The sequence below is a fragment of the Balaenoptera acutorostrata genome, chromosome X, assembly GCF_949987535.1.
Source record: "Balaenoptera acutorostrata chromosome X, mBalAcu1.1, whole genome shotgun sequence".
Lineage (NCBI taxonomy): Eukaryota > Metazoa > Chordata > Mammalia > Artiodactyla > Balaenopteridae > Balaenoptera > Balaenoptera acutorostrata.
The window spans coordinates 41120657-41396846 of NC_080085.1; the positions used below are offsets into that span (position 1 = coordinate 41120657).

Below are 276190 nucleotides of genomic sequence, written 5' to 3' on the forward strand. Positions count from 1 at the left end.
TTCAGCTATTCAATGAATCTTGGTGGCCTTCACATTTAATCATTTTAATGGACATAGTAAAACTTCCTAAGTAAGAAGTACCAGATGTATTTTATGTAAAAAATAAAAAACCTAGGAGGTGACCCTACCATGAAGTCATACTTCGAATGAGTGATTTCAGTGACAAATTCCAAATCCATAGACTTAACACCCACACGACTGAAAATCATCCCACTGCTTCTCCAAAGCCCACAGCTGGAATAATCACAACTAAAGTCAACCCCCAAATGTCCATGCAGCTAGATACTCACCCAGTAACACTGGGATCTTAACTTTTTTGAAGTGCTTTAGACAGCAGATGTAGTTCTTCATGCTGTTTCCAAGTCCTTTTCCACCTGAGTTCCCCCAACACATACAGGCCCAGATAATTTTCCACCGGCCAAGAGTTGAGCTGACCATGACATGTGGCAGTTCTATGAACCCATTTGAAAAGGTGGCCATCAGGATGAGAAGGTAACCTCTCCCTCTCCCGAGCACTCTCATGTCTGCTACACACCTTTACAAAGGGCAGCAGAACACGCAGCCCTTCCTTCTCATCTTTTCCCAGGCTCATGTGGCAGAAAACTGGCTGCCTGGGTGCGCCATGTGGGCCATGGTTAGACTATACCCTGCTTACAAAAATAAAACTGACATCAAAAACTTTGGTTTTGCTCTTTACAATTTCTGCTAGCACTGGTTGACAAGATGGGTTTGTTAATTTATAGAAACTCTGCTTATGAAACTTGGAACTGGAAAAAAAATGGTTTCTTTCTAGGTCTCGTTTTGAAAGGATTGTCAAAGAGCCTACTTGCTTTTCCTCGTTAGACACTAGCATTGGTTTCCAGAATATTTCTCTGTAGATTGTTCTTATTAGGTTTTAGAAAGAGGGAAGGTCTTTTGAGGTATCCACATGGTGAAAGCAGCATTCAGGTGGGTCATTTCTAAACTCTAACTCTTGGCCACTAGATGCCCTCAATTTACTGTATCAGAACGCAGCAATTGACACTGGTGAGCCAGATTCTCACTTAAAAAAAAACAACAGAAGGGATCAGAATTCAATGATACCAGTCTACTGTATTTGACAGACTAGCTCCTACACTAATTCACCTACAGAAGCAACATCAAAAAGCAGGCACCAAACCTGTCAAGTGTCCCATTTCTGAAGTGGAATAAGGAGTCATATACTTACTGAATCAGAAAGCTGACTTTCCAGATGTTCTCAGTCCAGATTGCATTTTACAGCAGATGGGAAAATCAGCTTTCTGATCTACCTCTTAGAACTCGCAATGGGTACCAAGGTAGGTTTCCAAGCGGATGATTTTCCCCTTTGATGAGTTGCTTGTTTGCCCTGCCAGCAACCTCTCCTGAGCGCATCAGCGGTGTTTCTACATTTAGCAATCATTTTGTTCACATTAAATAGCTGACGTGATAACGTTAACTTCTACTCTGGACATAGAAAGGGAGAGCTATGATGGGGGGTGGGGGGGGGTGTGCGTGAAATGGTTTTGGAAAGAACCATTACTTCTTTGCCCGAGACTGAAATGTTCGCGGATAGCTGAGATAACATTTTTTCAGGTTTTCTAAAGAGATTTAGAACCATGAAGGACATTTTCAGGTCTAGAGAACACGGCCTAAAGAGCTCCTTGCTGTTTGCTTGATGAAACATTTGATGTCGCAGTGTGATTTTGGGCTGCAGGGCATCAATGCTTCATCTGGTCACTCTGACTCCTGATGGTCAGAGGCCAGTTAATCACATATGCCCTTCCTATACCTGTTTCCTAGGAAGAAATACAAAATTTCTTTAAATTCCAAATTTCCTTCTTTAGTTCAGTTCTCCTTGTAGTCCCCAAAAAGAGTATGAAAAGGAATTGCAGGCGCTTTTGTCTTTCCTGTGTCGGTGCTATACAAAAGTTTGCAACTCCTTAATTACCTGCTACCGACACCACCGCCACGTGACAGCAAAGTGATCACAACTTTCCACTTAATATGGGGCCTCTGCTCAGGCAATAAATGGGCCCATCCTTATCCTGAGGAGTCCAGCGTGGATGCAGGCATGGGGACAAGCAAAGTGTGAAGAGAAAGAAAGTTCACTTGACTGCAATGGGGACTATTAATATAATCTCAGGTTAAACTGCAAAGATACCATCTCAGAAAGCTTCACATTTGATTAGTCTGCAGCTCAGTTAAGACAAAACCCCTTTTTTCCCACAGATGGGGGCAAAGATGACAGGTTTTTAATCCCCCCCCCCCAGCCAAACATACACTCAAGTCGCCCATCTCTCCTTCTCACGCTCTAAGGTTTTCAAAAGTGACCTTTTAGGTTGTACTTTAAGAGGTACATTCTTGACTTCTGCAAAGGTTAGCATGAAACTCACAGCTGCCCGGTCTGATCAACTGATCAACAACTGTTTGTTCCACATGACTAACAACTAAAATAAAATGTTCTTTGCTAGGCCATTCTTTAAGGTTCCAAATAGGGTCCACTGCCAGTTCTAGACTAGAGGCTCTCAACCCTAGCTGTGCATTAGAATCCTTGAGGATCCAGAACAAAGCATGGCAGCCAGGGCCCACCCCAAACCTACTGTATCTGAATCTCTGAGGGTAGGGCCCTGGCATCAATATTTTTAAAAACTGGCCAGGTAATCCTAATGTGCAGCCAGGGTTGAGAACCTGTGCTCTAGAGCATTCGACTACTGAACTGTCATCCCCGCAACCCAGAACAAACATGTTTATAAGATGACTTGGGATTACTCTCTCAGGGGAACTTTCTTTAGCTGGATGCACCATTACTTAGCAGTTTCGATCTGATTTCTGCCAGACTGGCAACAGATACTCAGCCTTGAGTGAGGTGGTTTCAGGCCTTCGTGGCACCCTGCTTTTTTGCCACTCAGCACAGGCATGATGCTTCTGAGAGGTGGAAGCATGTTGATGAGCGGACTCACTTCCCATGACCCCTGGTAAGGTCAGGATTCATCTCCACATCTTGCAAACAAAAATTAGGACCACAGGTCAGTGACTTACTCTGATCCACTGAATAACAAATCCAACCACATAACTACAAACCTAGCTCACTTTTGGTCTTAGCAAATCTCCATTTACTTATACTTAAGTAGGTTAGAATAAAATGTTTGCAGTGAAGAGGACAAAGCCCACGGATGACCATAAAATCAAAATGGACTTTAGTGTAGATACGAAGGAAAGAGGGGAATAAAAATGATTCAATTATATTATATTGAACCATATGAAATTGCCATATCTATTTTGTTTTTAAATGGTTGAATGTCAGCAATTTCATATGGCTCAACCTAATAATAAAATTTTCCTGGTTTGCACAAATTATCAATTCAAAAACAAAGTATCAAGCAATGTCTTATTTAAAGATTAACCATTAAAAATGTGAGTCAAGAAGATTCAATGACTGACTTCATTATGGGTGTCCTAGACTGAACTGGGCCACTATTTTGTCTGCCATAATAAGAAAAATGGCCACATTTTATGAAAGCATTTTTTAGAAACTGGGTTTTCAAATATACTAGCACTGAAGCATAGAGACACGGGGAGAATCTCAAACTTGGTTTCCAAGAGTTCTCTCAGTATTTCACCTACTGCAGGTGCGGGCAGGTGGAGCGGCTCATCCACAAAGAAACCAAACTAAAAACCTAAATTTGAAACCACACTTACACATGAAGCTGGTGCAAGGCTCCCCAGACACCAAGAAAATGGCCCTTCTCTACATGGCATTCAATGTCAAGACATCTGGATTCCTAATCTGTCTATGGTAGACAAAACCTTCCATCAAGTTGAATAATGCTGAACTTTTCATTGACTTGCCTCTGATTCCCCATGTGGCCACTGAAATCTCAAGTATTTATTAGCTCAAAGTTTGGAATTCTACTCAGTCATTAGAATACTATCTTGTACTTTCTTTGCAGTTAGTTTTGTTTGCAGTGAGATTTCTTCCCTCTGAATACTAGCCTGTTCCCTCTTAGGCTTCTTACTGCCTTCTCTTCCCTAGACAAAACTGCATCCCACAAACTGTGGTGTCATTTCTAAACCCACAATAGAATCCAGTCTTATTAATCGTTTTCCAGGCAGTCAGCTCATATGGGAGCCTTCAAGAACTGACTGATTTTTGCAGTGATATCACCATCAGTTTCTAAACAGTTTCTCCTGTCCTCAGATTAATTAAAAACAACAGTATAACACTATTTTGCCTTTGGTTTCAAACATTTCAGTAACTTCTTCTTTATGGAGATTTCCAGAGAAGGAATTGGAATTCGTTCCCCCATGTTGAAATGTTCATGGACAGATTTTCCAATCTTCAGTCTAGAGGAAACACAGGTAGCCAAAAAGGGCAGGAATTCCTGATGGGAGGGTGCAGTCACGCAGCCTCGCTGCTGGAGCCTCCACTCAAATTGCTTTTTCATGTTTTCTGTCCCGTTTAACACCAGCCTCTCACAATCCTTGGAGGTCCAATCTCAATTGCCTTCCTTCACGGTCTTTTTCTAGCCTGTTCCCCCCTTGCTATTCCTACAACCAGCTAGACCTGCATCGCTGTGTCTGGATATGAAGCCTCTCCTGGGAAGAACCCCCAGGAGTTCGTCAACCTGCCACACCTTGTTCAGATCTGCAGGTGAATGAATGAAGAGAGCATTAAAGCATGCTATTAGTTTGTTTGTTTCTTTAACTCTGAACAGCGCACTACTATGTGAAAAAAGTGGGAATAGGTCTGCATCTGTCTTGATTTAGAGACACTTCAGCCCCACCAGCTGCGTCTTGGGTTAAAATTTAAATGTGAAGATATCTTCAGACCCCAATAAAATAGAAGTGTTAGTTCCATTCAGTCAAGGCCCCACCTCAAGCTCGCAGCCATCCTCACCCCGCCAGTGGGCCTACCCCGTCACTCAGGGCTCGGGGCGGGGAGTCACGCGTTATCCTCCAGGGGAAACACCAGGCGGGTGCCCCGGCTGGAAACCTTCTGGTCTCCCATTCCCAGGTCTCGTTCCAGCACCTCCTCGGAGCTGCCCTTCGTTCTCCGACTGACCTCGACGCTCGTGGGGGCCGTGTGGGAGCCTGAGGAGCCGTTCGCAGTCACTGTGCTGTCCCCGTAGGTCAAGGTGAGGTCGCCCTCGGTCAGGATGAAATCAGAGTCTTCCTCTCTCAGCGGCTCTTGGTTCTGAAAAGTGCAACAAACACCACGAACATCAACGACAAATGGAAGACCACTGTTTTCCCGGGCTGAAGCCCACCCCAACCTCAGCTCCTCATCTGAAAAGAGGGATCATAAAACTTGCCTGCCTTGAGCCTCTAGCATGATAACTGGATGTAAACTGTAGAGTGCTAGTCAATGTAAGGCTGGTGCTGAACCAGCACTTCAAACACCAGAAAGCAGTTCTGATTTTAAATGCCTGACAGCTTGGGGACAAAAAGTGACAAAAGGGAAGAAAGGGAGATCAGCTCCAATTTTCGGCTTCCCAACCCACAAAGGCAGGAAGGAGTAAGGTCCCTGGGCAAACCTACAAATAGGTTTCAGGTCCTCTCTTCTTTGGGAAGGTCTTCCGGGGGTGGAGGTGGCCTCCTGCTCTGTACAGACCACCCTAAACCCACCTGGTTTACAGCTGAACTACTCTTTGTCCTAGTCAGCAATTCAGGGAAGAGGATAAGCCATAATTAGGGTTTCCTTCCTGTCCCCACAGAAACACCCTGATGGGAAGGAAGCCCTCAGGTGGATGAAGCGACGGACAGAGAGGGAGGGGACGTTTTCTCGAGCATCTATTATACGCCTGCCAGGAACGTCACAGAAGCTCTCATTTGATCCTCACCCCTTCCCTAGGAAGGGCACAAACACTCAGGTCACAGAGAAGAAAACCTGAGAGAACCCATGGAATTTGCCCGTGGCTGTCCTGCTGCTTGGAAGCAGAGTTAGGATTTATGCTGTCCCTAGACTGGTTCTACCCACATAAAAGATGTGAAAAATCACCCCGTCGGGAAGAGGACTGGTGGGGCATCTCATGCTAGGCAGCGGTGGTAGCAGAACAGACAAGGCTGAGCAAAGCAGGCTACGTGGCAGCCACTTGAAACTACGAGACTATGGGGAGAGTGTCACGAAGCAGCGTGAGGTCAGGCACAACCTTTCACCCTCCGATGGTTTAACAAGCAAAGCAAGGGGCGGTACACTCCCCGCGCCCCCGCTGCACGGCCGTCAAACACGGGGAACTTCTTCCTTGAATGGCAAACATATGCTTCCAAGCCGCTCCGCGTAAACGGTTCTTTCTCTCCCATTTCCCATCTACCTTCAAAGTGCATTTGCGGTCCTTCGGCCTCTACACGACAGGGTCTCCTTGGTGTGCGATGCTGAGCCTGCCTCCCTGACAGCCACGTGGCCCCCACTCGGTCTCGCTGCCCGAGGCTGGGGTAGATTCTCCCGTGTCCGGGCCGGGGATCCCCCAGCTACGTGAGAAACCACCGAACAGCAGTGATCTCCTCCTCTTCCTGGCGCCCTTCCTTGCGCTGCTGACCTCATAGGAGGTGCTAGATGAACGCCTGTTAAATGCACCGACCCAGGGAGGACCCGTGGGTTCTGCCTACCTTGCCTCTCCTATCCTGGCCCATCTCTGGGCACGTAAGGGTGACAAGCACATGCTTGTTTTCTGCATTGTTTCTCAGTGACGTCGGCTTCTCCACTCTCCACAGTGTGACTCCACTTAACCAGGGCTCCGGCTTTTTTAACAGGCAAGCACGCAAGTCCTCTTGATTGCTGCCTCCAACCCTCACCGGAATGAGGCCGGGAGCAAATGTACAGTTCAGTAAACATCCTCGACTCGGGCAGAGCATAATTCTAAAGCTCACTCCAAACTCCCCAATTTCCTCCTCCCCATTAGTAGTTCTGAAAGTCCTGAAACTCCATCTGGTCCATGATGGTTTTCTTAACAACAGATGACATCATGTTCCCTGTTTTAGCACGTTCCATTTCTCCCATTCATACACGTGCTAAGTAATGTTTTTGTTCATCTCTGTCAAAATCTCTCTCCCAGGGCTCCTTAGCTCCCAGTGTTCAGGAGAAGACTCTCCTGGCACGTATTTTGCTGTTTCGAGGTTTGGAGCCACACGGGGACAGACAGGAATACAGAACAACTGCATGTGTGGGGAATTCTGCAAGTGGAGCCAAGCCCCTCCCTCCCCAGCAGCACAGAGGAACCCCCAGATGGAAGTTCCGGCGTGGCCCACTCTGACCCCTCGCAGTGGGAAGCAGGGCCAAAATTCACTGACAGGAGAAAACAAGACTGGATATTGTCCCATTCCATGATGAAACTCACAAGCCCAGACAAACAGTACCCCAGGAAAGGTCACTCAGAAACAAGGACGTAGTAAAACCCAGTGGAGAGGGATTTCCAGATGGAAGATTAAGGAATGTTCTATGCTGACAACAAAACTATCCCACACCCTCGAATTCCAGATGACAGGATTGACAAAAGTTTTGTTCAGCTGCAGGTCTGTGTAATTACATAACTAGCTGTCCAGTGAGGGCTGCTATGGAAATGGAGTGAAATAACCCTGCAAACACCTGCAAGCAAGACTGTCGTGGGAATGTGTGCATTTAAATATCCACAGATCATTTTCATTAAGTGGAAGAACACTGTTTTCTAGGCGGGTTTCAAACCTAAATTTTGTTTAGAGTTAGTGGAAATGACGAATAACGAACATTTTCCATATCTCCCAAAGAATCTTGGTGAAGTATAAAACGCCCTACAGGTGAGGAGGGGCACCCAAAAGTGTGTCAAACAGCCCAGAGAATGGCTCGTCTGATGCCCTCACGCGGCACTAGACTCCACATGGAGCTCCCTCCATTCTCTCACCTCTGGCTTCCTCAGTTAAACTTCCAAAGACTCTCTGCTCTCACTCTCTCAGCAGCAGACCTCTCTGTGTCTGGAGAAGGCTGGGACCCCAGTCAGGACCCCAGCCCAAGGCAGTAGCGGCAGAATGGAGGGTGGTTCTTGCCTGCAGCCCAAGTCACCGCATCTTGAGTTGGCTGTGGGGAGTCCACAGCCCAAACATTACCCCAGGAAGCAAACCTTGGGCAGGCTCTGGAAGTGGTGAGGGGAGCACTTTCAATTTAAGTCCCTGGAAGTATATTGAGTTTATGCTGAGTTCAAAGTAGGCCACATACCCCTAACTGATGTGTGAGGAATAGCTGGTAAGCTTCCGATTAGGTAAGGTTTTTATAAAGTTTTCATAGTGGGTTAGTTACTTTACTATTACAGAGACATGAAAAGTGACTCTTGTAAAACCTAAGTAAGAAGGAAGGCTTTAGAAATTGGTTAAAAGAGACTAGGGCTAGAAGGCAAAGAAACACATAAGCCCAGTGAAACAAACTCAAACAGTGTAATCAGTTGGAGCTTCTTTAGTGGGAGAAGTGAGGATGCCGAGTCACTACCCTTTGTTTCTGATGATAAAACACATCCAAATGGCCCACACTGTCACTTTACACAGAGGTCCAAACTGAGCAAACTATTCAGCATTCAAAAAAAGACAGATTTATTAAATAAAATGGGATGGGAAATTATAAAACTAACTTTTTAATCTATTGGTCTGTATCCTTCCAACATAAAAGAAAACGTAATTAGCATTATTACCTAGGCTCATATTCCACTAAAAACTCTCCATAAGCATTAAAAATCACTTTACAAAACCGGGAGCAGTTCTAAGGAAATGGTGTTCTTGGCATCTGACCCATTTTTTGTAATTTAAAAACAGTTTATCAGAGGTGGCACAGGAATTCCATTTGTACATGGGGAGGGGCTGGGGAGGCTGGAAGCCTCAACTGTCTTTAGGAGAAGGAGACATTGATGCTGTTCTCTGTCACGTTTGGTGGAATTCAAAGCAAAGGCCATAGCAGAACTGCAGTGTTACCATGGCAACCCGGCCATGCTGTACTTACGTCATACACCTGGGGACTGGTCAGACATCGAGCGAGCAAGCCACACCAGGCTGGGAGGGTGGTGGTTAATGGGGGGCCACTGTGTGTGAGGATGGGCTTCAAGTAACTTTAAAAAGAGAATTAAGGAAAAGTGCCTGCAAAGAAAACACACACCCAACAAAAAGTGTTTAGAAATCCCAGAGTAAATCATCTGGCATTCTACCCCCAAAAAGCCTCTTTTCCCCCATTTTACCAGTACAATACAGAAGTACCTGTAGTCTGCAACAGTCTGAATGCAAGATTAAACTATGCCCCATCAGCCTTAAATGTTAACTGTTAACTTTCAGGTTGGCGGTTCCTCATTTTCAGTTAGAAAGAATATCTGATTAATTAGAACACCCTTCTGCCTTCTTTGTTATGCTGAATGAGAATTTTGGTTTTGATCAGCCTTCCAGCTTTTGACACACAACCAGCTCATGTTTTGGAAACAGGAAATTGTGTAGCTGGAGTGGAGATGTTACAGCCCCTGGGTCCCCTCTCCCCAGAGGTCACATGGTGGAAATGTTCGAGGCGGACAGGACCTGAGAGGACTCGGCAAAAGGCAAAACGGTTTCACGAAGGTCACTCAGACCTCAACCTCCCACCTTCCCATACAGGACTATTCTTCCCTCTACCCGTTGCCTCTCTCCCAGACTCTCCAACACAGTTTCTCCACCTCGACACTAGTGGCATTGTGGGCCAGATCACCCTTTGTCGTAGGGGGCTGTCCTGCATTGTAGGATGTCTAGCAGCATCTCTGGCCTCTACCCACTAGAGCACCCCCAACCCTTCCCTCAGGTGTGACAACAAATATGTCTCCTGACATGGCCCAGTGTCCCCTGAGAAGCAAACTTGCCCTCAATTGAGCCCCCCGTTCTAACATGAAGGTCAACTGTTCTGTGGAGACCGGCTCAGGGTTTGCCAATCTATGGATATTTGTGCTGCCAAATGTGCAGCCCTGTGTCACATTACGATGGAGCTGGGACCGTTTCTGATACCCAGAGCCAAAGCAATGTGGAAAAGGTGGAGACCTACAGGGCCACCTCAAATGCAGGAATGGCCAAGAGACTTTAAAGGCAGGTGAGAAGGAGTCACGGCTGTCTGTACCCAAGCGGATGACTGCTCGGAGCACCATCACTTCCTGTCTTCATTCAGAGCAGCACTAGAGAGAAAAGGCTTCTCTACAGGAGGAGATGGAAGGGTGACGCCTGGGTAAAATTCTGACTGGGAATTACTCATCAAAGGAGGATGTGTGGGCTCTGCTGGGACTCTATAAGCAGAACAAGCCCCCTCTGACTGCTGTCCTCATTCCTAGAAACAGCCCCTACAGGCCTATCAGTTTTCTTGTGTCTTCAGCTCAGAAGCTGACAGCAGCTGCATTTGCAGAATGACTGATACAAAAGAGTTCCGGGGAACCCAGAGGCTACCTTTCAGTACCCTGTCTTGGCAGTTCAAAGACAAGCTCGCTCTTCCCAAATACAGAAGGCCCTCTAACAACTTCTTTAAAAGAGAAAAAAATATTTACAGATAGATTTTAAATTTTCAGATTGTTGGAAGGGCAAAAATGAAATATCAAGCCTCCCTCCCACCCAGTCTTTCTGGTAATTTACCATTACAACTTTATAGAATACAGTTTATTTCGCCTATTTCCTGATTTATAAACTGTAGGCAGCTTTTAGCTCCCTCTTATGAAGGATGGTAAATTTAATTCACTTACATTCCTGCCTCTTTTCAATTTTTTCCTTTCTAATTTTTATTTATAATTAATTTTATACTGTAGATATATAACATTTGCATTCTGTAACTAATAAGCAAATATCTGCTTTGTCTATGGATTGAGCCTAATGTTAAAGACCAATAAGCAGCACTTGTAATAATGTAATTTATGAATATTATTCACTGTAACCAAGCAGAGTGGTTGGAATACTATTAAAGGAAATGTAATACAATGTCATTTAAACTTTGTTAGAAGACAACATTTGAGTATCCTGCAAAAAAAAAAAGATCTTCTTTTAATTTCTTTTTGATCTTGTTCACTTCTTCTGGGTTATAACAAATCACTGTCCCCTTAGTTGGATTTTGTTTTGTTTAATCCTTATGTTATTTTCCCCCCTTCTTATAGTCTGCATGGTGCTAAACTTTCTGAATTCTTGCATGTCTGAAAGCCACCCTCCTTTTTTTTGCTCATTTTTGATTAACAGTTTGGGTATAGAATTCTAAGCTCAGAAAAAATTTTTTCATCCTAGGACCTTCATTTTGTTGATGGTTTCCTTTGCTTTGCAGAAATTTTTTAGTTTGATGTAAAAAATTTTACACGTGTTTATTTTTGCTCTTGTTGCCTGCGCTTTTGGTGTCAAACACAACAACAACAACAACAAATCAGTGCCAAGACCAATGTCAAGGAGCTTTTCCCCTTTGTTTTCATCTAGGAGTTTTATGGTTTCAGGTCTTACATTTAAGTTTTTAATCCATTTTGAGTTGATTTTTATGAGTGGTATAAGATGAGGTCCAGTTTCATTCTTTTGCATGTGGCTGTCCAGTTTTCCCAACACCATTTATTAAAGAGACTGCCCTTTCCCCATTGTGTTTCCTTGGCATGTTGGTCTTGACTCTATATGCAAGGGTTTATTTCTGGACTTCTTATTCTGTTCCTTTGATCTGTGTGTCTGTTTTTATGCCAATGCCATACTTTTTTGATTACTGTACCTTTGTAATATAATTTGAAATCAGGAAGTGTGATGCCTCCAGCTTTGTTCTTTTTCCTCAAGATGGCTTTAGCTATTTAGGTTCTTTCGTGGTTCCATACAAATTTTAGGATGGTTTTTCTTTTTCTGTGAAAAATACCATCAGAGTTTTGATAGAGATTGTACTGAACCTGTAGGTCACTTTGGGCAGTGTGGACCTTTTAACAATATTAATTCTTCCAATCCATGAACACAGGTATCTTTCCGTTTACTTGTGTCTTCTTCAATTTCTTTTGTCAATGTTCTTTAATTTTCAGCATATAGATCTTCACTCCTTGGTTAAATTTATTCCTAAGTATTTTATTGTTTTTGATGCTACTGTAATGGAATTGTTTTCTTAATTTCTTTTTTGGATAGTTCATTGTTAGTATATAGAAATGCAACTGATTTTTGTATGCTGATATTATCTCCTGTAACTTTAGTGATTTAGTTTAAAAGCTTCAAACAATTTCTTGGTAGAATCTTTAGGGTTTTCTATATGTGAGATCATGTCATCTGCAGAGACAATTTTACTTTTACCTTTCTAATTTGTATGCCTTTTATTTCTCTTTCTTGCCTAACTGCTCTGGTTGGGATTTCCAGTACTGTGTTGAATAGACGTGGCAAGAGTGCACACCCTTGCCTTGCTCCAGATCTGACAGGAAAAGCTTTCAGCTTTTCACCATTGAGTATCATGTTAGCTGTGGGTTTGTCGTATGTGGCCTTTATTATGTTGAGGTACATTCCATCTATACCTAATTTGTTGAGAGTTTTTATCATAAAAGAATGCTGGATTTTGTCAAATGCTTTTTTTTGCATCTATTGAGATGATCACATGATTTTTATTTTGTTAATGTGGTGTTCACATTGATTATGTGGCATCCCCCAGGGATAAATCCCACTTGATTATGACGTCTGATCCTTTTAATGTGCTATAGAATCCAGTTTTTTAGTATTTTGTTGCAGATTTTTACATCTATGTTCACCAGGGATACTGGCCTGTAATTTTCTTTTCTTGTAGTGTCCTTGGTGGGCTTTAACATCAGGGCCATGCTGGCCTCAAAAAATGAATTTGGGAGTATTCGCCCATCTTCAATTTTTTGGAAGAGTTTGAGAAGGGTTAATTCTTTTTTTCTTTTTTCTTTTTTTTGGCTGCACCGCACGGCTTGTGGGATCTTAGTTCCCCCACCAGGGATTGAACCTGGGCCCTCGGCAGTGAGAGCCCGGAGTCCTAACCACTGGACCTCCAGGGAATTCCCGGATTAATTCTTCTTTAAATGGTTGGTAGAATTCACCAGTGAAGCCATATAGTCCTGGGCTTTTCTTTGCTGTGAGGTTTTTAATTACTGATTCAATATCCTTACTTGTATTGGTCTGTTCAGATTTTCTATTTCTTCATGATCCAGTCTTGGTAAGTTGCATGTTTCTAGGAATTTATCCATTTCTTTTAGGTTATACGATTTTTGGTGAATAATTGTTCACAGTATTCACAGTATTCACAGTAGTCTCTTATGAGCCTATATAGTTCTGTGGTATTAGTTGTAATGTCTCCTCTTTCATTTCTGATGTTATTTATTTGAGTCTTCTCTTTTTCTTAGTCTAACTAAACGCTTATCAATTTTGTTCATCTTCTCAAAAAACCAACTCTTAGTTTCGTTGATCTTTTCTATTGTTTTCCGAGTCTCTATTTTATTTATTTCTGCTCTGGCCTTTGTTATTTCCTTCCTTCTACTAATTTTGGGCTTTGTTTGTTCTTCTTTTTCTAGTTCCTTGAGGAGTAAAGTTAGGTTGTTTGAGATTTTTCTTTTTTCTTAATGTATCACTTAATGTATCACTTATCACTATGAACTTCCCTCTCAAAACTGCTTTCGTTGCATCCCATAAGTTTTCGTGTGTTGTGTTTCCATTTTCATTAGTCTCAAGATAATTTTTAAATTTCTCTTCTGATTTCTCCATTGACCCACTGATTGTTTAGGAGTGTGTTGTTTAATGTCCACATATTTGTGAACTTTCCAGCTTTTCTCCTGTTACTGATTTCTAGTTTCATACTATTGTGGTTAGAAAAGATACTTGGTATGATTTCAATTTTCATAAATTTGCTAAGACTTGTTTTGTGACCCAACATATGATCTATCCTGGAGAATGTTCCATGTGCACTTGAGAAGAATGTATATTCTGTTGTTGGATGGAATGTTCTGTATATGCCTAAATGTCATTTAGTCTAAAATGTGGTTCAAGCCCAATGTTTCCTTATTCATTTACTGTCCAAATGATCTATCACTTTAGCATTCTGTCACTCTCCTGTGAACTCTCTCCAATTTTCTCTACATCCTTTCCAAGACCAGTGAGTAACATGCATTCTGAATTACAATGTAGACAAAGTTCATATGACTTAAAAAAAATCCCTGGGGGTTCTATTTTAGTTAATAGCAAACAAGGTAATTTGAACCATCTTTTCCACTGAGGCTAACTAGAAAAGCTGGGAAAATAAAACACAACAAAATTTTCTGCTTAATGGCATCAGAAAGCTACCATGGCAGTGAAGAGGGTCAGAGTCTGGAAAAGGAAATCCAAGAGGTGAGCCGTGTACACTGTGAGCCACGTTTTCCCTAAAAGCACCTGAGAAGCTAAGCAGAGCATCTGGCAGACTCACAAAAACAGAGTGAATCTGACAAAAACTGGAGTCCAGGGTCTTCTGAGGAAGTCTACATAAATACTCTAGGCTCTAGGTTGGAACCCTAGAAGAAAGGGCACACAGAAAACAGACTAACCCTCACAGGAAATGAAGCCCAGATTCATATCACCTTTATTCCCGATTGGATTAAAGTGATCTGGAATTGCTAATTCCCCTAACCTTGCCACTGACCAGATGTAAGGTAAATCATCTCTGAAAGATGAAAGATGATAACCTCATCTAGAGCATCTCAAATTATGTCTATACTTTTTCATTGCTCATGTCTGTCACTTATTTTAAAAAAAACAAACAAACACAGATGTACAGAAGGTAAACAAAAAAGCTCCTAGAAGATATCATAGGAAATTGGCTTTATGACTTTGGAGTAGACAAAGATTTCTAAAACAGAACACAAACAATAATAACCAGAACAGATAAGATCAAGAAATTGGATTGGACCTTTTGTTCATCAAAAGATTCTATCTAAAAGTGAAAAGGCAAGTCACAAGTAGATAAGATATTTTTTATCACATATAACTAGCAAAATATTCATATCTAGAATACATAGGAACTCTTAAAATCGGTAATAAAAAGGCCAATGACCCAAGAGAAAAATGGGCAAGAGACTTGAACAGGCACTTCACAAAGGAACATACCAAAGGGCCAGTAAATATATGGTAAGGTGCTCAACCTCATTAGTCACTAGGTAAATGCAAATTAAAACCACAAAGGAGTATAATCTATAAAAATATTGAATCACTGTGTTGTACACCTGAAACTAATATAATATGTAAATCAACTATACTTCCATTTTAAAAAACCACAATGAAATACCACTATAAATCCACTAGAAAGGCTAAAATTAACAAGACTGGCAATACCAACCGTCAGTGAGGATGTGGAGCAAATGGAACTCTCATACGCAGAGGTAAGTATGAAAAGTGGTACCACCATTTTATAAAACTGTTTGACACCATCTTCTAAAGTTGAACCGTTGCATGTCCTATGACTCAGCAATTTCACTCCTGGGTGTATTCCCAACAAAAATGTATGTAAACATGCAGCAAAAGACATGTATAAGACTGTTCATAGTGGTATTTTTCATCGTAGCTCCAAATTAGAAACAATCTACATGTTCATCAACAGGATGATAAATAAATTATGATATATTCATACAATGAAATACTATGCAGCAATGAAAATAGATGAACTAGAGCTACAACATGGATGAATCACACAAGTAATGTCAAGCCAAACAAACCAGATACTAAAATATATACACTCTATAATCACATTTATACAAAGTTCAGAAACAGGTAATATTATTAAGTGTTGCTAGAATTCAGGAGAGTGGTTATGTTTGGGGAGGAGAAAGGGGCAGTAATTGGGTTATGGTATGTGGGGAACTGGTAATTTTGTGTTTCGTGACCTGTTTGGTATTGAGCGTACTTATTTTGCAATAACTCGCTGAGCACTTATGATTTATGTACATTCCTATACGTATTCTTTACATCAATAAAAAAATTTTAAACACTTTCAAAGTCTCCAAAGACCATATATATAAGCTACCTACCCATTTGACCTCTATGTCAACTTAAGAAACCATGAAAGCGTTAACTTTTTGGTTTTCAATTTTTCACCTGGGGCCAAGTGAATCTACTAGAACAGAGTCTGCCTTGCATGTGGTCCAGTTAAGGCCAGGATCAGACTTGGCCAGACTCGGTTCAGCCAATAGGAATCATCCTCTCCACATGGATTAACTGGCCAACCTCCACTTCCCTTCCTGACCACAGCATGGTTCAAGTGGAATTTTAACTAATTCACCTACACAGGCATATTTCCCTTGGACACAAAGCTCTGAACAGCCACGTGAGTCTACCAGGCTGTGGACTGGCTACCCTAATGATGTGCAAACATTCCTCTTGGCCAGAGAGATGCTCATTATGACTGCCTGTGGTTGAAATGATCATTGCATGTGTCCCAAGAGAGGACTGACTACACCTGTAGCAGCAAGCACACATCTTTCCTTGCTCATCAGAAGTCATTCACTGACAACTCAACAAGAGGATTTCATCATTGATGTTTCACAAATACAGGGAATCCTCTTAAAAGGATACTTGTGGTCAAAGCTGTACCACAGCCTGAATAGCCATGCACTCTCCTGCTTTGTCCGGTTTCCTCTGGCAGAATCTGGACCATCCTAGGAACAAACAAGAAGAAAGATACTTAGTTGCAGAAAAGGGATTGAAATAGGGGGAAAAGCTTCCCTTTTAACCATAACCTTTAGAGATTTTGAGCTCAGAGTCAAACATCCTGTATCACCAAAATTTCAAAGATTTATTGGGAGGTAATATTTTAAAAGAAATCAAATAAATCCAAAAGGCAGACAAATCAATCCCCAAAGAAACAGGCTTGGTTATGTCTGAGGGTAGACCAACTCAATGTAGTACAAAATTTATTTTGGCACTTTTACTGTAATTTTCCTCAGAGTGCCTTTTAGCAGGTTAATTACCCTGAAGTAGTCTAGATCCTAACAGGCCAAAATTGATTTATAGAGAAGATTAAAGAAAGCGTCTGTAAAACCAACTTTCCAGGTCCCCCACAGCTGGCCTGGGGAAATCACGCTTGGTTGAGTTTCCTGACAAACCAGCCAAGGGCTCTTTGTGGTCCTTACCCAGGCACCTGCATTGTGTTCCAGGCAGTTAGGAACTTGCCCTCCCAGCTTTAGGAAGGCGGGGGCGGGGGGTGGTGGGCAGGGGAAAGGGAGCCAGAATCAGCATGTCTGTTATTTTCTCTGCCCTCAAGTAGTACGTTCCTTTACTACTCCTGTCATGCCTTTCCAACTCAAACATCCCCATCATTTCATTTTCAAAGTAACTGGCACAATCATTCATTTGTGGTTTAGGAAATCTGTTCTGTGCAAGTAGGATAAGCAGCACAATTAATATTAAAAAGTGGACTGATGGCAGCAGTCTGAGGGCCCTGCTGGGGTTCTACGTTGCTGGAGGACAAGCTCTGCAATTACAGGCTGCTTGTGAAGCGCAGCCATTTTTATCAGCCTCCTCTTGAATGTTCTAGGGAGAGGCAGCTCTACAAGTAAGGGGCAATCAAGAGGAACCAAATAGAAGTTGAGTCAACGATTACAAGTATGTAGTTCCAAATCTCAGTGGGTGTAAATTCTACCTGTAGTAGAGATGCCAAGAAGGAGTCAGAAGTCTCTGAGAAGGTAAGATACAGACAAGCATAGGGAGGGAAGTTAGCAAGCATTATTTAAATTCCTAATATTTCCAATGGCAAAGATGATTTTTAAAAACAGAGTCCCCCACGGTATTTGAGGAATGTTTAGTGACATATATGCAAATGGCTTAGTTAAATGGGCCCTTCTGTGGATGAGGAAATAAAAAGGAGAGACCCCAGAGACCAACTTTATTTCCCATTTTAATAAATCACGTAGGGAAAAGGGGGCACAGAAATGTCTCTATTTGCAGATAACAATCATTCCTTCGGGTAATTAATTGCCAGCCCAATGACAACTCTAGGGAGATTTCGAAATGCCACACGACTGAGTGGAGAAGTGGTAGATGACTTTTTTGAGAGATGACCGTTTCACGAAAAAGATTAGATGCTTCTTTATAAAGTGATAGGCTCTAAGCTCTTGGTTCTAAGTGTCTGTAGAATCTTACTAAAGAAAAAACTAGCAAGATGATAAACATCTTCTGGAAGGACGCTATAAACCATTGGGCATAAGACAAGTTCCCCAAAGTCACTTTTGTCTGCTCTTCCACTAAAATAACAATAAAAATGGCAAACCCCTATTCTGTCATCCTAACGTCTCCATTATCAAATCACAGTGCATTCTCATCACCTGCAACACTTAAGTTCTTGCCATCTCACCTTAAGGAAGCTACAGGAGACTGACCTATATAAGCCCCAAGAGGGACAATGAAAATGAGTAAAGCAAGGGAAAGGCTTTTTTTTGAAGGCAAATTAAGAAAAGGTCTTCTCAGGCTACAAAGAGATTATGCCTGCAGTCCACAAATAAGATAAAGCGACCTTGGAAATGTAAGATACTAAGAGCCAACCCTGAAAGGTTACAAATTCAGGGCAAATAAAAAGTGCAACTCTGTAACGGGGGTGTTAAATAACTTCTTATTCTAAGAGATGGGGCCAGAAGCATGATTATGTACAGGAAGAACTTGGATAAATCCACATATAGAGGCTTTGGGGAAATCGGGGAGGGTCTGTGGAACAGGACTGATTTTTTTAAGCTGACCCGGAAGACAACCAACAACTGCTTCCTAGCATGATTTGGGCGGCTACCATTCACAACCAGCCAGCCCTTCCTGCGGGCTCCAAGCAGGGGTCGGTGTGGGTGCAGGTGATCCTACGATAGGTGGACCGCCTGCCTGGGCTGCCCAGAGAAAAAGCGGGGACTTGGCTCTCCCACCACGTCCTCCTCAAAACCTCCATCCCCACCAGGACGGTTCACACCCCCATGTCTTTAGTTCAAGCTGCTTCTAGAATCCAGAACACCCTTGCATACTCTCACCTTCTCCCACCCACAACACCTACCTGGCCGATCCCTATTCATCTTTCAAGGCTGTACACAAGGTTGGCATCTCTGAGAAATGTTTCAAAGGCAATGGAGTGCTCCAAGAGGCGTAGGTGTAACCATCACAGGCTTTCTCAACAGACTACCTGGGTCCAAGTCCTAGCTCTACTCCTGACTGTGCCTTTGCCCTGCTGTGTGACTCTGGGCAAGTTTAAACTGAGACATAATTGACATATAACATTGCATATGTTTAAGGTGTACACCAGTGTTGGTTTGATATGTTTATATATTGCAGTTTCATTACCACCGTAGGTTAGCTAATGCCTCTATCCTGTCACATAATTACCATTTCTATTTTGTGGTGAGCACAATTAAGATCTAGTCTCTTAGCAACTTGATAGTTTATAATATAGTATTGTTGACTACATTCACTATGCTGTACATTAGCTCTCCAGAACTTGTTTATCTACTAGTTGCAAGTTTGTACCCTTAAACATCTCCCCAAATCTCCCCCTCCCCCATCCCCCAGCCCCTGGTAACCACCATTCTGCTCTCTGTCCTTATGAGTTACACAAGGGATTTTAAAACATTTTCCTGAAATTGTTAGTAGAGAAGCCCCTTCAGGAAAATAAATACCACTAGCTCTGCTTATCACCAATTTTTGAGCATCAAACAATGAATGGCTATTTCTCCTGCATTCATTAAGCACCTACTGTGTGCCAGGTACCATGCTGGGTGCTGGAAACACAAAGAGGAATGAGACCCAGCACCTGCCACTTGAGGAGCATATTTCCAGAGGGGGAGACAGACAGACAGATACATATGGGGTGAAGAAAAAGAAAGCAGATTAAAGACCTGGGGAGTGGCAAAAGGTCCTATTTTGAAATAATTTTTCTAGAACTAATGAATAATGATTTCTGGGTAGAGTTATATTTCATTCCATTCTTATTGTTAAGAGATGGATTTTTTATGTTAAGGTCATTACAATAATGAGAACAGCTTATTTTTTTTTCAGAGATAGAGCAGAATACTGCCCCTGCTCCCCAAAGATTTCTACATCCTAATCCCTGGAGCCTGAGGCTGTTAACGTTACATGGCAAAAGGGGCTTTGTGGGTGGACTTAAGGTTTTCCAGGTAGGCCCAGTATAATCACATGGGCCCCTGAGAAGTGGACAAGGGGGGCAAGAGAGTCAGAGAGATGCAGTGGGAGAAGAGGCAGGAGAGATTCCGAGCATGAAGTTTTCATAGTTGGAAGTGGAGGGGGCCAAGAGCCAGGAAACGCGGGTGCTTCTAGGACCTGAGCTTGACTCCCGGCCGATGGCCAGCAAGGAAACAGGACCTCAGTCCTACAAGCACATGGAAGGGAATTCTACCAACAACCTGAAGAAGCCTGGAAGTGGCTTCTCCCCCAGAGCCCAACCCCACTGACACCTTGATTTTGGCCTTAAGAGACCTAAAAGAGAGAAACCAATAGAGCCCACCAGACTTCTGACCTACAGAACTGTAAGACTGTGTTGTTTTAAGCCACTGAGTTTGTGGCAATTTGTTACAGCAACGATATGAAACTATGCAGAGCAAAAGAGTACATAATTGATGCAACCCGATTTGGGTCTTTCTCATGTCCCTGGGATGATGGGGCCAAGATTTCTCAGAAGGGGGTAACACAGGGTTTAAAAACAGGGAATTAAGAGCTCCACACTGCCTCCACCAGGGCTTCTCAAATTGTAAAGTGCACACAACCCTCCTGGGCACCCTGTTAAAGTGAACATTCTGATTCTGTGGGTTCAGGTGGGGCCTGAGAGTCTGCATTTCTAACGAGCTCTCTGGTGATGCCCAGGCTGCTGTCCATGGGGACACTTGGAACAGCAGGGGGAGGTTCACGGTCCCTCTTGGAGAAGCAGACAAGGCCCTCCACCGTCTCGCCTCTGCTACTCTCCACCCTTATCCTTCATCACATTGTCACCAAGCCCTTAAGGACAGAGATTCATCTGTTGTATTTGCAAATGTATTCCCAGAGCCTGCAAGAATGTCTGAAATATAACAGATGCTCCATAAATACTTGTCAAATGAATGAATAAATTAATGTTAATTTTGAACTTCTAAGACAAAAAAAAAAAAAAAACAGAATAGCAGAAAGGGAAATCAGGGGCCAAGGGAGGCAATCAGAAAAACAAAAAAGTGTGGTGGGGAAGGCAGTCAGAGAGTAGTAATCTGAGGAAAGGCACTTCAGCAACTGTTTGAAGTTAAAGATTTAAAGGACTGGATGTCAGATTTTAGCCTGCAAGGAAACTGGGGGAGGACCAAGGAACAAACAAATCCAACTTGCCCAGAAAGGTATATGTGAATGCAACTATAAACAGCTGAGTTTCTGCAGTTTTCAGGTACACACACACAGACACACACACACACACACACACACCACAAGCACAGTGGTTTCCCTTCCCCCACATTCCACTAATATCCTGCTTGTGACCTTGTCCTGCTGAGATGGCAGAGGCGGGATACATTCAGATTCGTGTTCCTAGCTACTCCAAAGCGGCCTCATCAATGAGCACGCTTCTGTAAACTTGGGGAAGGAAGTGAATGATGTGTCTGTGTGTCCGGCCAACATAAATCTCAGCTGCATCTGGCATGAAAAATCCCCCCTTGAATGGGTTGGGAGGCCACCCCCAGGCCCAGGCAGCTTGCCTCCAGCTGGGCTTGTTTTTGTTTTGGTTGCAAAGTCACCAAGACCTCCGCAGAAACAAAGCAGCTGAGTTTTTTGTTTTGTTGTGTTCTAATGAGTCAAACTTGCCAGGGACATGAAGCTGAAGTCTATCCACAATATTCTTATGCTTCCCTCACATAGAGCCAAAAGTTCTGGCCAACAGCTCCCTTCCTTCGCCCACATGAGCTAATATTCTGTGGCTCTGTAGCCATGACTCTGCTTATAACCTTGGGCTTCTAGGACTGGTGAGGAAAATCGTGCTCCTTATAAATTGTGCTTTCCCATCAAATATCACTTTGTTTGTTTTTAGCAAGATGGGGAACAAACATCTGGACTTCCCCCACCTCTGATTTCAGTTTCATGACAACATTGAGCATGTGACCTGGATCCATTTCAGGGGAAGCTGCAAGGAACCCAGGGTTTCACCCAAAACTGAGAAGCCCATTTAGTTCTCTGTTTTACTGGTTTCTCATGACCACTGAGTGCTCCCAGCCCTGTTGTTTAATGGCTTACTGGATCAAGAAGTCAGGCCAGGAGGACTTGGAGAAATGAGGCCCTTTCTGCATGAGGGTATGAGTCATTTTTCAGAAGGTGTCCTGAAGAACTGAACTTGAAGTTCGCCTTTTTTTTCTCCAGTCTGACAGCAATCTTGAAAGACTTTCAAAATGCCAACAGAACTGCCTTTGAGGGCCCTCTGCAAGACTGCGTATAAGGTTTGGAAGGAGGGAGGTTAAAGGGAAGGTGTGACACAGCTCCTGACCAGGGCCGGCCAAAGGGGCGCCACTGGGAGTGCAACGGAAGTGGCTGCCACCCGCCTGGTCAAAATTGGCCCAAAGGGCAGTTTCCAATGTTCACCCTGCCTGAGGCTGGGGGCGCTACCTTAGCTATCACAGCAAAATGGCCGGGGGGGGGCGGTGTTGAGCAACTTGGAACTGTCAAGATGAAATTGCCCCAAACCCTCGATATCCGCCTGGCAGTGATCTGTTTTTCTTACAAAATTAACTTGTCTAGCCACAGGTCTATGGAGGATGTGTATCCTACCAGAGCCATTATTTTCCCTTCGGTGAAATGAGGATGTCCATCATGAATTTCACCCAGCTTTCCTCAGATCCCAGTATGGGGGAACCCAAACTGTCAGACTCTAAATTGGCTGCCAGGTGCACAGTTCCTGAACCCCTGTTTTCTAAAGTCCTTAATCAAAGCTCGAGTCAAATAGCAACTTTTCAAAAAGAGCTTCTCATTGAAACCACATGTTCCCAACTGGCACAATGGCCAATTCTAATATAGTCGCAAAGGTCTTCTGGAGCACCATTAAAGTGGGCACCAAACCTCCAAGTGAAGCTCACTGAAAGCTCTTCCCAAAATGCCCAGAACTTTCAGAGGTCATGGCTTTGTGTCCCTTAAGGGGCATCAACCCAAGAATGGCTCATCAGGCTGTGACCACCCTCACAGAAAGCTGTGACAGCACCCCTGGGCCCCACACGGCACCACATTTTGCGAGATGTGTTCAATCTGATCTGGTAGCTGGAGTCATTTAGAAGATCCTAGGGGCAGAAGACGTAAATAGACATTTCTCCAAAGAAGATATACAGATTGCCAACAGACACATGAAAGAATGCTCAACATCATTAATCACTAGAGAAATGCAAATCAAAACTACAATGAGATATCATCTCACACCAGTCAGAATGGCCATCATCAAAAAATCTAGAAACAATAAATGCTGGAGAGGGTGTGGAGAAAAGGGAACCCTCTTGCACTGTTGGTGGGAATGTAAATTGATACAGCCACTATGGAGAACAGTATGGAGGTTCCTTAAAAAACTAAAAATAGAACTACCATACGACCCAGCAATCCCACTACTGGGCATATACCCTGAGAACACCATAATTCAAAAAGAGTCATGTACCAAAATGTTCATTGCAGCTCTATTTACAATAGCCAGGACATGGAAGCAACCTAAGTGTCCATCATCGGATGAATGGATAAAGAAGATGTGGCACATATATACAATGGAATATTACTCAGCCATAAAAAGAAACGAAATTGAGCTATTTGTAGTGAGGTGGATGGACCTAGAGTCTGTCATACAGAGTGAAGTAAGTCAGAAAGAGAAAAACAAATACTGTATGCTAACACATATATATGAAATCTAAAAAAAAAAAAAAAGAAAATGATCAGAAGAACCTAGGGGCAAGACGGGAATAAAGACACAGACCTACTAGAGAATGGACTTGAGGATATGGGGAGGGGGTAGGGTAAGATGTGACAAATTGAGAGAGTGGCATGGACATATATACACTACCAAACATAAAATAGATAGCTAGTGGGAAGCAGCTGCATAGCACAGGGAGATCAGCTCGGTGCTTTGTGACCACCTAGAGGGGTGGGATAGGGAGGGTGGGAGGGAGGGAGATGCAAGAGGGAAGAGACATGGGGACATATGTATATGTATAACTGATTCACTTTGTTATAAAGGAGAAACTGACACACCATTGTAAAGCAGTTATACTCCAATAAAGATGTTTTTTTTTTTTAAAAAAAAAAGAAGATCCTAGGGAATCTAAGACATGCAGACTGGATTTGGGATTAAGTGCAATGATGAGTGGGATGCAAAGCTGACTGAAAGAAAAAGAAACACTCGACATGGCTTTGCGGACAACACATGCACGTGGTGAGTGAAGCTTCCCATGCCCTGTGCTGCTCTCGCTGCCCCATCTTCCCATCAAATACCGATCAGGCCCCCCATGGACCAGGCACTGTGCTCAGCACTGGGTATTCTATGCTGAACAAAACAGTTCTTCACTCTCAAGGCCAAATAATAACATTTTGGAAACAAATCTCTGCTCCTATCGTGACTTTCCCTTCCCCCACCTTGCTGCCCAGGAAATGCTGGCCTGGGGAAGGAGCTAAACCTGGAGGCAGAATGAGCCCACCAGCCCCACAACAGGGCTGATACAGCAGCTTTAGAACATGGCTGCCACTTTGCTTATGCTCCTCCCATCCAGAGGTGATGGTCTCTATCTCCTCCCGCTGAATCTGGGCTGGCCCTAGCAACTTGTTGTAACCAAGAGAAAGTCACGGAAGTGATGCTGTGTGACTCCCAAGGTTAGGCCAGAAAGGGCCACATAGTCTCCACCCTGCTTGCTGGGACACGGGCTTTTGGAAGCCTGAACCATCACATAAGAAGTCCCATACCCTGAGGCCATGGAGAAGCCATCACAGGCATTCTAGTCGCCGGTCCTAGTCTGAGTCCTCCCAGCCCCGGCGCCAGACATATGAGCGAATGAGCCTTTGGATGATCCAGCTCCCAGCTGTTGAGTTACCCCCAGGTTTCTTCATGGAGCAAAGGCAAGCTGTCCCGACTATGCCCTTTCCAAACCTAGAGCATGCATGTGAATACGAAATTGTTGTTCACTTTCCTTCCTATGTTTGGGGCAGTGCATTATGCTGCAAGAGTGACCGGAGCGGATGGCAAAACCAAGGACCAGCACGTGCCTTTTCCCCACCACCCCCACCCCCGCCCCACCCCGGTCTCCATCAGGATTCTCTGTGGCAGCAGGAACTCTTCCCTGCTGTCACACGAGATGCGGCCATAGCGCTCTTGCCCTCACCTGCTTCTACAGCTTCCACTCCAGGCTGTCACTGCCACCACGATCCTGCCCAAACCTTAACCGTTAGCCTTGCTGTGACCTTCATCGCCTATGGGGCTGAGGGCTGCTGCTCTGCTACTGCCGCGCCGTCACCCGGCGTCCCTCCTCTCTTGCTCAGATTCCCTGGGCTGGAGAGTTGATCACATCCCTCTCCTTCCCAGAACCAGTTACCGTGAGCCAATCACCAATGTATCCATATATCCATTCTCGGAAGGTAGGGGGTCAGCTTAAACACACTTTTGGGCCCCTTAATATGTTGTTTAAGAACAGGGACTTTGGAGTCAAATCCTGCCTCCATCATTTTCTAATTCTCTGACCTTAGATGACTCACTTCAACTCTCAAACTTCAGCTTCTAATCTGTAAACTGGGGATAACAGTTCCTACTTCATAAGGTTGTTGTCAAGACCGCAATGAGGGAATCCACATAAACTGCTTGGCGTGTAGTAAATGTTCAATAAATTTTAGCTATTTTTAATAACACCTCCCTGGGAAGAAGCATCTCTTGTGACTTACCCCTTGTAAGACTTGGAAGCTGTCATTGCTGGGTGGTGGGTCTTGATCTGGATCAACACCAACTCTGTAAGTCATCAGAGAGAAAGACAAGGAGAAAAACAGAGATTATTAGCTTGGACCATAGCGGCCAGGCTGGCTGAAAGTAGCCAAGAGGCTGACCATCTTGCCGAGGTGGAAGGAGTGGTTAGCTAAAAGAAGGGGAAGGCTGTCATGCAAAAGTCGTGCGAAAGAGGTCATACACCACATCAGATCCCAGGGGTAGGCCGGGCAATCAACCTGTGTGCTGACACCTTAACCAAGACCTCTGGGGAATGGCAACAGCGGGCAAACTGTCCGCCTGCCTTCCTGCACCAGATGGTCCCAGGTAGCAAAAGGTGGGTCCTGCCGCCCCAGGCCTCTTCCTCTCTGCTGCTTCCTTACTCCCCTCTGACCTGCTTTTATTTCCTAACCTTTTGTTATGGAATTTTTCATATATCCAGGTAAGTTTTGAAAGAATTTATAGTGAACACCTGTATACCCCTCACCTAGATTCTACCATTAACATTTTGCTGTATTTCCTTTATTACATACCTAGCCCTCTCTCTATCATCCACCTTATTTTTTGGATGAATTCAAATAAAGTTGAAGACATCCGTACACTTCCCCTAAATATTTCAGCATGCATATCATTAACTTTCTATCCTGGTGGCCCCGCATCCTCCTGCAGCACAGATGACCTGAGAACTCACACGTTTGAGATCAGCAACTGAAGACACAAAGAAAAAGCAAGGTGGCACAATCCACTTATAACGAATTCCATGAAAGCACTAGGGTAAGCTGACTTGGCTTAGCAACATACCAACTGTTGCCCTATGTATCTGTTAATTCTTTATCCTTGAACCTTCCTCATTCTAAGGCAGAGAACTGTGGCACTGATGACATGGATAACATGGGGCAGTGGAGGAGGAGACAAAGATGCCAGGAAAATTCTCTACTTTCCTTGTTCCCTCCGATACTGCAAAGAGTGGCTGGTATCATAAAAGCCAAATAGAAAACACAGCTTTCAGCAGGTCTGATTTGAGCTTGAAGACAGGTGCTGAATGGCCTTGACCACGTGTGTTATCTGCTGTCTGGCACCAGGGCGCTGACTCCGATGAGCAGACAGTGGATGTGCAAAGCCCCACGTGTGCCTTATTTTTCCTCCTCTCCCTCCCGCTTCTCCACCTGTGATGCCCAGGATATATCCTGAGAAAAGAGACTAATGGAAAGGACGAATAGAAGACAACACAGACATACTGGCAGCCTCTACTCTGTTTTACTCCAGGCTTGCCGAGCACTAAGCCAAGGTGCGTGCCCCCTGGATGGGGGTGAGGAGATACAGAAGGAAAGGGAACAGTCACCCCATATTTTGCTGAAGGCAAAGTTTAAAAACCACAAGATGAATTCATGCATTCAGCAAATATTTACTGAATGCCTACCAAGCCAGGCCCTGTTCTGAGCACTTTGTTAAAACCTATAGTGTACCTGGCACCAGATTTCCTCCCCACAGGCCTGAGGTTTGATGGAATCTTTGTAGTGAATTAGATTGACTTTGCTGTGTCTAGAGGTCAATTTCTGGCAGGGGTTTCTGAGGCCTGGAGGCTTGACCTCACAGCTGGACATTATCCAGGGACTTCTGAGCAACAAACCTCACATAGATTTTTTTTGGAAATGAAATATTCTGGGGCCCCAGGACTACCCACAGAGGTCACACGAGAGCCTCAGTGCTCCCAAAGTGTCTAACGTACTGAAGTGGTAGAGGAGAGGTCACACTGAATTCCTAGCTGTTGATCTTTAACTCTCACCTGTTTTGAGAGTCTCTAATGTACGTTCCATAGAGAAATGTCCTCTATATGGTGTCAGATCTGTAAGACCAACAGCTAGGAATCCAACATTAGGTCTTGTTCTGTGGATTCTACAGCCGCAGGGAGCCACTTCGTGGCAGACTAATTTGCATAGATGAGCTCCCCAGTAAAGCCTCAGAGAGAGGGGCAGAGCACTGGTTACCAGTCTGTCTCCCAGACAGCCTACCAGAACGCCTGGTGACACGACAGCCTTCTGCCTAACCACAGAGAGGCTACTGTGGGGCAGAAGCAACGAGACGATGTGATCTGAAGGGCACGGCAGGCAGGATGGCGAAGAGCACAGCAGTTCACACCTGCCACGGGCAGTCTCTCCTTTCTCTACTGTGAATTTTGAAACAGGTGTATTGCCTTTGTAAGTGGCTTCCACGCAGTAAAGATAAAACAAATGGATTTTATCAGCCTAGGTGAAACAGGAACCCTATGGGTAAGAGAAAAGGCTTAAGTGTGCCTTGTCCTACAATGAAGAAAATAAAGCCAAACATAATAAAAGCTTCCAAATGAAGTCTAGCCCCCTCTATTCTTTCAACTAACCTCTGCTAGGAGAAAAAAAAATGTTTAACAAGAATTAAATTCTGTTTAACAAGCACTGCTTATAAAGACTAAGTTTTGACTATTTTCATTCAAGTCCTAGAAACATAAGAGGAATTCATCTATTATCCTGGGCCCACATGGCCAGGCCAGAATTCAAAACAACGGAGTATGAAACATTGGAACAACCTGATAAACTCACAAAATCAGGGCCACCCTAACCTCATCCCAAACTGGTTCGACATTTTGCTTGGGGGAACTTGAGAGTGATTCTAGATGCACATCATCCAACAGAACTTTCCGCGGTGATGGCAGTGTTCTAGACCTGCACTGTCCAATGTGGTAGCCACTTGAAATGTAGTTAAAATGACTGAGGAACTGCATTTTAAGTTTTATTTCATTTTAATTAATTTAAATTTAAACAGCCACATGTGCCTAGTGGCTACCAAATTGCACAGTGCAGATTCTAGAAAGTACTAATTCCAGCCATGTCTCTCTAGCATCACTTTTTTCTCTGCCAAAAATGACAACTATCTGCTTCCTTCTGCCTTCTCAGTGATAATACCCAAGATTCCTGCTGGGATCCTGCGGAGACGCAACTCTGTAGTCCCACAAATATTAAGTAAAAATTTGCTTGAACTGATTACTTAGACAATGGAGAGATTTCTCACTTCCTCGGTATAGAAAATAAGATTGAAAACCCGCTGAAAGCTCTTCTATACAGATAATTGTCATAAACATGAAAGGAATGACAGGATTAGAAAATCACCACTTGCCCCTCACAGTGTAATAATTGTTTTGAGAATTGTCATAAACATGAAAGGAATGACAGGATTAGAAAATCACCACTTGCCCCTCACAGTGTAATAATTGTTTTGAGACAATTTTACCAGTGGGTAAAAGATTGTTGGGAATCTGACTATTCATATGATGTTAAAGGATCACTCTATAGGTAACTTTTTAGTTACAAAGGGAAAACAGTGCTTTTATGGAGAGACCTGGCGTCTAAAGTGATCAAATTTAACATCACTAATAAAAGGAGAGCCTGACAACATGCACCACCTGATATGATGCAACAAGAAAGCATAACATCACTTTTACATTATTTTTGCCCCCCCCCAAAAATGATTATCTATCTCTACTCAAGAGGAAAACAAATTTAAAAAATCTACTTTGTAGGGCATTATGCAAGACAATTATCCTGAAAATCCTGACTCCCTAAAAAAAAAAAACCCTCAATGTCATAAGAGACAAAAAGGAGGAGGGGAGGATTGTTCTAGATTAAAAGAGACTAAAGAGGTGACAACCAGGTCAGTCAGAGCACACAGTGGCCACCACGGGCCTGAATTTAAAAAAAAAAAAAAAAAAAAAAGATGACAACCAAAGGAAACTTTGATTGGATCCTGGATCCTGTGTGTGTGTATAAAATTCATGTTACTTTCTCAGGTGTGATAAATATACTGTGATTATGTAGAAGACTAGATTCCTAGGGGATACATGCTGAAGTATTTAGGGGTAGAAGTCATGATATCTATAACGTACTCTGAGGTACTCAGAAATGGTTGAGAGAGAGAGAGAGAGAAAATGACCCAAAAATGTATGACAAAATGTTAACAATTGGCGCATCCAGGTTAGAACTTGGATATTCATTGCTCTATTCTTTCAGCTTTTTTTACAGATTTAAAATTTTTCACAACTTAAAAACAATATTTAATTATATCTTTAGTGAAAATGTTTCACAAATACGTGAGTACAATTTCCTGTCTCTATAATTTAATCTAATTTACTAATAATGATGATTCGGGATCCTCATATTACTCCAGGGTCTGAAAAATCACAAATTGTAAAGATTCATGGACATAGGGTGCTATAACAGGTAAATAGGTAGATACAGAGTCTAGTAATTACACGGGTTTTTTAATCCCAGATAAATCTTAGAATATTCTGTTGAGGTTTTCCTCCTAAAAGTGAAGGGCAAGGAGAAAAATGCTAGTTAACTGAAACATATGGTTAACTAAATTCCAACCAAGACAGCCATCCTCAGATCTGGTTGTGCACATCCCCTGGAAACCTGCAGTTCTGAGCACAGGCCTACCCAGAGCCCCCGTTCCTTGCTTTTCCCTCCCTCTGCCATGGCAGTTCTGATCCTTGCTGCAGCCACTTGCTACCAACCACCTGCCTGAGATGCAGCCCAACTCCTGGCCCACTCAGAGCCTCCAAAGACCTCTGGGGCCCTCCCACAGGTGGAGTAACTTGGGAGGGCCCCTTGGAGGGTCTCGGAGGTACCTGCTACTGACATAAGTGCTGAATAGGAGAAAGTAAACCTGCTTCCCAGCTTGCTACCGGGTTTTAAATGCCAAAAGAAAACAGACCAGGGGACTTGCAACACAGACCGTGTTCTGCGATTTCTTTCCCCATTCAAGGCTGTTTACTTCAGGACAATTGAATGATTACTTTTCTGGCAGGGTTGAGGGCCTCTTGGACCAATCCCCAAGGATGATAATGGACCCCTACAAAGGGCCTCACCCTTGGGGCAGGGCGTGTGGTGGTGTGCTGGGCAGCAAGAAAGACCAGGTACAGTATTTTAAGTACAGTGCTTCAGAAGACTTAGGGTTCGTTAACTTTCTGAAATTCCTGGTTTCAGGAAACTGTCCACAATATATATTTCCCTCCTGACCTGTTATAACGCTTTTGATCTAGGCCACTATATAAATCTAAAACTTCTGTGCTGTTTTATTACATCATATTTTAGCACTCCCCTGATACATCAGGGTTGAGCTCATCTAAGCACATACAACAGTCTTTTCTTCCAGAATGAATTGAATTATCCTTACTTTCATTAAGAATAAGACAAATGTGGTAATCCCATACCAAATGAGAAAACAGAGCTATCACACTGATGTGCTCATTCTGGAATGAATACAAAAAATGAATCATTTCCCTTTTGATATAGTATGTACATTCTGATCAACCACCATATAAAATGCCATGAAATCTCAGAAATTTTAGAAGCTAGATTTAATCAACAGGTTTTTATTTTTTAACTGGAATGGCTGAGGTCCTAAATAATTTGGGGAATATGAGACACACACGTTCATATAAAACCTTGAACAACAGTTCAGAATCTGAATTCTCTCATGTCCCAAGTGTAATAACTTGCACTTTGCCTGAGGGACCTTCCTTCTTGAAGGTTGGATATTTCAAAGGAAAGGATTTCCCCTGCTACTTAACTGGTAGTTACAGTCAGGTCTCTGAAAATGAATTTGTGTGTGTGTGTGTGTATTTTAAACAGTAGAAAAAAGTGTGAATCCAGGGAACTTAAATGCTTCAATTAATTGTATGCATGTCATTACAGTTTACATTGGGGCCTGGCAATAGCCCAAGATTCATGCCCCATTACAGGTACTGCTGCTTTTACCACTGTCCTCAGAGAGTAAAACACTTTCACAACGAGAAGAACAGAGTTCAAGCTTGTTTTGTGTTTGATTTATCTACCAGCACCCAGAATCAGATCAGGAAGAAAGCATGCCAGTTAAAGATACGGAAAGGAAAGAAGAAACACTAAAGTCTTTACTCTGATAGCCCAAAATCACCACCCTTAGGCATAATCAAATCATAAACTTGGATGGACACTGAGAAACACATTGCATTAGAAGAGTCTTTCATTATCTTCTGATTTAAAGAAAAATCTGCTTTTTGTATCTTCTGATTCACCACGATAAGGTACAAGTACACAAATTCATACTTAAAAAGTAAAACAGCACTGGTGCTTAATTAAAATGGTATAAACTATACCCCAGTCATGGCTGAAATACAAAATTCGAGTTCTCTTTATGAGTTAAAAGCCTTGTTTACTAGATCACAAGCAGAATTTGGTGGGGAAAGCGTCTGTGGCTCTGAAAATGGGCTGCTTTTAACACTGAGCTCAGCTGTGCACGGAGAGACTCGCCAACTCCAGCTTTGGTGCCACACACTGTCCAAAACGGGGCGAGGGGGGACAGACTCTCAGGAACACCAACACATCAATCAGCCCAGAGGAGGGTAGAATAATGATTAACCGGACCTCCTGCCCCTTTTCAAAAAGGGGCAGACGGTTGGCGCACACGGGGAAGGAAGAAAGAGACAAACAGCATAAAGAGAAACATCTCAGGTTAGAAAGAGGAGAAAAGCCAGGCCCAGTTAATTTGTTTCTGAGGATGCCCTGTGTCACCTGAAGTACTGCCAGCGGTGTTCGTTCTGGTCCTCTTCGGAGGGCTCCTCGACGCCAACTCTGGGCAGCAGAAGAAGGGAACATGAGTGTGACGGGGACAACAGGGGAACCAGGAGCTCTGGGCACATGACCTGGACCACGTCCATCAAGGAATAAAATCCGCACCCCCTCTTAAACTGTCCCCCTGTTCTCTAAAACCCAGAGAGGCTGCTAAATTTACATCAAAAGCAACAATGTTAGCAGCCAGGTCAAATGAGGATTGATTAGGAATGAAGACAAGCCTCTCAAAATATAACGTAATGAAATCAGAGTAATAAATGCAACTCATAGAAAATGACTTCATACGATGTTTCAGGAATTCATCTGTTCCATAAAGCAAGACACATCCATACAAAAACTAGAAAACCGAAAGTTGTTATTAAACATATATTTGAAGTGTTTACACGCAGTTTTACACATATTTGACAGAAAGAACACTGTATCACTGAAAACAGCAACAACAGAAGATAAAATGGCCTTTTTTTCTAGACAAGTAATCACACTGTCCATGGGTTGAACCCGAAGGTCAGGAACCCAACTTCTGCTATTCTCTTTACCTTATGGCTTCAAGAGTTGACACGGTCTATTTTCACCTCCCTTAATAATTGCTGGGTTATTCAGACTACATTTGAATTACACCATCATACTAAGAGCAGGGTTTCACAACCTCAGCACTACTGACTGACATTTTGGGCCCTGGCCTCTACCTGCAATATACCACCAGTAGCACCCCCCTCCGGCTGGAGCAACCAAAAATGTCTCCAGACATTGCCAAATGTCCTGAGAGGGCAAAACTGCCCATAGCTGAGAACCTCTACTCTAAGTCCTGCATTCTCAGTGGGGGGTGATATAGACCCCAGGGGCATGAAAATTGGTTCTTATGGGAGAAAAAATTTTTTTAGATATTACAGTGGTTTGTAGCCCTCTAAAGCACCATAGTACATAAACAGATATATAGATCTGTGGTATTAAAATTTCAGTGGAAGAGGTAGATAAAAAGAACATTTTTAAAGGCTCTTATTTAGAGGGGCAATGATGGAAAAAAAAGGTTGAGAAACACTGTGCTAGACAATGCCCAAATACTCATGCTACTAATATGCCCTGAAATAAGCAAGTGAGAACACGATGCTTCTTAAGGTGGTACTTTTAATTAGGTATATGTTCAGAATGTGACTTAAACCAGACTATAGTATTGAAAAATTATAACAAATTCCAGAAAAGCAAGCTGGATTCCATTAATGTAAGATTCACTAGTAATAATAATAGTAATAGCAGCAGTATTAAGGTTATGATTAGCAATGATAATGTTATAGCTAAAATACACTAAATGCTTTCCATGTGCCAGATGGTACATTTAATGGCAGAATTCTTTATCATGTTTATTTGGTATCACATTTTATCTTCACACTGTTGTCATCCCCATTTACCCAGACAGGAAACTGAGAGCAAGAGAGGTTAAATAAGTTGCCCAAGGTCACAAAGGTAGAAAATGATGGAACCAAGATTGCAACTGAAGCTGTTAGATCCCGGAGCCCTAGCTCTACACCTTACAGGATATTGCCTTTGACTACAAGGTGGCATCTTTAAATTCTTTTGAAATATCCAGTAACAAATGCTATTACATAAAGATCTCAGGGCTTCTCCCTGCCTTTATTCCTTAATTTATCTTATAAAGAGCTTTATCTTAAACTCTCAGTGTGACAGGATTATACCTAGCAGAGTGACCTTACTTGTCCTTGAGTGACTGTATTGCTGTACTCTGGGGTATGAAGGTTATCCTGTTCATTTGGCTGCCTGGGTGTATGCCATTAACCCCCCACAATCACCACCACTTCATTGGTGTGTCACTTGAAGCTGGGCCTCCCAAGAGGACAGCCACCATGCCACCAAAATGTGCTCAGGACATAGATGAGGCTCATCTGATGAATCTGCGCATCTGATGGTTTTTTCAAGTTGCCAAAATTACAACCTTTGTGAATAACAACAACATGCTCAAGAGACTAAGAAAAATAGTATGTAGTTTGTATATTACCAGAAAGCCATTTGAAGTTTGTATATTACCAGAAAGCAATTTAAGCATTTTGCCATTATGTTTTAAAATAGCAATCACATGCTCAACATCACTAATTATTAGAGAAATGCAAATCAAAACTACAATGAGGTATTACCTCACACCAGTCAGAATGGCCATCATTAAAAAGTCTACAAATAATAAATGCTGGAGAGGGTGTGGAGAAAAGGGAACCCTCCTCCACTGTTGGTGGGAGTGTAAATTGGTGCAGCCACTATGGAGAACAGTATGGAGGTTCCTTAAAAAACTAAAAATAGAATTACCATATGACCCAGCACTCCCACTACTGGGCATATACCCTGAGAAAACCATAATTCGAAAAGATACATGCGGGAGTTCCCTGGTGGCCCCCGTGGTTAGGATTCTGGGCTTTCACTGCTGTGACCCGGATTCAATCCCTGGTTGGGAAACTGAGATCCCACAAGCCGTGTGGTGTGGCCAAAAAACAAAACAAAAAAAGATACATGCACCCCAATGTTCATTGCAGCACTATTTACAATAGCCAAGACATGGAAGCAACCTAAATGTCCATCAACAGAGGAATGGATAAAGAAGATGTGATATACGTGTACACACACACACACACACACACACACACACACACACACACACACACGATGGAATATTATTCAGCCATGAAAAAGAATGAAATAATGCCATCTGCAGCAACATGGATGGTGAATCACTTTGTTGTACTCCTGAAACTAGCACAACATTGTAATAAATTAACTATATTTCAATTTTTTAAATGGTTAAAAAAAAATAAAAAAACAAAATAGCAATCACAAAATTCCAATTTAAAAAGTTAAGTTGGATTTCTGGAAAGCAGTGACCTGGCTTTGGATTTGTGGTTACATTCATTTTATATTATATACAGACTAGAAATTAGCCATGGTTAAAAGTCATAGCTAACTCCTAATTATTTATGGAGGAACTCCAAGTCCTACCCTGGGCTTCTGACTTCTGGGCAGCCACTTAGCAGCTGATCAGGACCTCTGTCAGCAACCTGGAGAAGTAAGAAACAACTAGGTACTGATCTTACTGAGGTCACCGGATGTCAAAACACCACACTGAACTTCAGGGGGTTTCCGAATCATTTTAGAATAAGAACCCGGTCCACATAAATGATTCGTGGCCATTAAGTAACACCACAAGCACAAGCCACAAAAACCAGTCTCATTACCTTATTTCTGAGGGAATTTCTTTTGATGTAATGTCCATAAATGTCAGTTTCTACCTCTAACATATCACTATTTATACACATCTGAATAAAACGCAATGAACTGACACCATATGTATTTTTCACCAATGGCACACTTTGCTTCATTACACTATCTGGGTAGAGTTGGACAGAAAGAAGGAACTATTAAAGATAGAAGCAGATTGAAATTGAAAACAGAGAAACAATACAGAAAATCAATGAAATAAAAAGCTAGTTCTTTGAAAAGATCATTAAAATTGACAAACCTGTAGCAAGACTGAAAGAAATAAAAAAAAGAGAGAAGATGCAAATTACCAATACTGTATCATGAATGAAACATGGGATATCACTACAGATCTCACAGACATAAAAACAATAATAAGGTTATGCTATGACCAACATAAACATGACAATTAGATGAAAATGACCAATTTCACAAACTGCCACAACTCACCAATATGAGATATAGCTGTTCAAGAAATTGGCTTCATAATTTATATAATAAAACTCCTGGAAAAGAAGACTCCAGGACCAGTCGGTTTCACTGGAGGATTCCATAAAACCTTCAGGAAGAACTAACACCAATTCTAAACAACCTCTTCCAGAAAACAGAAGAGTAGGAAACATGTCCCAACTCATTTTGAGAGGCCAGATTACCCTGATACCAAATCAAAGGCAGTATGAAAAAAGAACACTACAGACCAGTATCCCAAATCCTTAACAACATATTAGTTAACAGAATTCAGCAATATGTAAAACATTTATGTATACACCACAACCAAGTGGTGTTTAACAAGCAAGGGTGGTTCGATATTTGAAAATTACTCAATGTAACCTATCATATTAACAGGCTAAACAAGAAAAATCATATGATCATATCAATTGATACACAAAAGCATTTGATAAAATTCAACATCTGTTCATGATAAAACTCTCAGAAAACTAGCAATAGATGGGAACTTCCTCAACTTGATGATGAACATCTACAAAAACCCTACAGCTAACATCACAGTTACTGGCGAAAGACTGAATGCTTTCCCCTTAAGATCGGGAACAAAGCAAGGATGTCTGCTCACATCACTCTTATTTAACACAGTACTGATGGTCCTAGCCAGAGCAATAAGTTAAGAGAAGGAAATAGCACACTGGTTGGAAAGGAAAAAATGAAACTGTCTCTATTTGCAAATGATCTGATGGTCTACATAGAAAGTCCGAAAGAATTTATAAAAACAAACAAAAAAAACTCTCCTAGAACAAATAAGTGAAATTGGCAAGGTGTCAGGATACAAGGTCAACCTACAAAAACCAGCCGTATTTCTATATCCCGGCAATGAACACACAGAACCTGAAAATGAAGATAGAATAACATTTAAAATAGCTCAAAACGAAGAAGAAATACTCAAGACGTAACTCTAACACACACAGGCATTCTATGCTGAAAACTATAAAATACTGCTAAAAGAAATCAAAGAAGACGTAAATAAATGGAGAAACGTGCCGTGTTCATGGATTGGAAGACTGAATAAGGTAAAGATGTCGATTCTCCCCAAATTGATATACAGGTTTAACACAATTCCTATGAAAATCCCAGCACAAGTTTTTTTAAAAAATGTAGACAAGCTTATTCTAAAATGTATATAGAAAGGAATTAGAAGAGCTATGACAATTTTGAAAAAGAATAAAGTGGGAGGACCCACTCTGCCTGATGCTCAAGCTTATTATATAACCATAGTTATCAAAAGTGTGGTACTGGTGGAGGTACAGACACATAAATCAACACAGCAGAAGAGAAACAGACCCGAATGCTTATAGCCAACCGATTTCTGGCAAAGGAGAAAAAGTAATTCAATGGAGTAAGGACAGTCTCTCTTACAAATTGTGCTGGAACAACTGGATAGCCATAGTCAAATAAAATAAAATAAAACCTCAACCTAAACCTCATGTCTAATATAAAACTTAACTTAAGATGGATCACAGATTTAAATGTAAAGCATAAAACTAAAAAACTTTTAGAAGATAACATAGAAGAAAATCTTTGGGACCTAGGGCTTGATGAAGAGTCCTTAGACATAACACCAAAACCATGATGTTAAAAATAAATAAATAAATAAATAAGTTGCATTTCATTAAAATTAAAAGTTCTGCTCTATGACAGACTGTTAAAAGGATTAAAAGACAAGCTACACACTAGGAGAAAACATTTGCAAACCACATATCTGATAACAGACTAGTATCTAGAACAAATAAAGAATTGACAAAACTCAATTAAAAAAACAAATAATCCAATTAGAAAATGGACAAAAACCTTGAACAGATATTTCACCATTGCTTATTTGAATGGCAAATAAGCACATGAAGAGATATTCAACATCATCAGCCATGAGAAATGCAAATTAAGACAATGCGTTATCCCCACATGCCTATTAGAACAACTGAAATAAAAAAGTGTCAACACCAAATGCCGGCAAGGATATGGGAGAAACTGGATCCCTCATACACAGTCATTTCCTGACCTCTCACCATGTGCTAGCTGTTATGTTCTAAGTGCTATCTATATATCCCATTAATATTTTCACAACAATCCAATTATTATATGTGTACATATACAGCTTGCACGCATCAGGGAAAGTAGCCCACGCTTCCGGCTCTGGGTAGGACTACTTCAACGGCCCATTTTTTGAAAAGGGTTATGAGAAGTGCAAAATGTCACAAGTCAACTGTCTACTCTCAGTGGAAAGTTATTTGGTCCTGTATGTGTTGGAGGGGGGGCGGTCAGAAAAGAACTTATGAAACAGCCTGAAAAACAAACACGATTTAACCAGGCTCTGAGCATCCAGGGCACCTACTGGGTAACCAGATAAATAGGAGCAGGAAGTAATCTCAGAGAGGTCACCAAATGCAAAGATTCTCAACTCTGTGCAGGGTAAACCTCCTTTCTTGCTCTTATTCTGCTACACAGAACAAAGATGATACCATCTTGTCTCAAGTTTAAAGCCAAAACTCTGTACATTTTCTTCTTCAGATTTCTACTTCCAGAGATGAATTATTTTCCTTAATATGACTCTTGAGATTCACGCCAGAAAACTGAAATTTTAATCATCCTGAATTTTACAACATGAAAACGGTCCCTAACACAGCAAGCCTTTTGGGCAGTATAGCACAGTAGCTAAGAGTGTGCCTGGGTTCAAATCCCAGCTTGCCCACTTAAAGCTTTGTGACCTTGGGCAAGTTACTGCTCTATGCCTCAGTTTCCTCAGCTCTAAAATGAAAATAATAGTAGTAGCTCCCTTATAGGAATGCTATGAGGATTATCTTAATGTACATGTTGGCATCGCAACTGACACCTGCAGCACAAATGTTAGCTATTGTAAGACTCTTACTGATAAGCCCACCCAGGTTGTGCAGACCCACTCAGATCTGAGGCTGAGACCCACTAACCCAGAAATGGTGCAGCCGGCAGTGGCCACGCCCAGGAATCCCTGCCTCCCATCAATATAAAAGTTCCAGAAGAGGGAGACTATTCTCTCAAATCCCAGTTTCCTCCCTGACCCCAAGGATGACTGCAAGATCCTTGTCAGTTTCTCCCTCCTCCAAGCTAGGTGTACTCCGCAGTTGTCAGCCCTGAGCAAACTAACAGCCAGCAGAGAAAGGAAAAAAAACATTGCCATCTTGTGGCTTTTCAGAGAATTCTTCACACCTATGCACCACCCAAGTCTTCTCATTCCCAGCATGTTCACCCTTTGCAGATCTGAAACTGAGGCAAGTGGCAAGAGCACTTTCGATGACGCAGAGGGCACACTTAGAGCTGCAGGGACCTGGAGAAAAGGTGACAGCACGCTTTTATTTAACGTGAAGGACTACGGAGGCCAAAAGACATGAGGAGCTTGTCTTAAACCAGGGCCAGAGTTAGGCTGTGGGTCTCCTGACCCCTGTTCCAATGTCCTCTTTACTGTAAGTTGCTGGAGCTCACAAGCACAGTTTGCAACTCAAATGCTCTTAAAAAAAATCAAACTTGGGTCAATGACCCTCCATCCTGACACAGCTACAAAACCGGAGGCCGGGGATGTCCATGAGGCTGCAAGAAATGAGGGTTATGCAGGAAATGTCACCTCTTCTGTGCACTAAAGCAAGAAGAGACACAGCATACAGTTTCCTCCTAAAACAAAACTCTAATGGCCTCCCTTTATTTCCAGCTGATGAGCTTATTTTTCAAGGCCTTAGGTTTGATTTCAGAGGAATGTGAAATGCCAGACATTGCCAGCAGCTATGTCTATTCTCTCTCCTGCAGCTTTAAGACTTTTTGAATTCTTGCCCAAATGTCGCGGCACTAGCAAGGTCCAGGTGTTTCTAATTCCTTGTGTTTTTGTACCCAAAAACAGTTTAATGATTTTTTTTTTCTCGTGGAAAATTTAATACTCTGAATTTTTATTTATTGTTTTTTAATTTTTAATCCTTCCCCAAACAAAACAAGAAACTATAAAAGCCTTCCATGCACTAAGCTGTATGTAGCACACCCTGCATGGGAATAGTGACATAGTTAGACACAAAACTGGCCTTGGTTTCAAACCGACCTTATATTAAGCCATGACAACATGGGCGTCGTGCCTCCACCAATGATCCAGACGGTGAAGAAGACAATGAGGAGGGTGGTCGTGAACATCATCTGGCGAGCGTAGGATGCCGTGTCTCGGATGGCCAGTGCAAATGCCATCGCTCCCCTGAGGCCTGCAGGGACCAAAGAGGAAGCTCTCTTGTCATAAGGATAAATAACAGTGTGTCCCCAAATCCACTGCTGCCACTTGGGGCTAATAAATTGTATCTGCTTATGCTTCAGGAGTCGAGTTGTTTTATACAGAAAAGAACTTTAAAGGAATAGGATATCCTCCAATTTGAAGTTCTCTTTTGCAAAATGCCCAAATGCAATGAGAAAAACAATGTACCGCTTTGTATAGCACATTTTAGAATAATAACACTCTTTTATTACTGAAATAATTCTCCTGCTAATAACATGAACCAAAAAGAAATATAAATAAGAAATAATCATACAAGCTCTCTAAGTCTGTGAACCAAGCACTACCCAAGCACTATACAGTCATTATAAACTTAAGAAGCAGGCTAGGTATGAGTATGTGAAATGCACAAAACAGCTCGGCACTTCCTTAGCAAAGCCAGGCAGAGAAGTAACAGTATAACCTGATCTATATCAGGAGTTGGTGACGTTTTCTGTAAAGTGTCAGATACTATTTTAGGCTTTGTGGGCCAAGAGGAAAAACCAAGGATGTTATGCAGGTACTTACATAAAAGAGAGAAAAAAAATTTCCACAAAATTTTATTGACAAAAACCAATAGTATAACAAGTACTATAAGTATAATATATAAGTACCATGTTATAAAACTATAATAGTAAGTAATAATAATAATAATGAGTTCAATTTATTGTAATCCAGGTCTACTAGTGAAAAGAATGGAATTCTTCTAGGGGTGGGAGATTTCAGTTAATTGGGTTTCAAAGTTAGTGTCCCCTATCATCAAATAGGTTGCAAATATTCATCTGTAAAAGCCATTCTTAGCCCGTGGGGTAGATGAAAACAGGCAGCAACCAAATTTGCTGACTCCTGATCTATAGCCACATTTTTATGTTCTAGAGCTTCTCTTTCTAAGCTCTTTTGTTCCTTCCCCATACCATGCTCCTAATTTGTTCTACAGTAAAGACTTAATCCATGGTCTTTAATAGCTATCTAGTATAAATTCCTATTCACCATGGGTAAGACTGTGTGTATATTATGAGAATGAAAAATTAATAGTCAGTATATTTATTCACATATTTTCCCACCTTTTCCAATAATTTCACAATTTCATTAACCTGAGAACTTCACAATTCACTAAAGAAGAGTGATTCAGTAAAATGTACATTAAAAAATAGAGCAAAGTTGATGTTCTCTATTAATCTGTCCTAGTCAAATACTGACACACATCTAGACCACCCTACAGCCAGCTACGACACCACTTAATATTTAAACCTTTAAATGGATGTTGTCTCAAAGAAGAAAACTTGAGGGCCAGAGAGAGACAACGTGTGCTCCATTCTTCTTTATTAGGTAAACACTGCAAGCAATATGAAGGTGAAACCTCAGGTATTTCTTTCACAGCCTTGAAGAATGAGTTCCTTTTGAAAGCCAGATTTCTCCCAGCAGAAAATAATTTTGATAGGAGATATCTTTAAACAGCACTGTGTACTTCTCAGTCTTTTAGCACAGAAGATAATGAACACACTTAAAGGTTTATCTAGGTGACTGAGCTATCTCCAATTCATCTTTCTCTTTTCCACTGGCATTTTTCTAATATGTATGGACGATCTGGTCTGTCATTACCCTCCTCAGAAACCTCTAATGTTTCCCAGTTGCTCTTGGATAAAAGCCCATCTCTTTGGCATGGCATTGGAGCTTCTCCGTGGTCTAGACTCCAGCAATGATTCTCGAAGTGTGGTCCTCAAACCAGCTGCAGCAGCAGCAGCCGAGAAGATGTTAGAGATGCAAATTCTCGGGGCTCACCCCGTACCCTCAGAATCACACTCTGGTGGTGGGGCCCAGCAATCTGCTTTTAACCGGCCCAACAGGTGAGTCAGATGCAACCTGAAGGCTTGCGCCAGTTTACATGCAATTTCCCTTTCCAACCTCATCCTCGTTCTGCATTGTCCCATGTGTCTCACATTTAAACCAGACTGCTACCCTTCCCTGAAAAAGCCACACACAAGCAATGCTTTCCTGCCCTTCCAACCTGCCACCTCCTGAAATGCCACTGCATCCAAGCCCAGTTCGAAGGCTACCCCTTGGCGAAGATGGCCCTGGGCCCTGCTTTTCTTTTGTGCAACTCACCAGCCTCTCTTGGGAGAAACTTAGCTCTTTGTGGACTGTGAGCTCCTGGAAGGAGGTGGGTTTCTGTATCCTCCACAACCTTGAAGCGTGACTTATATAACGAGGATGCTCAACAAACGTGTGTCAGAGAGAAAGGAAATCATTAGGGCGGGCTGTGTACTGAAGTGCAGATGCAAGCAAGGACTAGACAAAGCAACTGCTTTGCTGAGCAGTGCCTGCTGGTGTGATTTCAGTATGACTCTCTGAGGCCTCCAAGAACTACTGCGTGGCAGTAAAGGGCTGCTACTCACTTTGCCTCTTGTACAGCCCCTCCCCCTTCCCAGACAGAGGCACCTTTAAGGGTCATGGTGGCCTTTTGCCTATCTCCTCCCTCTGCTCTACAGAGATGCTCTTACTTGGGTCTCGTCTATAAAGTAGGAGGCTTTCCACTCTCACTGCACCATCTACCTCATGCCAATTGCTCTCTCCTTTCTTTATCTCCACATATCTCTTTGTTGTCCTTTGTCCCCTACGTGGCTTCTCCACTCTTCTCAGCTTTATAGTGAAGAGGAAGCATTTGGGAGACGGTGTAAGTCAAGCAGAACTATCACAGCTGTTACCTTCCAGTTTGGGGTTCATCTTGCTAATGTGAGTATATTTTATTTCTTTTACTCCATAGAAAGTTAATAAAACTCATTTTATTTACATTTTTTTTTTACCTGAAAACATCATCATGTGTTGAAAATTCCAGCCAATCTTGTGCCTTCTGCCCAAGTTGAGGAAGAAGGAGAGCGGATAGATGTGTGCAGCTCTGCCCAGGAAGATGGCAACCTGGCCACCAGGTGGAGGTTAAGGGCCCAACAGGTTTCCAGGATGGCACTTTCACACAACCTGTGACTGAGCAGAGAATTTTGAGAATGCCATGACACCTTGCTGTGATCAGGAGAGTTGCACAGAGAAGGCAGGCTGTCTCATTTCCCGCCAAACAAGGCTCAGCAGCAAGTGGGATTCCACTGGCCAATTTTCCCAACCTCCTGGCTCACAGAGACAATTTTTGGCCTGTTAAACACACTGTTGTACTTCTTGATTTGATTAAACTGATATGGACCAAGTCTCCGACCTACCTAAAAATGAGTCCAGAAATAAGCTAAGGTGCCGTGGCTGGGGCAGGGAGTTAAGAGAAGCAAAGAGCGTGCTAGACTCTATTGGAAGAAAAAAAATCACAAGAAGAAAAAACTACTAACCCCTGAGTCAAACTATAAAGAGAAAGCTTGCTGGGTGAGCTCATAAGCTTTGGTTGGAAGTAAACATCAGGGGTTTGTATGACCAGGAAGATCCTACAAATAAGAGGTGGGGAAACTTACAGCATTCCTACCATGATGACATATTCATATTCCTCACAAGGATCAGCCTGGGGAGATTTCTCTGCCTAAGTGGCTAACATATCTTTGGGGAGGTAAGAGATGGAAAAGGAGGAGTGTGGAAGAGGAACTCTTACTGTGCAAACCAAAGAATTCAGGGAAACCGGTCATTCGTCACTTGCTGAGTTTAGAACAGAGCCCAGCAGAGAGATGCACACTGCCCTGGTCATAGGAGGAAACCACTGTGGGAGCCAGAGGAACAGGGAGCTTCCGTTTCAACCAGCTGCCGGAGCTGCAGCTGTTTCGGACAGAAGCGAGGGCGGGACTATCTTCTGCCTTCTCTAGGATAAAATACTAACTACTTTTCTTCTTTTATCGCTCTCTTTTTTTCCCCTTTTTGCTACTGTTTTGTCTTCTTTTTAACAGAAGGAAAGAGGTCGTGCTTATAACATTCTATCCCAGGAGCCACGCATAAGTCCGCAAGTGGAAGCGGCCTTCCGGATTCACAGAGGCCCCGGCTCCCCCTTGAACAAGGCCCCTGCGCTGTGAACAAGGCAGCACTATCACTATCTCTCACAGGATGCCGTGCTAAGAATACAAATCAAAATGACATGCCAGGTCTTTCTTAAGAATAAAAACACTGATCCGCTGGATCTTTAGCTCTTGGTCTGTTGAGTGTGTAAATCTAAGAAATGAGCCCCAGTTGAAGCAGATAATACTCTCACTGGCAGGATTCTGGCGTGGCATTAGGCCACTGCCGCTCTCTAGCTGCTTGGTGAGTAGCATTTATACCTGCACAATAAATGAGAAGCCCAGAAGAGAAAAATACTCCTTTTTGGGGGGCCAGCATCCCAAGATCTAAGGATACCCATGAGACCTCAGAAAAGGTAAAAGGGAATAACCAGCAATAGTGGACTCCTGCTCAGAATTTGGAACACCAGGCTGAGCTGAACTGCTATAGTTCCAAGGCCCAGAAGAGTTCACTTTAATGAAAACAATAGGATCTGAGGCCAACTGAGCAAAGCCCTCAGCTGTCCACGCACTGCTGGGCATTCGTATCTCTCCTCACTTGAGAGGAGCCAACCCCCAAAACTGTGTCTCTCTTCCAAAAACTGCTCTCATGATGGGACTAAATCAAAGAACCCAGTATTTCTCCATTTTATCTTCCCTTCCTCTCCATTTCTTTTTTTGGGGGGGGGTTAAAGAAAAGGGTCACCAAACGGAAGCTTGGGTGAAAGCGTGCACACTGCCTGCAGGCTGCCCTGGGCAGCGAGAGGAAGGGCTGCTTGCAACCACGTGCAGCTCAGAGCAAGAGACACAGAACCTTCAGGTCTTCCAAACGGGGAACCTCCTGGATTGGAATTCACGTGGCAATAAGAAAAAAACAATTTGGGGGACTGATACGGGTTGCCGATTGTTAGCTCTGCTAGGAAGGGCGCTTTAAAAAACAAACTACCACCTGCCAATCACCAGTGTAACAGAAAGGCCACCTTACACAGAAAATGCAGAAAGGGCAACCCTAGAATCAACACCGGTCCTTGAAATCAAATACACTTAGCTTCATATTTACCACTTAAGCCTTCTTTTTCTCATCATAAAAACACCATGAACCTGTGCTGGCTTCGTCACCTCCCTACCAAACCAGAAATTATTGTTGTTACAGCTTCCGCAGCAGTGGTCGTCTTTCCGTGTAGAAAATGGGGGAACCAAAAAAAGGATACAAAAGCTCCAATGATGAAAACGGGGCTGAAAACGTGCTTCTGGAAGGTAAACAGCGCCAGGCCCATGTAGGAGAAGATGAAGTTCTCTGCCAGGAAGTGTAACACCTCAAAGAGCTGCACGAAAAGGGAAAAGGAAGCCGTAAACCCTGTGGGTCCCCTCCCTTGTATTCGCAAGTCACTTGTGGGGACACAGGCCTGTCCCTCACCTGCTTCGTTCGACTTCTTGATTCCACCGACAGATTGTTGTAGGTGTAATGAGCTTGTGTGATTCCACAGAAAAGGACAGCTACAACGCCTGGCAAAAGAGTTAAAAAAAAAAAATCAATGGAGGGAAAAAAAGAAGCAGAAAAAAATCCTCCCTGAAACAAAAAGTTAAGGTAGGCAAGCCCAGCATATCCAACTTCCTGAAAGTTTTTGAAAATTTCCTATTATTGAAAGCTCCCTCTGCCCACACTTCTTATATCAACCTTTGCTTCTCCCAACCCTGCCCTCCTTCAAAGCCAAGGCCCCTGATTTCCCCCTTGTTCCAGTTTTAAGAGCATTCTCTCCCCTCTTCTAAACTACTGAATTGGCCATCTCTATGTGGCATTTAGCATTCATTCCCTCAAAGAGACTGTGAAGTGTGCGCCCATCACACACTTTTGTCATATTCCTCTCTGTTCACTGAATGAATGAATTTAATTTCAAACCAATGCTTTATATTTTTGCATGGTCCAAGGCTTCAGACAAAACGGATCCAGGGTACTAGTCCAATTATCCTGGCCCTGATAATCTAGATTTCTGGTTAACGGTGACTATTTTGTTGTGTAAGACAATTAACACACCTGGGACTTTGCCTATATATTTACAGATGATTGTCAAGTTTTAAAGGAAGTGAGGCATATAAAGATATGCTGCAATATTTTGAAAAGACGATAAAAAGGACTTTCGAAGTACCTGGATTATGTATAGTAACTGTACTTGAGTTTTCTAATAGAAAAATCCAATGATTTATTTTTTTTAATGAGGGAATGTGAGGAACTAAAACCACATGATCACTCACACTAATAATCTATGAAACGGGCACCATAAAAACATAGTATTGAAAAGCAATGATTAAACAGACCAGAAACAAAACAAGGAAAAATCGTGCTCACACTCATCTGAGTAGAAGCAAAATTACCTTTAAAAGGATCTATATTTTGCTTGTTATTGCTGATACGGGTTTGTAAAATAACGAAGTGATACTGTTTGTAAAATAACGAAGCAATCCAGGGGAGGATACAAAAAAGGTGTTAATATATTCAGTAACTTTTGCAGCTAAGTATCTACTTATAGTTAGAATGAGTACTCAAAGATGTAACTAAGTTTGAAACAATAAAGCTTATCCTTTAAAAAATATGTAGCTCTGGGAAACTAAATTATTCATAAGGCAGAACACCAGCCTTGCTCAGCAGTCCTCCATATGGACACTCCATGAGTGGTTTATCAACTCTGGGCAGCAGCTACTTAAGAATTCTTCGCTCCCCTCAAGCTCCCACAGACTCCGCCACAGTGAGGGGAAGGGTGGCCAAGGGCAGAGGAAACCCACCAGTAAACCCACAGGCTTCTGCCAAGAGGAAGGTGCTCCACGACATCAGGAAGAAGAGGGCCGTCTCCAGCAGGGGGAAGCAGTGCAGCTTGGTAAACTTGGTCACGTCAGCCCCTGTCAAGGAACTGTCTCCAGCAACAAGCATCAGGGTCACCGAGAACCACACTCTCTTAGCGCAGGACCCCTCCCTAAGGGCTACCCTTTCCCTTCAGCTCTTCCTTTGGGGCCCCAGAGCTGCTGCTTGGTTTTTAAAGTAAAGAAAATGAAGCTTCCCAGTAGAATAGAGGTTTCCAAGGGCTGGGAGAGGGCAGGATATAGGGATCATATTGTTTAACGGGCACACACTTTCTGTTGGGGATGACGAAGAAGGTTCGGGAAATAGCGGGGATGGTTACACAACATTGTGGATGCACCTAAGGCCGCTGAATTGTACACTTAAAATGGTTAAAATGGCAAATTTTATGTTTATGTATATTTTACCAAAATTTTAAAAAAATAATAATGTAACATAACAAAAACCAACGAATCGTACACTTCAAATGGGTGAATTGTATGGTATGTGAATTTCATCTCAATAAAGCTGTTTTTTAAAATTAAGCTTTCTACAGAAACTGGAAATGGGCTTTCTGTGCTCCTTGCAATGGCCACATTTCTGAGAGGCACAGTCAAGGCCTGAGGTGTGACTGGCAGGTTAGCTCTGGCAGTGCTGGGAGTGCCTCAGGCAGGCCTGGGAAGATGAGGTGCGGCGACTCTGACCTCTGTGGGCCACTGAGGCCTGAGTCCACAGCAGGTGCCTAATGCATGCATGAGGGAGCGAGGGAGGCATAATGCCAGGGGCAACTACAAAGTGCTGGTGTCACCTTCTGGGATCGGCAATTCCCCTCCTAACACTGCCATTCCATGGCGGGCCAGCTCAGAACCATCTCATGAGTGGTTTCAATGAGCAGTATAAATCCCCAGCACATCAAAGGGCCCTGATGAAGAAAGCAGTCTAAATCTGTACGGTCCAATACGGTAGCCGCTAGCCACATGTGGCTACTCGACACTTAAAATGTGGCTAGTCTGAATTAAGATGTGCTGTAAGAGCAAAATACACACCATATTTCCAAGATTTAGTACAAAAGTTGAATGAATAAAATCTCATTAATAATTTGTATAAGTTTTGTTAATAATTTGTGTATCAACTCCAGGCTGAAATGATGGGGCTCCCATTACAGCTGTATTGGACACTAGTGATCTAAATGCCATTGAAAGAAGATATGATGAAGGACTGAGCACACCTGTGGAAGGCTTGCCTGCTCATTCTGCACTTTGCTTTTATGTTGGTTGGTTGGTTGGTTGGTTTTTAAGTCAATATTGTGCAGTCCTTGGCTTAAGGAAGGCCACCTTGCTGTAATTCCCCCAGATAGTCCCTGGCTAGTTACGGCCACGTTAGCCCCATATGGCCTGGAACAGTGGACAACAGCAGTCAGGCTGGGGCTAAAGTACTTCACAGCCTGCTTCCTCCCAGCCTCCTGAGAGGTGGTCCCTGATTCCCGGCCTCCTCCTGGCTCTTCTACTCTTTCCGCCCCACCCCATCCCCCCAAAAAAACTGACGCTTCCCCCAAGCTCCTATCTCCAACAGGTTTATAGGAAGGACAGAAAACACAAAGGTGAGGACAGAGCTAAGCCAACAGCTACACTCTCACACATTTTCTCAAACTCTTAGCTAGGCCATCGACTGTCATGTTTCACCAAAGGGTGACATTTCAGGAGCCCCCAGCCCCCCGTGGAACAATTAATATAAGATTCATTTCTGAAAGGAAGAACTGAGAACTTTCTTTTCCCAAGTGCAATGCCACATAGTCATACTTAGGCAGGGGCAGAAACTACAAAAAGGATATTAGAGCAGTCACAACACCAGTCACAGCTCCCATGGTAAAAGAGCCACTAAATATACCTAGAAAAATGCCAACTGACTTAAAAAAGGCAGCAGCATCAAAGGCATGAGTGTTCAGCCCCGCTGGCTGGTAGGCAACAATAGACCTGGAGTTTAAAGAGAGAGTTAAAAAACACTAAGCTGGTTTTACACCATGGTACTTACAAATATCGACAAACATAGGTATCTACACTCTGCAGAGGACTCCCCATGGTGCATTCGTTTAATTTAATCTTCAGTCACCATGTTATGATGGTATCAGCATTCCAATCGCTGCCGACTGGACAAAGCAACATAACTTTATCAACCAAGTTGATAAACCTCATTTAGAAAAGCACCCAATTCAAAATTTAACACTTTTAAGATGGGCCTCTGATTTTAGCCCAGAGCATTCAGGAAGCCAGAGTCTCTCTTCCCAGGCAGAAATATTGTTACTTACGAGGACAGTACAATGGCAACAGCATCATTTAGGACACTTTCTCCAAACAGAAGTGCATAAAGGTCCACATCTGCATGCAATTCATTAAATATCGCCAGTACAGTCACTAAAACATGGGCCAAAAGCATACACATTAGTTGCAGTTTCTGACTTTAAGCCATTGATAACAAATTCATAGAAGCAATTCTTATCTTTGGTGGGACAGGGTGGTTTGGGAGACAGTAAGGGAGTCAAAGATGGGTCGTCTGTCTATGGCAGAAATGAAAATGGCAATCTTCCTAATCTTAATGATATGATGCTTGATTCTAATAACACTGTGCTCTCCACTGTAATCCCGTCACACTTTGAAAACACTTCTATTACAGAACTTAAAAAATAATCACGATTAATGTGACTTGGCTCTACTGGTGGGTTGAAATCTCTTTGAAGGCAGAAACCCTATTTTATTTTTTATTTTATTGAAGTATAGTTGATTTACAAAGTTGTGTTAGTTTCAGGTTACAGCAAAGTGATTCAGATATATATATATATATATATATATATCTGAATACACACACACACACATACACATTCTTTTTCGTATTCTTTTCCATTATGGTTTATCACAGGATATTGAATATAGTTCCCTGTGCTATACAGTAGGACCCTGTTGTTTATCCATTCTATTGATACATATAACAGTCTGCATCTGCTAATCCAAAACTCCCACTCCATCCCTCGCCCACCCTCCTCTCCTTTGGCAACCACAAGTCTGTTCTCTATGTCTGTGAGTCTCTTTCTGTTTCATAGACACGTTCGTTCGCGTCATATTTTAGATTCCACATATAAGTGATATCATATGGTATTTGTCTTTCTCTTTCTGACTTACTTCACTTAGTATGGTAGTCTCTAGGTCCATCCATGTTGCTGCAAAGAAATCCTATTTTATTGATCACTGTGCTCCAGCATAGGGTCGGGGCACAGTGAAGGTTTAATAAAGGATTATGAAATAATGGAAGTCTTCACTTATAACAGAGTATACATAATTACACTTCTCACAGTTTTCACATTTCATAAACATTTAAAAATCAGCTATTTTTGATTAGGAACCAAGATGGCGAAGTAGAAGGACGTGCTCTCACTCCCTCTTGCGAGAACACCGGAATCACAACTGGCTGCTGGACAATCATCCACAGAAAGACACTGGAACTCACCAAAAAAGATACCCCACATCCAAAGACAAAGGAGAAGCCACAATGAGATGGTAGGAGGGGTGCAATCACAATAAAATCAAATCCCATAACTGCTGGGTGGGTGACTCACAAACTGGAGAACACTTATACCACAGAAGTCCACCCACTAGAGTGAAGGTTCTAAGCCCCACGTCAGGCTTCCCAACCTGGGGGTCTGGCAACGGGAGAAGGAATTCATAGAGAATCAGACTTTGAATGCTAGTGGGATTTGATTGCAGGACTTTGACAGGACTGGGGGAAACAGAGACTGCACTCTTGGAGGGCACACACAAAGTAGTGTGTGCATCGGGACCCAGGGGAAGGAGCAGTGACCCCACGGGAGACTGAACCAGACCCACCTGCTAGTGTTGGAGGTCTCCTGCAGAGGCGGGGGGTGGCTGTGGCTCACTGTGAGGACAAGGACACTGGCAGCAGAAGTTTTGGGAAGTACTCCTTGGCGTGAGCCCTCCCAGAGTCTGCCATTAGCCCCACCAAAGAGCCCAGATAGGCTCCAGTGTTGGCTCGCCTCAGGCAAAACAACCAACAGGGAGGGAACCCAGCCCCACCCATCAGCAGACAAGTAGATTAAAGTTTTACTGAGCTCTGCGCACCAGAGCAACAGCCAGCTCTACCCACCACCAGTCCCTCCCATCAGGAAACTTGCACAAGCCTCTTAGATACCCTTATCCACCAGAGGGCAGACAGCAGAAGCAAGAAGAACTACAATCCTGCAGCCTGTGGAACAAAAACCACACTTACAGAAAGACAGACAAGATGAAAAGGCAGAGGGCTATGTACCAGATGAAGGAACAAGATAAAACCCCAGAAAAACAACTAAATGAAGTGGAGATAGGCAATCTTCCAGTAAAAGAATTCAGAATGATGATAGTGAAGATGATCCAGGGCCTCAGAAAAACAATGGAGGCAAAGATCGAGAACATGCAAGAAATGTTTAACAAAGACCTAGAAGAATTAAAGAACAAACAAACAGAGATGAACAATACAATAACTGAAATGAAAACTACACTAGAAGGAATCAATAGCACAATAACTGAGGCAGAAGAACGGATAAGTGACCTGGAAGACAGAATGGTGGAATTCACTGCTGTGGAACAGATTAAAGAAAAAAGAATGAAAAGAAATGAAGACAGCCTAAGAGACCTCTGGGACAACATTAAACACAACAACATTTGCATTATAGGGGTCCCAGAAGGAGAAGAGAGAGAGAAAGGACCCGAGAAAATCTTTGAAGAGATTATAGTCGAAAACTTCCCTAACATGGGAAAGGAAGTAGTCACCCAAGTCCAGGACGCACAGAGAGTCCAATACAGGATAAACCCAAGGAGAAACACACCGAGACACATAGTAATCAAATTGGCAAAAATTAAAGACAAAGAAAAACTACTGAAAGCAGCAAGGGAAAAACGACAAATAACATACAAGGGAACGCCCATAAGGTTAACAGCTGATTTCTCAGCAGAAACTCTACAAGCCAGAAGAGAGTGGCATGATATACTTAAAGTGATGAAAGGGAAGAACCTACAACCAAGATTACTCTACCCGGAAAGGACCTCATTCAGCTTCGATGGAGAAATCAAAAGCTTTACAGACAAGCAAAAGCTAAGAGAATTCAGCACAACCAAACCAGCTCTACAACAAATGCTAAAGGAACTTCTCTAAGTGGGAAACACAAGAGAAGAAAAGGACCTACAAAAACAAACCCAAAACAATTAAGAAAATGGTCATAGGAACATACATATCGATAATTACCTTAAACGTGAATGGATTAAATGCTCCAACCAAAAGACACAGGCTTGCTGAATGGATACAAAAATAAGACCCCTATACATGCTGTCTACAAGGGACCCACTTCAGACCTAGGGACACATACAGACTGAAAGTGAGGGGATGGACAAAGATATTCCATGCAAATGGAAATAAAAAGAAAGCTGGAGTAGCAATACTCATATCAGATAAAATAGACTTTAAAATAAAGAATGTTACAAGAGACAAGGAAGGACACTACATAATGATCAAAGGATCAATCCAAGAAGAAGATATACAATTATAAATATATATGCACCCAACATAGGAGCACCTCAATACATAAGGTAACTGCAGCTATAAAAGAGGAAATCGACAGTAACACAATAATAGTGGGGGACTTTAACACCTCACTTACACCAATGGACAGATCATCCAAAATGAAAATAAATAAGGAAACAGAAGCTTTAAATGACATAACAGACCAGATAGATTTAATTGATAAAAACGGCAGATTACACTTTCTTCTCAAGTGTGCACGGAACATTCTCCACGATAAATCACATCTTGGGTCACAAATCAAGCCACAGTAAATTTAAGAAAATTGAAATCATATCAAGCATCTTTTCTGACCACAACACTGAGATTAGAAATGAATAACAGGGAAAAAAACGTAAAAAACACAAACACATGGAGGCTAAACAATACGTTACTAAATAACCAAGAGATCACTGAAGAAATCAAAGAGCAAATCAAAAAATACCTGGAGACAAATGACAATGAAAACACGACAATCCAAAACCTATGGGATACAGCAAAAGCAGTTCTAAGAGGGAAGTTTATAGCTATACAAGCCTATCTCAAGAAACAAGAAAAATCTCAAATAAACAATCTAACCTTACACCTACAGGAACTAGAGAAAGAAGAACAAACAAAACCCAAAGTTAGCAGAAGGAAAGAAATCATAAAGATCAGAGCAGAAATAAATGAAATAGAAACAAAGATAACAATAGCAAAGATCAATAAAACTAAAAGCTGGTTCTTTGAGAAGATAAACAAAACTGATAAACCATTAGTCAGACTCATCAAGAAAAAGAGGGAGAGGACTCAAATCAATAAAATTAGAAATGAAAAAGGAGAAGTTACAACAGACACGGCAGAAATACAAAGCATCCTAAGAGACTACTACAAGCAACTCTATGCCAATAAAATGGACAACCTGGAAGAAATGGACAAATTCTTAGAAAGGTATAACCTTCCAAGACTGAACCAGGAAGAAATAGAAAATATGAAGAGACCAATCACAAGTAATGAAATTGAAACTGTGATTAAAAATGTTCCAAAAAACAAAAGTCCAGGACTGGATGGCTTCACAGGTGAATCCTGTCAAACATTTAGAGAAGAGCTAACACCCATCCTTCTCAAACTCTTCCAAAAAATTGCAGAGGAAGGAACACTCCCAAACTCATTCTATGAGGCCACCTTCACCCTGATACCAAAACCAGACAAAGATGTCACAAAGAAAGAAAACTACAGACCAATATCACTGATGAATATAGATGCAAAAAGCCTCAACAAAATACTAGCAAACAGAATCCAACAACACATTAAAACGATCATACACCATGATCAAGTGGGATTTATCCCAGGGATGCAAGGATTCTTCAATATATGCAAATCAATCAATGTGATATACCATATTAACAAATTGAAGAATAAAAACCATATGATCATCTCAATAGATGCAGAAAAAGCTTTTGACAAAATTCAACACCCATTTATGTATGATAAAAACTCTCCAGAAAGTGGGCATAGAGGGAACCTACCTCAACATAATAAAGGCCATATATGACAAACCCACAGCAAACATCATTATCAATGGTGAAAAACTGAAACATTTCCTCTAAGATCAGGAACAAGACAAGGATGTCCACTCTCGCCACTATTATTCAACATAGTTTTGGAAGTCCTAGCCACGGCAATCAGAGCAGAAAAAGAAATAAAAGGAATACAAATTGGAAAAGAAGAAGTAAAACCGTCACTGTTTGCAGATGACATGATACTGTACATAGAGAATCCTAAAGATGCCACCAGAAAACTACTAGAGCTAATCAATCAATTTGGTAAAGCTGCAGGATACAAAATTAATGCACAGAAATCTCTTGCATTCCCATACACTAATGATGAAAAATCTGAAAGAGAAATTAAAGAAACACTCCCCTCTACCACTGCAACAAAAAGAATAAAATACCTAGGAATAAACCTACCTAGGGAGACAAAAGACCTGTATGCAGAAAACTATAAGACACTGATGAAAGAAATTAAAGATGATACCAACAGATGGAGAGGTATACCATGTTCTTGGATTGGAAGAATCAATATTGTGAAAATGACTAAACTACCCAAAGCAATCTACAGATTCAATGCAATCCCTATCAAATTACCAATGGCATTTTTTTATGGAACTAGAACAAAAAAATCTTAAAATTTGTATGGAGACACAAAAGACCCCGAATAGCCAAAGCAGTCTTGAGGGAAAAAAAGGGAGCTGGAGGAATCAGACTCCCTGATTTCAGACTATACTACAAAGCTATAGTAATCAAGACACTATGGTACTGACAGAAAAACAGAAACATAGATCAATGGAACAAGATAGAAAGCCCAGAGATAAACCTACGCACCTATGGTCAACTAATCTATGACAAAGGAGGCAAGGATATACAATGGAGAAAAGACAGTCTCTTCAATAAGTGGTGCTTGGAAAACTGGACAGCTACATGTAAAAGAATGAAATCAGAACACTCCCTAACACCATACACAAAAATAAACTCAAAATGGATTAGAGACCTAAATGTAAGACCAGACACTATAAAACTCTTAGAGGAAAACATAGGAAGAACACTCTTTGACATAAATCACAGCAAGATCTTTTTTGACCCACCTCCTAGAGAAATGGAAATAAAAACAAAAGTAAACAAATGGGACCTAATGAATCTTAAAAGTTTTTGCACAGCAAAGGAAACCATAAACAAGACGAAAAGACAACCCTCAGAATGGGAGAAAATATTTGCAGATGAATCAACGGACAAAGGATTAATCTCCAAAATATATAAACAGCTCATGCAGCTCAATATGAAAACAACAAACAACCCAATTCAAAAATGGACAGAAGACCTAAATAGACATTTCTCCAAAGAAGACATACAGATGGTCAAGAAGTACATGAAAAGCTGCTCAACATCACTAATTATTAGAGAAATGCAAATCAAAACTACAATGAGGTATCACCTCACCCCAGTTAAAATGGGCATCATCAGAAAATCTACAAACAACAAATGCTGGAGAGAGTGTGGAGAAAAGGGAACCCTCTTGCACTGTTGGTGGGAATGTAAGTTGATACAGCCACTATGGAGAACAGTATGGAGGTTCCTTAAAAAACTAAAAATAGAATTACCATATGACCCAGCAATCCCACTACTGGGCATATACCCAGAGAAAACCATAATTCAAAAAGACACATGCACCCGAATGTTCATTGCAGCACTACTTACAATAGGCAGGTCATGGAAGCAACCTAAATGCCCATCGACAGACGAATGGATAAAGAAGATGTGGTATATATGTACAATGGAATATTACTCAGCCATAAAAAGGAACGAAATTGGGTCATTTGCAGAGACGTGGATGGATCTAGAGACTGTCATACAGAGTGAAGTAAGTCAGAAAGAGAAAAACAAATATCGTATATTAATGCATATATGTGGAACCTAGAAAATGGTACAGATGAACTGGTTTGCAGGACAGAAATTGAGACACAGATGTAGAGAACAAAGGTATGGACACAAAGGGGAGAAAGCAGCAGGGGGGTGGGGATGGTGGTGTGATGAATTGGGCAATTGGGATTGACATGTATACACTGATGTGTATAAAATTGATGAGTAATAAGGACCTGCTGTATAAAAAAAATTAAATTAAATTAAAAAATTTTTTTAAAAAATCAGCTATTTTCCAGACCAGCAGCTCTCATACTTTTGATCTCAGGACTCCTTTAAACCCTTAGAAAATTTTGAGGCTCCAAAGAGCTTTAGTTTTGTGGGCTATAGGTATCAATATTTACTGTATTGAATAAAACAAAAAATTCAATATTTATTCATTTAAATTACTAGTAAAACCATTATATCTTAACATATTTTTAATGAAAAATAATTATATTTTCCAAAAAAAAAATAGTGAGAAGAGAGCCACTGTTTTACATTTTCTCAGATCTCTTCAACATCTGAAGTAATGGAAGATAGATGGTTCTCATATCTGTTTCTGCATTCGATCAACAGAGAGTCAGTATCACACATCATACAGCCCCTGGAAAACTCCAGTCAATGGTACACTTGTGAAAGAACGTAAGTTAAAAAGACAAATGATGGGGCTTCCCTGGTGGCGCAGTGGTTGAGAGTCTGCCTGCCGATGCAGGGGACACGGGTTCGAGCCCTGGTCTGGGAGGATCCCACATGCCGCGGAGCAAATGGGCCTGTGAGCCACAATTGCTGAGCCTGCGGGTCTGGAGCCTGTGCTCCGCAACAAGAGAGGCCGCGATGGTGGGAGGCCCGCGCACCGCGATGGAGGGTGGCCCCCACTTGCCGCAACTGGAGGGGGCCCTCGCACAGAAACGAGGACCCAACACAGCCATAGATAAATAAATAAATAAATAAAAATTGTAAAAAAAAAAAAAAAAAAAAAGCAAGTTACTTCATTCTTTCTAATGGTTGCATAGTATTCTGCTGAATGAACAATACCATAATTTATAAAAAAAAAAAAAGACAAATGATGTACTACTATTATTATTAAATCAGTTTTGACTTTATGGACCCACCTGAAAGGGCTTTGGAGTTTCTCAACTTCAGTTCTACTGATATTCAGGGCCATATAACTCTGTCGTGGGGGCTGTCCTGTGCATTGTAAGACAGTTTAGCAGTATCCCTGACCTCTACCCACAAGATACCAGTAGCACTGCACATTCTCCCCTGCCAAGTTGTGACAACCAAAAATGTCTCCAGACATTGCCAAATGTCTGCTGGGCGGGGGGGGGGTGGGGGGAGGGGTGTGGCGCAGAATCACCCCCGGTTGAGAACCACTGCTCTAAATGTATACATGCAGGCGGGGTTCTCTTTCAACACTCACACCCAGCTACCTTCTGCTTTGTTAGTTTCTGCCATAAGGACCTGAAAAACTAAACTCACTTCTTCAGCTTCCCTTGTGGTGAGTGCCACTTTTGCTGCCTGGAGGAGGGTGGAGACTGGACGCAGTGCAGTCATCTTGCCTCCATGGGGCAACTAAGGTGTGTCTGAAACCCAAGGGTAATGCCCTAGAAAGACCGAGTGCCTGGATGCCTGATTCTAGTGGCAGCCGTGGCACCAGCTCGGAGCCGTTAGCCAAGATAAATAGCTCTCTGTTTAAGCTAGTATTAGCCAGATTTTTCCGTTATTTGCAGCCAAACGCATTACTAACTGATACTATTAGAAAACAAAACCAAACAAATATTTAGCACTATTATAAGCCAACCACTCTTGTAACCATCATCCAGTTCAAGAAATGGAACTTTGCCAGCCCCCACAGAAGCCCCCCACAATATGTACCATCCCAATCTCAAGCCCCTTCCTTCACTCAAAAGTAACCAGTAACCTGATTTATAGGAATCATTTCCTTGCATTTCCTTATAGTTTGACCACCAATGTATATTGCTTGACACTATCATTCGGGGTTTACCCATTTTCAAATTGATTGTTTTAATACTTTACATCTCTTTTTCTCCATGGGTTCCCCCTCCATTCCTTTCTGTCAGCTCTCTTTTCATAACGTCCTATTGTGTAGTCCTCTCATTTCTGAATTTTCCAATCCTGATGTATACAGTTCTTGTATAACTTCTATCATTTTCTTAACTTCCTTTAGCTTCTGTTGGAATGTTAATAAAGTTTCATCTGCTTTGGGACCCTCTTCTTCTGGTATGACTTCATTATCTGTAACTTTATTATTCATAGGGGTTATCCCCATTTTTTCTTATGTTTACATGAAGTTCAACCTCAATCCGTTTCTGCTGCCCATATTAAGTGAGGTGGGTAGAGGGTAGAAGGCCCAGAACAGCTTTTCCAGTTTCATGGCTCTAGGGCTCCCTCTTCTGGTTTTACATTGAAGTATTAAAAATACGGCCCAGAGGCGTAGCCACCCGGAGGTGTAGCCAATACTCAGATCTACTTCCTCTGGCCTTCTCCACCATTAGTATCTGAGCTTTCTCCTTTAATGCCCCATCAATCAAGGTCTGTGGTCCCAGCAGGTCATTTTTAGGGAGTGGTTCTGTCCTTGCAGAGCGATCTTCTACAAGGGATTTCCTGAGAGGTCTGAGGGCCCAGGTCACACCAGCAGCCTCACACCTCCTCCAGTCTCCTTGCCCTCACCCACAAATTAGAGCCTGAAAAGCCTCCTCCCAGTATTAACTGCTGTTATCCAATACGACCATAAAATTCTTTACTCCCAGTGGGGATCCCTCCTTTTGAGTGTGAATACTTGTGGGAAATTTCTAGGTTCCCTGACAATCAAAATGACCAGCAGCCCCCTCTTTCCTTTGCTTTCTCCAGCGCAGCTGCTGTTCTTATCCCTAAGTCTCTCTGCTACCCGTAGTTTGACCCCACCAGTTGATAACTGGGGATTCATGGAGATACTCTGTTGCTAGTTGAGTCTGTGTTTTCTTTTTTGCTGTCTTGCTTTCTCTATTTTTGTTAGGGATTAAGGGAGATTCTGAAACCACTTCCCATCACGCCTTTCTTTTCAAAAACTTTAACTCATTTATTGAGAGTAAACAAAAAATAATTTGGATTTGAAAAATGTCAACTATATCATGAGGCTGCTCCAGATAATCGTAAATCTAGGCAATAAAACCACTACTCTAAGCTCTCAGATGCTAACCAGACATCAACAGGGGGCATCACCAGCAGGCATACTTCCTAAAGGACAGACATGTCATCTGTATAAAACAAGACGCAAACAAGGTTAATCTCTTTCTTCCACACTTGAAAACAGTTTATCAAGTTACACAACAGGAAAAATCTTTAGGGATTAGGCCAAAAAAAGTTCCTGTTTTCTCCATTATTTATTACATGAACGATATGTGATGGTTAATTTTACTCGTCAACTTGACTGGACCATGGGGTGCCCAGATATTCGATTAAACATTATTCTGGATGTGTCTGTGAGGTTCTGGATGAGATTCACATTTGAATCAGTAGACTGAGTAAAGCAGATGGCCCCCCTCAATGAGGGTGGGACTCATGTGGTCTGGTGAAGGTTTCACTAGAACAAAAAGGCAGAGTAAGGGAGAATTCACTTTCTCTGCCTGTCTTTGGACCCAGACTGGAACTACAGCATTGGCTCTCCTGGTTCTCAAGCCTTTGCACGGCAGATCTTGAGACTTCTTAGCCTCCATAATCACATGAGCCAATTCCTTACAATCAAGCAGTCAATCAATCAATATGTCTCTTTCCCTCTCCCCCTCACACACACATATGTCTCCTATTTATTCTGTTTCTTTGAAGAAACCTGACTAATACAAAACCTCTACTCTTAGTTTATCATTATGTGACACAAGAATTGTCTTGTTTTGAACCCAATGCTGAAGAAAAATTAACAATGATAACAATAACAATTATTAAGGTCTTATCGGGAAGCAGGCACTATGCTAAACATTTTACAATCTCATTTAGTCCTCATAAAAACCCTAGGAAGGTAGTAGTATCATATCTCCCAATTTAGAGATGAGAAAACAGGCCGTGTGTGGTGGGTTGCTTTCTGCTGCGGTAACAAACTTCCCAAAATCTCAGTGGTCAAACGCGAGAGAAAATTTATCTATTACTCATACAGTACGTCCACTGGGGGTTGGCACCAGAGGCCTCTATTCACATCAGTCAGTCAGTCACTCAGGGACTCAGGACTGGTGGAGGCTAATCTCAACGAATAGAGCACGGGGTTGGCAGCCCAGGACACCTGGGTCCCAGGACTTCATCTGCGAGGGTTCTGGCAGGAAACAGATGAGTAATTTGAGGAGTGTTTATAAAGGCATTATTTATAGAAGTGTGTAGAGAGCACGGGAGAGGGGGAGGGCAGTACCTGTGGCTGAAAACAGGGAGCTTTTATACCATCCCTAGGCTCAAAGGGTCCAGGGAAGGAGTGGTTGCCAGAACCAGGAGCTGTGTGGAGAGGGTCACCCAACAGGAGCCGTGACCTTTGTTCAAGGGACACAGCCAGCCCACAGGGACCCTGCATGTCCAGCCTCCTCCCAGTCTCCCACTGGTGCTCCCCCCGTGGACAAATCCAATGGGAAAGTAGAAGGCAAAGGAACCTTTGCAATCTTCCATACCAGTCAGCCTCTCAGTGCCAAGAAGAGAGTGGGGAAGGGTAGTGTGGAAATGTGGAGGGGCAAACGGAAGCCATCCAATAGTGCACAGCAAAGTCCAAAGACAGAGTAAAGCCAAGCCTTGAGTACATGATTTTCAAAAGCCCCTTTGACTTTTAAACACTATTTTCCTAAAATACTACTGTACCAGTAGTAAAAAAAAAAAATAATGTGTAGTTAACTCGTTTATTTATGACAATAAACACTAGCTCTGCATAATTAATAATTAACACTTTGTACTGGTCTGAATGTGGCTGTTCTGAATTTCAATTTCTCATTCTCCCTGCCCATCACCTTAGAAAGCAAGGCAGGAAGGAAGTCAGCCATGTCCCTCCTGGGCAAGCCTGTGCCCAACCCAGATGAGGACTACGGGTGTGGACAACCAGAAGATGATGCGGGGGTGGGGGTAGGAAGGGGATGACAGACTGGGTGAGTGGCTGCCCCCCACAGCTGGACCCTTGCAATCGGAGAGAACAAGGTCACAACAGCTGTTTCCAACTGGACATGGACTGAGAAATTACAATTCGCTGACTGAAGACTGCTGGTACAGGTATCTAAAAAGCAGTGGGGAAAATGAAACAATAGTGGAAAGAGAAAGAAGGAAAAATCAAGAACCTGACTTTGTTCCTTCAACTAACGTTCCCTGAACACTCCACCTGTGTACTAAGGAGTACTTAGCACTTGCGAACGCTCAGCACAAAGCAGCAAGTAATGTTATGTAGAAAATAGACCTGACTCAGGAGCTGTGGGAGCTACTGACTGAAGCAGTAAAGGAAGAATAACCAGGCAGGTGGCAGATTTGACCTCAGTCTCGAAGACTAAGCAAAAGACTGACCAGCCTGGGCGGTGCAACTAGAGAATTACTCTCTGACAGCACAGATCGCAGCTTTTGAAACCTGTGAGTGGGTCTGATTGACTCGAGGGGTATAAAAGTGACAGGATTACAGTGAGAGGAATCACTGCATAATGGTTCACAGGAAGGCAGGGCGCTCATTTTCTCTGGTAGCTGCTTACGAATGTACCAATACTACAGGTTGGAAACTTATATTTTCTTTCCTGAGTTGTGGATCCATTTAAGTAACAGTCCACAAAGATGGCACGTGGCACCCATGACACACAACCACGGAACGGAGAGGGCTCCTGGTCACAGAGCAGCCTATATAGCACACCACGCACAGGCTGCCCCCATCAACGGGAAGACCAAACACAAGAGCCAAGTACAGTGAAATCAGGGACAAGGACTCTTACTCTTTCATCCCAATACCAGAATTTCTGTTTGATGCACCAGGCACAAGAAGTCAATTTGGTCTTATGGTTCCCCTCTAACTCTGCACTTAAAGTTTTTATTTCTTTTATGGCCCAAGTGTTCAAACAACAGATTTTTAGGAAGCTGGTAAAACACTTTTAATTTACAAAAACATTCTACATTTCAGAAAGACTTCCATTAAAAAGCAGTTAAAGTTAATGTCCTGATGTTTAATAAGTTTAAAGTTTCAATTTTCTAGAACTTTCATTTCTATAAAACCCTTACTGTGCCAATCTTCACAGGACAAATAAAAATGGTGTGTCATGGTAATGCCTTCCATTATCTCCTACCACAGCATGGACACATTAAAGTGAAGTAAACAATTACAAAGATAATCTGGAAAAATAAGCCTTTCTATCCAATTAAATGAAGCGACACTAATGGCTCAGAAAACAGTATCAGTAATCTTTATGTTACACTAACTTCCCTTTGCTTATTGGTGGTACTAGTTAGATGTTAGTAATAAAGTTATAGATGAGTATAGTTAGTAATATATTTTCAGAGACACTAAACACCTTTCTTAAACTTATATAGAATCATTTCTCAACAGACACACATTTGGAGATGTCACAGACATTGTAGTGTCAGAATAATAAAGCTACTTTTCACAGTGCTTAGGTTAAGTGGTAACCTGTTATTAAACACACACACACACACACACACACACACACACACACACACAGGTAAAACAGAGAAATCTCTGCCTGAGTCAGAAGATGTTGATAGAGACCAACATAATCAGCAGATGATATGCTCAACACTTTACATGCATTATCTCATTTAATCTTCACAATAGCCCTTCACAATAGGAAACAGGTACCATTATTCCTACTTCATAAATGAGGAAACTGATGCTCAGGAGATAAAGTGTGCCCAGGCCACCCGCTTAGTGACTGGCAGGGCTAGAAGTCAAACCACCACCTGCAACTCCACATCCCACATTCTTTTCACAAACAAGGGTGCTTCAACCAGCCAAGTCTTCAGTATCAATTTACTTAGAGTGTTTGTAAGAAAACAGGGGGGTGAGAGGGACTTCCCTGGTGGCCCAGTGGTTAGGACTTCACGCTTCCACTGCAGGGGGCATGGGTTCGATCCCTGGTCAGGGAACTAAGATCCCACATGCCTCGTGGTGTGGCCAAAAAAAAAAATTAAAAAAAAACATTTTAAAAAAAATAGGGGGGGGTGAGAGAAATCAATGGTTTTTGGATCATCAAGATTTTTCAGAGCCACACAACTGTCTAGAGCTGTGCTATCCAATGCGGTAGCCACTAGCCACATGTAGCCATTTAAACTTAAATTACTGAGCATAAAATTCAAAAATCAGTTCTTCGGTTGCACTATCCCACATTTCAAGTGCTCAAAAGCCACACGTAGCTACTGGCTACCATAAAGGATTGGGAAGACTATAGAACATTTCTATCACCACAGAAAGGTCTATTGGGTAGCGCTGATCTAGAGGACCCCCCAAGAGGCACGGTGAAGTGGAGGTGGGGCATGGTGGGAATCTGCATATCTTAGCGATCATCACTGCCCAGAATGTTAGAGGACATCATAGACAATGAAAAGACCTTTCCATCTGTACTGTAAGAACAAGATCAGCTCTTTCTCCATAAATTCTTTCCCTGCAATGGCACTCTCAGTAGTTAACACTAGAGGAAAGAATAGCTGTAACTACTTTATGTGAACCGATTCAATTATGGGTTCCAACTTGGAGAGGAGAGCCTGTTTGTTTGTTTTGAGCTGCAGGGGAGGAAGGGTATATAATAATTCCACTTTTAAGAACTGGTTCAACTAACACTTGAAAAATACAAGGTAAGAGATTTATGAATAGGAACCACATCACAGTGTGCAGGAACATTGCACAAAAGGACTTCACAAATTAAATTACATTCACTACAGGTACTGGTGTGCATTTCTACTAAGCAAAGGTATTATTTAAACCAAATGATAGGTTTCCTAAAAGAATGCAAAAGCACAACACTGAGAAAAAAGACAGTCTAAGTGTAAAAATTATGACTAAATTAGACATTCTAAAATCAAAGACAAAAAGAGAAATACAGGTGGAAGCAACCCAAGTGCTTGTTGGCAGATGGATGGATAAACAAGATGTGGTACATTCATACAATGGAATATTATTCAGGTTTAAAAGGAAGGAAATTCTGACACATGTTACAACATAGATGAATCTTGAGGACATTATGCTAATGAAATAAGCCAGACACAAAAAGACAACTTCTGATGATTCCACTTATATGAGGTATCTACAGTAGTCAAACTCATAGAGACAGAAAGTAGAATGGTGGCTGCCCAGGACTGGGGGGTGGGGTGGGGGGAGAGTGGGGAGATGTTGCTTAATGCGTATAGAGTTTCAGTTTTGCAAGATGAAAAAATTCTGGAGATTGGTTGCACAACAATGTGAATATACTCAACACTGCTGAACTATACACCTGAAGATGATTAAGATGGTAAATTTTATGTTGTTGGGTTTTTTTACAATAAGAAGAAGAAGAAGAAAAGGGAAATGCAGGCCCTTCTTAGAAAAGCCATCTAAGTCTGTTAGACCACTTACTGGTCTCTTCCTCCACTGTTCCATGTTAACACTACAGTCTCCTTACTGTAATGAAAGTTAATGATTGCTCTGAACTTTTTAAGATTTAAATAATAAAACATCATAATGGTAAGGCCAAATATGCAAATACCTGGGTCAGTAGCAGAGATAACTGCTCCAAAAAAGAGACAATCCGTGTAGTAAAATTTATCCGAGAGCTGCCCCACAATCTTCATGAGCTTCACCACACCATACATGAGATTTCTGTAAGAAGGGAAGGTAAACTATGTCAGAAGGAAAAAAAAAAAAGAAAAGAAAACCCACCTAATTGAGTAACCTGGCAAATGAGCAAGCAGAGGAGTACTAGAATACTGCACTTCCAGAGAGGTTTGTGAAAACGTCGGGCAGCTGCTGTGGTTGGACACTTACCAGGAACATGTGCAAATAAGACTTTGGCACCAAGTAATGGTCTGCAGTTAATGTCATCTTGCTGAAATATCTGAACACTCCATTTTAAAAAACTGTGCTTATTTACAACTATAAAGTATGATCCTCAATTAGCAACAGTTAGGGCATTTTAAGCAAATGGGTAGTAGGGAAGAAAGGAAGAGAAAGAACCCTGCAAAATGGGTAATGAATTGCTACAAAACTCCCAGGATTCTAAGACAATGCATTTAAAGTCATGTAAATGAGTAGACTGGATGAAGCTGGAGAGAAAAAAAATGGGTTGGCCACAAAGATCCAACTGGTCAACCTTCTCTGCCAATAATTATTTCAAAGAAGGGAAGAGAGGCAAAACTCTTTGAACATCCCATTAAAATATCAGCGTACCCATTGACATATCTGGCTTCTCACTCTTTGCATGGGTCAGGCAGGCCAGCAGCAGCCCTCCTTATACTGTGCAGAATGTGATATGGCCCAAGAAGGACCACCAAGTTAATATTTCAACTTGGCCAGAGCACATTTCCTACAGGACAGCTGACAAATTGGGAGGAGTGAAGAGTGTTAAAAGGCCTAGTACATGTTATTAAGGGTGTGTGTGTGTCTGTGTGTGTGTGTGTGTGTGTGTGTGTGTGTGTTGGTAGCAGCTGTAGGGATTAGGGGAATAAAAACAACCACAGAATAAAGAGAAATTAAGAAAATCCCATTTACAACGGCATCGAAAAGAATAAAATGCCAAAAATAAATAGCCACAGAATAGACTCATTGTACCCTACAGCCAACCCCCAATAATAAGATTCTTAAAGGTCAAGACCATATCATTGCTCATCTTTGTACCTTAGGTGTCTAGAACAGTAGATTGACCAAGCTAGAAATTCAAGAACTATTTGCAGAATTGAATCCTTTTGAGAATAAATAGCTATAACTTAGTGTTTGCCTACTGTGTGCCAGACATTGACACTGTTCCAGACACTTAAACAGCTATATTTCAATTCACAGGAATTCTATGATACAGAGTTGATTTGCTCTTTGTTGCTTATCAAAGGCTTCTTTCACCTACCTTTTAAATATTTCTTGAAACTAGACCTTCCTCTCCATTTCCTTCTATCATAAGCTTAGATCTGAGCAATAAGACTTCTCCGTGGTAGCGTTTTCCCTACAGTCACCAATACCAGTTATCTAACCTGTCACTCTTCAATGGCTTGTCTCTCTTAAAGGACAAAGTCCAAGCCCCTCCTGTTTTGGTGGCATAAAAGGCTCCTGCTTTTATCTCCAGCTTTCCAGCTAATTTTTTTAAATTAACTGAAGTTCACATTTCATTCAGATTTCCTTAGTTTTTACCTAATATCCCTTTTCTGTTCCAGGATTCCATCCAGGATACCACATTACATTTAGTCATCATATCTCTTTTGTCTCCTCTTGGCTGTGACAGTTTCTCAGACTTTGCTTGTTTTTGATGACCTTGGCAGTTGGGGAGGAGTACTGGTCAGGTATTTTGCAGAATGTGGGACTTGTCTGATTTTTTTTCTCATGATTAGACTGAGGTAATGCGATTTTGGGAGGAAGACACAGCGGTAAGTGCCATTCTCATCACAGATATCAAAGGTACAGCGTATCAACATGATTTACCAATTTTGGTGTTAATCTTGATCATCTGGCTGAGGTAGTGTTTGCCAGGTTTCTCCTCTGTAAAGCTACTCTTTCTTCTTCCTTTGCATGCTGTACTCTTTGGAAGGAAGTCACCATGCACAGCCCACAATCAAAGGGGGGAAGGCCCAAGCTTCATCTCCTTGAGGGGGGCTGTATCTGCATAAATTATTTGGAATTCTTCTGCACAGATTTGTCACTTCTCCCCCATTTACTTATTCATCCAATCATTTATTTATATCAGTATAGACTCAAATATATTTGTTTTATACTTTGGGTGATGATCCAAAACAATGTTATTTCTTATGTTGTTCTTTAGCCATTAGGGAGGGGGGGTTTTCAGGTTGGCTCTGTGTCCCTTTGACATGCTCCATATCCTTTTTGTTTGTTTTCTGAGCACTTCCTTACTCTCTGACACTATAAGATGCTCCATTGTCATTTTGCATATTTGCTGCCCCAGCCCTAGAATCAGCCATTTCTGCAAGGGGCCCTGGTTCTTTTCATTGAAGAATGCTATTAGAAACTAAGATCTGGGGACTAGGTTTTATTTTATTTCAATGTTAATGAATCTTAATTTCAATTTAAGTAGCCACACGTGGCTCACAGCTACCACACTGGACAATGTAACTCTAGATCTTAATTACAATCATCATAAACATCAAAATACTGGACTCTGGCCGTTGCCAGGGGCTGGGGGGCGGGGGAAATGGGGAGGTGCTGCTCAAAGGGTACAAACTTCCAGTAACAAGATTAATAAGTTTGGGGATCTAATGTACAACACAGTGATTATAGCTAATGATACTGTACCACATACTTGAATGTTGCTAACATGTTCTCACCACAAAAAAGAAATGGTAACCATGTGACCGGATGAAGGTGGTAGCTAATACTATGGTGGTAATCATTTTGCAATTTATAAATGTGTCAAATCAACACACTGTATACCCTACACTTACACAATGTTATGTGTCAATTATATCTCAATAAAGCTGGGGAAAATATTGGATTCTGTGGACCCATGTGGATCTCATCTCTTTGGAAGTGTGGTAATTTGGTTATATGACAAAGAGTCACTTACCCGATAATGAAGCAGGAAACGGCAGTCCCCAAGAAGGCATAGGCCAGAATAGACCCAAGGTTTCTGAAAAAGTGTCTCTGAATAAAACAAAAAAGCAGGAATCACATTGTGAATTTTGACAGTGAACATCAGAAACACTACAAGTCTCTAGAAAGTGAAACTTTACTTACTGCTTCCATTATGTTAATTAACAACTGAAGTTACTCCTGAATAATGCTATTTAGCCTTAGAAAATCATGGTTTTAAGATCTCCTTTGTCCTACCAATCAGTGAGCAAGCAAGCAAGGCCTTAGTAAATTTCAGAAAAAACTACTCTGGCTGATTACATTAAATTACATTTTGAGTGTGTGTGTGTGTGTGAGTATGTGTGTGTAAGTAGACCAATCATTTTCGCAGATTTAACCCAAACTATTTTACCCTAGTGATTCAACTAGTCACTTCCAGTTCTGGTGGTACCTTAGAAGAACACTGCAGATGTAAGTTTGAAACTAATAAGCTATGAAAGTGCTAAGGAGCTTTCTGGTTAACTCAGCATCAGAGGCGTCTTCTGATATTCATCTGAATTAATCTTTGGAGCCTGGGAAAGAGGGAAAATAGAGATAGGTGTGGAGAAACAAGAAACAGGTAGTTCATCTAAGATGGGCAAATTTATAAGTATGTACACACACACACACACACACACACACACACACACACACACACACATGAATTTACTTCTCATAAATCATTGGGCCTGTGGATATTCTGATGGGGAAAATCCCTGTTCGTGGGACCCTGAGACATGATCCTTACTTCTCAAGGCATAAAGCTGTTCACACTGGACAATCATAACTATTTAACAAAAACAGACAAACAAAATCCCCTAACCACCCTAATTAAACAGGAACCAGGAACACTTTATCTAGAAATTTTAAAAGGCAGGAGTGCCCCAGCATGTGAGCCAAGCACCATCAGGGAAAGAGAGGGCACAGAAGAAGCACTCAGCCTGGATCAAGCAGCCATCACGAAGTCTGATCAGACAAAGGGCTGCAGGCGACCACTGGCCTGCATTCCAGACAGAGGACCTAAGACCTTGCCTTCAGCCTTCCCCAATGCCTGCCCCTCTCTGAGGCTGTGAAGAAGGCATCAAAGAATCCCTAGTGCCCCTAAACCACCTGCTCAGAACAGAATCCTTCAAGGGCTTCCCACACTGACAGTCATCAAATGAAGGTACCGCCTGTACATATTATAGACACATTAGGTTTGCCTCCTAAATCAGTCATTGTCCTCAGTCTTTTTTTAATGCTAATGCATTTATATGCCACTGTTTTGAAAAAAAAATTAGACTTCAAAAAAAAAAACCAACAACTGTGACCTACTTGCCTTTAAAAGCTCCACCAACTGCTTAAACCAGGGAGGGAGTGCATCAAGGACAAGACATGAGACCAATGAAACCCATGCGAAGTATCCAGGAGCAAAATTTTAATCCTAGATGTGCTTTCTCTTGCCACTCGGCTTTCTTTTGGGTAATCATTCCTATGGTTGGTTTGAATATATTAAGTAAATTTGTATTTATGATATTAGCCAAAGCAGAAAATTAGAAATGTAAATCTACCACCAAAAATGCATTCATGATATATTCTAAAATCACACACACACACACACACACACACACACAAATTACCCATCCCATTCATATCTGTTGATATGAACTGGAATTTTATTGCACCTTGAAAAGGTATAACATGCTACTTATTTGTATATTATTACACCTAGTATTTCATCATATACTTCATAGTTTACAAAGTACTTTCACATATTAGCTCATCCAATTCTCACAACAACCTCATCGTGAAGGTGTTTTTTGGACCATTTTATATGAGAGACAACTAAGGCTCAAAAGTGTGATGTGAGCTGCCTGAAGTCACATGTCTACCAAACCGCAGCACCAGAACCGGAAAGCAGGTCTTCTGACCCCAAGGCATTGCACTCTCACCACACAATATGCCCTTCTTGATTCCCACCACATCCTTTTAGGGAAGAAGGACGGGAGGTGTCTAGTGGAATCCTGTATCTTTCATCATCTTCTTATTTGGCCTTAACAGTTCACAGGCACGTGTGGTTCACATGGCCATGACTGGTTCAGTCTCTCCCTTCTTTTCCCTTTCCATTATAGAATGGCAAAAAGAAACAAAAGGAGATGACATGCCCTGGTAAAGCCTTTGAGAATATAAACCTAAAACAGATCAGGATGAGAAGGTTTGCATTCAGTGAAAATCCACCTGGCATCCCAATTCCTAGTTGTACCATTCTAAGCCTTACATTCCTACTCCTTGGGAAACCTTATCATCGCCCATTCCCCTGACAAATTTGAACATGGTGTGTGTGTACTGGGGGAAATTCACAAAACATGAAAGCTTCTATAGGTGAATTCTTTCCCTGCCAATGCCCTCTAAGCAAACTGAGTGGTAGCACAAAATCAAAGCTAAGGCCATGGTACATTTTTCAAGTTAGAAAAATGAATGCCCATGTCTGAATGACAACTACATGTGCATAGGTCAAAGGGTATGAATCTGTTTACATACCAGAGGTTAAATGGTGAAACACTTATTACACATTTAATTGGGAACATTTAATCAGAGATGGCAACCACATAAGTACCAACTATTTAGGTGCCTGATTAAAAAGGAAAGAGACTAAACTAAGAGCTAATAATAACCTTTAAGACTAGCATTTCAAAAACAACTTAAATTGGTAACTGGCAAAGCCTGTTATTTGTTTTTCTTCTGAGAAAATGAAGCTGACAAAGGGAAGGCTCTGCAAACACTAAGGTTTTTTTTTAGCCATTAGAGTGGCTTTCACAACCAATGGTTTGGTTTCATTTTAAAGCAACTATGACCTTGATTATACATTAAGATTAGTTATTTAAAATACCAAATTATTCATCACCCATTTGATCTTAAGAGAAGCTCCCAAACTCTTTATTTAGATAAAGAATAACATTATTTATGCCTGTAAGATCATCTACCATTTGTTACATGTCAATAGCTGACATATAGATTCAGATTACTTTGGCAACCTCATAAATAAGTCAGAAAAAGCATACTTTTTTGGTACAGAAAACCTATATCTGGAAAGAATGTAACACAGAGGAACAACCCTAGGTCCTCCAGTCAGACAGACAGGCATAACCTTGACTCAGTCCTGCACCACCTACATAACCTCAAACGTCACTTAATCGTTCTCAATTTGGCTTCGCCATCAGTAAAATGCAGGACATTCTCTACATGTCTGTGAGTGTCCAGATGTGCGTTGGGCTGGTGTGCAGAAACACAGCCTCCTGCTCCTCAAGCATCCATTGTGGAGAGGGGACTTAAGTTCCATCCCTCCTCCCTTGAAGGTGATGCAGTAAGAAGGGGCCATGTGATCTCTGAAGGGGGAGATTGGCTTGACCCTGACTTGTAGCCTTGACTCTCTTACGAAAAGTGGGGGAGTGCTCTTGCTCCTGTGGCCTCCATGCTATGAGCAAAAGAGGCAGCCTTTGGCAGGCCCAGCAATTTCTAGGATCTCTCCATTTCAGCCTCCCTATCTGTGACTGTGACCGACTTGGTGGCTAAAGGGCATCTGTCTTCAATTCATGAGGTCGGCAGTAAGGAGTCCCATTACCAAGGGCTAAACTATATCATCCAAGATGCGTCACCAGGGACTTTGGGTCATAAATTGATAATTCAGTTGCCAGTTAGCTCCTTGTGTCTGTTTATAAATGAGTTGGAAACCTGGGGGAGAGGGGTGTGAGGTAATCTACCACCCTCACATTCTTAGAGTTTCTGTGATGATCAGAAATAATGTATATAAAAACCGAAATAAAGGATATATGCAAAGTTCTTTATATCATATGCTCCATAAATAACTATATTTGCGTGGGTTAGGAAGAGTTTAAAAACCTTCTGAAAACTGAAGAGTTGCTTTGACAGAAGAACCAGCCTGATGGGCAGGCACCCTCTCATAAAATGAGTTGGGACTGTTCCCACCTTTATGTTCTGAAAGATTTTGTGTAGGACTCATTATTTCTTCCTTAAATGCTAAATAGAATTCACCAGTGAAGCCATCTGGGCTTGTATAAAGGTTTTTAACTATGAACTCTGTTTATTTCATTAATATAGGGCTGTTCAAGTTTTCCATCTCTTCTTGGGTCAGTTTTGGTAATTTGTGCCTTTCGAGAAATTTGTCCATTTCACCTGGGTTGTCAAATTTATTGGTACAAAGTTGTTCATATTATTCTCTTATTGTCCTTTTAATGTATGAAGGGTCTATACTGATGTCCCCTCTCTCATTCCTGATATAGGTAATTTGTTTCTTTCCTCTTTTTTTCACCTTGACTGACCTATCTAGAGGTTTATCAACTTTGAAGGCATTCTCTACTTCCTAAGGATGTTACTGAGTTTTGTTGGCAGCCAAGATCTCTCTTCTCAAGGCTCACTGAAAAGGTTTCCTTTAGTCCCCTTTCAGAAAGACAGCTGAAACAAGGTCCTTGGCTGTTATCTGAAGTAGGCTTTTTTGGAGGCTAAATTTTCACAGAATAGTCCCACAGTGGGGAGGAAGGGAGCCACTCACAGTATTTATAAAGGTATTTGGTATTTTAAATACCTAGGGGCTTAGGCCCAACCTTGCTGCTGAACACAATGACCCTCCCTCAATAATGATAGATTTTTTTTTAACTTTTTACTTTGGAGTAATTATAGATTTACAGAAGCTGCAAAAATAGTGCAGAGAGGTCCCGTGGTACCTTCACACATTTTCCTCCACTGGTTATATCTCACATAATTGTAGTGCAATATCAAAACCAGGAAACTGACATTGGTACAATGTGTGTGCATAGTTCTATGTCATTTTATCACATGTGTAGATTCTTGTAACCACCACTGCAATCAAGATGCAGAACTGTTCCACTGCCATGAAGATTTCCCTCATGCTACCCACTTTATAGTCACAGCCACCCCCTCCCCTTCTCATCCCCACCATCCCTAACCCCTGGCAACCAATAATTTGTTCTCCATCCCTATAATTTTGTCATTTCTAGAATGCTATATAAATGAAACCATATAGTATGTGACCTTTTGAGACTGGATTTTTTTCACTCAGCATAATGCCTTTGAGATCCATCCAGGCTGTTTTGTGTATCAATAGTTTGTTCCATTTTATTGCTGAGTAGTATCCATGGTACGGATGCTTGTTTAACCATTCACCTATTGTAGGACATTTTGTTTGTTTCCAGTTTGGGGCTATTACAAATAAAGTTGTTATGAACAACCATGTACAGTTTTTTGTATAAACAGAAGTTTTCATTTCTCTGGGATAAATCCTCAGAAATAAAATCGCTGGGTCATATGGTAATTTCAACTTTAGTTTTATAAGAAACTGCAAACATGTTTTCCAGAGTGGCCATACCATTTTACATTCCCACCAGCAATGGATGAGAGTTCCAGACTTTAAAACAGAAATGAGTCACTGATGATGAGTCAACTGTAGTCTCTTGAGTGGGTACAGAACACAGTAATAAGCAATCTGAGAGAAGGAAAAAAACTAGAATATTGTGCAGGAAAATTAAAGCAGAGATTCCCATGCTTTAAGAAATACTGGCAAAAATTCCTTACCTTCTTTAAACTATATCCAGCATGGAAAATAATTGGAGGCAGCAGAATGTTGAAAAAGACCTCTGGATCAAATGTTACCTAAAAGTTTAAAAAGAAAAAAAGCCACTGACTAAAGTTTGAATATTTAAAACAAATGACATCAATGTGAAAAAATCACAGACTCAGCACAGTAGAGAAGCCACAGCTCCCATGAGCACTGGCCTGTTCTTCTCCACACGGCACTTCTGCTTTCTACTCTTGGTGTGTTGTTGAATATGTATTAAGACACAACAATTCTGTGCAATTTTGAGAACTCACAGAAAGCTTCTGGTCAATGTTCTTCAACAAAAAATGAAAACATCTTGATTTTTATCAAACCTTTATAAAGGTTCAACTACAATAAAAGATGCAGTCATGATTCTTTATTAATTTCCTGTATCCTACCACATAATGATTTATAGACATAATCTTACTGAATTTAAGTCTCTTTTGAGTGACCAGCCATTTGTGATACGTAATGTGGACTAGATCAAAGTCTCCAGTGGTGCTAGTGATTTCCTGAATATCAACATAAATTCATCAACTCTAAGGGGACTAAAACTACCTGTAGGCAATCAGGGAAATCACTCTGAAACTATCAGCAAAGCCCTATCACATCCAGAAAAGAATTAAACATTCTACAAAGCCTCCTAACCTTTTTAAAGAATTTGTTCACGTTGGTAGATTAACTGGCTCTTATTTCAATTAATTATTTTAAATCTCCATTCTAATTATTAAATGTAAACAGCCATTAGTGTGGTATTACACTGGATATCTTTCTCAGTTGCATTTAATTTCACAAATGTTTATGGAAATCCCATGCATTCTTATGAAGGGTTGAGAGCCAAGAGTTCACTAGGACCCGCCCTTAGGAACAGAGAGAAGATGGGCATGTTGAACGCTCCAGGTTGAGAATAATTTTCTTTAAGGATTATGGCAGATCCTGAGAACAATAATACTTTAATTTTTGGAGCACAGGCTACACTCTTTGACTGCAAGCTTTCACATATTAAAGGGGTCTCCCACAACTTGGATCCCCAGACTTCATACGGAAGCCCTCCTACTGATAAGCCCGGGTGTATAAGGTACTAGAATGTATGTGGATAAATACAGATCTTGTGCTTATCCTGGAAATCACCCAAGTGAAGTGAAGAGATATATAATCCCTTTTCCTGTGGAGTATTTTAGCTACCCCCAACATTAAATGAAAAACAACATGTGGACTCAAATTCTAAGACAACAAGACATTTTTCCTCTGAAGATTCATTAAGCCTTTGGCATCAATCACCAATGAGAGTGGGAAACTCAATAAATGTTTGTAGAATATGGTAAAATAACCACGAATAAGTAAGAATAACCCTTCTGAACACTGATTATTAACAAGCTAAAAGAAAAATAAGAAACCAATCTTAATTTAAGAAAGAAACAATCTCATCCCTAAACCATAACGAGAGTAAGAGACATAATCAAAAAGAGGTGGGAGTTGGAGAGAGGAGCTGAGTGGGATGTACGAACCCACTGCACCATTGGTGGCCCACATCAGTCTGACAAAGTTAAAAGGCCCAAGTTCAAATCTGGTTCCTTCTCCTCATCACAGTCCAAAAGCTTCCTAGCCAAACTGACAGCCAGGAATGTTACTGATGTTCCAGGAGTGTGAAAAGATTTCTGTTCACAAAGTTGAGACAGAATCGGAAAATCAAAAACCACGTCAGGACCAAAGTGGCTGAGTGGCCCGAGCTCACCTTCCTCAGCATGTCGTTCTGCTCTACACTGTTGACCTTGCCAGGGCTGATTTCTCCTTTCAGGGTGTATTCGAAGAACTTCCCACTGACATTCACTAATAAGGTGCTGAAGGCCCTGTCTTCCTGAGTGCAGCTGAGTGACTTGTCGTGACCACTGGTGGCAGTGGTGCCGTACCTCAGGATCACCCCGACGATGAGCCCTGAAACACAGTGGAAGAAAACATCAGGCCCGTGGAAGGACACAGAGGGCATGGGAATAATGGCAACGACTAAGAAACTCTGAAGTAATCTTAGAGACCAGGTAGATGATGTGTATTTTAGGGACAACTACACAGTCCTTCAAAAGGGTTAAGAATCCATCTATTCTGACTTGAGTCCCTCAGCCACCAAGAGGACAAGGTAGGACAGTACCTTTCGGGATTATGACAGTACTCTGAGTACTCTGAACCACTGAGCATGTCTCATTTCTCAGGTTTTTGCTGGAGGAAGATGGGGTGATAAGAGGCAAAGTTTTTTTCTGCCTAGCACAGCGCAAAGCAGAACCACTGAGCTCTTTGATTTGCACCAGCAGTATCCCTCAGGCCATCCGCCAGCAGCCAGCGAGGACAAGGCCTCAGGAATTTCTAGTTGTTACAAATGCAATTTGTTTTGCCACACACTAGAGGAAGGGAAAAAAAGAAAAGAAATGCTTTTGCTGAGGTCATTTCAAGTATTGGGTATCATGGAGAAAATAATTACAACCCTTAGGGAGCTAAACAGCACAGTGCCAATTTTCGCAGTCATGATTCAGGGACTGGAGAGCTGGCTTCTTGGGGCTATGCCATTGACACAGCTAGCATAATTAGCTGCAAGTCTTTCCGTCTCATTCTGTTCTTAGCAGGGTTTTCCCTTTAGGAGGAAAAAACCAGCAAAATTGGGTGTAAGCATTTAATTCCATGAGTTATGAAGAAATGTTGCTCCCCTGGTCCTGGACATGAGTCACATGCCCAAGTAAAAGTGAGTGAAATGTGGAAAAAAAAGAAAACATAAATAACCACCAGACACTTTCCACAATTCTCTCTTAGGTGGAAAACTTCAGACTTCTCTCTATATTCAGTTCTTTGCTAGCAATATTAAGAGAGAGAATGGTAAAATGCTCCCCTATCTCATTTTGCCATTAATGGAGAAAGTTATATGAGAAAAAGAAAGAAAATGTTTATTATATCCTATGTATAATGTTCTACAATGTCTCTTATTACCAAGACATATGAGAACTCACAAGACATTGTTGAAGAACAAAGAATATATAAAATCCAGAAAGATATAGTTTTTTAAGCCAAACTCTGTGCTCTGTGTCTGTATTGCTTTATTATCGTTGTTGTGATTGTTGTTGTTAAAGACCTGTACTAACATACTTGAACTTTGTTGACTTTTGTGAAAAAATAAAGTTGTAAAATTTTACTACAAATTAAAAATGAGGTTCTTGATAATCTCAATTTGAGAGCTTGGTCTCTGCCCTCTGGAAGGTACACACATGGTTTACATTTGGCAGCCAATCAAATAGACTGGGGTCCTGAGCAGTCTCTTTTTCTGGCTTGGCTGTGCCAACTCTCAGGGAAATTTGTCATGCGAGGTGCCCATAAGGGGCCTTTGTCATCCTCACCTTCGTTGTGTCAACCTGTACAGCGAAGGTCCTTTACTCTCTTAGACTATTTTGGGGAGTAAACTTTCTAGATCTTGTGAAGGCTGCATCCTTTGCACTCTCTTGTGGGGACGCCTCTAGTGTGTTATTGATTTGTGTCACTATTAACATATATCTCATCAAGGGCCAGACGATGGATCCTTTAAATTGGGGAAACGTCTAAATTGGTGAATTTTTAGAGTGCTCTCATAAACAGCCATTTTATTGGTACCTATGAAAAAACAAATTAGAAGGTGGTAAAAAAAAAATAGCTAACCTAAGAACTCCCTCAGTTTAAAACAAAACAAAACAAAACAAAAAAACCAGTTTGGGAAGCCTCATTTGTGGTCTCAACCTACCCTCAATGGGTCTTACAGATGCTAATGAACAGGAGATTAATTGTTAGTTAGGTTGATTAACAGGAAGATAAGAACCTGAGAGAAAGTCTATAGATTTCTTTCCAAAAAGGTGAAAATTTTAAAGGGACTTGTCCCAAAAGGATAAAAATCTTTAGATGGTTATTAAGAAATGGGATAAATAAAACAGATGTTAATGGGATTAAAACAAAAGGTTTTGATACAACACTACCTAAGGTTGGATGGGCCAAAGGGACCCCCTATGGTCCCCAACATTAAACGGCCCCAAACAAGTCCACTCCATTTACGCCAGTTAAATATATATATGCTTTTTACCCAATTGTAACCCAATTTTTACCCAATGTGTAACCAGGCCTCTTGACAAAATTAATGATGGCTAAACATCTTGAGATAGTAGGTCATACATTTAAGTCTATATAGAATTAACTGTAATAGTGCAACTCTAGATGTGGGAAGAGGCAACAAGGGAAAACATCCCCTGGATCATACCAGACGAGTAAAACAGAAGATCCAGAGAATTTTAGGTTATTAACAGGGCCTAATCCAAAATTTAGCACACTGAGTGGCCTATCAACACAATCCTCATCTGACCTAGGAAATGAGCCTTCTAAGCACCTTGGGACAAATTGGTCAAGAAATGCTTCCCAAACCTTGGTCTAATTTACGACCAAGAGGAGGCGCTGTGGAAAAAAAAATGTTGCCTGCCATTCCAGTAAACAAGGAATATTGCCGGCCATCAGCTGCCAATGTAACCACACCTCCCAACCCAAGGTGTGCCCTGGGGAGAATTCAGATGGAGAAAAACATGATATGCACATAGATAGTTAAAATGCATATCAAAGGAATAATTTCAATGAGCCAGACTCTTGCATCTTCGCAGACATAGAAAAGTGCTAAATTCATTAACTTGACAGGTCTGGTTTTTGTGATTAGCGGTAATCTTTTGATGTTCGACTACACATTTGGGGTTTTTTTCCTGCAAAAACTCCTATATATCCTGGCTCCTCCCTTACCTCTTTGGAACAGATCCTCCGAGCTATCTGAGAGGCTGTTTCCTGGGCTGTATAGTACTCAGTAAGGTCCCTGAATAAAACACGGTTTTCTTCAGTTAACAGTGTCTTCATCAGGAAACCAAAATAAGTCATTTACAAAAGGCTATCCTTTCTCCCAAATCAATAGCTGCTTTACATAATTCACTGTTTCTTTTCTGTACTAGCCTCATTATTTGCAGAGCTAACTAAAAAAATAAACCACAATAGCACAGGGTCTTCACAATGACAACTATTCTAACAATAGAGGAGTTGTGATACTGTGATTTATAATAAGAAATATATATTTGGTCTTTGTCCCAGTTTCCTGGTACAGAGCTCCTAAAACCCCTGGAATCTCTGAAGTGCTAAGTGTCTTTTTGTATGCTAATGAGATGACTGGTGGCTGGGGGTTCCCGGATTAGCCTCAGAATGAGGGCTGGTTGCCAGGCGAACCAACCAGGTGATTAGAGAGTTGGAACTTTTAAATTTATTTATTTATTTATTTAGGCTGCGCAGGGTCTTCATTGTGGCATGCGGGATCTTTTTAGTTGCGGCATGAGGACTTCCTAGTTGCGGCATGCAGACTCTTAGTTGTGGCATGCGAACTCTTAGTTGCAGCATGCATGCGGGATCTAGTTCCCCAACCAGGGATTGAACCTGAGCCCCCTGCACTGGGAGCACGGAGTCTTACCCACTGGATGACCAGGGAAGTCCCGAGAGTTGGAACTTTTAATTCCACCCCACCCCCTGACCTCCATGCAGGGAAGAGGAGCTAGAGGTTAAGTGGATCACTAATGGCCAATGATTTAATTAATCATACCTATGTAATGAAGCCTCAATAAAAATCCCCAAAGTACACAGGTTCAGAGAGGTTCTGGGTTGGTGCACACGTGGAGCACCAGAGAGGGTAGCTCACCTGAAGAGGGCATGGAAGCTCCATGTCCCTTTCCACATACCTTACCTTATACATCTCTTCCATCTGGCGGTTCCTGAGTTATGTCCTTTGATAATAAACCAGTAATATAGTAAGTAAATGGGCTTCCTGAGTTCTTTGAGCTATTTTAGCAAATGATCAATGCTAAGGAGGGGAACATGAGAACCTCTGATTTATAGCCAGTTGGTCAGAAGTTCAGGTGATAACCTGGACTTGTGACTAACCTCTGAAGTGAGAGGGGCAGGGGTCTTAATGAGGCCTGTGGGATCTGATGCTATTTCCAAGTAGATAGTGTCAGAGTTAAATTGTGGGATACTCAGTCGGTATCCACTAGAGAGTTGGAGAATTGCTTTGGTGTGAGAAAACTCCCACACATGTGGTCAAAGAAATGTCCAGTGAGAGTATTGAGAGCAGAAGGGAAACAGGAGATTTTTCCTTACAGGAGGCTTTTATTTGCAGACAAATTCCTCAACTACAGGAAATACCCTCGCAGTCTCTCTCCGTAATCATCACCATCATACCTAGAACCATTATTAGATGACGAACATTAAAAATAATAATACATACTTATAAAATCTTTCCCTCCCTACCCGGGTCCAATGTGCCCATGCTAAAGATGTGATGGAGACAGTGAAGGTGACGTTGCTGCCCCCTTGTGTTAAAATATGGCAACAAAGCCCCCTCACAGCAAAGATACAGGTTAAAACGTCCTGATTGATAGTTTTGACCAAAAATATACCAAGCAACAGGATTTGCTGCTAATTCAAGGTAGAGTTTGAGTAGCTCCTCAGACATTTAGGTTCATATTTATTACCACTGTAGCCCATGGCACAAAAGGACAGTCATTGCTATATTAAGTTCACGTGTGGCATCTTCCACTTCAAGAAAAAATAAGACATTAGGACTGCAGAGGGGTATTTTAGTGAGAATATAACAAAGACTTGGAAAAAACATGAATGGCACATTTTCATCTTCTAGATGTGGAAGACATCCTCTGACAGGGAACCATAAAGAGGTCATAACTACAAGGAATTAGAATTTGACATTAGGTATTTTTCAAAGCTCAGAAACTTCAGTATTCCCAAAAAAATGATGGAGAGCAATAGAGGCATTAAGGACTTACTGGATCAACATCATAGTGTTCCAGATTACAAAGAGCAATCATCTACTGTGTGTGGGCCAGAAAAATATCACATGTCAGCTGATGAAAAGAGACTCACTGATTTCACAGGTATATGACTAATGCTAGGAAAGAATTCAGGTTTGAACTTTTACAGAAAGCAAATATACATGAAATTCCTTTGACATCTGATGTGGCTTAAAGCAACACGGTGAACTCCAAAGGTGCAAAAATTCAAGACTTTTTCAGTAGAAAAAACTCAAGACTGTTTCAACTTTTGAGTATGAAAAACCTCCTGTATTTGCATATTGTGCTGATGGTATACAACTGCCAACTTTTCTAGTTTAAAAGAAACACATAGGGCTTCCCTGGTGGCGCAGTGGTTGAGAATCTGCCTGCCAATGCAGGGGACACGGGTTCGAGCCCTGGTCTGGGAGGATCCCACATGCCGCGGAGCAACTAGGCCCGTGAGCCACAACTACTGAGCCTGCGCGTCTGGAGCCTGTGCTCCGCAACAAGAGAGGCCGCGATAGTGAGAGGCCCGCGCACCGCGATGAAGAGTGGCCCCCCGCTTGCCGCAACTGGAGAAAGCCCTCGCACAGAAACGAAGACCCAACACAGCCATAAATTAATTAATTAATTAATTAAAAAAAAAAAGAAACACATAACCAAAAAAAGAACCCTATATGCAATTTATGCATGTGCCCATTGGTGGTATGAGGAAGGAACTTAATTATGGACAAAGCATGGTTCAAAAATGCTATGAGGCCATTAAAGGAACTAGCCCCCACTAGTCTGGTGCCAGTTTTTGTGACTCAGGTTGTTGGGAAGACAGCTGAACAAATCGACACTCAGCTGTAATTCTAGACAGCTATCCACCTGCTGCAATATTTAAATGTCTCTATTAATAAGCCTTTGTTAAGGAGCTGGGAACAGGTGCATGGATGTACTATTCTCTAATGAGACTCCACCTTCCCTTATATGAGCTACTGGGAGCAGATGATCATCAGTCCGGTTTGGCCACCACTATGGGGATTTTTACAGCACTGCGGGAGTTGTTCTGAGTTCTAAAGTTTCATCTGAAATTCGGAGAAAAGAAAGCGTCCCATTCCACATCCCATTACACAGTGTTTGAAGAGAGTGATAACTATTTCTAATTGAGCAAATAAAGAGGATGCAATGGATGCCAGCAGTGACAATGATTTTTCAGGTTTGGGGGTCATTTAAGCGACTCTGGTTTTAAGAATGTATGTTACAGCCTTTTCAATATCCTTTTCTACTTGTTCTATTACTTATTATGCAGCTGTGCTATTCATTGATATATTCGTTTCAAGGAGAATTCATTTAAAATATTTTTGTTACTTGTTTTGAATATGTAATGAAATACTTTTTAAAAACAATTTTATTGAGGTACAATTTACATACCATAAAATTCCCCGTTTTAAGTGTACAATTCAATGATTTTATTATATTCTCAGAGTTGTGCAATTATCACGATCTAATTTGGAACATTTCCTTTTGCAGTCACTCTCTGTTTCCCACTCCCAGCCCCAGGCAACTGATCTATTTTCTGTCTCTATAGACTTGCCTTTTCTGGACATTTCATATAAATGGAATCATACAATATGTACTCTTTTGTGTCTGGCTTCTTTGTCTTAGCATACTGTTTTCAAGGCTCACCCAGTGTGGAAGAAAGGTATTAGTACTTCATTACTTTTTATTGTTGAATAGTATTCCATTGTATGGATATACCATATTTTGTTTATCCATTCACCAGTTGATGAGCATTTGCGTTTGGTTCCACTATTCTGCTATTATGAATGAACATTTGCATACAAGTCTGTATGGACATATGTTTTCATTTCTCTAGAGTTGAAACCTAGGAGCAGAACTGCTGTGTCATATGGTAAATATATGTTTACTACTTTAAGAACTGTCCAACTGTTTTCCATTTGGGAAACTGTATACCATTTTATACAATTTATATCCCCACCAGAAAAGTATGAGAGTTACAGTTTGTTTACATGCTCTACAACACTTGTTATTGTCTTTTGATTGTATCTATTTTAGAGAGTGTTAAGTGATATCTCACTGTAGTTTTAATTTGCATTTCCCTAATGCCTAATGATGTCAAGCATACTTTTATGTGCTTATGAGTCACTTGTATATCTTCTTTGGTGAAATGTCCATTAATTCAAATCTTTTGCCATGTTTAAATTGGACTGTCTTATTGAATTGTAAGAGATCTTGATGTATTGCGATACAAGTTCCTTATTGAATATATGATTTGAAAATATTTTCTTCCAGTCTGTGGCTTGTTTTTTCTTTTCTTTCTTTCTTTAAACTTCCTTGATGCTGTCTTCTTAAATTTTTTCTTAATTTTTAAATTGTCTTAACAATAAAATGGACTTTTTCCTTTGGGAAAAAGTCTGAATTTTTAGATTTTATTTTTTATTGAGGTAACGTTAGTTAATAACATCATATAAAAGTTTCATGGGTACAACGTTATATTTCTACTTCTGTATACACTACGGCATAGATTCATTTAAGCACCACCATGATCAGGATACCAAACAGTTCTATCACTTCCAAGAAAACTCCCTTGTACTATATCCCTTGACAGTTACACCTTCACCCTATCTATAACGCCAGGAACCACTGATTTGTTTCCTATTACTAGAGTTTTGTCTTTTCAAGGTTAAAAAGAGTCATATAGTATGTGACCTTTTGAGATTGGCTTCCCTTGCTCAGCCAAACACCTTTGAGATTCACCCAAATATGAATTAACACTTCATTCCTTTTTACTGTTGAGTAGTATTCCATTGTGAAAATACACTACCATTTGTTTATCCACTCACCTGTTGAGGGACATCTGGTTTGTTTTCAGCTTTTGGCTATCACAAATAAGGCTGCTATGAACATCCATAAAACAGGGTTTTATATGAACATGTTTTCAATTCTCTAGGGCAAGTACCCAGAGTGGGACTGGTCAGTCATTGGGCAAGTGTATGTTTACATTTATAAGAATTGGTCAAATCATTTCCCAGAGTTACTATACCATTTTGCAACAATCTACCCACCACCAAGCAATGTATGAGAGTTCTAGTTGCTTCGAATCTGATAACTCCTGACAATACAACAGAAAATCTGTGAATCGCCAATCAGCCACCCAATGCTATTCTGATAAAGGTTGACTTTAAAGAAATAAACTGAGTCTGTAGCCCTTCAAGACAAATGTTCTGTCTTGCTTCCATCAGTATATGAGATACTAAAATAGTGAAAATCAGGCCCATCAGCCAAGAGTTCAACCTCCAATCCAATGTTCCTCTTCTTCAACAGCTAAAATTCCAAAGATTTAATTAAAACCAACATGGAACAAGTTTATGTGAGTCAAAAAACGCCATCATTTCTAAGTAGTTTCCCCAAATATGGAATGTCACAGTTAAGAATAAGAGGAAGAAAGTGACTTTAGGTCTTAGATATCTACTTGGGAAAACAAGATATGGAGAAATCATTATATTGTCCCATGAAGTTCTTGGGACACCAGGAACATCTTCTCATCATTGCTGTGCTGCACAGCATTTCCCTATGGGTGACCAGATACCACATACCTTCTGACAGTCTGTACAAAATGGAGATGCCCATTCTAGTATATAATGGAAGAGTGGGACAGTCTTTCATTGAAAACTAGGAACCAAGGAGGCAGACTTGGACTCGATGACTGAACTTTTTTTTAAATAGATCTTTATTGGATTATAATTGCTTCACAATACTGTCTTAGTTTCTGTTGTACAACAAAGTGAATCAGCCATATGCATATATATATCCCCACATCCTCTCCCTCTTGAGCCTCCCTCCCACCCTCCCTATCCCACCCCTCTAGGTCATCACAAAGCACCGAGTTGATCTCCCTGTGCTATGTGGCTGCTTCCCACTAGCTAACTATTTTACATTTGTTAGTGTATATATGTCGATGCTATTCTCACTTGGCCCAAGCTTCTCCCTCCCCGCCCCCATGTCCTCAAGTCCATTCTCTATGTCTACATCTTTATTCCTGCCCTGCAACTAGGTTCATCAGTACCATTTTTTTTTAGATTCCATATATATGCGTTAGCATACGGTATTTGTTTTTCTCTTTCTGATTTACTTCACTCTGTGGGACAGACTCTAGGTCCATCCACCTCACTACAAATAACTCAAGTTCGTTTCTTTTTATGGCTCAGTAATATTCCATTGTATATACGTGCCACATCTTCTTTATCCATTCATCTGGATGACTGAACTTTTAACTAGAGTCCAGTATGGTACCCAAGTATAAACTGATTACACTTGCCTCATTCTAGGAGGGGCCTCTGCTGGCTCAACACCTCCAGGGCCTGGAGAGATTATTTCTGTCTAATCCAGGGCTACAGTCTCAGGAAGCCATTGTTGCCACACACCCAAACCACACTCTCCAAGCTCTATCCACCTGGCTCCTTTATCTCCCAATTGGTTCCAAATTTTGGTAACAGAGAGAGTATCACTAATTTAACCCCTCAAATCCCAAGCAATATGGATGACCGCTCAAATTCTTAAACATATTTTCTTTAAAATGCTTTTAAAATAAAATTCACAGATTTTGAGACGATAATGGGAGGCTAGCAGATTCCTGGATAATGTCTAAGGACCTGAAGTCAGGTATTTGAATATTTGATTCTGCCTCATACTCTGATATTTCCCAAAATCAAGGACAGTGTACTTGTGGCTGAATCATCACTCAACACATTTTAATTGCTGTTTTGTGTATTCCCCCTTTAATTAAAACACACTAATCAAGTTCAAGTCAACTGCCAAAGGACTACAAATGTTACTACAGCAGATTATCACACATTTTCCTGACCCGTTTGCCACTCTTTAAAGGTCCAGGACAAGACTTTCAGCTAAACATCAGCTACCTTTTGAAATAAATTAATCAATCTTTCCTCTGAGCCTCTGCCTGGAACTCTCTTCCCACTCTCTGCTCCCTAACCATCTTCACTGGGTTAACTCCTACTCGTCCTTCAAGTCACAATGTAGATATCACTTCTTCCAGGCAGGGAAGCCCTTCCTGATACCTCAGGACTGGGTTGGATTCTCCACAATCAGGGCTGCCCTCACAGACTTCAACATGAAAGAGGCTCCCTGGAATTGTTCAGGGCACAATGTACACAACCATATGTGGCAACTCATCTCATCATGCATTTCCGGAACAGTCTCCGATAGTGACTATGTTATCAGAACAATGATTGCACTGCACTGTGACTGCCATTTAAGTGCCTGTCCCTCATCCCCAGGGCTAATTTTCCTGAAGGCAATGCTCAATGAGTACTCACCACCCATCCCTGCATCTGACTACCACAACCACTCAGTAAACGACAATAGACTACGGAGACATTAGCCAGTAGCCATGTGTTAACAAGGAATTACCCCATTTGAGTTATAAGAAAAGAGCCTTAGTTCTGACGCCTAAGGAAGCAACTACATATTTTCAGCCTCTTATCTGCCATTAAAATCAAGGATGCCCACCTTTATCAGCCTTTATAATTTGGCCCAAATTAATGAATAAAATTCAAGTACTCTCACAGGTTAAAGAACTTCCAATAATTTTGAGGCATATTACAGAATCTACTTCCTAGAAGCCCTGAATTTAAACAACACTGCAAATAAACAAATGCACTAATCACAGTTATCTTAGAGAGCCATGAAACTGGAACACACGATAGTAACTACATTTGCTGCTCTAGTTACTCCAATTACTAAGGGATGGTTGAGTCTTAAACTGAAATACATGCAAATATATAGATATACACAACTGAAAAGGGCGGGTTTGGAGAACACATGGTAAAATAAACAAACAAAACAGAGCTTGTGTGTACTTACCTCAATTTTTGATGGTATATTTAAAAAAAACTATTTAAGAATTCACCTGAATTCAAAGACTATCAATCAAAATAAACTATCTGCAATGGACTGACTGTGTCCTCTCAAACGCAAACTCAAACTCTCAAATATATGCTGAAGCCCTAACCCCCAAAGTGACTGTATTTGGAGATCAGGCTTTTAGGAGGTAATTAAGATTAGAGGAGGTCATATGGGCGGGGTCTTAATCCAATAGAATTAGTGGCCTTATAAGAAGAGGAAGAGAGATCTCTCTCTCTGTGCACATGCACAGAGGAAAGGCCAAGTGAGCACACAGTGAAAAGGTGGCTTATCCAACAAACCAGGAAGAAAGGCCTCACCAGAACCCAACCCTGGTGGCACCCAGATCTCAGACTTCCAGCCTGTGAGAAAATAGATTTCTACTGTTTAAGCCACATAGTCTGTGGTATTTTGTTATGGTAGCCCATACAGACTAGTATACTATCTTTTTGAGAAACTGTAGGTGGCTTCTCTGGACCATCAGCAATACCTCTACAGCTAACTCACATCCCACCTCCCAACCAGGAAACATTTCTTTTACAGATGAGAAGTTAAGCTCTCACTGTTGTAATACAAGGTCCCTAAACCCTACTCCAGAAATGTCTTTTGCTTATTTGTTTTGCTTTTCCCATACCACCATCATGAGTTTTCTTAATCTTCCAAAGGAGACTTACACCATGTTGACCTCCTGACATGAAGTCCCACTTTTGTAGAAAGTATTATCCTACGGCACTAACCAAGAAATTACCACACCTCTGTTCTCCCTGATCAAACCTGATAGGGCCAGACCCACGTTTAATTTTCATTAAGCTTTTAAAACATCACACACTTGGGAAGATCCTGAAAATGTTTAGAAATTTAGTCATAGTCACACAATACATAATTTTTTACTTAGGTGACCAATACAACAATTCAGAAAAGGGGGACGGGACTTCCCTGGTGGCGCAGTGGTTAAGAATCTGCCTGCCAACGCAGGGGACACGGGTTCGACCCCTGGTCCAGGAAGATCCCACATGCCGCGGAGCAACTAAGCCCGTGCGCCACAACTACTGAGCCTGCGCTCTAGAGCCCACGAGCCACAACTACTGAAGCCCGCATGCTCTAGGGCCCACGTGCCATAACTACTGAGCCCGTGAGCTGCAACTACTGAAGCCCGTGCACCTAGAGCCCATGTACCGCAACAAGAGAAGCCACCGCAATGAGAAGCCCGCGCACCGCACCGAAGAGTAGCCCCTGCTCGCCACAACTAGAGAAAGCCTGCACACAGCAACAAAGACCCAATGAAGCTAAAAATAAATAAAGAAAAGGGGGGGGGAATAAAGGTTTAAGTTCAAATTGATTAATTACAGATACTAGTGAGATAACTATAAGAAGACTATAGGGCATCCTTTAAAAATTTTTTATTATGAATTATATCAGATGCCTAAAAGTAGAGGTATAGTATATATAAGGGATAAAGAATAATATAATTGGGAAAGAATATACAAGGGGGTTCAAAGGTACAGGTAGTTTTCTGTTTCATAAGCTGGACCGTAAACACAGGTGTTTATTCCATTTTTTATCTGTACATAAGTTATATATAGTATTTCAAATATTTACTATATTTCACAAGAATTTATTAGGACAAGAATGGTCTGCGAGTCATCTACATGGCTTTCACTCAGCTTAATCAACAGTGCATTACCAAGACAGCTAAGAACCTTTCATACCCTTCCCAATCAATCCCCCCACTTCCTCCCACTCCACTGCCTGGAAACCACTAACCTCAATCTGGTGTTTATTATGCCCTTAGAGTTTAAATTACAGATATATATATTGTTTAATTTTGCATGTCTTTGAATTATGTATGGTACGAGTTATCCTGGAACTTGCTTTTTTTCACCCCTCAATATGCTTGTAAGCGTCATCCATATTGACATGTGGCTCTGGTTCATGTGGTCTCGCTGCTGTGTAGTATTTCAGCATATGGGTACATTTTCCTTCTGCCTCTCTGTGCCCCTTCCTGGATAATGCTTCAGATACACTGTCTGGTTCACCAATTCTCTCTTCAGTTCTTTACCCTCTCCATTGGGTTTGTAGCTTCAATGACGATTTTCAATTTCTTGAAATTCTATTTGGTTCTTTACCAAATACACCTGACCTTCTGTGTGTTAACAGAATCTGGACTAAGAGTTGAAAACAGTATCTACAATCCTCAGCTCTGCACCCTGCGGCTGCTGCTCACTTATTCCAAGCTACGCCATGGAATGGATAACAACACATTATTATAAAAGGCCTACATGTCTCCTCCGAAGGGTAATGGCTAGATAAAGTCTGACCCCCTCACAAAGTCGGGAACACGGTCATCATTCAATAAATGTTTGATGAAAGAATGAGATAATGGAAATCAAAAACTATAATTTGACTACAAATAATATTAACAGATTATACACATAGGGAAGCATCAGTTCCCTAAATTATGAAGATAATGCCTTTTTCCCCTTGCAATTTATGTCTGGGTTTTGGCAGGCAATGAAACAGTATCTGGAAAGATTAGATTTTTGTATTTTTGTTGCAATTTCTTGAGTCATGCAATTGGTGTCTGGGAAGTATCAAAGTCAACACTAATGACACAACAAGAAACACTTCACACCATATACCCAGCAAAATCCTTTATGTGTTTATGTGAGCAGAATAAAATGTAATTACTCACTGGGTTTAATTCAGTCCAGCTGAAAACTATACATTATTTAACAGCCTACTTGATAAAATTATTTTAAAACAAAACACAGAGTGGAGAAGAAAATCTGATTTTCTACCAGATTTTCTCTGATAGAAAATCTGTTGTTCATCCTTCTAAGAGTTGGTACCAAACAGATATACTCTGCATTCCAAGAGGGGAGGGCTCTGGGCTGGGTGCTGAGGAGACTTTGAGCTGGCTGGGACACAGCACCTCCCCCCCTCAGCCCCCCACCAGCACCCCCCCCCACACACACACACCAGCCCACCCTGGGGACCACATAATTAAAAATGAATTCAGAGGCATAAAAAGGCGGCACAGCGAGGAACAGAATGAATAATTCTTTCAGGTGAAAAAATAGTTCAGGAAAACTTCACAGAAAAGGTGACTTCTCAGTTGGGCCTTTCAAGATGAGTCAGACTTATTTTGATGAAAGAAGAGGGGGATGTGAACTATATTTCAGAGAAAGCCCTCAGCATGAGGTGGGAAAGTGAACACTGACTAGAGCAGCAAGGCTGGGGAGAAGGGGGAAGGTGGAGACTGAGCATCAAGGAGTGAGGAAGACGGTGAGCCATCTCCTTAAGCCAAGCTCACAAGACAAGACTTTAGCCCACAGGGCCACAGAGACTTCTGGGCGAAGAAGGGGCATGATCGGGCCTGACTTTTGGAAGATACCATAGTAGCAATACAGAGAATTAACTGCTGGAGAGAGAGGCTACAAGAACAAGAACTTCATCAGGCTTTCCTAAAAACATCTGCCTCTCAGGGGAAAAGGATCAAAATCATTCCTCCAATTAAGAAGATCCCTACATCATCCCATCGGCCTCCACCTCTTTCTTTTGTTCAAGTGCTGGTTATCATTCGGGTTCACACAAATAGGACCCAGAATGCTCTGAAAAGTTACCCACCCAAACCTACAGATTAAGACAGATTTAGGAGTTACAGAGACAAACCAACCAAATGTAGTTGTAGGGACCTTATTTGCATCTTAAATCAAACTGCAAAAAAAAAAAAGTCAATTGGGGAAATGTGAACTCACCAGATATTTGGCAAATATTATGAAATTACTGTTATTTTTGAAGGGTGATAATGTCTTGTGGCTATGTTTTTTAAAGATTCCCTATCTTTTGGAGATGAATGCAAAAATATTTACAAACAAAATTTGGAATTTTGTGTCAGTGACGTGGGGAGGGGTAGCCGTGGGGGATACAGATGAAATATGATTGACTATGAGCTGGTAATTAACAACGCTGGGTAATGGGGACATGGGGTTTGGTTTATTATACTTCTCTGTATGTGTGTGTTTTGCATACCACCAAGCAATTCTCCAATACCAGCTGGGTTTCCTATAATTCAACTCAATTCTGACACTATCTACCTAGAGATAGTATCAGATCCCACAGGTTAAGGGCTCAGTCCCACGATACTCCCCCAACCCCACTTCAGGTGCCAATCACAAGTCCAGGTTATTCACCTGTGCTTCTGACCAACTGGCTATAGATCAATGGCCTCCACAACACCCTCTCTGGGTTGGATTAATTTGCTAGAGAGACTCACAGAACTCAGAGGAACATTTTACTAAGTTACTGGCTTATCATAAAAGGATATAACTCAGAAATAGCCAGATGGAAGGGATGCTTAGGGCAAGGTATGTGGGAAGGGCTGCAGAGCTTCCATGCCCTCTCTGAGCACGACACCCTCCCAGCACCTCCACATGTTCACCAAACCAGAAACTCTACAACCTTGTCCTTTTGGGTTTTCAATGGAAGCTTCATTATATAGGCATGATTGACTAAATCATTGGCCATTGGTGACTGAACTCAATCTCCAGCCCCACTCCGCCTCCTCAGAAGTCAGGGGGGTGGTAATGAAAGTCCCACCCCTATAATCACTAGTTGGTTTCCTTGGCAACCAGCGCCCACCCTAAGGTGCTTTCCAAAAGTCACCCATTAACATAAACTGAGGTGTGGTTGAAAGGGGCTTGTTATGAATATCAAGATGCCATTCTAGCTCTTATTACTTAGGAAATTCCAAGGCTTTTAGGCTCGGTGCCAGAAACCAAATATATATTTCTTATTATAAATCACACTATCATAATTTTTTGTTATATTGTGGTTTACTGTCTTGACATTTAAGTGTTTGAAATTTTCCATAATAAAAACTGAAAAAAGTCATCCACCCAACTTGAAGCTTTAAAGCAATGACTCTAGCAACTATAGTTCTAAGACAGTCTTCTCCCCCATGCTCCAGAACCTTATCCAAATTTCTGCTCCACATCTCCCTAACACCTCTAACTCAATAGGTCTGAGAGGTAATTCTCACTCCTCCCTGTAAACATCGCTTCTCGCCCCCATTCCTTGCCCCTGTGAGACTAGATACCTTCAAGTCATCCTCACCTCATTCATTCACAAGGCAGTCATCTAGTTCTGCACAAGTAGCAACAATTCTTCTCACATAAACTTTTTTTTTGACAACCTCCTCGCCTCCCTGCACCCATCTCATGCTCCTCAGCAGTCCACCTCAAAACCACTGCAAGGGGCTTCCCTGGTGGCGCAGTGGCTGAGAATCTGCCTGCCAATGCAGGGGACACGGGTTCGAGCCCTGGTCTGGGAAGATCCCACATGCCACGGAGCAACTGGGCCCGTGAGCCACAACTACTGAGCCTGCGCGTCTGGAGCCTGTGCCCCGCAACGGGAGGGGCCGCGATAGTGAAAAGGCCCGCGCACCGCGATGAAGAGCGGCCCCCGCACCGCGATGAAGAGTGGCCCCCACTTGCCGCAACTAGAGAAAGCCCTCACACGAAAACTAAGAGACCCAACACAGTCATAAAAATAAATAAATAAATAAAATAAATAAAGTATTAAAAAAAAAAAAAAAAAAAAAAAACCACTGCAAGGATGGCAATTCTAAAATAAACATCTCTGCCAAGCTTTGAGCCTTCTGATGGCTCCTTGCCATCTATAGGACAAAAGTCTCCACTTCTGAGCGAAGCACACTCTGTTGATTTCTTTGTGTTTATCAGGTCCTGAGGTTTTCCTGATACCATCTTAGTGAATCCAGTTCTCACAAAGGACACGAAACCCATTTTAGAGCTCATTATCTGACTAGTGAGTGGCACAGCCAGTTCACCTCTGACAGCCACAGTCACAACGAGGGATCTCCTGAGGCGGGGTGGCCAGGCAGCCCTTACCAGAAAGCCAGTGTCACCATTCAGCCAGCAACCCCCCAGTTCTATATTCATGCCATGGCCCCCCCCGACTGCCCCCACGAGAGATGGGACCCAAGGCTCATATATTCACAGCCGCTGGCTGACTACATAGGCCAAATGTGGCCACAAAACAGAATTTTGCTCTGTGTGACTAAATGATCTATTTAAGGTGCAAACTCAAACCCAATCAACTGTCCTCCTCCTTAATATCAGAGTGACAGCTCCTAAGCAAAGGAATCCAGATATTAACCATAAAAGGAGGAGAAATTAAGCCACGAAAAAGGATATACTTTCTGGTAAGAATAACAAATAGATGTATGAATCACCTTTATAAAAAGCACTCAAAATAGGTTAGCAAAATTCAAGTGGAGAGTGTTTGGAGAATATGCCAGCCACTGGAGAGCAGAGCCCAAGATGTCTTTTTCCAATACCATCCACTATGTTGTCTATTTCTTCTTTCCATGTGCCTCTCAGTCACTCAGCCCCAAACTATAGCTTTTTTTTTTTGCAGAGAGATGAAAAATGTCTCCCTAGCCTCAAAGCATTGATACTAAGTAACACTGAACAGAATGAAGTGAAATCTACGATTGGTGACAATAATAAATTTAATGACAACACACACAATTGGTACCTCTCCGGATTATACATTCAACAAATATTCATTGAGTAGCTTACCACATGCCAGGCACTGGGAGTACAGCATTCAACAAGAGTGACAAAAATCCTGCCCTCGTAGGGCTTACAGTCTACTGGGGGAAAGAATGTTCTAAAAACAAGATAAATAAGTTAAATAGTACATTGTAAGTACTAGGGAGGAAATAAAGGAGGGAAGGAGCACAGGTGGTGTTGTGGGTGGTCCTGGGGTAAGACAGTGATGCAATATTACAGAGCAAAGAAGAGGTGATAAACCATCCTAAATACAGCAGGATATCTGCTCTTCTCCTTGCCATTATATTCTCCACCAGTTATGTTTGTCCATGTTTTTAAAAACAAAATGCCTGTATCTTAATTACTGAAACTAACAAAAAAAAAAACAGTGTTCATCTCATCATTTGACAAACACATATTGAGAACCCACTCTATGTATAAGACTGAAAAGCACTAAAGGGGACAGACCAGAAATAGTACACGATGACTCCTGCCCTCTGAGAGTCCATAATCCAATTGAAGGCAAATTGCAGAAAAGAAAAAAAGCACTGGAGAGAGAATGCATCTATCATCCTTCTAGTTATATTCCAGCAGTGGACGCTCATGGTTCTCAGAAAAATCATGAAGCAGTCAAATGCTGTGCGGGCAGGGAGGTCTCCTCACTGTCTATCAGGGTGTAGATGGCAGCCTAGTGTAACAGAAAGGAAAGGCCTGCTACAAAATACACCGTGAAGAATAAGTCAATGGAATATGATGATTAAGAAGATATGACTGAGGCAAAAGGACAAAAGAGAAATAAAAGAAAACACCAAGGCTTTGAGCTTAGGTGGCTGGTAAGATGTGGATACCATTTATAGAAATGAGAATGTTCAGTGGGAAAGCTGGTATTAAAAAATGAAAGGTGCCCATCCTTCTCAAACTCTTCCAAAAAATTGCAGAGGAAGGAACACTCCCAAACTCATTCTATGAGGCCACCATCACCCTGATACCAAAACCAGACAAAGATACTACAAAAAAAGAAAATTACAGACCAATATCACTGATGAATACAGATGCAAAAAGCCTCAACAAAATACTAGCAAACAGAATCCAACAACACATTAAAACGACCATACACCATGATCAAGTGGGATTTATCCCAGGGATGTAAGGATTTTTCAAAATATGCAAATCAATCAATTTGATACACCATATTAACAAACTGAAGGATAAAAACCATATGATCATCTCAATAGATGCAGAAAAAGCTTTTGACAAAATTCAACACCCATTTATGATAAAAACTCTCCAGAAAGTGGGCATAGAGGGAACCTACCTCAACATAATAAAGGCCATATATGACAAACCCACAGCAAACATCATTCTCAATGGTGAAAAACTGAAAACATTTCCTCTAAGATCAGGGACAAAACAAGGATGCCCACTCTCGCCACTATTATTCAACATAGTTTTGGAAGTCCTAGCCATGGCAATCAGAGAAGAAAAAGAAATAAAAGGAATACAAATTGGAAAAGAAAAAGTAAAACTGTCACTGTTTGCAGATGACATGATACTGTACATAGAGAATCCTAAAGATGCCACCAGAAAACTACTAGAGCTAATCAATGAATTTGGTAAAGTTGCAGGATACAAAATTAATGCACAGAAATCTCTTGCATTCCTATACACTAATGATGAAAAATCTGAAAGAGAAATTAAAGAAACACTCCCCTTTACCACTGCAACAATAAGAATAAAATACCTAGGAATAAACCTACCTAGGGAGACAAAAGACCTGTATGCAGAAAACTATAAGAAACTGATGAAAGAAATTAAAGATGATACCAACAGATGGAGAGGTATACCATGTTCTTGGATTGGAAGAATCAATATTGTGAAAATGACTATACTACCCAAAGCAATCTACAGATTCAAAGCAATCCCTATCAAATTACCAATGGCATTTTTTACTGAACTAGAACAAAAAATCTTAAAATTTGTATGGAGACACAAAAGACCCCGAATAGCCAAAGCAGTCTTGAGGGAAAAAAACAGAGCTGGAGGAATCAGACTCCCTGACTTCAGACTATACTACAAAGCTACAGTAATCAAGACAATATGGTACTGGCACAAAAACAGAAACATAGATCAATGGAACAAGATAGAAAGCCTAGAGATAAACCCATGCACCTGTGGTCAACTAATGTATGACAAAGGAGGCAAGGATATACAATGGAGAAAAGACAGTCTCTTCAATAAGTGGTGCTGGGAAAACTGGACAGCTACATGTAAAAGAATGAAATTAGAACACTCCCTAACACCATACACAAAAATAAACTCAAAATGGATTAAAGACCTAAATGTAAGGCCAGACACTATCAAACTCTTAGAGGAAAACATAGGCAGAACACTCTATGACACAAATCACAGCAAGATCCTTTTTGACCCAGCTCCTAGAGAAATGGAAATAAAAACAAAAATAAACAAATGGGACCTAATGAAACTTCAAAGCTTTTGCACAGCAAAGGAAACCATAAACAAGACGAAAAGACAACCCTCAGAATGGGAGAAAATATTTGCAAACAAATCAACAGACAAAGGATTAATCTCCAAAATATATAAACAGCTCATGCAGTTCAATATTAAAAAAACAAACAACCCAATCCAAAAATGGGCAGAAGACCTAAATAGACATTTCTCCAAAGAAGACAAACAGATGGTCAAGAAGCATATGAAAAGCTGCTCAACATCACTAATTATTAGAGAAATGCAACTCAAAACTACAGTGAGGTATCACCTTACACCAGGTAGAATGGGCATCATCAGAAAATCTACAAACAACAAATGCTGGAGAGGGTGTGGAGAAAAGGGAACCCTCTTGCACTGTTGATGGGAATGTAAATTGATACAGCCACTATGGAGAACAGTATGGAGTTTCCTTAAAAAACTAAAAATAGAATTACCGTATGATCCAACAATCCCACTACTGGGCATATACCCAGAGAAAACCATAATTCAAAAAGACACATGCACCCCAATGTTCATTGCAGCACTATTTACAATAGCCAGGTCATGGAAGCAACCTAAATGCCCATCGACAGACGAATGGATAAAGAAGAAGTGGTACATATATACAATGGAATATTACTCAGCCATAAAAAAGAACGAAATTGGGTCATTTGTTGAGACGTGGATGGACCTAGAGACTGTCATACAGAGTGAAGTAAGTCAGAAAGAGAAAAACAAATATCGTATATTAACGCATATATGTGGAGCCTAGAAAAATGGTACAGGTGAACCGGTTTGCAGGGCAGAAATTGAGACACCGATGTAGAGAACAAACGTATGGACACCAAGGGGGGAAAGCGAGGGCAGGGTGGTGGTGGTGGGATGAATTGGAAGATTGGGATCGACATGTATACACTGATGTGTATAAAATTGATGACTAATAAGGACCTGCTGTATAAAAATATAAATTAAATAAAATTCAAAAATTAAAAAAAAAATGGAAGGTGCCAACTCTGTCATCACACACACTGATTTCAGAGCATGGCACATTCAGGGGGTAATGGCCCAAATGAGGAGAGCATTTGCTTCCAAGGAAGAGAATGGGATACACTTCCGTCCAGCAACAAAGGGAGGCCTATTTTTCAGCTGTCTTCTCTTGGAACTTTTGAATTTTGTACTATGATATGTATTACCTTATGAAAAATTAATTTTAAAAAGTGGTGAGTGGGACTCCCCTGGTGGCACAGTGGTTAAGAACCCGCCTGCCAATGCAGGGGACATGGGTTCGAGTCCTGGTCCGGGAAGATCCCACATGCCACGGAGCAACTAAGCCCATGCGCCACAACTACTGAGCCTGCGCTCTAGAGTCCACGAGCCACAACTACTGAGCCCGTGTGCTGCAACTACTGAAGCCCGTGTGCCTAGAGCCCGTGCTCCGCAACAAGAGAAGCCACCGCAATGAGAAGCCCACGCACCGCAACGAAGAGTAGCCCCCGCTCACCACAACTAGAGAAAGCCTGCACACAGCAACGAAGACCCAATGTAGCCAAAAATAAAAATTTTTTTTTAAAAAGTGGTGAGTTTCAGGACTGTATTGTAGGAATTACATTTTTTCCTGATTTATTATTATTATATAAATCGGTTTTCCTATATGTATGTGTAAAGTAATACACATACATATACATACACACATTTTTAAAAGACAGCAATATAAAATCGTAAAAAACAGAAAGCAAAATCCTATGTACTCCACCTTCCAAAATAACCTCTGTTAACATGTGGACTGAATACAAAGACTTGTAAGGCAGATATGCAAAAATGACATCTGAAGCCACAGATCAGAGAATGAAAGAAAGTTATCAGAACAAGGACTGGCCCTTGGGCACCTCCACATTTAGGCAAACAGAGTGAAAGGAGGGACAACTGGGCAGACAGAAGATCCTCCTCTGTGACGGGAAGAACCTCATTCAAAAATACTACTGAAAGCATCATGAATGTACCTGGAATAGGGGAGCAGAAGTGAGGGCCCCCACAGATGTAAAGGTAAGAGAATGAAGGCTTTCCTGAGAGTTAACCCACAACTGCCATACATCGGATGTGACTAGCAAATTGTGGGAGTAAACCAGATTAGCTGTTCATGTGCCCTGAAGAGCCTGGGAATCCCCAAACCACAAGGTGACCTAATCTGAGATTCACTGAGGGAAATCCAGTCCATCATGTGGTATCTAGTATGGAAAAATAACATGGGAAAAAAAGAAGAAAAGCAAACCTCCAAAAGTCAGATGGTGAGACCATCCATGCAACCACTGGCTGATGGAAAGGATACAGTGCCTGCACTGGACTGGCAGTGGGGTCAGGGGGTAGGCGACAAGTCTATCCCTAGCAAGGAGATGGGTTCATTAGCCTTTTCTAGTCTGTATATAAACATAGCATAATGCCTCTGTTCTTATTCTGTCCTAAACAACCTTCTGACAACAACCGAGAGTCCCCTGCTGCTGGTCTACACAGAGAAAACGCTTCTCTCTGCCTGAATGTACATTCTGCTATGCTGGACAGTGAACTCCCTTACCATAAATTAATAAACTGGCACTCTGGTTTAGGTACAGGCTCTCTAAGCCTGACCAACATAAGCCTGGCCCTGAGAGACAGAGTCACTCAGGCTGCTGCTGATTGCAGCTTTTGAGCAGGCAACGTCCTTATCTAGAGTCTGCACCAAGGTACACGCTACCCGTGTGACTTCTTGCAGCCTGCCAGCCTTCTCCTAGCAACATCTGTGCCACAGGCCTTAACATCAAACTGCAAAAGCGTCTATTCTCCCAGTTCTATTTCGCAGCTCACTCCTCTCATGACAATGACAGCTGTGTTCTCCATGTTTGTTTTAAGGGTGATTAGATAACACCAATATTTTCTGCTAACCCTGTCACTTTATACAGGGGTAAAAGTCACTGTTAAAAGCCATCAGAAGACAGCTTGTCATAAAGCAATCGCAAAAATCTCAAATATACAGACTCTTCACCCTTCATTACTGAATTAACTGTCCTACTCAGACATGGCTGACTGAGCAGCACACACAGAAGAGAGAGAACCCCTTATGGCTTAGTGTACACAGAGCAAGCAGGCTGTATTCCCCGCCCAAGTCCCATTCTCTCCTTTCTGCCTCCAAGACAACCATCGCTCATGTTAGTTTATGTCCGGTCCAAGGTTTACTAAATATCCATAAATATCCATAAATACATAATATTCTTCTGCTTCTTTTAACTTATATAAATAGTATCATATAGAATTAGGAAACAGGTTCAGCTGCTGGAACAAAGACCCAAATAATAGTGGCTTAATTGAGACAAGAGTTTATTTTTCTCTCACATAAGAGTCAGAGTATAAATATTTCTGGGATAAAATAGTGGCTCCCCAGTCTTACTGCTCTACCATCCACAGGGTGTTGCCCTCACCATCAGGCCCACATTTCAGGGAGAGAGAACTGAGACCAGGACAAGGAAAGGCTCTCCCTTTCTCTTTATGGGGACAGCCTCTAAATTGCACACACTACTTCCACTCACACCCTCACACCCCGCTGGCCAGGACCTGGTCACATGGTCACATCTGGCTGTAAGAGAGGTAAGAAAAGAAAGTCTTCTTTCTGGGAAGCCATTTCTCCTTCTAAAATTCCATGTATATGGAAGAAATAGAAAGCAGATACTTGGGGACAAGTAGCATTCTCTACCATAGTTACTGGATGGATTCTGCTGCATCTCCCTTTTTTCGCTCAAATATGACGTTTCTTTGATGTTTTTGAGAGTTACCCATGTTCGAAACATATAAGTTCATGCACATTCACTGCTGTTCAGTTGTATGTCGTGCACCTTATAAGGGCTCATGTGACAGATCTGCTTTACAATTTAGAATCTATGAATCCTAAATTAGGATTTATGAATACACCACATTTATTAAACTTTTCCCCTATTGTTAAGCACCTGGGTCTTTTAAACACTTAAATTACAGTGTTTGGATCACATCAGGGGAAATGTTAAGTCAGTTAAATGCTAAACTATATGGAGTATAGTACTTGAGTATGTACTCAAGTACACTCTGATTGCTTCTAAAGCCTTTAAGGTACCCTACAGCAAGCCAATTAAAATAGAAACCGATAACATTAACTACACTGTACATAAGAGGAGGAATTAAACGTATGGTCTTCCTTGACTTTCTGTTGCTGTAGTCAAGCATTACATGGTTTCTGGGTTTCTTGACAACTGAAACAAAAAGGAAACTTGTGTTCTGTTTGATTCACATCATCTGATAAAAGGAAATAAACCAGTTAAGTAAAACAGATGTTTGTTTAATCCTAATTCTAAAACAAATCTGTCACAAGAGCCCTCATCCAAGGCTCAAATAGCATGAAAGGATAATGTCTTTCACAACCAGTTATACAAAAAAATGCACAAGGTTTCTCCAGGAGAATGTTTCCTTGGTTGACCCTTAACAGAAGACTTAACATTAAAATTTTTTCCGCAGAGGGTCAGGGTAGTGCCCCAGGTTCAACATGAGATTCCTGCCTGGAGGGGGACATCCATGAGGACCTGACCACTCAGGAAAGGCCAATTCTCCCCCAGAGCCTGGTGGCTTCCCTGTGGTTTGGTACTTTTGGAGATCATACTATTAGTGACGCTGGTATAATTTTTTAGGGGATTTTCTCTCTCCTGTAATTTACTCAAGGTTTCAAACCATTTTGGAGAAGTGAAAGGATACTGGTTATTTCTGTGTGTTTTTTTCATGACTGTAAAACACCCAAATATAGTATCTTCCTTTTCATTTTTACTCATATTAAGTAGTTACTTTTTCTAAACCAGTTACAATACACTACCCCAACGTTGTTTGCTTCTCCTTATTACTCTAATTTGCCCCAAACAGAAAAGGTACATTTTAGTATGTTAAAACAGTTTCAAATCAATTAGTGCAGGATAAGAAATACTTACTGAATACCCACTTTGTACTAAGGATTTTACTTAACAACATTCTCTCTTAATTTTCACCATAACTTTATGAAGTAGGGATCATTAACACTACTCTACAGTTAAGAAAACTAGATCTTCAAGAGTAAATAATTTGCCTAAGGTCACAAAGCTGGTCTGGTCACAAAAACTATAGAACTAGGATTTAAACTCATATACTTCAATTCCAAAGCCAGAATTCTTTCTGCTATTTCCTGATGCCTCCCAGATGACAAATGAATTGTAGGAAAAATTTTGCTCAACTTTATAAATAATATATTACCTATTTTATTGAACCCCTAAACCTCCCCTCAACACAGGCTACTCTCTATAATCTGGCCATAATGACTGGCCCCCCCCAATCTTATTTCCTACTATGCTCTACACGGATCTCTTCCCTCAATCTGACCTGACAGGTTTCATCATTGCCTCCGCATTTACAGACCACACATTCATTCAGCAAATATTTTTTGAGCTTCTACTATGTCCTATGCACTGTTCTAGTCTTTGGGGACACATATCAGTGAACAAAACAAAGAGAAAGTCCTGCTCTCATGGAACGTTACTTCTAGTAGAGGGAGAAACACAAGAAACAAACTTAGTAAATTACATAAGTAAAGAACATGGTAAGTGCTATAGCAAAAAATAAAGCAGAGAAAGGGTTAAAGAGAGTAGTGTGGGGTGGAAGATTGCAATTTTAGAAAGAACCAAGAGAAACTCCAGAAGAGAAAAACATCATCTTAGAATTTTTGTTTCATTTTCAAGTTCAACAGCAGACTAGACACAGTGGCAGAGAGAACTGGCAAACTGGAAGATAAATGTGTTGAAAGAGATTCATTCATCAAGCAAATTAATATTTTTTGAACATCTACCATATATCAGACATTGTGCTAGATGCAATTACTCCACCTTTATACCTTCACAAACTTTCTTTTCACCTGGATTACATTCCCAGGTTAAACCTCAACTTTCTAAAGTCTACTCAAGTTTCTTGTTCATGTTGATATTTTATTTCTCTAAACAATTACTCTACTTATCATTTTAAAATAATAAATATTTGGGAATTCCCTGGCGGTCCAGTGGGTAGGACTCCGTGCTTCCACTGCAGGGGGTGTGGGTTCGATCCCTGGTTGGGAAACTAATATCCCGCAAGCTGCACGACGCAGCCAAAACAAAAAAAATTTATTTGTATCACAGATCAGACCAGTTCTTAAATTATTCCATATCCCTAACTAGACTGTAAACTCCTTAAGGATTAGTTCTATAGATAAGATTTCTTTTACATCTCTCACATGGAACAGCACAGTACATACAGTAGGCATTCAATAAACACTTGACTGTCCAATCACTACTAATTAGCTAGTTAACCTTGGGCATATTGCTTGAACCCTCCTAGGCCTCAATTTTCCCTCCTGGCAGCCAAGGTTAAGTGAGCTCTATTTGCCAAGCCAGAACTGACAGGCAGCTCTGCTTAAGCAAGGTTAAGTAGGTGAATTTTGGCCTCAACCTGACTGAGTTCAAATCTCTGCTTCTCAATTACTTCTCAATTGATGGTTTTGGGTAAACTACTTATCATACCTTGGCTTCCTCATTTGTAAAGTAGATGTGTTAATAACAGTACCTGCCTCATAATGTTGAGGTAATATTTGTAACCAAGGACACTGTCTGTGACTGGAAAATGTAAGAATTGTGCTCAGAATACACTCATATCAAGGAAACAACACCAGAAGCTCTGAGATAAGTGTGGACAGTAAAGAACCAATGGGATCAAATGTCTAAAAGTATTGAGCGCCTGTAAACTGTCCTATCAGAATAGTTAACTATAAATGCCTCCTGCCATCTACTTTCTTCTCATCCTCTAATCAAATCTACTTGTCATCAAAAAGTCAATTAAGGGACTTCCCTGGTGGTCCAGTGGTAAAGAATCTGCCTTCCAATGCAGGGGGTGTGGGTTTGGCCTTGGTCAGGGAACTAAGACCCCACATGCCATGGGGCAACTAAGCCCGTGCACCACAACTACTGAGCTCACGCACCTCAAAGAGAGAGCCCGCGCGCCACAACTAGAGAGAAGCCTGCACGCCACAAGGAAGAGCCTGCGTGCCTCAACAACCTGACACAGCCAAAAAAAAAAAAAAGTCAATTAAGATAAAATTCCTTAATATTATCTTTAAATTACTGTCATTACAACTGTCTAATTTTCTAAAGTTTAATTGTATATTCTATCAGCTACATCGTGGACTAAATCTATTTGGAGGATGGCTGGGGATTAACCACAGTATATATTATTTCTAGGTTCTCATTTTTGTCAAAGTATGAACTTCAAAGAGTTAAAAACAAGGTTCTCATTAAAATGCATAGTGAACAAATGTCAAAAATATTTAACTGCTTAATTAGGGAACAGGCAGAATGGTAAAAAGCTGGTTTCAAGGAGGAAAGGAAAGATCAGTATATTCAGCCAATGGAAGAAAGAATGCAGAAAAAAAGATGGCTAAATTAGATTTTAAAATACTGATTTCTATGGTCTGAATGTGTGTGACCCTCTCCTTTGCTCCCACAATTCATATGCTGAAATCCTAACCCCCAAAGGTGATATAGTAGATGAGGGTTTTGGAAGGTGCTTAACTCATAAGGGTAGAACCCTCATGAATCAGATTAGTGTTTTCTAAAAGAGGTTCCAGAGAGATCCCTGCCACCGTGTGACTTGACTGAACAGCTTCTTCTCTACAATGGCTCAAGTGCAGTTAGCTCCTGGAAATGGCCACAGTATTGTTAATAACTATACTGTGGTTCATTGAGCCTAAAATTAAAATATGAGTCCATTAATATAAGTTGTGGATCTAATCAAATTTCTGTGAGGGTACCATCATCCCTGGTTCGTTAAGAATGACAAATGCCACATATGGTCTATTTTTCAGTCTTGAGAAGTCTTTACATATACATTACTTAATATTATTCCTGGAAAAAGCCCTCCAAGGTAGGCAGTGCACATATTAGCCTTATTTTGTAAATCAAGATGCTGGAATCTACAAATATTAAGTGGTCTGCTCAAGTACAGGTGGGTATTGAAGAGTGAAGCAATGACTCAGACCCAAGACTTCTGACTCCTAAGCCAGAGCTCATATGCATAGAACTGGATGCACGATACATCTCCAAGTGGCTAACTGGTTAAGTGAACATTTGCAGGGCCTTAAAGGGCTCTGCCTTCCAGTAACTTCTGGTAACATATGCTTATTTTTAGAGTACTTAAGCTCATAACAAATGGAAATCAGTCAAGAAAGGACTCCCTGTTGCCTGCATTACTCAGCCACTAGATGCTGAAAGCCCTGAGATGACTAAGGCAGGATCCTACTCAGTAAGACAAGAAGCCTAGCACAGAGCAGGAGCTCGGCAGTACAGGCAAGTGCTAAGGAAGCATAGAGGAGGGGAAGTAAATACCTTTCCCAAACCTGCTCTCAAACTCCCCACTGACTCACCCTGAAAAACACTTGAAATATTGAACTGTAAGAGATCTAAGCCTATTGTGAAGGCACTAATTCTTCTCATTCAAAATACTCAGCAGCAGGAAATTGGAGGTCTAACTGATTTACACCCAAACAGGAAGGGATGACTCTGATATCAACAGGCAAATAATTCCCAAATGATTTTCAAACCCTATTTGAAGCTGTTTTGATCATGCTTTAGTTTTTCTTAATTTTTTTCTTTTTTTCTTCTTTTCTTTTTTCTGTTTCTCATTCCAGTTCCTTGCTGTTTGGGAAAGGGGGGACCACCCCGTCCTGAAGTCAGTTGGCTTCCAGATAAAGCCAGAAGTCTGACCAAAAAGATATGGGCTGCCCAGGGCAAAAACAAAACAAGAACCCTAGGTCTGTATTCCCTACACTGTACATTTCATCCGTGTGGCTCATTTATTTTGCAACTGGAAATCTGTACCTCTTAATCTCCCTCACCTATTTCTCTTCTCCCCTCACCCTCACACATATACCACATCTTCTCTATCCATCTATAATTATACAATATCTCCATAGGGTGACAGATGGTAACTAGACTTAACCTGGTGATCATTTCAAAATGTACAAAAATATCAAATCACTATACTGTATAACAAGAACTAATATAGTCGTGTAGGTCAATTACACTTCAAAAACAAACTCATAGAGAAAGAGATCAGATTTGTGGTTACCAGAGGAGGGCGGGGTCAGGGGGAGGAGGAGGAACTGGATGAAAGTAGTCAAAAGGTACAAATTTCCAGGTATAAGATAAATAAGTACCAGGGATATAATGTACAACATGATAAATGTAATTAACACTGCTGTATGTTATATATGAACGTTATTAAGAGAGTAAATCCCAAGAGTTCTCATTACAAGGAAAAAAACGTTTTTCTATTTCTTCAATTTTGTATCTGTATGAGATGACAAATGTTCACTAATCATTTCATGATGTATATAAGTCAAATCATTATGCTGTACACCTTAAACTTATACAGCGTTGTGTATCAATTTTCTCTCAATAAAACTGGAAGAAAAAAAAGAGCTTAAAGCAACAAAAAAAGAGAATAAACTTTAAAGACACTTAATGTAGATGTAATATTTAACTCTTTATGTAATTATAAAATAAACAAATGATAACTTAAAAAAACCTAGTCCTGGTTCTCCATCCTGGACATTTGGTCACATGAGTTATGCCAAAGCAGTCACTAGAATAACCTAATTGCATTTTCCCCCCAAATAATGAAATAATTGGGAAGGGGGTGTCACATTCTTGAGCATTGCAGACAGGAGCTATGTCATAAAAAGCAAAGTTGCAGCTACAGTCTATATTCCTGGAAAATACTCCAAAGGTGCTCCAAGTAATATAAAATGGTCATATATAGTATAGACATTAATTATACAAAGGGTCAAGTGACTAGAAATCCCACTTAGTACCACAAAAATTGCCCTAATATTTCTCTTGTTAATTTATATTATGTTTGGGTAATAAAGTGTTAAAGTCACTGAGAAAAAAATACTGTTCAAGGAAGTCTAAGCAGTCCTCTTCTTAAATATCCTAATAAATACTGACGTAGGGTCATCCAAAATCTTCATTCTCCTTAGAAACATACTTTAATATATATCCAACTGATTAAAATGACTTAAAGTAAAAACACAAATCTAGCTAAAAGATTAATGAATACAGTAAGAAAAAGAACAGAAAAAAATCCATAATCGAAAAAAAGAAAAAAAGTTATCTGAGGAAAACCATAGAAAATAAGCTTAAAATTCTGTGCTTTTTGCTGACAAGAGCAAAGTGAAAACACAAGAATAAACATGAGTTTCGTTTTCTACCCTAAGGGTTAATAAATTTTTTTATTGTTGTTGTTATAGTTACTAACTTATTTTATTTTTTAGATTCCACATATAAGTGATATCATACAGTATTTGTCTTTCTGTGTCTGACTTATTTCACTAAGCATTATACACTCCAAGTCCACACATGTTGCTGCTAATGTCAGTGTTGATGGACACCTAGGTTGCTTCCATCTTGGCTACTGTAAATAATGCTGCCATGAACGCTGGGGTGCATGTATCTTTTTGAATTAGTGTTTTCGTTTTCTTCAGATATATACCCAGGAATGGAACTGCTGGATCATATGGTAGTTCTAGTTTTCGTTTCTTTTTTTTTAACTTTTTATTTTATATTGGAGTATAGCCGATTAACAATGTTGTGATAGTTTCAGGTGCACAGTAAAGCAACTCAGCCATAGATACTAAGGGTTGATTAAATTAAAAATACTATTTTGTTGGTCCTGTGCTCTAAGAAGAATCCGTCTCAGGGTCTTTGTGGAAATTGAGGGGAAGAGGACCACTAAGGTCAACAATAGCCTTAATAACATTTTTCTCCAAAACGCAAAGGTATTCCATATATAAGTAGCCCTCAGAGAAAACTAAAGACATGATGTCAGTTTGATTCTATAAGGACAGCTCTGGGGGTGGAACACTGGAGGGCAAAATACTATGGTCTAATCTTTCATTTCCTGGTGTTTTAGGATGAAATTATTTTTTAAACAATTAATAAGTAATATAATATATTCCTTAAGAACATTCTCAAATTCTAAAATTTTCAGCCAGGCTTCTGACACAAGCAGGATGAATGACCAACATGACTAAGATCATTACTGAGGACCTCAATAGCTGTTTATTTAAAAGCTCTATAAGCTACAGTTTCCAAGTGTATCTTCTTGCCTGCTAAAGAAAGCTTCTAAAATCACAAACAAGATTTCCTCAGAAAGCAACTCTGGTTCAAGCACTTGATTCAAGCACAAAAGCTTGGTACCACTGAGGGGCACCGCATCACCTCCACATCCTATCCTTTCCCAGTCCTGTCAACCCTGCTTCTTACGTACCCACTCTTCCTGCTCAATCATAGCGAGTTAGTAGTTCAACTTACTAACATTACTTTGGTTCAGTCTCCTGCCTGGACTTTCCACAATAATTTCTTAACTTTCCTCTCCGCTTCTAACCTGGTTCCCTAATCATCCATTCTCCAACCACCACCAGACTAACTTCTCTGAATCACAAATAAGGCTAGTCACGCCATAGCCCTGCTTAAAATTCTTCAGTGACTTCATTGCCCATGGAAAAGAAATCCAAGCTCCTTAACATGGCATTCAAGGCCCACAAAGACCTGGCATCTGCCACCTCTCCAGTTTCACTTTCTACCACCATCTGCCCCTCACACATAAACACTCGTCCTATTCAACACCTCAGAGACGGACTTCCCTGGCTGTCCAGTGGTTAAGACTCTGCACTTCCAATGCAGGGGACGCAGGTTTGATCCCTGGTTGGGGAACTAAGATCCCACATGCCACGCAGCGTGGCTAAAAAATAAAATAAAATAAAAATAAAAAACAAAAAAAACACCTCAGAGTGCCCCTCACTCACCTTGCTATCACCCTGGCAATGATGTCCTCCTAGACCTTCCTCACAGCATTGGCAGAGAGGAGAAAAGGAAAAAAAAAGAGAGAGAGAGAAAAAGGAAGACAAGAAAAATAGAGAAGAAGGGAATCTCAGCTAAGGGGGCCTCTCATCCAAATAAACCCTGGGGATCTCTGAGATGATGTATCAAAGCAAAACCATCTACACATACAGACTGCCAAGACTATATCCTGAATTCCCAGAGCAAAATCTCTCCAAAAAGTGATAAAGCATCATATGAGTGGATGTTAAAGATGAAGTCTCCTGATACACGAAAACCCAAACTTAGGAACAAACAGATTGAAGAAAGGACTTCAAATCGCATTCCCACAAGATGATTAGCTCTGGTCCAAATACATATGATGATATTAATAGTGCTTTTAAAATATATTTCCTGTGTTGATTATCTTACTGATCCTATTTGAAGATATAATTTGATTTAACTTTGAGTTGATCTTACAAAATTCTAGTAAATATTTTTATTCTTAAATGAGTTTAATATAACAGCCTGCTTAGGTTCAAGTGTTCCAACAGATAATGTTCTTTTCACTTCTAAAATTAATTTACTCAATGAGAACTGCCAGAAAGAGACTTTATTAATAATTCTCCAGAATGATAGAGAACACACAAGATACGTTTCCATTTTACCACTCTAATCAGCTAGCAGAAGAGTGGAATTTTCAAAGATGCAAATAGTTCACCTAGGTCATGTTACCCTGGATAGAAATCAGAGCTGCAAGAGAATAGGAGACTGAGGGAAAAGAGCACATCCCTTAGCCTCTGGTTTCTCTGGCTTACAAAGCTAGAGCAAATGGTCCTCTTTCTTTAAATTCATCCATTAAGCTTCCAAGAAATAAGTAAGTTAGTTTTTTTTTTTTTTTTTTTTAAAGTTTTACTTGATTTTATTTATTTATTTATTTATTTTTGGCTGTGTTGGGTCTTCGGTTCGTGCGAGGGCTTTCTCCAGTTGCGGCAAGCGGGGGCCACTCTTCATCGCGGTGCGGGGACCGCTCTTCATCGCGGTGCGCGGGCCTTTCTCTATCGCGGCCCCTCCCGTCGCGGGGCACAGGCTCCAGACGCGCAGGCTCAGCAATTGTGGCTCACGGGCCCAGCTGCTCCGTGGCATGTGGGATCTTCCCAGACCAGGGCTCAAACCCGTGTCCCCTGCATTAGCAGGCAGATTCTCAACCACTGCGCCACCAGGGAAGCCCAGTAAGTTAGTTTTGAAATTCAGTTTCCTGTGAAGTCATCTTCAGATGCTTCACAGTTTTAAATTATTATAAGTATCACAACACAGCTTGGATTCCAAAGTGAAGGGCCAGGATTGAGAAAAGACCCTCCCCTCCATGCATCACCATCCAACCCACTGCAGACTATGGAGACTCTCAGTCAGCCAGTATTGGAGCCATCACGAATAAGGCCATCATGGGCCTTGCCTTTATGGACCTTGTGGTCTAGTGCAGGTAGGGAGGAGTAGCCAATAAAAAAGTAAATCAAGAAAAGAGATGATTATGTATTGTGCTAAGTGCAGTCAGTGAAAGCAGTTGGTGACATGCACCAACAAGGGGCATTTTTTTTTCCATTTTGCTTCCTACATTCTCAATAAACATATTACTTCATGGTTTGGACTATTAATTGCACAAACACTAGAACAAACATGGATTTTCTATTCTAGTCTAAGGGTTGATAAACCAAAAATCTATTTTGATGATCCTGTGCTCTATGAAAGATTGCCTCTGGTTTTTTGTGGAGGGGTGGGTGAGTGGGTACCAGGATCAGCAACAGTCTTAGTGGTACTTTGCCACAAAATGCAAAGGTGTTCCACACATGAGTAGCCTATGAACACAGGTTTCAAAATAAGCATAAAGCCTTAACTTAGAGTTTAATTATACTTTAGAATCATCACTACCTTAATGTTTAAACATCTGTTTAAGTCCTCCTAATAAGGGAGAAATGCCTGTTTGTTTATGGCTTTTCTAAATATAAATGCAGTGATCTATGGCTTTAAAAAAACTTTGTTACAATGTTAGTTAATCTAGCTAATAAGAGTTATTTGCAGAAAATGGAACATAAGAGAGAGTAATAGAGGTTTTTCATGTACAAGTAGAAACTGTTTCCTCCCCAAATCTTAGTTACCTGAATTATTCTAAGATTATTTGTAAAAACTAAAGTTCAGTGAGGCAAGAAAAGAGTTTTATCAACCCCACTTATGACATTTAATTTAAGCATTTCACACTAAGAATTGGAGTATTAAAGAAAGTAACCAAAAAAGAGACAGATGCTGATCACAAAGTCTTTTCACAGGCACATATACCAATAAAACCATGAAAAATAGCATTAAATAAGTAATCTGAGCGCTCCAAAACTTTATATACAAAGTTATTCCTTTGTGTCTGCGGGTCATTGTAACAATGAGACTGCAATTTACTAGATGCCATTCACAAGTTCTGCTGTGGGCTCAAAGCAGAGGTATGGGGGGTACCTCCAGAAGATTCTTCCACAGTAAGCAGTAACCTTCTGTCATTTTAGGCCACCACACAGAAATAACTGTCACTCACAGCGTCAGTCACAGAGTGGGACGTATCATGCTTCATTCGGTACAAAATAGGACAATGAAAATACCAATAACTTGATCAATACTGTGGACAAAAAAATGTGGCCTGCCATTTCAGTAAACAAAGAATGTTGCCTGCCGTTCAGGTACCCAAATGTTGCCGGCCACCCTGAGGGGAATTCAGGATGGGGGAAAAACAGGATACTGGCCCTAAATAGTTAAGACACATATCAAAGGAATAATTTGATATTATCAATAAGCATAGACTCCGGCATCTTTCCACACATAGAAAAGCACACTAAAACCATTAACTTGAGATGTCTGCTTTTTGTGATCAGCAGTAATCTTTTGATGTTCGACTACATGGTTTTTTTGGTTGGTTTGTTTGGGCTTTTTTGGTTGGTTTGTTTGGGTTTTTTTGGTTTTTGTTTTTTTAGCAAAAACTCCTATATATATATATCTTGGCTCCTCCCTTACCTCTTTGGATCAGTTCTTCAGAGAGCCTGTGAGAGGCTGTCTCCCAGTAAGGTCTCGAAATAAAACATAACTCTCAACTCTTAGGTTCTGTGGGGTTTTTTTCAGTTGACAATATATTTCAGCAACCCCTGGTCAGCCAGCAGTGAGAGGAAGCTGAAGTGCTGTGATAAAACATCAGGCTGCTTGCAATGTCGACCTAGAAACCAAATCACTGCTTTGTAGCAAAGAATAAAAATCATGATACAAAAGCCACATTCAATCTACCCACCTAGCAAAAGAAAGATGAATAAAATACATAAATCACTACCACACGTAACTGGAGGACTTGATATGAGAAGTAATATATTACATTGGGTTAGCCAAAAAGTTCGTTCAGGTTTTTGGTAGTATCTTACAGAAAAACCCAAACAAACTTTTTGGCCAACCCAATAAAACAATATAATGTGGTTATTATAAGGCTCATCTTGGAAAAGGAACAATTTGCTTTCTTTGGTGTGACTAAAGGGCCTGGGTTGGGCAGTCCATGTATTAACAATGAGATTTCTCACAAGAAAAGGCAAAAAACCTCAACAGAGCAATGTCTGAAGCCCTGAGCCAGCCCCAAGTGCACACCCATTGCTCAGACCTTGCCTGGGTTTCCTCCCAAAGCAAACTCACTCACTCTCCTATGAAGAGGTGAAGCAGGAGACTGCAGAAGCATCACAGCCGTGAGCCCTGCAAAAGATGCCAAGAGGAACTTTGAGGAAAGGGCTGCCTCAATAGCAGAGGGCGTCAACAGATGTGAAGTGAGGCCCTACAACTGTAGCATAAGCCTTCCCTTGGCTTGTACAGGGGTACAAGCCAAGGGGTAGGTGCTCTCCTCACCCATGTAAGGAATCCGTGCTCCCCAGAAACTGCCCAATGACATAACTCTGTACAGCTGTAACCTGCATGAGCGTTCTGACTCAGTCATCAACGATGACCTTAAAAAAAACAACTACTAATTCCATTCTTTTGCTATGATGAAGAATGCAGAAGAGAAGCTAGAGGAATTGGAATGGTTCAAAGCAGGGATTCTGGAGTCAGACTGCCCGGGTTCAAATCTCAGCTTAAGGGACTTCCCTGGTGGTCCAGTGGTTAAGAATCTGCCTTCCAATGCAGGGGACGTGGGTTCAATCCCTGGTCAGGGAACTGGAATCCCACATGCCTTGGGGCAACTAAGCCTATGCGCTGTTAACTACTGAGCCCATGAGCCACAACTAGAGAGAGAAGCCCATGCACCACAACGAAAGATCCCGCATGCTGCAAAGAAGATCCTGTGTGCCGCAACTAAGATCCGATGCAGCCAAATAAATAAATAAATAAATATTAAAAAAAAATCTCAGCTTCACCGTTTACTAAGCTGGATGGCCTCAGCCAAGTTACTTTACTTCTTTTTGCCTCAATTTTCTCATCAGTAAATGGTAAATGGTATTGTGTTGTTATGAGGAATTGAGTTCATATTTATAAAGTGCCCGGAATCGTACTTGGCACATATCGAGAGCACTGTTTATTAAATTTTTAAAAAGTAAAATAAAATAAAATAATGAAATAAAAGATACATGTTTACACAGCTAGGAAGAACCCCTGACCCCATTCAGACCTCTCATCAGAGCTGTAGTTGGAGTTCTGTTCTCCCTTCTGCCCCAGACCACTTAACAGAACTGCTAACGGGAGTCTCAGTGCCCATGATGGGTACAGATATTCACTATTCTCATCTTCTCGTTGCTATAACCCTGATTCAGGTCCTCCTCATCCCCAACACAACCACTCTAAAGGCATCTCCCCAGCTCGTGTCACTAACCTCTCATTCCCAGGCAGCAGTGCAGTCGCAGTGATGGGGTTCAAGCTTGCAATCAGACTCCCAAGACCCAAACAGGTTTTCAGTTAATACAACATTTACTTCACTTTAGAGTAGTATACGGACAGGAAATACATCAGGGACAGCAGCTTCATCTCCATGGGAAGCCCAGAAGCCACCCCAGTACACAGTTCTTCTGTCCCCTCACCCACACCGGTGGTGAATGACTGCCACAGTGGGAGCCAAGACGTTTGGGGGTCTTGTTGAGACACCACAGCCCCTTTTCCCATCAGTCTTTTATACCATCCTCTGCAGGACAAAGGTCCACACTCCAGCTGACACCTCCCCAAGCCAGGTGCAGCTCCATACAACAACCGAGGCAGATACAATATCCCCCAATTATCTTAACTCGACTGTTTCCAAAGACACAGAGTAAGGGAGACCAAGATCATTCTTAAGGCAGGTCTAAATCAACCCAAACCTTTGCTTACAAATGCCAACCCATCTTTTAACAGAACAGAGCCTCAAAACTCCAAAAGGGCAAATGAGGTCCACAGTCTGTTCCCTGAATCCTATGTTTCCTGTGTTATGCCCTACAGTGATCCCCACATGCCCTAACCTCAGCCACACAGCCTGACCTGGCTTTCGGTGCACCACAGACAGTTGTGTTCCATTCAGTGTCAACTCCTTGGGTGCAGAACCTTTTCTTTATTTCCTCTTCCCACTACCTGGTACCGCAGCATAGTCTCTTAAACCTGAAAAACTCAGCAAAACATTATTAAGCAACTAATAAAGCTGGGTCATCCAAAGAAGACATACAGATGGCCAAGAGGCACATGAAAAGCTGCTCAACATCACTAATTATTAGAGAAATGCAAATCAAAACTACAATGAGGTATCACCTCATACCGGTTAGAATGGGCATCATCAAGAAACCTACAAGCAACAAATGCGGGAGAGGGTGTGGAGAAAAGGGAACCCTCTTGCACTGTTGGTGGGAATGTAAATTGATACAGCCACTATGGAGAGCAGTATGGAGGTTCCTTAAAAAACTAAACATAGAACTACCATACGACCCAGCAATCCCACTACTGGGCATATACCCTGAGAAAACCATAATTCAAAAGAGTCATGTACCACAATGTTCATTGCAGCTCTATTTACAATTGCCAGGACATGGAAGCAACCTAAGTGTCCATCAACAGAGGAATGGATAAAGAAGATGTGGCACATATATACAATGGAATATTACTCAGCCATAAAAAGAAACGAAATTGGGTCATTCGTAGAGACATGGATGGACCTAGAGACTGTCATACAGAGTGAAGTAAGTCAGAAAGAGAAAAACAAATATCGTATATTAACACATATTTGTGGAATCTAGAAAAGTGGACAGATGAACCAGTTTGCAAGGCAGAAATAGAGATACAGATGTAGAGAACAAACATATGGACACCAAGGGGGGAAAGCGAGGGCAGGGTGGTGGTGGTGGGATGAATTGGAAGACTGGGATTGACATTTATATACCAATATGTATAAAATAGATAACTAATAAAAACCTGCTGTATAAAATAAAACTCAAATAAATAAATAAATAAATAAAATAAAGCTGGGTCACAACTATTCTGCTACAGTGAAGGAATGCTACGTCATTTTAAAAGTCTCAGTGTCTGTATGACAGTGAGGACACACATGAAATGTTAAAGACCGAAAGCCTAATCCAAACCACTCTCTTGATTTTTGTGTTTCTCTTGCTGAAAGAAGCAGCTCCAGAGGGATCATAAAACTAATTTCTTAATAACCTCCTCCACATAGCACTCCCATAGCAGTCCTTGTGAGAAGGGTCTGTGTCCCTGTACAATAAATAGCCACAAATACTTGGGTAGTCAACATACGACTTAATTTTGTGAAAATCATGGTTGGGCTTACTTGGGTCTCTTTATGGAAAGACTGAAATCTGTAATTAATAAACACTACCAAAACAAACACGAAGAACTAATCAATATAAATGAGGGATGTCCCAAAGTTTGACTCAGGCAAAAATCAGCTTCAGTCTTCAGAAGTAACTGAACGTCTCCCTCAATGGCATTTTGGGTATTCCTTAACTGTTAGTGATCAACGACCATGCGATAGCAAGATATAGAATGTCATCACATGTGACCAGCATATCAACATGAGTAATATAAACAAGGCATGCCTTTTGTATTTATTATAAAGTCTATTTGTAATTTGGAGTACAGATTGCCTTATGTGTTTTACATGTAGAAATTCTACCAGTCTCTTGAGTGATATATTCATCTTTACTATTGTAAAAATAAATGTTGATAAATGACTAGGAGAGCTGTTGATTTTATATACAAAACATTTAACTTATTAATAATGCATTAAGATGGACACAAAGAGTACAAACCTTAAAGGGAAAAACTGACAAATTGGACTTTTTCAAAATCTAAAACTTCTACTCTTCAAAAGACACTGCTAAGGAAATGAAAAAACAAGCCACAGACAGGGAGAAAATACTGCAAACCCCTTATCTGATAAAGAATTTGTACTCAAAAAATATAAAAGCACAACTCAAGAAGACCAAAAGAAAAAAGAAGATTAAAAATGGGCCAAAAAATATGAACAGAGTACAACAAGGTATACAGATGGCAAATAAGCACAAGAAAAGAAGTTCCACATCATTGATCATTAGGGAGATGCAAATTAAAACAACAATAAGATACCACTTCACACTAGAATGGCTAAAATTAAAAATTCCTAAATAAGAAAAATTGGTAAGGCTGTGGAGCAATCTTCCACACTGCTGCTGGGAATGCAAAATGTTCAGTCCCTTTGAAAAAGGTTGCCAGGTTTTTCTAAAGTTAAACATACACTTACCATACAACCCAGAAATCTCACTCTTGGGTGTTTATCCAACAGAAAGGAAAACACATGCCCACACAAAGACGTGTAGGCAAATGTTCAGAGCAGCTTTATTTATAATACCCAGAACTGAAAACAACCCAAATGTTCAACGAATGGTAAATGTGCAAGTAAACCATGATGCATCCATGCAATGGAATACTGCTCAGTAATAACAAAGAAACAGACTACTGATACACACAACAACATGGATGAATTGCAGAAGTATTCTGCTAAGTAAAAGAAGCTAGACACAAAAGGGTACCTAATATATGACTTCATTCACTTGAAGTTTTAGAAAAGGCTAAACTATAGGGACAGAAAACAGACCAGTAGTTGCCGAGGGCTGGGGTAGGATGAGGGCATGCTCTGCAAAGATGCACAAGGACTTTCTGGGGGGACAGATGTTCTATATCTTGATTTTGGTGGTGGTCACACAAGTGTATGTGTATGAGAAGACTCACCAAACTGTATACATAAGAAGAATGAATCTTATTGTATGAAAGTATATCTCAATAAACCTGACTTTTTAAAAGGAATATATTAAGAAATAAACAGGTAAACAGTGAAGGTTGAATGAACAGTACAATCACTAATTAACTTAAGGAAAAACAATATATCTGGTTAAGTAAAAAAATATCTAAAAGTTTAAGTAACAACACAAGATACAATAATAGACGTTAGGTTATAATTCTAATCTTTGTAGAATTGTTTGGTACCATTAACATCACAAAACAAACTTCTAGAGTTGCATTTAATTTCTAGTTATCTCTTTGGTATCACACAAATACGACCTAATGAACTCCCCCATGCAATCTAGCAGCTGAGAGTGCTGAGAAATTACACTCTGTAATGTCAAACTTTGAAAACATGACAACTGACATTTTTAATAAAATTGCAATAATAATGCATCCCTGAATAAAATATAGATTCAGTAAACTCAGAGATTCATTCTAAGTTGGTGATACTTTGGTTTGGTCTTGGCCAAATACGAATTTTCAACACTTGCCATTCAACAATTAGCCAAAATACTTATTCAGTGCTATCTCTAATACAAGTGATCAATCTGTTAACTTTCAGGATGCCAAGTTTTTGGTTCATGACAAGCCAGCCTCCACCAAACCAATATCAAAATACACCCTGGGTTTTGCCTTCTCTGCCTTCAAGCACTTATGCTAACATCTACACTAGAAACCCTAAGCCATTTTCAGTACTTTGATTTTTTTACATTAATTTTCAAGATACTTCATTTCAAGGCAGAAAGATAGTAAAAAGCATTTGGCAATTTTCAGGAAATATCCTGGGCTGTGAAAATGAGAGTAAAGAAAATGAAAAATAATGTGGCTAAGCAAATTTAAACGAAAAATATTCCAGAACAACAATACAGTTTAAAGATATAATGGACAAGAAGACCTCATTTATAATATTAACAAAAATATAAAATATCTAGGTTTAAGGTTAACAAGAAAGGTGCAAAACTTAAGAGGAAAACTCAAAAATACTCCTGAAGAACACAAGAGTCTTGAAAAATAGAAAGGCATAGGAGGTCCTTGAATAGGAAGAATCAACACTGTAAAAATTATTCTTCCCACACTGATTCATAAATTCAATGCTATCCCAATAAAAATACCAATAGGCATTTGGGTAGGAACTAGAGAATTCTAGAGTCATATGCAAAACTAAACAGACAAGAACCAGGAAAACTCAAGGGGAAAAATGAGCAATGAGGGACATTAGCCCTAACAGATTTTAAAATATTCTAAGGGCCAAAACCATTGGAACTATTTAATACTGGTACAGTAATAATATTGCTGGCATTAATCCATGAATAGAATCATACCAATGGACCAGAAAAGAAATTTAGGATATGATAGAAAAGGCATCTCAAATCAGCAGGGTCGATATGAACTTTTCAGTAACTGGTGATGGGACAACTAAGTAGATATTTGGGGAGCATCTTTCTAATGATGAAGTCCAGACATCTTAAGAGTAAAAACTGAAAACTTTGACTACTTGATAGCAAAAACAAGAACCTTCTAAGAGGAGGAAAACACATAATCAAGGTTTAAAAAACAGATAAACTGAAAAAAATATTTGCAACCCATCACAGATAAAGGGGCTCATCTCCCTAATATATAAAAAGGTCCTACATGGAAGCAACCTAAGTGTCCATTGACAGATGAATGGATAAAGAAGATGTGGCACATATATACAATGGAATATTACTCAGTCATAAAAAGAAATGAAATTGAGTTATTTGTAGTGAGGTGGACGCACCTAGAGTCTGTCATACAGAGTGAAGTAAGTCAGAAAGAGAAAAACAAATACGGTATGCTAACACATATACATGGAATCTAAAAAAAAAAAGGTCTGAAGAACCTAGGGGCAGGACAGGAATAAAGACACAGACATAGAGAATGGACTTGAGGACATGGGGAGTCAGAAGGGTAAGCTGGGACGAAGTGAGAGAATGGCATGGACATATATACACTACCAAATGTAAAATAGATAGCTAGTGGGAAGCAGCCGCATAGCACAGGGAGATCAGCTTGGTGCTTTGTGACCACCTAGAGGGGCAGGATAGGGAGGGTGGGAGGGAGACGCGAGAGGGAGGAGATATGGGGTTATATGTATATGTATAGATGATTCAGTTTGTTATAAAGCAGAAACTAACACACCATTATAAAGCAATTATACTCCAATAAAGACGTGAAACAAAAAAGTCCTAGAATCAAGAAACAGGCAAGGGCTTCCCTGGTGGCGCAGTGGTTGAGAATCTGCCTGCCAATGCAGGGGACACAGGTTCGAGCCCTGGTCTGGGAAGATCCCACATGCCGCGGAGCGACTGGGCCCGTGAGCCACAGTTACTGAGCCTGCGCGTCTGGAGCCTGTGCTCCGCAACAAGAGAGGCCGCGATAGTGAGAGGCCTGCGCGCCGCGATGAAGAATGGCCCCCACTTGCCGCAACTGGAGAAAGCCCTCACACAGAAACGAAGACCCAACACAGCCATAAATAAATAAATAAATAAAATATTAAAAAAAAAAAAGAAACAGGCAAGTCCATAGGAAAAAATAGGTAAATAATATAAATAGGCAATTCACAAGAAAAAAATATAAATGGCTCTTAACCTTTTGAAAAGATACTCATCATTATTTATAAGAGAAATGCAAATTAAATGACACTGAGATACCATTCTTATCTCTCAAATTGACAAAAATCCAAAAGTTTGACAACACATTCTTTTGGCAAGACTGGGAAAATGGGCACTTTCATTGCTGGTAAGAGTGAAAAATAGTACAACTTCTAATGAAAAGAATCTGGCAATATCACCCAAAATTGAAAATGTTATTTACCTTTTGAGCCAGCAATCTTACTCCTAGGAATCTATCCCACAGATACAACCACACATGTACAAGATGTTCAAGGTTATCCAGTGCAGTATTGCTTGGTTACAGTAAGACTGGAAACGATCCTAGCGTCTACCACCAAAGGAATAAATTCTGGTACATCCACACGATAGAATACCTTGCAGCTATAAAAGAAAAGAATGGGGAAGACTTCTTTGTTCTAATATGGCAACATCTCTAGGATAATTTAAATGAAAAACACAAGATGCACTACAGGACACATGGTATATACTACCTTTTACAGAGGAAGGGTGGAAGTTAGAATATATATTTGTTATTTGCTTATATTTACGTGAAGAAATACAGGAAAGACAAAAGTGGTTACTACAATGTCAAGGAGAAATGAATACAGTGGGATGCGGCATACATTTTCTGTTTTTTTAACATCTTTATTGGAGCGTAACTGCTTTACAATGTTGTATTGGTTTTCTTTTGTTTATTTTTTTTTAACATTTATATTGGAATATAGTTGCTTTACAATTGTGTGTTGGTTTCTGCTGTATAACAAAGTGAATCAGCTATACATATACATATATCCCCATATCTCCTCCCTCTTGCATCTCCCTCCCAGCTTCCTTATCCCACCCCTCTAGGTGGTCACAAAGCACCAAGCTGATCTCCCTGTGCTATGCGGCTGCTTCCCACTAGCTATTTATTTTACATTTGGTAGTATATATAAGTCCATGCCACTCTCTCACTTCGTCCCAGTTTACCCTTCCCCCTCCCCGTGTCCTCAAGCCCATTCTCTAAGTCTGCGTCTTTATTCTTGTCCTGCCCCTAGGTTTATCAGAACCAACTTTTTTTTTTTTTTTTAGATTCCATATATACGTGCTAGCATATGGTATTTGTTTTTCTCTTTCTGACTTACTTCACTCTGTATGACAGACTCTAGGTCCATGCACCTCACTACAAATAACTCAGTTTCATTTCTTTTTATGGCTGAGTAATATTCCATTGTATATATGTGCCACATCTTCTTTATCCATTCATCTGTCAATGGACACTTAGGTTGCTTCCATGTCCTGGCTATTGTAAATAGTGCTGCAATGAACATTGTGGTACATGACTCTTTTTGAATTATGGTTTTCTCAGGGTATATGCCCAGTAGTGGGATTGCTGGGTCATATGGTAGTTCTATTTTTAGTTTTTTAAGGAACTTCCACACTGTTCTCCATAGCGGCTGTTATCAATTTACATTCCCACCAACAGTGCAAGAGGGTTCCCTTTTCTCCACACCCTCTCTAGCATTTATTGTTTGTAGATTTTTTGATGATGGCCATTCTGACCAGTGTGAGGTGATACCTCATTGTAGTTTTGATTTCATTTCTCTAATGATTAGTGATGTTCAGCATCCTTTTATGTGTTTGTTGGCAATCTGTATATCTTCCTTGCAGAAATGTCTATTTAGGTCTTCTGCCCATTTTTGGATTGGGTTGCTTGTTTTTTGCTATTGAGCTGCTTGTATATTTTGGAGATTAATCCTTTGTCAGTTGCTTCATTTGCAAATATCTTCTCCGATTCTGAGGGCTGTCTTTTCGTCTTGTTTATGGATTCCTTTGCTATGCAAAAGCTTTTAAGTTTCATTAGGTCCCATTTGTTTATTTTTGTTTTTATTTCCATTTCTCTAGGAGGTGGGTCAAAAAGGATCTTGCTGTGATTTACGTCATAGAGTGTTCTGTCTATGTTTTCCTCTAAGAGTTTTATAGTGTCTGCCCTTACATTTAGGCCTTAATCCATTTTGAGTTTATTTTTGTGTATGGCGTTAGGAAGTGTTCTAATTTCATTCTTTTACATGTAGCTGTCCAGTTCTCCCAGCACCACTTACTGAAGAGGCTGCCATTTCTCCCTTGTATATTCTTGCCTCCATTAGCAAAGATAAGGTGACCATATGTGCGTGGGTTTATCTCTGGGCACTCTATCCTGTTCTATTGATCTATATTTCTGTTTTGTCCCAGTACCATACTGTCTTGATTACTGCAGCTTTGTAGTATAGTCTGAAGTCAGGGAGCCTGATTCCTCCAGCTCCGTTTTTCTTTCTCAAGATTGCTTTGGCTATTTGGGGTCTTTTGTGTTTCCATACAAATTGTGAATTTTTTTGTTCTAGTTCTGTGAAAAATGCCACTGGATCTGTAGATAGCTTTGGGTAGTACAGTCATTTTCACAATGTTGATTCTTCCAATCCAAGAACACGGTATATCTCTCGATCTGTTTGTATCATCTTTCATTTCTTTCATCAGTGTCTTATAGTTTTCCACGTACAGGTCTTTTGTCTCCTTAGGTAGGTTTATTCCTAAGTATTTTATTCTTTTTGTTGCAGTGGTAAACGGGAGTGTTTCCTTAATTTCTCTTTCAGATTTTATATCATTAGTGTATAGAAATGCAAGAGATTTCTGTGCATTAATTTTGTATCCTGCTACTTTACCAAATTCATTGATTAGTTGTAATAGTTTTCTGGTAGCATCTTTAGGATTCTCTATGTATAGTATCATGTCATCTGCAAACAGTGACAGTTTTACTTCTTTTCCGATTTGGATTCCTTTTCTTTCTTTTCTTCTCTGATCGCTGTGGCTAAAACTTCCGAAAGTATGTTGAATAATAGCAGGGAAAGTGGGCAACCTTGTCTTGTTCCTGATCTTAGAGAAAATGGTTTCAGTTTTTCACCATTGAGAACGATGTTAGCTGTGGGTTTGTCATATATGGCCTTTATTATGTTGACGTAGGTTCCCTCTGTGCCTATTTTCTGGAGAGTTTTTATCATAAATGGGTGTTGAATTTTGTCAAAAGCTTTTTCTGCATCTACTGAGATTATCATATGGTTTTTATCCTTCAATTTGTTAATACGGTGTATCACATTGATTGATTTGCGTATATTGAAGAATCCTTGCATTCCTGGGATAAACCCCACTTGATCATGGTGTATGATCCTTTTAATGTGCTGTTGGATTCTGTTTGCTAGTATTTTGTTGAGGATTTTTGCATCTATGTTCATCAGTGATATTGGCCTGTAGTTTTCTTTCTTTGCGACATCTTTGTCTGGTTTTGGGATCAGGGTGATGGTGGCCTCGTAGAATGAGTTTGGGAGTGTTCCTCCCTCTGCTATATTTTGAAAGAGTTTGAGAAGGATAGGTGTTAGCTCTTCTCTAAATGTTTGATAGAATTTTCCCGAGAAGCCATCTGGTCCTGGGCTTTTGTTTGTTGGAAGATTTTTCATCACAGTCTCAATATCAGTGCTTGTGATTGGTCTGTTCATATTTTCTATTTCTTCCTAGTTCTGTCTCAGAAGGTTGTGCTTTTCTAAGAATTTGTCCATTTCTTCCAGGTTGTCCATTTTATTGGCATATAGTTGCTTGCAGTAATCTCTCATGATCGTTTGTATTTCTGCAGTGTCAGTGGTTACTTCTCCTTTTTCATTTCTAATTCTGTTGATTTGAGTCTTCTCCCTTTTTTTCTTGATTAGTCTGGCTAATGGTTTATCAATTTTGTTTATCTTTTCAAAGAACCAGCTTTTAGTTTTATTGATATTTGCTATTGTTTCCTTCATTTCTTTTTCATTTATTTCTGATCTGATCTTTAAGATTTCTTTCCTTCTCCTAACCTCGGGGTTATTTTTGTTCTTCTTTCTCTAATTGCTTTAGGTATAAGGTTAGGTATCTGTTCCCTGCCCAGACAGGAGGGGGTTAAAACAGTGGCTGATTAGGGGGCTCTTGCTCATTCAGGCCTGGGGGAGGGAGGGGTATTGTAGTCATAATTGGAATGCGGGGCGAGCCTGCAGTGGCAGAGACCAGCGTGACGTTGCAACAGCCTGAGGCGTGCCATGCATTCTCCCGGGGAAGTTGTCCCTGGATCACGGGACCCCGGCAGTGGCGGGCTGCACAGGCTCCCGGGAGGGGAGGTGTGGATAGTGACCTGTGCGTGCACACAGGCTTCTTGGTGGCTGCAGCAGCAGCCATAGCGTCTCATGCCCGTCTCTGGGGTCTGTGCTGATAGCCGCAGCTCACGCCCATCTCTGGAGCTCATTTAGGTGGTGCTCTGAATCCCCTCTCCTCATGCACCCTGAAACAATGGTCTCTTGCCTCTTAGAAAGGTCCAGACTTTTTCCCAGACTCCCTCCCGGCTAGCTGTGGCGCACTAGCCCCCTTCAGGCTGTGTTCACACAGCCAACCCCATTCCTCTCCCTGGGATCTGACCTCCAAAGCCCAAGCCTCAGCTCCCAGCCCCTACCCATCCTGGCGGGTGAGCAGACAAGCCTCTCAGGCTGGTGAGTGCTGGTCAGCACCAATCCTTTGTGCAGGAATGTTTCCGCTTTGCCCTCTGCACCCCTGTTGCTGCACTCTCCTTCTTGGCTCTGAAGCTTCCACCTGCCCATCCCCCATCTCCACCAGTGAAGGGGTTTCCTAGTCTGTGGAAACTTTTCCTCTTTCACAGCTCCCTCCCAGAGGTGCAGGTCCCATCCCTATTCTTTTGTCTCTGTTTTTCTTTTTTCTTTTGCCCTACCCAGGTACATGGGAATTTTCTTGCCTTTTGGGAAGTCTGTGGTCTTCTACCAGCATTCAGCAGCTGTTCTGTAGGAGTTGTTCCACATGTAGATTTATTTTTCATGTATTTGTGGGGAGGAAGGTGGTCTCCACGTCTTACTCCTCCGCCATCTTGAAGGTCCCACTGGGGCATACATTTTCAATGTGTCTCCTTTAAATTTCTTTTCTATTTGGACCATGTAAATGTATTACCTATTCCAAAAATTTTAAATATTTGCAAAAGAGACTCAAGAAGGGCAAAAAATAATAACAATAAAATTATTAAGAGCTACATACACTTGTTATAAACTATATAGACTATTTAAATTACTAAATTTCTTTTGTTGTTGTTGAGTCCAACTTCAATTACTTTTTGGTCAGAGAACATTCTTTATGATTTCAATCTTTTAAAATTTAATAAGACTTGTTTTATGGCCAAGCATATGATCTATTCTGTAGAACGTTCCATGTCTGCTTAAAAAGGATGTGTATTTTACTGTTGCTGGGTAGACTGTTCTATAAATGCCAGTTAGGTCAAGTAGGTTGATGGTGTTGTTTAAATCTTCTGTAACCTTGCTAACTTTTTATGCAGGTGCTCTTTCAATTATTGAGAGAAAGGTGTAGAAGTCCCTACTCATTATTGTTGAATTGCATCTCTCTTTTCAAGTCTGTCAATTTTTGCTTCATGTGTTTTGGAGCTGTTTTTAGGTGTGTACACATTCATAATTTTTATATCTTCCTGATGGCATTATGAAGTGTCCCTCTTTATCTACAATAATATTTCTTACCTTAAAGTCTATCTTGTCTGATAACATAGCTACTCCAGTGCTTTTATGATTAGCGTTAGCTGGCATGTATTTTTCCATCCTTTTACTTTCAACCTCTGTGTGCATGTGCGTGTGTGTGTGAATCTAAAGCATAGCTCTCAGCAGGGAGCAATTTTGTCCCCCAAGTGACATCTGGCAATAGCTGGAGAAATTTATGTTTATCACAACTGCATGGCTACTACTGACATGTAATGGATAAAGACCAGGGATGCTACTAAATACCCTACAATGCACAGGAGAGCCCCCATAACCAAGAATTATCCAGTCCAAAACTTCAGTGGTACAAGGCTGATAAACCTCATCTAAAGTATGTCTTTTAGACAGCATAGAGTTGAATCTCAGTTTTTTTTCCTAGTGTGACAATGTCTGCCTTTTGATTGCAGTGCTTAGTCTAGTCACATTTAATAGTTGGACTTATGACTGCCACATTTGCTATTTATTTTCTATGTTTCATGCCATTTTGGTTCTTTCTTACTTTCTCACTGCTTTCTTGTGTGCATGCGCATGCTTTCTCTGTCTGTCTCTCTCTCTATATATATATAATTTGTGCGTATGTGGAATTTCAATTCCTTTTTTTTACTATATTTTTGAATTATTTTTTATTTCCATAGTGGGTGTTCCAGGGATTACAATAGTCATCTTGATCGCAGTCTACTTCAGTGTGATGCTAATTTAATTCCAGTAAAATATTGAAACTTTGATTGTAGCTCCATTTCCATGTGATTCTCTATGGAAACGTAATGAAAACATTCCATTTTTAAAACAAATTGTGATGGGCAATGAAAAGTGGATACTGTACGATAATGTGGAACAGAAGAGATCATGTGGCAAACGAAATGAACCACCACCAACCACACCAAACGCCAGTCTTCATCCAAAGAAGGTAAGGTGTATATGGTGGGATTGGAAGGGAGTCCTCTATTATGAGTTCCTTCCGGAAAACCAGATGATTAATTCTACAAGTACTGCTCCCATTTAGACCAACTGAAAGCAGCACTCAACAAAAAGCATCCGGAATTAGTCAAAAGAAAACGTATAATCTTCCATCAGGATAACGCAAGACCGCATGTTTCTTTGATGACCAGGCAAAAACTGTTACAGCTTAGCTGGGAGGTCCTGATTCATCTGCCGTATTCACCAGACATTGTACCTTCAGATTTCCATTTATGTCAGTCTTTGCAAAATTCTCTTAATGGGAAAAATTTCATTTCCCTGGAAGACTGTAAAAGGCACCTGGAACAGTTCTTTGCTCAAAAAGATAAAAAGTTTTGGGAAGATGGAATTATGAAGTTGCCTGAAAAACGGCAGAAGGTAGTGGAACAAAATGGTGAATACATTGTTCAATAAAGTTCTTGGTGAACATGAAAAATGTCTTTTATTTTTACTTAAAAACCGAAGGAACTTTTTGGCCAGCCCAGTATTTTCTGTTTCTATACATTTGCCTTTTCTAAACATTTCATGTAAATGGAATCACACAGTAGGCAACCTTTGTGCATGACTTCTTCCATTTAGCATAATGTTGAGGTTCATTCATGTTTTAGCATGAATCACTACTTCATTCTTTTTAATCTCTAAATAGTATAAACAGTCCTGCATGGTAGTGGGAACTGCAAAAATGACTATGTAAGCTGAAAGCAAGAAAAGCAATCTTAGTAATCAATGGGGAAAATATAATTGTTCAATGATCTTTAAAAAATGTCATCAAAACATTAAAGACTCTTACTCTTGGCTATAAATGTAAAGAGAAATGAAAAGATAGTAAAACTTATATTTATTTAGTACCCTGTAATTTAAAACACCAAAAATATTAAGAATTAAAGGGTTTTTTCTTGGGACTTCCCTGGTGGTCCAGTGGGTAAGACTCCATGCTCCCAATGCAGGGGGCCCGGGTTCGATCCCTGGTCGGGAAACTAGATCCCACATGCATGTCGCAACTAAGAGTCCACATGCCGCAACTAAGGGTCCGCATGCCGCAACTTAAGGGTCCTCATGCCGCAACTAAGACCTGGTGTAGCCAAAATAAATAAATAAATATTTTTTAAAAGGGGTTATTTCTTTGTAGAAAACTTATCAAAAGTAGTTTCAACAGTGCTTGCTTTCTTTCTCTCACTGTATAACTTATTGTACAACACAGAGGGATACAGAGCAAGCGTCTTCTCTATGCCTTGGTGAACTGTCACACTCCTTTCTAGGTTAGGATCAGCTTTCACATTATAACCTTAGCACTCTCCATGTCTTGAAATCTCTCCAACAGCCCCTTCAATATGAAGTTTTTTTGCTGGCATCACTTCTTCTGGATCGTCATCCTTTTCATCACAACCACTTTGCTCATTTACATCAGTAAGTTCTTCACTAAGTTCATCTGGCTGTATATTTAGAGTTTCTCGAATGGTGGCAGTGTCGACATTTCTGCTATCAGCCTGTTCTTCTATTATTCCATTTATGTTTGATACAAATTTCTCTTCCAGTGTCGTCAATTTTCATTTCTCTGCTGCACTTTCATCTTTGTTGGCCAATTCCCTCCTTCAGCTACCCATTTTTGTAAAATGTCACATGGATTTATCACTGGGAGACAAAGAGGCAACCCAACTGCATGCTTTGCTGTCTGTGTGTGAAACTGAGTAACAGGTGGGCAGTGAGCATGGACAGACTTTGAAAGACTGGTCACTCATCTTGATGTCCATTTGTTATTTATGTAATACAAAGAGCTAGCAGGAAAGTCTGAACTTTGTGCAGTTACTCACAGTTAATATACCATGGTACCAGAAATTTGAACTGTGTTGTTAGGGGACTGATGTTATTTAACTAAACCATGGTAACTGAAATTCATACATATCAGACTGATGCAAAGTGAGGACTACCTATGTTTTGGGTAGGTAGGACTTCTACCTTGCTTCTAACCAAAAGAATATGGCAAAGGTGATGGGATATCATTCCTGCAATTACGTTACATTATATGAAAAAGGTGAAATGATTTTTCAGATAAAATTCAAGTCCTTAATCTTCCTTGTTACAAAGTCTACTTTATTTGAAATTAACATAGCTACTTCAGCTTTCTTTTGTTTAGCATTTGCATGGTGTATCTTTATCCTTCCTTTTACTTTGAATCTATGTCTTTATATTTAAAGTGGGTTTCAGGACTTCCCTAGTGGTCCAGTGGGTAAGACTCCAAGCTCCCAATGCAGGGGGAGCCTGGGTTTGATCCCTAGTCGGGGAACTAGATCCTGCATGCATGCAGCAACTAAGGAGTCCGCATGCTGCAACTAAAAAAAGATCCCGCATGCCACAACAAAGATCCTGAGTGCCGCAACTAAGACCCTGTGCAGCCAAAATTAATTAATTAATTAATTAAAGTGGGTTTCTTGTAACATGCATACATGTTATGTCTTTTTTTTTAAATCCAATCTGACAATCTCTTTTAGACCATTCACATTTTCACATTTAAAGTGATTACTGATATGGTGGGGTTAAAATCTATCTTGTTAGCTGTTTTTTATTTGTTCCATTTGTTCTTCATTTTTTTCCCCTGTCTTTCTGCTTTCTCTAGGTCTTATTTAGTATTTTTTATGATTCCATTTTATCAGTTCTATTGCTATGTTTACTTAATGCTTGTTAGCCTGGTAGTGGGGAGGTGGGAGATGGGGGCAGTCTCTTCTGTTCCGGTCAATCATCAATATTAGATAGGTACTGTGGCCCCGGGTCTTGGGGTTGTGGCCTCCATAAGCATGTGATCGTCTTCCAAGCAAAATTCTGTGCCCAGAGTTATGGTATTCCTTTCCTTCCCTAAGAGTAGAGCTTCTTTGTTTTTCCTGTTCTCCTTTCCCAGCTGCAGTGGGTTTCCACCAGTTTTTGTTCCCCTTCTTCCTGCAGATTAAGACTTTTGTTCCTTTGGGAGATGAGGAGACATGTCTGGGCAGATTTTGGCAGTGGCTGTTGTTCTGCTATCCTAGTCAGCACATGGGAGACACTTTCTCAGGAGTCTCCCTGATCTTCCCTGTGAGCACCTGGTGGGGATCCTGAAGGAAAAGTCTGCAAGACAGAACCTTCTATACCTATGGCCCCCAACCTTTAGTAATTCATTAACAATTTAATCTTATTGGCTTATATGACATTGGCAGTGTCTATCCCAGGTAAGCAAATGCTCATGTGCTATTTCTCCCTGCAGTGGCACCTGCATCTCTCCTGATTTGGGGTTAGGTGTAAGCCCGGAAACCTTAGTTTTCCACTGGGTTCAAGAAAAGTCATTAATTTGCAATTTGTCCCTCTTTTTTCTTGTTGTAAGGATGGGAACTCTACAGTCCACATCTCTGAGCTGAAACCAGAAGCCTGTTGATTAGTTTTTCAAGTGTAGTTATATCTTATATGCAGCCTTTTCCCACAAAGTCTAGATATTTAAAATATTAAAAGACTGTGTCAAGCAAAGTATAATGTACTAACAATTCGCTGAACATTTTGTTAATCCAGCAAACAGACTGGATATTCTTATAGTGTTAATATCTAATCAAGGATTCTGATCAGTTTGAAATAACTGATATTCTTGCCTGGGTTGCAATAATTTCCATTAAAAAAAGAACTTATTGGGAATTCCCTGGTAGTTCAGTGGTTAGGACTTGGCACTTTCACTGCCGTGGCGCAGGTTCAATCTCTGGTCAGGGAACTAAGATCCTGCAAGCCGGGGGCTTCCCTGGTGGCGCAGTGGTTGAGAATCTGCCTGCCAATGCAGGAGACACGGGTTCGTGCCCTGGTCTGGGAGGATCCCACATGCCGCGGAGCGGCTGGGCCCGTGAGCCGCAATTACTGAGCCTGCGCGTCTGGAGCCTGTGCTCCGCAACAAGAGAGGCCGCGATAGTGAGAGGCCCGCGCACCGCGATGAAGAGTGGCCCCCGCTTGCCACAACTAGAGAAAGCCCTTGCACAGAAACGAAGACCCAACACAGCCATAAATAAATAAAAATAAAAAAAATTATAAAAAAAAAGATCCTGCAAGCCGCATGGCACGGCCAAATAAAAAATAAAAATAAAATAAAAATAAAAAGGGTCCTCCCGTCTCTCCTCATATCTACCACCACTTCCTCTCCCTAAATAATATATAATAACTCAATCAAACAACATCAGTAGATAATCTTAAAAAATAGCTGATGTGGGGTTTGTTAATGCATAAACTTAACATTTCAAATGTGAACAACTGTTTATCATAATTACCTCATCTCATCCTTTAAGCAGATATTATCATAGCAAATGTAGCTTGTGCCTCAACACCTAGCTTCCTTTCCTCCAGACTGCTGATAGGAATACTGGCTCTTTTGACCCGGACCATGCAGCTTTCCTCCTCCCTTGTATATCCACTTTCTGCCCTTTGCTGCTCTGCTATGTGTTGCAGGGGACGGGAAAAGAGGGGGGACGCCTGTAAACTACTTTTCCAGGCCCCCTTGCAAGTGGCTTCCAGTTAAATTAATCCAATGGGTGGCACTGATAAGAGACTAGAGGGTGAGAGGAGAGAAGTCAGGGTATCTCAGGCGACCTCACTCCCGGGCTCTGGTAACACCACCTTCTCCCTATGCCCGCCCCAGGGGTGACAGTGGCTTCCTGCTGTTCCTTATCTCTAGGTCGCTTCAATGCACGCTGGTTGGCTTCTCAGCTCTTCCAATGCCTTGGTTCACAGTTGTCTCCTACTGCACTACTTGCCTCTTTTTTCCTGAGTGGACTGTGATTGGGACTTCATCTGCCACATCAGAGCTTCACTCTTTACCAGATTTCCCCACAATGAATAAAAATCACTACTGTAAAGAAAAAAAAAATGTTGCCTGCCATTCCAGTTCTGCAAGGGTCAAGCCATTAGCCACTGCAGTCGCCCACCAGTTCATACATATTCTAGCTCCTCCATTACCTCTTAGGAGCAGTTAGTTCCTCAGAGCTATCTGAGAGGCTGTCTCTCAGGCTAAGGTCCCCGAATAAAACTTAACTCACAACTTTCACGTCGTGCATTTTTCTTTCAGGCGACACTACGGTATCACCATCTTGTCTGTGTCTCTCTCCAGTGCCATCATAAACACTCTGCACAACACCGCCATTGAAAAGAGACAATTCTCTCATTCATGTCACTGAAGAGAATCACTCTGGCCCATTCATAGCCTACTCTGTTAATGAATGCAATTGTTTCCTTCCCCAGTTCTCTCAACAGCAAAAATGTACAGTAGCCAACAGATTCCTAGACTAGAATAAGACCATCCACGGTAGACTTGTTTTAAATGTGTGTCCATGTGTATATAAAAATGCATAACTGCATAAAAACACAGACACACACATGAAGTCCACAGTTCAAGAAAAATAAAAGAAAAAGAGTCTGTATGGGGGTCACAATGACAAAAAAAAAAAAAGACCAAAACTCCTTCATGGAATTAAGGCTTCCACTTCCAGACAAGAAAGAGAAAGAGGGACTGGAATTATCTTCATGCCTGAAACAAAAACAAACATAAATACATGAAATAATGGTTTTCAAGACACTGGACATGAGGCAATGAAGAAGAGTGAACCCTGAGAGATGGGGGGAAATGAGGTAAGCCCTTGATTGCTCCAGCTTACTGCCTTAAGAGCGTTTCCAAGCCACAAAATAGGGAGGGAAAACAGAGACAAAGTCTAGCCAACTCCTGAAACTGACAAAGCTGGGATTCTGGATACAAAAGCAGCTAAAGTTCCTAGGACTGAGCACCAGAAAGGAGACCTAAACAGAGAAAGAATCCTGGAGATCCACAAGGGGTCTCTACCTCAGGTATTCAGAAGAGATCAACATATGCATATGAGGAGAAAGAATAACCTGAAAGGATTATGGATACAGGGTTTCTTTGAGGGGGGAGTGATAAAAATGCCCTAAAATTGTGGTGAATAATTGATAGATCTACATAGGAAATCATTAAGAATATAGAAGATTTGAACTAAAACAATTTTGTAAAAGAATAAAATTGGAGGACTCACACTACCCAATTTTAAGATGCACTACAAAGCTGCAGCAAGCAAGACAGTATGGAAATGGCACAAAGCTAGACACAGATATCAGTGGAACACAGGAGAAAGTCCAGAAAAACATCCATACAGATATGGGCAATTGAGGGAATTCCCTGGCGGTCCAGTGGTTAGAACTCTGCACTTTCACTACCAAGGGCCCGGGTTCAATCCCTGGTCGGGGAACTAAGATCCTGCAAGCTGCGTGGTGTGGCCAAAAAAAATATATATATATATATGTGTGTGTGTGTGTGTGTGTGTGTGTATCTATATGTATTTCATATTACATATCCAACAAAAAACTTGATTCCAGAATATATAAAAAACTCTCAAAATTCAAAGAAAACAATACAATTAGAAAATGGGCAAAAGACTTGAACAGTCACTTGACCAAAAAGAATACGTGAATGGCAAATAAGCAGATGAAAAGATGTTCAGCATCAGGGAAATGCAAATTAAAACCACGATGAGATACTACTACACATTTATTAGAATGGCTATAATTAAAAATACTAACAATACTAAGTGCTGAAGAGAATGTGGAGCAACTGGAACGCTTACACATTGCTAGTTGGAATGTAAAGCTACTCTAGAAAACAGTTTGGCAGTTTCCTTATAAAGTTAAACATACGCTTACCCTATGACCCATCAATCCCACTCCTGGGTATTTACCATAGAAAAATGGAAACTTACATTCACACAAAAACCTGTATGCTAATATTTATAGTAGCTCTATTCATAATCACAAAAAAACTGGAAACAACCTAAATGTCCCTCAACTTGCAAACAAACTATGGTATATCCATAAAACGGAAGCAATAAAAATGAACTAATTATAGACACATGCAACAACATGGATAAATCTCAAAGGTCTTATGCTGAGTAAAAAAGCTAATCCCAAAAGGTTACATACTGAAAGATTCCATTTATGTTGACATTTGAAAAGACAAAACAACAGTGATGGAGAACAGATCAGTGGTTGTCAGAGTAGGGTGGTAACATGGGTTTTTTAGGGTGAAGGAACTAATATTCACCTCAATTGTGGTGATGGTTACACATATCTATATATATTGTAAAATTCATAAAACTGTATGCCAAAAGTCAATATTACTTATGATAATTTTTAAAATAAAATTAATAAATCTAAAAAAGTAATGATTTTAAAAATAAAAGTGGGACTTCCCTGGCGGTCCAGTGATTAAGACTCCGTGCTTCCAGTGCAGGGGGCACGGGTTTGATTCTTGTTCGGGAAACTAAGATCCTGCATGCCACGAGGCGCAGCCAAAAAAAAAAAAAAAGTGTCTTGAAACCAAAGAACCCTCAGGAACACAAAAAGCTAACAGTCAATTGATAACACAGGGAAAGGTTAACATAATAGGCCTGATGTTGCTATTTCTAGGAGGCCCTGCTTGTATGATTGATCCGTGCAATAGCTCCTGGGAACTTGGCCAGGATAAAATATCCCCTATGCTACTAATTGATAAGGTTGTTTTATGTGCCTGGAATGCTGAATATGGCCATACCGGTCTTGCTAGATAGTTTCTGCAAATGTAATTCATAGAGAACACCTGCTTTCTTCTGGGAATCAGAAATTTCAGTAACAGTACCTAATCAGTCCCCAATTAAAAGAAAAAAAACTCCGAGTCTTGAGCAAGCTTCCCTAGGCAGAAACACTGTGCAGGCACTGCTGTATTTAATTGCTGGAGGAAGCAGCTTGTTCTGTGAAACCCCACCCCTTTGGAAGCCCACATCTAGACTCTTCCAGACTCCACCCATTATGTCTTTTTCCTTTGCTGATCCTGCTGTGTATCCTTTCACTGTAACAAACCATAGCTGTGACTACAAATGTCTCTAAATCCCATGAGTCTTTCTAGCAAATCACCAAATGTGTGGGTGATCGTCAAATGCCCAAAACAGTTCCAAAATATAAGTGGTACTTTAAATCTTAACCCTTTCCTCAAACCCTTTTTTTGGATCTGTACTGCCTACTCTTTAGCCTCTCCTAGAATCCCAAGCAGTGCCATATCCATTGTAGTCTTGAACATCTGCATTAGGCCCTTGAAAGAGCCTCATATGTGACACCCGAGTTCCAAGTGGAACTCAGAGCCTGGTGTAAATGTTACAATTAGGTTCAGCAGCAAACAACAAAGACCCATTTCTCTCTCACTTACAAGGAGTCCAAAAGTATGTAGTCCAAGCCTGGCATGGCAGCTCTATGCTATCAGAGACCTCAGCTCCATCTAACTGTATTGCCAGAAATGCCTTCCATTCCCAAGGTTACCTCTTGATCCAACATGGCTGCTGGAGATCTAGCCATAACATCCACATTCAAGATGACAGAAGGCATGGCAGAAGAAGGGCATGCTCCCTTCCTTTTAAGGATACTTTGCACTAATTCCACACAACACTTCTTCTAGTCTTTAAGCCAGAACTTGGTCATATGACCATACCTAACTGCAAGAGAGGTAAGGAAATGCAGTGCTTTCATTGCACAGAAATATGCTGAGCTAAAAATCAGGGTTCCATTAGAAAGATGAAAGGGAGAATGGATATTGGGAGGTAACTGGAGTCTCTGCTACACCTAGTTAGTTCTATACTCAACACAAAGTAATCTGTGAATCAACTGTTTTAATACCCTAAGATAATTTGAGGTCAGTGTGTCTTTACCTAAAATGTGTTACAGAGGTAGATATGGAGAAGAGTGATAAGAAAAGATTTGTTGAGTATAAACCTAAACTGCTACTTCTTTCTTCTGCCTGCTCAAAATATACTGTTGAGCCCCTCAGGAGGAAATGAACACATTCCTAGAAAGACACAAACTATCAAAACTGACTCAAAAAGAAATAGAAAATCTGAATAGATCTATAACAAGGAGATTGAATCAATAATCAAAAACCTCCCAAATAAGAAAAGCTCAGAACCACATGGCTTCACTGTTGAATTCTACCAAACATTTAAAGAAAAACTAACACTAATCCTTCTCAAACTTCCCAGAAGTTGAAAAAGAGTGAACATTTCCTGACTCTAGGAGGCCAGCATTACCCTGATACCAAAGCCAGACAAACACATGACAAGAACAGAAAACTACAGACACAGATGCAAAAATCCTCAACAAAATACTAGCAAACAGAATTCAGCAGCATATTAAAAGAATTATACACCATGACCCAACGTAATTTATCCCAGGAATGCAAAGGTGGCTCAATATATGAAAGTCAATCAATGTAATATACCACATTAATAGAATGAAGGGAAAAACCCACATCATCACCTCAATTCATGCAGAAAAAGCATTTGACAAATCTAACACCTTTTCATTATAAAACACCCAATAATCTAGAAATAAAAAGGAATTTTCAATATGATAAAGGTCATATGTGAAAAACAACACATCTAACATCATACTCAATGATGAAAGACTGAAACCTTTTCCCCTAAAATCAAGAACAAGACAAAGATGCCTGCTTTCACCACTTCTATTCAACGTAGTACTGGATGTTCTGACCAGAGCAATTAGGGGAGAAAGGGAAATAAAAGGCATCCAAACCTGAAAGGAAGTAAAACTATCTCCACTGGCAGATGACATGATCTTACACACATAAAACCCTAAAGAATACACACACACACACACACACACACACACACATACACACACTGTTAGAGATAATAAACAAATTCAACAAAGCTGCAGGATATAAAATCAATACCAAAAACAAAAAATCAGTCATACTTCTATATATTAGTAATGAACAATCCAAAAAGGAAATTAAGAAAACAGCACCATATACAAAAATTAACTAAAAACAGATCAAAGATCTAAATTTAAAAGCTAAAACAGGGAATTCCCTGGCTGTCCAGTGGTTAGGGCTCGGCGCTTTCACTGCCAGGGCCGGGTTTGATCCCTGGTCGGTGAACTAAGATCTTGTAAGCCGCGTGGTGTGGCCAAATAAATAAATAAATAAATAAAAGCTATAACTATAAAACTCTTGGAAGAAAATATGAGGAAAGCTTCATGGCATTGGATTTTACAATGAATACGATACCAAAAGCACAAGGAACAAAAGAAAAAATAGATAAACTGAACTTCATCAAAATTAAAACTTTTGCACATCAAAGGACACTATCATAGAGTGAAAAGGCAACCCAATGGATAGGAGAAAATATTTGCAAATCATATATCTGATAAGAGAATAATATCCAGAATATGTAGAGAACTACAACTCAACAACAAAAAATAACCAAATTTTTAAAATAGACAGAGGCTTGAATGAACATTTCTCCAAAGAAGATATACAAATGGCCAACGAGCACATGAAAAGATGCTCAACATCATTAGTCCTTAGGGAAGCATCAATCAAACCCATAATAAACTACCACTTCACAACTACTAGGGTGACTATTAAAAAAAACAGAAAATAAGTAGGAAAGGATGTGGCAATATTGGAACCCTTGTGCGTTGTGGTGGGAATGTAAAATACTGCAGCCACTTTGGAAAACAGTTCAGTGGTTCCTCAAAAATTTAAACACAGACTTACCCTACAACCCAGGAATTCCACTTCTAGGTATATACTCAAAAGAATTGAAAATAGAAACTCAAACAGACACTTGTATGCAAATGTTCATAGCAGTATTATACCACCAATAGCCAAAAGGTGGAAACAACCCAAGTGTCCCTGAACTGATGGATGGATACACAAAATGTAGCATATATATACAATGGGATACTATTCAGCCACAGAAAGGAATGAAGTTCATGTACCTGCTACAACATGGATGAACCTTGAAAATATTATTTTAAGTGAAACAGATCAAATATTGTATGAATACACTTATATGAAATCTCTAGAACAGGCAAATTCATAGAGACAGAAAGTAGATTAAAGGTTATCAGGGGCTAGGGTGAGGGAGGAATGGGGCATTATTACTTAATGAGTACAAGGTTTCTATTTGTGGTGATGAAAAAATTTTGGAAATAGTGGTGATGGCCACACAATTTTATGAATGTTATTAATGCTAGTGAATTATACAGTTAAAATAACTTAAATGGCATTTTATGTTATATATATTTTACCACAATAAAAAAAGAAAGAAAAACCCACCATGTGGCTTATTAGCTAAATATACAATTTTCTGCAAACACATACTCACCTATCCCTTCATTCTCCTTTCTTAAACAGTTCGCTGTGATTCAAGCAGATGTTTTCACAAACAAAGGTTTCCTTCTCAGAAACTTCACTCTCAGTGTGAATCCGGGGCACAACAACTTGAAGGAAGGACCTTTAATGCTAAGTAGTATTACAGCATCTCATTTTTTGTTAGACAAAGTAGAATCCATTAAACAAATATTCCCATAGCACCTACTATGGGTTAGGCACTGTTCTAGGGGCAGAGACAGAGCAAACAAAAGAGACATTCCTGCCTGCACCAGGCTTCTTTCTCATGTATTGTGTTTTGGAAAATCTCTCCAGGAGACTATGATATGCCTGTGACAACTAGCACAGTAAGAGCAGAGAGACCCGAGCGCTTGACAGACCCAGTTCTACCCGCTTCCCCACCTCTGTGATAGCGATGTCTAGAGATGAGAAAACTTTTAAGCAACTGCTCCCACCTGAGAAGGGCTAGTGCAGCCACTCTGATCATCGCTTGACTACATTCCTCCATAACACTGGGAGCCTTCTGTCATACTGTCTTAGTTCGGGCTGCTATAACAAAGTACCATAGACTGTGCAGCCTATAAACCAGAGAAATTTATTTCTCCCAGTTCTGGAGGCTGAAGTCCAAGATCAGGGTACCAGTATGTTCGGGTTCTGGTGAGAGTCCTCTTCTGGGTTGTACACTGACGACTTCTTGTTGTATCCTCACATGGTGGAGAGTTCTCTGGGGCCTCTTTTTAAGGGCACTAATCCCATTCATGAGGGCTCCACCTTCATGATCTAATTATTTCCCAAAGGCCAAATGTCCCAATACCATCATCACCCTGGGAGTTAGGACTTCAACAGATGATTTTTGAGAGGCCACAAATGTTCAGTCCATAACACATATCAATGCAGTAACACCTGGAATGTGGCCTTTGGGGTACAAATGAGCAGGTATCTTGGCTTTACTTGGATTCAAGGGCCCCAGACAGATCTAGCATAGGAAAATTGATTCTTCCAAACTGGCCAGCCTCACCCCTTGCAGCTGTACACTGGAGTTTGGAGACAAAGCCCCAGCTAATAATAAATGGTCACTTTGCTTTGTTTTATACTCTGGGCATGGATTTCCCTCAAAGACCTCCTGGAACCAGGTAATCAGGGCACGATTCAGGTTCTGCTCTATCCTGGCTAAACACATCCTCAACCTATTGATCTCATCCTTTAATAGATCCCCATTTACCAATCTCAAACATGTGACTCTAAACAAATGAGGTACTAAGCCTAACTTTCAATTTCTTCATCTCGCAGAATGGGGCCAATAATACAGTCTTCATACATTTGATGTGAAGGTTAAATGGCTTAAAGTATGCAAAATACTTAATATGGTGCTTGACTATTATAGCAGGTGCTCAATAAACAGTTGCTATTTCTTTCCTGCATTTATTTAATTACAAGCAACATCGTGAATGTATTTAAAGGGTGAAAACTTAAATATTCTATAGCAGTGAGTTTCAAACTTCAGTATTTAAAAGAAAAAAACCTTGGTAGTGTATTGAATCACAGATTTCTGGGCCCCACTGAGACATTCTCAGTCAGTCTGGGGCCAGACATGCTATTTTTAACAAGCTCCCAGGTAATGCTGATAGGTCTATTGAAACAACTTCATAAACTCAAGATGAATGCCCTCTTCAAACTGGATCACTTAAAATACAAAATTTAGTTTATCAACAGCTGACAACAACAAGAAATATGCATGCAAATCCTACTACTTCTCTTTTCTGGATTATGTATTACAAAGTACTCATCAAATACTTCATCAGAGTTTGGCTAGCTGCTTTCCAAACCTGTTCCTCTTACTCCAACTAGACGATATTTCCCTGCCTCCCTTCCAGTTAGGTGTAGCCTCATGACCAAATTCTGTCCAACAGAAGCAGCAAAGCAATGTGCAACACTTCCAGGCTTAGTGTGTAAGGCTTCCCCATATGATCTTCTTTTTCTTGCCTCATTCGTTGGCTGGAGGGAGAGGATTCCAAAGCCCCAAGGGATGGGGAAGCCACAGATGGAAGACACCTGGTCCCTGAATCATCACATGGAGAGCCACCTGCCAGACCCTTGCACTGGCCCATTACATAGGTAAAAAATGAACTCTTCTCTGGTTAGGCCACAGAAATTTGGGGTTGGTCTATTATAACAGCTAGCATTACCCTAATACAAATATCCACAATGATTAAGAGAGGGAGCATGATTTAACCAAAAGAGAAAAGTCTCCTAACATATACTCTCTTCTAAGTGGAACAGAGGCAGTTTTTCAAAAGACAAGTGAACCTAAAAATCAAACCAAAAAACTGAAATGAAAAAGAAGTTACTGATTCTTAAGTCATGTAAGCCTAACATCATCTCATGCAACCTAAAGTCAGTGTTACACAATGCCAGAAAGAGTTTAATGAGAGTAACAGATGGGTTGTAGACAGCCTCACCTGTACAACATTTTAGACAGGACAGTTAACAAAGTTACCAGCTAAGAAGTTACAGGGAGGTTATTAACATCTCCCCCAATCTTCTATTTTAATGAAAATTTCAAAACATAAAAAAAGTTGAAAGAATATAAAGCACACCTTTTCATCCACCACCTAGATTTAACAATTGCTAGTATTTTGCCATATTTTTTCCTCTATGTATGTGGTGAATTTTTTTCGACTGAACTTTTTGAAAGTTGCATACATTAGGACTCATACACTTCACCCCTAAATACTTCAGCCTACATCTCCAAATAAGTACATTCTCCTATATAAATAACCTCAATTATCACACCTAAGAAAATAACAGTAATTTCCTAATATCATCTAATACCAAGTCCACATTCAAATATCCCCAACTGTCCCCAAAACATTTTTATAGCTCATTTTCATAAACCAGGAGCCAATCAACTGTCCTGTGCTACATTTGGTTATGTCTCTTTGGTCTCCATTAACTCAGAACACTGTCTTAGTCTGCTCAGGCTGCTAGAACAAAATACCATAGACTGGGTGGTTTAAACAGCATTTATTTCTCACAGTTCTGGAGGCTGGGAAGTCCAAGATCAAGGTGCTGGCAGATTCGGTGTCTGGTTAGGATGCTCTTCCTGGCTTGTGGGTTGCTGACTTCTTGCTGTATCCTCACATGGTAGAAGAGAGAGGGCACTGATCCCATCATGGAGACTCCACCCTCATGACCCCATCTAAACCTCATCTCCTCCCAAAGGCCCCACTTTCAAAGACCATCACGTTGGGGATTGGGACTTCAACATATGAATTTTGAGAGGACACAATTCAGTCACTTATCTTGCCGTTCTGTTTCCCTTGACATAGACTTTTTGAAGAAACCAAGACCAACTGTCTTGTAGACTGTCCCATATTTTGGATATGCCCGTTTTCACATGGTATTTTATAACTTATTTCTCTATCCCCTATATTTCCTATAAACTGGAATATGTGCCTAAACCTCGATTAGATTCAGATGAAACATTTTGAGGACGAATACTACATAGGTAAAGCTGTATGCTTCCTCTTGCAACACATCAGGAGGCACATAATACCAGATAGTTCCACAAGGACCAAGGATAAATTTGATGACTTGAGTATAAGATGGTGACTGCCAGACCTCTCCACTGTAAAGGTACCTTCTTTCCTTTGTGATAGGTAAGTAATCTGTGGGGTGATACTCAGCACCACGCAAGTACCATGTTCCCCCAACAACCCCTCACCTATGGCTCTGGAATTCACTGAAAATCCTTGTCTAAATCAACTGTCCTTGGGGGCTGTGAAATGGTGATTTCTAATTACATCATTCCAAAAAGGTTCTAAGAAATGCTTTCAGGAAATGTCATCTTTCTAATTTTAAGACACATTTTACTTCCATTTCTAACTTTTAAATAACTAATGTTACCCAACCACACAACTTATAATCTATTTCTAATGCATTTTTGCTACAAAAAAAGGTGTTTGCTTTATTTTTTTAATTTTTATTTTATATTGGAGTATAGTTGATTAACAATGTTGTGTTAGTTTCGGGTGTACAGCAAAGTGATTCAGTTATACATATACATGTATCTATTCTTTGTTTGCTTTATTTTTAAATGTTTCAATTGCAAAAGTAATGTGTCAGTGTTATAGAAATTTCAGGCCGTTCAGAAGAGTACAAAAGGAAAAGTAACATCTCCCCTTTCTCCCTCTCAACAACAGGCCCCACTGTCAAAGGATAACCACTGCTAAGTTTGTGCATCCTTCCCGAGCACACATATCATATATAAATGTATATGCATCATGTTTATGTATATACATCATATGACTTTCAAAAAAATAAATGAGATACTATACATACTGCTCTGTGCCTTGTTTTTTCCCACAACACTATGTGTGGGCAGCTGCCCTAAAAGGACATCTCAAAACACCTCTTTTTCCCAGCTGCATAGTATTCCTTAGTGGGAATGTGCTGTAGTTTAACCAGTTCCTTCTTAATGAGTATTGCAACTTGTTTCTGCTGCAACAAATATTGCCATCTATATAACGTAACATACTAGTGCATGTATTTCTGAAAAATAAAGTCCAAGAATGGAGACTGCTGGATAAAAGAGTAGAATAGCTACCCTGTAATTTTTTTTCTAAGTATTAACAAATAGCCCACCAAAAATTACGATTCTCATCACTCCCACTAACTGTATCCTAATGCATTTTAAAATTACAGCAGGTCTCTGCTCAAGTAGCAATGCTGGCCAAAGAATCACAAATCTAAATTGAAAATGAGAACTAATATTTACCAAGTAAGTACCAGACACTGCACTTGACCTTTACAATATCACAATAATACAAAAATTCTGTGAGGTGAGTGGCACTGTCTCCATTTTTGAAAAGAGGAATCTAAGGCTCAGAGAGCTTGCCCAATGTTACACAGCTTTATAAGTAACAGGGCCAACATTTGAACCCAGGGGATCTGGTACCAAACGGAGACTATACAGAGCTTCCCCAAACTAGGGCCAAAGTGAAGGGCTCTTAAAAATAAATAAATAAGTAAGGGCTCCGGATTAACCAGGAAGAGGGTGGTTCTGAAATGTTTGCTCACAGGCTCAAATGTTAATTTCATGCTACTGCAAAAAGCCATATTTCCTCTTTCAGATTTTGGCTTTGAACTCACCCTCAGCCTGTGCTTAGGAATCCAGCTTCAACAAGACAACAATGAGCCCACGGTCCACAGAACCTGGAGGGGCTGACCAACATGTACTTGGAAAGTTGGCGGGCGTGGAGGAGGGGGAAGCCAGAAGCAGGTGGTGGGCTAGCATGGCAAAGTTAGATATTCTGGCCCCTTTTATCAGTTGTCACAAAAACATTATGGGGGAAGTGGAACCACTGTACACACAAGAGAGAACCACAATTAACTGACACAGTCTGTTTATGACACCTTTCCCTGCCTCAAACACTCGCTGTTTCTGCTGCACAGACATGCGGGGCTCGGTAACTTCAGGATGGCACTTAATCACGTACCGAGCCAGGCAGCTGGGAGCTCCCTGCCCTGACAAAACAGGTTAGACTGGTGCCAGGCAAGCACCTTACCCACTGCCCTGCAGCTCCCATCGCAGGGTCTGGGGGGCTGCCTTCAACGTCCCTGGAGAGTCTAGTCTTTGGTCACCTTCCCTTGTAGCTGCCTGGACCAGTGGCCACGGAGGAGGAGTGCTTCTAACTGTCCCTTGGTGAGTAGGGGAATTCCTTTCAATTTAAATGCTAAGCATTCACAGCGTGTCTCTTATTGTCCTTAGGTCCTTTGGGATCTATCTGTACACACCGCTCCTAAAGTAACATCAACTCTTTTGGGGGGATAGTGGGATAAAAGGAGCGAGGAAGAGGAGGGAAAATCTCTTCCCCTTTCCCTGTTTTGTCTCCCTTCCAAACAGAGGGTTCCAAAAGTTTCATGGGTACAGTCAACAACTGAAAGATCACAGAAAATTGATAACAATGTGATTTGAATAGGGAGAAGCGGGCATCAAACTGGATGATTTGAGGAGCATCTTAAAATGCCACAACAATGCCACAGAATGGAGGCATGGACATGCTATTAGGTGATTCCACTTCCAAGGTTAAAAAGAAAGCACAAAAGGGTCTAAAGTGATGTCTCCCTCCCACCCCTACGTCCCACCCACCTAGTTCCTCCCCACCAAGGAAACCAATGGTACTAGTCTATTGCATGTCCTTCCAGAGATATTTTACAACTACACCAGCAAATACATATATTATCACATTTTAATATATTACTATATATTAATATATTGTGTCATATATATGTATATATCACAACTTATTTTAAATATTAAAGCCTTCCCTCTCAAAGTACCACTTAAATATTTTTAAAGTGGCAGGAATTCGATTTTTTTTAATTTCAAAGTAAAGAGTTGAAATTCGCAGCTGAACTCTTTTCACTCATGAAAACTTACCAACATTTAAAAGTTAAATTGGTTACCTCCATAAATTAAGTTGGGCACCCAGCACACAGCAGATACTTAACAAATGTTTCCTTAGATCTTTTTGTCCTTTATTACTCAGAGGCAACAGGACAGTTACTCATTTCCTCTATTGATATCGAGAAATGAAATCTGATTTCTTACTATTAAGAAAGAGAATTCCTGAAATCTGTACTGCATTCACGTAAGTATTCGAAGATTTTCATACCGAATTTTAATCAGATTCCCTATCCCAATAGTCTAAGTATATATTGGCTAGTTAGCTTATCAAATGACATTAGAATTCAGATTTGGGGGCGGGGGGCACTTGAAACAGAAGACTAAATATCCCTGAGAAAAAGAGAAATATTTTCTCTCAGTTATAGGCTACCCACATCAAAATATTAATATTTGGCAGAGCCTAGGACATCTCACTCTGACAAACAAATTTCTTAATGCATTTCAAAGTAAGATTAAAAAACCCAAAGACACAGAACAAAATTACAGAGAATGCTATGGGAGGATGTGGCGTTTTCTGAGCACCATCAATTAAACCAGATTTCCGCAAGACAAAATGAAACAGTACACTGGTAGCACAATCCCAATGACTAAAAGATTGAGATGAGTTTAAAAAGTACATATCCACAAAGGAAAATTCCACTGTTGTGTTGAAGCCTTAAGATAAAGGTGACTGAGCTGCTAAGAACATGGAGTACTCCTCAGAAAATCCATTTTTAAATCCCATTTCCATGCACTTGAGCATGTATTTATGAGCCTGTCAAATCTACCTTCTAAAAGTACTTCACACTGTACTTTAATGAATTGGATCTAAGGGCTATAAAATAAAAATATTTTCATGGCTATCTATATACATATAAAGGCAATGTTCATTTGCGCTATGGCAGAGTCAATCGCCTGAAATGACAACATGCTTCAACTCCCCACTCTGCTACCTGCTCAGGAAACCTTCGAGCTTACCTGCAGCCTGGGCATCAGTCGTCACCGACTGACACAAACCACAAAGCTAAAGAATGGCCAGATTTGTGTTCACACCTATAATTTGCAATAACCAAACTCAGTTTTAGATCTGGTCCTGTTTCAATTCAAGACCTGTTCAGGCCACTCCCTCTTTAGAACTAGAGGGCTCCCCGACAGCACTTCATACCCTTGGTGGCCATCAGCCTGGGCTGTCAACAATCAAGAACCATGAGAAGCAAGGCCCAGGGCCAAGGGTAATTGTCACATTAAAGATTAAGGTGTCTGCTTTCCATTCTCTATCAGGGAACCCTGAATGGAAATTGAGTGGAGAGATCCCTCCAGTATAAGTGATGAAGTCAAATGTTCCCTACTGGGAACAGTCGTGAAGTGGGCTCATCTATTTCACATGAGGATGCCAACGCGGGCCTTCGCTCCACTGAATTAAATTCAAAAAGAGAATACTTGGTTCCAGTTTGGAGTCATGTCATGGTGGGCGGGGGTGGGGGCGGAAGGGGGGGGGCATGGCGAGGGAAGAGGGATGATTCAGATTGTGGCTGACATCCATGTTGTAAGGTAAGATTTGTGCTGACCACTGTGCATGTAAAACACCGTGTGCCATTAAATCCAGAAAAGGATGGTGGCATTAGCCCACCTTTCACAACAAAAGAAGGCTGACTCCAGAATTAAAACCACTACTTTTCCTCTTCATACACCCTTAAATGTACCTTCGAAGTCGCGTCCTTCTTACAATCTGAGGAATAGGAAAGCTCCTCTTAGCTTAGAGAAGGCAAGTAACCGGGTGTAACTTCCCACCTGGACATAAGGGTGGGAGGCGTGCCCATCTCCCCGACTAGGCCCGCCATGGCGGTGCACCACTCTTAAGTCCTGGACCACGCTCACCTTTCACAGTGCTTCAAGCTTCGACTTTATTCACAAGAGATCCGGGAACACAGATGTCAGAAGTGGGCGCCCACCCAGGTTGACCATGGACGCGGCGGCATCCACCAAGCCCCATCAGCCGCTACCCAAGCCGAGGAACGCTCAGCCCTCGCCCCACCCTCACGGTGGCCTGCTTCCTGGGGCGGTGCGGTCCCTGGGAGGTCACCCACCTCCCGCCACCGCACACACCCTGTGGAGCTGAACTGGGGCGGGGGACGGGGGCGCGAGAGGGGGCGAAGCTGAGACAGAACCGACCGGACGGAACCAGGCCACCCCGGTGCCTTTCATTTTCCCGGTTCCCCTTGAAGAAACGTCGAAATGGGGTGGAATTCTTTTTCATGGTAATAGGGAGCCCGAAAATGCAGACAGTTGACCTTGGGAACCAAGACCGTCGCAGCGGGAAACGGAAAAGAAACGAAACACGTCGGCAAGTGAAGGGGGAGCACAAGGCGGCGAGGGGGGGCGGCGGGGAGCGCAGCAGCCCGGGCGGCCGAGGGGAGTCGGGGACGGTGGGCGCGGGTGCGGGGTGCTCACCGTAGATCATGGCCAGCCCGGTCTCGTGCAGGAAGCGCACCCGGCGGTGCTTGAAGAGCCAGATGGTGAGGATGGTGAGCGTGAGCAGCAGGATGAAGGTGAGCAGGCTCACGCTGTCCTGCCGGTGGCTCTCCTCCGCCTCCTTCTCCGTGGCGAGCTCCTCCATGGCGCTGCTGTCCTCGGCCGCCGCCCCAGAGGAGGAGGCCGAGGCCGCCGCGCGCAGCCCCCGACCCAGCAGCAGCGGGAGCAGCGGCAGCAGCAGCAGCCGCGGTGGCAGCGCCCGAACCACCCGCTCCGGGCCGAGGCGTGCCGCGTCAGCAGGCTCCATGGCCCCAGCGCCGCCCGCGCGCCTCCTGCGCGCTGGGACCGGCAGCCCGCGCCGTCGGCGGCTTCCCGTGGCGCCGCCGACCTGCCCGAGTGGCCGCTGCAGCCGCAGCTCCTCCTCCCGTTCGCGCCGGGGCCGGGGCCGCGCCGGGAGCCGCGCTGGGGGAGGGGCGCGCGCAGTGCGCAGGATCCCCAAGCACCGCCCCCCGCCCGCGCACCTGTCCGGCCCCCGGCCGTGCCGCGCGCCCGCCGCGCCGCCTCCCCAGCGGGGTCGCCTGTCGCCCTGCAGCCTGCGGGCGGGGCCGCTGGCCCCTTGCCTTCTGAGCTCCTCGCCCGGTCCCGGCGTACCTGGCCAGGCCGTCTGGGCTCGCGGGGCCACTTCCTGGGCACTCGCCGCCGCGCTTCGTAAACGGGACGCCAGAGGTCGCCCGTGCCTGGCAGGAGCATCCTCTTGGATGTGCGGTCTCGAGTCCTGTGTCTGGGACCACTCGAAGTATTTGATCTCCGGCCAGTGTGTAGCCGCCCTGGGCCCAGGAAAGTGGGGACTCTGGAGAAGCCGAGGAGCCTCGAAGCCACGTTACCCCCTACACCTCTCTTCCCACGTCTCTCAGAGTGCCTTCCAGCATTCCGGGCTTCCCAGAATCCGCCAGGCTTCATTCAAACCTCGGCTTTAGCCTGACCCAAAGTGAGGACCGATAAGGGGTTGAAATGAGGGAAGAGCGTTAAAATAGCACCTTTACCACTTGGCAAGTAGACTGACTTCTTATTCTGGACTGTGTAACTAACTCTCAGGGGGAAGCGGGTTGAACCAGAAGGAACTGGACACTTGCCATTCCAGGTAGATGAGCAGCAGGTGGTTGGGGAGGGGCAGTTACCCTAGTGGCCCTTTTATGTTGACCTGCTGGTAGCCCAGGGAGTTTTGGATGATTCTTAAGACCGGGCCCAGGTCTGGAAAAAAAATCGTAAAGTGGACTCTAAATGATAAAGCCTCTCGGAACAAATCCTCAGGAAGAAGAATTTTCAATCTACCTTGTTCCTCTGGTCAAGGAAGAAAAGAGAGATTGAGTTAATTAATCACTGAATTGCCAGCGCCTAGCACTGTGCTCATAAGCGTTTATTGAACCACTCTGAAGTCCGTACCAACTGTCCAAGTTTTGTCTCCCAGAGGAGTCTGCATTTTTAAGAGGATTCATTGAAGAGAGCAATGCTTAACTAAAAGGAGTAGTAATAGGGTAGAGATGGTATTAGGTAGGAAAGATATGTGGAGCACTGCAGACTTTCTGGTTCCCCTTTAGGTGAGCACGCTGCCAAGGCTGCCGAGTACCTTCTTTGCAGCAGGGGAATCTCTTCATCTAGATTTTAGCTAGCATCTCTCCCTGTTCCTCCAGACTGTCACACAGCCCCTACAAAATCCATATACCTTGAAGTTCCATGCAGGTTCCCAATAAAACTGCAAACACTAAAAATGTGGATAGTCACAGAGAAAGTTAACCAATGGGAAAACTTGATCTAAGTTCTGGAGACTCACTAAAAGCCATGTTTGCTGAAAATCTAATTTCTGGAGAGTCACTAAAAGCCATGTTCACTGAGCATAATATTTAATATCACAGCCTCTTGGATTCCCAAAAGTCAAGGGAAAAGCTTTTCTCTATAGGTAACACTGAGGACAACTCAGGAGCTACCTTAAAAGTACAGATTTCATAGTACTTATGGCAGATCGTGTTTTCCAAAAGCGCCAGAAACCGTGTTTCCAATCCCACATGTTCTTCCAGAACTTTGCCACTCCCGCATTAAGAGGTGGCATCTATGTTCACCCCCCCCCTTGAACCTCGGTAGACCCTTACGATTGCCTCAAAGAATAGAATGTGGTAACTTGTAAAGCTACGTCAGAAAAGGCAATCGGGTTCCTGCCTGGCTCACTCTTAACGCTCTTGCTCTCCACTCACTTTGGAGCCCTGAGCTTCCATGTAAGAAATCTAGACCATAATGAGATATCACCTCACACCTGTCAGAATGGCTATTATCAAAAAGACAAGAGATAATAAATGCTGGTGAGGATGTGGAGAAAAGGGAACCCTTGTGCACTGTTGGTGGGAATGTAAATTGGTGCTGCTACTATGAAAAACAGTACTGAGGGTCCTCAAAAAACTAAAAATAGGACTATCATATGATCCAGCAATCCCACTCCTGGGTATATATCCAAAGAAATTGAAATCAGGATCTCATCGAGATATCTGTGCTCCCATGTTCATTGCAGCATTACTCACAATAGCCAAGATATGGAAACAACTTAGGTGTCTGTCAACAGATGAATGGATAAAGAAGATGTGATATATGCATACACCATGGAATATTACTCAGCCATGAGAAAGAAGGAAATCCTGCCATTTGCAACAACATGGATGGACCTTGAGGGTGTTATGCTAACTGAAATAAGTCAGAGAAAAACAAATACTGTATGATCTTACTTATATGTAGAATCTAAAAAAACCAAATTGATAGAAACAGAGAGCAGAGTGGTGGTTACCAGGGTCTGGGGGGTGGAAGAGATGGAGAGATGTTGGTCAAAGAGTACATACTTCCAGTTATAAGATGAACAAGTTCTGGGAATCTAATGTACAGCATGGTGATTATAGATAATAATACTGTACTATATACTTGAAAGTTGCTAAAAGAGTAGAGCTTAAATGTTCTCACCACAAAAAAAGAAATGGTAATTATGTGACAGGATGGAGGCATTAGCTAATGCTATGGTGGTAATCATATTGCAATATATATGTGTATCAAATCAACATGTTGTATTCCTTAAACTTACACAGTGTTATATGTCAATCATACCTCAGTAAAGCTGGAAAAAAAAGAAATCTATCTATCTTGAAGGTTCCGTGCTGGAGAAACCATGGAGAGACCACATAGCAGTAGAGACAGACACCACAGAAGCCAAACTTTTTGAATGTTCCCAGACCAAATGCCACACACATGAATGAGTGAGCCTTCAGATATTTCATTCCCAGATACCATTTTACTGTAAACATATGAGAGACCGCCCCCCCCAAGGAAGAACCACCTAGCTGAGCCTAATCAATACCTGAATCTATGAGATAATAATAACATAATTTATGTTATTTTAAGCTACTAAGTTTGAGGGTGATTTCTCCCATAGCAATAGATAACCAGAAGAGTATTTATAGTATAAAGTGGTTGCCTCAGGTAGAGTATGAAAAGATTAGTCCCAGCTATTCACAAATATACACCAAAGAAAACACTCCATGATCTATATATATTTATATATGAAAACTAATGTATACGATACAAAGGTTCTGATTCCAATTAACACAGAATAATCACACTCAACCCATTCTCTCCCACTGAATGCAGCTATAAAACCTGAACAGAATGCATGGAGCAGCTATTTGAGGACTCTAAAAAATACATTGTACCAGGTGATTTGAGGAAAAACACCCAAATTTGAAGTAAAACAAATGGCAGCAAGTTTACAATTTTTTTTCCCTCCGGTAGCCACTGGACTGGACTCAAGGCAGCCCAAAACCCAGTAGGGGGCATTGACATGGACAGAAAGCATAACAGGACGAGCAAGAAATAGATCTCCTAATGTTCAGAGAAAATAGGGAAGTACCATTTTATCTTTTCTCCAATCTCTCACACCCTAGCCAATAGGCAACCCCCCTATGACCGCTGAGTCAACCATGACAATGGAGGGAGCAGTGCTCTCAAGTGCCTAAACTGACAAGGGAGGGGAGATCTTTCCTCTGATTGGAGTAGCTATGGTCCCAAGCCAGTGGGGCAACCCCCTATTTATATATATTTTTCTCTCTCTGCCCTCCTACTACTTGGCCCCAGACATGGGTGAAGTTGCAGGAAGTGCACGGCAGAGAGGAGTAAATAAAGACTCAGATTTCTTGCCAAAGAATTGAAAAGGGGAACTCCAAGGAGTAGCAAAGTAACAGGGAGATTATGCAGAGGGAGATGCTTGGGAAAACAACCCTATCACATGGTTTTATGAGCTCCTAGATTCACCCCAACCTGCATGTGGATCTGATCTTACATAGCATACCAAAGACTGTGGTAACTGAACTAAGAAACTGATCACCACCCAGATCCTAGACTAGCCACTGGTTAAAACACATGTGGGACAGATCTAAATAGCACTGTAAAGCTTTTGAAAACTGAATTGACTTTGGAGCCATGATCCACAAAAGGCAGGTCAGAACCTATGATCTGGACCCAACCAAGTTGACTACAAGCTAAAACAAAAATATGAATATTCCTCCATGGGATTAAAACAAGATATAAAGCCCCATAACATAATATTTAAAATGTCCAGACTACAGCCCCAAATTATTTAGCACATAAAGAACCGTAAGAATCTCAACTATTGATTGCCTATTGAAAAGGCAATCAATAGATACCAGTGCTGAGATGACACATGACATAGCTGTTGGAATTATCTAAAAAACACTTTAAAGCAGCTATTATAAAAATGCTCCAACAATCGCTTCTCCACTTTTTGGCTAAGATCAAGTGTAAAAATTCTCCAACAATTTAAAGCAAACAGTCTTGAAATGAATATAAAGACAGAAAGTCTCAGCAAAGGAGTAAACAATAAAGGAAGAACCAAACTGAAATGTTATAACTGAAAAATATAATAATTGAAATTTTAAAGGTGACTAAATGGGCTCAGTAGCAGAATGAAGATGAGTCAGTAAATTTGAAGACAGATCAATAGAAATTATCCAACTTGAACAACAGAGAGGAAAAATTGAGAAATAAATTAATATAGCCACAAAGACCTGTAGGATAATAACAAAAGGTCTAACATTCACGTGTTTGGAGTCCCAGGACAGGAGAAAGAGTGTGATACAGAAAAAAAAAAAATATGTGAGCATATAATACTAAAAACATTCCAAAGTTAGCAAAAGAAATAAACCTGCAGATTGAAGAACCCCAGCAAAGTCCAAACAGGGCAAACTCAAAAGAATCAATGTCCACATATATTATATTCAAACTGTTGAAAAGAAAGGCAAAGAAAATACATTGAAAGCAGAAAAATAACAAATTACATTTAGAATAATGACAATTCAAATGACTATGGATTTCTCATCAGAAACCAAGGTGGTCATAAGGAAGTGCACAACATTTTTAAAGTGCCGAAAGAACTGTCAACCCCAAATAATATATCCAGCAAAAATAGCTTTCAGGAATAACAGTGAAATAAAAACATTCTCCAAAGAAGGAAAACTGAGAAAATCCATTGACAGCAGACCTGCTATAAAAGGATGGCTAAGAGAAGTTCTTCTCTTTAAAATAGGCTTTTTGAAAACAAAAATTATAACATGATCTAATGGGATTTTCAATATATGTAGATGTAATACACAAACAACCATAACATAAAGGGGTAGGGGGATAAAGGGACCTATATGTTAGTATGGTTTCTATATTCCACTTGAATTGGTAAAATATTGATTCTAGGTAGATTGTAAAAACTTAAGTATGTATGTTGTATTCCCTAGAATATACAAAGAGATAAGAATTTTAATAACACAATATATGAATTAAATGGAATACTAAAACGTGTTCAAAGGAACCCAAAAATAGGCAGGAAAGGGGAAATGGAGGAACAAAAACCAGAGAGAACAAAAGAAAACAAATAATAAAATGGTAGACATAAATCCAAACATATCAATAACTACATTAAAGGTAAATGGTCTATACAAATCAATTAAGAGAGAATGTCATAATGGATAAAAACAATACCCCAAAATAAGTGCCTAGAAATTCACTTCAAGTGCAGAAGCCAGCGAAGAGCAAGACAGCGGCGGCCTTGGAGTGGAATCGGGCCCGAGGAAGGGCCATTGGTTTATCACACTCAAGAAGGCAAGCATGGTGCAGCAGCAAAAGCTTGAGAAAAACCTAGCAGTCAGGATCCGGAAGAACATCAAACAGGATGTGATGAAAGCCAGCACCGGGCTGCCCGAGAACCTGGCACTGTTGAAGACCCTCACCAAGAAGGAAGCAGCCTTCTCCTCCACCAAGACACCTTCCTAAGGATGCTGCCCCAGTAGAGGTCATCACCGCAGCCCCCTCCTCTGTGCTCGGACCTATGCAGGTAACTCCATACGGAGAAGGTGGCTTGCTCTGCAGAGCCTTGGGTTGCGCCTTGAACTTTAGTGGGGGCCTGGCCCATGAGCAAGTGATCAGCAGGTCCGAAGTACACTGGTTGGCTTCCCAGAGTGCTGAGGACACCACACAGGCCAAGGCCAGGAGGATGCCTTCAGCCACTTCCTGTGTCCACCCTCCCCCTCCCCACATCCTTTCTCCACTGGTTTAACCCAGGGCAATAAACCTGACTTTGTCATTCAAAAAAGAAAGGAAGAAGTTCACTTCAAATATCCTGACATAGGTAGGTTTAAAGTAAAAGGATGGAAACATATATACCATGTAAACATGAATAACAGAAAGCTGGAGTGACTTTATTAATATCAGACTTAGACTTCCCAGCAAAGAAAATTACTAGGAACGAAGAGGGACATTACATAACAATAACTGATCTATCCACCAAGAAGACATTACAATCTGCACTAGTTTTCTATTGCTGTGTAACAAATTACCCACAAACTGAGTGACTTAAAACAATGCACATCTGTTATCTGACAGTTTTTGTAGGTCAGAAATCAGGGCACAGCTTAACTAGGTTCTCTGCTTCAGGTGCCTGCAATCTAGGTATCAGCTAAGGATGCAGTCTCATCATAAGCTTGACTGGGGAAAAATCCCCTTCCAAACTCATCCAGGTTTGGGGCAGAATTCATTTCCTTGCAGCAGTATAAGTAACTAAGGGCCCTAGATTTTTCTTGGCTGTCCTTTGGAAGCCACCCTCAGATATGAGAGGCCACCTGCAGTTCCTAGAGGCTGACTGAAGCTCCTTGCCATGTGGGTTTCCTCAACATGGCTGCTTACTTCATCAATCCAACAAAGATAATCTCTCACTCCAGTTTGCTAAGATGGAGTCTTACATAATGTGAAATAATTATGGGAGCGACATTTCATCATCTTTGCCATATAACATGACAATCAAGAGGGTGACATCCCATAACCTTTGCCATATTCTACCCATTAGAAGCAAGTCCCTGGTCCTGCCCTTGCTCAATGGGAGGGTATTACAAAGGCATGAACATCAAGAGGTTAGTTCATTTGGACACACCTTCTTAGGGACTGCCTACCACACAGTTCTAGCTATGTGTGTGCATCAAATACCAGAGCTTTAAAACACATGAGGCAAAAGACGACAGAACTGAAAGGAGAAATAAACATGTCCACAATTAGAGTTGGAGATTTCAATACTCCTCTCTCTGTAATAGATAGAACTAATAGACAATCTGCAAGGATATAGAAGATCTGAACAACACAATCAACCAACTGGATGTAATTGACATTTACGGAACACTCCACCCAACAACAGCAGAATACACATTGTCTTTAAGTGCACATGGAACAAAAGTCTGCAATCAGTTTCACTGGGCTAAATTCACTGGGCTAAATTCAGCAAGGCTGGTTCCTTTTGGAGGCTCAAGGGGAAAATCCATTTCCTTGCCTCTTCCAGCTAATGGAGCTGCATTACCTGCCTCATGGTCCTTTCCTCCATCTTCAAAATCAGCAGTGTAGCGCCTTACTTCCATTGCCACATCTCCTACTTCCTCCTTTGACTTTCTTGCCTCCCTTTTTAAAGGACTCTTGTGAGTACATTTGGGGCCCATTCAGACAATCCAGGTAATCTCCCCATCTCTAGATCTTTAACTTGATCACGTTTACAGGGTCCCTTTTGCCAGTAGGGTAATATATCCACAGGTTCTGGAAATTAGGACATAGATATAGGAGGCCATAATTCAGCATACCACATACACTTGTTGAATAAATTGAACTCATAGTAAAAAACATTCCAAAGAAGAATTCTACAGGCCCAGGTGGTTTCACTGGTAAATTCCACTGAAAATTTTTAAGAAGAAATAACACCAATACTACACAATCCCTCAGAGAAAATATGAGAGGAATGAACACTTCTCATTTTATGAGGCCAACATTACCCTGATACCAAAACCGACAGACAGTTCAAGAAAAGAAAGCTGCAGAACACTATCTCTCATGAACTTAGACATAAAACTCCCCAACAAAGTATTAGCAAATTGAATCTAACAAAAAAAAGAAGTATACATCATAACCAAGTGGTGTTTTTCCTGGGATTGCAAGGCTGGTTTAACACGAGACAATTAATCAATGAAATCTACCACATTAACTATCTAAAGAAAAAACACATGATCATATTGGTGCAGAGAAAGTATTTGACAAAATTGTTGACTTGTCCATTCATGATAACAACTTTCAGCAAAACAGGAATAAAAGGGAACTTCCTCAACTTGATAAAGACCATGTATAAAAACAAAAACAAAAAACCACTACAGCTAATATCATTCTTAAGGTTAAAGACTGAATTATTTCCCCCTAAGATGAGGAAAGAGGCAGGAAGGTCCCCTATCACCACTCCTATTCAACAGTGGAGTGAAACTCTTAGTCAGTGCAATAAGGCAGAAAAAAATAACAAAAGGCATACAGATATTGCAAAAATCACAATATATAAATTTAAATCGAATACTGAGGAAACAGAGGAACAAAAAACCCAGAAGAAACAAAATGAAAAGGAAGGGGGATAAAAGGAGTTCTCAAAGGATATTAGAAAATTTCTCCTATTCACAGATGGACATCATTGTCTACTTAGAAGATCCCAAGGAATCCATAAAATCCTAGAACTATTGCTATGTACAGCCATGTGCAATTTAAGGTAACAATTTTTTAAATATATCATTCACAATAGTAGAAAATAAAAGAAAATACTTAGATATAAATTTAACAAAACATGTTCAGGATCTATATGCTGAAAACTACAAAACGCTGATGAAAGAAATGAAAGAAGGCCTCAATAAATGGAGAGACATACAATGTTTATTTATCAGAAACCTAGCAAAGATGTTAATTCCCTCCAAACTGATGTACAGATTTAATGCAATTCCAGCCAACGTCTCTGAAGAAATTTTTGTAAATATAGACAAGGAAAATCTAAAATTAATAGGAACATCAAAGTACCTAGAATAGCCAAAACAAATTTTTAAAAGAAGAATAAAACTGGAGACCCCATACTACCCAATTTAAGACTTATTATAAAGCTACTATATTAAGTAATAAGGTATAAAGCAATCAAGGCAAGGTATTTTTGGCGAAAGAATAGATATATAGATCAATGGAATAGAATAGAGTCCAGACGTAGGTCTACACACAAATATGGTGAATTGATTTTTGACAAAAGTACATAAGCAATTCAAGGGAGAAAGTACATTCTTTTCAACAAATGGGTTGAAATAATTGGATATTCATATGCCCAAAAAAATGAACTCAATTTAAAAATGGGCAAAAGACTTTGACACTTAACAAAAGAGGATATGTGGAGGACAAATAATGACATGAAAAGATGTTTAACATCTGTAGCCATTAGAGAAATGAAAATTAATGCCATGATTACTACCTATTAGAATGGCTTAAGTAAAAAATGCTGACAATACCAAATAAAGGTGAGAAAGCAAAGTACCTAGAACTCTTGTACACTGCAGGTGGAAAAGCAAACTGGTATAACCACTCTGGAAAATAGTTTGGCAGTTCCTTATAAAATTAATATATATTTACCCATAAAAGCAAGCAATCCCACTCCTAGGTATATACCCAAGAGGAATGAAACTTATGTTCATAAAAAAACCTATATATATATAGTTAATCACCACTTTATTTGTAATACCCCCCAAACTGGAAACAACCCATATGTCCTTCAATGCGTGAATAAACTCTAGTACATCACACAATGGAATACTACTCAACAATAAAAAGGACTAAACAATTGATATACCTAATAACTTGAATGAATCTCAGAGGCATTATGATGAGTGGCAGTCTCAAAGGTTGCATACTATATGAATCTCTTTTTATGACATTCTCTTTTTTTCCCAGCTTTATTGAGATATAATCAACACATAACATTGTAAGTTGAAGTGTACAATGTGTTGATTTGATACATTTATAAATTACAAAATGATTATCACCATAGTGTTAGCTACCACCTCCAACCCTTCACATAGTTTTTAGGACATTCTTGAAAAGACAAAACTATAGTTACGGAGAACAGATCAGTAGTTGCCAGGAGTTAGTAGGAGAGGAAGAGTGTAATTATAAACAGATAGCACAAGGGAGGTTTTTGGGGTGACAGAATTGCTCTGTATCCTGATTGTTGTAGTGGTTATATGAATCTGTACACATGTTAAATTCATACAAGTGTATATTAAAAAATACATTTTACTGTGTGTTGATCTAAATAATTCCTCCACATTATGTGTTAACAAACCCTTTTGTTACCCTTGGACATTCTCTAATTTTATATTGGTTTAAGGAGGTCGTTAAGGCTTCAAGAAGTCCCCTAAACATTTCATAATATAAGTCAAACCTTTATGCTGTACACTTGAAACTCAGTGATGTATGTCAATTAGATCTCAATGAAACTGGAAACAAATAAAAAGAAAAATAAAAACCATGATTTGGAAAAAAAAAAAGTCCCCTAGGGATATGTCCTAAGTTCAGTTACCCTGAAATATGGCAGGATGTGGCAGGATGTGGCAGGAAAGGAAAGCTGAACCCTTAAGTCCAGGCACATCCATAGGGTACTATGAAGTCTAAGGGTATAAATCTTAGCATCATGGTGAGGGACCTGTTTTCTAGAACTGGAAATCAAGTGTCCAAAATTAACTCTCTGATAGGTTTTCACAGATAAGCTGGAGAGTTACTAATTTACTGAGGCTTTAATTAAAAAGAAAAAACCACTTTGAATATTTTCAACTAAGGACCCCAATCTGGTAGAGGATGGTAACTTCAGGCTGAGCACGAGATTCCTGGAGCACCACCCTGTTTCCTCACCACCAACCAATCAGGAGAAAGTCACACACCCTGTAGCCCTCACCCCAAATTTTGCCTATAAAAACTTCTCCCTGAAAACCATCAGGGAGTTTGGGGGTTTTTGAGCATGAGTCACCCATTCTCCTTGCTTGGCCCTGCAATAAATCTTTCACTGCTCCAAACTCCGACCTTTTGGTTTGTTTGGCCTCGCTGTGCATCAGACACACAAACTTGCACTCAATAACATTACCACAGGGGACTTCCCTGGTGGTCCGGTGGTAAAGAATCTGCCTTACAATGCAGGGGATGTGGGTTTGATCCCTGATCAGGGAACTAAGATCCCACATGCCATGGGACAGCTAAGCCTGAGCCACAACTATTGAGCTCGCACACCTCAACTAGAGAGCCTACATGCTGCAAACTACAGAGCCCACACACTCTGGAACCCGCATGCCACAACTACAGAGCCCATGCACCCTGGAGCCTCCACACCACAACTAGAGAGAGAAAGCCCGCACTCCACAACTAGAGAGAAGCCCACGTGCCACAGTGAAGAGCCCGCGTGCCGCAATGAAAGATCCCGCGTGCCTCAAGGAAGATCCTGCATGCCGCAACTAAGTCCGACGCAGCCAAAAATAAATTAAAAAATAAATACTAAATTTTAAAAATAAAACAGAATAAAATAAAATAAATTACTACAGTAAAATCTAGCCTATACTAACTAATACATTTGTGATTTGTCCCCTGCCCACCTCTCTAGATTCATCTCTAGCTGTGGCCCCTACTCTCTCACTCTTCCCTAAGAGCATCAAGAAAGCTTAATGCCTCTGGGCTGCTGCATATGCTCCTCTGTCTGCCTTATAATCATTTTGACCTGACGCCTGCTGCCAGTAGTTGAAAGCCCAGTTCAGATGCTACCTATTCCAGGAAGCCTCCTTAATCTGGATTAGGTCTGTTTCCTATATTTTCCCCTAATACCTTGTGGTTAATTGTAATATGGCCCTTCCCATGTTGTATCACATTATCTAATTATCTGTTGATATCCCACTTTACATTAAGCTCTTTAGAGGCAGAAATTGAGTCTTTTTGTTGTTGTTGTTGTATTTTTTATTGTTGCTTTTTATATTTATCTCTAGCTAAATAATGCATTGAGCACAATGCCTGGTACATAGTAGATGTTCAAAAACATTTGCTGAATAAATGATTAAACATATATAAATAGAGCAGAGGATATTTTAAAAAAATGTTTAGCTATATACATATAATACAATTAAACTGGAAGTCATTTTGTGAGTTCTATATTTTTCCAAGGTACCTCATGTGGCTTTTTGATCATCTACTTTATTTAGAATTCATATCTTTTTAGTTATCACTTGCTTTTGTCTAATATATTTTCTGCCCCCTTCTTACTTTCATTGATCTATTTCTATGGAATCCACTTACTTGATCTGTGTCAGTAAATATGTATAGTTAAAATTCAGTGCAGTCTTGGAAAACTGAAAGGATTTAAATATATTTTATGTATTTAATGCTATAATACCCTTGTAACATATTCCAAATTAAAGTTACTTTTAAATATAAAAGAAAAGGTTTGGGTTTTTTTTTTTACTATTTTATCATCCCCAAATCACAGTGCTCCATTTTTTCTTCTATTTCCAAAGGCCAAAAATCCCTCTCAATTCAAATTCAGTCTCAGTTCAGATTCTCTTGAAAAAAGGCAAAGTCATTTCTAGACACTCATAGTTTTATGTTTCTTATTAAACACATTGAAATTCCTCTAAATGTGAATCATTTAAGCAAAGCCTTGGGAAACCTCCAGATTCCTTTTAATTATCTTAAAGTAATCTGAAGATAGTTAAGCAAATGCTGGAGAGAATGCCCTTATTATCAAGATGTTTTAAAATTTTTAAAAAGAGCCTATTATGAGCTAAAGATACTCCTCAAAGCTTTTATTAACAGTTCAAGTTTGTCCCTTCTATCTGCCTGCTCCTGTCTCACTACATTAAGCAAAATGTTGGTATTGCATTTTTTAAGCTCCTTTTAGCATCCTCCAAATTTGGGCTTCCACCCAGGGATGGCTGCAGTGCAACACTCTGTGAGTTGATGACAGCTAAGGTCGAATAGCCCCTGGGGAACTTCTGTGGATGTGTTGACTACCACAAGTATAAATAGATTATCCTTTTCATAATGCAAGATGGGCAAAAAGACACAGGGAAGACCCAGGTACCATTACCTGCATGCCTGCATGAAACCACACAGACTACATGTTTATGATTCGGTAGCCATATTAGAAAAGTGCTGCCTCAGACTCTAGTCAGAGGTTAGCCACAGTATACCTTAGGAGTCCCCTCCACAGACGTCATCCTTCTTCCCATGGTGGCTGTAAACTTTTGCCTCTGACATGTACAGGAAAACTCATCAGTTAAAAGGAACTCATCAGGTTTATTAGAAATACTTTTGCTATAAGTAGCAGAAAACCTGTCTCCCAATGGCTAAAGCAAATAGGAGTTTATCTTACTCATATAACAGGAATTCTCTCTGTAGGAAGCTGCTAGTACAGGTTCAGTGCCTCAAGGATATAAGGACCGCATCTTCACACAGCCCAGCCTTTATGATTGAGAGACAAATACTGCAGCTAAAACCGAGTCCCCCCTAAAACTGAGTTCCCCTGCCAATTTTATGATTAACTTCTCTATCTAAAACTTTATTCCCTTTCTTGTCCCGTCCCTGTTCCCCTTAGGATTGAGGAGGATCAAAGAAAAAGGGGGATTGAAACTGAGCAGGACCCTTCAGGGCCTTTCCGGGAACAAAAGCCCCTCTGTATCCCCTATTTCTTGTTTGTAGGAAAAAGGCTTTAGTCTCCTAGGTCTTCCCCAAGTTCCAAAGAGCAGACTTAAGCAGTTACTAATTAAGGAAATGAGGGAATGCAGAAACAAAGAAAAAGCAGTTTAAAAAGAAAAGTAATGATAATTTAAACAATAGTCAGCAATAAAACAAAGTCCTAGTTCCTCCTCAAGAAATATACATAACAATCTGACACACATCTTTGAGTTGCTCTGCAGGAACTAAGACCTCCTACCCAGGTGGAGGGTTATGACTACGTGCTGAACACAAGCACATAGACCCCAGACTGATTGGAACCAGAAGGTTGATAATTGACATTCCTCAAACATCACCCTGTTACCTCACCACCAACCAATCAGAAGAAAGTCCACAAGCTGCAACCCTCACCCCAAATGTTGCCTTTAAAACCCCTCCCCTGAAAGCCATCAGGGAGTTCAGGCCTTTTGAGCATGAGCTGCCTGTTCTCCTTGCTTGGTGCCCTGCAATAAATGCTTGTACTTTCCTTCACCTCAACCTGGTGTCAGTAAATTGGCTGTGCTGTACAGCAGGCAAGTGGACCCAAGTTCAGTTTGGTAAAACAGCTCCAACCATAGGGTCTAGGTTCAGAGCAGGAAGATGGGGGAAGGGCCCTGCAGCCTCTCCTTTTATCAAGAAGGCAAAAGATTTTCTAGACCTATCTCTCTGAGTCCCAGCATACTTCAGCTTGGGTCTCATCACCCGGAGCTTAAGTTACCACCTCTGGCTGCAAGAGAGGCTGACAAAACAAGGAGCGGGATTGTCACAATTGGCTTAGTGCAGTTGTGAGGCTGCTGCTTCATAGAAAATCGAGGATCCATTCATTAGCTACAAAGAGGATACTCACACCAAGGTCTCGGGACTTGTACCAATGTCTGCCTCAGCAAGACTGTTCAGGAATATTATACCCAATTAAAAGGCCTTTGTTTAGAATGTGGCATGGAGTGCGGCAGGTACCGTACCTGCTAAAAGGATGCTCCTTTTGTGTTCAGCTATGAGAAAGAAACAAAGTACTGACACATGCTACAAGATGCATGAACTTTGAAAACATGCTAAGTAAAGGAAGCCAAACACAAAAAGTCACATACTGTATGATTCCATTCATATGAAAAATCCAGAATAGGTAAATCCATAGAGACTGAATGCAGGTTGGTGGTTACCAGGGGTGGGGGAGAAGGGGGAATGACAGCAACTGCTTAATGGGTTCAGGTTCCACTGAGGTGATGAAAATGTTTTGGAACTAGAGAGATGATGTTTGCACAACACTGTGAATGCGCTAAATGCCACTGAATTGTTCACTTTAAATGGTTAATTTTATGTTTTGTGAATTTCACTCAATAAAAAAGGGGATTCTGTTGCCTTCTACTGAAAAAATGAAGACCAGCTTTATGCAAATAATCTTTGTATAACATTTATTCTTCAGCTCCTACAAACTCATTTTAGCAGTAGTAGTTTCAATAAGAGCCACTGATTTGCAACCGAGGCAGAGATAACTAGTCAGCCTCCAATATCCCCTTCTATCCTTTGCTCCTTAGTAACGGAAACCTAGTCAATGTGCCCAGCAAAAAAGCAAAAACAGAAAGCTATAATTTCCCAGCTTTCATTGCAGCAAGGTATGGCTATGGGACTAAGTTCTGTTCAGTGAAATGTGAATGGAAGCATTGGATGGGTCTCCCAGGTAGGATCCTTAACAGTGTATGACCATTTGTCCTACCTTTTATTTTTTCTGTCTTCCAGCCTGCAAAACAGACTTGATGGCTGAAGCATCACCTGCCAACTTGGACTGTGAAGTGACCTTGAAGATGGAAGCTGTGCTCTGAGTATGGTAGGGGAAAAAGAGAAGAGACTGAAGATACTATACCATTCGTGGACAGCCTACTTCCAGATTTCCTTAACCTGAGAGAAATGGGAGAGAAAGTTCTATCCTATTATTTGTTAGGGGGAGGGGGTTGTTGTTTACAAGCAAACTTAATTGTAAATGATACAGCAGCATAACCTCCTTCAGACAATCCTTCATTCTCTAATTCATTTAAGATCATACAGCCCAGGGCTTCCCTGGTGGCTCAGTGGTTAAGAATCTGCCTGCCAATGCAGGGGACATGGGTTCAAGCCCTGGTCCAGGAAGATCCCACATGCCGTGGAGCAACTAAGCCCGTGCACCACAACTACTGAGCCTGCGCTCTAGAGCCCACGAGCCACAACTACTGAGCCCACGTGCCACAACTACTGAAACCTGGGCGCATAGAGCCCATGCTCCACAAGAGAAGCCACCGCCATGAGAAGCCCACACACCGCAAAGAAGAGTAACCCAACTAGAGAAAGCCCATGCGCAGCAATGAAGACCCAATGCAGCCAAAAATTAAATAAATAAGTAAATAAATTTATTAAAGAAAAAATAAGATCATACAGCCCAGAGCATGAGTAACATACTCCACTCCAAGGTAAGAATGGACCTGCCTACAGGGCTATACCCTATTCCATAACAGGCGCTGCTGCCACTTACCTGGTCTGTCTGATAAGAACACTAAGTGTACATTTCTATCAATATACCTCAGAGGTCACAGGTTGGCCAAACCCATTCCGTAAGTACATTTTGTTTGGCCATCACATTTGTTTATTTTATTATTAATACTGTTATTATTTTTTTTTAATTTTTATGTATTATTTATTTATTTATTTATTTATTTATTTATGGCTGTGTTGGGTCTTCGTTTCTGTGCGAGGGCTTTCTCTAGTTGCGGCAAGCGGGGGTCACTCTTCATCGCGGTGCGTGGGCCTCTCACTATCGCGGCCTCTCTTGTTGCAGAGCACAGGCTCCAGACGCGCAGGCTCAGTAGTTGGGGCTCACGGGCCTAGTTGCTCCACGGCATGTGGGATCTTCCCAGACCAGGGCTCGAACCCGTGTCTCCTGCACTGGCAGGCAGATTCTCAACCACTGCGCCACCAGGGAAGCCCTATTTTTTTTATTATTTTTGAATTATATTTGAATATGGTAAGGGGGCATGTGCTCTCCAGTTTCCCATAATCCCCTCACTGTATTTTCTCAAGCTGAGTGCTTCACGTCTGTACAGAACCTACTGGGATCCTGAAGGCATTAATGAGAACTATCCCTGGAAATGATTCATTCAACTTGGTGCTTAAGAAATAAAGGAAGTGGTGAGAATTAGTCAAGAATGTCTCAGCTTGAAATGATTCACTAACAATGAACTGAAGTCTGAATGTATTGATAGCAGACAATACAAAATATACCCCATGGCTCCAATGTTAATTTCAAATTTCTCTCCATGAAGAGAAAGCCTTAGGATGTGATTAGGGGAGCATTTCTGTCTTAGTCCTGTTGAACTTCAATCCCACCAGTGTCAGAGATTGTTTTCTTGTATCTGGACTTCAAAGATTTTCAGTCTGTCTTTATCAACTGCAGGCAGTTCACATATCAACTACGTGTCCAGACTGCTAACTACTGCTGAATAGTTGCTGCTGAATAGATCGCTCAACTCTGGAATGTAAGTTGGTCCTACTTGAATGTAAGTTCTTTGAGGCCAGAAATCATGTCTGCTTTCCTCACTGCAGTCTCCCCAGCACCTAGCACACGGGGCATAGCAGTCACCTAGGGCTTCGTGTATGGCTTTGCAGGTTGTTTCCTAGAGTGTGTGCCAAGAGGATAGCACATTAGCCAGGACTAAAATCCAGCCCTCCCTGCTCACCAAACCTGCACCCTGGTGGGGGCTGCTTCCAATTGGGAAAATGAGGGTTTTCCTAACTTGCACAAAGGTCCTCTGGGCTCCCCAAGCTAAGTGAGAAGAGCTACACCTGCCCAGAAAGTGAGCATTTTTGTAATTCACACAGAGGTTTCTTGTGGAGTGGCAGCAGCTCTGGAGGCTCTCAAAAATAATTTTGATATGCTAAGGGAAATAAGTCAGAGAAAGACAAGTACTGTATGGTATCATTTATGTGTGGAATCTAAAAAATAAAGCAAACTAGTGAATATAACAGAAAAGAAGCAGACTCACAGACACAGAGAACAAACTAGTGGTTACCAGTGGGGGGGGCAATTTAAGGGTGGGGGAGTGGGAGGTACAAACTATTGGGTGTAAGATAGGCTCAAGGATGTATTGTATAACACGGGGAATATAGCCAATATTTTGTAATAACTGTAACTGGAACGTAACCTTTAAAATTGTATTAAAAACTTCTAAATTAAAAAAAAATAAAATAAAATACAAATAACTTTTAAATAAATAAATGCTCTCCTTCTATGAGCACTTTGTAATTCTGGCCACAGCCCCAGCTGGCCCCAGGAAGGGCAGCATGGGGCTTCCCATTGTTGTGTTTCTGCTCATTCCTATGTGTTTCACTTAGCGGTGGAACAATTTTTAGACTGCATTATGTGGATCTACCACTGATAAATTTGTGAGATGAAAAAGAAAACTACTGAAAAGCTATGTCCCAAGGGAACTTTCTGGGATGATAATAATATTCTATATCTTGAATGTAGTTTGGGTTACACAGGTGTATGCTTTTTTCAAAACTCATGAAATGGTCCACTTAAGATGCATGCATTTTAATGTATGTAATTGTTATCTCAAAGGAAAAAATTAACCATAAACAATATTAAACTCCAGTTAACTTTATGCATACTTAAGTACTTAAGAGGAGATGTGCTGATATATGCAATGCATCAAAAATAAGATTGATGGATGATGAAGAGATAGATAATGTGATAAATCAAATATAATGAAATATTAATTATAGAATCTAGATGGAGAGTATATAGGTGTTCACTGTAAAATTCTTTCAAATTTTCTGTGCTTGAAATTTTTCATAATAAAATATTGGGGAGAAAAAAGCTATGCCCCACAGTAGCAGATTGGATTATTGTACCCACTCTTTACTCTGTCCGCTTATTAACATTATATCACCACACCCTTTGCTATGTGACTTTGCAGGGACTCCCAGTAAAGTAGGTAGAGTAGATTTCCTTGCCCTATGGGCTTCATCCTTGGTCATGTGACTTGCTTTGGCCAATGAGACAATAGCAAACACAGCATGAGCAGAGGCTCTAAATGTGTTTACTTGGCTTAGCCTGGCATCTTGTGCCCCTACCATCACCATGAAAAGAACATGACCCATGTCGCTGCTGTTATCAGATCTGAACTTGACCTGCAGCCTGAGGCAGAACTGCCCAAACTAACCCTGAGGCCCATGAGTGAGAAATAAATGCTTGTGTAGGACACTGAACTTTAGGGTTGTTTGTTACACAGCATTATCACAGCAGAAACCTAATTACCCATTAGATCCATTCTGTCACAGAGGTTAAATGTTTCCATTGGAGAAATGGTTGTCCTTATCAAAATTCAGTGTCCTAATGTCTGTGTCTGTGAGACCTATGGCTATACTGTCCTGCTGAGAGGCTGTGGTGGGGGAGGATTAAGGCTGACTTTGAAGTGTTCTGACCAGGACTAAGACTAGGGCAGGTGCTTCTAACCAAGGCAAAGGACACACCTAGACCAAGAGGGTAAATCAGGCCATATTCCCTCAGAATATGCTATATTGTCTCTTTGGTTACATTTTTGAGACAAACTTACATTTTCAGTGAAACAAGTGTACAAGTGTAACCACTCTTTGAAACTGGGTTGTGGAGCTAGTTGGAGTCAGAAGAGACCTTAAGGAAGATCTGTATTTACCTAATTGTACAGATGAGAAAACTGAGGGATAAATGCAACTGACCTATGCCTGCATAGGTAATTGGTGGCAAAGCAAGAATTAGAACCCAGGTCTCACTGTGTGATCCAGGTCCCAGACTGGCCTGGAAAAGCATTCAGCTAAATGATAGCTTCTGCTTAAGAAAACCATAGGTTCTTGCTGAAAACTCAACTGCTGTTTCTTTGCTCACCACTTGAGCCTGATTTGATATTTTAATCCTTTCATTGAAAGGGGCAAGAGCTTCCTTCCTAACAACATTTATTACACACACACTCACCAAGGCAACAAGGATTGGATTCCGAGTGACTGTGCTTGGTGGGGGGCGATCAGAAAGACACAGCTGACCAGATTGAAGTTTGAATTTTCTTACACCCTTGCTACTCAAAGTGTGGTCCAAGGAACAGCAGCATTGGATCCCGCTATAGAATCTTGGGCTCTATCCCAGACCTGAATCAGAATGTGCATTTCAACAGGAATCCCAGAGGATTCAAATGCATATTAAAGTTTGAGAACCACTGCTCTGTAACCTTCTGTGGTGGTTTTAAAACATGGCCCCAAATTATTTGACTTTCCTCCCATTGAGAGTTGGGGGGGGTGCTATGGTCTGAATGTTTGTGTCCTCCCCCCAAAGCTCGTATGTTGAAATCCTAATGCCCCAAAATGATGCTATTAGGAGGTGGGGGCTTTGGGAGGTGCTTAAGTCATGAGGGTGGAGCCTTCGTGAATGGAATTAGTGCCTTACAGAAGAGACCCCAGAGAGCTCCCTCACCCCTTCCACCACAGGAGGATACTACAGAAAGTGCCAGCTATGAACCAGAAAGCTGGCCCTTACCAGAATGTGACTATGCTGGTGCCTTGATCTTGGACTTCGCAGTCTCCAGAACTGTGAGAAATAAAATTTTCTTTTGTTTATAAGAAAACCCAATCTGTGATATTTTGTTATGACAGCCTGAATGGACTAAGATAGGAGGGGTCTATGCCCCTCCCATTGATGCTGGGTGAGCCAGTGACGGCTTTAACCAATAGAGTATGGCACAAGTGACGCTGTGTGACTTCCGAGGCTAAGTCATGGTCTACCGTATTCACGGTAATATTCTCTCTTAGAGCCCTGAGCAGCCATGTAAGAAGTCCCGATCTTGAGGCCCCAGTGCTAGAGAGGCCACATGTAGATGCTCTAGTCAACAGTCCCAGCTGAGCCCAGCCTCTGAAGAACCATTTCTGTCAAGGTATCAGGCACATGAGTAGATCTATCTTAGACCCTCCAGCCCATCTGCTTGCTGCACATCATAGAATGATTGCTGTCAATACCACGTGGAAGAGAAGAATCACCACAATAAACCATAAGAAATGATTGTTGGGTTGTTTTTTTTTTTTGGCCGCACCATGTGGCATGCAGGATCTTAGTTCCCTGAACCTGTGTCCCCTGCAGTGGAAGTGCAGAGTCTTAACCACTGGACTGCCAGGGAAGTCCAAGAAATGATTGTTGTTTTAAGGCAGAAAGTCTTGGGGTACTTTATTATTCCACAACAGACAGCACAGTCCTCAAGCTTAGCTACACTCCGAACATCCCCTCCTTGAGAATGAATGAATTGGTCAGGGGTACAGCCTGGGCATTGGGATTTTTAAAACCTCCCCAGGTAATTCCATTCCTCAACCAAGCTTGAGAATCCCTACTCTTTAAGGTATTATTGTATTATCTTCGATCACTTAACCTTTCTGCACTTAGGTCTCTTGGATTTCATCAACTGAAAATGAGCATCACCACTTTTACACTGCATCACCTGGGTGATTCTAGCTGTCTGCCTGCCCCCTTGCCAGGCAGCTACCTAATCAGCTGTTTTTCTTTAAGCACATGTGTAGTTTCTCAGTAATCCATGAGGGCCTAATAAATTTTGGTGTTGAGACAGGCATTATAGATTGGCTGACTCAAACTCTTTTTTCTCCTTGCCTACCTCTGCTATCAAGGCTATAAAAACTAAGAACTCCATTTCCCAATCTCCATTACAGTTAAGCCCTGTGACAAGTACAGATGATTCCTCGTTTCTCTTCTTCCTCTTCCTCCTTTTTCCTGATGGAATACAGATATGATGGTTAGAGGTACAGCAGTCATTTGCAGCCACAAGTCAAGGGACATGAGGATGGAGGCCGGCATATTAAGGATACCAGGGCAGAAATCTGAGGATTGCATCTTGCTAATCCTACCAGATGGTTTTATCAGTCTGGGCTGGCTACTATTTATATGATGTTGTAGCCACATTTGACTGTTTACATTTTAATTAATTAAAAGTCAATAAAATTAAATGTTCAGTCCCTCAATCACACGACAAATTTCAAATCCTCAATAGCTACATGGAGCTAGTGGCTAATGTATTGAACAGCCAGAATTTTAGAACATTTTCATCATCAAGAAAGCTCTACTTGACAGTGCTGACCTAAAGCATCCCTAACGGATACAGTGTGTTTTGAAGGGAGCTCAGAAAAGGAAAGAGTGGTTTTAAAATCATCTTCCAAAGGCGAAATCATGTGCGCTTCCCTACAAAGGCTAGGTTTGTTTCTGACTAAAACTGAAGCTACAGGGTTTTATTTGGTCCCTCTTTTTGCCAAAAACAGTGAGAATAAAATCATGCTATCCTCCCAAACCAATCATGTTCCATGATCTCTCAAAGCCAGGAGGAAAAAAAAATGTTTCTGCAATGATTTGAAGCAATAGGCAGAAATGGAAACAGGGAAATGCTGAAGAGATGCAAGTAAAAAACAGAAAAGAATGAGCCAGAACAAAATAGAGATGATCTCTATTCTGTTTTCTAATAGCCATCCTTGAACGGCATATAATGGGCTTTCAGACCCACTGGATTTCAGGTGAAACCAGGTAATGGAAGAGGATTTTTATAGCCTAGCGGCCTCAGAGGGGTTTCTACATAATAGGCAGAGGCTGACACAATTAACTGCTGTAGCTTTGCATTGTTATGGGTGTCATCTAAAAGTTTTTTTCTTATTACAATATTGTAAAAATAAATAAATAAAGTCAAGAACAAAACAGAAAATCTCATATCCAAGTTATATTTGTTTGAATCTTTCCTTCTTTCAGTTTTGATTAAATTGACTGAGATAAACTACCTCTTCTACCATCTGTGCATTAAAATCAATGTCTATTCTCCAGGTGGGACAAAGCCATGTTTACAATCAAATGCAGGCACACAGGTTCACATTCATCATCACTTCTTCATGTGCAGCCTTCTACTTGCTTATGCATGGGTGTTTGTCCACCTCACCTGTTAGGATGGCTATTAACAATAATACAAAAAGATATACGTGAGCAAGCATGCGACTATGTCTTCTGCCCAGGTTTCCTCCTTCCCCATATTCAGCCATACAGATCATAGAACTGTTATTAAAGTACTTCTCTCAACCCTTCATTTCACCAAATAGTGAAATATCTGGGGTCAATCATATATAAGCACTATAATTTATAGCAGACATTATAGCTTAATGGAATCAACTTCAGGAATTAAAGTCTTTTCTCTAAATATGGAGTATGTTGAAGGTAAGTGTCCATATATCAAGGAAAAGTGACATTGATGAAAAATGCCAGAAGCTAACAACTGGAAAAGAAAGCTATAAACAATTGGTTTCCCTATATCTAATAATCACTAATTATTTTTTCATTGACTTAGGACATATTTAATGAATTCCTCCTGTGTACAAAGCTCTGCAATCAAGTTAGTGAATTCACCAAGTCAGAGCCCTGCCGTCAAAGACCTTATCATTCTTTTTTTTTTTTTTTCAGGGTGAGGCTTTTTTTTTTTAAACATCTTTATTGGAGTATAATTGCTTTACAATGGTGTGTTAGTTTCTGCTTTATAACAAAGTGAATCAGTTATACATATACATATGTTCCCATACCTCTTCCCTCTTGCATCTCCCTCCCTCCCACCCTCCCTATCCCACCCCTCTAGGTGGTCACAAAGCACCGAGCTGATCTCCCTGTGCTATGTGGCTGCTTCCCACTAGCTATCTATTTTATATTTGGTAGTGTATATATGTCCATGCCACTCCCTCACCTTGTCCCAGCTTACCCTTCCCCCTCCCCATATCCTCAAGTCCATTCTCTAGTAAGGAACTTATCATTCTTTACAAGTCAAGGCTCTTCTGCTACAGCCACAGATGTAGGCTTTTCATAGAGCTAATGGCAAGGCTGGAATATCACACTCAGAAAATGAGCAGAGACCAAGGTAAGCAAGGCAGCCAGAACAGACCAAACTGTGCCCCCAAACCATTCCAACAGAAGCACCCCTGATGCTTCCTGTGACTCCTGGAGGCTGGAATGTAGACTGTGACCCTGGGGTCCTGGCATCTCAGTGGCACACTGCCCTGGAGATTGGGCGTCGCTGTTGCCATTGCCACCACGACGGGACACATTCCTCACTGTTGCTAATTCTTCACCTCTCCCGCTTTCGATACAAAGTACCAGATGGATGTGTTTCATTGGCTCAGCCTAGATCATGTGCCAGCCCCCTAGCTGCAAGGAAGGCAGGTAAAGCAAGCACCAGCTTTTCGAGCTCTGGTCCGGGAAGATCCCACGTGCCACAGAGCAACTAAGCCCATGCGCCCCAACTACTGAGCCTGTGCTCTAGAGCCCGCGAGCCACAACTACTGAAGCCCTGCGCCTAGAACTACTGAGCCTGCACCTAGAGCCTGTGCTTCCCAACAAAGAGAAGCCACCGCCATGAGAAGCCCGCGCACCACAACGAAGAGTAGCCCCCGCTTGCTGTAACTAGAGAAAGCCTGTGCGAAGCAACGAAGACCCAACACAGCTAAAAATAAATAAATAAATTTATGAAAAAAAATTTATAGGATGAGCAGCAGAGGTAGGGGGTTCAGATATTAGGCAACATATCAATGAAAAATACGTTAAATGAGCTACATATAAAGTACAATGGGCTTTCAAATGAAAGATAAGATCACTTCCAGCTGGTGCAATCAGAGAAAAATTTCTCCAAAAGATGATTTTTAAGGTGAATTTTATAGGACAGTATGATTTGGACTTGGGAAGATGTGGAGAAGAGCATTACAAGTGAGGCGGCAGTGTGAGAAAATAAATACACAGAGTTGGGAAAATGTGGAGGCAGGAAATGACAGGATTTTATTCCAACAAGCATTTATTAAACATATGATGTGTGCCAGGCACTCTGTTTAGCACTGGAGACTAAGACGTGAAAGGCACACTCTTTGCCCTTAGGTGTTCACAGTCTAGTGGGCAGAGACCACATCAAACTAAAAGACTTCTGTACAGCAAAAGAAACCATCAACAAAGTGAAAAGGCAACTTATGGAGTGGGATAAAATATTTTCAAACTATCTACCTGATAAGGAGTTAATATCCAAAATGTATGAAGAACTCCAACTCAACAGCAAAATAACAAATAATCCAATTTTAAAATGGGCAAAGGACTTAAATAGACATTTCTCCGAAAAAAGACATACAAAATAGCCAACAGGTATATGAAAAGATGTTCAAAATCACTAATTATTGGGGAATTGCAAATCAAAATAATAATGAGATATCACTTTATACCCATTAGGATGGTTATTAACAACAGCAAAAGAAAGATAAGTATTGGCAAGGATGTGGAGAAACTGGAACATTTGTACCCTGTTGGTGCGAATGTAAAATGGTGCAGCCACTATGGAAAATGGTATGGAGGTTCCTCAAAAAATTAAAAATAGAACTACCATATGATCCAGCTATCCCACTTCTGGGTATTTATCGAGAAGAATTGAAATCAGGATCTCAGAGATATATCTGCATTCCCACATTCATTGCAGCATTAGCCAAGATGTGAAAACAACCTAAATGTCCATCAACAGATGAATGGATAAAGAGAATGTAATATAAACATACAATGTAATATTATTCAGCCTTAGAAAGGAATTAAAGCCTGCCATATGTGACAACATGGATGAACCTGAACATTATGCTAAGTGAAAAAAAGCCAATAACAGAAGGACGAATACTGCACGATACCACTTACATGCGGTATCTAAAATAGTCAAACATGTAGAAACAGAGAGTAGAATGGTGGTTGCCAGGGGCCGGGGGAAGGGAGAAATGGGGAGTTGCTGTTCAGTGGGTATAAAGTTTCAATCATGTAAGCTGATTAAGTTATAGAGATCTGTTTTACAACATAGTGCCTATGGTTAAAATTACTGTATCATAGACTTAAAATTGTGTTAAGAATGTAGATCTCGTGTTAAATGTTCTTACCACACGCAAAAAATTTTTAATACACCAGGATAAGTGCACTATACAGGGGAAGAATCACAGACCAGGGTCACTTAACCAGCCTCAAGGGAATTAGGGAAGGCTTCCCCAAGGTGGTGGGCTCGATGTGAAAGACAAGTCAGAATTAGCCAGGTGAAGAAGTAGCAGGTGTGGGTGTACTGAGGTTTGAAGGAATTCCTAGTAGAAGGAATAGCATTGTATTAGTTTGCTAGGGCTCCCATAATAGAATACCACAAACTGGATGGTTTAACAACAGACGTTTATTATCTCACAGTTCTGGAGGCTGGAAGTCCAAGATCAAGGTGTTGGCAGAGCTGGCTTCTCCTGAGGCCTCTCTCCTTTGCTCTCAGGTGGCTGCCTACGCACTGCATCCTCACATGGTCAACGCCCACTTATATGACCTCATTTTACATCAGTTGCCTCTTTAAAGGCTCTATCTCCAAATAAGTCACATTCTGAGGTCCTGAGGACTTTAACATATGAGTTTGGAGAGGGAACACAGTTTGCAGCCCATGACAGGTGTTCACAAAGTCATGGAGGTGAAAGGATGCATTGTATGCTTGGGCAATTGCAGGAAATTGGTATAGCCTGTGACTGAGTGGTGAATGATGAGGCACAACTGAGAAGTTTGGGTTTTACACGAAGGTGATGGGAAAATGTTGGGGAGCATCATGATTGGGTCGTGTTTTTGAAAGACCACTGGTTGTGGTGGGACCAAAACCAGAAGCCAGGAAATGAGTTGTATCAGTTAGCTTTTTAAATTTTTTTTATTTTTTGCTGTGGCAGGAACTTAAGCCCAAACTTAATAGCTTAAAAAAAACCCATATTTATTTATCTCACTATTTTGTGCTTAGGCAATTTGGGCTGGGCTCAGATGGGAAGTTCTGCTGATCTGGGCCAAGCTTGGCTGAACCTGGTTGGGCTCATGCATTTGCTGTGAGTGGCTGGGTCAACTGGGGGCTGGCTGGTCCAGGATAGCTGAGATGGGATGGCTCATCTCTGTTCCACATGGTCTCTCAGCCTCCAGCAGGCTATTCTGGGTTTGCCCACATGGCAGTAGTGGTAGGGGTTCCCAGAGCAAGAGTGGAAGCACACAAGGTTCCATTAGCCTCTCACTTGAAATTCACACAATATTGCTTCAACTGCAAAGCAAGTGTCAGGGCCAGCCCAGAGTCAAGGACTGGAGAAAGAGATTCCATCTCTTGATGGAAGGAGCTGCAATTATTTGTGGCCATTTCTGCAATCCACTACAACAGCTGGGAGGTAACTTTTTGTAATTCAGAAGGAAATAAATGATAAGAACCAAACCAAATTAATGACAGTGAGGATGGATGAGAGACTGACTTGGGAGAAGTGACCAGACTTGGTGATTGAATGGGTCCCCTGGCTCTGACTTGAGCAGTGAAGAGATTGGTGACATCATTTGGAAGACGAGTGCGAAGAGATGGGCTGATGGTCAATTTGCCCAGATCATATCATTAAATGCATTCAGATTAACCTCTGTTACAGTTCTCAACTCTTGCTCTTGCATGCACAGTCTTTCTAGTTTGCTCTAACCATGGAACAGTGTTACCTGCTCATGAATGAGATAAGAGTGTTAGTGGAAAGGATGGATACCTCTGGGTAGCAGTTTTCTGTTCCTCCAGCATGAGAGAACTTTTACTGTGTTAAGCTGTAGAGAAATACTAGAGGATATGTTTTCCCTGTTTCAGGGCTTGCATCTAGGACTTTGCACATGCTGTTTCCTTTCCTTGAAATGCCTTACCACTCATTTCTTTGCCTGTCCCTTGTGTCTGCTTTTTTCTCATCTACCAAGTTTCAGTTTACATGTCATCCTCACAAAGAGACCTTTTCTGACGACCCTATCTAAATGCACACTACTCTTGCCAGTTACTTTCTATTACAGTACCCTGTTTAATTCTCTCTCAGCAAATTTCACAGTCTATTGCCATCTTGGTTTGGCTTATTTATGCGTTTTGTGTCTCCCATTACTCTAAAATGCAAGATCTGAGATCAACAATATCATTTTATTCACCCCACACAGAGCCTGGCACATTCTAGGTGCTCAATACATACTTGTTGAATGAAAACAGACTATTATCTCTATGGCTGGAGTTCTTCTTTTTGAATTTGCTTTAATATGAGTTTAGAAACACACATTGAAAAGTAGAAGGAAGCTTTTGATATTGAAGATGTGATTAAACACTGGAGTGATTTACTGATATAGTATATATTGGGCTGGCCAAAAAGTTCGCTCGAGTTTTCCTGTAATCGTATGGAAAATCCCGAACGAACTTTTTGGCCAACCCAATATTTACTGAGTGTTTACTATGTCCTTTGTATGCATTAAGTCATTTAGTTTTCATTACAAGACTGAGATAGTGAGATAGGTGCTATCATTATGCCCACTTTACGAAAGTATTAAAATTCATGGTAGGGCCCACACTTAAAGCCAGGCCTGTGCTCTTAACCACTGCGCCATAGTTTCTTTAAAATAATTCTGCTAGTTCCTTTAAAAGGCCTGTTTTCTACCTGTCTAGTATAAGTCTGCTTAGAGACGGGCTAAATAAACATTCCATCAAGTTCCTTCCCAGGCCTATGAATCAGTAAATAAATGTACGGCCATCTGAAATGAATGTTAACATTAGTTCCTGTTTCTTTATATGGATAGCCTATTTGAGCCAAGCCGTGAAAATCAAAGCTCCAAGAATCTGACTACACTATCAAACAAAATGTTTGAATAAGTTAAAGCAGTGTTTTTGAAATATGCTATATCCGCTAAGACACCAAAAGCACAAGCAGCAAAAGCAAAAATAAATAAGTGGGATTACATCCAACTAAAAAGCTTCTGCACAGCAAAAGAAACAATCAACAAAGTGAAAAGGCAACTTAAGGAATAGAAGAAAATATTTACAAGTCATGTATCTGATAAGGGATGAATATCCAAATTATACAAAGAACTCATACAACTCAATAACAAAAGAAACAAACAATCCAATTAAAAGATAGGCAGAGGACCTAAATACACATTTTTCCAAAGAAGACATACAAATGGCCAACAGGTACATGAAGATGCTCAGCATCACAAATCATCAAGGAAATGCAAATCAAAACTACAGTGAGGGGCTTCCCTGGTGGTGCAGTGGTTAAGAATCCACCTGCCAATGCAGGGGACATGGGTTCAAGCCCTGGTCTGGGAAGATCCCACATGCTGCGGAGCAACTAAGCCCGTGCACCACAGCTACTGAGCCTGTGCTCTAGAGCCCACGAGCCACAACTACTGAGCCCACGTACCACAACAAATAAAGCCCATGTGCCTAGAGCCCATGCTCCACAACAAAAGAAGCCACCACAATGAGAAGCCCGTGCACCGCAATGAAGAGTAGTCCCCACTCGCCGCAACTAGAGAAAGCCCGTGCACAACAATGAAGACCCAAGGCCAGTGAGATATCACCTCACACCTGTTAGAATGGTTATTACCAAAAAAATAAGAGATAACAAGTGTTGGTGAGGATGCAGAGAAAAGGGAACTTTGTGCACTGTTGGTAGGAATGTAAATTGGTGCAGCCACAGTGGAAAACAGTATGGAGGTTCCTCAAAAAAATTAAAAATAGAACTACCATATGATCCAGCAATTCCACTTCTGTGTGTATATCCAAAGGAAATGAAATCAGGATCTTGTCGTGATATCTGCACTCCAGTGTTCAATGCAGCATTATTCACAATAGCCAAGGTATGGAAAAATCTGAGTGTCTGTCAATGGATAAATGGATAAAGAAGATGTTATCTATCTATCTATCTATCTATCTATCTATCTATCTACACAATGGAATATTATTCAGCCATGAAAAGGAAGGAAATCCTGCCATTTGCAACAATATGGATGGACCTTGAGGACATTATGCTATGCTAAACAAGTCAGATAGAGAAAGACAAATACTGTGTGATCTCACTTACATGTGGAATCTAAAAAAGCTGAACTCATAGAAACAGAGAGTAGAATGATGGTTACCAGGGGCTGTGGGTGGGGAAAATGAGGAGATATTGGTCAAAGAGTACAAACTTCCAGTTAGAAAATGAATAAGTTCTGAGATCTAATGTACAGCGTGGTGACTATAGTTAACAATACTATATATATGTGAATGTTGCTAAGAGAGTAGGAAAAAAAGGTAACTGTGAGATGATGGAGATGTTAACTAACCATATTGTGGTAACCAGTTCACCATATATGCATGTATCAAATCATCACGCTGTATCCCTTAAACTTACACAACATTAAATGTCAATTATATCTCAATAAAACTGAAAGAAAAAGATTCCTAATCAAGGTGCTATCATGCAATCCAATTATTAAAAAACGAATATGCTACAAACTATCAGCAGATAAGCTGATCTTCTTAGTTCTCCTATAGGTCCAACCCTTTAATGAAAAAAATTAAAATGCTTATTCCTTTTGAAAAACAAAACTTGTCAGATGATCCTGTATCCACTATCTATTGTGGTGTAACAAACCATCCCAAAACTTAGTGGCTTAAAATAATTATTTATTCAACATGGATAAACCTCGTGGATATTATGCTAAGTGAAATAAGCTAGTCACAAAAAGGCAAATACGGTATGATTCCACTCACCTGATGTATCTAAAGTAGTCAGATTCATAGAAACAAAAAACAGAATGGGGATTGACAGGGGCTGGGAGGAAGGAGGACAGGGGAGTTGTTCAATGGGTACAGAGTTTCAGTTTTCAAAATGAAAAAGTTCTGGAGGTTGGTTGCACAGCAATGTGAATACACTTAACACTACTGAACTGGACACTTTAAGATGGTAAATTACATGTTTGTGTTTATAACCACAATTAAAAATAAAAAGATAATTATTATAATTATTGCTTATTATCTCTCACAATTCTGTGGGATGGCTGGAATTCAGCTGGGTGGTTCTTTGGCTGGTCTTGGGATCTCTTATGCAGTTGTGTTCAGTTGGGATCTCTAAGGGTGGCTGGGGCTGGAACCCCTAAGATGACCTCTCAGGCTCCAGGACCTCTCCCCACATGGCCTCTAATCATTCAGCAATCTAGCCTGGACTACTTTATGGCATGGCAGCTGGACTCCAAGAGGAAGAAAGCAGAAGCTGTCATTCTCTCTTAAGACCTGGGCTCAGAAATCCCATAATAACACTTTCACCTTATTCCATTGGTCAAAGCAAGTCACAAGACCAGTCAAGATTCAAGGTGTGGGAAGACAGAGTCCAGCACTTGATGGGAGGAATGGCAAAAAATTTGTGGCCATCTTGAATATACCACAGGACCCAACCATCAGATTGTCTGGGTCCTGGTGTATTTTTTTAATTAATTTTTATTGGAGTATAGTTGATTTACAATGTTGTGTCGGTTTCTGCTGTACAACAAAGTGAATCAGTTATACATATACATATATCTATTCTTTTTCAGACTCTTTTCCCATACAGGCCATTACAGAGTATTGAGTAGAGTTCCCTGTGCTATACAGTAGGTTCCTATTAGTATATATATATAGTAGTGTGTGTATGTCAATCCCAATCTCCCAATTTATCCCTCCCCCCTCCCCCACTTGGTAACCATACGTTTGTTTTCTACATCTGTGACTCTATTTCTGTTTTGCAAATAAGTTCATTTGTACCGGTTTTTAGATTCCAAATATAAGCGATATCATATGGTATTTGTCTCTCTGTGTCTGACTTACTTCACTCAGTATGAGATTCTCTGGGTCCTTGAATGAGTGATTATTTCACTGTAGGAGAACATCCCTTATTTTTGTGGAGGACATAGCCTCCGTTCCAAATAATCAAGAATATAGACAGAGGGCTCCACTTCCAACATTCTGAAGCCAGGTGTGGGCATAGAAGCATAAGAGAAGGATGCATGGGGACCATTTAAGCAAGAGCAACATTATTAGTCCCTGAATCCTAATGCCAGGTCAAGCTTCAGTGCTGATGTCTGCTCAACATCTCAAACGGAGATACTTAAATCCAAGTGCTATTTGGGTCTGAGAAAATTGCCTCTATCACATCACAGTGGGGCTTTAACTATCAAAATCATCACTGCATTAATTTGAAGGCTTTTGGCTGCAAGTGGCAGAAAATTCAGCTCAAACTAGTTTAGCATCATCATAGTAATAACAGTAATGATAATGCTTACGTAACTGTGCTAGACACGGAGATGCACCCCCAGGTCTCCCTTAAGAGAGCTGTGATAGCCTCCAGTTGTCAGTTCCTTCCAGGGCTGCCTCAAGTGCAAAGGGCCACCTCCCTCAAGGTCACACCCTTCTGAGCCCATATCCAATGACAGAGCAAGGCAGAGGATCAAAAGCCCACCTTGAGACTTGAACTCTGACAGGAAATACTTGCTCCGGAGATCCCTGCTGTATTGGCTGAGGCTTTGTCAGACCTGCCTCACTGCTGCCCCATCCTGCTTCCTCCTCCTTTCACAGGTGTTGACCCCTTATAAACCTCTCGCTCCCCAAATTGCATCTCAGTGTCTGCTTTTGGAGACCCCGACCTGCAACAGTGGTCTGACCAGTGGTAAATTTGGCTTCAGGCATGGCCATGCACAGGAATGCAGAGGCTCAAAGATGTACTCAGGCCCTGTTTTCTATCTCTCAGTACAGCTCTGCTCATGTCCATACGTTAGCTCATTCAGAAAAGGCAGCCTCATGGCTGGAAGGTGGCAGCAAGGATCTTCTGGGGTAGCCTTCCAATTTCACAGCCAGCAAAAGGAAGCAGGCATCTTTATTTATCCCAGCATTCCCAGAAGTCCTGAAGTTCACTCTAACTAGGTCTAGCTGGGTCAAATGCCCCAAGTCTGAACCAATCACTATGGCTGGGAGAAGGCGATGCTGATTGGTTTAGGTCCAGGACACATGCTTCACACTGAGTCAGGGTGGGAGAGGAATAATTTGCCACATGGAAGCCATGGGAAGTGGGCAGAGATTGGGTAAAAGGATACTCACACATCCCCCACAATCACTCCTTGAGACACTCTTAATCTTATTCAGGTTAAAACTTGGTAAAAATCTAAACTTTGATCAAGATAAAGGATATCAGTAAAACGGAGTCTAGATTGAGACTGGGAATATCTCAATTGAATGTTATTCAGCAAAAGCATTTCTAGAGTGCCTATCACGTGTGGAGCATAATACAAGGTATTGTTAGAAGATAGTCCCTACCCTCAAGGTACTTAAAATTTAATCAAATATTTACTCAGTCAATGACAAGGGGTACTTGCAGGATGGTATCAACACCTTTAAGGGAAGAGTAGACTTTCTAGGAATCTCACACATGTGGAATGGAGCAGGAAAACCAAGAAATCTGCTGATTGGCTGGAGCAGCCATTTCAAAACCCACATATGTGACTATGGTGATGTGAAGTGCAGGCTTTCCCGAAGAGCCTATCCATTGATACTTTTGCCTACAGTTTTAATAGTCATGGTAAACTCCTTCTCCTGCTCAGTTTAGAAGTCACAGATTATGAAAGGGAGGAGGAGTGGGCAGTGTGATCCTAGAGACAGTAAGAAAGGATGACTAACAGGCTAAGAGAGAGAGGAGACAGAATGTGTGGCTGAACCACACTGACTCCATTTTGTCAGCTCCATCTTGGGCCTGCACTCCTACCCCCTCCCCTCTGCACATGACTGAGCTTTAGCTCAAGCCAGATAAGTTCCTTATCAGCTTTTACCCTTGCCTTCAGCTGATATAAAAACTGGAAGAGTGCCTTTTGCTGACGTGGATGCTTAATGGTCATGAGCACCCTCAGGCAGGAAAACCCCTCAGTTCCCATCAATGTAGGCGGTGCTTCTCACTTGGTAGTCAGATTTTATTTTTAGCTTTGGCCCCTTTAAATTCCCCTGTACCCCTTTCATCGGTGTGGAGTGTAGCTTCGAATGCCTCTGGATCGTAGTCGTCCCCCCAGTCCTGCCTGTATGTAAGTTACTCACAATAAACTTCATAATTGCACTTTATGGAGCAGCCTGCTTCGTTTTTTTTTTTTAATTTATTTATTTATGGCTGTGTTGGGTCTTCGTTTCTGTGTGAGGGCCTTCTCCAGTTGTGGCAAGCGGGGGCCACTCTTTATCGCGGTGCGCGGGCCTCTCACTATCGCGGCCTCTCTTGTTGCGGAGCACAGGCTCCAGACGCGCAGGCTCAGTAGTTGTGGCTCACGGGCCCAGTTGCTCTGTGGCATGTGGGATCTTCCCGGACCAGGGCTCGAACCCGTGTCCCCTGCATTGGCAGGCAGATTCTCAACCACCGCGCCACCAGGGAAGCCCGCCTGCTTCGCTTTTTAGTCTCGAAGTTCCTTCTCAGTTTGGACAATATTATTCAATATCTCTGCCTCCCAACACAGAACCATCTGTGGAAGCTGTAAGAAACTGCAACTAAGTAGAATAAATAAGCTATACATAGAAAAATGTCTCAAAGAAATATTTTAAAAAGAGACCAGAAGGAAATACATCTAAATGTTTCTAAGTCTAAATGAGTAATTTTCTTTCTACTTTTTTCTATTTTTGAAATTTTCTATAATAAAGATGTAATATTTTTATACCAAGGGAAAAGCAAATGTTATTTTAAAACCCCAGCTGGTAGAACTATAAAAGCACACTGAGGTGAGCCATCGGGCAAACAGTCCTACACATCTTGGTAGCCATGGCACCATGGGACACAAAGGAAAGATCAAATTATACGTAATATACACTTTGAAAGAAGGCAGATAATTCTACAATCTATTTTAAGAAGTGTTCCACTGGGAATTCCCTGGCAGTCCAGTGGTTAGGATTCCACACTTCCACTGCAAGGGGCACTGGTTCGATCCCTGGTCGGGGAACTAAGATTCCGCAAGTTGCGCGGCACAGCCAAAAAAAAAAGGGTTCTATTAAGACTGTTCAATTTTAGAGAAAAAAGTTTGGCACTAAAAGTGGTAAATTGAGTTATATGGAAATTTCCCTTATGCAGAACAACGCTTGCCCCAGAAAGCTCATTTACTTGAGTAAACAAGGCATCACTGGAGCACATGGGAGGACCATGGTGAAAACTCCACGCTCATTAGATATCTTCCACCTTGACCTTGAGAGTGGGCATCAGCATGGAGGTGGGGCTAAAGTATACAAAGGACTCCAGGAAGCACTGGAGCATCGTGGAGTTGTGCCAGGACAGGGTTGGAGATGCTTGCATGCAACGACTGCAGCCAAAGCCAAGTTAAGCAGACCTTCATTTCTGAGCTGTCACCCTCTACCCCCAACACATATACACTCTCACATTCTCTTTTTTAAAAAATATTTTATTTTTATTTATCTATTTGGCTGCACCAGGTCCCAGTTGCAGCACACGGGACCCTCTAGCTGCAGCATGCGGGATCCAGCTCCCAGTCCAGGGATCAAACCTGGACCCCACCCCCCACCCCGCACAGGAGCGTAGAGCCCCAGCCACAGGACCACCAGGGAAATCCCTCACTCTCACATTCTCAATCCTCATGATACCTCATGGTAGTTTTGACTTGCATTTCTCTAATAATTAGTGATGTTGAGCAGCTTTTCATGTGCTACTTGGCGATCTGTATGTCTTCTTTGGAGAAATGTCGATTTAGGTCTTCTGCCCATTTTTGGATTCGGTTGTCTGTTTCTTTATTATTGAACTGCATGAGCTGTTTATATATTTTGGAGATTAAGCCTTTCTCGGTTGATTCGTTTGCAAATATTTTCTCCATTCTGAGGGTTGTCTTTTCATCTTCTTTGTAGTTTCCTTTGCTTTGCAAAAGCTTTTGCGTTTCATTAGGTCCCATTTGTTTATTTTTGTTTTTATTTCCATTACTCTAGGATGTGGATCAAAAAAGATCTTGCTGTGATTTATGTCAAAGGGTGTTCTTCCTATGTTTTCCTCTAAGGGTTTTATAGTGTCCAATCTTACATTTAGGTCTCTAATCCATTTTGAGTTTATTTTTGTGTATGCTGTTAGGGAGTGTTCTAATTTCATACTTTTACATGTAGCTGTCCAGTTTTCCCAGCACCACTTATTGAAGAGACTGTCTTTTCTCCATTGTATATCCTTGCCTCCTTTGTCATAGATTAGTTGACCATAGGTGCGTGGGTTTATCTCTGGGCTTTCTATCCTGCTCCATTAAGCTATATTTCTGTTTTTGTGCCAGTACCATAGTGTCTTGATTACTGTAGCTTTGTAGTATAGTCTGAAGTCAGGGAGTCTGATTCCTCCAGCTCCGTTTTTTTCCCTCAAGACTGCTTTGGCTATTTGGGGTCTTTTGTGTCTCCATACAAATTTTAAGATTTTTTGTTCTAGCTCTGTAAAAAATGCCATTGGTAACTTGATAGGGGTTGCATTGAATCTGTTGATTGCTTTGAGTAGTATAGTCATTTTCATAATATTGATTATTCCAATCCAAGAACATGGTATACCTCTCCATCTGTTGGTATCATCTTTGATTTATTTCATCAGTTTCTTACAGTTTTCTGCATACAGGTCTTTTGTCTCCCTAGGTAGGTTTATTCCTAGGTATTTGATTCTTTTTGTTGCAATGGTAAATGGGAGTGTTTCCTTATTTTCTCTTTCAGATTTTTCATCATTAACATATAGGAATGCAAGAGATTTCTGTGCATTAATTTTGTATCCTGCAACTTTACCAAATTCATTGATTAGCTCTAGTGGTTTTCTGGTGGCATCTTTAGGATTCTCTATGTACAATATTATGTCATCTGCAAACAGTGACAGTTTTACTTCTTCTTTTCCAATTTGTATTCCTTTTATTTCTTTTTCTTCTCAGATCGCCATGGCTAGCACTTCCAAAACTATGTTGAATAATAGTGGCGAGAGTGGACATCCTTGTCTTGCTCCTGATCTTAGAGGAAATGCTTTCAGTTTTTCACCATTGACAATGATGTTTGCTGTGGGCTTGTCATATATGGCCTTATTATGTTGAGGTAGGTTCCCTCTATGCCCACTTCGGAGAGTTTTTATCATAAGTGCGTGTTGAATTTTGTCAAAAGCTTTTTCTGCATCTATTGAGATGATCATATGTTTTTTTTCTTCAATTTGTTAATATGGTGTATCACACTGATTTGCGTATATTGTAGAATCCTTGCATCCTTGGGATAAATCCCATTTGATCATGGTGTATGATCCTTTTAATGTGTTGTCGGATTCTGTTTGCTAGTATTTTCTTGAGGCTTTTTGCACCTATATTCATCAGTGATATTGGTCTGTAATTTTCTTTTGTTGTAGTATCTTTGTCTGGTTTTGGTATCAGGGTGATGGTGGCCTCGTAGAATGAGTTTGGGAGTGTTCCTTCCTCTGCAATTTTTTGGAAGATTTTGAGAAGGATGGGTGTTAGCTCTCTTCTAAATGTTTGATAGAATTCACCTGTGAAGTCATCTGGTCCTGGACTTTTGTTTGTTGGAAGATTTTTAATCCCAGTTTCCATTTCATTACTTGTGATTGGTCTGTTCATATTTTCTATTTCTTCCTGGTTCAGTCTTGGAAGGTTATACCTTTCTAAGAATTTGTCCACTTCTTCCAGGTTGTCCGTTTTATTGGCATAGAGTTGCTTGTGGTAGTCTCTTAGGATGCTTTGTATTTCTGCGGTGTCCGTTGTAACTCCTCCTTTTTCATTTCTAATTTTCTTGAATTGAGTCCTCTCCCTCTTTTCCTTGATGAGTCTGGCTAATGGTTTATCAATTTTGTTTATCTTCTCAAAGAACCAGCTTTTAGTTTTATTGATCTTAGCTATTATTTTCTTTGTTTCTATTTTATTTATTTCTGCTCTGATCTTTATGATATCTTTCCTTCTACTAACTTTGGGTTTTGTTTGTTCTTGTTTTTATAGTTACATTAGGTGTAAGGTTAGATTGTTTATTTGAGATTTTTCTTTTTTCTTGAGGTAGGCTTGTATTGCTATAAACTTCCCTCTTAGAACTGCTTTTGCTGCATCCCATAGGTTTTGGATCATCATGTTTTCGTTGTCATTTGTCTCTAGGTATTTTTTGATTTCCTCTTTGATTTCTTCAGTGATCTCTTGGTTATTTACTAACATATTGTTTAGTCTCCATATGTTTGTGTTTTTTACATTTTTTTCCCTGTAACTGCCATCTAGTCTCATAGCGTTGTGGTCAGAAAAATGTTTGAAATGATTTCACTTTTCTTAAATTTACTGAGGCTTGATTTGTGACCCAAGATGTGATCTATCCTGGAGAACGTTCCATGTGCACTTGAGAAGAAAGTGTAATCTGCTGTTTTTGGATGGAATGTCCTGTAAATATCAATTAAATCTATCTGGTCTATTGTGTCATTTAAAGCTTGTGTTTCCTTATTAATTTTCTGTTTGGATGATATGTCCATTGGTGTAAGTGAGAGGTTAAAATCCACCACTATTACTGTGTTACTGTCGATTTCCTCTTTTATAGCTGTTAGCATTTGCCTTATGTACTGAGGTGCTCCCATGTTGGGTGCATATATATTTATAATTGTTATATCTTCTTCTTGGATTGATCCCTTGATCATTATGTAGTGTCCTTCCTTGTCTCTTGTAACATTCTTTGTTTTAAAGTCTATTTTATCTGATATGAGTATTGCTACTCCAGCTTTCTTTAGATTTCCATTTGCATGGAATATCTTTGTCCATCCCCTCACTTTCAGTCTGTATGTGTCCCTAGGTCTGAAGTGGGTCCCTTGTAGACAGCATATATAGGGGTCTTGTTTTTGTATCCATTCAGCAAGCCTGTGTCTTTTGATTGGAGCATTTAATCCATTCACGTTTAAGGTAATTATCGATATGTATGTTCCTATGACCATTTTCTTAATTGTTATGGGTTTGTTTTTGCAGGTCCTTTTCTTCTCTTGTGTTTCCCACTTAGAGAAGTTCCTTTAGCATTTGTTGTAGAGCTGGTTTGGTGGTGCTGAATTCTCTTAGCTTTTGCTTGTCTGTAAAGCTTTTGATTTCTCCATCGAATCTGAATGAGATCCTTGCCGGGTAGAGTAATCTTGATTGTAGGTTCTTCCCTTTCATCACTTTAAATATATCATGCCACTCCCTTCTGGCTTGTAGAGTTTCTGCTGAGAAATCAGTTGTTAACCTTATGAGAGTTCCCTTGTATGTTATTTGTTGTTTTTCCCTTGTTGCTTTCAATAACTTTTCTTTGTCTTTAATTTTTGTCAGTTTGATTGCTATGTGTCTCGGTATGTTTCTTCTTGGATTTATCCTGCCTGGGACTCTCTGCGCTTCCTGGACTTGGGTGGCTATTTCCTTTCCCATGTTAGGGAAGTTTTCGACTATAATGTCTTCAAATATTTTCTCGGGTCCTTTCTCTCTCTCTTCTCCTTCTGGGACCCCTATCATGCAAATTTTGCTGCATTTAATGTTGTCCCAGAGGTCTCTTAGGCTGTCTTCATTTCTTTTCATTCTTTTTTCTTTATTCTGTTCTGCAGCAGTGAATTCCACCATTCTGTCTTCCAGGTCACTTATCCATTCTTCTGCCTCAGTTATTCTGCTATTGATTCCTTCTAGTGTATTTTTCATTTCAATTATTGTATTGTTCAACTCTGTTTGTTTGTTCTTTGATTCTTCTAAGTGTTTGTTCTTTAATTATTCTAGGTCTTTGTTAAACATTTCTTGCATCTTCTCGATCTTTGTCTCCATTCTTTTTCCAAGGTCCTGGATCATCTTCACTATCATTATTCTGAACTCTTTTTCTGGAAGGTTGCCTATCTCCACTTCATTTAGTTGTTTTTCTGGGGTTTTATCTTGTTCCTTCATCTGGTACATAACCTTCTGCATTTTCATCTTGTCTTTCTGTGAATGTGGTTTTTGTTCCACAGGCTGCAGGATTGTAGTTCTTCTTGCTTCTGCTGACTGCCCTCTGGTGGATGAGGCTATCTAGGACGCTTGGAATGAGTATTCTTATCAGTGATCTAAAAATAGTGGTTGAGCCAATGCTTGCTCAATAAGCTTGCTGATTACATTAAAATGTTTGCATTGTTAACACCTTAGGAGAAAAGAGGGGACTAGGAACACATCCAAAGGGAAGTGCATTTAAGGAAATACTTGATGTAGCACAATAAGGCCTTTGTGCCATAACAGAGTCCTATCTTCATAACAAGCAGAAATATATTGTTAACAGAAACAAGTGAAAAAGCCCACATCTGCTACATTTGGCTTTGGTCAGACCCTTTGATTTAAACGGTACTCAAATTCTTTTATTTGAGGGAGATGAATGTAAGTCATTTAACCATAACACATAGCATTGTTAGGCATTAATTATGTGCCAGACACTGTGCTTTACATGTATTCTCTCATTTTCAAATATGTTTTGGTGTGAAATACACAAAAAATATGTAAGTTATAGTCACATTTTACCAAATGGTTAAAAAGTAAACTGTGACCTATGAGGTGCTCTGTAATGACCTATATGGAAGTGGAGTCTAGAAGAGAGTGGATATATGTATATGTATGGCTGATTCACTTTGCTGTACAGCAGAAACTAACACACCATTGTAAAGCAATTATCCTCCAATAAAGATGCTAAAAAAATCACATAAATGAAACTTAAAATTGTGATGACTTCTTTCATCTACCCAAGTTAATTCTTTAATAACTGTTCTGACCCCTATATTTTGTTCAGAAAAAATTCAATCTAATTTAAATAAATAGAAGTACCTACAAAAAAAAGGTAATTAAAAAAATAAAAAGTAAAAAAAAAAGGTAAATTGTATCCACACAAAAACTTGCACACAGATGTTTTTAGAAGTTTCATGTATAATTGCTAAAACTTGGAAGCAACCAAGATGTCTTTCAGTAGGTGATGAGTGAATAAATGAACTGTGATACACCCAGACAATAGGATATTATTCAGTGATAAAAAGAAATGAGCTGTCAAGCCTGCATGGAGGAACCTTAAATGTCTATTGCTAATGGAAAGAATCCAGTCTGAAAATGCTGCATACGGTTTGATTTCAATTCAATGACATTCTGGAAAAGGCAAGACTGTGGAGACAGAAAAACATCAGTGGTTGCCAAGGATTACAGGGGAGGGAGGGAGGAATAGGTTGAGTACAGAGGATTTTTAGGGCAGCAAAACTATTTCGTATAATACTATGATAGTGGATGCATGTCATTATACATCTGTCTAAACCCATAGAATGTACAAGACCAAGAATGAACCCTAATATAATCTGCAGGCTTTGGGTGATTATGAAACATCAGTGTAGGTTCACTGACTGTAACAAATGTACAATCTAATGGGGGATGTTGATAGTGAAGGGGGCTGTGCATGTGTAGGATTAGGGGGTATACGGAAATGCTCTGCATTTCTGCTCAATTTTGCTGTGAATCTAAGACTGCTCTCATAATAAAGTCTATTAAAGTTTTTTAAAAAGTAAATGTCTGTATTTACTAAGCAGGTCAGGAAACAGAACATTACAGTCACCCTTTAAAAGCCACCCCTGCCATGGATCCCTACTTCCTCCCCTTCCATCCCCCACCAGAGGTAACCACTACCCTGACTTTTATGCTAATCATTTCTTTTTTTTTTTTTTTTGGCTGTACTGCGGCATGCAGAATCTTAGTTCCTCAACCAGGAATCGAACCCGTGCCCCCCTGCAGTGGAAATGCAGAGTCCTAACCACTGCACCTCCAGGGAATTCCCTATGTTAATCATTTCTTGCTTTTCTTCATGGTTTTACGACTTAAGAATACAACCCTAAAAATATAGTGTGCTTTTGTTTTTTAAATATATGTGTATAAATGAAGTCATATTGTATATAATATTCTGTGAATTGTTTTTTTAATGCTCAACAATATGTGAGATTCATCCATGTTGTTATGTATAGAAATAGTTTGTCCATTTTTTTAAATTAATTTATTTATTTTTGGCTGCATTGGGTCTTCATTGCTGCACGCGGGCTCTCTCTAGTTGCGGCAAGCTGGGGCTATTCTTTGTTGCAGTGTGTGGGCTTCTCATTGCGGTGGCTTCTCATTGCGGAGCACGGGCTCTAGGCACGCGGGCCTCAGCAGTTGTGGCTCATGGGCTCTAGAGAGCAGGCTCAGTAGTTGTGGCGCACGGGCTTAGTTGCTCCGTGGCATGTGGGAATCCTCCCGGACCAGGGATCGAACCTGTGTCCCATGCATTGGCAGGCAGATTCTCAACCACTGCGCCACCAGGGAAGCCCAGTTTGTCCATTTTTATTGCTGTATAGTATTCCATTTTATGACTGTGCCATAATTTTTACACATTTTACTGTTCATGAGCATTAGTGCTGCGATGAACATTTTTGTATATATAATTGTAGTACACATTCACATGCCTTTCTGTTGGAAGTATACCTAGGAGTAGAACTGCTATGTTAACATACCTGTGTTGCTTCAATATCATTAAATAATGCCAGGTTGCTGTTCTAGGTAAGATGCAATAAGCATACTCTGCCTGTCTCACCCACTGAATGCAGCTATAAAGCCTGGAGCAGTTACTTTCAGGACTCTGAAAAGAAAATGAGAGTAGGCACATTAGGGAAAAGACTAGAACTCAAAGTATCACTGAACTGATGGTGAGTTTACCTCTTTTTTACCTCCCTCTGGCATCCCCTGGCAGCCCAAACTCATGAGTGCTAACAGAGAGAGCCCCAAAAGAACTCCTCTAGTTCAGGCTTGAAGAATGGGAAAGGAGTCTTCTAAAACTCAAATAAAGTATGGAAATCCCCAGTTATGTTTTTCTTTTCTTTTCTTTTCTTTTTTTTTTGTTCTCCTAAACCAAGTCTGAAAGTAATCTTATGGTGGCAATAGTAATGTTTCTGCATTCCACTTAAAATATATTGATTCTAAGCAATGCAGGGGAGAGCGGGCATTCTTACCTTGTTCCCGATCTCAGGAAAAAGCATTAAGACTTTTACCATTAGGTGTGATGTGAGCTATAGGGTTTCGTGTGTGTGTGTGTGTGTGTGTGTGTGTGTGTGTGTGCATGCCCTTTATCAGATTATGGAAGGTTCTTATACTTCCAGTTTGCTGAGAGTTTGTTTGTTTGTATTTTTCATGAACATATGTTGAATTTTGTCAAATTCTTTTCTGCATAAATTGATGTGATCATATGATTTGTCTTCTTTTAATATGATGTAATTCATTGATCGATTTTGAATATTGACTCAGCCTTGCATTCCCAGGATAAATCTCATGTGGTTATGGCAAATTTTTCATCATGTTATGTACAAATAAGGATAGTACAGAAAATCCTAGTCAATGCAATAGGCAAGACAAATATAGAGAAAGATATGGATTGGAAAGAAGGAGAAAAAGATACTTCCTATTTATAGACAACATGATAGTTGTCTGTGTAGAAAATCCCAAAGAATCCACAAAATGACTTAAAACTAATAAGTGAATTTAGCAGGGTCACTGAATACAAGGCTGACACACAAAGATCAATTCTATTTTTTATACTAGTAATAGACAATTGCAGTAGAAGTTAAAAACAGTACCATTCATCATTCACCATAATTAAGTGGGATTTATCCCTGAGATGCAAGGATTATTCAACATACACAAATGAATAATATGACACTATATTAATAAAATGAAAGATAAAAATATATATGATCATCTCAATAGGTGCAGAAAAAGCACTTGACAAAGTGCAACATCCTCTCATGATTAAAAAAAAAATACTCAAGGAATTGCCTATAGATGGAACACACCTCATCACAATGAAGGCCACATATGACAAACCCACAGACAACATCATACTTAATGATGAAAGCTTGAAAGCTTTTCCTCTTAGATCAGGAATAAGACAAGGATGCCCACTCTCACCACTCCTATTCAGTATAACACTGGAAGTCCTAGTCAGAGCAATCAGGCAAGAAAAAGAAATAAAAGGCATACAAATTGGACAGGAAGAAGTAAAATTGTCTTTGTTTGCAGATGACATAATCTTTATATAGAAAATCCTAAAGACTTCACAAAAAAACCTGCTAGAACTAATCAACAAATTCAGTAAAATTGCAGGATACAAAATCAACATACAGAAAACAGTTGTGTTTCTTACACTAACAACAAAACATCTGAAAAGGAAAGAAAGAAAACTATCCTATTCACAGGAGCATCAAAAACACTAAAATACTTAGGAATAAATCTAACCAAGGAGGTAAAAGATACGTACATTAAAAACTACACGACTTTGATGAGAGAAATTGAAGAAGACATGAACAAATCCATGTTCATGGATCAGAAGAATTAATATTGTTAAAATGTCCATATTACCGAAAGTCACCTATAGAATCAATGCAACCCCTATCAAAATTCCAATGGCATTTTTCATAGAAATAGAAAAAAATCCTAAAATTTGTATGGAGACACATACACACAAACCAAATAGCCAAAGCAACACTGAGAAAGAAGAACAAAGCTGGAGGTATCACACATCTTGATTTCAAACTATACTACAAAGCTATAGTAAACAAAACATTATGGTTCTGGTATGAAAATAGACACATAGACAAATGGAACAGAATCAAGAGCCCAGCAATAAACCTACAAATATGTAGTCAACTAATATTTGACAAGAGAACCAAAAATACTCAATGAGGAAAGGATAGTCTCTTCAAGAAATGATACTGGGAAAACTGGATAACCACAGGCAGAAGAATGAAATTGGACCCCTATCTTATACCACTCACAAAAATTAACTCAAAATGGATTAAAGAATTAAATTTAAGACCTAAAACCATAAAACTCCTAGAGGAAAAAATAGGGGAAAATCTCCTCAGTATTGGTCTCAGCAGTGATTTCCTGGATATGACAGCAAAAGCTCAAGCAACAAAAGCAAAAATTAACAAATGGGACTACATCACACTAAACAGCTTCTGCACAGAAAAAGAAACTATCAAAAAACTGAAAAGGCAACTTATGAAATGGGACAGAATATTTGCAAATTATATATCTGATAAGGAGTTAATACCCAAAGTACATAAAGAACACATACAACTCAACAGCAAAAAAAAACCCCTAAAAACCCAATTAAAAAATGGACAGAGGAACTAAACAGACAGTTTTCCAAATAAAATATACAAATGGCCAACAGATACATGAAAAGATGCTTAACATCACTAATCACCAGGGAAATGCAAATCAAAACTACAATGAGATATCACCTCACACCAGTTAGAATGGCTATCATCAAAAAAGACAAGTGATACCAAGTTTTGGTGAGGGTGTGGAGAAAAGGGAATCCTAGTAAACTGTTGGTGGAAATGTAAATTGGTACAGTCACTATGGAAAACAGTATGGAGGTTCCTCAGAATTAAAAATAGAACTACCATATGATACAGCAATTCCATTCTGGCTATCTATCTAAAGAAAATGAAAACACTAATTTGAAAAGACATGTGCACACCTATGTTTATTTGCAGCATTATTCACAGTTGTCAAGATATGGAAACAACCTAAGTATCCATCAACAGATGAATGGATAAAGAAGATGTGGTATATATATATATATATATATATATATATATATATATATATATATACACACACACACAATGGAATACTATTCAGCCATAAGAAAGAAGGAAGTCCTGCCATTTGCAACAATACAGATGGACCTTCAGGACATTATGTTAAGTGAAATAAATCAGAGAAAGACAAATATTATCTGGAATCTAAAAATGTCAAACTCAGAGAAACAGAGAGTAGAATGGTTGTTACCAGGGGTGGGGGGTGAGGGAAATGGGGAGATATTGGTCAAAGGCTACAAACTTCCAGTTATAAGATGCACAAGTTCTGGAGCTCTAATGTACAGCATGGTGATCATAGCTAATAAAACTGTATCATATACTTGAAAGTTGCTAAGAGAGTAGATCTTAAATGTTCTCACCACAAAAAAGAAATGGTAATTATGTGACGGGATAGAGGTGGTAGCTAATGCTATGGTGGTAATCACTTTGCAATTTATAAACGTATCAAATCAACACATTGCACACCTTAAAATTACACGGTATTATGTGCCAATTGTATCTCAATAAAGCTGGGGGGAAAGTACTGTTCACAGTGTCTCCAAAAATGAAATACTTCAGTATAAATCTGACAAAACATGTACAGAGGGACTTCCCTGGTGGTGCACTGGTTAAGAATCTGCCTTCCAATGCAGGGGACACGAGCTCGAGCCCTGGTCCGGGAAGATCCCACATGCCGCAGAGCAACTAAGCCCGTGTGCCACAACTACTGAGCCTGCTCTCTAGAGCCCATGAGCCACAACTACTGAGCCCGCATGCCACAACTACTGAAGCCCGCACACCTAGAGCCCGTGCTCCACAAGAAGAGAAGCCACCGCAATGAGAAGCCCGCACACAGCAATAAAGAGTAGCCCTCGCTTGCGGCAACTAGAGAAAGCCCCCATGCAGCAACAAAGAACCAACGCAGCCAAAAATAAATAAATTTATTTAGAAAAAAACAAAACATGTACAGAATGTGCATGCTGGATGGCTCTATTGCAAAGCAGGAGAGGACAGTGATGGAGATGGAATGTGAGCAAAGGGCAGCCTCTGCCAAACCATCTGTTCCACCAGAGGGAAGCATTTCCCCTAGTATACCTCACGGATAGTACTCTGATGCTTATCCCTGCTTTTGCTTACCTAGTCTTCACTTCGGTACACTTCCTCAGAACATGTTCAGTCTTGACTGCTAAGGTATCTATTGGCACAACATTGCTGCATAACAAATTACCCCAAAACTCAGTGGCTTAAAAACAGTAAGCACGTACTTAGCTCAGAACTGTGGCTCAGCAAATGTAGACTGGACCCAGATTGTGTGTGGTGGGGGAGAGGGAGGGGGTCCTCTGTTTTTCGCTGGGATCACTCTACTCTCTGGGGATAGATTAGCTGCCAGCTTATCTCAGATAGCCTCGGCTGGTACTGGGGTGACTTGACTCTGCCTCATATGTATTTCATCCTCCAGCAGGCCAGCCTGGGCATGTTCTCAGAGGAGCAAGAGCAGAAGCAGATACATGCAAGTGCTTTTTAATGCCTCTGCATGCCTCACATCTGCTAACGTGCCATTGGCCAAAGCAAGTCACATAGCTAAACTTGGAATCAAGGGGTACAGAAATATACTCAGTCTCTGCAATGAGAGTAGCCTCAAAGGTACTTGTCAAAGGGTATGGATACTGGGAGGAGTTATTAATTGGGGCCATTAATGCAATTAATCTACTAAAACCATGGTGTCAGACTCTCATATTTGGTACCCACCCTGGTCTCAATCCATTTGTGACCTCTGTCATCATTCTTAGACATCGTTTTTACATTATCATTGCTCCTTCTAACAAATTCCTCCAGGATTAGCTCTAGAGCTGGTCTAAGACCCCCAGAGATGTCTGGGTCACTGACTTTCATTACATTCTCACAGCTCTGAGCTCTGAAAAGCAGTTGGCCCAGGCTGGGTTGGTCTAGCTGAGATGAGAGCAAGAAATAAAGGCTGTGTACATGTCTGAGTATTCTGATCTGAACTATATTCTGTCACCATATTGCTGAGCTTCCAGAAGCTTGGATGTGAGGTCACTTCTCTCAGACTTACTATGTACAGCTGTGTGTCCACCGGTAAGGTCCTTTTGGGGATCTGGAACTAAACACCTCCCTCTGTCATTGAAAATACTACTGATTTCTAGCTGTGTATCTGACTATGTTAACTTCTTTTTGTGTTCTTTAGTTCAGTCAGCAACTGCATGTTCTCTCTTTCCATCTGAACCAAATTGTTGACTTTCCTCAATGCTATGAATACATGATTCCTAAAGTGGTCTAAAACACTATGGTTGTCTTCTTCCCATGCCAATTGACCCTCAACTACTGACCCTGCCTTCAGTAAATACTTAATGTTGGTGAGCCCTGTGTTTCAAGCTGAGCACCCAAAGTATATACCAAAGAGCCACATTAGGAGTTGGATGGTGGGATGGGGCTCCAAGCTCAATCCATGAAGTGAAAGCTGAGTGGAGATTAAAGCTAGGTCAACCTTGGCTTAAAAGAGAGAGATACCATGACTAAGCAGGGAATGCATGAGATTCCCAGTTTGGGGTGGACAGAGTTGATAGGAGATAACATGGAGGTAAAGTTCAGGAGTGCAGATAATGTTGCATGTTGTGTTCTCTAAGAAGCAGACTCTGAGATAGAGTTGAGCATACAGAATATTTATTAAAGAGTGTCCTTGCAAATGTGAATGAAAAATGTTGCCTGCCATGTCAGTAAACAAAGGATGTTGCAGCCATCAAGCCACTACAGCTGCCCACCTCCATGGTGCGCCCTAAGGGAACTCAGGATGGAGACAAAAGGGTTGGCTTGTCCACTGCCAAGCTCTCAGCCACTACAGCCACCCCAGAGGGTGCACCCTAAGGGGACTCAGGATGGGAAAGCACAGGATACTGGCCCTGGATGGCTAGGGTGCATATCAAAGGAACGGTTTCAGTAAGCCCAGACTCTTGCATCTTCTCATACATAGAAAAGTGCCACATTCCTTAACCTGAGATGTCTGGTTTTCTTTAATCAACAGTAATCTTTTGAAGTTCTGACTACCTGGTCTTTGTTGCAGAAACTCCTATATGCCCTGGTTCCTCCCTTACCTCTTTGGGGCAGTTTCTCAGAGCTATCTGAGAGGCTGCGTCCCAGGCTATAGTCCTCAGTTTTGTCCGCCAAATAAAACATAGTTCTCAACTTTTAGGTTGTGAATTTTTTCAGTCGACACAAACAACACCTGGAACAAAAAGGGAAGGGAGAAGAACTGGGCAGAGAGACAAGTCAAGCTGCAAAATAGGCCCAAGAACCTCAACCAACCCTATGGACCATGATGGAGATAAAATGGTCCCTCAGAGCTGTCCTGGGCTGGGCCAAAATGGCCAGGCCATCTACTCCTGCATCCATCAGTCATTGGATGCGAGCACTGAGCAAAGCTGTCTACCCACAACACACTTAGCAACTGGGCCGACAAGCTCTTCCCTCTTCCTCCTTTTAGAGGTGTAAGTCACTGATCCTGGAAATTTGCCTAAGTCAATCTTAAACACAGGGCCCCTGAGCTCAGTATCTGAGCAATTCTACTGTGTTCTTTTCATTCATCTCTGAGGTTACAGTTCATTTTTTTCGTCATTTTTGTCCAGTCTAATGTATTGCTTAAAAATCATGATATAATCCTTCAGAGATAAATATATAAAGCTTAACACATTGTGGCAATTTAAAAACATGCTGTATTAGTCAGAGTTCTCTAGAGAAACAGAACCAATAGGATATATATGTTAGGGAACGTTGACCAAAACCACCCATCTTGGCTCGATGATAACCACTTGCATGAGTTGTCTCACAACAGGAGGTCCTGATGAGAAACATGGTGCTAACTGAAAACCAACCAGAGAATTTGGGAGGGGCCAAAAAGAGGGAGGAAATGCCAGCCCATAATATTGTCCTACCACCCTCCCAGAATCCTTCTTGCTGGAATCCATCTTGGCTGAGAGGTGCTCACACCACCAGGCAGGACCCTGAGTCAGACCAAATGTGGGCACGAGCAAGATGATTGGCCAGAGACAACCGGAAAGCTAACGTCATCACCATAAAACCTGAGACTGTGAGCCACGTGGCAGAGCAGTCCTCCTGGGTTCCCTTACCCTCCTGCTCTCTGCCCAGGCGCACCCTTGCAATAAAGTCTTTTGCTTTGTCAGCACGTGTGTCTCCTCAGACAATTCATTTCTGAGTGTGAGACAACAGCCCACTCTCAGGCCCTGGAAGGGCCTATGCGCTATGTGTGTGTGTGTGTGTGTGTGTGTGTGTGTGTGTGTGTGTATGAAGAGATTTATTATAAGGAATTGGCTCACACAATTCTGAAAGCTGAGAAGTCCCACGATCTACTCTCTGCAAGCTGGAGACCCAGGAAAGCTGGAGGTGTAATTCAGTCCAACTCCAAAAGCCTGAGAACCAGGAGCACCAACGGTGGAGAAGGTTAATACCCAGCTCAAACAGTCAGTCAGGAAGGACCGAATTCTTCCTTCCTCCATCCTTTCGTTCTATTCAGGCCCTCAACAGATTGGATGGTGCTCATCCACTGTGCGGAGGGCAAACCACTTTGCTGAGTTCACCAATTCAAATGCTAACTTCATATGGACGCATCCTCATAGACACACTCAGAAATAATGTTTAGGCAAATATCTGGGCACCCCATGATCCAGTCAAGTTGACACATAAAATTAACCATCACACATGTCCACAAATTCTTTGATTCTCCTTCCATCAAGACGTATGGCCTCTGTCTCCTTTCTTTGAACTGGGGTGGGCTTGTGATTGACTTGTAATCAATAGAATGAGACAAATGTGATGCTGTATGTTTGTGAAGCCAGGTCAGAAAAGGCAATGCAGCTTCTACCTTGTTCCCTGGGACACTAACCTTAAAGCCCTGACTCACCATGTAAAAGGTCCAACTACCCTGAGGCCACCATGCTGTGTGGCAGCCCAGCCCACATGGAAAGGACACAGGGTAGAGTTCTGTCAACATCTCCAGCCTAGGTCCCAGCCAACAGCCAGCATCAATAGGCAGACACGAGAATGGAGATGCCTTCCTATGACTCCAGCCCCCAGACTTTTTTTTTTTTTTTTTTAAATTATTTATTTATTTATTTATTTTAGTTGTGTTGGGTCTTCGTTTCTGTGCGAGGGCTTTCTCTAGTTGTGGCAAGCGGGGGCCACTCTTCATCGCTGTGCACGGGTCTCTCACCATCGCGGCCTCTCTTGTTGCGGAGCACAGGCTCCAGACGCGCAGGCTCAGCAGTTGTGGCTCACGGGCCCACCCGCTCCGCGTCATGTGGGATCTTCCCAGACCAGGGCTCGAGCCCACGTCCCCTGCATTGGCAGGCAGACTCTCAACCACTGCGCCACCAGGGAAGCCCCAGCCCCCAGACTTTGAGTTACCCCAGCCCAGTCTTCCCAGCTGAGGCCACAGACATGGTGGAGCAGAGACAAATGACTCCCACGGTGCTCCGTCAGAATTCCTGACCCACAAAATTAGTGGGCAGAATAAAATGATTATTGCAAGCCATTAAGTTTGGGGGTAATTTGTTATCGAGCAATTGGATACAACATGGGATACAAAGCTTCTTGTGATAAATTCTCGGGTCTGTCCCTGCACTCTTACAGAATAGGCTCTCATGCATCTTTTGGCTCTGCAGAGCCTGGAAATGACCTAGAGAAACTCTCCCTTTTGGAGAACTAGAAAGGAGAATTTCTGGATTAAAAGCATCATTTTTAGGAGTTCACTATGTGCTTTTTGCTTCAAGAGGCAAGTATATGACAACTGAATCCAGGTCATCCTAAAAAGTCCAAGAGTGAAGATGACTCAGAGAAGGGGGACATCAGTCTTCCACCACACAGGTTTAGTTCCTGATCCTAAATGAATGTTTTACAATTTAATCTGGTTGCCATTCGGCTCGTGTTTATTTTTACATCGACTAAACATAAAATACAGGTTGGTCCAGTTGTGTTAGTCATAAAATATATCAAGCAATCTTAGTTAAATAGTTTTAAAGCTAAGATTTTTCTCTCTGTATAAGATAATCTCTTTTAGTTAATGTTTCCAGACACCCTCAAATGAGCAGTGCATATCAGTGTCTGAAAAATCCAAATGAAAGAAGTTCTTTTATCTTCATAGCAGCTCGCATGATTTATCTTGCTAACAAGCAGAAGTGAGGAATTCCACTTGAGGTTTTAATTAGAATGTAAGGACTCATTGAATAGAAGGAATTGAAAACCGCCACCTCCAACGGGTCAGAATGCAGCCAATGTAACAAGCAAGGCCTCTTGAAATTTAAGAGCCAAGTTTTCCTGGTGTTCAATATGGTTGACAGTCTATGGGCTGGACGAATGAAAATATCTACCTCATTACCCAGAATGTCACCCCAACTACTGTAATCAGATACTTTAGGGAAATTGTTGAAATCATTTGCCAGAAACATCCCTCAAGTTTTTCAACTAATCTCTGAAAAGCTTTGTGGAACAGCCAATTTCACACTCAGGTCAACTGTATTCTTTTAAACCCTTGAAGTCATCAAGTTTTACTAAACATCAAACCTGTGTATTGCAAATAATTTCTTTTCCTGCTTGCTGACATTGGAAATATTCTCAAGAACGCTGTGGCAAGATGAGCTGAAGGAAGAAAAGCCTCGAAGAGGTATTCCCTCTCACTCAGTCAGTGGGCAGTATTTGCTCCTGAGGTCACAAGGCTGAAAAAAATGAAAAGAGAAAATATGCATGGAAGGCTTAGAGGTGGCAGGAACTGTTATTATCAGAGAGAAAACTAAAGCCAAGAGAGATAAGTAACCTGCCAGAGATCATGTAATCAGGAAGGGCCAGGGCCAAACTTTGAACACAAGCACCTTTAATTAAGAAGCAATACTGCTTCTTGGAGCAGAGCTTATGAACAAAAAAAAGGGGGGGGGGCAGAAAGAGTAGAAAACAGAAGCATGCAGAAGACTAGTGTGGATGAAAAAATGTCGCCTGCCATTATCAGGAATGATTTCAATGAGCCCAGACTCTTGCATCTTCCCATACGTAGAAAAGCGCTAAATTCCCTAACTTGAGACGTTTGTGTTTTCTTTAATTAACAGTAATCTTTTGATGTTCCGACTACCTGGCTTTTGTTGCAAAATCTCCTGGCTCCTCCATTACCTCTTTGGAGCGGCTCCTCAGAGTGACCTGAGAGCCTGTGTCCCAGGCTGAGGTCCTCTGTAAGTCCCCCGAATAACACATAACTCGCAACTTTTCGGTTGCGCATTGTTTTTCAGTCGACACCGGGGTTACCACCTATCACATCTGAGGAAAAACAGCAATCAAGTAGATCACGAGCTGGTTGCTTTGCCTCTTTCTCTTCCATTTCTTCCACCTGTTTCCATCCACCAATTCTAGCATTTGTCCTACGCCTCCTTGTTAAGCCATTCACTCCCTGCTTCTCTAGTTGTGTAGCCCAAGCACTTCCTTTGTTTTCTTTTAAGAAGATGATATTACTTTTTTTCTCTTTTTTTTGGCCATGCCACACGGCACGTGGGATCTTAGTTCTCCGGCCAGGGATCGAACCCGCGTCCCCTGCATCCCTGCATTAGAAGTGCGGAGTCAACCACTGGACCACCAGGGAAGTCCTGCCCACCCACTTACTTTTAACACAGAGACCCAACCCACACCATACTAGTTGTTAGGAAGACGTGACAAGGTAAGGGATTTCCATACTAGAACTGTGTAAATTGCAAAGTGCCATTTAAATGTGAGGTATTATTTTTTATACTAAATTGATGTCATATCCTGTCCTACCACCAAGCCTGGAATGGCCTATCACTCCTTAAGGGAGTTCCAGAAGAGATGGAACCTTATTTACCATCTTAATATTTTTAAGTGTACCGTTCAGTCGTGTTGTGCAACCAACCTCTAGGACTTTTTCATCTCACAAAACCAAAGTACTATACCCATTAAACAACACCTCCCCATTTCCTCTCCCCTCAGCCCCTGGTGGCCACCATTCTACCTTCTGTCTCTATGAATCTGATTCCTCTAGATACCTCAGATAAGTGAAATCATACAGTATTTGTCTTTTTGTGACTGACCTATCTCACTTAGCATAATGTCCTCAAGATTCATCTGCGTTATAACATGTATTGGAATTTCCTTTTTTGAAGGCTAAATAATACTCCACTGTCTGTATATAGTGGAGATGCATATATGCATCTGTATATATGCATTTTGTTTATCAGTTCATTTGTTGGTGGACATTTAGGTTGCTTCCACTTATTCTTACAGCTTTTAAAAATCAGTGCTTGTGCAAAAAGGAATAACCCCCACCCTTTCTGACCTGCTTCCTACTCTGCACTGTCATCTGTGTGTCAGAGGCTGACCCACTGCCTGCTCTTTCTCCTATGCCCTCCCTCCTGTGCCTCCCTTCCTTTCTTAGCCTTGCATACATACCTGCTCCCTATCAATCAACCAGGGTTCTGGGCCTTTCATTTGATTTATTTATTTAAAAATTTTTTATTGATATAATTGACATATAACATTGTGTAAATTTCAGGTGACACTGTGTTGATTTGATACATTTATATATTACAATATGATTACCACTGTAGCATTAGTGAACACCTCTATCATGTCACGTAATTATTTCTTTTTTGTGGTGGGAACAATTAAGATTTAGTCTCTTAAAAGGAAACTCTGGTATACTAGGAATGGTGGGAATGTAAATTGGTGCAGCCACTATAGAAAACAGTATGGAAGTTCCTTAAAAAACTAAAAATAGAACTACCATATGATCCAGTAATTCCACTCCTGGGTATATATCCAAAGAAAATGAAAACACTAATTCAAAAAGATACAATATGATCTAGCAGTTGCACTTCTGGGTATTTTTCCAAAGAAAACAAAAACACTAACTTAAAAAGATACATGTATAAAATAGATAAAAAACAATGTCCTACAGTATAGCACAGGGAACTATACTCAATATCCTGTGATAAACCATAATGGAAAAGAATATGAAAAAGAATATATATATACATATATATACAACTGAATCACTTTGCTGTACACCAGAAACTAACACAACATTGTAAATCAGCTATACTTCAATAAAAATTAAGATACATGCACCCCTAAAAAAAAGATGCATGCACCCCAATGTTCATAGCAACACTATTTGCAATAGCCAAGATATGGAAGCAACCCAAGTGTCCATCAACAGATGAATGGATAAAGAAGATGTGGGGTGTGTGTGTGTGTGTGTGTGTGTGTGTGTGTGTGTGTATGCAATGGAATACTACTCAGCCATAAAAAAGAATGAAATTTTGCCATTTGCAACAACGTGGATGGACCTGGAGGGTATTATGCTTAGTGAAATAAGTCAGACAAAGACAAATACTGTATGTTATCATTTATATGATGAAATAAAAAACAAACGAATGTATATAACAAAACAGAAACAGACTCACAGTTATAGAGAACAAACTGGTGGTTGCCAGTGGGGAGAGGGAAGGGGGAGGGGCAAAATAGGGGTAGGGGATTAAGAGACACAAGCTAGTATGTATAGAATAAGTAAGCTACAAGGATACATTGTACAGCACAGGGAATACAGCCAATATTTTATAATAACTTTAAATGGAGTATAATCTATAAAAATTTTGATCACTATGTTGTACATTTGAAACTAATACTGTAAATCAACTATACCTCAATTTTAAACATTAAAATTTTTAAAAAATTTCTAAAAATCTAGTGTCAGCAACTTTGGAGTTTATAATACAGTATTGTTGACTATAATCACGATGCTGTGTGGGCCTTTCATTTTAGACACCAGACTCTAACCTGGGCTTCTGGAAGACTCTGTCACTCGTTCCTTTTCTGCTGAGAAACACATCATACCCTCTTCCAGCTCCCCACAGCTGCTGGTTCCTAAGGCCAAAGGCTCAGCTAGGGCTTTTCCAGGTCAGTGAATTCTCCTGATGTGGCCCCCTGCTGCCACCTGCTGGCTATAGTCATCAATGCTTCTATGAACCTGTTTCCTATTCAAGGTTAGCCCTTCCCACCTCATCGTCCATCATGGGATAAAACTTCCAACTACTTAAATTTTTTCTCTTCAGCATTTTCACCCTACCTGCTTTTAAAAGAAAGCCCCTCTAGCGAATCTGCACACCCTCTTATCGGCCTTGTCCAAATATAGAGAAAAAAAATCTCTCTGTATTTGGTCACTTCATTTTGCAAAAGGACACAGAAAATTCACAAAATGTATATCAGCTCCCCTTATCTCCCTGGAAGCAGTTATATTATAATCAAATAAGTTGAATTATGGGTAAATCTATAAAATATCAAGTATCAAGTTTTCTTTTAAACTCATAAAATGTTTCAAAAATCTTTTGAAAACATTTCAAAATAAAACAAGATTGTTTATTGTTAACACAGGCATAAAAATGAAACTTATAGAATTACAAGAATTACTTTACAGAGTCTTGGATCATTTGGAAATAAGACAAGCCAAGAATGGAGAGTAGATCTTCTATTTGTGGATGAAACTAATTTGTGAATGGGCAAAACTGAAAACACATAATGGTCCAAGCCCCAGGTTTTGGGGGTAAGGGATTAAAATTGTGTTACTGACTATATCTTTATACATTATAAAATGTTTATTTGCCCCTGGCTTCCTACCTTACCTTCCCACTTCGCATTGGACTTATTGTCTCCAGCACATGTACTTGATAGGCATCCATCCTGCTACGACATCCTGTCATGACAGGTGTGGTCAGTGACACTGGATATATATTTTTAAGGGTGGTGTAAGGGTTGAGGTGAGAGGTGGGTGTCACAGTTGATGGTAGAGTCCAAGTAATGTGCTGGGGATTCAGCCTTGGGAAATACAGTGGCTTTCCTGTGGTTAGGGAGAAGGAATTAGATTGAAGTTTAAGGGATACGAAAGGAAGGAGCCAGATTTCAGTTAGTGGTGGCTTCAGAATTTGCTTTGATAAGAAGTGGTTAGAGTGGCAATCTGTAGTGAAGGAAGGTCTTCTAGGGATCCATCTTAGAGCTGAATTTGTCTAACAATTTACATAAAATTGAGAAAATGTTGCTCATCATTCAAAAATGGGAGGAGCTGATAAGGCTTTAGGGGGGCTTCAATTCTTCCATTGGTCACTGCATTCTGCTGCATTGTACTGTCGACTGAAGAAAAATGTACAACCTAAAAGTTGCGAGTTATGTATTATTCGGGGATCTTACTGAGGACTATAGCCTGGGAGACAGCCTCTCAGATAGCTCTGAGGAACCGCTCCAAAGAGGTAAGGGATGAGTCAGGATATATAGGAGTTTTTGCTGAAAAAAAAAATGTAGTCAAACATCAAAAGATTACTGCTAATCACAAAAAAACAGACATCTCAAATTAATGATTTTTTTAAGTTCTTTACATATTTATTTATTTAATATTCACAAAAACCTTCAGAGGGAAGTACCATCACTATTTCCATTTTTCAGATAAGGAAACAATCACAGAAACTGAAAAACATGTCTAATGTCACATAGCTAATAAACCTTGAAGTTGGGGTTTAAACTCAGGTACATTGGTTCCAGGCTTCTTTAATGCAGGTATTTTCAAAGTTTATAATATGGTAATGTTTATTGTGATTTTCCAAAAGAGGCAGAGAGCACACTACATTTTCTAAACTTTTTGAATAATGAAACTCGTTTAATGATTTTCTCAAATTAATGATTTTAATGCTTTTCTATGTATGAGAAGATGCAAGAGTCTGGGCTCCTTGAAATCATTCCTTTGATATGCATCTTAACTATCTAGGGCCAGTATCCTGTTTTTCTCCATCCTGAAGTCCCCTCAGGGTACACTGTCGGGACAGAGGAAGAAGGGCAGCTACAGTGGCTGTTTGCAGGCAACATTTGTTGTTTACTAGAATGGCAGACAACATTTTTTGTCTGCACTGCTCTGGTAGGAAGTAAAGGTGAGAAATTGGACTCAGTTCCAAGCAAGGGGTCAGTCAAACATCCCTGTGTGGAGACTTCTCTTCTAGCTAGGTTGAGCTAAAGAAATAAATTAAAATTACATAAAACTTGTGTGGTCTGAAGCTTTAGCTCTCTGCTGGGACTCTGGAGCTACACCAAGATTGTGAGTGGGGAGTCAAGCTGTGGATTTTGCCCTGAAAGGTGAGAAAAGAAGGCCTTTAGTAAGTGTTATCATGAAAGTGCCGTCATGGATTTGATACTTTCAGGTGGAGGGGCCAGGTGGATCAGCCCATGCATCACCAGGTGGACTTGCTCTTGACACAGGAGTCTGTTGATGCTACCAGGGGAAGACATGTGCTAGTAGCTGAAATCGGTGTGAAACATCTCAAGAAATACTGTCAATGGAAGCAACCTAAGTGTCCATTGACAGATGAATGGATAAAGAAGATACGGTACATATCTACAATGGAATACTACTCAGCCATCAAAAGGAATGAGATAATGCCATTTGCAGCAACATGGATGGACCTAGAGATTATCATACTAAGTGAAGTAAGGCAGACAGAAAAAGACAAATATCATATGATATCGCTTATATGTGGACTCTAAACAAATGATACAAATGAACTTATTAACAAAACAGAAATAGACTCACAGAGAAAACAAACTTATGGTTACCAAAGGGAAAGGAGAGTGTGGGGAGGGATAAATTAGGAGTTTGGGATTAACATATATACACTACTAAGTATAAAATAGATAACCAACAAGGACCTATTGTATATCACAGGGAACTATACTCAATATCTTGTAATAATCTATAAAGGAAAGGAATCTGAAAAAGTATATATATATACACATATATATATATATATACACACACATATATATATGGTATGTATATATCACTGAATCCCTTTGCTGTACACCTGAAACTAACACAATATTGTAAACCAGCTATACTTCAATTAAAAAAACAAAAAGAAAATAAAAAAGAAGACTGTCAAATCCTAATACAATAAGAACAATTATTGATCAAATTCAATACCACAAAAAAATGTTAATCCCTGCCTGGTCAATGACTTAGTGATTCTGAGCACTTATTATGTACTCTGCTCTAGTGTATATTGTTTCATTTAATCCTCACAACAATCCTATGAAATCTGTAGCATACCATCCTATTATCATCATCATCAGGAAAATGAAGCTCAGGAAATTAACTTGCCTGTGGTCACAAGGTTCCTGGGATTCAAACTCCTGCAGTCTAACTTCAAAGCTCATGCTCTTAAACAGTCATGTTTTGCCTTCTGAGACCCCCATGTTTAGTTATAAAACTGTAAAGGTGCTTTAAAAGTTCATTACAATACATGTGCACCTCACTTTAGAATAAGCATTTATGGTGACATCATTGGTTACCTACCCAGCATCTACCCCTTATCCTGCTTCTTTTTTTTTTTATAAATTAATTAATTTATTTATTTTTTGGCTGCGTTGGGTCTTCGTTGCTGTGCGCGGGCTTTCTCTAGTTGCGGCGAGTGGGGGCTACTCTTTGTTGCGGTGTGCGGGCTTCTCATTGCGGTGGCTTCTCTTTGTTGCGGAACACAGGTTCTAAGCACGCAGGCTACAGTAGTTGTGGCACGCGGGCTTAGTTGCTCCGTGGCATGTGGGATCTTCCTGGACCGGGGCTCGAACCCATGTCTCCTGCATTGGCAGGCGGATTCTTAACCACTGCGCCACCAGGGAAGTCCCTATCCTGCTTCTTGAAGGAACCTAATTTTATTTAAGTATCTGCCTCTTTTTGTTCGGCCTATGTAATTTGGGTGAAGGTAGCTCAACTTTAAGGGTGGGTCCTGAGAAGTCTAGGCCAGCTGTGCTAATTCCTTTGCCCTTGCCAGGGATGCAAAAATCCTAGTCTTAAATCAATCAATCCAGCATTTCCCCTGGAAAATGTTATTGCTCCAGACGTGGGCTTGTGACCCAAACTGGTCCAAAAGCTGTCAAGTAGAGAACATTTATTATTTGGTTTGATTAAAGACTCTCTCTCTCTCTCTCCCTCTCTCTCTCTCCCCAACCTCTGTCCCTCCCAATCTCTCTGTCTCCATCTCTTACACACACACATATACAGCTGTCAAAATGACGTTCCACCTCACATCACCCATCCCAAGAAAGAACTGAAAAACCAAACCTATACCAACCCTTCCAACTGAAAGCTTTGCAGCAGTTACACTTAAAGAAAATTTCAACCTGGGACAAGACCAAAGTCCCATGCCCTTCTCTTCTCCTTGCCCTATGACAACTCCAATCCTGCTTTGGCTCAGGTCATTGCCTAACTTTGCAGTGCTCCCTGATGTGCATCAGCTGTATAAAGCCTTTATCCTCTATTTGAGTCATTTTTTTCATTGACACTATCCAGCTGTCCCAACAAAATGTATTAAAGATTCCATTCAGCAGTATTCCAAAGAAGGGGCAGGTGGGAGCTGTCCACCCAGTTGCTGGAGTGAGGAGGGAATTTTATCATTTTATCCCTGACATTGTTTACAATCAATGATGCCTGATGATGATAAAAATCAAGTTGATTTAGTCAGTCTTGTTATTGTTTTAAATTCTCTATAACAACGAACCCCTTATTGTTTATACTTGAGGTGAGCCATTCCCACTGTCCCACCTCCCCGGCTTGCTACCTCAGAGCTGATCTTTTTTCTCCTACTGTTTCAAGATAGCACTTTTATTATATGTCAATTTCCATTTCTGAAATTTTTCTTCTATTCCATTTGTCCATCTATTCATATGCTAGTTCCACTTTTAAGTTTTTATAAAGTGTTTTATTATCTGATCATTCTGGTCCCCCATCATTGTTCCCCTTTTTTTCAGATTTTTTCTGGCTATTTTTTTTTTCCATGTGAATTTCAGGATCAGCTTGTTTAGTTCCAATCCTCAACTTCTTTATAGTTTTTTTTTTTCCTCGAGGGTTTCTCTTTAGCTGGTAATTGAGACTTGTGGCTTCTGGTTTTAACTATATTTTAATCAAGTTTGAAGTAGAATATTTGAAGTTTACAGTCATTCATTGAACATTACAAGGTCATCTGCCAATTTGGGGGGAAATTTCTCACTCTATTATGATTTTAAAATTATTAAGATTTTTAAAAAAATTATTAGTTCTTTGAATAGGTAAAAAACTCTGTTGGTACAAAATTCAAAAGGAACAAAATGGTTTATGGTGAAAAGTCTCCTCCCCACTGCTGTCTCCAAGATACCCAGTTTTCCTCTCCTGAGACAATCTGTGTTGCCAGCTTTTTTCAGATAGTCTAGGCCTATACAAGCAAATATATGGATTTTTCTTTATTCTCTTTTTATATAAATGGCAGCACGCTTTATGCCCTGTTCTGCACCATGCCTTTTCCATGTAACAATATTTTTGAGAAATTCATTCCAAATTAGTACATAAAAAGCTTACTCCCCCTTCCCATGGACACATAGTATTTCGTTGAATAAATGTACCACAGAGTACCACTATTGCTGTTCATATAAGTTGTTTAAAGATCTATTGTTATTATATACTGTGTGATTCCATTTGTATGAAATTCTAATTATTGCAAGCTAATCCATGGTGACAGCAAGCAGATCAGTGGTTGCCTGGGGATTGGAGATAGGGGGTTGTGACATCTGTCAAAATTCATTGAATTGTGCACTTTAGATGGGTGCAGTTTATTTTACTTAAATTATACCCCATTAAAATTGCTTTTAACAAGAAAAATTAAAAAGAAAAAGAAAACCATCAAAAACTAAATTTAAAATAAAAGAACAAAAAATTCAAAAAGAAGAAAACTTGCTTTTAACAAATCTATTGCTATTACAAGCAATGCTATAATAAATAACTTTTACATATGTGTCCATTCCCTCTATCTCCACCTGTTTTCTCAATTATTAATTAGGACTTCACAGCGTCTCATTTTGTTTCCTTTTGAAAAGAATGTTTTTGATAAAAAATCCAGAAAAGATACTTATTTATTTGGTCGTTCATTTGTTTTTTCTTGTCTGTCTGTCTCTGCTCACTCTCTGCCCCCAGGAAAGAACAGGACCTTTGTCTCATTCACCATCTTATACCCAGAGCACAGAATGGTGCCTAGCACAGAGAAGGTGTTCAATAAAATCTCTGTTGAAAGAAAGAGCATTAAAATATATATTTTCAGGCTTTACTCCTAGGGATTGAGTCAGTACGTCTGTGATCCGTTCTGGGAACCTGTATTTTTAATATGCTCCCCCAGGTAATTCTGGTCATCAACCAGGTTTAGAACAATGCTTTAATTCAGCCCAACCCAACTTTTCACCCAGGTTAACTTCCTCCTTCCTGCATACCACACCCCTTCTTAAAACATTGCAGTGCTGTGGTAGATTGCTTTCAAAGATTGCCACAGCAATCCCGTCCATCCTGAATGCCTTTTGCAATGTGATTTTTTCACCTCTTCCTATCAAGAGGTGGAGCCTATTTCTCTCCCCTTGAATCTTGTCTGGTTTCAAGACTTGCTTTGGCAATGCAATATGATGGAAATGATGCTGTGCCAGTTCAAGACCTAGGTCTTAAATGGTCTTGCAGCCTCCATTTTTTCTCTTTTGGAAACTATATGGAGGAGAACTGAGGCACGCAGCCAAAAGCCTCCACCAAGGTCCCAGGTGGGACTGGGCAGGAACAGACTTCAAAAGCTACTCTGGGGGGCTTTGGAAACAAGAGCAGCAGGGAACTGACCCCACTTTCCAGTTCTTGCTGGACACATCCTAAGCAGTGGTTTAGAGCAAGCTCAGAGCCATCCTGCCAGGGTTCAAAGCCCACCTCAGCCACTTACTGTGTGACCTTAGGCAAGTTATTCCCCGTGTTTCATTTTCCTCATCTGCAAAATGGGGATAATAAAAGTCTCTTCTCATAGTCTTTAGGAGAGTTAAATGACTTAATAACTTGGAATTGTGTTTGGCACATTAAGAGTTCAATAAATAGTAGTTCTTATTATTTCTATACCTAGTTTCAAAATTATTATTTTACCTAGGTTTTTGCACACAGGACTGTTGTGCCCTTTGACCAGAGTAAGACTCAGGATTCTTGAAAGTCTGGGAGGTGGAGTGGGGAGATTTATGGGGAAAGATATTGGATTGCCTAATTAAAAGGACAGAAGAAAGTTCAAGAGAACAACTGGAAAAATTTTTAAAGATGTGATTTTTTTTTTGGATGGACCTAGAGAGTGTCATACAGAGTGAATAAGTCAGAAAGAGAAAGACAAATATCATACATTAATGCATATATGTAGAATCTAGAAAAATGGTATAGATGATCTTATTTGCAAAGCAGAAATAGAGACACAGAGGTAGAGAACAAACGTATGGATACCAAGGGGGAAAGGGGGGGTGGTGGGAGGAATTGGGAGATTGGGATTGACACATATTGATGCTATGTATAAAATAGATAACTAATGAGAACATACTGTAGAGCACAGGGAACTCTACTTAATGCACTGTGGTGACCTAAATGGAAAAGAAATCCAAAAAAGAGGAGATATATATGTATAGCTGATTCATTTTGCTGTACAGTAGAAACTAAGACAACATTGTAAAGCAACTATACTCCAATAAAAATTAATTAAAAAACAAAAACAAAATAAAAAAAGATGTGATTTTTTAAAACTTAATTTGGTGAAGCAGGTTATACCTATAATACGTGCCCATTTTGATTTGGAAACTACAAATAATAAAATAGTAATCACTACATTCCTACCATCCACAGACAACTAATTAATATTTTAACATAGTTCCTTGCACATTTTTCAACGCCATATAAATTTTACATTGATTTTTTTCATATCAATATGCAATTTGTGTTCAATTTTCACCATATCATATATAAGTATTTTCACACACATTTAAAAAATTTTGTCAACAAAATTTTAAATGCCTACATAATAGTCCATAAAATGGCTGTGTGCATATTCCCAATGAGCTCAAGTTAATGAATATTTAGTGCATCCATTTTCAATTATTATTAAAAATATCACAATAAAAATATTTGTTCATAGTTTTTTATCCTCATTTCTGGTCATTTCCTCAATTCAGATTCCTAGAAATGAAGTTATTGGATCAAAGGAACAGACATTTTAAAAGCTCTTCTTACATATTGCCAATTTGCTTTCCAGAAAAGTGATACCTATTTGCCCCACTCCATACTCTTGACAAGCCTTTGCTAATTTAACATTGCTTTAATCTTCATATTTTCATTACTAGTGAAATTAAAATGTTTTCAATATTTAATAGTTCATTGCATTTCCAAGATTGTGCCCATGTAATTGCTGCTCATGTTAATCAAATGCCACCTATATGAAAATATTAAAGAAATGCAAATGGGAATTTGGGAAAGAAAATGAGGGTGCTGTGATCCTGGGAGTTGGAAGACACACTCTGATTTGCCCCAGGTAAACTTTTTCCACATTCTTTCTTCCCCCAACTCCTTGGACTTTGTATCTGGCTGGATAGCAAGTGAAATTTGTGTCAAGCACGAGGCAAAGCCAGACCTGACAGATTCTATTGGTAAAGATATAATAACAAACCCTTTTAGATTCAGACAGTTTACTAATCACAAAGACAGCGAAAGGAGGAAGGGCAGTCAAAGGTACGGGCTCCCATGGCCGTGGAGCAGGGCAGCACTAAAACAAAAAGGGCCAAATAATTGCAACACAGATAATAGGACACCCTATTGCTGAGGAGCCCATTCTAGACTGCCATCGATTGTTTTCATCGCTTGCAGCTGTGCCCTAAGGGAGCAAGGCAGAAAGCCTCTTACCCATCAGAACCCAGGAGAAGGTAAGAAACTATGTTATCCCAAATGGAAGGATGTCCTTCTTTCTCATGGCTGAGTGATAGTCTATATATATACACACCACATCTTCTTTATCCATTCAATCATTGTTGGGCACTTAGGTTGTTTCCACAACTTGGTTGGACCTTGAGGACATGATGCTAAACGATATGAGGAAGACAAATATTGTATGGTATCACCTACATGTGGAATCTAAAAAAGCTGAACTCATAAAAACAGAGAGTAAAATGGTAGTTACCAGGGGGTGAAGGTGGGAGATAGGAGAGATGTTGTTTAAGGGTACAAACTTGCAATGAGTAGTAACTAAGTCCTAGAGATCTAATGCACAGTATAGTGAATATACACAACAATATTGTATCATAATCATCATACTTGCTAAGAGACTAGAACTTAATTATTCCAATCACTAAAAAGAAATAATTAAGTAATGTGATAGAAATGCTAATTATCACTAATGGCAAGCATATTATAATGCATAAGTGTATCAAATTAGCATATTGATTTGATAAATTTACAGAATATTATATGTCGAATATATTTCCATAAAAAAAGAAAGAAACTATTGTATGACAGCTTCCTAGGCTGATATCTCCCAGGGAAGACAGGGAGGTGAGTGGGAAAATGGCTTCAAAGCAGCACTTCACAAGCCTCTCATGCTCACCCATGTTCCAGAAGGATCAGAGGCATTCTGTCAAGACTTAGATCCAGCTGTGGTACAAGCCTTGAATCCCTAGCCTATGTGGATACACACAAGTTACCAGGGCACCATGGCGGAGCCAATCCTTTACAGTGTGCGGGTAAGGAGTCTTGGAATTCTGTCTAGACCTTTTTTCAACTTAACAGAGTTTTGAGAAAAGTTCATTAGTTTCAAACAGGCCACTGTCTTCACTACAACAAGAAGATCAATGAAAAACTTGCACCTATAGCGATTATTTTATTGCCAGAGAGATCCTAAATGTTGTGGGTCAGCAGCTGCTGAAACTGGTTAACGCTATACCCTCCTCAGATCCTTCTGTGTCTTTAAAAAATTTTTTTTAATTGGAATATAGTTGATTTACAATGTTATGTTAGTTTCAGGTGTACAGCAAAGTGATTCATTATACATATATATAAACATATATAATCTTTTTTTACATTCTCTTCCATTATAGGTTATTATAAATTATTGAGTAGAGTTTCCTGTGCTATACAGTAGGTCCTTGTTGGTTATCTATTTTATATATAGTAGTGTGGATATGTTAATCCCAAACTCCTAATTTATCCTTCCCTCCACTTTGGTAGCCATAAGTTTGTATTCTATATCTGTGAGTCTGTTTCTGTTTTGTAAATAAGTTCATTTTGTATCATTTTTTTAAGATTCAACATATAAGCGATATATGATATTTGTCTTTGCCTGGCTTACTTCACTTAGTATGATAATCTCTAGGTCCATACGTGTTACTGCAAATAGCATTATTTCACTCTTTTTTCTGGCTCAGTGATATTCCATTTCAGATTCTTTTCCCTTATATGTTATTACAAGATATTGAATATAGTTCCATCTGCTATACAGTAGGACCTTGTTGTTTATCTGTTTTATATATAGTAGTGTGTATCTGTTACTCCCAAACTCCTAATTTATCTCTCCCCCCACCCCCACTATCTCCTTTGGTAAGCATAAGATCGTTTTCTATGTCTGCTTCTGTGTCATATTCGTTGGTCTCACAAAGGCCTCTGATATTCTCAGTAACGTTCCTGAGTCTTAGTGTGCATTGTCTTGAAGGGGGATGGCACATATAAAGTAGCATGGCTAATGTGCTAACTGAAACATTTACATTACAAACGGAGTGAAACAGGACTTCAGAAGTTGAAATAAAATCCTTATTCGGTGTTTTTGTTTGTTTGGTTGGTTGGTTTTTGTTTTTTGAGGTTTTTTTGTTTGTTTGTTTGTCTGTTTTGTTTTGTTTGCAGCCCTGTTTCTTCTGAACTAAAAGCCAGTGTTAAAATATGTTTCTGGTCCTTTGGGACACTCTTTAAACCCAGCAGGCCAGTCTAAAAGATCCCGTGACTCCTCTGTTGATAACTGTGTTCCAAACTTCTCACACAGGAAGATATTGCATTCTGATCACAAGCCTAAACAAAACCAAATCATCATTCCACGTGATTGCAGAAAGGAAATCCACACATACAGACTGTATTACTTTGCTAGGGCTGCTGTAACAAAATACCACAGACGGGGGGCTTAAACAACAGAAATTTATTGTCTCACAATTCTAGAGGCTGGAAGTCTCAGATCAAGATGTCTGTAGGGTTGGTTCCTTGTAAGGGAAGGATCTCTCCAGGCCTCTCTTCTTGGCTTGTAGGTGGCTGTCTTCTCCCTGTGTTTCTTCACGTGGTCTTCCCTCTGTGCATGTCTATGTCCAAATTTCCCCTTCTTATTAGGACACAAGTCAGATTGGATTAGGACCCACCCTAATGACTTCACTTTAACTGGATTACCTCTATAAAGACCCTATCTTCAAATAAGGTCACATTCTGAGGTATTGCGGGTTAGCACTTCAACATACAAGTTTTGAGGGAATACAGTTCAACCCATAACATAGCCTAAGATTTTCCTGCTTGTTCTGATGCTCAGAGCCATTGCTCAGTTTGGCTAATTTGGCAGTACACTCTTAGACTAAGAGATTAGAAGAACGAATCATGAAGTAACATTTTTTACAACTCTTAAACCCAAAGAAGGGAACCAACAAGCCTTCAAACTCCAGACCAAAATTCTTGAGGGGAATGCTAATGCCAAAGTGCAAATCTTATGATTTAGCTGTAGATTATTGGAAAATAGTGGCAATCATATTGCCTAGGAGTAGAAAAATTAAACAGAATGTGGAAACAAGCAAGATAATTGCGTGGCCTTTTTTTAAAATATAAATTTGTTTTATTTTTGGCTGCATTGGGTCTTCGTTGCCGCGCGCGGGCTTTCTGCTTTCTCTAGTTGCAGCGAGCAGGGGCTACTCTTCGTTGCGGTGCGCAGGCTTCTCACTGTGGTGGCTTCTGTTGTTGCGGAGCATGGGCTCTAGGCGCGGACTTCAGTAGTTGTGGCATGTGGGCTCAGTAGTTGTGGCACACTGGCTCTAGAGCGCAGGCTCAGTAGTTGTGGCGCACAGTTGCTCCGCGGCATGTGGGATCTTCCCAGACCAGGGCTCGAACCCGTGTCCCCTGCATTGGCAGGCGGATTCTTAACCACTGCACCACCAGGGCCTTTTAATGCTGTTCTATAACACTGTCCAACAAGCCTGACTAAGGTTCAGCTGACTCTCTAAGGGAATGTTACTTGCTTGACATACAATTTATTATTGGTTAGTACTCAGATATTTTATAAGTCTGTGAAGTTAGAGATTAACTTATAGAAAACTGGTCCAGCGTGATGATTTTCTTTTCTGCTCATTAGAAAAGATCTCAAAGCTTATGGTTTTATTGCCCCTTAGGACATTAACCAGTTTTGTATCCACGGTAGCAATCTTATTTCAACATTCCTTTTTCTTCACTGACTATATAAAGCCCCACTTCTCATATCCTCTTTGAATCAACTTGTTAACATTTTGGCTTCCTCACTAATGAATTAAATCAATAATTTGATACTGGCTCATTGTCAATTTGTCTAGGAATTATGTTTTTAATATTTTGAAAATTATACCTCGGTAGTACCCTTTTCAAGCAAAGGTTATCAACTAGGAGGCAGTAGGGTAAGTAACTACAAAATAGAATGTTGTCATTGTTAAAATTAAAAGTTGGACAAGAGATGTAGGAACTGAGTTTATTTCTGCCAGCAGGGTAGCATGATACCACAGGCCTGATAAGAACTTACACTGTCTCAACAGGAAGTGTAAGCACCAGTTTTCTAAACAGTTTGAGAAAAAGAAAAATTTGCAATCATACTAATTTAAAATTAAAATACCAGGCCAACGTATAAATTTCAAGGCTCTAACTTATCTTTCTAATAGGAAAGTTTTAAAAAAGAGTTTGACCAAATTTGCACTTCTGGTCATCTGAATGTCTGGTTACCTAGTTGTCTCTGTGGATTGTTAACCGGTCAGTAAATTTGCTTTAGAAATTTTGTTCTTTGCATATCTGACTCCAGTAGCTCATTTTTTTATTGGTTTTCATCAGCCTGCACCTACGGGTTTCTCCGTTCCTGTTGAGGTTTTTCATAAATTGTGGCAGATCTGCAACATTGCCAGGAAAATATGGTCTTCCTAGTCCTTTGTCTGTATCATGTGCCGTCATGTATACATTCTGAAGCCAATTAGTATATGAAAAATATGTAGTATGTGTAAATTTAGATCCTGACTCCCCAAGAAGTAATATCCCTAATACTTTTGGACAAATGGCTTATAGTACAGCAAATGGAATGGAAACTTTAGGGCCCTCCATTTGCGTGGGTCCTGTAAGTACCCCAAGAGGGGCCCTAGCAATTTTGTATTCATAATTTGTATTATTTTTCTTAGAAAGGGCCCAACCTAAATTGTATAAACTGCAAACCCTACAAATCCTGGATTTCTCTCTTAGAGTGAACTGTTGCTGATTAGATGCTATTCCTAGCACCACGAGAATTAGTGAATGAATGAAAGAAGTGCTAAAGAGATGTTTTCCTCCCTAATTCGTGCAGCTGGGTGTTTGTGGTGGGGAGGTGAGGAGGTGGGAAGTGTACAAAACCCAGCAAAGAAGCTCTCAGGGAAGATTTTATCTAGAATGAGCCCTGACTTTTTTTTACTTTTGTCAGGAACTGGGGGAGAGGGGGAAGGGTGAGTAGGAAAGAAATCCTACTCATAAAGGTCTCAGGGACTTTCAGGTCTGCTTAGGTGTTGGCCATCTATATGATATTAACCACTTCCTCATGTAAGATGTAGGAAATGTTATTAAATATCCTTTTACTAAAACTTTTGTCTTGTGGCATCAGTTTTCTTGCCCAAATCTTTCTTACTGACTATTTTGGAATTGTATACTATACAACTGTTGATGAGTAGCAATTTTGTGAGTTGGGATCTTCTCGATGTCAGATTGAGAGCTTATTTTTTTTAATCTACATGCATAGAGGAAACTAGGAAATAAAGTCTCTAACCTAGCTTGGGTGAAATGGGAAGTAGCTCTTTTATTAATAAAATCCCAAAGGTAAAAACAAATTTTATGAACTAGCACACTCTGATTAACTCTGAGGTTTTAGTTTTATCACAGTTTGTCCCTTTCCTGAAAAGTATTGAAATGAGTGTTTGGAAAATGGAAATTCCACTAGAAAAAGATTTTTTTAGTCTGGAAACTATTTTTTAAAGTAGTTTCCATTGGAACTGCTTTGCTGTAAAAGTTACTGGAATGACTTTTATTTTATGCTGCTAAAACCATTCACTTCTGAGACTCCTTTCTTGACTTTTCCACCCTCCCCATCCCCATTTGAGTTAAAAGTCTGTTTCCTCTGTTGTTCCTTTTCTGTACTAACTTCCAAATATTTTTTGCTTGGCTTACAGTAAGAATTTTACCAACAACAGTGAACAAGATACCCTATGCTAAGAGCAGTCGGAAAAATATACAGTCTTTATAACCTGATTACACACAATTTTTGTGCTTTTAAAAAATCATTAGAACTGGTTGATAAGAGGGTGAAAGAAAATCGGTAAGAACTTACTAAAAGTTAAAGTATGAGAAGAGATGTTGGTTCAAAAATCTATTAAAAGAAAAAAGTTATCTGCTTGTACAATTTTTTTCAACCTCCCAATTCTCTTCTTCAGTACGTATGTAATACTATTGACAGAACCGACTCCCGCTATGGTAGCCAGCCTCTGAGATGACACCCCAAAGATCTATGCCTTCCAGTATTCATGCATTTGTTTAGTTCCCTTCCTGAGGGAGTCAGGGCCAGCCCTGTGTGATTAATAGAATCCGGAGGAAGTGATGTGTGATTTCTGAAGTTACATCATAAGAGGCCTTGCAGCTTCTGCCTTGGTCTCATGGAACATTTATTCTTGGAGCCTTCAGTATGGTGTATGAAATATGACTAACTTAAGGCTACCTTGCTAGAGAGATCACATGGAGAGGCTCTGAGATTTCATGTAGAATGATTCAGCCATTTGAGTCATCCTGGCTGAGGCTTTGGATGCCGCATGAAACCAGAGTTGAGCTGTCCCCGCTGAGCCCTGCTTAAATTGCAGATTCATGAGGAAGATAAATAATCATTGTTTTAAGCCATTAAGTTTGTTACGTAGCAACGGATCATGGAAACACTCCTCTCCTCCCTTCTCCTTCACTTGCAAAGTGTTTCCTTAGGTGAGTGCAGAGTGAACAAGCCTGTGTCAGGTCAACTCAAGAAAAGGGACTTTTCCAGCCGCTGTTGCTGGGGTATTTGGCTTATTCATGCTGTGAAGATATATGTTGTCAGGACTGTCTTCTGAGAGGTAACAATGTCACTTCTGTGGTCAAGAAACACAGGGGACCCAGACCATGTCTGGAGCCTGTGGCCAGGTGCAAACCCACAACCCAACTTTTTAATACAGATGAACATCTATCTGTTTGGCTGATCATGAAGGGCAGCTTTCTATAGAAAAGAAGTCACAAGAGTATAAGTAGGAGGAGGAATATAAACAGAAGGAGCGACCAATTTCTGTCTGGACTCTGCGGAGTTAGGGCTGCCAGCACATGTGCCCTTTCCAGGACCTGCTTCCCACTTGTGTTTGCAATATAGAACTCATCCCTGTGGCTGCAGCAATTAGACCAGGGGTGCACAGTTGACCGGTGGGTAACCATTCTATTGATTGGCCAGCAGTTTATCTGGTTATCTCCCTTGAGAATCTGAACTAAGATATGAAGAAATTGTAGTATGCACTTGGACAGAAAGGCCATGAGGAATCAGGGTGGGATGACGGTCTCAGCCATGTGTATATGCTTTTGGTCAGGGATGATGGTGGGATGCGATTTAACAGAAAGGGGATTTTATCGTCACTTTTGTTTAAGGGTCCCTGAAAAGATCACTGTTGGATATAGATTTTGTTTTAGGTTTAAGTCTCTCATTAATGAATACTTCAAAACTACGAGAGTTTTAGGGATTGTTTCTCTAAAATTAGTTTTGTTGTTAGTTCATTAAGAGGAACAACATCACTGTGGGACAGAGCTCCATAGGCATCAGAAGGCCTAAGCAGGTACTTCTTTACTTCTTTCTTTCAGATGAATCAGAAAGGAACAAATTTAGGAAGAGGGAGCACTGGACAACACAGGCTCTGGATTTTTTTTTTAATTTTTATTTATTTATTTATTTTATTTATTTATGACTGTGTTGGGTCTTCGTTTCTGTACGAGGGCTTTCTCCAGTTGCGGCAAGCGGGGGCCACTCTTCATCGCGGTGCGCGGGCCTCTCATCATCGCGGCCTCTCTTGTTGCGGAGCACAGGCTCCAGTCGCGCAGGCTCAGCAATTGTGGCTCACGGGCCTAGTCGCTCCGCGGCATGTGGGATCTTCCCAGACCAGGGTTCGAACCCGTGTCCCCTGCATTGGCAGGCAGATTCTCAACCACTGCGCCACCAGGGAAGCCCCAGGCTCTGGATTTTTTATAGAACCTGTCTAACCACTCTCATTGTGACCACAAGTTAGTCCCTTCACCGCTGTGGACCTCTGTTTCCTCCACTGTACTACGCAGCAATGGATCACAATTTTAACCTTCTATGAATATAAAACATCTAAGGGTCTTATCCAAAACATCCTCACATAGACTTTTCATCTCACTCTGAGGAAGAAAAAGTGTGCACCCGGTGAAGACTCTGTTGCCTAAGATCTGGAACTTCAATTTACAGTCATTTCTAATACTTGAGCACATGCACTTTTCTTCCTGATTGTGCAATAAAAGGCAGGAAGTGAAAAAGGGAACACTCTTAATGCTCGAGTTAAGTCAGAGGCTCATTTAGGACATACACTAGATGTGAATAAGTGTGGGAAAGCAGAAAGATAACCAAATTTGAGCCTAAACTAATCTGCATTTGATGTCCGACCAAATGCCAAAATACTGTGCTCAGAGAATTAAACCAACAACTTACCTTTTCTATTACACAAGCAATACATGTGTATTGTAGTAACATTCAACCCAAGTATAGCAAATGCTAATATTTAGTATATATTTTAAAAAATATCTTCAGACAAACCCTATACCATTTGCTGAGAAGAGATCTGATAGTTTATATGGCAACGCTTGTGTCGTCCACCAGGCTATAAACTCCTGAGGAGAACCCCTTTACCATTACTCTTCCCCCCACCCCACCACCTCTGCCCCACTTTAGTCACTTTCTTTGGGAAAGAATAGGGAAAAGTTGTAAATGTTTCCTTCACTAGTGTGCAAGCATTCATTCGACAAACGTTTTACTGAGCAACTAGTGTGGAGTTGAGCAAGGCTTGGGGGATTAAATAAAAGAAAAACACAGGGCTTTTGGTCTCAAGAAATTCACAGTTCCAATAAGGAGACGATACAAAAATAATTATTTTTCTAAGTTCTTCTTCAATTTTAGAGTCATTCGTGGAAATTCTAAGAAAGCACGTAAGAGAGGGCAAGGAGGGTCGGGAAGGTCTTTGGGGAAATTTCCCGAGGAGGTGACACTGGCCAGACGTCGGGCAAGGAGGGTCGGGGAATGGGTGACGAAGAGTGAGGCATGCGAATTTCATGGCCCGTCCTGCGTCAGCAGGAATTCTTGTTCCCTCACCAATTGCACCACAAAACTGAAGTCTAACGTTCAACTACGGAGCCCTCCCGCATCTAGAACTTGGAAACTGAGAACCTAAGGCCAAAAGACCTGGCTGCCGAAGCTGCACTCCCGGCAGCGGGACAGCCTCTCTGAGTCCTAGGAGGGGCGGGGCAGGGTTGGGGGCGGGGTCGGCTGTGAGTGCATCTGGGCCGACCGGGCCCGCCCCTGGGGGCTGGCGCAGGAGCCGGGCGAGGAATGGCTGTGTGCGTAAGTCGGCCTCTCTTCATAGGCCGCACAGGGCTGCTCGCGGGACTTGGATTGGCTCCCCGGGCGCTGAGCGATCATTGGCTGCGGTGGGTCGTCAAGGCGATTGAGAGGAAAAAGAGAAGGGGTTTGGGGCCTGGCCGGCGAACCGAGGCTGAGGGCGGTTGGGCGGTTCCGTGGGGCGGTGTCCAGAGAGCTGCGGGGCCCGGGCCCCAGGGGTTCACGCCACAACTCCAGAAGGTGTCTGAGCCAGCGCGCCGGCGAGGAGTAGCGGCTAGTGGGACCCCGCGGGCCGGGACCATGGGCTGCTTCTTCTCCAAGAGGCGGAAGGCTGAGAAGGAGTCGCAGCCGGAGGGCGAGGAGGAGCGGCCGAAGCAGTACAGCTGGGACCAGCGCGAGAAGGTAACCAAAGTCCCGTAGCGGCTGGTCTCAGCCTTCCCGAGCCACTCGGCAAGGGTCCCCAGCGGCCGGGCAGCGCTGAGGGGGCGGACCCAGCAGCTGCCGCTCTTGCGCGCTCGCTCTCTCCCGCGAGTAGTTGAAGTCGGAGTGAATGACTTTTGGGGGAGCCGTGAAATTCAGCGTCAGAGAGGGCTCCACGGAGGGCGGTGCAGCGCTGGAAGGGGCCCTAGAGCTCATTGTCCAGGCAGATGGACCCTTCGGGCTTGCCCTCCTCTGTGCATCCTGCCCTCCGGTCCAAGGATGGACTCCAGGGAAGGAAGGAGAACCCGGAATGCCCCAAATCTCACATCTCGTTTCACTCGCAGCGCCGAGCGGGGTTTTGTCCAGTCCTCGAGTTACACATGGGACTGATCTCATCTCTTTCGCGGCTTGTGTTCTTTCTGTGGTTGTTTTCTCTTTTGTCTGCCCTAGCCAGTAAATCTCTTTGGTGCCTCCTGATATATTCCACTGCTGAATTTTCTCAATGACGAAGTGGACCGTTTGACATACAGCTTTGTATGACCTCCTCTTCCACTTACCCGAAAGGAATAATGAAAATGGAATCAGCCTTGGAATGTGTGTTAAGACCGTAAGGTGAAAATAACCAGCATAAGCCAGGCAATATTTTACTGTTGCTTTCATGAATGAAAATGCCCTTATTTTTGCTTTTCTATGTAGCCAGAAACGAAAAAGCTTTGAACACGTCCACTAGTCTTACACAAAGCGCACTTAGTCATAAAATTTCATAATGCTTCCTCTTTCTACATAGTTCTCCATTTGTGTTTAATAAAATACGTTGATAGATCCATCAATTATTTTTCTCATCCAAACGAAAAGAAAGACTTTTAAATGAGTGTTATGAACAGTTAACTCCTTGCTTAATAAACATACCTGTATCCATGACTACTTTATAGTAAATGTCTTACTAATGTTTTGATTTCATAGACCATCCCACATGATTTCCAGTCCCCAGCAGAATGTATTCACATAAACTCGGTTCTCCAAGTGTCAGATTTTAAAAATTGGACGCTTTTTACAGACTTCTCAGCCCCATCTTTCTGCCCCTGTTTCACAGGGTTGCATGGTCTGTTTATTAATTCTCTTTTATCCATACTTGATAGCAGCATTTTATAATGTAAGAGTGGAAAATACTATATTTTCTGTCTGAAAACAACCCCTTTAAAAAATCTTCTGGACTATTAGAGAAAGAATTACCAGCTTACATTTTGAGACAGTGGAGATACCACATTTCCCAACATTGCTTTTTCTTTTGGGAATTTTTTCTTTTTCTTCTGGAATTACTAAGAATTCACTCTAGGGTACCTCTAATTTATGATAGCCTGCTAAATTTTATGTGATTTTAAAGATTTTTTTCTAGCTCCTTACCTCTCATGAGGTCAGTATGGGTAGTGTGCAAATGTTCTGTATTAGTCCAGTGATACTTTTACTGAGTTTAGCATGGTCTTGCTTGCTCCTAGAAGATTTTAATTGTACCTTAAAAGGAATGGGATGCAAATGCAGCCCAGAGAACATAAATGAGATACGTTGGATGTATATTAACAGAATGGTTTGTATTAAAAGTTTAGGTCTCTATAATGTGATCATGGACTATAACATAAACAATTTTAAAGTTATATCAGACAATTACCATTCAACTTGTAAGACTTAGCTGTAAAAAGAAAGTGCAAAAAAAAAAAGTGCACTGCCTGAAAAGTTTCCTTGCAACTTGGAAAAGTGGTGTTTAGATTTTTCCTTAGGTTGTGTAATCAGAGTATCTTTATTGAGAGGCACCCTCTGGGTTTTGGGTTTTGACTTGTGTAATTGGGTCAGTCTTAGGGGACCGAAGCTAGAAGAAATTGTCTCAATTAGAAAGAATGTTTGGGGACTCAGTGTTGTCATGACAACTGGTATACTGTAATCAACAGCGTAAGAAGCTCATTTTCTATTGCTGACTTGGAAAAAAAAAGTTTATTGTACAATTACTACATTGACATGATGAGAAATATTTTTGGATTGTAAGATCTGTGATTAAATCATTTGGAAGGAAAGGCTTTTATCCTTGTTACCTGTATGCTGCCTCCCATAGCTAGGCAAATTATTCAATATATATGTTCTCAAACACCAAGGGAAACTCAAAATTATAAGAATTATTTTCCCTGCCCTTGAAGAGCTGACTGGCTTTTTTGAGTTAAAACAGGAAATATTTAAGTATCAAGGGAAGATGAGTAGTACAGAAAAGTAGCTTTCATTTTCTAGTTATTCATACCAATACTCTTTCTAGACAATAGAAATGATGGCATAGGTATGAAAATTGTGATTTTGAGTGTGGACAACACATCTTGTGTCCATTCAGGTTCCTCAGTTATAAAATCAAACCTGGTAAAAATTTCTCTACTGTTTAATAAGGTAAAGGCCTGTCCTGAGAAAGAGGGTTAGATAGTACTGGTCACCTCTGAGGATAGAACTTGGACCAGAGATTGGGCAGGACAGAACCAGTCTTAGTATAAGGCAGATCATAATTCCCAGAGTTGTTCTTCAGTGGAAAGGGTGGCTTTGTGAAGAACTGATCTCCATGTTGGTCAAAACATTCAGGCACAGGTTGGATGGAGACCTACTAGAAAGAAGTGTCTGCATTGAGTAGGGGGCTAGATGCTGTTTTTAGCCTTTTAAGTACGTGAGGTATTCTAGTTATCCATTGTTGCATACCAAACCACCCCAAAACTTAATGGCATAGAATAATGGCAAGTACTTATTTTGTTCACAACTCTGCAATTTGTGTAGGGCTTAGCCGGGTTGGCTCTTTGCTTTATCTGGCATCAGCTGCAGCAGCTTGACTGGGGGTTGGAGGATCTGCTTTCAATATGACTTAATCACAGAGCTGGCTGGCAAGTTGATGCTGGCTTTTGGCTGGAAGCTCAGCTGGGGCTAAGGGCCAGAGGCCTCTTCCTGTAGCCTGGGCTTCCCCACGGCGTGATGGCTAGGTTCCCAGGGCAAGTGTCCTAAGAGAGACTGGCAGAAGCTGCATGGCTTTTTCTAACTAGGCTCTTAAGTGATGTAGCATTACTTCTGCTATGTTTTGTTGGTTGAGGCAATCACAGGTGTCCACCTGCGTCCAAGGGGAGGGGACCTCTTGATGGGAGAAGTGTCAAACTTGTCGACATGTTTTAAATCCTTTACATAAAGTTTTTGCTGCTTAAAGGAAGTAACTAGTTCTTTGTTTATTCATTTTAAAATAGCTTTATTGAGATAAATTCATATGCCATACAGTTTACTAATTTAAAGTGTACAATTCAATAGTTTCAGCAAGTCCACAGGGCTATGTTACTATCACTATGATCTAATTTTAGAACATTTTTGTCCCTCACAAAAGAAACCCAGGTCCATAAGTAGTTACTCCTCACTCCTCCTAGCCCCTAGAAACTACAGTTTTACTTTCTATCTCTATAGATTTGCTTATTTAGGACATTTGTCAGTGGAATCATACAATATGTGGTCTTTTGTTACTTTCACTTAGCATGTTTTTGAGATTCATCCATATTATAGCATATATCAGTAGTTTATTCCTTTTTATTGCTGAATGACATTGACAGAGTAGATATTTTATTTCATTTTATTTATAAATCAATTTTATTTATTTTACTGTCCGTTTTGTTTATCCATTCATTAGTTGATGGACTTTCGGCTTTTCATTGTTTCCACTTTTTGGCCATTACAAATAATGCTGCTATGAATATTTGTGTACAAGCTTTTGTGTAGACATATGTTTTAATTTCTTTTCGATATATACTTAGGAGTGGAATTCCTGGGTCATATAGTAACTCTATGGTTAACTTTGTGAGAATCTGCCAAACTGTTTTTCAAAGTGTCTGCACCATTTACATTTTCACCAGCAGTGTATGGGGGTTCCAATTTCTTCACTCATATAAAGTGGGAAAAGGGGAAAAGCGCATGGAGTGGAAAGTGTATGGGACTGGGGTTTTAATTTGCATTCTGCCCTGTACTGTATCTCACTGGCAAGTCATTTAGCTTTTCCAGCCCTCAATTTCCTAAGATCCCTTCCAGTTCTTTAATTCTTTGAGCATCTTAAGAGAAGAGGTAAGCATCGTTAGAAGCATTCAGGCAAATCTGAATGAACAGAGAGAATGTGACAGGATGTACAATCAGATTAAAAATCAATTAGATGATATGAAAAATCCTTTCTAATCCTAAAATTTCATAATTCTATTTTGTGGTTATATATTTAGCAACATGGTGTGTTATATAAGTATAATACTTCACCTTCTCTTGTCATCAATGTATATAAGATCAAGGTACTGGTATTTGTTATTTTCACTCATGAAATTACCTTTCAGCTACATAACTATGTTGCCTTGAAAGTGACTTAACAATGTGTAAGTTTTAAATAATTTATTTTAATTGAAGTGTAATTTACATAACGTAAAATTTACCCTTTTAAAGTGTACAGTTCTGTGAGTTTCGACAGACAAATACAGTCATGTAACTATCACCATAATCAAGATATAGAACAGTACCATCATTCCCCCCAAATTTCCTCATGCTCCTTTGTAGTCAACTCTGCCTCCAGCCTCTGATCTGTTTTTTATCCCTATAGTTTTATCTTTTTGAGAATGTCTTATAAATGGAATCATGTAGTAGGTAACCTTTTGAGTCTGGCTTCTTTCACTTAGCATGACACATTTAAGATTCATCCATGTTGTTGCATGTATCAGGAGTTCCTTTTTATTGCTGAGTAGTAGTCCATTTTATGGATTTACCACATTTGTTTATCCATTCACCAGTTGAAGGACATTTAGGTTGTTTACAAATTCTGATAATTATGAATAAAACTACCATAAACATTTGCATACAGGTTTTTGAATAAACATAAGCTTTCATTTCACTTGAGTGAATACCTAGGAGTAGGATTTCTGAGTCATATGGAAATTGTATATTAAACTTTATAAGAAACTGCCAAACCCTTTTCCAAAGCAGCTGTGCTATTTGCATTCCCGTCAGTAATGTATGAGAAATCCAGTTTCTCTGCATCCTCACCAGCACTTGGTATGGTCAGTTTTTAAAAAATTTTTAGCCATTCTAATAGGAGTGTAGTGGTATTGCATTGTGGCTTAATTTGCATTTCCCTAATGACTAATTATTTGTGGAGCATTTTTCCATGTACTTATTTGCCATCTGTATATTTTCTTTGGTGAAGTGTTTATTAAAACCTTTTGCCCATTTTTTTTACTGGGTTATTTGTTTTCTTATTATTGAGTTTTGAGAGTTTTTTATATATCCTGGATACAAGTCCCTTGTCGTGTGTGTCTTGCAAATATTTTTTTCCCAAATAATGACTTGCCTTCTCTTAATAGTGTCTTTTTTTTTTAAAGATTCACATTTTATTTATTGTTTTTTTGCTACGCAGCGTGCGGGATCTTAGTTCCCCAACCAGGGATCGAACCCACACCGCCTGCAGTGGAAACTCGGAGTCTTAACCACTGGACCGCCAGGGAAGTCCCTTAATAGTGTCTTTTGAAGAATAAAAGTTTTCAAAATTTAGATAAAAGTCCAATTTTCAGTTTTTTCTTTTATGGATCATGTTTTTGGTTCACATCTAGGAAATCTTTGCCTAACCAAGATTACAAACGTTTTCTCCTCTGTTTTCTTCTAGAAGTTTTAGAGTTTTTGGTTTTATATTTAGGTTCTATGATCCATTTTGAGTTAATTGTTAAATATGATACAAGGTATGGGAGATTCTTTATTTTTTTACATATAGATGTCTAATTGTTCCAGCACCATTTGTTGAAAAGATTATCCTTTCTCTATTGAATTGCCTTTGCACCTTTGTCAATATATACATAAGTCTGTTTTTAAATTCTATTCTGTTCCATTGATTTATTCACCTAGTAAACATTGGTTTCTGTTTGAATATGGTTGAATACAAAGAAGCAGCCAAGAGAATGTACTTAGGAGCCAGACTGCCTAGGTCTGAGACTCAGCTCAAGCATTTACTGTGTGACCTTGGGTAAGTTATTTAGCCTCTGGGTGCCTCAATTTTCTCATCTGTAAAATAGAGATAATTATAGTATACAACCCTCATAGGGGTTTTTATGAGGATTGAGTGAATGATTATAAAGCACTTAGAATGGTGCCTGGTGCCTATATAGTGCTCCTTATACTCCTGAGTCTTATTTTGAACTTCTACCCAGACCAGATTTCCATTAAAACTAACAAATGCCATTATTTCATCTCAGATTATCACTATGGAAGTTTAACTGTGGAGGTGAATTTTAATGAAAAATTTGCATAACTGCTTAGTGAAAGAATAAGATGTTCACTTTTGTTTTCTGTTAGGAAGATAATACTTACCTTAGTTTTTTAGCTATATCAGGTGAATTCCAACTCCTGAAATGTTTCTTTGATTTTTGAGAGTATATCCATTACCTTTCAAGCATTGTAGTTAGAAATATGACCTAAACTAAGCTCACTTCATAAGTGATTCTTGTGAAAAAGTAGTTTAAAAACTTCACCTTTCATGTTTGTGGTTTTGGTCACTTTGAGAACTAGTAACTTTTGCAAAATTATTATGGTACTAAGCTTCAAGCTTTTTATTATCACTTTTTGTTTTGAAGAGCTTTCAGGAATTGTTGAGAAAGTAAGTACAGCAACGTAAATCCTAAGTTTCTCCTTTGTAGATCATAATGATAGTCCAAGTAATTTTATACTCTAGAACTCTTTAGCTATAGGATTAATTTCACCCAGTGAACTACGAGAACTGAGGTGTCTAGATAAAATATGTAGAGCAGTAAATCACATTTAACTCCTCAGTATTGGCAGCAGTTATGGACTGAATGTTTGTGGTTCCCCACCACACCCCCCCAGCCGCCTCCAAATTCATATGTTGAAACCCTAACTCCCAGTGTGGTTCTGTTTGGGGATGGGGCCTGTAAGGAAGTAATTAAGTTTAAATGAGGTCATGACGATGGGGCCTTGATCTGATAGGATTAGTGTCCTTATATGAAGAGGCATCAGAAAGCTTGCCATGCACCCACCCAGGAAAGACCATGTGAGGATAATTCAAGAAGGCAACCGTCTGCAGGACAAGAAGAGAGGTCTCACCAGAAGCCAACCACAATGGCACCTTGATTTTGTACTTCCCAGCCTCTAGAACTGTGAGAAATAAATTTCTGTTGTTTCAGCTACCCAGTCTGTATTATTTTGTTATGGCAGCCAGTCTTGGTCTGCTCAGGCCATTGTAACAAGATACCATAGACTGGGTGGCTTAAACAACAGAAATTTATTTCTCACAGTTCCGGAGGCTGGGAAGTCCAAGATCAAGGTACCAACAGATCATGCCTGGTGTCAGAGATAAATACAGCTGGACATCAGTTAAAGCAGTGAAAACAGATTTTGTTCAGTAACTACTGACGGGGGAAGGAGCTGAGCTCCATTCTGATTTGTGCAGAGGTGACTTAAGCCATTGAAGGGAGAATGAGGGAGCGGGGAGAGCAGGGACTCAGTAGAGTCAGAGAAGTGAAAAATTACAAAGTTGGTCCGTGTAAATAAGATTAGGCCAGCCGTGTTAGCTGGCAGTTTTAGAAGTTAGGATCTTATCCTCCCACAGAGACTGGTAAACAGAGGCCCTATCCTTCCTAATAATTACATTTCATAGGAATGGATCTCAGGTCCTTGAGAAGGACACTTCTCATTAGTAAGAGATACAGTCACAATTGTAAGCCCTTTTTAGTAAATGCTTTAAGAAAGGGAGGTCAGTGGCCTATCATCAGATGTTGGCTAGAACAAATAGTAAAATTTCCTGTGGAGTTGAGCTTCCTCAGGCAGGCATTTTAATGGGGACCTGGGGTCATTCTAGGGACAAAGCCTTGTGCTAGTAGAAGCCATGCTAGAGTTTGGTCAAGTCTGTTAGTGCAGGGATTTGGACGGACTTGCAGTGTGCCAAGAGTTCTGCAGTTCTTACTGGGGAAAGCCTGCTTCCTGCTTGTAGTCAGCCGCCTTCTTGCAATGTGCTCACGTGGCCTTTCCTCGGTGCCTGCCTGCATGGAGGGAGAGAGAGATCTCTTCTTATAAGGATACTAATCCCATCGTGAGGGCCCCTCCCTCACGACCTCATCTAAATCTAATTACCTCCAAATACCATCACATTGGGGGGTTAGAGCTTCAACATATGAATTTTGAGAGGACACAAACATTCAGTCCATAACACAGCCCAAGCAGACTAAGACAGCAGCCCAGTAATTTTAAAGTTAAGAATAGATTTTCTTTCTGCATTTGCAACAAGTCTCAACTACAACTACTAATATAGTACTAATTATAATATATTATAATTAATATAGTTGAATTTTCTGTTTAATACTGTACATTTATAATATATATCATTTCCCATGCCAAAAAATTAGCTGAATTCCTTTAAGTAAGAAGTATTAACTTTTATTTTTTCTCTTTATCCAAACAGTGGTTTGTTTCCTATTTAATTCTGAGATAAATATGCTTGCAAACTTTTGAACTTGCTCTCTGTGTCTTAGGCAAAGATAATTTGGCCAGAATCTTGAAGCCCAAATCAATTCTCCAGGAAAATACACACAAAATTTTACATAAAAGTTTTAAGGAGTTTCTGGTACAGTGAGAGAAACCATAAACTGAAGCTTGAAGATTCCCTTTGCTCGTTGAGTTTGAGGCCTTGGTAGAGACAGGCCAACTCCTGGACTCCTTTTCAAAAAAACCTATTGGTGGCACTCTAGATCATCTCACTCCCACTGTGGGAGGTAGACTGGTGCTGAGAAGACAAGCTGAAGAAGACCAGAGAACGTTTTTTATCCTCCTTAAGGCCTAAAGCAGAACCAACTTAAACCACTCTTGCATGTTCCTGACTAGGTCAAGATCCCATTAGCCTACTCCATGACCACATTCCCATTGCCTTCCACTGGCTCTACCAAGTAGAAGGCAGCCTCAGCCTCCTTTTACTGCAGGTAGGGACAGAAGAGTATGTAAAATGGAGAGACCCAGGACTGACATTAAAAGGAGTGCCTCTGCCTGGCTTTGTGTATAATTATCTTCCTACTCAGAAGTTGGCCAACTTGAACAGTGACCTAAGTGTATGTCCCTAAAAATACATTTCAGAGTCTGTCTTCTTTGGGGATGAAGTAGAGAGATGGGGTGTGGAGAAGTGTATGATCATCAATCTCAGTTACCCTTCATATTTGTTTATTTAAGAGATACCTGGAGACCACCTACTTCTGGTTATACTCTGAGGTAATGAAGGTTAAGTAGTTAAAATGGATTCAATAATTATGTGTGCAGGGCCTCTGTGGTGCCAGGCACTTTTCTAAGTCTGGGGAAAACGGGTGAACAAAACAGATAATCCCTTCACTCATGTAGTTTATGTTCTAATGGAGGGCAGCAGGGAGACTGACAATAAATACAGTTCATATATAGTGTGTTAAAAAAGAAGCTAAGTGCTTTGGAGAAAAATAAAGATGGGTAAAGAGGTAATATTATTGGAGGAGGTGTTTCTGTTTTAAGTAGATTGGTTACAGGATTCAAGCCCAAAGTTTTAGATACATAAGGGGATGTAGATTGGTATTTAATGTAATGTAGGTACTCAGAAAAAGGAGAGTAGGCTTCTGGTTGAGGGAACTGGAAAGCGTCACAAGAAAAGTGTGACAGGTGGGCAAGTAGAAGAACTAGGAGAGAGCCTTCTGGGCAAAGGAGAATCAGAGGGCATAGACAAGTTACAGCAAGTGCGTCAGATCTACTGAAGAATAAAGTTCCCATAGGAGGGTGATAGGAGTTAGGACTAAAATGTGAGTTGATATCACATAGTAGTGACTTACGTTGAAAGGTTTTCTAATAATGAACCATTTTTACACAACCTGAGACAAATCCAACTTGGTTGTGGTGCTTTCTCGTCTTATAGGATTGATTTAATTGACAATTTTTTAAAAACATCTATAGGCATGAGTGAAATGGACCTAAAATTTTCTTTTGTTATGTCTTTGTTTTTCTTATTTCTTGCTGGACAGACTAGTAGCATGAATTAGGACTGTTGCTTCTTTTTCTATTGTCTTTAAAGGTTTGCATAAAACTGGGATGAATAAAACTAGAATCTGCTTATAAAACCATCAGGGCCTGGTGTTTTCTTTGTGGGAACACTTTAGCCACTGCTTCTATTTCTTTAGTAGTAATAGCTTTTTATTTAAGCTTTTAACTTCTCAAATTTGCTGTGGTAAGTTATTTTTTAAGAGATGCATTCATTTCATGGACAAAATGTTTTTTAAATTATTGGTATATAGTTGTTGTTATTCTCTTTTTAACTTCTACTTTATTTATAATTATACGCCCCTTTCATTCATACTGTTTTTGTTCTTATTCTCTTGATCATCCATGCCAGAAGTTTGCCTAATTTTTGGTTTTGTTTTTTTGTTTGTTTGTTTTTTTGTTTTGGCCATGCTGCGCAGCTAGTGGGATCTTAGTTCCCCGACCAGGGATCAAACCCATGCCCCCTGCAATGGAAGCGTGGAGCCCTAACCACTGGACCACCAGGGAATTTCCAATTTTTAGTTTTTTCCCCCCAAAAAAAACCTATTTGGGGCTTTGCTGATGTTTTCTATTGTATATTTGATTTCTAAATCATTAATCTCTCCATTATTTTTATCTTTTTTCCTTCTACTACAGAAAGTAGGTTTATTCTACTATTTATTGTCTAATTTCTTAAGATGGACATTTAACTCATTAATTTGAGAGTTTTTATTGTAGCTATTTAAGCACCATTTTTGCTGCATTCCATAGCTGGTGTTTTAAAATTTAATCCTAAGTATTTTTAGGTTTTGATTATGATTTCTTTAATCCTTGAGTTATTTAGCAGTGTGTTTTTTAAATTTTCAAATAGGCAAAGATTTTTTTTTTTATAAATTTATTTATTTATTTATTTATTTATTTTGGCTGTGTTGGGTCTTCGTTTCTGTGCAAGGGCTTTCTCTAGTTGTGGCAAGCGGGGGCCACTCTTCATCGCGGTGCGCGGGCCTCTCACTATCGTGGCCTCTCTTGTTGCGGAGCACAGGCTCCAGACACGCAGGCTCAGTAGTTGTGGCTCACGGGCCTAGCTGCTCCGCGGCATGTGGGATCTTCCCAGACCAGGGCTCGAACCCGTGTCCCCTGCATTGGCAGGCGGACTCCCAACCGCTGCGCCACCAGGGAAGCCCGCAAAGATTTTTTAAAGTATCTTTTGTTATTAACTTCTAATTTAATTGCATCTTGGTCGCATATAATAGCCTGTAAGTTATCTATTATTTAAAATTTGTTGAGGCTTTCTTTATGATCTAGTACTAGTACATGATTTTTTAAAAAATCCTTCAATATGTGCTTGAGAAAAAATGTGAGTATACTCTACTAGTTGGGTGCAGAACTCAAACTTATTCACTGTGTGGTTTGGATCTCCTAGATCCTTGTTGATTTTTTTTTTTTTTGGTTCATTTGACCAATCAGTACTTGAGAAGCAGCATTAGAAGACACTCCTTAGATTTTAATTTGCCAGTTCTGAGGATCTGGAGAGGTCCTGAACCACTGTCAAAGTTCATCCCCACCCATTTTTCTCAGCTCTTCACCAGCACAGGGTTTCTGCCCTGCCCTGAATTTGCTCCCAGGGAAATCTGGACCAGAGGTCTGAGTCCTAGCAGGTGTAGGGGAAGCATTGTTGTCTCAAGATTTGGGAAGGGGAGAAGCAAGAGAAGAAATCTGAGTTTCCTTTTCTGTTTTCTGTTCCCACACCCACCACAGGGGTGTCTCATGGTTTCCCCTTTTCTTGGTGTTTTTCTTACTTGGTCCATTTGAGATTGATCTTGGATAACTGGGAGCCAGCAACTATGCTAGTTCAGTATCTTGATAGAGACCAAACTGGAACACTGTACCTTTATATATGTGTGTCACCTGTAAAACCCTAGAAATGGAATAGCTTGAACACCTCTTCCCACATTAAACCTGTGCTGCCTCTTATATTTTCTTTTTCTTTTCTTTTTTTTTTTTTTTTTTTTGGTGTGTGGCACTACCAACATCCAATCACATAAACCAGAGCAGTGTTTCTTCAAACCTGTGGGTGGGATAATAGAAAATATTTGGGGTTTAACACAAAATAAGGGTAAGTATTATTTTGTGAAACTTTTCTTTCATTGGTATGTGTACATGTACAAATACTCATAAGTACGTGTACTGGGCTGTGCTGGAGAATGTACTAATGTGAATTGTAGTCAAAAAGGTTGAAAAATACTGGACTAGAGAACTAGGAATCATTTTTGACCCATCCTTCTGCCTTACCTCCTATAGCCATTGAATTACTAAATCGGCTGATTCTCCTTCCTCAGTATTTCTCAAATTCATTCCATGTTCCTCTTCCCTGCTAACCACTGCTCTAGTTCCAGCCCTTTCTGGATGACTGCAGCCGCCTCTCTGATCCACACGCCACTTGTCCTTATTCTTACCAGAATAATCTTCCTAAAATGTAAATTTTGCTTATTTAAATCATTCTGTGGTACCCCTTTGTCCACGGAGAACTTCCAAGCTTCATAATATGGCCCCTGCCTACCTCTCCAGCTTCATTTGCTCCCATTGCAGTATCACTGGTAACGCCAGACCATGTTCACTTTTCCTCACACTCCCTGAAGAGTTTTCTTTTGTTTCATTCTTTCACTTTTGCCTGATATGGGAAGGGAGGATCCTTTACTCCTACCCCTTTTACCTGGTGAACTTCAGCTTATTCATTCTCACTTTGCACAGGAAGTCTTACACCCCTACCTCCCCTGCGCCTGGTGTCCCTCCTCTGTATTTCCAGAATATTCTGAGCATCTCTCATTACACAGCCAGGTTGTTTTAAAATCATTTGTTTAGGTTAGTGTTCACTTCTTTTATGGAAAGAGTTGGTCATATTCATTTTGGTGCTTAAAACAATGTCTGGCTCCTATTGGGTGTTCAAATGGCCGAATGGTTGAATGAAGATCTAGAAAGTTAAAGTGCCTTTTTCATTCATGTTGCTCATAGGTGACAAAATTGAGACTAGAAAACAGGTGCCTCTTTTATTGCCTCATGCTACAGACCAATACTACTTCTGGTACATTGTGTAAAACTGATGAGTACAACATTTATTGTGTAATACTGAATAAGTCACTTTAAGCTAATTTGCTAATGATTAAGATGATTAAATTATCCTTTGTAAATAATCAAGTTTTTGTGCACCGTACCTATGGGAGCCTGTTTCTGGTACATGAATAGTTTTGTATGAAATTTAATATGGAGGAGAGAAGATGGCGGAAGAGTAAGACGCGGAGATCACCTTCCTTCCCACAGATACAGTAGAAATACATCTACACGTGGAACTGCTCCTACAGAACACCCACTGAATGCTGGCAGAAAACGTCCGACCTCCAAAAAGGCAAGAAACTCCCCCCGTACTTGGGTAGGGCAAAAGAAAAAAGAAATAACAGAGACAAAAGAATAGGGACGGCACCTGCACCAGTGGGAGGGAGCTGTGAAGGAGGAAAGGTTTCCATGCACTAGGAAGCCCCTTCGCGGGCGGAGACTGTGGGTGGCAGAGGGGGGAAGCTTTGGAGCCACGGAGGAGAGCGCAGCCACAGGGGTGCGGAGGGCAAAGCGGAGAGATTCCCGCACGGAGGATCAGTGCCGACCAGCACTCACCAGCCCGAGAGGCTTGTCTGCTCACCCGCCGGGGCGGGCGGAGCTGGGAGCTGAGGCTCGGCTTTGGTCGGATCGCAGGGAGAGGACTGGGGCTGGCGGCGTGAACACAGCCTGAAGGGGTTGGCGCACCACAGCTAGCCGGGAGGGAGACCGGGAAAAGGTCTGCAGCTGCCGAAGAGGCAAGAGACTTTTTCTTGCCTCTTAGTTTCGCTGCGCGCAAGGAGAGGGGATTCAGAGCGCCACCTAAACGAACTCCAGAGAAGGGCGCGAGCCGCGGCGATCAGCGCGGACCCCAGAGACGGGCGTGAGACGCTGGGGCTGCTGCTGCCGCCTCCAAAAAGCCTGTGTGTGAGCACAGGTCACTCTCCACACCGCCCCTCCCGGTAGCCTGTGCAGCCCGCCACTGCCAGGGTCCCGGGATCCGGGGACAACATCCCCGGGAGAACGCACTGCGCGCCTCAGGCTGGTGCAACGTCACGCCGGCCTCGGCCGCCGCAGGCTCGCCCCGCCTCCTCTGTACCCCTCCCTCCCCGCGGCCTGGGTGAGCCAAAGCCCCCGAAGCAGCTGCTCCTTTAACCCCGTCCTGTCTGGGCGGGGAACAGATGCCCTCAGGCGACCTACACGCAGAGGCGGGTCCAAATCCAAAGCTGAACCCCAGGAGCTGTGCGAACAGGGAAGAGAAGGGGGAATCTCTCCCAGCAGCCTCAGAAGCAGCGGATTAAAAATCCACAAACAACTTGATGCGCCTGCATCTGTTGAATACCTGAATAGACAACGAATCATCCCAAATTCAGGAGGTGGACTTTGGGAGCAGGATATATTAATTTTTCCCCTTTTCCTTTTTTTTTGTGAGTGTATATGTATATGCTTCTGGGTGAGATTTTGTCTGTATAGCTTTGCTTTACAATAGCTTTATTTTACCTCACTATATTATAGCCTCTTTCTTTCTTTCTTTCTATTTTTTCTCCCTTTTACTCTGAGCCGTGTGGACGAAAGGCTCTTGGTGCTCCAGCCAGGCATCAGGGCCGTGCCTCTGAGGTGGGAGAGCCAACTTCAGAACACTGGTCCACAAGAGACCTCCCAGCTCCACGTAATACCAAACGGCAAAAATCTCCCAGAGATCTCCATCTCAACATCAAGACCCAGCTTCACTCAACGACCAGCAAGCTACAGTGCTGGACACCCTATGCCAAACAACTAGCTAGACAGGAACACAACCCCATCCATTAGCAGAGAGGCTGCCTAAAATCATAATAAGGCCACAGACACCCCAAAATACACCACCAGACGTGGACGTGCCCACCAGAAAGACAAGATCCAGCCTCATCCACCAGAACTCAGGCACTAGTTCCCTCCACCAGGAAGCCTACACAACCCACTGAACCAACCTTAGCCACTGGGGACAGATACCAAAAACAACGGGAACTACGAACCTGCAGCCTGTGAAAAGGAGACCCCAAACACAGTAAGATAAGCAAAATGAGACGACAGAAAAACACACAGCAGATGAAGGATCAGGGTCAAAACACACTGGACTTAACAAATGAAGAGGAAATAGGTAGTCTACCTGAAAAAGAATTCAGAATAATGATAGTAAGGATGATCCAAAATCTTGGAAATAGAATAGACAAAATGCAAGAAACATTTAACAAGGATGTAGAAGAACTAAAGAGGCACCAAGCAATGATGAAAAACACAATAAATGAAATTAAAAATACTCTAGATGGGATCAATAGTAGAATAACTGAGGCAGAAGAAAGGATAAGTGACCTGGAAGATAAAATGGTGGAAATAACTACTACAGAGCAGGATAAAGAAAAAAGAATGAAAAGAACTGAGGACAGTCTCAGAGACCTCTGGGACAACATTAAACGCACCAACAATCGAATTATAGGGGTCCCAGAAGAAGAAGAGAAAAAGAAAGGGACTGAGAAAATATTTGAAGAGATTATAGTTGAAAACTTCCCTAATATGGGAAAGGAAATAGTTAATCAAGTCCTGGAAGCACAGAGAGTCCCATACAGGATAAACCCAAGGAGAAACACGCCAAGACACATATTAATCAAACTGTCAAAAATTAAATATAAGGAAAACATATTAAAGGCAGCAAGGGAAAAAAAACAAATAACACACAAGGGAATCCCCATAAGGTTAACATCTGATCTATCAGCAGAAACTCTGCAAGCCAGAAGGGAGTGGCAGGATATACTTAAAGTGATGAAGGAGAAAAACCTACAACCAAGATTACTCTACCCAGCAAGGATCTCATTCAGATTCGATGGAGAAATTAAAACCTTTACAGACAAGCAAAAGCTGAGAGAGTTCAGCACCACCAAACCAGCTTTACAACAAATGCTAAAGGAACTTCTCTAGGCAAGAAACACAAGAGAAGGAAAACACCTACAATAACAAACCCAATACATTTAAGAAAATGGGAATAGGAACATACATATCGATAATTACCTTGAATGTAAATGGATTAAATGCTCCCACCAAAAGACACAGGCTGGCTGAATGGATACAAAAACAAGACCCATATATATGCTGTCTACAAGAGACCCACTTCAGACCTAGGGACACATACAGACTGAAAGTGAGGGGATGGAAAAAGATATTCCATGCAAATGGAAAGCAAAAGAAAGCTGGAGTAGCAATTCTCATATCAGACAAAATAGACTTTAAAATAAAGACTATTACAAGAGACAAAGAAGGACACTATATAATGATCAAGGGATCGATCCAAGAGGAAGGTATAACAATTGTAAATATTTATGCACCCAACATAGGAGCACCTCAATACATAAGGCAAATACTAACAGCCATAAAAGGGGAAATCGACAGCAACACAATCATAGTAGGGGACTTTAACACCCCACTTTCACCAATGGACAGATCATCCAAAATGAAAATAAATAAGGAAACACAAGCTTTAAATGATACATTAAACAATATGGACTTAATTGATATTTATAGGACATTCCACCCAAAAAGAACAGAATACACATTTTTCTCAAGTGCTCATGGAACATTCTCCAGGATAGATCATATCTTCAGTCACAAATCAAGCCTTGGTAAATTTAAGAAAATTGAAATCGTATCAAGTATCTTTTCCGACCACAACGCTATGAGACTAGATATCAATTACAGGAAAAGATCTGTAAAAAATACAAACACATGGAGGCTACACAATACATTACTTAATAACGAAGTGATTACTGAAGAAATCAAAGGGGAAATCAAAAAATACCTAGAAACAAATGACAACGGAGACACGACGACCCAAAACCTATGGGACGCAGCAAAAGCAGTGCTAAGAGGGAAGTTTATAGCAATACAAGCCTACCTCAAGAAACAGGAAACATCTCGAATAAACAACCTAACCTTGCACCTAAAGCAATTAGAGAAAGAAGAACAAAAAACCCCAACGCCAGCAGAAGGAAAGAAATTATAAAGATCAGGTCAGAAATAAATGAAAAAGAAATGAAGGAAACAATAGCAAAAATCAATGAAACTAAAAGCTGGTTCTTTGAGAAGATAAACAAAATTGATAAACCATTAGCCAGACTCATCAAGAGAAGAAGGGAGAAGACTCAGATCAATAGTATTAGAAATGAAAAAGGAGAAGTAACCACTGACACTGCAGAAATACAAAAGATCATGAGAGATTACTACAAGCAACTCTATGCCAGTAAAATGGACAACCTGGAAGAAATGGACAGATTCTTAGAAATGCACAAACTGCCGAGACTGAACCAGGAAGAAATAGAAAATATGAACAGACCAATCAGAAGCACTGAAATTGAAACTGTGATTAAAAGCCTTCCAACAAACAAAAGCCCAGGACCAGATGGCTTCACAGGTGAATTCTATCAAACATTTAGAGAAGAGCTAACACCTATCCTTCTCAAACTCTTCCAAAATATTGCAGAGGGAGGAACACTCCCAAACTCATTCTACGAGGCCACCATCACCCTGATACCAAAACCAGACAAAGATGTCACAAAGAAAGAAAACTACAGGCCAATATCACTGATGAACATAGATGCAAAAATCCTCAACAAAATACTAGCAAACAGAATCCAACAGCACATTAAAAGGATCATACACCATGATCAAGTGGGGTTTATCCCAGGAATGCAAGGATTCTTCAATATACGCAAATCAATCAATGTGATACACCATATTAACAAATTGAAGGAGAAAAACCATATGATCATCTCAATAGATGCAGAGAAAGCTTTCGACAAAATTCAACACCCATTTATGAGAAAAGCCCTGCAGAAAGTAGGCATAGAGGGAACTTTCCTCAACATAATAAAGGCCATATATGACAAACCCACAGCCAACATTGTCCTCAATGGTGAAAAACTGAAACCATTTCCACCAAGATCAGGAACAAGACAAGGTTGCCCACTCTCACCACTATTATTCAACATAGTTTTGGAAGTGTTAGCCACAGCAATCAGAGAAGACAAAGAAATAAAAGGAATCCAAATCGGAAAAGAAGAAGTAAAGCTGTCACTGTTTGCAGATGACATGATACTATACATAGAGAATCCTAAAGATGCTACCAGAAAACTCCTAGAGCTAATCAATGAATTTGGTAAAGTAGCAGGATACAAAATTAATGCACAGAAATCTCTTGCATTTCTATACACTAATGACGAAAAATCTGAAAGTGAAATTAAGAAAACACTCCCATTTACCATTGCAACAAAAAGAATAAAATATCTAGGAATAAACCTACCTAAGGAGACAAAAGACCTGTATGCAGAAAATTATAAGACACTGATGAAAGAAATTAAAGATGATACAAATAGATGGAGAGATATACCATGTTCCTGGATTGGAAGAATCAACATTGTGAAAATGACTCTACTTTCCAAAGCAATCTACAGATTCAATGCAATCCCTATCAAACTACCACTGGCATTTTTCACAGAACTAGAACAAAAAATTTCACAATTTGTATGGAAACACAAAAGATCCCGAATAGCCAAAGCAATCTTGAGAACGAAAAATGGAGCTGGGGGAATCAGGCTCCCTGACTTCAGACTATATTACAAAGCTTCAGTAATCAAGACAGTTTGGTACTGGCACAAAAACAGAAATATAGATCAATGGAACAGGATAGAAAGCCCAGAGATAAACCCACACACATATGGTCAACTTATCTTTGATAAAGGAGCCAAGCATATACAGTGGAGAAAAGACAGCCTCTTCAATAAGTGGTGCTGGGAAAATTGGACAGGAACATGTAAAAGTATGAAATTAGAACACTCCCTGACACCATGCACAAAAATAAACTCAAAATGGATTAAAGACCTAAGTGTAAGGGCAGACACTATCAAACTCTTAGAGGAAAACATAGGCAGAACACTCTATGACATACATCACAGCAAGATTCTTTTTGACCCAGCTCCCAGAGAAATGGAAATAAGAACACAAATAAACAAATGGGACCTAATGAAACTGAAAAGCTTTTGCACAGCAAAGGAAACCATAAACAAGACCAAAAGACAACCCTCAGAATGGGAGAAAATATTTGCAAATGAAGCAACTGACAAAGGATTAATCTCCAAGATTTACAAGCAGCTCATGCAGCTCAATAACAAAAAAACGAACAACCCAATCCAAAAATGGGCAGAAGATCTAAATAGACATTTCTCCAAAGAAGATATACAGATGGCCTACAGACACATGAAAGAATGCTCAACATCATTAATCATTAGAGAAATGCAAATCAAAACTACAATGAGATATCATCTCACACCGGTCAGAATGGCCATCATCAAAAAATCTAGAAACAATAAATGCTGGAGAGGGTGTGGAGGAAAGGGAACCCTCTTGCACTGTTGGTGGGAATGTAAATTGATACAGCCACTATGGAGAACAGTATGGAGGTTCCTTAAAAAACTACAAATAGAACTACCATACGACCCAGCAATCCCACTACTGGGCATATACCCTGAGAAAACCATAGGTCAAAAAGAGTCATGTACCAAAATGTTCATTGCAGCTCTATTTACAATAGCCAGGACATGGAAGCAACCTAAATGTCCATCGACAGATGAATGGATAAAGAAGATGTGGCACATATATACAATGGAATATTACTCAGCCATCAAAAGAAATGAAATGGAGGTATTTGTAATGAGGTGGATGGAGTTAGAGTCTGTCATACAGAGTGAAGTAAGTCAGAAAGAGAAAAACAAATACAGTATGCTAACACATATATACGGAATCTAAGGAAAAAAAAAAAAGGCCATGAAGAACCTAGTGGCAAGACGGGAATAAAGACACAGACCTACTAGAGAATGGACTTGAGGATATGGGGAGGGGGTGGGGTGAGATGTGACAGGGTAAGAGAGTGTCATGGACATATATACACTACCAAATGTAAAATAGATAACTAGTGGGAAGCAGCCGCATAGCACAGGGAGATCAGCTCGGTGCTTTGTGACCACCTAGAGGGGTGGGATGGGGAGGGTGGGAGGGAGGGAGATGCTAGAGGGAAGAGAAATGGGAACATATTGTATATGTATAACTGATTCACTTTGTTATAAAGCAGAAGCTAACACACCATTGTAAGGCAATTATACTTCAATAAAGATGTTTAAAAAAAATTTAATATTCACGAAGAGGTTAAGACAGTGCAAGTAGATTTAAAAGTAATTTAGTCCAGAAAAAAAAAGTAATTTAGAAAAATCAAAATGGTCTTTTAATGACTATATTTTGAGAGGTCAGCTAAAATTTAAAAAATGAGACAGATTCCAGGCACACTGTTTAAAAGATTCTGTGAGCTTTAGTTTAAAATGCCTAAAGATGGAAATGGTGAAATTTGGAAAATTTACATTGTAGGAGTAGCTCAGTAAATGTTTCAATCAAATTTGTAGATGCAAATTCTGACATATAGTGATTCTTGGGCCTTCAGGTGCTTCCATTTTCTGTAGCATATTGCAGAAATCAGTCAGGGTTTAGAAACTAAGACCCAGGCATCAATTTATGGAAAGATAGAGAAACATATTCCAATGTGGCTGTATTTCCAAGTTCAGAAGTTTTAAAGACGCAGAAGTTTTTTAAAAGTGAAGCATCAGAAAAAGAAAAGGCTCAAAGCTGAAATATTCCTTAATATCATCCAGTATGCTGTGTGTATGTATGAGAATTTCCCCAATTGTTTCCAAAAAGTATTTTTACAGTTGAGATGTTAAAACAGGATCCAACAATGTCCACACATCATTTGGTTGGTATGTCCTGAGTCTTTCTTTATCTATAACAGTTTCCTCTCCCTTTCTTCCCCCCATGCCTTTTATGTATTTATTTAAAAAAAGTTTTTTGTCCTGCTCATTTTCTTATTATGTCACAAAGTCAGTAAGAGTTGGAACATATTATTTTAGCAATAAAAATCGTTCCTGACTCCCAATAGACAATTAATGTTTGCTGAATAATGTCAATAATACTCAAGGTCTGTGTTTGTTCCTGCAGGTTGATCCGAAAGACTACATGTTCAGTGGACTGAAGGATGAAACAGTAGGTCGCTTACCTGGGAAAGTGGCAGGACAACAGTTTCTCATTCAAGACTGTGAGAACTGTAACATCTATATTTTTGATCACTCTGCTACAGTTACTATTGATGACTGTACTAACTGTGTCATTTTTCTGGGACCGGTGAAAGGCAGTGTGTTTTTCCGGAATTGCAGAGATTGCAAGAGCGCATTAGCCTGCCAACAGTTTCGTGTGCGGGATTGTAGAAAGCTGGAAGTCTTTTTGTGCTGTGCCACTCAGCCCATTATTGAGTCTTCCTCGAATATCAAGTTTGGCTGTTTTCAGTGGTACTACCCCGAATTAGCTTTCCAGTTCAAAGATGCAGGGCTCAGTATCTTCAATAATACCTGGAGTAACATTCATGACTTTACACCTGTGTCAGGAGAACTCAATTGGAGCCTTCTTCCAGAAGATGCTGTCATTCAGGACCATGTTCCTCTACCTACCACCGAAGAGCTCAAAGCTGTCCGCCTTTCCACAGAAGCCAGTAGAAGTATCGTTCCAGTGTCCCGGGGTCAGAGACAGAAGAACAGTGATGAGTCATGCTTAGTGGTATTATTTGCTGGTGATTATACTATCGCAAATGCCAGGAAACTAATTGATGAGGTAAGGAGAAGAGAGAGAAGAGAAACAGACATACACCTGCATAGAAACACACCACTTTCTGGAGAGCGTCCATTCTTTTCAAATTGGCTATTAGAAATACAGGCAATCCTTAAATTATAGTCCTCTGCCCCCTACGGATTTATCTGTAAGCTAGTTGCTTAGGCCTCAAATACTTTCCCAAAGAAACTTTTTAAAAACAATTCAATTCAGGAAGCATCTGTTAAGCACTCATTATGTGCAGGTTACTCTGTCACCATCTTTCATTGATTATAGGATGCACCTTTGTTTTCCACAGTTTTGCTTCTCTGAAATGCATCTTACAATTGATGGCAGTTTAGAGCTGATGAAATATATGCTGGGAGTGGAGATAAATAGACAAAATTCTCTGCCCTCAAAGAACTTCCATTCTTTATCATAACCGATTTCCATGGGAGCTCACAAAAGTAGTACTGCAAAGTAAAGGATGACCTTTTATAATTATTTAGTGGGGAAATTTATTTGGAGTTTTTAACTGTTTAAGGTGTGGGAAAGGCATTTAGGCATACAACTTTTGGAGCCCGTTTTGACTGAGAGCAACCTCCACATTACTTTCCTTTGCCCTATTGCCATGAAGAGGAAGTTGGTGTGAAACAATGAGGTGGCAGCTGGGACAGCAGAGATTGTGGACTCATGAGCAGGGGCTTTTAGTGCTTTCAGGAGTAGAGAAGGGTTCTTTGGGTAGCAGCTTTCACTTGAAAAATAAATGGGGATGTGGAGGTTAGGGGCTCCAGAAGCAGCAGTTCCTCCAGTGGGGAGGCAGCAGTAGGATGTATTGATTAGCCATTAATCAGGCTTTCTTCAGAAAGAGTCTGTTTGAATTTAAATATCAAACTTCCAGAAATGGAGAGGTGAATGGAAAACTCTTTTTGAATGGATTTTTTTTTAAGTTGTAACACTTCTGTCAAAAGGAATGGTTTTAGAAAAAAAAAACTAGAAAAATGACCACCTCTCTGTAGCTTATACATTCTACAATGTAGAAAACCCATGTCTGAAATCCACAAAGTATATCTGAGGTCCAGTTTTCAAAACAACAGAAGCCAAGTATAATCTTAAGACTTTGATATTTTCTTTCTTGATTATGCCAATCTGATAAAAATGTGCTATGGATCTGGTGAGATATAGAGAAAGTGCTCTGGCCTTTGAGCTATCTAATCACATGTTAATCCAACATCTGAGAGGTAAACATTTTCATTATACTGTATGGTGATTTTTTTAAAAATCTACATACAGTCTTCAAGAGAGGTAATTATTCAGGTTAAACTCCTTTTTGGTAGATAATGAGAGGTCATAAAGAATGTACAGTACGTTTAAAGAAAAAAACCATCAAAACAAACACTGTCATTCTTCATGAGTCATCAGATGTTCTTAACCTTTTAACTTTTGATATCTGTTGTATGAAATGGCACTGTTGTGTGCACTTTTCGCAATATGACCAGGAAGAGTGACGTTCTTTAGATGTCCTTCTGGATTACAAAATAACTTAAATAAAAATCCAACAATAACAGTAACAAAAATGATGACAATAATAATAATAGCTAACAGTTAATATAGTGTTTATTATACGTCAGGTGACTGTTGTACAGTATTTAAGTGAATTAACTCACTTAATTCAGGAATAACCTATGAAATAGGTGCCATTGTTCCTCTTTATACAGATAAGAAAAATGAGCCACAGAGAAGGTAACTTGCAAAAGGTCACTTGCTGGTAAGTAGCAGAGCCATGATTTAAATCCAGGCAGTTTGGCTTTGTAGGCCATAGTCTTAACCCTTAAGCATGATGCTATTATGCTGCCTCAGTGGTAAAGGAAAGTTGATAAATGCCTGGTGGAGCTGGAATGTGACCGAAAGTGTGTGGAGGCAAGGCAGATACTACCCTCCAGCCTAGAAGGAAAAATCCTGGGACTTTTTGGCTAGAGTTATCCTAACTAATTCTGAAATCACAGAATTAAGAGAACAAAAAGAAGAAAACGCTAAGTACATGTGAAGAGGGTATCACAACATGCTGAAAGACCAGTAACTTACATATCAAGAGAGCGATTACATATTTTTTAAAAAATGAAGCTCGAGTTCCCTGGAAAATATGTGTAGAAGCTAGTTAATGCTGAGACGGAAAAAAATGAAACTTGAGTCTTTTCTCATATCATAACACAAATGTCTTAGAACAGCTTAGACTGGAACTGTGATTGCTAACTCTGGTTTTGTTAAACCCTAGGAGTAGCACAGAATTTTGTTTCATAGTGTTTTCATAAATTAAACATATCATAATGATTTTTTAAGGTAGGAAGTGTAAAACTTGAGAGAGTAGGAAGTCCAGAAAAACTGGGTAAACCAGAAAGCACATTCCATAGGAGTCAAGAGAAGTTACTGGGCCTCGGTCTTCTTACCTAAAAATCAGATTTCTTGCTGCCTCTTAACTATATCACAGATAAGCACAGGATAAATTAAAGTAAAAGTAGTTTGAATTGTTTGGAAGTATTGTATAATTTAAGTTGGGTAGTTACCTCTATTTTCAAGTCTTTAAAAGTAGAAGAATTTTCATGAAAAAGAGTCTCTTCACATGTCTGCAGTGAAATATCAAAATAAATATACTAGTTTCATAGTTCATTGTTTTTAGGTAACAGTGTTTTGAATTAATCATCTTACTTTTGACAGTTTATGTGTCTGACTATAAAATGAGAGGTATTGAGCAGTCTAGAGAATTAGAAACAGATGTGGGATTGTTTCTGATAATTTAAGTAACTTTGCAGTCATTATCTGGCAGTGATGTTTATGTAATTTTCTGCTACTTTTGTATGGATGTTTCTCTTTTTCTGAGGCAGCATTGAGGGCTCTGGAAAAGGATTTGAGTTTGAATCCAATTTGATGAAATGGTATGGAATAACGTAGCCATAGAATGAAATACTATCAACCATTAAAACTGATTTTATAGTAGAATAGTTGGAAAATGTTCACAACCGAATAAGTGAAAATTTGTAGAATATTACGTATCTGATTTTTTTTAAAGTAGATAAGTCTGGAGAGTTATATATACTAAAATGTTGACAGTTGTGGTTCTTTTTAGGAAGTGGATTAAGAGCAGGGTTTTCTTTTCTTGTTTGTAGCTCTATGGATTTTACATAAAACATGCATTATTTCTGTAATGGGGGAAAATTAAAACCGGAAGGGTAAAAGGAAGTATACTGGGACTTCCCTGGTGGTCCAGTGGTTAGGACTCCATGCTTCCACTGCAGGGGGCACGGGTTCCATCCATCCCTGGTTAGGGGAACTAAGACTAAGATCCCACAAGCCACGCAGCGTGGCCAAAAAAAAAAAAGGAAGTATACCTATATAGCAGTGGCATCTTTGAGTGGTAGCACTTTGGTTGATATTTCTTTGTTTCTGTTTTTAATTTTTAAATGTTTAAAAAAAATGTTCCGTATTGAGCCTATTTGTTACTTTTATAATTAAAAACTCAATAGGCTTTAATTGGTTGAATCGCTTTGCATTTTTAAAAACTTCTTTCATAATTATTAAAAAAATTAATGTGTACTCATTGTAGAGAACTGTAGAAATAAAGAAGAGTAGAAATAAGTTTAAAAATCATCCATAATGTGCTGTACCTTGAATTGTCTTTGTAGGAATAATTTTTAATTTATTTAGTCCGTAATCAGTTTAATTGGGTTCAAGTCACAGCTCTGTCCCTTAAGAGTTGTGTGGCCATGGGCAGATTTCTTAACCACTCTGTGCTTTAGTTTCTCATCTGTAAAATGAGAGTAATAATAGTACCTGCCTCGTGAGAGGGTTAAACGTGTTTTACCTGTAGAACACATAAAACTGCCTGGCACATAGTAAGTACTCCATAAATGTATTCTAGCGTTATTGTGCTATACTATATAAATTTGAATCATGCTTTTTAAAATTAACAGTATTATATAAGCTTTCCCCCTTTTATTATTTGTTATATTTAACAAACTATGGTATTTTATCTTGTGAATGTACCATACTTTACTTAACCATTCTCCTCTCACTGGACAGTATCACCAAACTAAAGCTTCTGTTAGTTTCAGTCAACAAAATTTTTTTAATAAAGTTTAAAATTTTGAGGGCTAATTTACATTTATTTGACCCTTAATTGTAACAGTAGGCAGTACTAATTCTTTTTTTTTTTAACATCTTTATTGGAGTGGCAGTACTAATTCTTAATCGGAACCACCCATCTGGAAGAAAGAATCTTGTGTATGTGAAAACTTGTTTATAGCAAACACCCTGAATTAATTACAGTTATAACTAAAACAAAAATCAGAGCACTGTGTTGTATTTTATACAGAAAAATTGTAGAATAGGAAAATATTGTTTTAGTCTCAGGTCATTTTAAAATGTAAATGAAATTTTATTTCCCACAGCTGGTTGGTAAAGGCTTTTTCCTGGTTCAGACAAAGGAGGTGTCAATGAAAGCTGAAGATGCTCAAAGGGTTTTTCGGGAAAAAGCACCTGACTTCCTTCCTCTTCTGAACAAAGGTACCTTCTGGATGATTGGTATACTTTTGTGGTTTTTCCCTTGACCTGCTGATTTGATTTACTCTTGCCTTTAGTATTTCTCTTACACTGTCTTCTCTTTGTCATTTGTTTTATGTTTTTCCTATTACTATTCAGAAATGTCAAAATTTCACATCATTCGAAAAGCCATATGTAATTACCTAGAAATTAGGCATTAGGTTTCTTTTTCCCTGTTCTATCATCTTCATTCTTGAAAGTCACATTTTATTATTATATATTTTATAATTTTAAATTATTATTTTATTATTATTATTGTACTATAGTGAGTGACCATTTCCTTCTCCCTGCCCAGAGTTACAAAGCACTTGATAAGGATTCTTTCTGCCTTCAGTGTGCTTTGACCATACTGGAAAAGGAATAAGAAATATAAATAAAACAGTATACTATTCTGTGTATTTAACACGATCTGATTAAGTTGTCAGATACCAGAAATATGTCTACAAACAGAGGAACTAGAGTTCCTGTGCCCTCCTGAAGTGTTGCTATTTGCCTCTATGTATTCTAGAAGACAGAGTACCGTTCATCTATTAGGGCAGGGACATTGTTTGCTCTAGGCTCATCAGGCTTTTCTTGACCGGCCTGAGCAAATATATATGGTAATAGGTAATGCTGATTGGATATACCCTAGAAAGAGGGCACATCTGCATTTACATGCTCTTTATGTATAAATAAGTTGTAATAAACTGCAAAAACCTGTATGAAAATATTGGAGGATTGTTAGGATAACTTTAATAACTAATGCTGGGTGCGATTTGGCCCTTAAGTATTAATGCAGTATTTCATATACTTTAGTGGTTACTCTAGTAGTACCAAGGACTGGCTCCAACTAGTGCATGAATCTATCCCAGATCATATATAGGAAATTATGACCCGACTCCTTTGATGCAGCCATTTTGATATGGGAAAATTTGATGGAACCTTGGAAACAAATCTTTAAACTCTCAGCAGCTTTCAGAAATTGAATTAAGTAATAAGTGTGTGTAATAGACATCCTAAAGTGTGAGGATTAGGGATGAAGTGAGCATATGAGTAGGCCTAAATTAATGATTTATATACTTGTGTAATGTTAGTGAAGCGGTTTCACAGAATTGCTCCAACTCAGCCATAATATGTGTTTAAGTCACATAACATTCCACATGGAAGAAATAAAATGTTCTGTTCCTGCAAAAAGTAGAACCAAAACCAATGGACAGATGTTATAGGAATTTCAGCAAATAAATATCATATAAACAGCTTTTAAAACCAGAGATGTCCATAGGAAGTGGTCAAAGACTAATGAAGTCATGTCAAAAGGTCACAGGAGCCAGCTTGAAGGAGTCTCAAGAAGTTTCCACTGGCCAAATTTGGGACAATTTGAGCATCAAAAACAATAATGAAGGGAATTGATTAAACAACAATAGAAATCCATGCATCCATAGTGATAATAAAAAAGAGGGGAGAGGAAATTGGCACTGAACTATGGACCAGCGTGCCCAGTCTGCTTGGAATCAACCTAACTATATGGTCTACACGGATATCATGAATGACTGCTAGACATTCCCATGATCTAGAAGGTTCCTATCCTCTATTAAAAGAGGCACTCTTCCATTAGCTTGAAATGACCCTTTCTCCAGGACCCCAAATTGGCTCACAGTAATAATCAGTTTCTCACCTAAGTAGTCACAAATCTTCTGTTTAAAATTTGTTTTTATAATCTGAGAAATATCTCCATAAAACTCATCAGCCCATGCTTTTTATCTAATTTGAAAAATCAACAGTATTTAATGTATTCAGTTAATAAATGTGTATTAAGCACCAAAAAAAGGGGGGTGAGGGGGAGAGGGAATAAGGAAAGCTCTTCTGCTCTTTATAGAATACTCTGAGCTAATAAACGTAGAAGGAATGATAGACTTCAGAAATCACCATTTTCTAACCCCCGATGTAATAATTAATTCAGACAAAGGTTATCAGTAGATGCTAAAACTATTGGGGTAAAAGTTGATAAAAAGTAGGATACTTATACATTCTAATTCAAATGGGAAGTGTACCTTTAGAGCAGAGATTTGATGATCATCACACTAACCCAGTGATCAAACTTAGCATCACTGATGGCAGGGCAGCCTGACATTGTATTTCTCCTAATGTGATGCAATGAGAAATACACATCATCATCTATGAAGTATTCTTGCCAAAAATATTTTACCTGAATCTAATCGAGCCAAGACTTAATTTCTGGTTTATAGGAAAGAAAGGAAATCTGGAGACATGTTAAATGACACCATGAGGAAACTGAAACAAATCAAAAATAGAAGACATTTTACAAGATAACTGGCTAGGGCTCTTCAGACAATGTCCTGGAAAACAGAAACAATGGGGGACTGTTCTGGATTAAAAGAAACCTAACAATTAAATGCAAGGAATGAACCTTAATTGGATTTTGGATTAGGGTGGGGTGAACGATAAAGCTGTAAAAGTCATTTTGGGGACAACTGGGGAAGTTTGAGGATGATATTTTGGAATTATTGTTGTATCCTTAAGTATGATAGTGGTACTGTGGTTACATAGGAGAGGCATGCTGAAGTGTTATGATGTCTGCTATTTTCAAATGGCTCAGCAAAGCAAAAAAGTGTGTGTGTTTGTGCATGTCTGTGTGTGCATGTGTGTGTATGTGTATAGTGTGTGGCAAAGCAAACGTGGCCAAATGTTAACATTTGATGGGTGTAAGTGAAGAGCAAATGGATGTTTGTTATTCTTTCAACTTTTCTATAATGTTTGGAATTTTTCAAAAGAAAAGTTGGGGGAAAATTTTAAGTTGCCCAATAGTGCATTGATTGATGTAGAATAATGAGCAGGCTGTCTGTGGAGATATTCCAGCAGGTGTTGGATGGATTGGGTCCTTATGTAAAAGTGGCCATCAGTCATTCTGAGGAGAGTTTCTCAGCCTCAGCACTGTTGACATTTTAGATAATTCTTTGCTGTGATGGGCTGTCCTGTACATTATAGGATGTTTAGCAGCATCTCTGGCCTCTACTGACTAGGTACCAATAGCACACTGCCCCAATTATGGCAACCAAAAGTGTTTCCAGACATTGCGAAATGCCCCGTGGGGGACAAAATTGCTCCCAGTTGCAAACCACTGTTCTTAGCAGGGGGATGGACTTATTCTTTTGAAAATTCACTTTTATTTCAAATAGTTTATACTTTAGAGTCTGTAAGTTTTCCTCTTCAGTTAAAGTAGTCATAATTATTTCCTTTCAATTAATGAAGCTATTTGACAGCCTAATGAGAGAATTCATTGTGTTTTTCATCTTGAGAATCTTCCAAATCTGACTGATTCTCAGAACCGTCTGGGGTGCTGTTAAAGATTTAAATTTCCACCTCCCACCCCAGAAAGACTGATTCAAATATCTCTGAGATATTCCCTTGGAATCTGCATTTTAAAAAGTTCCCCAGATGGTTCTGATGATTAGTCAGATTTGGGTTCCTTTGTTTTAGAGGGTCATTCATTCATTTATTCAACAAACATAGATGAGATCTGAGAAGTAGTAAAGGAGGAATCAGATTATATAGGGCTTTATAGGCCACTGTAGAGACTGTGGCTTCTAGTTTGAGTGAGATGAGAATCTACTAGACATTTTTGTTTTAAAATAAACTCTTTATATTGGAATAATTTTAGATTTTCAGAAAAATTGCAAAGGTAGTACAGAGAGTTTTGAAACTCACTTTCCTCTTATGTTAACATAAGCATGATACATTTGTTGAAACTAAGAAATTTACATGGGTAAAATACTATTTACTCAAACTATAAACTTTGTTCAAATTTCACTGGTTTTTTTTCACGTATGTCCTTTTTCTGTTCCAGAATTCAATCCAAGATCCCACATTGCATTTAGTCATTATGTCTCCTTAATCTCTTCTAATCTGTGACAGTTCCTTAGTCTTTCCTTGTTTTTCATAACCTTGAAATATTCGAGCAGTATTGGTAAGTTATTTTGTAGAATGTCCCTCAGTTTGCGTTTGTCTGGTGTTTTCTCTGGTTAGACTGGGGTTATGGGTTTTGGAGAAGAGGTGAAGTGCCCTTCTCATCACGTCACATCACATCACATCACATCATAGGGCACATGATAGCAACATGACTTAATGCTGGTGATGTTGACCTTAGTGACTTGGTTCAGGTGGTATCTGCCAGGTTTCTTGTACACTGTAAAGTTCCTTTTTTCCCCTTTCTATACTCTTTGGAAGTTCTTTCTATGATCTTTGGAAGTTGAGTCACTAAGACCAGTCTGCACTCAAGGAGAGGGAATTAAGCTCCACCTCCTAGAGAGGGGAGTATCTATATACATTATTTGGAATTCTGTAAGAAAGATTTGTCCCTTCTCTCCCATTTATTTATTCAGTCATTTATGTCTATCAGTAGGGACTCATAGATACGTATTTTATTCTTTGGGTTATAGTCCAATACTATCAAATTGTTCCAGTTTTAGCCTTTGGGAGCTCTTTTAGGTTAGTTCCTCTGTCTCTTTGACATGCCTTTTATTTCTTTTTTTTGCATTATTATGTTGGCTAGGACTTCCACTATTATGCTGTGTAGAATAGTGAGAAGAGGACATCCTTGCCCTGTTTCTGATCTCAGGGTGAAAGTGTTCAGTCTCACCATTAAGAATGATGGTAGTTGTAGATTTTTCATACATATCTTTTATTAGACTGAGGGAGTTTCATTCTATTCATGGTTTGTTGAGGGTTTTTTTGGCTGTGTCAGTTCTTAGTTGCAGCACGTGGGATCTTTTCATTGCGGTGCATGGGCTCTTCATTGCAGCACACAGGCTTCTCTCTAGTTGTGGCGTGTGGGCTCCAGAGCATGCAGGCTCAGTAGTTGCGGCATGCAGGCTCTCTAGTTGTGGCATGCAGGCTCAGTAGTTGTGGCACTCGGGCTTAGTTGTCCCGCAGCATGTGGGATCTTAGTTCCCCAACCAGGGGTTGAACCCGCATCCCTTGCATTGAAAGGTGGATTCTTAACCACTGGACCACCAGGGAAGTCCCTGTTGAGTTTTTATCACACATGATGTTGAATTTTGTTGAATGCTTTTTCTGTATTTATTGAGATGATCATGTTTTTTTATTATTGAGTCATTTAATCTGATGAGTGACTTTTGTTAATTTTGAATGTTGAACCAACCTTGTATTCCTGAGATGCACCCCGTTGATCATGATGTTTTATCCCTTTAATATATTGCTGGATTCAATTTGCTAATATTTTACTGTAGATTTTTACATCTTTGTCCATGAAGCGTATTGGTTTGTGGTTTTCTTTTCTTGTAGTATCTTTCTCTGGCTTTGATATTAGTGTAATGCTGGCCTCATAAAATGAGTTGAGAAGTATCCTTCTTCTGTGATCTTGGAGAGATTATAGAGAATTAGTATCATTTCTTCCTTAAATGTCTGGTAGAATTTGCCAGTGAAACCCATCTGGGCCTGAAGACTTGGGGGGAAGATTTTTAGCCATACATTTTATTTATTTATTACATAGAGAGCTCTTTAAGATATATTTGTCTTCTTGGGTGAATTTTGATAGTTTTTGTCTTTTGGGGAATTGTTTCATTTCATCTGAGTTATCAAATTTATAGGTGTAGAGTTTATAGTATTTCATTATTATTAATGTATGTAGGATCAGTAGTGATGTCCTTCTTATACTCCTGTTGGTGACTTGAGGCCTCTCCCTCTCCCATTGGCCTCGATAGAGGTTTATCACTTTATTGATAATTTCAAAGAAGCAGCTTTTTGTTTTATTGATTTTCTCTATTGTTTTTCTCCTTTCAGTTTCATTGGTTTCTGCTCTAATATTTATTTCCTTCCTTTCATTTGCTTTAGGTTTAATTTGCTCTTCTTTCTCTAGTTTCTTAAGATTTAAGTTTGGGTTACTGATTTCTTCTTTTCTAATAGAGTGATTCTCGTTACTCACAGTAGGTCTGTTCTATAAAGTTGCTGTGAACACTGAATCAGTGAGTACTGAATTGCTACTCCTAGGAGAAATGCAGGGCTAGGTTCCTGCAAGTCTCTGGTCACAACATTTCTTTCAACCAATCAGTATAACCTTGTTGTATGTGTGTTTCTGCTTAAAGACACCTCATTTAGTATATGTTTTTGATTCATTAACATTGAACTCACAGCCAGCAGCACTGTAACTTGTGCCTGAATGAAGCTTATCTAACAGACATTTTCTTTGTAAGGCACATCACAGGTTTCCTAAGCTTAGGAACATTAGACTGTACTTGAGCACTACATTTTAAACACTGATACTACCAGCAAAAAGTGTAAAAATGTGGCACTAGATGGACTGTGAAAAGGCCACTTGTTTACAGAATGAATGCTGAAACAAGAAGGCAGAGCATCACTTTGTTCAAATTTACCTGGAAACATGCATGTCAGGCAGCTCATATTTTTTGCCACTTTGTGTGTGATTTTGAGTAAAATATTTTACCTATTTGGTAAAATAAATTTTACCAAGTAAGCAATTAGCAAATAAGGAATCCACACATAATGAGGATTGACTGTATATGTATTTTGTGTTAGAAATTTTCCTTTAAGTGCTGCTTTAGCTGCATTCTGCCAATTTTGATATGATGTATTTTCATTTAATTCAGGGTTTGGCAAAGTATGGCCTACTGTACATTTTTTAAATGAAGTTTTATCAGAGCATAGCCACACTCATTCTTTTATTTATTATGTTTTGCTGCTATTGCACTGTAACAGCAGAGATGATTAGTTGTGACAGACATTGTATGGCTCACTAAGCCTAAAATATTTCCCATCTGGCCCTTTACAGAAAAAGTGTGCTGACCCCTGATGTAGTAGTTTCCCTTGAGACTTTTCACTTGATCCATGGATAATTTAGAAGTATAATGTTTAATTTCCAAACATTTGGGAGATTGTCCAGATGTGTTTCTATTACTGATTTCTAGATTAATGCTGTTATGGTCTGAAAACACACATTGTATTATTTCTATTTTCTTTAATAAGTTAAGGCTTGTTTTCTAGAACAGAATATAGTCTATCTTGGTGAATAATCTATGTGCAGGTGAGAAGAATATATAATCTGCTTTTGTTTGCTGAAATGTTCTATAAATGTCCACTAGGTCAGTTTGGTTGATAGCGCTATTCAGGTCATCTATATCCTTACTGATTTTCTGCCTACTTGCTCTATGAATTAAAGAGAGGAGTGTCAAAGTCTTCAACTGTAATTGTAGATTCGTCTATTTCTTTTTTCAGACTCTATCAGATTTTGCCTTGTGAATTTTGAAACTCTGTCGTTAGGTGCATACACATCTAGGATTATGTCTTCTTGAAGAATCCTTTATTATTATGTAATGTCCCTCTTTGTCTCTGATAATCTTCCTTGTTCTGAAATCTGCTTTGTCTGAAATACAGCTACTCCAGCTTTTGTTTGGTTGTTAGTGTTTCATCATAAAGCTTTATCCCTTTTCTTTTAACTTATCAAAGTCTGTGTATCTAAAGTGAATTTTTTGTAGACAGCATATAGTTGTTTCTTGCTTTTCAATCCAATTTGACAGTCTCTGTCTTTTTTTTTTTTTTTGGCTGCCTTGGGTCTTCGTTGCTGCCCCCGAGCTTTCTCTAGTTGCAGTGAGCAGGGGCTACTCTTTGTTGCGGTGCACGGGCTTCTCATTGCAGTGGCTTCTCTTGTTGCTGAGCATGGGCTCTAGGCACGCAGGCTTCAGTAGTTGTGGCTCGCAGGCTCAGTAGTTGTGGCTTGTGGGCTCTAGAGCGCAGGCTCAGTAGTTGTGGCGCACGGGCTTAGTTGCTCCGCGGCACGTGGGATCTTCCCGGGCCAGGGCTCGAACCCGTATCCCCTGCATTGGTAGGCGGATTCTTAACCACTGCACCACCAGGGAAGTCTGTCTTTAACTGGTGTGTTTGCACCATTCATATTGAAAGGGATTGATGTCGTTGGATCAATATCTACGATCTTGCTAGCTGCTTTCTGTTCCATTTGTTCTTTGTTTTTTGTTACCTCTTTTTCTGTTTAATTGGGTATTTTTTAATGATTCCATTTTACCTCCCCTAGTGACTTATTATTTATACCTCTTTTCCTAAATCTTATTTAATGGTCACCTTTGATTTTACAGTATACATATTTAAATAATTTGAGTCCACCTTATAATAATATTATACCACATCACCTGTAGTATATAAGGACCTAAGAACATCATATTCTCAAATCTTCCTTCCCATCCTTGTGTCACTGTTATATATTTTACTATTACATATGCTGTAAACACCTAATGCATTGTTCACATTATTACTTTAAACTGTCAGTTATTTTTAGAACAATTAAAAATAAGAAAAATATAGACATATTACTGGAGGTTTTAGAGCATATGAATGCCATGGTCCCTTTAAAATGTAGCTTTTATCATTCTGGTTACTCTAAGGGGAGAAACAGAGAGACCAGCTGGGAGGCTGTTGCTGTAACCTAATTGAGATGTGACAGTGACTTGTTCCAAGGTCATGTTAAATAACACAGAAGAGTTCATTAGATAGGATATCCAGAAATCTTTTTTGTTTACTTCGAAGTCTCACAACTTTTTCATGACAATTCAAATATTTAGATTTAAAGCTACTGCAAGCTATTTGATAAGACAGTCACATTAAAACAGTAAAATCATGACCAGTGATCTTGTTGACCTCATAATTCAGTTTGAAATAGTCACCTGAAGTAATCACTTTGAAGTAATTGTAGTCCTCATCATTAGATAGAGAGACAAATAGAACTGCTTAAAAAGTGCGTTGTTGGTGGTGTAGTTTTTTTTTAATTTAGGGTCCACACATGTTAATCAAAACTGCTGCACTTGTCCACCTTTTCTGTTGATGTTTCTTTGTTGGCAAATTAAGTCACTTATTGGAAGTTCTTCATATCCTATTCAAAGGATAGCAACCAAGTTACATACTTGGGTAATTCTACCAAAATTGTATTTCTGAATTCTAGATTATATTGTCTTTGTAGAATACAGGAACTTTCAGTAATAAATGTCTGACTTTAAAAGATATATCGGGGGCTTCCCTGGTGGCGCAGTGGTTGAGAATCCGCCTGCCAATGCAGGGGACACGGGTTCGAGCCCTGGTCTGGGAGGATCCCACATGCCGCAGAGCAGCTAGGCCCGTGAGCCACAATTGCTGAGCCTGCGCGTCTGGAGCCCGTGCTCCGCAACGGGAGAGGCCGCGATAGTGAGGGGCCCGCGCACCGTGATGAAGAGTGGCCCCACTTGCTGCAACTGGAGAAAGCCCTCGCACAGAAACGAAGACCCAACACAGCCAAAAATAAATTAATAAATAAAAATAAAATTTAAAAGATATATCTACTGTATTTCTTTTAGTGATCCTGAATAAAAGCATATTCCATTCTACCTTAATTCAAACTTTCTACTCTCTGCAAAACTGGAAACCCTACATTATCAGATTTTTCTTTTTAGTTCAATATTTTTTCGGTTTGAAATGCTTTTTAAACTCTTTTTTGCAAATTTCCAAATGTACTGTTTCTACTCAGAAGTAGCTTCCAATGACCCCATGTGTACCCATCCCCCAGTTTTATCAACCTTTTGCCATACTTTAAAAAATAATCTATATATTCTCCTTTTTGCTGAAATATTTTAATCAAATTTTGATATGTCTTGTCATTTCATCCCTAAATATTTCAGTATGTGTCTTAAACAAAGTGAAATTAAAAATGAATGTTTTCTAATAACATTTTTATTAAGATATATTTTATATACCATAAGATTTATACCATAACAATTTGACAGCTACACAAATGTTTTCTTAAGTGGGGTGTATTATCACGCCTAACATGATTAACAATGTCTTAATATCATCAACTAATTAGTCCATGTTCAAATTTCCCTAATTGTCTAAAAACATTCTTTATGTATTTTTACAGTTAATTTGATCCAGATCTAAAACTGGCGCACTCACTCACTGTATGTGGTTGTTTTGTATCTTATATCGCTCTTAACCAGAAACAGGTGTTCCCCCTCCCCTGTTTGTTTCGTGCCTTCGTCTTGTAAAAGAAATGTGGTCAGTTGTCCTGTAGTACGCATGGGTTTGTTTAATTTGTTCCTCTATAGTTCTTGTAGATTAGAAGTTAAATCAAAGCCTTGTTTACACTCAGGTTTAGTTTTTTGGGGGGAATATTTCACAGGTGGTACTATTTCCTATAATGAGAAGGCACATAATATTTGATTGTTGCACTTCTAGAGATGCCAATATTGTTAGGCTCAGGTGGTGACAGTCTTTTTATTGTAGAGTTTCCTGTCAGTCTTCCCTATGGGATGCTAAAGCCATTGATGATTGTTGCCTGATCCAGTTATTTTATTAGGAGTTTCAAAATGATCATTTTCTAATTGTGTCATTACCTCTGCATTTATTAATGGATGTTAACAGAACTTCTCCTCGTACGCTGAGCTGTTTGGCTAACTTGAAATATGCTTCATATCAGAAAAGCAGAGTAAATAAAGGAGAAATAATTAAGCATCGATTTTCAGAGTAAAAAGTCGGTGCCCGAGCAACCTATAGTGGTGTCCAGTGAATTTTGTTTGTTTGTGTCTTTTCTGAATATCATTATGAGCTCATGACTTTATATATTCAGTATGTTTTGATAAATTGCAGGCATTATTCCTTCTGATCTCACCATGTCTCATCTTTGGTCATTAGGAGCCTCTTCAAGCTGGCTCCTGTATCCTTTTGATAAAACCCTATTGGCCTTTGATAGCCTCATTGCTTTTTGGCTCAACATGATATTCGAGGTTGATCTTACCCATTTCTTGCCCCAGACATAGAATCATCCATTTTTCTGAGAAAATATTCCCCAGTTACCTTCTTTTCTTTACTCAGTACCCATCTTGATCTATATACTGTGATACTGCAAAACTCATACTTAAACTCGTTCTCTGTATCTAATTGTACAGTCGACTGTGATATATCCTGCCTTTTCTATATTTGTTGTCTGTATTAAATCACAAGCCTTTTCTCTCCTTCTTGTGCCTTGTTCTGTGGCACATGACTACATTCACCTTAGTATTTCATTCCTTAATACTTCATTTTTCTCTCTTGCTCCATATTGTTGAATAGATTTATGTCTTTTTTTTGAATTTTTGAATTTTACTTTATTTATTTTTTTATACAGCAGGTTCTTATTAGTAATCAGTTTTATACAAATCAGTGTACACATGTCAATACCAATCGCCCAATTCAGCACACCACCACCACCACCCCCCCGCCACTTTCCCCCCTTGGTGTCCATACATTTCTTCTCCACATCGGTGTCTCAATTTCTGGCCTGCAAACTGGTTCATCTGTACCATTTTTCTAGGTTCCATATATATGCGTTAATATACGATATTTGTTTTTCTCATTCTGACTTACTTCACTCTGTATGACAGTCTCTAGATCCATCCATGTCTCAACAAATGACTCAATTTCGTTCCTTTTTATGGCTGAGTAATATTCCATTGTATATATGTACCACATCTTCTTTATCCATTCATCTGTCGATGGGCATTTAGGTTGCTTCCATGACCTGGCTATTGTAAATAGTGCTGCAATGAACATTGGGGTGCATGTGTCTTTTTGAATTATGGTTTTCTCTGGGTATATGCCCAGTAGTAGGATTGCTGGATCATATGGTAATTCTATTTTTAGTTTTTTAAGGAACCTCCATACTGTTCTCCATAGTGGCTGTATCAATTTACATTCCCACCAACAGTGCAAGAGGGTTCCCTTTTCTCCACACCCTCTCCAGCATTTGTTGTTTGTAGATTTTCTGATGATGCCCATTCTACCTGGTGTGAGGTGGTACCTCATTGTAGTTTTGATTTGCATTTCTCTAATAATTAGTGATGTCGAGCAGCTTTTCATGTGCTTCTTGGCCATCTGTATGTCTTCTTTGGAGAACTGTCTATACAGGTCTTCTGCCCATTTTTGGATTGGGTTGTTTGTTTTTTTGATATTGAGCTGCATGAGCTGTTTATATATTTTGGAGATTAATCCTTTGTTGATTCGTTTGCAAATATTTTCTCCCATTCTGAGGGTTGTCTTTTCATCTTGTTTATGGTTTCCTTTGCTGTGCAAAAGCTTTGGAGTTTCATTAGGTCCCATTTGTTTATTTTTGTTTTTATTTCCATTACTCTAGGAGGTGGATCAAAAAAGATCTTGCTGTGATTTATGTCAAAGAGTGTTCTTCCTATGTTTTCCTCTAAGAGTTTTATAGTGTCTGGTCTTACGTTTAGGTCTCTAATCCATTTTGAGTTTATTTTTGTGTATGGTGTTAGGGAGTGTTCTAATTTCATTCTTCTACATGTAGCTGTCCAGTTTTCCCAGCACCACTTACTGAAGAGACTGTCTTTTCTCCATTGTATATCCTTGCCTCCTTTGTCATAGATTAGTTGACCATAGGTGTGTGGGTTTGTCTCTGGCCTTTCTATCTTGTTCCATTCATCTGTGTTTCTGTTTTTGTGCCAGTACCATATTGTCTTGATTACTGTAGCTTTGTAGTATAGTCTGAAGTCAGGGAGTCTGATTCATCCAGCTCCATTTTTTCCCTCAAGACTGCTTTGGCTATTCGGGGTCTTTTGTGTCTCCATACAAATTTTAAGATTTTTTGTTCTAGTTCCGAAAAAAATGCCATTGATAATTTGATACGGATTGCATTGAATCCGTAGATTGCTTTGGGTAGTATAGTCATTTTCACAATATTGATTCTTCCAATCCAAGAACATGGTATTTCTCTCCATCTGTTGGTATCATCTTTAATTTCTTTCATCAGTGTCTTATAGTTTTCTGCATACAGGTCTTTTGTCTCCCTAGGTAGGTTTATTCCTAGGTGTTTTATTCTTTTTGTTGCAGTGGTAAATGGGAATGTTTCCTTAATTTCTCTTTCAGATTTTTCATCATTAGTGTATAGGAATGTGAGAGAAGAGTTTGAGAAAGATAGGTGTTAGCTCTTCTCTAAATGTTTGATAGAATTCACCTGTGAAGCCGTCTGGTCCTGGACTTTTTTTTGTTAGAAGATTTTTAATCCCAGTTTCAATTTCATTACTTGTGATTGGTCTGTTCATATTTTCTATTTCTTCCTGGTTCAGTCTTGGAAGGTTATACCTTTCTAAGAATGTGTCCATGTCTTCCAGGTTGTCCATTTTATTGGCGTAGAGTTGCTTGTAGTAGTCTCTTAGGATGCTTTGTATTTCTGCGGTGTCTGTTGTAACTTCCTGTTTTTCATTTGTAATTTTATTGATTTGAGTCCTCTCCCTCTTTTTCTTCATGAGTCTGGCTAATGGTTTATCAGTTTTGTTTACCTTCTCAAAGAACCAGCTTTTAGTTTTATTGATCTTTGCTATTGTTTTCTTTGTCTCTATTTCATTTATTTCTGCTCTTATCTTTATGATTTCTTTTCTTCTGCTAACTTTGGGTTTTGTTTGTTCTTCTTTCTCTAGTTCCTTTACGTGTAAGGTTAGATTGTTTATTTGAGATTTTTCTTGTTTCTTGAGGTAGGTTTGTATTGCTATAAACTTCCCTCTTAGAGCTGCTTTTGCTGCATCCCATAGGTTTTGGATCGTCGTGTTTTCATTGTCATTTATCTCTAGGTATTTTTTGATTTCCTCGTTGATTTTTTCAGTGATCTCTTGGTTATTTAGTAACGTATTGTTTACCCTCCATGTGTTTGTGTTTTTTATTTTTTTCCCTGTAATTCATTTCTAATCTCATAGCGTTGTGGTCAGAAAAGATGCTTGATATGATTTCAATTTCCTTAAATTTACTGAGGCTTGATTTGTGACCCAAGATGTGATCTATCCTGGAGAATGTTCCATGCGCACCTGAGAAGAAAGTGTAATCTGCTGTTTTTGGATGGAATGTCCTACAAATATCAATTAAATCTATCTGGTCTATTGTTTCATTTAAAGCTTCTGTTTCCTTATTTATTTTCATTTTGGATGATCTGTCCATTGGTGAAAGTGGGGTGTTAAAGTCCCCCACTATTATTGTGTTACTGTTGATTTCCTCTTTTACAGCTGTTAGCGGTTGCTTTAGGTGTTGAGGTGCTCCCATGTTGGGTGCATATATATTTATAATTGTTATATCTTCTTCTTGGATTAATCCCTTGATCATTATGTAGTGTCCTTCTTTGTCTGTTGTAATAGTCTTTGTTTAAAAGTTTATTTTGTCTGATATGAGTATTGCTACTCCAGCTTTCTTTTGATTTCCATTTGCATGGAATATCTTTTTCCATCCCCTCACTTTCAGTCTGTATGTGTCCCTAGGTCTGAAGTGGGTCCCTTGTAGACAGCATATATATGGGTCTTGTTTTTGTATCCATTCAGCAAGCCTGTGTCTTTTGGTGGGAGCATTTAATCCATTCATGTTTAAGGTAATTATCGATATGTATGTTCCTATGACCATTTTCTTAATTGTTTTGGGTTTGTTTTTGTAGGTCCTTTTCTTCTCTTGTGTTTCCCACTTAGAGAAGTTCCTTTAGCATTTGTTGTAGAGTGGGTTTGGTGGTGCTGAATTCTCTTAGCTTTTGCTTGTCTGTAAAGCTTTTGATTTCTCCATCGAATCTGAATGAGATCCTTGCTGGGTAGAGTAATCTTGGTTGTAGTTTCTTCTCTTTCATCACTTTAAGTATATCATGTCACTCCCTTCTGGCTTGTAGAGTTTCTGCTGAGAAATCAGCTGTTAACCTTATGGGAGTTCCCTTGTATGTTATTTGTCGTTTTTCCCTTGCTGCTTTCAATAATTTTTCTTTGTCTTTAATTTTTGCCAATTTGATTACTATGTGTCTTGGCGTGTTTCTCCTTCGGTTTATCCTGCCTGGGACTCTCTGTGCTTCCTGGACTTGGGTGGCTTTTTCCTTTCCCACGTTAGGGAAGTTTTCGACTATAATCTCTTCAAATATTTTCTCGGGTCCTTTCTCTCTCTCTTCTCCTTCTGGGACCCCTATAATGCGAATGTTGTTGCGTTTCATGTTGTCCCAGAGGTCTCTTAGGCTGTCTTCATTTGTTTTCATTCTTTTTTCTTTATTCTGTTCTGCGGCAGTGAGTTCAACCATTCTGTCTTCCAGGTCACTTATCCGTTCTTCTGCCTCAGTTATTCTGCTATTGATTCCTTCTAGTGTAGTTTTCTTTTCAGTTATTGTATTGTTCATCTGTGTTTGTTTGTTCTTTAATTCTTCTAGGTCTTTGTTAATCATTTCTTGCATCTTCTCAATCTTTGCCTCCATTCTTTTTCCGAGGTCCTGTATCATCTTCATTATCGTTATTCTGAATTCTTTTTCTGGAAGGTTGCCTATCTCCACTTCATTTAGTTGTTTTTCTGGGGTTTTATCGTGTTCCTTCATCTGGTACATAGCTCTCTGCCTTTTCTCCTTGTCTATCTTTCTGTGAATGTTGTTTTCGTTCCACAGGCTGCAGGATTCTGGATTTATGTCTTTTGTAAGAAATTTGTAATTTCCTGGAGGTCAGGACTTCTCCATTACTGAAGGAGATAAAAAGCAAATCTATTAGGAATATAGTGATAGTGGAAAAAATTTTAATTGAATTGAAAGGCTTGTTTTGTTTGGTTCACTTACAACCATGTTTGCCAGCAGTTTGACACCAGTAGTTCCAATGCTACATTTAAATCCAAGCCAAACTGAATCACGAATCTTTGTACCAGAATTTAAAGTACAGGTGGTTTAAAATTAATCAAATTAAGTATGGGAAAGGAGGCACAAATATTCTATTCAGAGAATTAAAAAATAAAAACTTGGTCGTTGGTTCTGGAATATAATATTATGGCACATTCAAGAAAAATACTTTCAGATGGTCATTAATTTTGGTGCCTGGCCTCAATTCCTACTTGGCTAAGCTTCATTATTGGTGGCCCAGAACTTGGCTGGTAAGTAGGAGAGTTGGAAGCAAGACTAGCTGCCTAGCAAAATGATTTGAATAGCTTCTGATCTTATTTGTCATTTTATCAACTATTTTTTGTAGTTTGTATGGTTTTCGTAGAAGTATGAAAACCAGAAAAGCCAGACTATTTACAACACTTAAAAGTGTGACACTAGTTCTATAATGCCACTGAAGCTACTTGTCATGTGATGAGACTCTATGTTAATTTGTTTTATGATTAGAGTAGGAAGTAGCTGAAGTGACGTGTCCCATCTGTCTATTCCCTTCTTTCTTTTCTCTTACCCCCAAAGAAGAGGCTGAAGATTCTTCAGGGAAGAATAAAAAGATTAATTTGAGAATAGATTTATATTCATGTTAAGACAACACTTCTTGGGTTTGCTTATAGGTCCTGTTATTGCCTTGGAGTTCAATGGAGATGGCGCTGTAGAAGGATGTCAACTTATTGTCAACGAGATATTCAGTGGGACCAAGGTACAAGATTTTATTGACTATATTTCATTCAGACCTTTCCTTTCCTTTCCTTTTCCTTACAATTAAATAGTATTTTCAGCACATCATGATTTTTAGAATTTATGGTAAATAATTGGGAGCTAAGCTTTGGTTTTTCCTTGCCAAACTAAAATTTTAATAGCTTAAAAATTTACAAAGTAAGTATCTACTTATTAAAAACCTTCAATAATACATGTTTCTAAAGTAAAATATCTCACCAAATGTCTCTTCAAGTTCTTCCTTTTTTAAAAGTAGTGATATGTTGAAAATGTTATATTTCTAAGATTGTATACTTTCGATGGACAATCCTATTGACCAGTGTTCATTTTCATTTGCTTCAGTAATACTTGATCAAAACTTGAACTTGAGCTATATCTAGAAATCACTACATGTAGGTATTTTCTAGATATGGTTGATGAGGTTGCTGTATCTGAAAATTTCAAACTTAAACAACTTAATATAGCTTAAAAACCAAACATATAAGAGGACTAAATGAGTATATATAACTGGGTTTTTTTGATAAGTATCTGAGAGGAAATTTTTGATTTTGTAGTCTGATTTGGCTTATGGTCCCTTGAATTTGCATAATTTAAAGTACTTTGTTTTTTGTCTCATTTTATCATCACAGCAGTACTAAGGGAGAGGGCAAATCAGATTGAATAGAAAAGGAAGCAGAGAGAAAATGGTTATATGATTTGGAGTTTTTAGATCTGAATGAGTTAAAGATTATCTAATCCAGCTTTCTCATTTTACACATGTGGAAACTGAGCCCAGAGAGGTTTATTAAATTGTCAGCATCATACAGCTAGTTTATGATAAAGCTAAATAGAACCCAGGTCTCCTCTAATTTCTGGCTGACATTTATAAAAGCTGTTTTTGAAAGGTTCTATTGAGTACTGCTTTGTTGATGTTTGGAAAATAGTTAATTTAATATTAGTAATATATCTTTAGCAGCTTTGAAAAAGATAATCTCAAGTTTTGCTTCTCAGCCTATTGAGATTCTTATTTAGAAAATAGAAGAAATTAAGAGTTCTTTAAATAAATCTCTTTATTCGTAGCTTTCATAATATTGACTGTTACATATTTTAAAAACTGAAATTCCAAGTGTAATAAAATACAACTGAAGTATTATGAAAGCAAAGATCTTAATTATATCATAAGTGCTTTTAAAAGAGCTCAATTGCATCATAGCTTTTGAAACTATATTTCATGAATTCTACAGAAAATCCGCAAATATTATAAATGATGTACTTGAATTTCTTTTAAATAGCAAGCCTGTGACTGTTCTGTGAAGAACATGGGCTTTGGAATTTGGGGATTACTAGCATGTATTTTTTTGTCTCTTTTATGTTTAACATAGATGTTTGTATCAGAAAGCAAGGATGCAGCATCTGGAGATGTAGACAGCTTCTACAACTTTGCTGATATACAAATGGGAAAATGAAGTGCAATGTGGAACCAAGGACTTGATTTTAAGCCCTTTTCAATTTGTGTATTATCAATGGTTTTTTTTACTGATGCTAAAATTGTTAGTCATTTTTAAAATAAATTGTTGAATACTGCATCATTTAGTTGAGGTTCAAAAAGAGTTCACTTTAAATTAAGTAGTTTTAATCAGCTTAAAAACCATTTAACCCAGTTCAGTGAGCTTGTAGGTTTTGTTTCTCTGCATATGATACTGTTATTAGAAAATAGAAGTGGCTAACAGTTCATGATTTTAGTCCTAATTAAACGTTCTTTCAAATCTCTAATTTACACTTTCCTCAGTACTCCATGATATTTGAGAATATATTCCATTGCTTATTTTCTTTTTTAATTTAGAAGGATTCATTACTAGCGGATCAGTTAGAATGAACCTATGCGCATTTTTTTCATGTATATACATCCAGTTAAATATTTGCTTCCTAGTTGCATAATATGGCAAATGAAATTTTGCATACAGAGTTGACATAATACTTTGTAAATTAAGTTTTTTAAATTAATAGGTATTTGATAACCAGTTTTGCAAGTAACTCTACTAACTGATGTTGGTATAGCTGTTTAAAGACTACTTTGTGAGTAGTATGATTATTTGAATAAATTCCACATTGTTTAGTTTTTGAATACAACTGCTAGATGACTCTTCTGCTTCCTGGTAGGAAAAGGTATATGCAACACTGAAACTATAGAAGCCCAATCACCAGCAGTTCAAAAAGGTGATCACTGTTTTATCAGCTCTTATGAGCTATTAGAATTAAAACAAAACCTTGCAACATTTAGGTAAGAAATACTTAAGCATAGTGATAAGCTATGCAGATTATTAAAAAGCTAGATAAATTTGATTTTCATTAGATATGCCACTTCTATCAATCAATGTTCAAGTATGATAAAATTATTTTGGTTGCTTTAAAGCATTATTTTCCAGATCAACCTGACCGTAATAATTTACCAGGGGGCAGGGGAGAGCTACTTGTTTAAAAATCCACATTCTTGGACCAATCCTTAGGCAAATCGATTCAGTGCCCAGGGGAAACTCTGTTTTAAGGGGTTTGTTGTAACATAAGGTAATCAGAAGATCTTGATAGGTTGATCTTATGAGAAGGGACTGAACCTGCCATCTACACCACACAGAGCAGCTAATCAGAAGTTAGCTTTCATAGGTCTATTTTTAAAAGGAACCTTGAATTTAATTATGTTTTGATAAAACTAAGGCTGAAAATAATCACTTGTAAAAATTCCTCTTATGATTGTTACTAACAATGTATTTTTGTGTTTAAACTGAAAATATTTTTGTGGATATTTTCAGATTCATTTACAACTATTGCATTGAATTGTGTGTCGATGTTCAGAAATCATACATTAAAAGACTTTTCACTTTAAATTAATAAGTAATATTGACCACCTACCCTGTGCCTCACCTTGTATTAGCATTGTATCATTTCAGTCTTTCTACAGGAGCATTCTGTTCTACATAACCTATCCTTTAAATCAAAATGAATTCATAAGATGCAAATAAAAATCGGTGATGGGTTTAATATAATTTTTATCATAATTTACAAATGAGCTTTGCCAAGTAGTAGTCAGAGGACATTAATTTTTCTCATAGGTAAGCTAAATTAAACATATTCTTTCTGATCATAATTACATTATTAAATCCCATTATTCACAGTTTAAAAAATCACAATACTTTGTTTTTCAAAAATATAATACAATGTTATACAACGCTGTAAATTGAGTTCTTTATTTTACCTATGGTATTTTAGCAAAAACTCAGGAATATTACATATAAGGGAGATGTTAATTTAAAAATTTCCCCTAAATTTAGTATCTATTCACCAAAGCCTGAAATTTTATACTCTTCTGTTAGATAAGAGCTTTTACCCAAGTTTAATTTGTCTTTCAGGACAGTTCTTTTCTTCTGAATGTTTGAAAAGATTTTTTAAAAATAAGTAGTGCTATGGTTGTTGTTTCTATCATTCTAAACCTTGATTGTAATTAGAGTATTCTACATTTCATTTCTGAATAGCTTTTGAATTCATGAAAAAGTATTAGCAATGAAAACTTAGTAATTTTATTAAGTTATACATATTTAGACATTATATTAGCTTATTTCTCTTGTGTTAATAGTACTGCTGTTTTTGCTTCTGTATATTTATATCTAGCTTTTGTATGTAATTTATCTAGTGTTTATAAAATGTGATTTGTAATAAATATTGTTAAAATGAAAAAGAATTAACACTAATTTTTGAAGAGCACTTCTATAACATATATTTACTCATACATGTACCAAAATATGATCATGACACACATTTTTTAATGATAAAAGTAAAATACAGTGGTCTAATCTGTCTTATGTTAATGAGAAATGAACTGTATGCCATGTTGTGTGTACAAAGCACTCTGGAGAAATGCAAAGGAAGTAGAAAACCTGTTTTAATCTAAGGAATTTCCAATATCACGCTCCCTTTGTTAAAAGATACGTTTTGTTATGATTGAATACTTACTAAGATTAGGCATCTTTTTCTTCCATATTTAAGAAAATAGTGAATTGTTTGTGATATACTTTCAGGTTTATACAAATGGACCTTATTTTTGAATTGCTACCAAATTTATCAGCCTTCGTACCCAATTTCTCCGTCTCCCAGCCCATAAATCAGAGAAACTGCAGATTGGTTAGTTTTAAAAATAACATTTATTATCATTATTTCTATGTATAAAGCTTCTACATGTATATTTAGAGCATTTGGGGGAAGAAAACAGAACTGTGCAAGATAGTAGCAAAAATTACTTCCTACTTATTGGATAAGTCTTGCTGTGCTGAGTTTAAATTTTTTCTCTTTTTTTTTTCATTTTATATTTGTGTGAGTTATGATTTTATCTTTTTTTTAAAACATCTTTATTGGAGTATAATTGCTTTACAATGATGTGTTAGTTTCTGCTTTATAACAAAGTGAATCAGTTATACATATACATCTATCCCCATATCTCCTCCCTCTTGCGTCTCCCTCCCACCCTCCCTTATCCCGCCCCTCTAGGTGGTCACAAAGCACTGTGTTTTTCTCATTTAAAAGGGACATATTTAGGGACTTCCCTGGTGATCCAGTGGTTAAGAGTCCGTGCTCCCAATGCTGGGGCCACGGGTTGGATCCCTGGTCAGGGAACTAAGATCCTGCATGCCACATGGTGCGGCCAAAAAAATAAATAAATAATAAAAGGGACATATTTAACTCTGTTTTCCATAGGAAGAGAAGATACTGTAATTAAGGTATGATTACTCCTTCAAAATCCATTCTAGAAAATATTTTATCCTTTAAAAGTGTAACACTAAAAAAAACCAAATTTCATTTGAATTTTAGTAATGAAAACTTTTTTTGTGAAAATGGAGTCATTCACCGTTGACTTGGTTTCCTTTTTTGATCGAGTGTTTGTTTGAAGAGGGTGGCAATCGGTCCTACTCAGCTGGGGAGGCAGTAAACCTTTATACTACTTCATCTCTCTCCTTTGACATTTGTGACATTTTGGCTTTTAGTGGCAAACTCAAGCAAGATGTTCAGAAGCAGCGTTTTTTTTTTTTCCTTTTCTAGTGTTTTGGTGCTTTCCTGGTCAGGGCAGGTTCTTACCTATAAATAGATGTTGAGGGAGCAGGTGCACAGGTAGCAGGGAGCCCCCAGCATCCTTCTCTCGGCTCTGATCCTCCCTCTGGGGCCTGCCTTCCCCATTTCAGTTTAATCTGTCCACTAGTAATTGGACTAATGAAAAGTAACTTGCAAGTGGCGTGACAAGTAATTAACTGATGTTTGTAAAGTGCCTTGAAATGGTGCTTTATGGATGTTAAGTATTACTGTGCTGAGCAAAGTAGTATGGTGATCTTTTAAAGTAGTTTAGTTGCGAAGCCATACACCCACCTACAAATAGACAACTGAATAAGAGAAAACACATATAAGAGGCTGTTAAGACTTAAGTGCTGTTCTCTTATTGATTGATGTACTTTCATTTATCAATTGTAGGTCAGTTTGTTAGGCTCATTAATAGAACCTTTTATACTATTTCACCCTAACTTATAAACTGAGCGTATATTAAGTGATTTTAAAATTTATCCCAGGACTTCCCTGGCGGTCCTGTGGTTAAGACTCCGTGCTTCCACTGCAGGGGGCACAGGTTTGATCCCTGGTCGAGGAAGTAAGATCCTGCATGCCGTGTGGTGTGGCCAAAAAAAAAAAATTATCTCATTAGAGTCATCTAGTTTTAGGACTGTGAAGCGTATGGACATTTTCAATCCCTCATTTTACAGATGATAAATTTGAGGGTCAGAAAATTTCGATGGCCTGGCCAACTCAAACCATAATCACCAAACTACGGTGTAGACCTCTTGACTTTTTCCCTGCGATCACCCAGAGAATAAGGCTCAGCTCATCAGGCTCCTTCTTTACGAAGCCTTTTCTAACTCTCACAAAGGCGCAGCCCCTCTTTGGTGCTCACACAGTACTCTCTATAGATTTCCTGTAACACTTTATCCATTCCTCCCTTGCTATTCAAAGTGTGGCCTGTAGACCATCAGCATCAGCATCACCTAGAGTTTGTTAGAATATCAGGCCCCATTCCAGATCTGTTGAATAAGCCTGTCAACTGGAGAAAAATGTACAGCCTAAAAGTTGCAAGTCATATTTTATTCAGACTCTAATCCAAAAAGATATATGCACCCCTATGTTCATAGCAGCACTATTCGCAATAGCCAAGACATGGAAACAACCTAAATGTCCATCGACGGATGGATAAAGAAAATGTGGTACATATATACAATGGAATACTACTCAGATATAAAAAAGAATGAAATAATGCCATTTGCAGCAACATGGTGGACCTGGAGGGCATTATGCAAAGTGAAATAAGTCAGACAGAGAAAGACAAATACCATATGATATCACTTACATGTGGAATCTAAAATGTGACACAAATGAACCTCTCTGTGAAACAGAACAGACTCACGGACAGAGAGAACAGACTTGTGGTTGTCAAGGGGAGGGGATTGGGGGAGGGATGGAGTGGGAGGTTGGGGTTAGCAGATGTAAGCTTTTATATATAGAATGGATCAACAACAAGATCCTACTGTATAGCACAGAGACCTATATTCGGTATCCTATGAAAAACCATAATGGAAAAGAGTATTTAAAAAAAAGAACATATATATATATATATATGTTTTATTCAGGGACCTTACTGAGAACTATAGCCTGGGAGACAGCCTCTCAGATAGCTCTGAGGAACTGCCCCAAAGAGGTAAGGGAGGAGCCAGGATATATAGGAGTTTTTGCTGAGAAAACAAACATGTAGTCGAACATCAAAAGATTACCGCTAATCACAAAAAGCAGACATCCTAAGTTAATGGTTTTAGTCCTTTTCTATGTATGGGAAGATCCAAGAGTCTGGGCTCATAGAAATCATTCCTTAGATATGCATCTCAACTATCTAGGGCCTGTATCCTGTTTTTCTCCATCCTGAATTCCCCCAGGGCGCACCATGGGGCAGGGGACAGCTGCAGTGGTTGCTGGCTTGATGGTGAACAACATCGTTTACTGAAATGGCAGGCAACATTTTCTGTCTGCAAGCTTCTACCTTTTAACAAGGTGTGCAGGGGATTCATATATACATTAAAGTTGGAGAAGCTCTGTCCTAGACTGTTAGTTCCCCAAGCACTAAAATCAAGGCTTAGAAACCTTTGTATTCATAGAGAGTAGCTTAGGGTCCAGTAATGTGATCTATATTTAATAAATATTTTTGACTGAATGACATAATCCAGTGTTTCATTCTACTCTATCAGAGTTTATTCTTTTCTGTAATTCCTCTCTTCATGTACTCTCCTTGATTGGCTTTGGAATAAAAACATTCTACAATATTTACTTTTTCCCCCCGTTTTGTGTTGAAATAGTAAACAGGGTCTCTGCCCACTGAGGCTCCTGAGGAGCTTTAAGAACATCAGTGGTATGCATTGGAAACAGAGAAGAGCACAGCAGTTTCTGACTTAAATTTTCTTCTGATGTGTTTTCGTATTCAAGTTTGTTTTATTCAATGAGGAAATGTGTTGCATAAGCCAGAGTGGTGCTTTGTTGATGCTGGGGCTGAGTTAAAGTAAAACAGCAATCAGCTACTTGCTTTGGGCTTGTGGGGAAAGTTAGTCATTTAGTCCCTCTCAGATGTTATCCTCCCTCTTTATCTCTTGACATCTTCCCACTTGGAGAGTTTAGGGATGAGCTTGGCCATCATCATCAATAGAACATGTGCAGGATTATCCAGGGAAGTGGGGGAGGAGAGTAGTAACCCTGAGTCTCCTTTCTCCTAAAGACCAGCATTATCATAGCAGGTAAGTGGTAGAGCTGGGGTTTAAATGGCTGTCTGTTAACCACTATTTCAGAGAGAGGGGCATATCAAAATTACTTGTGGGTATTTTTCAAAATACATATGGCCCTTCAGGCAGTTAGAAAGCCTAAACAAGGGGGCTGTACAAAGCATTAAAGGTGGGGGAAGAAGATCAAAGATGGGCAGAGAAACAACATTCGAATAGCAAAAAACAAAGATCTCTATGTACTGTGGACAAAAAATGTTGCCTGCCATTCTAGTAAATAACAATGTTGCCTGCCATTAAGCCATCAGGAACTGCAGCCCCCCCCCAAGTGGTGTACCCTCATGGGAATTCAGACGGAGAAAAACAGGATACTGGCCCTAGATAGTTAAGATGCATATCAAAGGAATAATTTTGATGAGCCCAGACTCTTGCATCTTCCCATACATAGAAGAGCACTAAAATCATTCACTGGAGATGTCTTTTTTGTGTGTGATTAGCAATAATCTTTTGATGTTCGACTACATTTTTTTTTTTTTTTTTGCAAAAACTCCTATATATCCTGGCCCTCCCTTACCTCTTCAGGACAGTTCCTTAGAGCTATCTGAGAGGCCGTCTCCTGGGCTATAGTCCTCTCTCAGTAAAGTCCCCAAATAAAACATAAGTCACAACGTTTAGGTTGTGGGCTTTTCTTCAGTGGGCAGTACTGATAAGGAGTAATGTTACTTGTAGGTTACAAAACCAAGGTCTACAACAGTGTACCCCCTGTGCTACCTTATGTGTAAGAAAAGGGGAGATAATAAGTACATGTATATATATGTTTAATTTTGCATAAAGGACCACTGAAAGGACAAATAAACCAATAAAAGTTGCCCATAGGAGGCAAGAGAAACCAAGCGGGATGGGGTCAGAAGTGGGAATGAGACTCCTAAATGTATACCTTTTTACAGCTTTGATTTTTGAACTTTGTAAATATATTATCTGTTTTTAGATCCAAGTTGGGGGTAAAGAAGCAGAAAGAAGGTGCTTAGAGAGTAAAAGAGAAAAAGAATAAGAACAAATAGAAAAATTCATGGGAATACTTTTTCCAAAGAATGGTTGGTGATTTTTTTTACTTGGAATGGAATTCAGGGAAAGCAAAAAAAGTTAATACCCAGAGATGGCTGGAAAGAGACAACCTTTGGCTTGATACCTTAGACCAGACCTGGATCCTGATAGAAAAGATGTTTCTTCAGTGACCAAGAGAGTTGAGGAAGAATCCAACTTGATGAAGGGATAGGAACTGAATAACTATCAAGTCAGTGGTACATCTTCTATTGCTATTCATGTGTATTACAACCGCCTTTATACTGTGAGTGTCAGTGCCACTTATATTTCAGAAGAGTGCTTCTAAATCTTCTCGTCAAGATCCATAGGTTGTTGTTATTTTTGTTTGTTTGTTTTTTGGGGGGTTTTGTTGTTGTTGTTTGTTTTTTTGGCCACATCACGTGGCTTGTGGGGTCTTAGTTCCCCGACCTCGGCCCTTGGCAGTGAAAGCGCAGAGTCTTAACCACTGGACCACCAGGGAGTTCCCTGTTTGTTTTTTAATCACACTTTGTTCCCTATAGCATTTTTCACTGATAATCATTGCCTTGTTCTTTAAAATTTCTCCCACCTTGTTTCCTGTGATAATGAATGCAGTTATCCACCATCCACGAATTCACTGAGCACTGCTTTTTGGGCCAGGCACTGTGCTAGATTCAGTTTTTCCTACTTCTTTGAGACAGTCTCTTTCGTTAGCTCTTCATTTCTTTTTTTTTTCTCTCTGCTCTTCCTTTTCCCTCTTCCACCTCAGCTGTTATCATGGTACAAGGGTCAGTCGTGAATCCTCTGCTTTGATCTCTGTGTCCTTTCCTTTAGGTCCATGAACCTTTCTCACAGCTTCAACCAGCACCGCTAAGGACAGCCATTTATCTGGCTGCTGTTGCTCAATCTTCAACTCTACCAAATATCTTCACTCGAGTAGTTAAATTTTAATTGTTCTCCTGGTCTCACCATGTAGTACACTGAACTCATCACATTCCTCCTTCCCAAATGGTCTCCCTGTCCTGGCATCTTTGTTTCCATTGATGACACGAAATTATCTCAGTTATACCACTGACATTTTGGGGTCATCTTAGAATGTTCTTCCCCCACCCACCCCACCCCTTGCTAGGCAGCTCTTAACTAGTCCTGTTGTTGAAATGTTTCTCTTCTCCATCCTCTCCTTTGCATGTCCATACTTATCAACCTAATGTAGGCACATGGTTGCTACATCGGCCTCCTCACTAGGACCCCTACTTAAGATCTCTGCTCACTTCCTCCCATGCATCCCATACACTGCAGGGTTTTGCCCTGCATAGTAGTTAAGAGCATAGCCTCTGGGGGTGGTTTTGTTATCATTAATCTCGAATCATCTTGTGATTGTCAACATCGCACAGTTGACAAGCTAGATTGTCAACTTCTGGAGTAATCCAAATGATGAACACCTTCGTTTTCAAGTCTGGGACCACTTTCTTTTTTTAAATGATATCTGATTTTTTAAATAAATTTATTTTATTTATTTATTTTTGGCTGTGTTGGGTCTTTGTTGCTGCACGCGGGCTTTCTCTAGTTGTGGTGAGCAGGGGCTACTCTTCATTGCGGTGCACGGGCTTCTCATTGCGATGGCTTCTCTTGTTGCGGAGCACGGGCTCTAGGCGCGCAGGCTTCAGTAGTTGCAGCACGCGGACTCAGTAGTTGTGGCTCGCAGGCTCTAGCGCGCAGGCTCAGTAGTTGTGGCGCATGGTCTTAGTTGCTCCGTGGCATGTGGGATCTTCCCGGACCAGGGATTGAACCCGTGTCCCCTGCATTGGCAGGTGGAATCTTAACCACTGTGCCACCAGGGAAGCCACTTTCTTAAAGAACAAAAACAACATCAAAAACTGAGTGGCAGGGAGTGGGGGAGGGAAGGCTTGGGAGTTTGGGATTAGCAGATGCAAACTATTATATATAGAATGGATAAACAACAAGGTCCTACTGTATAGCCCAATGAACTGTATTCAATATCCTGTAATAAACCATAATGGAAAGGAGTATCAAAAAGAATATATATATGTATAACAAACACTTTGCTGTATGGCAGAAATGAACACAACATTATAACTCAACTATACTTCAATAACATAAATTTTAAAAAAACTGAGTGGCAACACATGCCAGGTACTTTCACAAAATTAACTTTGGTATAGCCCACAGCAGCTATCACAGTTACTTGTTTGAAGAACTCAGTCCTCCACTTTAGCCGTTTGATCTCCTGACTGGTGATAGTCATGATCAATGAAAACTGGTCTTTGCTTATGTTCCTCTCCATGCCTGGAATCCTTTGATCACTCTTCCACTTTTCCCGCCCCCTTACCCCTAAGCTTCAAATTCTGCCCTTCCTTCTGGACTGGCCTGATTTCCATCTCCTCCAATAAGCCACTGACCCTTGATCGTTTGAACTCGTCATGTCAGAGTTGCAAAGAACAACAGGTATGGGTTTGAGAAACGTCAGACCTGGGTTTGACTTACATTCCACTACATACTACCTGTGTAGATCTCTGTAAGTTATGTCTTTAGTTTTGTGCTCTGTAAAATGAGAATTATGACTGCTTTGTAGTTATTTTGAGTGTTCAGTGAAATAAAGTAAGTAAAAATTCTAGCCTCAGTGTTAGGTCTTCACCTTAATCACACAAAACTCTGAAGTATTACTTTTCTTGTGTCTTATTTTTCTAAAACGACACAAAACTCACTGTGGACAGCCACCAAGACTTCTGTACCTGCCCCCTGTTGGCCTCAGGCAGCCAAATACTGCCTAAGGCAAATGAATACTGGTTGGATGAATACAAATATAAACATGTGTAGGGGGCTCTAGTAGTCTAATGCCACTCAATTAGTAACTGACTGAACAACTATGAGTATTGAACTTATATGAGCTGAGATGATGGGTCATATGTAACAAAGTCTTGAGGTAGGCAGCTAGGCAGCCCAACAACTCCGAAATGTCTTTAAGGTCGTAGGTTCTTTCTATATTCCTGTTCTGCCCTCCTAAACATGTAACTTTTTCTTTATGCCAGTAACGTGGCTTTCAGACCTCTAGGTATGGTGACTGCATTCTAGGTAGAAAGAATGGAGAAGGTGAATGGCAAAAGGCCGGCTAAGTCTGTACCTTTCCATTGGGAAAACAGTAACTTTCCCAGAAGTCTCATTCAGTAGCCTTCAACTTATATCTCATTTGCCAGAGCTGGATCACATGGCCATCCTACCTTCTAGGGAGTCTGAGGAGGTGAGTATTCTTACTGGGCATATTGTCTCCCTGAAAAATTGAGGTTCTGACAGTAACATGAAAAGAACGGATATTGGGTAAACAACTCTCAGTATTTGCCACATGAAGCTTATAATCCGTGTAGTTTAGAATATACCATAAACAGATGGGAGGGGAAAAGTTTAAGAACATTTCTCCAAATAACCCAAAAGTTTCTTCAGAGGGATAAAGAATGAGATGAGATCATTTGGGTAAGGTCTCTCAGAGAAGTAAAAAATCTCCAAGAAATTTCTGAAGAACTTCAGGAACCAAATTATTGCTGTTGTGACTCAGACAAACAAAAACAACAACTGGTTCACGTATCCCATCAGACATGCAGGACTTATGGATGGCTTTAAATAGAGCATAGAAGGCCTGGAACAGTTTTCATGGCTTTCTATCCCAAAGATCCTGGTGCTTATATCTTCAGAAAGCCAGATACAGAGACTTCTGAGAACTCACTTAGATGATGGTTTCCAAGAGGAACCACTCTCGCCTAAGCCACACATGGTGCAGTTTACTTCTAATATGGAAAATGATGGTTAGTCTCTAAAGCTGAGCATTCTCTGGAATCGGACAGTTCACCCCTTTTGAAATTTCCGATTTAGAAAAATCCAATCTAAGGAGAGAAGACAAAGTTCAGGGGAAATTAATTTTTGTCTTAAGTACATATAGATTCTGGATTTAAAAGTAAAGATAGTGATTGTGTCATTCAGGATTCCACCAGAGAAACAGAACCAAGGAATTGGCTTAGGTGATCGGGGGGGCTGGCTAGGTAAGTCCAAAATCTGCAGTCTGTAGAGGGGAGTGTCAGGACGAGCAGGCTGGAGCTCTCAGGCACAAGCTGATGCTGCTGTCCGTAGGTGGGAATCCTTCAGGGAAGCCCCAGTTCTGCTCTTAAGGCCTTCAACTGATTGAATCAGGCCCACCCAGATTATCTTGGATAATCTTCCTTACTTAAAGTCAGGAAGACTTGAATCATATCTACAAAACACCTTCACAGCCCCACCTCAGTTAGTGTTTGAATGAATAGCTGGGAACTATAGCCTAGCCCTGTAACACTAATGGTGTTGGTTGGTGTTTCATTTTGTTTTTAAATTCCATCAGAACATTTTGTTCTTTGTGAAAATAAATCACAAGCCTGGACAGACTTCTAAGAAGAGAAAGAGCTGATATTATCAATCTGTGGCATCAGCATGAATACATATTTGGTCTATAAAGGTCATTAACCATCTGGTAAAAGGAAGCTTCACTGATTATAATTCATCCATTGGGTGTATGCTATTACCTGATTCCACTAAACTCTTTTCAGTTTATTGGTAAGAAAATTAGTCTTCCAACTCAATTGCAGTTAACACCTAAAAAGGAAGAAGTATTTCAAGGAATAGGTGTGTATTTCTTCATTTGTAAATCATTTCTTTCTTTTTTTTTTCCTTTTTGGTTTCACTGCTTGGCTTGCGGGATCTTAGTTCCCTGACCAGGGATTGAACCCGGGCCCTGGCAGTGAAAGCGCTGAGGAGTCCTAACCACTGGCCCGCCGGGAATTCCCATCATGCCACAAATGTTTAATGAATACTGGGCTAGGTTAGTTGGCAATTTCTACTCTCCCTTGGAATAAAAAGGGTGGATGCTTTAAATAATGAAACCTACACAAGAGTAAAAAGCATTTTGTATGAAGCATGTCTACTGTCTATTAATGATGTGGGGAAAGTTATTTTCTCTCTGAGCCTCAGTTTGTTTACCTGTTAAGTGGGAATAATGATTACTATCTAGAGGGTTTGGGGAAGGATTAGATGAGAAAATATAAGTTAAAACACTTGGAACACAGTAGATTCTCCACACACTGATTTTCTGTCTCCTTCCATGAATATAGCCTTCACAAATGAACTCTTGTGAATTAAAAGTTCTCTCCAACTTTTTTTTTTGCAGATTGTTTCTACTTGATAGCATTATTTTGGATATCAATATATAGCAAAGAATCAAGTGAGGTTACCAGGGCTCGTGAATTTATCACACTGACTATACTCTCACTGTAGTTTCCTTTGTATTTACTTATGTGCATATGAAGACCATTTTTACATGTTTTCATTTCAACCATGAGTGCAGATAAAATTCTCCAGGTGTTTACAATTGCTTTTTTGTTTGAAAAATCAGCAATTTTCCAAATTTTATCTGAAAATATTCCTGTGAGTCATAGTCATGAAGTTCTGAACAAAGGTTAGGTGTTACCAGATTTCACA

At 40.2% G+C, this 276190-nt stretch overlaps 2 protein-coding genes across 3 annotated transcripts; one reads left to right on the top strand and one right to left on the bottom strand.

Moving 5' to 3' along the window:
* Positions 1-1526: 1526 nt before the first annotated feature.
* Positions 1527-145663, bottom strand: SLC9A7 (solute carrier family 9 member A7). 2 transcript variants are annotated; one of them, XM_057538738.1, is made up of 17 exons: positions 145029-145662; positions 75418-75617; positions 73658-73735; positions 68025-68101; positions 65010-65122; positions 49593-49698; positions 49119-49260; positions 47236-47341; positions 45872-45960; positions 45666-45779; positions 43303-43414; positions 40301-40454; positions 32419-32478; positions 25798-25861; positions 16489-16571; positions 8957-9062; positions 1527-5194 (listed from the first exon to the last, which is right to left on the bottom strand). In XM_057538738.1, the coding sequence occupies exons 1-17, from the start codon at positions 145354-145356 to the stop codon at positions 4943-4945; spliced, it is 2184 nt and encodes a 727-aa protein (XP_057394721.1). In that variant the 5' UTR covers positions 145357-145662; the 3' UTR covers positions 1527-4942. The 2 variants fall into 2 exon arrangements, with proteins under 2 accessions (XP_057394721.1, XP_057394722.1); XM_057538739.1 differs by lacking the exon at positions 32419-32478 and having other exon boundaries at positions 145029-145663.
* A 72941-nt stretch (positions 145664-218604) lies between these two features.
* On the top strand, positions 218605-265441 carry RP2 (RP2 activator of ARL3 GTPase). The gene is made up of 5 exons (XM_057539112.1): positions 218605-218911; positions 240131-240796; positions 245218-245332; positions 261689-261774; positions 263153-265441. The coding sequence occupies exons 1-5, from the start codon at positions 218810-218812 to the stop codon at positions 263234-263236; spliced, it is 1053 nt and encodes a 350-aa protein (XP_057395095.1). The 5' UTR covers positions 218605-218809; the 3' UTR covers positions 263237-265441.
* The last annotated feature ends 10749 nt before the right edge of the window (positions 265442-276190 follow it).

What these genes read in the sequence shown, in the direction of transcription:
- SLC9A7 (XM_057538738.1), bottom strand. Translation starts at nt 145,356, where the DNA reads ATGGAGCCTGCTGACGCGGCACGCCTCGGCCCGGAGCGGGTGGTTCGG. An exon ending in AGAACGACATGCTGAGGAAG is followed by an intron (nt 73,736 to 75,417) that starts GTGAGCTCGGGC and finishes TTAAACTTTTAG; the next exon opens with GTAACATTTGATCCAGAGGT. An exon ending in CTGGATATAGTTTAAAGAAG is followed by an intron (nt 68,102 to 73,657) that starts GTAAGGAATTTT and finishes TGTTTTATTCAG; the next exon opens with AGACACTTTTTCAGAAACCT.
- RP2 (XM_057539112.1), top strand. Translation starts at nt 218,810, where the DNA reads ATGGGCTGCTTCTTCTCCAAGAGGCGGAAGGCTGAGAAGGAGTCGCAG. An exon ending in GCTGGGACCAGCGCGAGAAG is followed by an intron (nt 218,912 to 240,130) that starts GTAACCAAAGTC and finishes TTGTTCCTGCAG; the next exon opens with GTTGATCCGAAAGACTACAT. An exon ending in CCTTCCTCTTCTGAACAAAG is followed by an intron (nt 245,333 to 261,688) that starts GTACCTTCTGGA and finishes GTTTGCTTATAG; the next exon opens with GTCCTGTTATTGCCTTGGAG.